A 222154-nucleotide genomic window follows, 5' to 3' on the forward strand; every position below is an offset into this window, starting at 1 on the left:
GGGGGTTGTTGCAGCCATGGGTGTTGGGGTGGGTGGTGAAGATATGTCATGAAATCCAGGAGGGTCAGGGTAGGAGGAGTAGTAGGGAGAGGTCGGCTCAGGTGGCAGGTTGGGTGAGTTTAGGTATAAAGGGAAAATGAAGTTCATTTAAACGAACATGGCGTGCAATGTACACGCGCTCGGTGTTAAGATCCAAACACCGATACCCATGATGAATTGGGCTATAGCCGAGAAAAACACATGAGGTGGATCGAAAATCCATTTTGTGTCAATTGTATGGTCGTAGGTAGGGAAAGCATTGACATCCAAAGACCTTTAGAAAAGAGTAATCAGGTGGTCGTTTGAAAACATGTTCAAAGGGTGATTCGTTGGAGTTAATTCGAGAGGGAAAACGATTTATTAAGAAAACAGTTGTCTCGAAAGCAAAACTCTAAAAACACGGTGGAGTGTTGGAATGAGCCAAAAGGGCAAGACCCGTTTCAACAACGTGGCGGTTTCTACGCTCAACAATGCCATTTTGTTCACTTGTGTGTGGGCACGAGCGTCGATGTATAATGCCAAGTGAAGTGAAAAATGATGTAAGGTTGCGAAATTCTCCCCCCCCCCCCAAATCAGTTTGCACATTTTAAGCTGAGTGTTAAATTGTCTTTCCACCATAAGCACAAATGATTTAAAGGTTAAGTAAACATCGGATTTTTGAGCCAAGGGGTAAAACCACATATATCGTGAGTGATGATCAACGCATAACATAAAAAACATGTGTCCATCAAAAGAACGTGATGGAGCAGGACCCCAAACATCACAATAGACCAAATCCAACATGTTATTACTATGGAAATTTGAAAGGTTCAAAGACAATTTGGAGGACTTCCCCATTTGACAAGAAGAACATAAGTCATGACATAAAAAAGATGAAACAGGTAACGAATTACTAGAAACAATAGAATTAAAAATACGATCATGAGGATGTCCAAGACGATTGTGCCAAATTGTTGATGATGCTTTGGTAGCTGTGAAAGAAACATATCGAAGAGACTTCAACTGAGGTAAGCGAAGAGTGTAAAGACCTTGATCACTTGGACTCATGAGTAGGATGGTACGTGTAGACTCGTCCTTCACAACAAAAAAAGACGAATGAAATTCATAGAAAACATTATTGTCTGAACAAAACTGTTGTACATATAGCAAGTTCTTTTTAAGTGCGGGTACATGAAGAACATTAGAGAGTTTAAACGTTTTGTTTGAGGAACAGATTTTTGATGAACCAATATGAAAGATGGGAAGAGGATTACCGTCGCCAACATGAAGTGAGTGGTTACCATTATATGCTTCTGAGTGATCCAAGTTTGTTAAATCTGGAGTAGCATGGCCATTTGCCCCGATGTCAGGGTTCCATGTTGAACCGGAGGCTGAGCCAAATACTTGAGAGAGCCGCATAATCTGCTGCATAATTTGGCTGTGACAAACCCTGTGTGGAGTTGGAACCGGATCTGTTTGGACACATAGCTGGGATGTGGGCTATACCGCACCTGTTACAATGACCATAGACTGTGTTTTACGTTGATGCCCACGCAAAGGATGGTTGGCGATTTTGGCCACCAGTTCCACGAGAGTCGTCTCGATGATTTCTGTTATTATTTCCGCGGTAGTTACCACGTGAACTGCCACGCCGATTTCCATGATAATTATTTGAGGAACGATTTGCAATAAAGGCATGAGATTGGTTGGTCTGCTGTATTAGAGGGTTGAGTTGATACCCTAATTGGGCTGCCATCTGTTGGACAACAGCGAATTGTGAGTTTTGTGGAGTACCTGCTGGAGTAGGTGCAGGACCAGCGAGGGCAGCCATGAACGTTTGAGGAGCAGTAGCTGTGTGACTAGTGACCATGTAGTCATAGTCACTTAGCAAACCATATAATTCATTGAACGTCATAGGTGGGAGGGGAGCTATAAAAGTTTGTTTTAAACCTGTGTACTCTTGACGTAGACCTGCAACTACAAGCATGACTAAATCTTTGTCTTTGAATGGTTCTCCAATGTTGGCTAGAGCGGTGGCGTACTCTTGTGCACGAGTAAGGTAAGCAGAGGGACTTTCATCACCTTTCATCTCAAGCTTCAACAGTTGGGTTTTTAGTGTGTATTCTTTGGAGGAGTTATGTGGTGCTTATGCTCGTTCAAGAGAGAGCTAGAGATCCCGAGAGGTACGGCCTTGAACATGTTGGAAGGATGCTTCAGAAATAGTAGAGATGAGAAGCATTCTCACATGAGCATCATTGGCAACCCAATTGGGGTAACTAGGGTTGTCCATAGATGCGGGTGTCAGTGGTGGCAGCAGTACGTGATGGCAGACAGGGAATTGTTCCATCTATATAACCAAATAGATGGTTGGTGACTATGTCACACCCTCAAAATCCACTAACGGAGTTTTACCGTCAGAGGGTGTGAACTAACAGGATCGAAATCATTAGTTATAATCAAACCATAAAAACGTTTAAATAAAAATAAGTGCGGAAACGTAAAAACCAAAAGATAAAAGTTGCGTCACGCAGGACGACTCAAAACCCCATAATAACAGTTTAAATCAGGTTGCATAAACAAAAGCGTTTCAAACAATGCATGATCCTATACGCCTCGGCTACTTGAGAATAACATACTAAAAGTGTCAACACGAGGTTGGTGAGTTCACAAGTTTATATCAGGTTGCATAAACAAAAGCGTTTCAAACAATGCATGATCCTATACCGCGCGCCCGCCTCGGCTACCTGAGAATAACATACTAAAAGTGTCAACACGAGGTTGGTGAGTTCACAAGTTTATATATAATAAATCGTTTAGCGTTTGCGTTCAGCGTTTTGCGTTTATCGTTTTGCGTTCAGCGTTTTGCGTTACCAGATAGTGTTATGTCAATTATATATCTATAGGTAGCTAGCCTATAAAACAAGTATTACTAAGTGTGCGACACCGAAGCTGACTGTTTATCATTTGCCTTGCCACCAGGTTTATCCCGACCATGGTATGTGTTTAGCCAAGATTACACCCACTCGACCTCCAGTCGAGTTTAGCGTTGGGTAGGGTTTGTCAAACCCAGTAGTACTACTCAACAATGACTCGCTATTATCCAATACTAAACGGTTCGATGTGAATGAAGGACTTTAGTTATTGCGTTTGCCACTTAGTCTTTACAAGTGATATATAATTTATATTAACAAAATCTTAAATGCGTTTTCGGAGTATGTTATCTCCCCAAGTGAAAAGCGTTTGAAAATAGTTTAGAGGGGTAAGTGAACTCACTGTTCGCGAAGATTTCCCAAAAATAAATCACCAAGTGATGCGCGTCACAGAAAACTCTCTCTAGCGTTCTAAAACAACAAAGAGATTTTCTAAGTGTCGGAACTATTATCGAGTTTCTAGACTCGGCACATAACACCTATGCACAAATTACGTTTCGTGTTTCGTTTGTGAATCGTGTGTGACTTTAACAAGTACATTTGTGATACATTACATGTGTGAGCAATTATTTACGTGTCATGTATTACTAATGTACATCACCAGAAATTACTCCCCGTGAGGGCAATTTGGTCAACACATAACAATTAACTAGCAATTATTCCCCGCAAGGGCAATTTGGTCAAAACACGACAACTGTTTAGCAAGTATTCCCCACAGGGGCAATTTGGTCAAAACATAACAATTAACTAGCAATTATCATGTTTCATGCATTTTCACAAAATTCAGCAGCTAGTTTCACCGAGACAGAAATTCTACTTGAAAGATTGTACTATTCCACCGATCATAGCATTTCAATTAATTTACCAAAAATTATCACAAAAGCATACATGTATTAGGTTTCCAGAACATATTTTATTTTATTTTTATTCCACATAGGTTTCTCACAATGATCAAAACATTACAGCAAACTCACAACAGTCAAATTCATGCGCAACAGAATGTTATTTGAAATTCCCGTTAAATGAAAAATCCAACAAATGCAAGACCACTTGGGTTAGGTTCCTAACTCAACAAGTCAACATCCAGAAGTGTAACCAAACCAATTGGTCTCGTGGTTCATGAGATATAACATTTACAAAACAACCTAACAGCAGGTCTAACAACTCAGCTTTGCACAACGTTTTTGTAAAATCATAAAGGTTAACTTTTACATGTCCAAAAATTGCAAATTTATATTCTTTAGAAACTAGACTCAACTTAGTTTACTGTAGTATCAATAATCTCAACCAATTCTCACATTTACACCCAGATACAGTCAATTGAACATCAACAACACAATCTGTCCAGAAACTGTTTGCAACAAAACTCAACATATTAACTATCTATGGACCATAATCCGTTCATATAACACTCTAGACACCATAACCACTATCCATGCAATCAATTACACCATACATACGTGGTTAGGGTTTTATTTGATCTCAAAATCAAAGACACAACAATTAACATGCAATAATATCCATTCTAGATATCAAATCATCATCAATACATCATCAAATCAAACAAGACATATGAACACAACTTATATACAAAAATCGGCCCTAGGGTTTTTAATTAATCCATTAAAAATCGAAATCAAGTATAAAGGATGCAAGGGATAGTCGTTTATACCTTCCTAGCACCTTAATCTTCAATCAAAAGCTTGAAAAATTGCTTGTATGTGTGTGTGTGTGTGATGGCCGACGGCTGCCAAGGGGGTGAGAGGGAGGGCCGATCGGTGTGGGAGGAGAGGAAGAGTGTTAGGGTTTTAGGTTTATGTTATTATTTATAATAACATGTTACACTTTAGTCCCTCAACTTCCAAATGTTACTTTTCTAGCTTAAATAACTAGTTCTAGCACATTGAGTTAACGTTTATACAATGTTATCACATAACACATAAGTCTAACACATAATTATCACATAATTATTGTTTTGACGTTTTTCGTTTATTCACCAAATGTTTGCGTCAACTCGTTTGCGTTTCGGTGTAAATTCCCGAAAGACTACACATGTAGTAATTGTCAAGCGTCAAATGTAATGAGGTGTGCGTTATAGATTCAATGATCTTTAAGTTTGAATTGACGGAGTTGAGTTAACGGAGTTAACCTGAAATTGACGAATGTCACATCATTCCCATGTTAAAGAATTTTCGTCCCGAAAATTTGAGTCAAGTCGTGATGAGTGTCTGAAAAGTAAGAAAAATTTTCAGTTTGTCATATCATCCCCTAGTAGAAAGAAATTTCGTCCCGAAATTTAATTCATACCTCCGGTGATTTCTGACGGTTTGTCGAGTTTCGCGGTTTTTTGTGTTTGGTCAGCCCTTCAAAAAGGTGAGGATACTTTTTCATCATTTGATCCTCGCGTTCCCACGTGAACTCCGGTCCACATCTCGAGTTCCAACGAACCTTAACGATTGGAATTTTGCTGTGCTTGAGCGTTTTGGTTTCCCAATCCAAAACTTCGACTGGTTCTTCAATGAAGCGTAATTGTTCATCAACTTGCAGTTCATCCAAAGGGACTACTTGGGTTTCATCAGATAGGCATTTCTTCAAATTGGATACGTGGAATACATTGTGTACGCCGCTGAGTTCCGTTGGTAGGTCCAGTCGGTACGCCACCGGACCAATGCGCTCAGTTATTCGATAAGGGCCAACGTATCGTGGGTTGAGTTTGTTTCGCTTCCCAAAGCGAACCACACCTTTCCAAGGTGAGACTTTGAGTAACACTTGGTCATTCACTTGAAATTCGAGAGGTTTTCGGCGCTTGTCGGCGTAACTCTTTTGACGATCTCGTGCTGCTGCCATGCGGTTTCGGATTTGAACATTCTTTTCCGAGGTTTCGAGTACCAGTTCTGGACCAGTGATTTGGCTGTCACCCACCTCTGCCCAGCAGAGAGGTGATCGACACTTTCGTCCGTACAGTGCTTCAAACGGCGCTGCTTTAATACTTGCGTGGTAGCTGTTATTATACAAAAACTCTACCAAAGGTAAGTGAGGTTCCCAACTTTTTCCGAAATCCAACACACATGCACGCAACATGTCCTCTAAGGTCTGAATAGTTCGTTCACTTTGCCCATCCGTCTGAGGATGGTATGCTGTGCTCATATCAAGACGGTTGTCTAGTGCGCTTTGCAGTGACTTCCAAAAGTGCGAAGTGAAACGGGAATCTCAAGCAGAAATGATTGAGACAGGCACTCCGTGTCTAGACACCACTTCTTTCATGTAGACGCGAGTCAGTCTTTCCATTTTGTCCGATTCCTTAATCGCTAAGAAGTGTGCCGACTTAGTCAACCGGTCAACGATCACCCAGATGGTATCGCATCCCGTCGGTGTTTTAGGTAATCCCGTGATAAAATCCATTGAAATGTGTTCCCATTTCCACATTGGAAGTTCCGGTTGTTGTAGTAGGCCAGATGGTTTCTGGTATTCTATTTTGACTCTGGCACAAGTCAAGCATTTGCTCACGTAGGTGGCAATGTCGGCTTTCTTGTTCGGCCACCAGTAAAGTGCCTTTAAATCATGATACATTTTATCTGAGCCAGGGTGGATAGAATATCGGGACTTGTGTGCTTCATCCATCACCAGAGTTCTCAACTCTCCGTACCGTGGAACCCAAATCCGGTTCTCAAAATATCGGACCCCGTCCGATTTGGTTTCAAGTTGCTTGTTCATGCCCCGCATGAGTTCTGATGGAAGATTATCATCTTTCAAAGCTTCGAGTTGCGCCTCGCGAATATGATCGGGTAAGTTGGCATGAATCGTGAGTTGCAATGCTCGCACTCGCCTGGGTTTATCTGTTTCTTTTCTGCTGAGAGCGTCGGCCACTACATTGGCCTTGCCAGGGTGGTACTTGATGGCACAATCATAATCCTTAAGCAGCTCGACCCAACGACGCTGTCGCATGTTCAGCTCCTTCTGATCGTAGATATGCTGGAGACTCTTGTGGTCGGTATAAATGGTAAACTTGGTACCGTACAAGTAATGCCTCCATATCTTAAGGGCAAACACCACAGCTCCGAGTTCCAAATCATGGGTCGTGTAGTTCTTCTCGTGAACCCGTAGTTGTCGAGAGGCATAGGCTATAACCTTCTCGAGTTGCATCAGCACACAACCGAGACCTTGTATCGATGCGTCACAATGTACCTCAAAATTCTCTGTTCCCTCGGGGAGGGCTAAAATAGGGGCGCTACAGAGTTTGGTTTTCAACAGTTGGAAAGCGGATTCTTGCGCGTCTCCCCAATTGTACTTAGTACCCTTGTGAGTCAAAGCGGTGAGGGGTTGAGCAATCTTTGAAAATCCTTCGATGAAATGCCGGTAGTAGCCGGCCAGTCCTAGGAATTGCCGCACCTCAGTCGGAGTCTTAGGTGCTTCCCAGTTTTTGATGGCCTCTACCTTACCGGGATCGACATGGATACCGTTCTCGTTGATCACATGTCCTAAAAAGTGAACCTCGCGAAGCCAAAATTCGCATTTCGAGAGTTTAGCGTACAGTTGTTCCTTCTTCAATAATTCCAGAATTATCCTCAAGTGTTCTTCATGGTCAGCTTCGTCCTTGGAATAGACGAGAATATCATCAATGAAAACAATCACTAACTTGTCGAGGTACGCCTTGCATACTCGATTCATGAGATCCATAAATACGGCTGGTGCGTTGGTTAGGCCAAAAGGCAAAACCGAAAACTCGTAGTGACCATACCGTGTTCTGAAAGCCGTATTTGGAATATCTTCCTCGCGCACTCTTAATTGATGGTAACCAGACCGCAGATCGATCTTCGAGTAAAAACTCGATCCTTGAAGCTGGTCAAACAGATCATCAATTCGGGGTAAAGGATAACGGTTCTTGACCGTCACCTTGTTCAACTCCCGGTAGTCGATGCACATGCGGAAAGTCCCGTCCTTCTTTCTGACAAATAAGACAGGGGCTCCCCATGGCGATGAGCTAGGTCGGATAAAACCCTTATCCAACAAATCTTGCAACTGAGTGGACAGTTCCTGAAGCTCCGCCGGTGCGAGCCGATACGGGGCTCGTGCTATGGGTGCTGCACCGGGTGTCAACTCGATTTGGAATTCGGCTTGACGAATAGGAGGGAGTCCAGGCAAATCCTCCGGGAAAACTTCCGGAAAATCTCGCACAATCGGTATATCTTCAATTTGCTTCTCCTCTGCGGGTTTCTCAACAATATGCGCCAAAATTTCCGGATGACCCTTTCGTAGATACTTCTGCGCCTTCATGAGGGTAATGACGCTGGTGGTCATGCCGCTTCTCTCACCTCGGATCGAAATGATCTCGCCGGAAGGGGTAGTAATGTGGACTATCTTGTCGTGACATATAATCTTTGCTCGGTTCTCGGATACCAGTCCATGCCGACCACGACATCGAAACTACCAAGCGTAAAAGGTATGAGGTCGATATCAAAAATATGACCTGACAGTTTTAACTTACATCCCGCAAGTACATGAGTCGTTACTATAGTCTTACCGTCAGCTAATTCAACAGGAAACTTAGCATCTAACGGGGTTGGAGTTAGGTCTAAGAGTTGACTAAAGGCTTTCGACACAAAACTCCTATCAGCTCCAGTGTCAAACAATACAGAAGCAAAACAATCGTTCACAGGGAACTTACCAGTCACCACGTACGGATCATTGCGGGCTTGACCCGACCCAATAACAAAAGCTCTTCCTTTACCATTGTTTCCACCACCACTGCCACTTCCATTACCTCCATTGTTGTCGTTCTGTCTCAGCTTAGGGCAGTCTTTCTTAAAATGGCCCTCTTAACCACACTCAAAACATCCCTTAGTCGTCATAGGTGGTTTAGGAGCACCCTTTGCCGCAAGGTCTCCTCTACATTCCTTTGCCTGGTGACCCATCTTTCCGCATCTCTGACACTTGACACGGTCACACGGCCCAGCATGATGATAGTTGCACCTGTTGAACTTCGGATATTTCCCAGCATAGCCGCTCGAACCCTGCCCGCTACCGTTGTTATTGTTGTTGTGACCCTGATTGTTAAAGCCCCGAGTGAGTTCGGGCTTACGGTAGTGTTGTTGCTGTGGAGGGTTCGAGGATGAGGATCTGGTGTTGTCAAACTTTCTCTTTCCATTGCTCGGGTTGTTGTTGCTGTTGTCAGTAATCGGGTTGTCACGGGCTTTAGTGGTTGAACCCCTAGGTGGTAGCGCACCTTGGGTCACTGTTTGATCCGTCAGTTTGTGAGCTAACCGGATCGCTTGTTGAATCGTGGCTGGTCTGGAGGACGTCACCATGCCCTGAATTTGTGGTGCTAACCCATCAATATACATTTCAATCCTCTTACTCGGTGGGTCTACCATCCGTGGACACATCACGGCCAACTCGTGAGAACGGGTAGTGTAGGCCTCGATTTCTGAACCCACCATCTTGAATGACCAAAACTCTGACTCCAACTTTGCAATCTCCTCTCTCGGACAGTACTCTTCTCGCATCATGTTCTTGAACTCCTCCCAGTTCATCGCGTTAGCCAGTTCCAATCCAAGAATCTGTATGTTCGAATTCCACCAAGTGAGAGCAGAATCTTCAAGTGTTCCAGCAGCAAATTTGACCCTACTGGCAGGGGGACAATTACACATTTCAAACGCCGATTCGGCCTTCTCAGCCTAACGCAGGAAGCCTATAGCTCCCTCAGTGCCCTTAAATGAACTGGGCTTGCAGTCAAGGTAATTCTTGAAGGTACACGTTCCTATTGGACCTCCAGCTTGGTTCTGGACATGTGCGGCTAGAGCGGCCACCGCATGGTCGTTCAGCAGAGTTTGGAGTTCTGCTGCAGTCAAGTTGATGTTACCACGTCCGTGTCCAGCGTTTCTTCCTGCCATTTCCTAGAATCACAGCATAAGATGTTGAACATGAGTTTTTCTTTCATATGCAACACGCCATACATGTAATAAAAAGATAGGTAAGAAAGAATTAAGAAACAAACATCACATCACAAACATATATTAATCCAAATAATAATTCATGATTAAAACCATTGTATTCGCTACAAAGTATTTAAAACCAATCCTTAAAATCATAGAAAGTAATAGTTTGGATGGAGACAACCCCTCCATCTAGGTGTTATCATCCTTAGATGTCATCGTTTGAGGACACCTCTGAGTGTGCCTCCTCCTCAGCCGGTTCTTCTTCGGGTTCCTCCTCGGGATCTTCCTCAGGATCCTCCTCAGGTTTCTCTTCGGGATCTTCTTCGGGTTCCTCTTCAGGCTCTGCCTCAGGTTCGGCTGCGTTCTGAGCAATTTGCATTTGTAGAACATCGCAACGCTCTAAAGCTATCTCGGTTTGAGTCCTTGCTACTTGGAGTTGCTCTTGCAAGTCTATCATCTCGGCTTGCATCTTTCTCATAATCTTCATCTGTTGATCACTAGCCTCTTGCATTTCCTTCATTGCCGCTGTCATGCGGGAAATTTCCTCTTTAGTTTCTGTTCCATCTTTTAACAGTCCGGATACGTTCGCTCTCGTATAGCGCATGTAACCAACATCACGCTCCAAACAAGAAACAACAGCTGCGAGCACACGCTCTACAGGTTCGGTTATAGGTGGTAGGGTGTTGGGGTAAGCAGGATGGTTCGGGTGAGCTAATAGGGGAACTTGTTCGCGAAAGACCATACGTCTGATCATATTAGTGTACCAATCCCAGCTAACTTCGTTTTCGTACATGCCTCCGGATAAGCGGTACCTCTTCGGTGCGGGAGCTTCGAGTTCCGGGACTACACGGGGTGGCGATGAGGTAGGTAGCTGCGGCTCCTTCCCATGAGCATGAGTCATCTGATCGGATGATGATGATGGTAGCGTCGACATCTCTACAGGTAAGCCGTGTATGCACGCGTATGAGTGAATGAGGTAAGGAGATAAGAAAAACAAAGACTACACAAACATATGCAGTGCGTATCATTATAACTAATGGGTCGTCGCGGTTATAGTCTAGTATGCATACAGCTTCTAGTTCGCTATAACCAATGGCTCTGATACCAATCTGTCACACCCTCAAAATCCACTAACGGAGTTTTATAGTCAGAGGGTGTGTACTAACAGGATTGGAATCATTAGTTATAATCAAACCATAAAAACGTTTAAATGAAAATAAGTGCGGAAGCGTAAAAACCAAAAGATAAAAGTTGCGTCACGCAGGACGACTCAAAACCCCATAATAACAGTTTAAATCAGGTTGCATAAACAAAAGCGTTTAAAACAATGCATGATCCTATACCGCGGCCCGCCTCGGCTACCTGAGAATAACATACTAAAAGTGTCAACACGAGGTTGGAGAGTTCACAAGTTTATATAAAATAAAGCGTTTAGCGTTTGCGTTCAGCGTTTTGCGTTTAGCGTTTTGCGTTCAGCGTTTTGTGTTACCAGATAGTGTTATGTCAATTATATATCTATAGGTAGCTAGCCTATAAAACAAGTATTACTAAGTGTGCGACACCGAAGCTGACTGTTTATCATTTGCCTTGCCACCAGGTCTATCCCGACCATGGTATGTGTTTAGCCAAGATTACACCCACTCGACCTCCGGTCGAGTTTAGCGTTGGGTGGGGTTTGTCAAACCCAGTAGTACTACTCAACAATGACTCGCTATTATCCAATACTAAACGGTTCGATGTGAATGAAGGACTTTAGTTATTGCGTTTGCCACTTAGTCTTTACAAGTGATATATAATTTATATTAACAAAATCTTAAATGCGTTTTCGGAGTATGTTATCTCCCCAAGTGAAAAGCGTTTGAAAATAGTTTAGAAGGGTAAGTGAACTCACTGTTTGCGAAGATTTCCCAAAAATAAATCACCAAGTGATGCGCGTCACAGAAAACTCTCTCTAGCGTTCTAAAACAACAAAGAGATTTTCTAAGTGTCGGAACTATTATCGAGTCTCTAGACTCAGCACATAACACCTATGCACAAATTACGTTTCGTGTTTCGTTTGTGAATCGTGTGTGACTTTAACAAGTACATTTGTGATACATTACATGTGTGAGCAATTATTTACGTGTCATGTATTACTAATGTACATCACCAGAAATTACTCCCCGTGAGGGCAATTTGGTCAACACATAACAATTAACTAGCAATTATTCCCCGCAAGGGCAATTTGGTCAAAACACGACAACTATTTAGCAAGTATTCCCCACAGGGGCAATTTGGTCAAAACATAACAATTAACTAGCAATTATCATGTTTCATGCATTTTCACAAAATTCAGCAGCTAGTTTCACCGAGACATAAATTCTACTTGAAATATTGTACTATTCCACCGATCATAGCATCTCAATTAATTTACCAAAAATCATCACAAAAGCATACATGTATTAGGTTTCCAGAACATATTTTATTTTATTTTTATTCCACATAGGTTTCTCACAATGATCAAAACATTACAGCAAACTCACAACAGTCAAATTCATGCGCACCAGAATGTTATTTGAAATTCCCGTTAAATGAAAAATCCAACAAATGCAAGACCACTTGGGTTAGGTTCCTAACTCAACAAGTCAACATCCAGAAGTGTAACCAACCCAATTGGTCTCGTGGTTCATGAGATATAACATTTACAAAACAACCTAACAGCAGGTCTAACAACTCAGCTTTGCACAACGTTTTTGTAAAATCATAAAGGTTAACTTTTACACGTCCAAAAATTGCAAATTTATATTCTTTAGAAACTAGACTCAACCTAGTTTACTGTAGTATCAATAATCTCAACCAATTCTCACATTTACACCCAGATACAGTCAATTGAACATCAACAACACAATCTGTCCAGAAACTGTTTGCAACAAAACTCAACATATTAACTATCTATGGACCATAATCCGTTCATATAACACTCTAGACACCATAACCACTATCCATGCATATCAATTACACCATACATACATGGTTAGGGTTTTATTTGATCTCAAAATCAAAGACACAACAATTAACATGCAATAATATCCATTCTAGTTATCAAATCATCATCAATACATCATCAAATCAAACAAGACATATGAACACAACTTATATACAAAAATCGGCCCTAGGGTTTTTAATTAATCCATTAAAAATCGAAATTAAGTATAAAGGATGCAAGGGATAGTCGTTTATACCTTCCTAGCACCTTAATCTTCAATCAAAAGCTTGAAAAATTGCTTGTATGTGTGTGTGTGATGGCCGACGGCTGCCAAGGGGGTGAGAGGGAGGGCCGATCGGTGTGGGAGGAGAGGAAGAGTGTTAGGGTTTTAGGTTTATGTTATTTTTTATAATAACATGTTACACTTTAGTCCCTCAACTTCCAAATGTTACTTTTCTAGCTTAAATAACTAGTTCTAGCACATTGAGTTAACGTTTATACAATGTTATCACATAACACATAAGTCTAACACATAATTATCACATAATTATTGTTTTGACGTTTTTCGTTTATTCACCAATTGTTTGCGTCAACTCGTTTGCGTTTTGGTGTAAATTCCCGAAAGACTACACATGTAGTAATTGTCAAGCGTCAAATGTAATGAGGTGTGCGTTATAGATTCAATGATCTTTAAGTTTGAATTGACGGAGTTGAGTTAACGGAGTTAACCTGAAATTGACGAATGTCACAGACTAAGAATGGATGAATCATATTTTTCCAGAATCCATAATTAGTGTGTGAGAGTTTGAAAGCAAACTTATGGGAATTATGGGTCGTCTTCTCAGTGGTTGTGAAAGCAGGGATCATAGCCATGATTTATTGCAAATAGGTTGTGAAGAATAACAACTGTAGGTTTTTGTTGGTGATGGAGATTAGATGTTGCAGGTTGGAGACTGCATGTATTGTTTGGAAAAGAAGAGAGAAAAAAATGCCCTGACGGCTGGTAGGGTTTAAGAATAGGTAGATTAACCTAGCTCTGATACCATATTAACACAGAATAATAATTTGATATTATCAAATAAACCAATTACAAGAAGACCTATATATAGGAATAGATATTACACTTAGATACCATTAGGAATTGAGAATATATAATTACTAGCTAAAATATACTGTCTAACACACCTTATAATTGGTACACGGTTCGTAATAAACGTGACGAAAATCGACTGAATTCGGGTAGACTCGTGACGTTTTATTTTAATTCATGTATCCTAACGAACTTAACAAACACTGACTGAATCCACAATTTTGTTTTTGTTTTCTAGTTCTGGTACCGTAACAAACATGATGAAAACCGACCGAATTCGTGTCGACTTACCGCCTCAACGCTCGAGACCAACAATGGTTGTGTTTTATCACCACATAGGTTTTACCAACCAGTCTGGCGGGTAAAACACTAGTTATATATTATATAAATATAATCTACCTATTCTAATAAAGTAAAATAACTAGGACACGTGTCACTTGGAGATTCATTCCTAGCCACAATTTCCCGCTCAAATTAATTTCTATTTTTTATAAAACCATATTTATGTCAGTGTAATCAAAACATATCAGTTTAATCTTTTAATTAAATAACTAATTACCTAAATTATAGAAATTACAAATATGCAGGTATTTATGTAAATATAATTAAATTATTTATATCTTTAATGAAATCAAATATAGGTCTAAAATGATAGGAAATAAATTTTGAATGAATAAAAAATTTATTCTTACATATTTATTCAACCTAGGGGTGCTACGAGTTTGCCTTTTGGGTTTATGGTTTCTCAGGTCGGGTTCTTCGGGTTTCAAACTTGTAAATTTAGAACCGAAACCCAATCCAAATCTGTCACAGTTTTTCTGGTTAGGGTTGTTTGAGTTTGTGTTTTTCAAGTTGGGTTACTTGAGTTTCGGGTGTCTAACAAAACGAAATGTAAATAAGAAAGTAAATAAAAGCTACAACGTGAAAACTTAAGTAACGAACACTCTTTTATTCCTTATGTAAATAACCAACTAATGAATAAACATAACTCGGTAAAATAAACATTATGTTTTTAAACAATAAATAGTCGACCAACTATAATACATGGAATAAGAACAAGTGGAATGCGTAGAGTGTTCCCTGTACGTGTACATACCTAATAACAATATTATGTTTTAAACAAATAGTTTATTCGGGTTTTTCATGTTGACCCAAAACCTAGACATTAAACCCAAGAACCAACCCGGATTACTTAGGTTCCGGTTTGGTTGGCCTTTTCTCTGGTTCAGGTTTTTCGGGTCAGGTTAGTTTTGGTTTGGGCTCGGGTTTTCTCGGGTCTGGTTTCAAGTAAAAGTGACAACTCTATTTCAACCTCCATAAATCCATGGAGTTTTCATCTTTCTCTTTCGAAACTATAGTACAAGCATGTTTTATTCATACTAATTTTATATATGATGTTTTTTATGTCATTATTAATGAAACATTTTATCATCTTTTGTTAGAATTTGTTATTTCATTAAAAAAATATAATTAAAACTTATAAAATCACTAGTTGCGTGTTTTTTGTGATTACGAAGGAGCTGTGTAACAATCCACCACGTATTCGTATGAATATTCGATTAGAAAATATAATTTGTACTTATAAAACCATTTAACTTGATAAAATATAGTTTTATTAGTTCAAACTTAATCATTTAATTTTATAGCTTAATTGTATTTCTGTTAAGCGTCACGTGTGTTACACGGGCTCTAAAGCTAGTACCTAATAAAAAAATTAACTAGTGTTTAGTGAAAGGAATAAAATCTCCTACATAATAGTAGGTAATCTTTATTAGGAAAAGAAAACAATAAACTTTTTTCATATTTGAAATAAATACACAAACCATATTATTTTAAGTTTACGTGATATATAATATAACTAGTTTTAAAGCCCGAGTAACACACGAGATAATCTAAATAATTAAGTTACAAATAAAACAATACATAATCTATATAGAAAAATGTATTACATTTATGTTTGTATTAGTATACATAAATTAATTTTATTTATATCACAAAATGATTTTTTCAAAAGAAAAATGAACTTAATAAAAAAAATAAGGCACATACAAAAACATACCAAAAAACACCCTATCTATTGAAAAATTATTCTCAGTATCATATATTTATAATTAAAAGAAATTTGGTTATGACCCAATTTCGGATAATACTTCTCATATAATAATAGTTATGAGCTACACCATAAAAAAAATTTTGAAAAGTTTAAGGAGCTTGTCGACTTTGCCAATTGAAAAAAAAATAGCAGGTTAACCCGTTAAATTTTGTGAGTATTTTGATTCACTTAAGCATAATTTGTACGACATGCTTCACATACAACATTCTTATTACTATTCAAGGAAAAATCAATACTGACACAAATGTTTCTAATTTGATAAAAGTTATAAGGATTGATAGCCCTGAAACTTTGGAAGTGGCATGTCGAAAGTGTTTATCATTTTGTTTTAAATTTTAATAGTCATGGAAAAACTAATCAATGTGCAAAATCCCAAATCTTTTTACTATTTCCAAAAATGTCCTTGAAAATAAATTCGAAACTCAACCACATTTGAAATTCCAACTTTCATTTTTTTTTACATTTTCAACTCAAAACTTTGAACCCGTAACAGGTTTGAGGATAAATCTATTTGCATTCTCAATTTTTTTAAAATATTCAGATTACCCTTTTTTTACCCGTAACAAATTTGAGCCAAATGTATTTAATTTGTACCAAACGATCTATTTACCAACATTTAACCCGCCACAATCAAATTTAAGTTTACAGTATTCAACAATATACATAGTATAATATGTTAATGATAACATTTAAAGTTATAGTACTTTCAATATTTAACTAACACGGTTTATTATTGATTTTTGGATTTCACCAAGTGTGTTGTGAAATATATTTTAACAATGTATAGTAGTACAATATGTAAATATTTATATTTATAAAAGTGTATAGATATATAATATAAACAGAGTTTAAAGAAAAGTGAATAATTTAATTTTGTTATAGATATAATATAAATAGAGTGTAAAAGGAAAATGAATATTTATTGATCTATGAAATATATTAGTTTTGGAGGGAAAAAATGGTGAGGCTTAACCACAAACTGATACGTGTCTACAGTTATTTTACTTTATTAGAATAGGTAGATATTAATGTGCGAAACACGATGTTTAATAGTGCAACTAACAATTAACCGACATTGTCGCCTATCATCGCCCGTGAAACACGATGTTTAGTGATGTAATCCAACTATTAACACACAGTATATATATATCAACTTTACCAAATTATAAAAGTGTTTTGTTTATAAGCTTTTGATCGTTCTCGTTTATACAAAGGTTTCTAGTTTTAATTATGGCGTCTGCTACACTTGCCAGATCCTTTATCATCTTCACTTTGCTCCCCATAATCACACATTCCATCCCCTTTGTGGTCTTTCATGGTAAGCCTTTAATGCCAATCCCACAAGTTGTTCTATATATTTTAGCTGATTTGTGGTATAAAAGTTGTGGCACAAGGTTAGAAACACTTAGAATCAGTGTATTGTTGTTGTGTAAGACATGGTTCGAATAGATGTAATGTTATATAATACGTACATGTTATTATATAATCAGAATACAGTTTATATTAGACTGGTTGAATAAATTCGTGTATTACACATATTGAATAAAATATAATATTAGGTAGCCAATATATCTCTTTAAAATTAACTGGATATGGCATTTATAAATTCTGTTAAGGTAATTTTTATTTTTTTTTTCCTTTCAACTGGCCGGGTATTAACTATCTTTTATGTAATTGATTAATGTTAATTCAATTAAAGTGTATTTAGTCCTTTAATAAAACACTTTATTTTGAATAAATACTCCGATTTTACAACTACATTTTTCAATAAAACTTATATTGCAATGTTGAAAACAAAACTAACACGGTTTGTGTATTTAGAATTTTTAAACAAATACTAACAAACAAAAAGTTATTAGAAGAAAATAAAATTAAATAATAAATAAAATATTATTTAAAAACTAAGTGAGTTAGTTAATAAAAAGAAGTTGGTAGATTGTGATTTTCGAGTTACCATTCAAGGTTTGAAGTTGCTATAACTTATATAACTAGTTTTATACCCGTCCAGTAGACGGGTAGTTTAATGTTATAATGACATATAAGATACAAAACAATATAACACAAAGCATAAACTGAAGTCTTATATATTATTTCTGCATTGCAAATGGGAAACAATAACTCTTAAGATTCTTCAAATTCTTAACACTTGTATTTACAAAGATAAATTAAAGCCTTAATAGATGTTTTACTAGTCTGCTTTGCAAACGGGACCGGTTCTTCATCGACAACCATTTTCTGATTCCCCGACATGAAAACCGTGGCTACAAACTCTTAGCACCTCCACATCATCCATGTTTGTATACTCTTCCTGCAAGGCTACAAATAAACTATAAGACTTATAAATTAGTCAAAATATGCAAATAATATCAGCATGTAATGCAATCTCACCATGCAATGAAACAATTTCCTTCCTCTTGTATTTTGTCTGAAGAATCATAATTGGATACTTGTATTCATTTTGAGAAAAGTTGATCTTATAGGCTAGTGCCAACACTTTCAATCATTTCACCAAATGTAAGTAGCTCCTATCAATTTCATTAATTAAACGATAAAAAATAACAATAATAATGAGCATTAGTTTTTATTATTATTATTATTATTATTATTATTATAAAATGATGTAAACATCTCGCCAACCTCTTAGCTCAGGTCATCTATGTCAAGTCTCATGTCTCGATGTTGATCGAACAGATTTCTAGATCCGTATCAATCCACAATCATGTTAACTTTACAGAGTTTGTTTCCTAGTCAAACATCTACTAACTTCTCATGATCCTTTCTCCATTGACGATCTACATGTAAATTAAACCATCATGGGAATTTTAAAACACATGCAATTACAGTGAGATTATGGGTAAAATCAACATTTAAGTAATGTTCTACAAAATGACCAAGATGACCCTATGCCCACTTCTTTCTCAGATAAAGATTTAACATTAATGTTCATGAAGAAAATAAAATAAATTATAATTTTCTTACTGTTAGGTATTACGTGTACGCGGCTGACCCGAAAGGAGTCGGATAGGGTGACAGAAATCAACACAATACAACGGTATTTCTAATTGATTTCTAAAACGAATAATAAAACGAGACGAATAAGCGCAGCAGCTAAACGAGAAGTAAAACAAAACTTAAATTAATAAAAACAAGTAACCAAACGAACAGAACCTGAAAGCGAATGAACATGCACGGCTTGCTTCCTTCTGATCGAGTTTCACAATATGATTGTAGGCTATATAAATTAATTAATAATGGTAGTGAGAAAAATGCTTGGACGATGGCAATAGGTATCCACAAACAAATTGCAGAATTCAATGTAATATATTAAGTCAATGACGGCGAAAGTGGGTTTCACGAACACACACAATTGCTAATAATAATAATTGTATAGGAGTAAAGCAATACATACGAACACGGGATTTACGTGGTTCGGTCACGGTGTGTAACCTACGTCCACGGGCAACGAACAGGGTCTCTTCTTTTATTGAGGTGCTCAAGAAATTACAAGATACAACATTGTTTATATAGGGAGGCTAACTAGGGTTTTATTTCTTCCTCCATAAGTTACAAGAAATAATATAAAACGGGCCACTAAAGTTGAGTGGGTGGCCAGCCCATTCAACCCTTCTAGTCTTCAACTGTCCAACCCAAGACGGGCCGGGGCTACACCCGTATAGAACCCAACAATCTCCCACTTGGAGCCTTGGAACGTCTTCACTTGCTCCACCTGTAAACACACCAGTACCTGTAATCTTTTGTCTTCAATATAAACCATGTCTTCTACCTGTTCGTCGCCACCTCCTCAACACTATTCCTGGAGACCAACTGAAGCTACACATAGCTTCAGTTTGTCCAAGGTCACAACCTTGGTAAACATATCCGCCGGATTCCTGTCTCCCCTAATGTTGTCCAACCGAATAGTCCCATCACTGACTAAACCCCGAATGTAATGATAACGCATATGAATGTGCTTTGTTTTACCATGATACACAGGATTCTTGGCTAATTTCACAGCACTTTCATTATCGCAGTACAATGGATAATCTGTTTGTTCCCTGCCTAACTCCTCTAAGAAAGTCCTCAACCAAACAAGCTCTTTACTCGCTTCAGCAGCTGCCATATACTCAGCTTCTGTGGTTGAGAGTGCCACACTCTTTTGCAGTCTAGACTTCCAACAGATTGCAGTATCCCCCATAGTGAACACATATCCCGTAGTACTCTTATAAGTCTCCTTACATCCGCCCAAGTCAGCATCTGAAAACCCTTTAAGAATTGCATTCTTGCCTTTAAAGCATAACGCCATCTTTGAAGTTCCCTTTAGGTACCTAAGCAGCCACTTCACTGCTTCCCAATGTGCTTTCCCTGGATTTGACATGAATCTGCTAATAACTCCCACTGCGTGAGCGATGTCAGGTCTCGTGCATACCATTGCATACATAAGACTACCCACTGCAGATGCATAAGGAATCTTTGCCATATCTGCCTTTTCTCCATCAGTACTAGGAGACTGATCCTTAGAAAGTTTAATATGACTACCCATAGGTGCACTTCGAGTAGCGGTTTTCTCATCGCTTATGTTAAACTTCTCTAAAATCTTCCATATGTATTTCTCCTGAGATAAAGTTAGAGAACTGTCCTTCTTGTTTCTGGTGATGCTCATGCCAAGAATTTGCTTGGCTGGACCTAAATCTTTCATTTCAAATTCTTCAGACATCTGTCGCTTCAACTTATTAATCTCTGACATGTCTGAACCGGCAATCAACATATCATCTACATACAACAGTAGAATGATATAAGAACTGGTGAATTTCTTGAGATAACAACAGTGGTCCATCTCACATCTTTTATATCCATTCCTGCCCATAAAATCATCAAACTTGATATACCACTGCCTGGGCGCCTGCTTCAACCCATAAAGACTCTTCTTTAACTTGCACACCATGCTTTCTTTACCAACTGTTTGAAACCCCTCTGGCTGTGCCATGTAGATATCCTCCTCAAGGTCACCATGCAGAAAAGCTGTCTTCACATCCAACTGCTCCAGATGTAAGTTTTCTGCAGCCACAATACTAAGCACCAGTCTGATTGTAGTCATTTTTACCACAGGGGAAAATATCTCATTATAATCAACCCCATGCTTTTGTTGGAACCCTTTCACTACCAATCGTGCTTTGTATCTCTTTGTATCATCACTTTCATCCTTGATCCTGAATACCCATCGGTTCTGAAGAGCTTTCTTCCCGGGCGGAAGCTTTGTAAGAACCCAAGTCTCGTTCTTGTTAAGTGAATCCATCTCTTCTCTCATTGCTTTCTCCCACTGAGACGAGTCTTTCAAGCTCATTACTTCAGAGTAACACTGTGGTTCACCATTCTCTGTCAGTAGAAGGTAATTAACAGAAGGAGAATATCTCTTAGGAGGTCTAATGGTTCTGGAAGACCTCCTAACCTCTAGCTGAGGTGTAATCATTTCTTGTTCTAGTGGAGACTGTTCAGTATTAGGCTCTGAACTCCCACTGTCAGAGAAATCCTCAAATTCATCTGCATTTTCTTCCAAAACCTCTTCTGATGTTTCTGAGCTCTGACTATCAACCTTCTCACTTGAATCTTCAAACTCTACATGTTCTTTATCAACTTCTTGTGTGAATGACTTTCTATCTTTGTAAAGTCTTGCTTCATTAAAAACCGGATCACGAGCCCGACATACCTTTCTGGCCTCTGGATCCCAAAGCCTATAGCCCATCTTTGTGTCTCCATAGCCTATAAAAGTACACTTCTTCGCCTTAGGGTCAAGCTTGTCCCTCTCAGTATCTTTTATCCCAATGTAAGCATCACAACCGAACACTTTAAGATGTTTGAATTTAACCTCTTTTCCACTCCATACTTCCTCTGGAAGTCTGAATCCAAGAGGAACTGACGGTCCTCTATTTATAAGATATGCAGCAGTGTTGACTGCATCTGCCCAGAAGGTCTTTGGAAGCCCTGCATTTAACCTCATTGCCCTAGCTCTTTCATTCAGTGTCCTATTAATTCTTTCGGCTACTCCATTCTGCTGTGGCGTACCGGGAACGGTATTAATCATCTTTATACCCCTCTCAGCACAGTAATTAACGAATTCCTTGCTGATGTACTCCCCACCATTGTCAGACTTTAAACACTTCACTTTCAGATTCGTTTCCATCTCCACGGCTGCCCTCCATTTCTTAAAAATCTCAAATACCTCGAACTTGTTTTTGAGAAAATAGACCCATAGCTTCCGTGTAGCGTCATCAATGAAAGTAGCGTAGTAGTTGGAGCCACCTAATGATGATACTGGTGTTGGTCCATACACATCAGTATGAACGAGCTCAAGTTTCTTTGCTTTAAGTGTTTTTCCTGATTTTATGAAGGTGACCCGTTTCTTCTTGCCAAGCACACAAGGTTCACAGAACCCTGTATCAAGTTCCACCTTTTTCAAATCAGGGAATTTTCCTTTCTCTGCCAGTATCTTCAAACCTTTCTCACTCATGTGGCCGAGTCGTTGATGCCACAAACATGATGGACTCGGTCCACTAGCCACTGAATTCACCTCTCCCGCTGAGATTTCTGCCATGTACAACGTACCCTTTTTCTTCCCGCGAGCAATTACCAAGTTACCTTTAATGACCTTCCATTGCCCTCCTCTGAAAGTAACACTATAACCTTCAACATCAAGCTGCCCAATAGAAATCAGCATCTTCCTTAACCCAGGAATTATTCTGACATCTTTCAGAGTCCATGTAGTTCCCGAAGAAGTCTTCAAGTCGATATCCCCCATCCCGGTAATATCTAGAGCCTCATTATTCGCCAAACGGACTTTACCAAAGTTTCCTGTTCTAACATTCATTAGGCTCTTTGTGCTAAACGTGGCATGGAAAGACGCACCAGAGTCCATGATCCAAGACTCAACTGTGTTCTCAACACAACAGACTAGGGCTTCATCATCTGAAACTTCATTAGTAGCAGCATTTACTTCCGAAGTAGATTTTACTTCCTTTTTCTGTTGAGGTGCTGGAGGGTTGGTACATTGACTTCTGAAATGCCCATTCTCCTGGCAATTCCGGCAGGTAATATCTTTTCTTGGTCTAGATTTGCTTCTTTTCTTAGATTTTGATCTACCCCTGTTGCCTCCTTTGTTCTTGCTTCTCCCTCTACCTTCAGCACTTAGCAAAGTGCTTGATGATTCTCCATTATTCCTCCTTCTAGAATCTTCATTCAAAATCAGGTCACGAACTTTGTTGAAAGTCAAGGCATCCGAACCTACTGAACTGGTGACTGCAGTGATTGTTCCTGACCAGCTGTCAGGTAATGAAGACAAAAGTAGGCAAGCTTGCAATTCATCATCAATCTTGAACTTCACCAATGATAAACGTCTCAGGTGAGAATTGAAGGTGTATATGTGTTCGGTAACAGAACCTCCCTCTTTCATGCGTGTGTTTACCAACTCCCGGATTAGGAACACCTTATTTGCAGATGATGGCTTCTCATACATGTTTGACAACGCCTCCATGATTCCACGCGCTGTGGTTTCGTCTAAGATGTTGTACGCCACGTTCATAGACAAGGCAAGCCTAATTGTTGACTTCGCCTTCTTGTCAATAGCTTTCCACTCATCTGTAATCTTTTCTGGCGGTTCCTCCAAAGCCACATCTAGATCTTTCTGTATTAGCAAATCCGTGATTTGCATCTTCCACCATCCAAAGTTTTGTCCATCGAACTTCTCGATTTTCGTTTTACCCTCATCAGCCATAATACCGGAGATCAAAGAGTGAGAGCCAACACTGGCTCTGATACCACTTGTTAGGTATTACGTGTACGCGGCTGACCCGAAAGGAGTCGGATAGGGTGACAGAAATCAACACAATACAACGGTATTTCTAATTGATTTCTAAAACGAATAATAATACGAGACGAATAAGCGCAGCAGCTAAACGAGAAGTAAAACAAAACTTAAATTAATAAAAACAAGTAACCAAACGAACAGAACCTGAAAGCGAATGAACATGCACGGCTTGCTTCCTTCTGATCGAGTTTCACAATATGATTGTAGGCTATATAAATTAATTAATAATGGTAGTGAGAAAAATGCTTGGACGATGGCAATAGGTATCCACAAACAAATTGCAGAATTCAATGTAATATATTAAGTCAATGACGGCGAAAGTGGGTTTCACGAACACACACAATTGCTAATAATAATAATTGTATAGGAGTAAAGCAATACATACGAACACGGGATTTACGTGGTTCGGTCACGGTGTGTAACCTACGTCCACGGGCAACGAACAGGGTCTCTTCTTTTATTGAGGTGCTCAAGAAATTACAAGATACAACATTGTTTATATAGGGAGGCTAACTAGGGTTTTATTTCTTCCTCCATAAGTTACAAGAAATAATATAAAACGGGCCACTAAAGTTGAGTGGGTGGCCAGCCCATTCAACCCTTCTAGTCTTCAACTGTCCAACCCAAGACGGGCCGGGGCTACACCCGTATAGAACCCAACACTTACCTTATTGACCAGGGACTTAGATGCTATGTCTTTCTTCAGTTGTATTTTCCACTTTGCTCGAAGATCTTCTGCAAATGAGTCAAGCATATTTGTTAGTATCATGCCAAATGAACAAATACAATAATTTAGAAAAATCATAAAGTACTAATGTCTGTATAGCACACAAAGCTACCATCACATTCTAAGTTTCTAATATTTTCCAAATCCAAACACCGATCATGATGCTAAAAGCTGATTTGACTTGTTTGGACCAATTAGGGCTGGAATTGCTTACCTGCAACATCTATGGATGGCACTTGCCCAACATGATGTGTTGAAATGATCTTGTTAATCTCCTTTGTGATTCCATTATGCAACAAAATACAATCTAATCAACAAAAAGATGTTAAGTAATCACTAAACCCCAGATAATCAGCATCTAATTGATGAACAATCAAAGCAAACAAAAATCTCTAATTTGAAAGCAGAGAACATACCTTGACAGTTCTAGAACATGAAGACACTGCTGGAAATTAGGGATTTATACCTATTTCCAGAGGTAAATAGGAACAGGGAGGTTATCCTACAAATTAAGAGCCAAATTGGGAAGAAGAAAAAGAGAAAATAAAATGCGAGTGATAATATCTGGAATCCCAAATTCGTATTAATAATTGGCATTACCTGTTAGATTGAACATCTTAGCCCATGAGAGAAAAGGGTTGAGGTAGAGAGAAGGAAGATGAGATTCAACTTCAAGCGCCGATCTTGGGTGAAATAGGGTGGGTTTAACTGGGACGACATGGGGAGAAATCCAAGGAAACAAAAAACCGTCTTCAACTAGAAGGTTTTCAAGGACTTGTTACGCTCCAGATTTCTCCTCATAGTGATCCAATGGTGGATATTGAACCAAAAAACTGTTTTGTGCATGGGAAACAATATATTATATAATATCATACAACATTAAATATGTTTGTTTAAACAAAATGAATCTTGTTAGGAAAATCTTCCTAATGGTATTATAAATTTTTTGTAACTAATAAAATTGCTACTAAGTGTCTAATTTGTTTATGTTAGTGTCTTACAGGTATTGCAGATAGCTGCACCAAGAAAACAACTGCACGTTACACAAATCTTTTAAGCGAGTGGTCTAATACTCAAGGATATTGCATGTATGCTCTTTTTTAGCGTGTAATGTTAAAAATCGGTTCGAATTTTGATAGCAAAAAAGGATGGATTAATAAGTACATGCTTTTTGCCATATTATACATAGAGAAATCGGAGATGGAGAGTGGGATTCCTGGTTTATGCCCCTTGAGGAGCAGGTGATTTACGTTTATCCATATTTTGTTTAGACAATATTTCATGTGATCAATAGTTCTTAACATGGGGTTTTCGTGTTTAGGTTGAGATTGCTTGTGAGAAGGTAATGAAACCGATCGACACCAAATATGCTTTTTAATCGTTTCTAAACGTACACATATACCTTCTGTGATTAACAGGTGAAGAACATGAGTGAACTCAGTCAAGGTTATAACATAGTTGGACTTTCACAGGTCAGAATGATCAAATTTTGCATAAGATGATAAGAATGACATTTATATAGAAAAAAAACGACTTTCCAAGAAACGTGTTATTGATTTTCCAACAAAGTTAAAACTTAATGTAAGAAAATCAAAATCTGTGAATGGTGTGAAATTTAAGAAAATTAAACCCATTTTTTTGGGAGCTAGACATATAAAATGAAAATGTCAAAGAGACAAGGTTGAACAACGATACCGGCTTTCAAAAAGACCTCCAGCTTCAAAAACTTATATGACATCGACAATGTAAAAGAAACATTGATCGAGTTCAATATAAGAACTCTAAAATAATATAGAAAAAAAGAATAATAAAAAAATAGCAAGTAGCTAGTAAACACAATATACTAAAATACTATAATATTAGTAATCTTCAAATAACAGAAAATGATGGAAAAAATGTGATTGTACGTCTAGATATAACATCATAGAGACATGAAAACAAAATTAAGTTACTTAAAGTGTTGATTTTTTGCAGGGTAACATGGTTGGCAGAGGAGTTCTTGAGTTTTGTGATGGAGCACCTCCGGTACGATTTTTTTCCCTCCTCTCCCTCTCTCTCTCTCTCTCTCTCTCGCTTCTTTTTTGAACTGCAAATGCATTCATTCATCTAATCCTAGTCCTAAAGCATATATCATTGTACATCTATCATGAGACATGAACCTTCAATTTTATGAAAAATGAAACCACTATGCGAACAACTATTTAGATAAAAACACTTATATATGTGGGAAAAGGGGGGGGGGGGGGGGTCTATGTATGTGGAGGCCGCCTAAGAAAAACAATATCTCTGGGTGAGCAATAGCAATAGCTGAACCGAACCAAAATTAACCGAAAATTGGTTGTCGGTTATTTTTCGTACCTCGATCTGTTAATTGAAATTAACTGAACCGAACCACTTTGATGGATATCAAGAATCAAATTTGCAACACAGTCATGAAGAACATCTACAGACTTTTATGAACTTGGGTCTGTATTAATTCAAAATCACAACCACAACTAGGAAATTGTTTACATATGCATGTGTGTATAGACTAATTCTGAACCGTCACAACCTTTGGGATATGACTGTTAAGATGGAAATCTCAAATTTTAGAACATGATCACGAGCACTTAATCGGAAAAATATTTGTGTTTGTGTTTATGTTCGATCATTTAAAAATTGAACATGTTTGTATTCATTTATTAAAATTCTAAATGAACAGATCATGAATATAAACGAACATAATTGAACAACTATATATGAACAAATGTAAACAAAAAAAGCATAAATGAGCACACATAAATTAACACTATTTAGTTATTTTGTATTAATATGTAACATATAATTTGTAAAATATAAATATTGTTTAATTATTTTTCTATTAATATGTAAACGAATGTTCATGAACGTAAGAGAACGATCGAAACATGGTGTTCATGTTTGTTCGTTTAACTAAATAAACAAAAAAATTTGTTCATGTTTGTTCATTTGATTAAATAATCAAACTTCCGGCCGAACGGTTCACAAACAGTTCATTAAACGTTTGGTTCATTTATAGGCCTAATGACCAAAGTCTTGTTATCAAGTTAGTTACCACTAGAAAAGGTGTGACTGATGGTGTCTTTAGTTTAGTACAAGTAAGAATGTTTTGTAATCAAACATTGGATGGTGATCTTTTATCTATTGTGCTTATATATTGTATCCGATTCATTGATTCTATTATTATTGTCTTCCTGTAACAGGTGAAGAACTTCATATCAGTAGCAGGTTCCCATGGTGGATTAGCATCAATTCCACTCAGTAGCAGGTTCCCATGGTGGATTAGCATCAATTCCACTTTGTGACGTAAGTTTCAATATTATTTATTACGGTTTATTTATGAATTATGATCAACCTATGAACTTGTTATAGGTTTGTGTAAGGTTTATGGTTTCTAGTATATTGAGCCGTCGTAATTACAACATTAAGAAATATTAATTCCATTCTCTTTTACAATATATATCTCGTTTTTGGATTTGCAGACTGGTTTAATGTGTTATTGGCTGGAGAGTGTGATTTACAGCAAGGCTGTCCAAGTTAGATTTCACATCACAATGTGTACAACACATATAAATATTCATTCAAAGATTAGGAATTTGATCACTAATGCAACATTTATACTAAATTGTGTTCAGTTAAATTCAAAATCAGTTCAAAGATTAGCTATATATAATTCTTCAAAAATACGGGTCGTGTTTGGGGTTTTAGCCCATCAATCCAACACGGTTGACACCCAAACATGATGCTGCTTGTACAGGAACGCTTGGCTCCAGCAGGTTGCACCAAGATTCCAACTGTGAGTAAAAATCTATTTATACATTAATCACCAACTATAGGAACTTGTTTTGGATAATCAGAAATCACACACCATTTTCCCCCCTTTTTTTGGGGGTTTTACAGGATCTTGATGCGTATCGCGAAGGGTGTAAATTCCTCCCAAAGCTAAACAATGAGTTTGAAAAAAATGCTACGTATAAAGAAAGATTCTCTAGTTTGCAAAACTTAGTGCTTATAATGGTAAGATTCAAGTCCTGATGTACAACTTTAATTTCATTTCAATAATAACTAATTACAAGTGACGTTCTTTTTATGCTTTTTTGTGTCTGAAATATGAATGTTAGTTTGATAAAGAATCCGTTTTGGTACCCAAAGAAACCTCTTGGTTTGGATACTTTTCTGACGGGGCCTCGGAATCAATACTTCCACCACAAGAGGTACATGATCGTGCATTCATGTATTGTAAGATACTCATACAACTCGTCAATAAGTTCCTAGAATCTTGATTTTATTTATGCATGCACATTGTACAGACAAAACTATATGTTGAAGATTGGATCGGTTTGAGAACGTTGGTTGAAGCAGGGAGGGTCAAGTTTGTAAATGTGACTGGAGGGCATCTTGAGATTACTGATGACGATGTGAGAAAGTACATCGTGCCATATTTAAGTGACCAATATACCCTTGAAAATCCGGTTCTAACAAAATCAATTCGTCATCAACCTTCATTGTCCACATTGGATGCCTCCAGTTTCATGAGAAAGCTAGGTGGACAACAAGATCTTTAAGAAAATGCTATTAATCACCCATAACACAATATTTTGTTTTTTCTATTCATGAATGCTTGCTCTTTATGAAAAGCTTGTGTAATTCTACAAGATTCGTAGGTTTCTCATTTCAATAAGACACATATAGTTTCTAGTTCACATTCAAGTTAAAGCATTTAATATTTATGTGAAATCAATAATTAGATAAGACAAAAAGGTTCGACAAAGAACACGAATGTTCTTTTCTACGAAAAAGGAGTTGCAATTCATACATTAAACAGACCAAACAGGTTCCTTTATATAAGGCTTGAACCCTCAAAATGATAGAAATGAAACATAACAATTCTTGGTGAAAATGTGAACTAGAAGGACTAGTAACAAGAGCTAAAAGCCTAAACTAGAGATTTTAGCTTGACTTTCGTTGAAAAGGTTTGATATCATTAGACTAAGACTTAGGACAGACATCGTTAGTTAACAGGATTTGATTTGTATGCTTCTACGCATCATTAAATTTGTCGTGTGTTATTTATACATCGTGTTTTTTTTCGTTGTGAATTTTAGGTGTACAAATCATCAAAACTAGTGGCGGGAACAACAAAAGAATAAACATGCATAGAATTCTCTCAAGGGAACACGAGTGAAAGATAATATTAAGAAATTTCGATTAATCAAGGAAAGGAAAAACAGTATGAAAATGAAAATGCAAAATTAGGAATCCAATCAAAGTGTGTAAAAATTTGGGCCTCTTGGTAAAAGGCCAGCCCCGATATCAAGTAACGAAGGTCAACGCCTGGTTGATGGTGCTGACTTGAAGATAAACAGCTGACGGCATCACAGTTAGCTCTTTTGCCCGGCTATGACCGACATGTTACGGTGATGTGTGTTGAAATCCTTGACTCCAAATAAGTTCCGCATAAGAAACAAGAAAGGGGTCAGAAATCAAGTCAATTGTAGAGATGCCATTCTAACTGGGCCAAAGCCCAATGTATTAGGACCAATCACATGAGCCCACTCTTGGGCCTTGGCATACCCAAGTTAAAGGCGGCCCATTACGTGTTTGTGACTAACCTAACGGGCCACCTTCAACTTGGGCCTATGGGCTCACGTGGAGGGCCTAACACATTGGGTTATGGTCCAATCGATCTGGAGGAAATCTCTACAGCAATGTTTTGCAAACCTGCGGTTCACTAATCGGGCTGAAAACACCGAGAGTTTGAAAAGGTTATATTCCGGAAAGAAATTAGTTTCATATGCCAAATTGCCAACCAGAAAAAATAACTGTCATTAGGGCTAAGTAAGCACTGAGAACCTCCGCTTCGAAGATTTCCCTGAGCTTCCAACTGTCGGGAATTGGAGACGGCTTTACTCTATCTTTTGATATCGTCATTATAGTATTCTACTAAACAAATTGTCCACAAACGCTTCGAATTATCATCGTTTAGGATGGCTATCACGAGAACCGTCAACGAAGGGAAATCGAACTTCCAGAAAACACACAACAACATAAAACCTAGCTGTACACGAGTAAAGTCAACCCTTAGATGTCAAGGTACACTCACCACAATACGAATAGTGATGTAAAAACCGTGTATATTCACAAATGGAAATAAGAAACTGAAAGACAAACAGTACACGACAGAAGGGTTTCAGCAACAGACAAACAGTTACTATGTAATTCTTCATTCTTTAAAAAATATATCTGCTAGTTAAGACCGTGCTAATAATAACACTTATTCCAGGTTCAGTTAAAAGAGTGTCCAAGGAGCTACGTGCAGCATCGGTGGAATCTGCCACCACAATCCCAATAATATGGGCGTGCAACGACTAAACTCGAAGCCAAAAAGGTACTCCTTCGATCTTCCGGCCTCTATCGATCAACATGTTTAATGGATGGATCTCTGTTAGCATATTTTTGACTCACCAGTTCGTTCTCTTAATATGTCTTATATAATTAATTTACTAATACAAAATATTAAAGTGTTAGTTTATGTAAAACACGACAACACTATACAATATAAGATATCCGCTATAAATATCTTTAGTATCAAATGTCTTAATGTCTATCGTAGAGTGGTAGCACACTAAAGAATGAGTTATCGTGACACATGCAATATCATATGTTAAAATTTACCAAAGAAAAACACCAATGCTTGTTCTGCCCTCATATTAGGGAAATCGACTCAACTTATAAGGCAAGGCCTACGCACACGCCTTTTGTGTGCATCCTCACAAAAAGCTCAATCAATGTAGGTTCACATCCCGTCTCCTTAATTGATTGATCGGTCTATTTTAGGTACTAGTATTGTTGTAAAATCAAATTGAATCAGTGAATCAAATGTCAAATATTGCTTGAATTATACTAAGAGCCGTGTACCAAAACAAACTATTTGATCAGTACAGTCAAATGTTTGAACGGATACAACTTAGTATTTTTCAATAATCAGATTTTGTTTCTAAGATAAATGTGTACTATATATAGAGTTCGATTGATTCTCGTTCATATTATCTTCTCAATAATAACCTCCACAAAATTCGCAAACGCTTATTTAGTAGTTATCTTATAAAACTGACTTTTAATATAAACTTAAAAATCAATAAACATTGCAAATTTGCCTCTGGTCATAAAAGATGACCTACCTGGCCCATAGTGGTAATTAGACATGCACAAATCGGGTATTTGAAAACCCGGAACCTGATAGGAACCGGGTATTTTGATCGGGTAGAAACCAGACACGACCTGACGGGAGAATATGAGAACCCAGCGGAACCGGTAGGGTATATACCCGAAAACTGGGTACAACGGGTTTTCTATTTTTAAAACAAATATGACCGTTGGGAATATTCCAACGGCTATATAGCAGTTTTTAGACCGTTGGAACCAATTTTTAACTATACAACACAAACACACATACTATAAATAGCTAGGTTGGATATAGAACTTGTTAAACCACTTTTAAAACTCTAAAACACACTTTAAATCTCAATTACTCTTAAGCCGGCAATCAATGGCAACCAACGAGAATGTTGTTATGGTCATTGACACACCAAGATGCCCCGAGGTTTGGGTTCATTATGATTTGTGTGTTATGACAGACTCACAGGAGATGGCGCGATTCAAGTATTGTGCCAAGTTTCTGAAAGCAGGGTCGAAATCCACTCTCCGGAAGCATGCCAATAAGTATTGTCGTGAAAAAAAGTTTGGACGCCAAGAAAGCAAAAGTGGGAGAGTCGCCCGGCTCTGCAACTCCAGCATCTACCGTCGGTAATAGAGCTTAGTCAGCGTAGTGAGGGGGATTAAAACAACGAACCGTTTTTGTTATTTTAAGTTTTTATGTTTAATAATGTTTGTACCATGTTGTTTTTTTTATAATAAAATGTATGTTTTTAAATGTAATGAAGTGGTTTTTTTGTTAGTTTTAAAAAGTTTAATAACAACAAAAGACTAATAAATAATAAAGCAAGACTAATAAAAAATAAACTTCTTCGATTGGTTCGTGTTACATATTACATGACTAAAACAAATAGAATTTAGAACAAATTAAAATTAAACTTCTTCAAATGTCTTCAAACTCTTCTTCTTAGTCTTTGCCTTCGTCTCTTCACTACCCGATAGCTCGGAAGAAAGCCCTTCTTCCACCTCGTCATCATGAATTGGACGTTCTAGTGGTATTTCATCTTCAAAGTTTACCTTGTGTTGTATACTATTCACCCCGTCCAAATGATCCTTTAGGCAAATGCACATTTCTAGAGAGTCCAGAGTGAGTTTTGTTCTTCGCATCGATAATATCCTTCCACCAAGAGAAAAAACCGATTCCGAAACTATCGTTGAAGCTTGGATGCTAAGCAAGTCACGAGCCATGGTGGAAAGAATAGGAAATTTGATTTGCTATCCTTTCCACCAAGCCAAAATATCAAGGTTGTGAATTTCATTGACCGATGCACCTTCAACATAGTTTGCTCCACCATATTGACCAAGTTCACTTGTTAGTGTGTTTCCCCTTTGCCGCCGATTCACGAACAGCATTCATCATATTTATAAGCTTGTCCTTACACGACCTACTTTCGGGTTTCTTGGGTCGGGTTCCTCGGGTTCGAAATATTTTTTCGAGTATACCTGACCCTAATCTCCATGGGTTATTCGAGTTTGGGTTATTTGGGTTCGGGTTTTATGAGTACGGGTTAATCGGGTTTCGAGTATTTGACCTAACAAACTAAAAAAACTATATACATGCTTAAATTCAAGCAAATATATCATCTTCAAGTTTTAACTTACATAAGCAAATAACAAACCCTATAATCCATCGAAACAATCTAAAGAACGCTTCGATTGATGAAATGAATAACCAGTCAACTGAAGAACTGAGCCTAAAAAACCGATCGATTGAGTGAATACATTTTCATATCTATTCTCTAGATTAATGAATGTTGGAATAGTAATCGATAGGTGGTGTTGGAATCGGAATGAAATAGGCGACTTAAAAAAAGAATTGGGTAGACATCGATATTTATTTAATAGTATAAGGCAGATGATATAATAATTAAATAGAATACTTAGTCAAACCGGTTATTCTGGTTTGTCTGAAGCCTAGTAAAAAGTAACAAGTATTCAACTCGTATTAGTTCGGGTTGTACTCAGGTTCGTTAGATTCGGGTTCCATAAGTACTGGTACTTTTGAGTTTGGGCTAAAAGTTATTCGGGTCGGGTTTTGGGTTACGGTTAAAAATAACAGCCCTAGTTCCAGTGCAAGAGAACATCATCATCATCATCATCGTACTCAGTATATCTCAATAGCAAAGCTATGGTAGGGTCTGAGGAGGGTAAGATGTAGACAGCCTTACCTCTACCCCATAGGAATAGAGAAGCTGCTTCCCGTGAGACCCTCGGCTCGACAGTGCAAGAGAACATATGTCTAAGAATTTGGATAAACCCATGTGCAACAACAATGTGGGTACATTAGGCTATGTGTGGTGAAGGGGCTACAAAATGGGCAATATGTAGCCCTGCGACGGTGTTGTAGCCCACAAATCGCCCCACCCTCCAATACCCGATTACCATTTCATCAAGTCCATCACACAACCTGGCGACAAACATATGTCGCACACCCCCCCCCCCCCATTTTTCTCCTAGGGGGCGGTGTTCTCGCCTTTGCCGCCCACTACACATAGCCTTAGCCATTTAGAAAATGATGGGTAGTTCATCTATCTCGCGTTGGAAATTTTTTAAATGGGTCCTAAGCGGTGAACGCGGAGGTTAATCCTCGAAAGAGGTTGATCATATGGGTAGTTGAGTATATTTTGTGTTGTAAGAGTTGATGGGTAAACGATACAATACAAGAATTAAAAATAGAATATTTTGGGAAAAAAAATGCAACCACCACCGCCTGGGCCGTTGATATGGGTGCCCAGGGCTGAAAAATTCTGTGGGCGGCATTAAGATGGTGACTAGAGTTGGCGCCCGGGTGGCGCAAACCATGTTTTTGCAAATTTTACTTTATTTATAGTCTATTATGTAATCGACTAATTACCCAACATACGTAGTTGTTTTGCTAATATATTTGGATGTTTTTTACACCAGGTAAAGCTCAACAATGGCGCATCATGAAGTTGGGGTCTCGGAAGTATCAAGTGCCGTTTTGGAAGAAGAAAACGTTTATCAAAGGGATGTTTTCGAAAACTATTGCTTTATGTTACAAACTTGTATTCACCTAATTTAATATGGATAACCATTATACTTTGTTGAATTTGGTTATCCTTGAAAAACCTTGTATTGGTTATAAGCCTAAATGTTTAAGTCTTATATTATTTATGATTTACTTTAAATGAAAAGTTTTAACTGGGACCGATTTCCACTGTGAACATATATTTTTTAGTAATTGGTATGTGGGTGTTACAACTTTTTAGCGATTCTTGAAGACAGTCACGCTTTGAGTTATTTTTTTATTTTGTAATTTATAGAGAAAACTAACTTAAGTGATCAAATTAAACTAATCGAACTAAAGTGATCAAATTAAACTAATCATCGGATAAATATAAATGCTAATGATCGATCATGGTTAATATGTCAATGATAATATTAATACCGAAAAATAATATGACATCTAGTGATGATAATTAAATTATATCCTGGAAATCAAAATGAAACTAAAAATGAGGGTGTTTAAAATATGCAGGCCACTCATTGGACTTTTAACGTTATTGGAGATTGGACCATCAACAGTTAATTAGATAGGCAAGTATGTGGACCAAGCCATCAACAATATTTATTATAATAGATAAGATGTATGTGCACCAATTACTGCCATGAAATAAGTGAGGGCACAAGCAGCGGACGGGGTTATAGAGTTTGGGACCGCAGTGTGGCAAGGCTATAGCATTCGCCATTTGGTGATCGGAAAGTGAAAGGTTCTTGTAGTATGAACAATTAAATTCTGTTTTTCATTAGATTATGAAAATGAAATTGTTAACCCATTAAGTTATTTGAATTCAAATTGTGTTTTTTCGTGTAAAGGATTCGGTTTTGTTGCTTGTTCATAAAATCGTATTTTTGCTTGAATGAAGCCCGTTTAGTTTTAATTACCAGTTGATTAATCATACACATAGACATCGTTAATGGCTTCCCACTAGTAATAGAATTATTTTTTTTTAAGAAACTCAAAACCTGGTGAGGATTACGTTTTGTCATAATTGTGTGTACAACTAAATCTTGATTAGTTTTGCAATTTGCTTTTCTAAATCAATTCTTACTTAATACTTAAATTTAATTACAAATAGCATATTAGAATAAAATAATCAAGAAAAACATGTAATATTGAGTATATGCTCATCATGGATACGATACCATACTTACTCTAAGTAAGTAGTTTAACTGGGTTGTTGAATGACTTAAACGACATCATTAATCTAGAGCAAAAGGTTAAATTTTGTTAGCGAGAAAAGAAGAATAAATGTCAAAGAAACTTATCAATTACTATGATTTTCCTGTGCGTTGAGACGAGGCTAGGCCATACCCTTCGTTTTGGTTTACTTTTGCAACCTTTGAATTTTTCTTTCAGTTGTTGGTGTTCCATGTCTTTCATTAAAAAAAAGGTTATTTTTACTTATGTATTAAACTAAAATTATTAAATACAAGTACCAACATATCGTGCCAAAACTCCTCTAGTAAATAAAGAGGAGGGTATGTAATGGTCTTGCTGAAGTCGTCACACTGAACATTGTGTCGATCCTTTTGCTCTACCACTTTCTAGACTGTTTCACAAGGATCCCTCAGTCATGTTATCGGTGCCCCAATGTCCCGCCCACTTTTTATAAAAAGACTGCTCTAGGCTACATGGGCGAAGCTTTATAGGAAACCGAGTCCCCCCACCATATGTGTTTTCGTGTAAACTGGTACACAAGACCATCGTTAATAATTTTGCAAAAGTAATACAAAGTTGTAACGCAAGTTAGATTAAATATATGAATAACAAAAAATAAACATGTCGTAAAAAGTATCATATCTTACCGTCATAAAAAAATCAATAACTTAAATATATGAATAACAAAAATCTATATGGGAAGAAAAAAAATGTTAAACTTTGAAAATAAATGGTAAAGTAAACATAGTTTAACAAAATAATTTAACTCATTAATATTCACAAAGTTTTAAAAAAGTACATATGCATTTATACGATTACTGCTTGGTATCAAAATTCTATTTAATCTATAATATATATATATATATATATATAAACGAAAACATAAAAATCTTATGTGTTGCGATGTGGTCGCTCCCTCCTTTTTTGGAGTCACCAGATTTGCTTGATTTTTAAATGGAGGCTTCTCATGCATTTGACCCGAATTCATGGGTATGGGTCTTACCAAACCCAGATATTCCTTCAACGGGTTATAATATCTCATTAAATTAAAAATTATTTTCACCAAATTATTGATGTAAAAATCCTATAAATTAGGATATACTAAAAATTAATATCTTATTTATTTTAAAAAAGTTATATGTATTATTTAAATTATAAAACCAATTTTTGTAGTAAAAAAAATAAACGGGTCTTGAGTCTCATCAAACCATAAGTATATTATTAACTTTCATAAATGTTATTTATAATTAAAAAACCAATTTTATAGCAAAAGAAATAAATGGGTATTGGGTCTCATCAAAACCATATAACTTTTAAACCGGGTTATAACATTTCATTTATTTGTGAAACAATTTATCATCAAACCATAAGTATATTATAAACTTTCATACAATAAAAAAATATAAATTTAAAAAATAAATAAATATTAGAACAAATAATATAAAACAACCCTCGTAATACAGGGGATAAAAACTAGTATTTTATTGTAACATCAAGTAATTTTCGGGCTAAAAATGTCAAGTTTTCAAAGTCGAGGGACCAATTCTGTCAATTTCCAAACTTCATGGGTATAAATGAAAAATCTGTCTTCTTGACCCATCGCGCTACGCGACAGGTCAAGAGAGACACCCATCGCGTACCGCGATGGGGTGTCTGACAGATAATGACACGTGTGCCACGTGGCACACGGTGGCAGCGTCACGTGTCGCCACGTGTCAACACGTGGCACAACGCCTGCCACGTGGCGACACGTGGCAGGTCTAGCGGTGACTGGCTAGACCTATATTGCGGTACGCGATGGGCCAGCCAGGGAACCCATCGTGTACCGCGATGGGATCCGATTTTGGCTATAAATAGGGCAGCTACGGGATTCATTCCTCACATCTCAAAACTCACACATTCACTCTCTCACTACTCTCTCTCCAGACCTCATAAAGCATGCCCTCGATCCGTCACGATAAACGTACCCCGAAACCTCGATAAACATGCCCGTTACCTCGATCTCTGTGCCACTCCCCGACATCCCGAACAAGAAGGAAGTACTGTCCTGACGAACTGGTTATTTCCTCGAAGTACGTGACATAAGTGTTGGTGTCTCGAAAAGCGTGCCAAGTGAGGAGAAGGAGTTGAAAAGAAAAGAATATCGATTGAACGGCGTCGAAGTGCTGCCCAAGTAACTAGGGTGTTGCCAAGCCAAGTATGGTAGGCATAATGCCCGACCAAAATAATATTAAAATTTTATAAAGGCTTAATGCCTAAGTCGGAATTATACTCGATGAATATAAAAAGAGAAAATAAATAACAAAGAAAAGAAAGAAAAGAAAATAAATATATATATAAGTATATATTGTTATGAATTACCGACACTATTATTTGTATGACACCATGACTTCACCAACTATATTTTTATATGCACCAATTATATTTCGTTTGTCTCCTTATATAGTACTTTTGCACAATAGTTTTTGCTTTATAAATAGAATGTATTTGTACGAAAGTTGATATCCAGAAGTAACAAATCTCATATTTCTTAGTTATATTCAAGTTCAATTATTACTTCGGAAATATTGTTACAATTAGGGCTAATTTTATAACACGTTATCAGCACGAGCCGCTTATATTCTAATCAAGAAAGGTAATAGACATAAAGGTATCCACATAAGCATCATAAACACTTCTTTAATTATGTTTATTGGAAATATATATATGCATATACATATACTAAGTAATAGCAATAATGTGTATAAACATTGTTATTAAAATTTACTAACCATTCTAATTTTTATTTATATATGCACACTAATATCTCATTTAGAAGTTAGATTTATTTACACTAACAATTCTATTCTTATTATTACGCATACTAATTATATATTTTATAAAATAAACTTTATTTAATATCTTATTTATTATCTTACTTAAAAAATAATTAATATTATATATATACACACACACATACAAACGGTAATGTTGCCGTAATAAAACGGTAATATAACCGTTGTAAAACGGTTATAAATTTTCACTATAAATAACCAATTGTCAACTCCATTTCATTTACAACAAACATTCTTCTTCTTAAGATTATCCAAGATAAAGCTTCCAAGATGATTCATCCAGTTTTAATGTTAACTACCATAATGCTGATAATCTTATTGTTCTTAATTTGTAATCTCCCACCTAGAGAGTTTAATCTTTTCTTTTTCCTTTATCTATTTATAGCTCTACCTTTGTATTTTCTTTCAATTTTAATAAGTACGTAATCCTAATATTTATCTTATTTGTGTTTAGTAACAAAATGTCAAATATCTCAAAACTCGAATTCCCTGCACTTAACATTTCTGGAGAAAACTATATGTCTTGGACAGCAAATGTCAAAAGACATTTGAAATCAATGGATGTGTTAGATACAATCCAAGAAGACAATGAGTGCTCTGACCAGGATAAAGCAAGAGCTGATGTTTTCATCCATAAACATATTGATGAATTACTACAGCATGAGTATTTTAATTGTGATAACCCATATATGATATGGGAAGATTTGAAAAGCATATTCGGTCATCTAAGGGAAGTTTTACTTCCTACTTCTAGAGATGAATGGAACAGTCTTAGGTTCCAAGATTTTAAGAGGGTAAATGATTACACCTCTGCTTTATACCGAATTTGCTCAAAGCTAGAATTTTGTGGGTATCCTATAACAGAGGAAGAAAAGTTAGAGAAAACTTTTTCCACGTTTCATGCATCAAATATAAACTTGCAAACACATTATCGTTTGCAGAATTTTAGGAGATACTCTGATCTAAATGCATTACTCCTTGTAGCAGAAAAAAATAATGAATTATTGATGAAAAATCATCAATCTCGTCCCACGGGTTCATTAGCAATACCAGAAGCACATGTTGCTCACAAAAATTCTCATAAAGATTCTGGTCTTAAATGGGAACAAAGTCATGGACGAGGCCGTGGACGTGGTCGTGGTCATTTTGGCAAAAGGCATTTTAATGATCGTAAGCATTCATTCAAATGGAACACTAATTCTTACGGTCGTGGTCGTGGCCATGGTCGTAACCAGAGAGCCAATAATTATCATGTCCCACACAATACCAATTCCAACCACCAAAATAAATGGAATGAAGCTGGTAGGTCCGAAAACAATGGCACTTCATGTTTTAGATGTGGAAGTACAAACCACTGGGCAAAGGCTTGTCGCACAACTCCACATCTGTGTGAACTGTACCAAGCCTCCCTAAAAGGAAAGGAGAAAGAAGTGAACCATGTTGATAACTTTAATAATATCAATGCTGAGCTGAGCGTTGAAGACTTTGAGGTGGAACTTTGAAACAAAGTTGTTTGAAGACTATAATTAGATGAAATTATTAAGTGTGTTCTCATTATCTTTAATTATGTAGTTCCCCTTTCATGTACTGTTTGTTTTCAATTAAATAAAGATTAAAATATCATAATGTCTTTGTTATACACTTATTATTTTTCTTAATACTTTCAAGATTCAAAATGAAAATCATTGGAGCACAAGATCAAACAAATGAAGAAGATATATGTATAGCGGATAGTGGAGCCACGCATACTATACTTAGATCTAAAAAATATTTTTATAAACTGAAACCAACAAAAGGGATCATCAATACAATATCAGGTCCTACAAACTTGATAGAAGGAGTGGGAAAAGCTAATTTAGCAGTACCAAATGGTACAAAGCTCAAAATAGAAAATGATTTATTTTCCCCAAAATCAACAAGAAATTTGTTGAGTTTCAAAAACATATATCATAATGGATATGATACTCAGTCAAGGACTGTTAGTAATGAAAAATATTTGCATATCATAAGCAAAGATAAGATATTGGAAAACTGCCAATGCTCCATTCTGGTTTGCATTATACATATATAAATGTGCCTCAAGCGCATATGGCAGTCAGAAAATTGTTGCGACTCTGGTATCATAAACTTATGGCATGACAGATTAGGCCATCCAGGATCCACAATGATGAAAAGGATCATTGAAAATACACATGGGCATCCACTAAAAGGTCAAAAGATCCACAAAATAGATAAAATGTCTCAATGTACATCTTGTTCTCTTGGAAAATTAGTTACAAGGCCTTCGCCATTAAAAGTCGATAAAGAAACACCAATGTTTCTTGAAAGAATTCAAGGTGACATATGTGGACCAATTCATCCACCATGTGGACCATTTAGATACTTCATGGTCTTAATAGACACATCCAGCAGGTAGTCTAATATCTCTTTATTATCGACTCGTAATGTTGCTTTTGCAAAATTTCTTGCTCAAATTATCAAATTACGTGCACATTTTCCGGATTATACCATTAAAAGAGTAAGGCTTGATAATGCGGGAGAATTTACATCACATGCTTTTGATGATTATTGCATGTCTGTGGGGATTGTTGTAGAACACCCAGTTGCTCATGTACACACATAAAATGGCTTAGCAGAGTCGTTGATCAAATACCTACAACTAATAGCTAGACCATTAATAATGAGGACAAAACTCCCTGTTTTGACTTGGGGTCATGCAATTATGCATGCTGGGTCATTAATTCGTGTGAGACCAAGTGCAAATCATAAATACTCTCCTACACAACTTGTTTCCGGGAATGAGCCAAATATCTCTCACCTTAGAATTTTTGGTTGTGCTGTGTATGTTCCTATTGCACCACCACAACGCACAAAAATGGGTCCCCAAAGAAGGTTGGGAATATATGTTGGATATGAAACGTCTTCCATCATAAGATACCTTGAACCTTTAACAGGTGATGTATTTACAGCACGTTTTGCTGATTGCCATTTTAACGAGACAATATTCCCGGCATTAGGGGGAGAAATGAAAAAGCAAGAAAGAGATATATCATGGTGTGTGCCATCATTGTTACACCTAGACCCAAGATCAAAACAAAGTGAGACAGAGGTTCAAAAAATAATACATCTACAAGAAATTGCAAATCAGTTACCTGATGCATTTACTGATATAAACAGGGTCACTAAATCTCATATACCAGCTGCTAATGCTCCAGCTCGAGTTGAGATTCCAAATAAGCAAAATCATAATAATGCACTTCATGAATCCCAAAAATGTTTAAAACGTGGAAGGCCAATCGATTCAAAGGATAAAAATCCTCGAAAAAGAAAGGGCTCTGAAAAGGATACTGACCCTAAGGATGGAATGATTGACAGAACCTTCCACCAGGAAAGAATAAATAATATAACATTCCCTCAGGAAGAAATAAATGATTCCAATAAGGAATTGTCAATCAACTATGGTCAATCACATATAATGTGGGATCGAGATGAAATGAAAAATATTGATGATATATTTTCTTATTCTGTGGCAAGTGATATCATGGAAGAACATGATGACCCTGAACCAAAATCTGTAGATGATTGTAAAAATCGACAAGATTGGAACAAATGGAAAGATGCTATGCAAGCTGAATTAAACTCACTAAACAATCGAAAGGTTTTTGGACCTATTGTCATTGCACCAAAGTCAATGAAACTTGTAGGATATAAATGGGTTTTTGTGAGAAAACGAAATGAGAAAAATGAAGTTACAAGATATAAAGCAAGACTTGTAGCTCAAGGTTTTTCTCAGAGGCCGGGAATTGACTATGAAAAAACGTATTCTCCTGTTATGGATGCTATTACGTTTAGATATTTAATCAGCTTAGCAGTCTCTAAAAATTTAGAGATGCGTCTTATGGATGTTGTCACGGCTTACTTGTATGGATCACTAGATAGTGACATCTATATGAAAATTCCCGAAGGATTTAAACTCCTCGAAGCAATAAGCTCAAAGCCTAAGGAAATGTATTCCATAAAGTTACAAAGATCCTTGTATGGAGTGAAACAATCTGGAAGGATGTGGTACAATCGTTTGAGTGATTATTTGATAAGCAAAGGATACACAAATAATCTTATTTGTCCACGCGTCTTTATCAAGAAGACAACATCAGGATATGTGATCATAGCTGTGTATGTTGATGACCTCAATTTAATTGGGACACAAAAAGAAATTAATGAGGCGATTGCTCTTTTAAAGAAAGAATTTGAAATGAAAGACCTTGGAAAAACCAAATATTGTCTTGGTTTACAAATTGAGCATATGCATAATGGGATACTTGTGCATCAGTCAACTTATACTGAGAAACTCTTAAAACGTTTCAATATGGACAAAGCAAACCCTTTAAGCACACCGATGGTTGTTAGATCACTCAATGTTGACAATGATCCATTTCGTCCTTGCGAAGATAATGAAGAGATTCTTGGTCCCGAAGTACCATACCTCAGTGCAATTGGAGCACTTATGTATCTTACTAACTGTACAAGACCTGACATTTCTTTTGCAGTTAATTTATTGGCAAGATTCAGTTCATCCCCTACTAAAAGACATTAGAATGGCATTAAACATATTTTTCGGTATTTAAAAGGAACTACTGATTTAGGTTTATTTTATCCTAACGATTCAAAAGAAGGGTTAGTTGGTTATGCAGATGCAGGTTATTTATCTGATCCCCATAAAGCAAAATCTCAAACTGGATACGTATTTAAGAATGGAGGAACTGCGATTTCATGGCGTTCTCAGAAACAAACACTCATTGCAACATCTTCAAATCATGCTGAAGTCATTGCATTGCATGAAGATTCAAGAGAATGTGTATGGCTAAGATCTATGTCACGACACATATTGATTTCTTGTGGACTAGAGAAAGATCGAATTCCAACTCCTATCTATGAAGATAATGCAGCTTGTGTCTAGCAAATGAAGGAAGGGTATATCAAAAGTGACAGAACAAAGCATATACCACCAAGATACTTTGAGTATACTCGAGACCTTATTAAAGACAATCAGGTTGAGATGAGATATGTCCAGTCCAGCAACAACTCAGCTGATCTTTTCACAAAAGCACTTCCCACAGCAACATTCAGGAAACATGTTCATGATATTGGCATGCGCCATGTACGGACAATGTAACGACCTGCAATATGAGGGGGAGCTATATACTGCACTTTTTTTCCCTTAGCTAAGGTTTTTTCCCATTGGGTTTTTCTTTAGCAAGGTTTTTAATGAGGCAGTACTTCAAGACCCCGAAGTTTGAAAATGTGTCATCCAAGGGGGAGTGTTATAAAAATGTCGGTAAGACACTTGCAAATAATGGATGAAATTTTCAAACCAATTATATACACTTGTCTCCCTAAATAGTGTTCCTAAATAGTATTCTAACATTATAAATAGAGTGTATGTATAACGAGTACTGGCATCCCAAAAAATATATTACATTCTCTCTTTTCCTATCCTTTTGTCTCTTTATCACTTCAATAATCTTGTTGTAATTAAGGCTAATATTATAACAGTTATATGATATTTTGTGATATTCAATTGTGTTAGAGTATTTTTTTAATTAGTTTTTCACTTTTTCACATTTTCTAACTATAAATACTTGGAAATTTATTTAACATTAAATGGACAATTAAACTTTTGCCTTTATTAACATAAATGGAGTATTCTTTTTTAAAGGTATGGGTTTTCGCAACCTAAAGTTCATGAGAAAATACATGGTTCATTTTCATACTACTATACTAGTTAAATAAATTTGGTATTAAGGTATAAGAGTTGGAACGTCAATGATAAGGTTAAAATGCGTCTAAATGAGTATAGCTCTTCTAACTCTATTATGGCTCTTATTAGTCATTTAGTAACTTTGTTAAAGAGTTAACATGTTGAGATGAAGCACTTAAGAATCGTTTATCAAAATGACGTAGGTTTATACCTCCGTCAAAAATTAAATATGATACTCCAAATTTTTAACGCTAACCGCATCTACTTACTACTTTTAGCTTTTAAAGGATTTTGAAGTCCTTTGCTTAATTTCGTGTTGGTGATCATATATTCTTGTTTTTAGCTGTGTTAGGTGGTCGTATCAAAATCTTTTTTTGTTATTGAATTTGTTAAATTAAAATGTGTTAAAAGTTAAATGTCTCGTGCCATGAAACTCGCTTATTAAACATGTTTATGTCAATGTTTAAGTAAATGACGTTTTTGGTTAGATGGTGCTCATGTTTTATTTTTAGAATGACAACTATATTATACAAGAAAAATTATCTAGAAAGCAACTAGATATGACGATACATAAATACAAATTGATGCATAACAAAAACATAAAAGACACATCAAAGAGAGAACAACACAAAAACAGACCAAACAAACCATATAAAGAGACCTAACTCACCTCCTGCTTGATTTGTGAGAATATGAACCTAATACCATCATTTTCATTTTTCGTATATTGCCATATCCTCAAGTCAACGAGGAAAAATTCAGTTTACTTGCATAATTGAGTAAAACATAATGAATCATAATTATTCACATGCGGATCTTTGTAAAGCAGGTGCCACCAAACATGCATAACTGAGCCAAATGAGCTAGACTTAGAAACTGTGTTAGGCGAACAAGTCTTTCACAACTCCACTTTCGAAGGTGTAGTAGAAGAAACATCAACTTTTGTCTCCACCTCGCCATTTCTCTCATTCCTTTCAAAACCAGTTACTACATTTTTAATTATAACTTCATCTTTCGTTACATGAGAAAGTGAGTTGACCTTATATATTCCTTTTCCAATTCACCGACATCATAACTAGAGAACGCCTCCCCTCAATCTGTATTTTCTTCATCTACATGATCTTACTACAGAAGAATTCAATTCACCTATTTTCGACCCAAAAATATACCCACTATCATTAGCTGATAGTGACTCCCCCTCCCTGCTAATAGCCCATTGGGTTTTCTTTTTGCAAGGTTTTTAATGAGGCAGTACTTCAAGACCCCTAAGTTTTGAAAAGGTGTCATCCAAGGGGGAGTGTTATGAATTACCGACACTATTATTTGTATGACACCATGACTTCACCAACTATATTTTTATATGCACCAATTATATTTCGTTTGTCTCCTTAAATAGTACTTTTGCACAGTAGTTTTTGCTTTATAAATAGAATGTATTTGTACGAAGGTTGATATCCAGAAGTAACAAATCTCATATTTCTTTACTCGCATATTTCTTAGTTATATTCAAGTTCAATTATTACTTCGGAAATATTGTTATAATTAGGGCTAATTTTATAACATATATATACATATAAGTAAATAATTATTCTTTGTTATAGAATATATTATTTAAGTATTATGAATATGCTTAAATAATAAAAGAAATACGTTTCTTGAAGAAGAAGAAGCGTCGGGTTTTTAAATATAAACTAAAGGTTTATAAAGAATACTTTCTAACTAAAGGTTTTAAAGTAAAAGAAATAATGAACTAAAGGTCTTAAGCCGGATCGTGTATCCGACTAATGAATGTTATACTCGTACAATAGGTGCGAGATAACAAAGGAAAGACATACGGACGGTGTTGGAAGCCGATCCCATTGAAAGGTGAATACGGCCCACTTTTACAAACTTGTTTTCAACCAAACAAACGTGTTATGTGTAAAACATTAGATGAGGCTACGTGTCTCTAAAAACATTATAAATAAGAGTATAAGCCAGCCCTCAGGCTATGGTATACGTTTGTCTGGATCCTTACATATGTGGAATGAGGTAGGCACATCGCACCACGCTTGGTCACGACCTCCAGCCACGATGGGCCGGACCTAAGTTACATCCGAGTGGGGAATGGCCATGTGTATATTTATGGTACCTAAGTTATGTCATAAACGCTGCAGTGTTTCGCTGAGGTGACTTAGTGCAGAGACTCGAGTTTATGATGATTGTTTTAACTTGATTATTCCTAAGCCAAGATGGGCCGAGACTTACGTGGTCTCGAGGGGTAATTAAGTAAAGAAAATATTTTAGCGTCAGCATATTCACCAGCATTCGTTGCTGATGTATTTTAAAAACATTTTTGCAGGTAATCAATATTAGAGCTTGAAGGACGAAGAAGCTCTAGAATCCGATGGCTCGGATAATTTTGTGTAAATATTAAAACATGGTGGTTTTGTAAACTATAAACAAGTAAATACTAAACGAGACTTTTGTCTGGTCTTTTGTAATGTAAATATTTATAATATCGATCCTTATGTTTTTATAAAGACTTCCGCTATAACCCGATACTCTGATTTATTTACAAACATGGTACCAACTATGGATCATACCCCTAGGCCTAGAATGGGGGTGTGATAGGTTGGTATCATAGCCATCGATCTTAGCGAATTGGGTATCATAAAACATTACCCAAGCTTCGATTCAAGCATAGGAAATATTTACTTGTTTATTTGAATAGGGATAAGATTGGTTGGTAACCTTTTCTTTCCTTCTCCACAATCTAAACTACCCAAAAGATGTCTTATGAAGAATTAATGGAATATTATGACAAGGAAGTAAGAAGAGCAAAGAAATACTACAAATTTCCTCAAGGAATCATGAGCAAGGACTACTTTGAATCATTCTTCAACGAAGAACATAAAACAAAACCCCAACCCAAGTCCAATCTATCACCTAGACAACACTCCACATGAAGTATACCAACCCCCAAGGCATTCAAGCTATCATCCAACAAGCCTTCCAATGTACCAACCATCCTTCATACGCTTTCCTCTCTAACTTACCAATCAAGGAGGAACCGAAATCTTCTTCATCCGATCGGATGCAATGCCACTCCGATCAACGAAGGTGGCATACCGGCACTTCAACTATGGATACTGCTAATTCCCCTGTCAATAAGGAAGGACCCTCACAAACCCAAGATGAGAGTGACGATGCCATATGAGAAGATACCTATGCCGGCAATGACCGAGGAGGAACCAGAAGAGGAACCAGAAGAAGAATCGGAAGAGGAACCGGAAGAGAAAACCGACCCCAAGGAAGAATATCCGGACAATCCAAATGAAGTAGCCACACTGGAAGAAGAGCAACACTCCACCCCAAGCTATGGTTATGTGGATCCATACATGAAATTTCTCCAGGAACTCAAGGGTAAGGCGTCATCAAACTTTCCACCATACCAAGGTGAGATTCCATCCCTTGAAGAGCAAGCAAAAGAAATACAAGAACAAAATGAGGCTGCCAATGCTTTCTTCAATTACCAATCTGATGAGACTGCAACTCCATACCCTGATCCCAAGAACCACTATGATGTTGTGATGATGGGTTACCGCGACCCACCTCCAAGATATGGGTATCCGACTGACATGCCTCAGTCCCAGGAAGAGCATTTGGACCGAGCCTTGCACGAAACTGACGACCTTAGAAAAAAAATTGTTGTGGAGGAGAAGAAAAAGAAGAAGATAGGAGACAAGCTTCTTCGCAAGTGCAACAAACTGACGAAAGTGGTGAAGAAATTTATGAAAGACTAATGAAGATGGTGTGTTCAAGAAAATGAAGTTTATATGTGTAAAATAGTTGTATGTTATGTGTAATATACGATGTAATAAGGATAGGATTTTGTTGTAAACTAATATACATATCGTTTATGATATGTATATAAATGTGAAATAAATAAATTTGTATATTAAGAAAAGAAATGTGTTAAAATTTCAGATAAAAAGAATAAAAGATAAAATATGTCTCGACAAAGTGAAAATTGAGAGGTTTCCTGAAAGGAAGCCGAGAGACGCGAAGTGAAAGGAAAAGGTCCCGAGAAAGAGGAACCAATTCCCGACAAATATTTGAAACAAATCCAACAAATGGTTAAAAATGCGGTTAGAGAAGAATCAATGTCTAGATCTCAAACAAGACATTCTCAAACAAAACACTCACAATCTGAAAATCCTTCCCGTAAATTTGTTTCTAAACCCCGAACTCGACCTTCACGTGAGGAAGAGAGTGTGCATGAATCAAACGCTGATGTAGGGGTTCGTAAAGAATTTAAGAAACTCAAGATAGGAGGATGTTCATTTAAAGACTTTAAGTATTACAGACCGAAAGAATTTCACGGTGACAAGGGAACCATCAATACCGTAAGGTGGCTTGAAGAGATGGAGACGATTGTTACCACCAGCAAGTGTATGGAGGAGGAGAAGATTCAATACTCCGCCTTAATGTTCAAAGGCGAAGCACTAGAATGGTGGAACACGCTGATGATGAGTAGAGGAAGGGAAGTTATGTATAGTTAAACTTGGAACGAGTTTAAAGAGTTGTTATTGTCAAAGTTCTGTCCGATGCACGAGACGGACTAGATCCAAACCAAGTTCTTGGCTCATAAGGTTGTTGGAACAAACCTTCATGAGTACAATACGAAATTTCACGAATACTGTCAATTGGTTCCCCGGCTGGTTATCCCTGAGTCCAGCAAAGTGACACGTTACATTTGGGGATTGCCACGAGAGATTCGTGACATGGTGAGATCGCACTTGCCACAAATCGCCGACTCTACGATGGAGTTGGCTGGGTACTTGATGGGCGGAATGATCCGCAACAAAGAGGAAGACAAAAAGGTGGTAACGACACATGACGCAAGGAAAGGTGGAGATACCCATTTCAAGGGTAAAGATCAACGAAGGTCTAATTCCAATGTTGGCGTCCCTCAATGCAAAATTTGTAAGAAATATCATAGAGGTAGATGCAACTTTGCTTCTCGAGTCTGTGAATCATGTAACCGAACCAGCCATGCCACGGCTAATTGTTGGAAGAAGAAGATGACCTGCTATAATTGTAAGGAGATGGGACTCTTAGCTTTGAGTGCCCCAAGAATAAGCCCGCGACTGGTGGTGCGGGTGGTAGCAGTCAGAAAATTGAGCCCAAGAAGGGCAATGCAAGGGTCTTTGTTTTTGACACAAAGAAAGCGGCCGACATGTCGGAAACAATTACCGGTACGTTTCTTGTTAACAACGTTTATGCTAGAGTCTTGTTTGATTCAGGTGCCAACTTAAATTTTATAGATTATAAGTTTTGTAGTATATTAAACGAACCTTTAATCAAACTCAATAAAACTCTAAGCATCAAGACCGCTAATGGCGAAACTGTTAAAATTACCGAAGCTTTAGAAAACGGAAAAATCTTATTAGCCAGTTATGTTTTGCCTATTTTATTGTTACCTATGACTCTTGCTGGTTTTGATGTTGTATTGGGTATGGATTGGTTATCCGACAACCATGCTCGTATCCTTTGCAATAGCAAGACCGTTGAGATTCGAGCCCCGTATAAACGAACTATTCGAATTGAAGGGGATAAAGACGCTGGCCAAGTTACCCTAATCTCTATGATAAGGGCTAACAAATGTTTAAATCAAGGATGCTTAGCATTCATGGCCTACGTCACCGAAAAGTCTAAACCCAAAGAACTCAAAGACGTTCCTGTTGTTTCCGATTATGCCGACGTATTTCCTGACGAACTCCCCGGCATTCCTCCTGATCGTGAAGTAGAGTTTAGGATCGATCTTATTCCTGGTACTGCTCCGATCGCCAAAGCTCCGTATCGCCTTGCGCCAACCGAGATGAAGGAACTAAAGAAAAAATTGAACGAGCTTCTCGAGAAAGGTTTTATAAGACCTAGTTCATCACCATGGGGAGCGCCGATACTATTCGTCAAGAAGAAATATGGATCCATGCGGATGTGCATCGATTACCGAGTTCTCAACAAAGTTACAATCAAAAATCGATATCCACTCTCTCGAATCGACGACCTTTTCGATCAACTTCAAGGTGCTAGCTACTTTCAAAAATCGATCTTCGTTCCGGCTATCACCAACTTAAAGATCAATCCGAAGACATTCCGATAACCGCTTTTCGAACAAGGTATTGCTATTATGATTTCACTGTTATGCCATTCGGACTTACTAATGCGCCAGCCGCGTTCATGGACATGATGAACCGAATTTGTAAGCCTTACTTGGATAAATTTTTTATCGTTTTCATCGACGACATACTCATTTATTCTAAATCTAAGGACGATCATGAAAACCACCTTCGAACCCTACTTGAAATCCTTAGGACCGAGAAGTTGTACGCCAAGTTTTTGAAATGCGAATTCTGGTTACAAGAGCTGCAATTTCTTGGTCACATCATTAATGTCAACGGTATATAGGTAGACCCTGCTAAGATTGAAGCTATCTCTAAGTGGGAGATCCCAAAGTCTCCAACCGAGATTCGAAGTTTCTTAGGATTGGCCGGCTATTACCGTAGATTCATCGATAACTTTTCCCGAATCGCTGTTCCCTTAACTTCTTTGACTCGTAAGAATATCATGTACGAATGGGGAACAAAGCAACAAGAGGCATTCGATATACTTAAACAAAAGCTTACCCAAGCTCCTATACTGGCTTTTCCAGAAGGTACCGAAGACTTCGTTGTCTTTAGTGACGCGTCCCATTCCAGATTGGGATGTGTATTAATGCAACGAAAGAAAGTAATCGCCTACGCCTCTCGTCAACTCAAGGTGCACGAAAAGAACTACACGACTCACGATCTAGAGTTAGGCGCTATAATATTTGCACTTAAGATATGGAGGCACTATCTTTATGGAGTTAGATTTATAGTGTACACCGATCATAAAAGCTTGAAATACATCTTTGAGAAAAAAGAGCTTAACATGCGCCAACGACGCTAGATGGAAACTCTTAACGACTACGACTGTGAAATCATTTATCACGAAGGTAATGCCAACGTTGTGGCTGATGCCTTAAGTCGTAAAGAGCACGAAAAGCCAAAAAGAGTTCGAGCGTTAAGGCTAGAACTTCAAATTGATCTTATCGACCAAATTAAATCTGCTCAAGCTCAAGCTATTCACGAAAACAAGATCTCCGATTAAAAGCGTAACGACACCATTGACTCATTAGTCAAAAGTGACGATGGTATCCTTAGAATGGGAAACCGGATATGGGTACCAATCATTGGGGACTTACATGAGAAGATTCTGAACGAAGCCCATAAATCTAAGTACATGATGCACCCCGGTAGTGACAAAATGTATCAAAATCTTAAATCAAACTACTGGTGGAATGGGATGAAAAAGGACATCGCTTCGCATGTTGCGAAATGTCTAACTTGTTTAAAAGTCAAGGCTGAACACCAAAAGCCTTCGGGATTACTTCAGCAACCCGAACTTCCCGTATGGAAGTGGGAGTTAATCACTATGGATTTCATTACTAAACTCCCAAAGACGACTCGACATCATAATGCTATATGGGTGATTGTGGATCGTTTAACAAAATCCGCGCACTTCATTCCTATCAATGAGTCGTACTCAATGGATAGATTAGCACGTATCTATGTGAACAACATCGTTGCTTTGCATGGAGTACTGCTATCTATAATCTCCGATCGAGACAGTCGTTCCACGTCTCATTTTTGGAAAAGCTTCCAACAAGCACTCGGTACAAAGTTAAACCTTAGCACTGCCTATCATACGCAAACCGATAGGAAAAGCGAAAGGACAATTCAAACGTTGGAAGATATGCTGCGCGCTTGTGTGATAGACTTAGGTGGAAGTTGGGATGACCACTTACCCCTAATGGAATTTTCATATAATAATAGTTATCACCCGAGCATTCCAGCCGCACTATTCGAGGCGTTATATGGTCGAAAATGTAGAACGCCCGTGTGTTGGTCTGAAACTGGAGATAATCAATTATCTGGACCTGAAATAGTCCAAGAAACCACCGAAAAAGTTCTTCAAATCCACGAACGACTTAAGACGGCACGTGATCTCCAAAAGAGTTACGCCGATGTCCTTCGTAAGCCGTTAGAGTTTAATGTTGGTGACAAAGTTCTTTTGAAAGTCTTGCCATGGAAAGGCGTAGTCCGCTTCGGCAAGAAAGGCAAGTTAAGTCCTCGATTCGTTGGACCTTTCGATGTAATCGAACGAATTGGTACAGTCGCATACCGTTTGCGACTACCCGAGGAAATGCAAGGGATACACGACGTATTCCATATTTCAAACCTACGAAAATGTCTAGCCGATTAATCTCTTTTAATGCCCTTAAAAGACGTAGAAATCAATGAGAATTTAAAATTTGTAGAACGTCCCATCCAAATCGAAGATTCAAAATTAAATAAACTTAAAAAACGAACGTTGAAAATCGTGAAAGTAAGATGGGATTCCCGAACAGGACCCGAGTACACATGGGAACTCGAGTCCGAGATGAAAAAGAAATACCCCCACTTGTTCTCGTAAGCAATCTCGAGGACGAGACTTATTTCAAGGTGGAGAGGATGTAGCATCACGTAATTTTCAAGCCAAAAATGTCAAGTTTCAAAGTCGAGGGACCAATTCTGCCAACTTCCAAACTCCAGGGGTATAAATGAAAAATCTATCTTCTTGACCCATCGCGCTACGCGACAGGTCAAGAGAGACACCCATCGCGTACTGCGATGGGGTGTTTGACAGATAATGACACGTGTGCCACGTGGCACACGGTGGCAGCGTCTGCCGCCACGTGTCACCACGTGGCAACGCGTACGACACGTGGCACAACGCCTGCCACGTGGCGAAACGTGGCAGGTCTAGTGCTGACTGGCCAGGCCTATATCGCGGTACGCGATGGGCCAGCCAGGGAACCCATCGCGTACCGCGACGGGATCCGATTTTGGCTATAAATAGGGCAGCTACGGGATTCATTCATCACATCTCAAAACTCACACATTCACTCTCTCACTACTCTCTCTCTAGACCTCGTAAAGCGTGCCCTTGATCCGTCACGATAAACCTACCCCGAAACCTCGATAAACGAGCGCGTTACCTCGATATCTGTGCCACTCCCCGATATCCCGAACAAGAAGGAAGTACTGCCCCGACGAACCGGTTATTTCCTCGAAGTACGTGCCAAAAGTGTTTGTGTCTCGAAAAGCGTGCCAAGTGAGGAGAAGGAGTTGAAAAGAAAAGAATATCGATTGAACTGCGTCGAAGTGCTGCCCAAGTAACTAGGATGTTGCCAAGCCAAGTAAGGTAGGTATAATGCCCGACCAAAATAATATTAAAATATTATAAAGGCTTAATGTCTAAGTCGGAATTATACTCGATGAATATAAAAAGAGAAAATAAATAACAAAGAAAAGAAAGAAAAGAAAATAAATAAATATATATATATATATATATACATAAGTATATATATATATATATAAGTAAATAATTATTCTTTGTTATAGAATATATTATTTAAGTATTATGAATATGTTTAAATAATAAAAGAAATACGTTTCTTATAGAAGAAGAAGCGTCGTGTTTTTAAATATAAACTAAAGGTTTATAAAGAATACTTTCTAACTAAAGGTTTTAAAGTAAAAGAAATAATGAACTAAAGGTTCATCGAGATGATAAGACTAAAGATCTTAAGCCGGATCGTGTATCCGACTAATGAATGTTATACTCGTACAATAGGTGCGAGATAGCAAAGGAAAGACATACGGACGGCGTTGGAAGCTAATCCCATTGAAAGGTGAATACGCGCTACTTTTACAAACTTGTTTTCAAACAAACAAACGTGTTATGTGTAAAACTTTACATGAGGCTACATGTCTCTATGAAAACATTATAAATAAGAGTATAAGCCAGCCCTCAGGCTATGGTATACGTTTGTCTAGATCCTTACATATGTGGAATGCGGTGGGCACATCGCACCACGCTTGGTCACGACCTACAGCCACGATGGGCCGGACCTAAGTTACGTCCGAGTGGGGAATGGCCATGTGTATATTTATGGTACCTAAGTTATGTCATAAACGCTGCGGTGTTTCGCTGAGGTGACCTAGTGCAGAGACTCGAGTTTATGATGATTGTTTTAACTTGATTATTCCTAAGCCAAGATGGGCCGAGACTTACGTGGTCTCGAGGGGTAATTAAGTAAAGAAAATATTCTAGCGTCAGCATATTCACCAGCATTTGTTGCTGACGTATTTTAATAACATTTTGCAGGTAATCAAGATTAGAGCTTGAAGGACGAAGAAGCTCTAGAATCCGATGGCTCGGATAATTTTGTGTAAATATTAAAACATGGTGGTTTTGTAAACTATAAATAAGTAAATACTAAACGAGACTTTTGTCTCGTCTTTTGTAATGTAAATATTTATAATATCGATCCTTATGTTTTTATAATGACTTCCGCTATAACCCGCTACTCTGATTTATTTACAAACATGGTACCAATTATGGATCATACCCCTAGGCCTAGAATGGGGGTGTGACATTTATAAACACAGTGACATGATACATGGCGGAAAGCCAAATAAAGTTATCTTACTATAACACATACAAAACACTTAGCATATAACTAATGAAAAGCAAACAATAGAGACTAAAAATGTCAACATAATATTCACATGGGCTAGAAACCTATATAGGATGTTTGCTTTTATATATAGGTTAATTATTTATTTTTTGTTTATTTCGGCCGTTTTGTTAGTCGACCAAACCGTCACACTAAACTGGATCATAATAATAGGATAGATCTTTATCTTTATTTTATCAATATGATGATTTATGTATCGTAGAAAAAGATCAAATAAGAAGTTTGATTTTCTTAATAAGGTTAGGAAGGAGAATATTTTTGTCTAATACCTTAATATTGAAAACCCGGTTAATTTAATTTCAAAAATCCACTTAATTAAAACTCACTTAAATTTTCACTTATCTCCTACAACCAACACCGCCCACCGCCATCACCTTGCCGGAAAAATGAAAAAGATAAGTGTATATATATAATACACATATAATATATAGTACAGACATGTCATTTGAGTGCTTTCACTGATGTTCATGGATTACGGTATCGTAGTTGGCAAAATGCAAAAGTGATAGAGGCAACTAGGTTAAGCCTCGTCTGGATGAGCGTGAGTGTGGGTACTGGGGGGTTGAGGCCTCATACATTATACATATGAGGATGGTTTATGTGAGGGGTTGGGGGGTTTGGTCCCTTAGAAAACCTTTCTTGGACTTATTTTTCAATTATTTAACCCCCGACATTATGTTACGAGACGATCCGACTTACTAGGTTTATTTGTAATTGTATTTGTTTTTGTTTTTGTATTTGTATTTGTTCAATTATTAAGCATCACGTTATTATGCTTTAAAAAAAACTTGAGGGAAATGCCAAAAAGATGTCTGTTTTTATTCAGTTATGCATTCAGTAGTTCGTTTATGTAAAAAAAAGAGATAAAAAAATTAAAAAAACTGAAATCATTATGTATGTTAGTTTGCTTATTTAGAGGTTTTATAATAAGTCAGCCAGTTTGTATAGAAGTTTCGTTTATTTAGATGTTTTGTAATAAGCCGGGTCGGATCGTTTGAGCTACTTAAATATTTCCCTTCCACACCCTTACACTTGGCCCCGTTACAATCCTTTTAAGACCTCTTGATTTGCATTTGTGTCAAAGCAGTTTTATGGATGGATACCTGTTTATGAGTGATACTGAGAGCAGAGTGATACTAGCACATCTTTTGCTAGTACAGATATTAAACCGAGAGGAGAGTTATTATATTATGAGGGGTATGAGCATGTGTCCTTAACCGGAAACAAAGTACACTTGTCTGGGCAGCACTATTGCTTTTATTATAGCACTTAACCGTATTTGTAGGATATCAATCTAGAAAGTGTCAGTCTGGTAAACTGGTATGACCTTAAACCTTACTAGTATTAATGATGATAATTCAAATACCTATGATGGAGGTTAATGTTTACTTTAGAGTTTTGCTTGAGGGCAAGCAAAAGATAAGTGTGGAGATGTGATGGTCGGGTATTTTGTATATATATTAGTGTATTAATTATGTAGTTTTGTTGAATATATTGTTAGAACTTTGGTACTTCATACGTGCTTTTGTATTTCAGGTAATTGATCGTTAAAGATGCTAAATAGGAGACCTGTACGAGCATGGAATGATATCTCAGGAAGACCGAAGCATGAATTGATGTCTTGGGAAGTGTTACAAGGATTCGAGAAGAGCATGGATGAGAAATCATAAGCCGATGCTAAAACTAAACAAGACTGGTTGACAAAATGAGACCATGAAGTAAAACGAGCATATCCTGAGCTAGAAAATGAGTTACGGGACCCATAATATATGAATTTTGGGTTTCTCGATGAGAGGAATCCAAATATGAGGTTTTCTTAGGTCGCGGTACGCGACGGGTAGGGTCTATCGCGATGGTCTTAAAAACGTGAAAAAACGGATTTTGACCTATATCTTCTATTTGACGAACCCTAGTAAGTTTGGACGACCAACAGCAGCTATTAGGCGATTTTGGGTGAATTCCAGGGCTATTAATCATCTCTTGATCAATCCTAATGGCCTCCCTCATCATAATTGAAGATCTTGTTGGAAGTTTTAAGTGTGAATGAAGGAAGTGGTAAAGGTTTGTCCCACATCGGTTTGGGAATAAAATGATGAATGGTTTATAAGGTGGAATCCTTACACCCATTTGAATTCTTTGTGACATGTTTTACCACAAGTTCTACGCGCGCGCAGGGGGGGTGAAAATTTGGGTTTCTGGACTAGAAATTCATCGAACTCGTGCGTGCCCGCACGTCCCTCGGACACGAATGCAACTCCGAAAACCCGAGCCCGCGTGAGACAGTTTTTTTGAATTTGAAATTCAAAAGTTGAAACTGAATTGGTCAATATTATTGATAATCATTATGATAATGATTAATATTTTTCTGTTTTTATAATCTACACTGATGATCATTAAAGTGATATTATTTCAATTTAATAGTCATTAACAGGTGTGATTATGATTCTTGTGTATAAATAACAAGACCAACCATTCAGTTTAGACACACCAAAAATCACAACAAACTTCATCCTCTTCCTATTCCAGCAACAGTATTATTTCCGACTTCGTTTCAGGCAAATGTCCGAGTCCGGCAGAGCACCGATTCTGTTTCGAACCAGAGTACCCTGGGAACAGACCGAGAATTTGTTTAAGGAATTGTGTTAAACACAAGCCCGGTTACTATGTTGATTGTTTGTTTATTTTCGTTTATTTCTGTTGATTATTAATACAAGATTTCCAACAAACATAAACAGATTACTTATTATTATTCTTGTATTTTTCGTTTCAGAATGGAATCGCAACCCATGAGCGTTGCTGTTTCTGCCATCGTGACTACCGTTGTTGCTGTCACAACCGGTTTGGTTGCTCCGCTGCCGAGTGCAGTCACCTCTCATGCTGAGAAACCGGAGAAGTTCACCGATGTGAATTTCAAACAGTAGCAACAAAAGATGTTCTTTTATTTGACCACTTTGAACCTCGCGAGGTTCTTGACTGGAACCGTTCCTCATGTTGATGAATGGGCAACGGATGCTCTGTCGGTGAGCGCGGTTCACGCTTGGAATCATTCAGATTTCTTGTGCCGGAACTATGTCTTGAATGGCATGGTTGATGCACTTTATAACGTGTATTGTAAGGCCAAGACTGCCAAAGAATTATGGGAGTCGTTGGACCGCAAATACAAAACCGAAGATGCCGGTACTAAGAAATTCGTGGTGGCTAAATTCTTGGACTTTAAAATGATAGACTCAAAACTGTTATGAGTCAAGTCCAAGATTTGCAAGTTATTCTTCATGATATTCATGCGGAAGGGATGTCACTTAGTGAGACATTCCAAGTTGATTGTATCATCGAAAAGCTACCACCAAGTTCGGTCGATTTCAAGAACTATCTCAAGCATAAGCGAAAGGAGATGACCATTGAAGATCTTGTTGTTCGTCTTCGTATTGAAGAAGACAATAAAATTGCTCTTAAAAGAATTGACGGTCCCGGCAAAACAAAGGACAATGTTGTTAAACATGGCCAATCTTCAAAGGGTAAAAATGGTGGAAAAAAAATCATGGGAAAGGCTTCAACCTTGGTCCGAAGGGGGGAGTTGGGAAGAAAAATAAGTTCCAAGGAACTTGTTACAATTGTGGAAAGCAAGGCCATAGGGCCAATGAATGCAAGCTTCCAAAGAAAGAAAATGCTTGACAAGTTAACATGGTTCGTGAGGTTGAGAACCATGTTGCGGTGGTCACGGACCTTTCGATTATGGTCACCAAAGTTAACTTGGTTGGACAAAATAACAAAGATGGGTGGGTCGATACGGGGGCTACCCGTCATGTGTGTTTTGACAAAAGTCTCTTTAGCACTTTCAAAGAGGTGACTAATGGTGAAAAGGTGTTTATGGGAAACTCCGCTACGGCCGAAGTAAAAGTTGAGGGGAATGTGGTTATGAAGATGACTTCGGGAAAGGAACTTACTTTGTCAAATGTGTTGTATATTCCCGAAATTCGTAAGAATCTTGTGTCGGGGTGGCAGTTGAACAAGTTTGGGTTCAAAATGGTGATTGAGTGTGATAAGATCGTGTTGACCAAAAATGGTGTGTATGTTGGTAAGGGTTATGCCCTTAATGGTATGTTCAAGTTGAATGTAACCGTGTTTAACAATATGAATGAGAATGCTACTAGTTCTGCTTATATGCTTGAGTCTTCTAATGTTTGGCATGGTAGACTAGGTCATGTTAATTTTAATTCCATTCGACGTTTGATTAAACTTAAATGCATACCAACGTTCGATATCGACTCAAATAATAAATGTGAAACTTGTGTCGAAGCAAAACAAACGAGATCGTCTTTCAAAAAGATTGAACGATTTACCGAACCCCTCGAGATGATTCACACCGATGTGTGTAATCTAAAAGCAATTCCTACTCGTGGTGGGAACAAGTACTTCATAATGTTCATTGATGATAGTACAAAATATTGATATTTTTACTTACTTAAGATTAAGGACGAGGCTATTGATAAGTTTATCTTATTTAAAGCCGAAGTTGAGAATCAACTAAATCGAAAAATTAAAAGAGTAAGGAGTGACCGAGGAGGTGAATATGTTTCACCTTTTATTGACTTGTGTGAAAAGGAAGGAATCATACATGAAGTCACGCCTCTTTACTCCCCTCAATCAAATGGCATAGCGGAACGTAAGAACCGAACCTTGAAAGAAATGATGAATGCCATGATGATAAGTTCTGGGGTAAGCCCGTACATGTGGGGGGGAAGAAATCTTATCGGCTAATTATGTCTTAAACATGATACCGAATAAGAAGAAAGATTTAACTCCATATGAGTTATGGACGAGAATTAAACCACCATATAAATACTTGCGAGTGTGGGGGTGCCTAGCCAAGGTAGTGGTGACTCCACCAAAATGCCTACTAATAGGACCAAAAACCGTGGATTGTGTATTTATAGGATATACCCTTCCCGGTGGTGCATATCAATTTCTTGTGCATGATTCCAAGAATCCCGGGATAAACAATGGCACTATAATAGAATCAATGGATGCATCATGGTTTGAATATAAGTTCCCATATTTGGATAAAGGAAAACCGAGCTATTCTAGACCGGTTGAGGAAAGTATTCAAAACGAAAGTACTGGAGATGAACCTCGGGAACAATCTGAGATAGAGGAGGTAGAAATCAGGAAAAGTAAATGGAAGGACTGAAAAATCCTTTGGCCCTGATTTCCTTACCTACATGGTAGAAGAGGAACCTCAAACATATCAACAAGCGGTGAATTCCGCTGAAGGACCTTAGTGGAGGGAGGCCATCAAATGTGAGATAGATTCTATCTTACAAAATCATACTTGGGAACTAGTGGATCTTCCTCAAGGGTGTAAACCACTAGGATATCGATGGATCTTCAAGAAGAAGATGAAACCTGATTGGACCATCGATAAGTATAAGGCAAGGTTGGTGACCAAAGGATATAAACAACGAAAAGGTTTGGATTAATTTGATACATATTCCCCGGTTACGGGAATAACATCTATAAGGTTGGTGCTTGCCATTGCCTCCATTAGAAACTTGGAAGTTCACCAAATAGATGTAAAAACAGCTTTCTTGAATGGAAATCTAGAGGAAGAGATTTACATGGAACAACCCAAAGGCTTCATAGCCGTTGGGAAAGAAAAGAAAGTATGTAAACTTGTGAAATCCTTGTATGGATTGAAACAAGCTCCTAAACAATGGCACCAAAAGTTTGATCATGTCATGCTTGATGCTGGGTTTAAATCAATGAATGTGACAAATGTGTATACGTGAAAGACACATCCGATGGATATGTCATTTTGTGTTTATACGTAGATGATATGCTCATTGCTGGAAGTGATGAAAAAATCATAACGTCCACAAAGAACATGCTAAAAGCAAGATTTGACATGAAGGACATGGGTTTTGCGATGTGATTTTGGGAGTTAAAATCACACGAACCCAAGATGGACTTGTTTTAAGTCAATCCCATTACGTGAGCAAAATTCTTGAGAAGTTTAATGCAAATGACTCTAATGTAGCTAGAACTCCCATTGAAACAAGTCAACATCTAGCTAAGAATAGAGGTGAACCCGTTAACCAGTTGGAATACTCAAGAATTATTGGCAGTTTGATGTATCTTATGAGTTCAAGTCATTGGAACTGTGTGATTCAGTTGCTTCAGTACCTAAGATACACTAGAGAATACGGGTTACATTATAACAGATATCCTGCAGTTGTCGAAGGACATTGTGATGCAAATTGGATATCTGACACGAATGATTCCAGAGCAACAAGTGGGTATGTATTCAAACTTGGAGGTGTTGCTATATCGTGGAAATCGTCTAAACAAACGGTTATAACTAGATCCACGATGGAATCAGAATTCATCGCCCTAGATAAAGCGGACGAAGAGGCAAAATGGTTACGTCAATTTGTTGAGGATATACCAAGATGGCCTAAGCCGGCATCGGCCATCTTTATACATTGTGATAGCCAATCGGCAATTGGCAGAGCTCATAGCACAATGTATAATGGTAAGAATAGACATATTAGACGTAGACATAATACGGTACGACAACTAATATCTACTGGAATTATCACTGTTGACTACGTGAAGTCAAAGGATAATATTGCGGATCCACTAACAAAAGGCCTAAGTAGAGAGTTAGCTCAAAATTCGTCCATGGGAATGGGACTGAAGCCCTTGAAAAATTAAAGTTCATGCGAAGGAAACCTAACTCAATAGACTGGAGATCCCAAGAGTTGAGTTCAATAGGAAAACCTACATATTTGAATTAGTGCGGTCACTGTGGGGGGGGGGGGGATAACCCTACAATTTTAAGAGGGAGATTACCACGTGGCAAGGTAACCTTCCTAGTCCATTCCTAAAAGTGACAAGTGTGAGGCTAAGCATATGGCTTTTAATGATTCGACCAAGGTAGTCATACTTGGTGAATCACCTATGTGAGAGAGAAGTGGGGTCGCTTCGAAGGGTGTTGTTGGGCACAATACTTAATAGCTCTTGCAGAACTAGGCGCATGTTCATGACCATAACGAACATAACTATGAGGACTTGACTTTGTCAGGGAGAGTCTTGTGTGAAGAATATTGTCGTCTACCCAAACGGCAGACGAGTTCAAATACATCACTGTCTACTCAGAGCCAGTGGGCTAAGTATGCTTCATAAGCAAAGGTTCAAAGGATAACACCTACCTATTGTATGCAAGATTCAACTGTTGAAATCTAATCGGAATAATGTTGTTATTTCGACCTCCATTCATGTGGGGGATTGTTGGAAGTTTTAAGTGTGAACGAAGGAAGTGGTAAAGGTTTGTCCCACATCGGTTTGGGAATAAAATGATGAATGGTTTATAAGGTGGAATCCTTACACCCATTTGAATTCTTTGTGACATGTTTTACCACAAGTTCTACGCGCACGCAGGGGTGGTGAAAATTTGGGTTTCTGGACTAGAAATTCATCGAACTCGTGCGTGCCCGCACGTCCCGCGGACACGAATGCAACTCCGAAAACCCGAGCCCACGTGAGACAGTTTTTTTGAATTTGAAATTCAAAAGTTGAAACTGAATTGGTCAATATTATTAATAATCATTATGATAATGATTATTATTTTTCTGTTTTATAATCTATACTAATGATCATTAAAGTGATATTATTTCAATTTAATAGTCATTAACAGGTGTGATTATGATTCTTGTGTATAAATAACAAGACCAACCATTCAGTTCAGACACACCAAAAATCATAACACACTTCATCTTCTTCCTATTGCAATAACAGTATTATTTTCGACTTCGTTTCAGACAAGTGTTCGAGTCCGGCAGAGCACCGATTCTGTTTCGAACCGGAGTACCCTGGGAACAGACCGAGAATCTGTTTAAGGAATTATGTTAAACACAAACCCGATTACTGTGTTGATTGTTTTGTTTATTTTCGTTTATTTCTGTTGATTATTAATACAAGATTTCCAACAGACCTATCGATGACGATGCTCGGCTAGTCTTCTCCGAATCATACCTGGGATGTAAAGTTTGTAACAATTTCAGTTTCCTCATGTGACTAGGAACATTTATGTATAATTGTTTATGGTTAATCTATGATTATTGATGTTTAGTATTTCTGTGTGTTCAATCGGTTTAGGTTTACGTTGATCTGAACGATTAGTTACCAGTTGCTATAATAACTGATCATAGGGTTGTTTGATTAGGTTGATGTAACACCGTGAAAATTTCGAGTTCAAAGTATCAACTTTCCAAAGTCTAGGAACTAAAATTGCCAAATTCCAAAGTTGAGGGTCTAAATTGTAAAATCTAATTTTCCTGACCCATCGCGGTACGCGACAGGTCAGAAGAGACTCCCATTGCGGTACGCGATGGGGAGTCTGACACAGTGTGACACGTGTGCCACGTGGCACACGGTGGCACTATGTGCTGCCACGTGTCACCACGTGGCAACACTGTCGCCACGTGTTGCCACGTGGAGCGGTGACTGCCACGTGTTGACACGTGGCAGACCTACACCTCTGCGTCATCAACCCTACGTCGCGGTACGCGACGGGGTGCTATCCGGGCGCGGTACGCGATGGGACCCAAGATTTGGTCTATAAATAGCGGCCAAGGGCAGCTCAATTCTGCACACCAACATTGCTCTCACATCTCACTACTCTCTCTCTAGCTTTACCTCTATAAACGTGCCTTAATACCTCGTTAAGCGTGTCCTGATCCCTCAATTGTGTAACAACGTTTCCTCGAAGTTGTGCCACCCTCCACCCACATACCAAAGAGGTGTTTGTAGTAATGGCAATGAGTCTTGAAGTTCGTGCCAACGGGTGTTGAAGTTTGGTGTTCCTCGATTTATGTGTCGAGAAAAGAGAAGCGGCTTCGGAGTGCTGCTCAAGTCCCTAGAGTTTCCATACGCCGTTAAGGTTAGGCGTAATAATGAATTCAATATAACTCAATATTGTATTCAAGGCTTAAGCCTTAAGTCGAGGTTATACTCGATGCCTCGATAAAAGAAAAGAAAACATAACAAAGAAATGAATGAAAATATGATTGATGAATATAGTGATAACATATATATGTGTGTAAGTATATATGATTATATTCTTTGTTATGAAAATATTATTTAAAGAATAAAGAGTATTCTTAAATAATAAAAGAAAATGATTACGTTTCTTGGAGAAGAAGAAACGTCGGGTTTTGAATATAAACTAAAGGTTTATAAATTTACTTTTAAACAAGAGGTTTTCAAGTAAATAAGAATTGAACTAGAGGTTCAATCGAGGATTGAGATATAAGACTAAAGGTCTTAAGCCGGATCGTGTATCCGACTAACAAATATTTATACTCGTAACTATAGGTTCGAGATAAAAGAAAGGGAAAGACCCTTGGACGGTGAGTGAAGCCGATCCTAAAGAGACAAGGTGAATACGCCCCCAAACTTTTAAACTTGTTTTCAAAAGAGTCAACTTGTTATATGAAATTGTTTACAAGGAACTATGTGTTCCTAAAACCGTTATAACTATGGGTATAAACCTAGCCCTCAGGCTGTGGTATACATATGTCTGGATCCTTACATAGGTGGTACTATGCGATGTATGGGCATGATTGCACCACCCTTGGTCGTAGGACGCTCTCCTGCAGGGAGTACGACCGTATGTGTATATTTACGGGTACTTAATGAAGTCGAACGCTAACGGTGTTTGTGAGGTGACCTAGTGTAGAGGCTCTAGTTTATAATGTGTTATTTGACTTTGTTATTCCTAAGCCACGTTGGGCCGAGGCAGGCGTATTCTCGAGGGGTAATAAAGTAAAAGAGTTATTTTTGCGTCAGCGTGTTCACCAGCATTCGTTGCTGGCGTATTTTCTTACATTTTGCAGGTGAACAAGTTTAGCACTTGGAGTGTCGAAGTGCTACTAATATCCGATGGCTCGGATTATTTTGTAATAACTTAATATGGTGGTTTGTAATCATAAACACATAAATATTTTGTAATAACTTAAACGGGTATTTTATAATCCCGTCTTTTGATTATATATAAAGTTACACTTTCGATCCTTAAAGTTTATAAGTCTTCCGCAACTAAATGCAACTCTGATTTATTTACAACTATGATACCAACTGTTGGGTCACGCTCTTAGGCCCTAGACGGGGGTGTGACAGTTGAATACGACAAAGCATATAATTGCCCTTAACTGAGTCACACTGGCTGGGACCGTTTGATAACCAGTGCCGTGTGTAAAGCAATTGTTGCCTAAGGTTTTGTCTAGTTGATCAGTCTGTAGTTAACCGTTAATGATTAATCTGTTAGGTTGCATGAGATTACTGTAAGTTACCTACTTGAAGTCCCGGGTGTGATTTGCTTTGTTAATTGATTGAAACTCGTTTACTTGTTTATTTGCTTAATTCTCTAAATTCAACTTAATTGCTTGTGTGATCAGCACTAAAAACCAGTCACTTCATAATATTAAATCTATACACGAATTACATTGACCACATACTTCTGGTGGATACGATACGTTACTTATCCTATCTATATTGTTTAACTAGGTTTTTTATTGACTCAAACGACAGTCAACAAGCAAATTCCCGTAAGTGTTCCAGGTAAATGGTATACGTGTTTGTTTCTCTCATAGTCATCCCGACTAGACTTGAATATCTGAGCGTCCAAGAGCTTCAATTCCGTAGAATTTTGAGTGTTGTTTATACTTGAATTATTAATTTACTAGGTTAGTTACCTGTGTAGCACACGGGTTGGAATAAATAAATTTATTTAGAAAACTAACACAATGTCAAATACAAAAAATTATGTTCAACATATATAAATGTCACACCCCAACTTAAGGCCTAAAAGTGTGACCAAAAGTTGGTACATGTTTTGTAAATATATCAGAGTTTATGGTTTAATTTTAGCAAAAGACTTTTAGGTTGAATATAATATTATTTTACATTGAAAATTTACTTGGAAATTAAATACCCAAGTATTCATTTTACAAAATACATGTTCATATTACAAGGATTTAATATCAAAAAGATGAGCCATCACGTAATGCGCTTCTAACTCCACGATGACTCCAATCCTTGCTACTTCTTATAAGAACTTAATTACCTGCAATAGGTTGGAAAAATACGTCAGCTATGTGCTGGTGAACACGTATGACTCCAAAAATAATTTAAACAACAGTTACAAACTTACAATACAAATGTAGTTTTCTGTACACTCAACAAGAAGTATTTCATTCTTGGGATTTGTACCACTACCCTACACACACAAAAGTGTTCCCTGAGCCACGTAGCCCCTAATGGAGAACTAGTTATGACTGTTAGCCCGCGGCCACGTAGCCTTTGACTGTTTAGGCTGAACAATTATGTTTGGATCCATACACATGTGTAATCGGTCTGAGTTTCTTTTATTTTCTACTTTGTATTATAACATTTTAGATATCACGTAATCTCATGTAAAAGTTTGACTGACTCTTTAAGATAAACACCCGTTCATCTTATCGAGTATAAACATGTTTTGACTGATTGTAAAGGTTAACGTATTCACTTGTACCGTCGGTGCGTTTGAAACCTTCTTGAATGTAAATGTGAATGATATTTAACCTATACATAAATAGATTCGTATAAATACTGGATTGTGTTTCTTGATTATGCTATTATCTTTAAGCTTAACCTTGAAATCGTTTATATTTGTGAATGATAACACTTTGTTTTATGTGACGTTTGATATAGCATGCTTTGGCTTAATAGGATCTAACACGTTGGTGAGTTTCTCCAGGTAAGTAAACGGGTCCCGCGGTTGATTGGGATTTGTACGAATTACTTTTCCTTAGGCAAGAAACTCACTATTAGTGATATCCCCCTTACAGTTACTACATGTCCGTCAAAATATATCTTTTGTTAACATTGCTTCATTAAGAAGTAACGTTTATGAAAACTCATTGTGGATGTTTATGAAATACTTTCAAGGTTAAAGGCCATAGCCTCGATTGATGTTTAAGCAATAACTTAAATAACTTACACGTAACTCCTACCTTAGCACAAATATTCGAAATGATAATACTAAGAAAAGATGATGACTTGTCGTAGGATCTTGATCTAACTTGCTTGTGTGATTGCTACTCGATTATAACTTCGTTACTGGCATAAACTACGCAAAAACGGAACGTCGGTTTGTCAAGGCAATCGGGCACGCCTTCCTAAGTTAACTATGAGAAAGTAGAGGTGAAATTGGGATGAGATGGCTCAATACCTGTTAACCCCCCCCCCCCCCTTTTATAGGCATATCCCGCATCACATCGCGATACGCGATGGGTTTCTCTTTACCCCGTCGCGTTTCGCGACGCCGCAATATTACGTCGCCTTATCGGATAATGACACGTGGCCTTTCATATCGTGCCACGTGTTGACACGTGGTTGGACACGTTTCCACGGTTACTTAACGTGGTCATCGCGTACGCGATGGTCCTATGGGTTTGAGCCATCGTGTATCGCTACGCCGCCCAGATGTTGATTTATGTGGCAGGCCATCGCGCTACACGATGGGCTTATGCTTATCCTGTCGCGTATCGTGATGGATGAAGTTTTCAAAATTTTCAGTTTTTGTCCCTAGACTTTAAGGAGTTGACATTTTTGACTTAATTTCTAATAGGGTAAATTACGCGGTGTTACAATAAAGATATATTATACGATATAATAAATTACACATTACACAATAGAATATAAAAAGTCGTTAGAAAATTCACAAATCTCTAAATATTTCTTTGTACACAATATTTGTAGTTTTATTTGTAACTTTACTTTTTATATCAAAATTTAGTAGTCTCTCATTGTTTGTGCTTTTAAATATAGATAATGTAACGCATAACTAACCACGAGTTAAAATAAATTGTCCCAAAACAAACCAACAATATATAGTGTCTGACCTCAGTTTATATTAATTATTGCAAAACAAAAATAAAGTGAAATTTTCATTCTTTAAAATTAGTCATTTTATCTAAAGATGTAGGATTTTTTTTAAGAATAAAAGTGTGAGTTCCAATACTACTTCCGGATACGATTTCCACTTCTATAACACGATTATCATATTGTATTTTCACATGTATTTTAGTTTCATTGCATAGACCATTTAAGCTACATCACTTCAACACCGTCTTTCAGGACTAACCTATGACTTGACAACCTTAGATTTTGAAGCGATTTAAAACGTCAGGAAACTAATTATATTTTTTGTAACATATCATTTTATGTCTGATAGATACTATATGAATAATGATAAAATTTTAATCTTCCGGAAAAATAGATAGAAAACGTTTGCTAAATTCTTGAACGACCTTATTTTTTTTGGTGCATGTATAACTCGTTCACTAAATAAATCTATATTTTTGAAACCTTAAATAATGGAAGGATATAAAAAGTCAATTTATCATCTTATTAACAGTGTGTTAATGTCTAACATTTGTATTCCTATGGTTAGAAGTTGTCTTATGCACCTGAAAAAACAAAACATGTAGTGTGGTGTTTATATTTTTGTGGATTTTTAAGATGATGAACTTAACATAAATGACAGGTATAATCAATTAAAAAAAAGTTGTAAATGTTTATTTTTTTTTAAACCAACCCGTGGGCCGGAACTCATTCTAATCATAAACTGTTTTGACCTAAATCATGTTTGATACTTTAACCGGTTAAAGAAACCCGCTCGTTTAAGTTAACATAAACACTAAGAATACATCAATAGTGAATTCGTATTTTAAGGGTTAGAAAAAAAAAACTTGTAATGTAGTAAGTATCATATATATATTTAATAAGCTAAAGTTTATTGAAATTTTAATTTTAAATTAATCTTGCCTCCTCATCCAATAATATCATTTCATATAAAACCTCAATAGTAATTAACTAATATAAAATATATATATATATATATATATATATATATATAGGGGAGGGTTAACCTAAAAACAAGTAGTTTTCTAGGAAGACTAAGAATAAATCATAACCATTGGATCACATCAATTAATGGTTGAGATTTAAAATTACCAAAAACCGTCAGAGTTTCCTAGAATTACTCTTTCATCATTATAACCGACATAGTTTCCTAGAATTATTCTTTTACCATAGATTTTTAATGCCAAATGTCAAAATTCTATTGGTTCTTACCATTTCTAGGAAACTACTTCTTATTTGAACCCTTTTCTATATATATATATATATATATATATATATATATATATATATATATATATATATATCATCGTACTCAGTATATCCCACCAATAGCAAAGCTATGGTAGGGTCTGAGGAGGGTAAGATGTAGACAGCCTTACCTCTACCCCATGGGGATAGAGAGGCTGCTTCCGGTGAGACCCCCGGCTCGATAGTAGTTTTGCATCAAGCCTTGGACATAAGGCACATAGCACTCAATCATCGGGATGCTGGCTGATTGGTGCATGTACCCTTGTCTTTCGGCTATCAACGCCACTACATGATGCCTGATTAACCTTCTGTCACTTTTAACGTTATTTTCACGAGATTAGTAAAATAACGTCAAAATTAGTGCAATTTTACTTTTGCCCACCCGAGGGTTAACACATATATACATTATATATATATATATATATATATATATATAACCTTCATTTCTGAAATCATTATTCAAAATGAACGTGAAAATTGGTTACTCATAAAAACCTAATATTAATATTCAATAAAATATATTTATATACAATAAAATAATATATTTATGTTGTTATTAAAAAATTTAAATCATGAAAGAATATTAAAAAGAGAATGAAAGATTAAAAAGAAAAAAATATGAAATACATAATTAATAATAAGAAAGAGAAATTTATTTAATGTGAGAGAGAGGAGGAAAAATTTGGTAAAAATCGCAATGGTGATGATATGTAACACTTAGGTGCTGTTTGTTTTTTTAAAATAAAAACTGTCTGTAATCTGATTTCATGTCTGCAACTGAAGATGTGATTTGAAGGTCTGGAATATGAAAATATATATTGTTTGTTTTATAAATTGCATATCGTCTGCATAAGCTGGAAATTAGTTACATGTTATATATATCACAGTATATAGAAGTCATTTAGCGTCTGTAGACTGCTAAAATAATTGGTGGTGGTGTACAAACTATGGAAGTGGGTGGTGGTAGACGATTCTTGTAGGCGGTGAACGGTGATGTATGAGCTATGGAAGTGGGTGGTAGTGTACGAACTAAAGAAGTGGGTGGTGATAGATAATTGTGGTAGGCGGTGAACGGTGGGTGATGGTGATGGACGGTTGTGGTAGGTGGTGGACGGTGGTAGTGAACGGTGCTGGTGGCTGACAGTGTGTGGTGGTGGTGATGAAAGTTGGTGGTGGGTGGCGGACAGTGGATGGTGGTGGTGATGGACGGTGGTGTTGGGTGGTGGTGGTGGTGATGGACGTTGGTGTTGGGTGGTGGTGGTGGCGGACGGTGGTGGTGGCAGCAGACGGTGGTGGTGGTGGTGGGTGGTGGTAGTGGACAATGGTTGTGGCCAGCGAGGGTGGTGGTGGTGATGGACGGTGGTAGTGGTGGGTGGCGGCGGCGGACGGTGGGTGGTGGCGACGCATGATGGGTGGTGGTGGTCGTGTTAGACATTGGGTGTTGCTAGGTTGTGAAGAAGTGTGCAGATGATGGATATTAGCTTATTTTTTAAGACTATAAAAGATCTTTTTCTTTTTTAAAAACAAACTGTCTTCAGGGACTTATGTCTGCGCGCCCGCAGACATATACCTCTTGCAGATGTTTGAAGCAAAAACAAACACAACCTTAAAAAGCTTTGTTTATTACTCTATATAAATTTTTGTCTTTCTAAATACAATATATTATTTTATATTTGAAATATACACCATATTATTTTGATTTTACGTAATGTATATATATTTTACTAGACGGGTATCCGTGCGATGTGGCGGGGAACACAAAACTTGATCATCACGTAAATCCGCCCTATTAACTAATACAATATACCAACCTTGTAAAACCTACACTAATAAAATATTATATTTCTCTGGTAAGATGCTAATAATTGGATTCCTATCTATAAAAAGGCATCATTGATAAGGGGGGAGGGGTGGTGGATGTGATGAAATTTCTCATCACACACCCCACCCAATCAAATGGTGTCACATCACCAACCCCAAATCCATCACATGTGATGGATTTTTACTAGGGGTGGTGGTGTGGTGTGGTGTGATGGTGTGTGATGGAATTGATTTTCACCCAATCAAATGGTCCTCCTCATCCCCAACGGCTCTCTTCATTGATTTTCACCTCATCACTTGCGTGATGGCCATCACTCAACCACCCATCACTTGCGTGATAGACCACCGGCGACGGTGTGGGGTGAAGCCATCACGCGTGATAGGCCTTCCTCACGCGGTGCCCCGGGTGGCCTAAGGCTTTAATCGTTCTCGTTTGTATATCTTTGGTTCTATGGCTTCGGCAGGATTCTTTATCATCTTCACTTTGCTTCCCTTAATCACACATTGCATCCCCTTTGTGGTCTTTCATGGTAAGTCTTTCTCTTTTTGATTATCTCGATGGTGGGCACAAATGCAAAGCACACAAGTTGTTCTAATGTTTGTATGTGATATATGATATAGCTGATTTGAGGAATTAAATTTGTGGATTTTCTTATATGCACATGCTATGTTAGCTAGAATCATGTGTGTTGCACGAGTTGAATAGATATAATAACCTCACCCATATTGTATAATCTATACCGTATATGGGGAGGGTTCAAATAAAAGTCATCCCTCTTAAGTTAAAAACTATCAAAACCATTATTGATCAATCATAGAATTTTGTTTTTTTATCTTATTTTATTTTCATGGTTTATTTTCGTAAACTGCACTCCACTATTTTAGGTAGATATTCCTTAATTTCCCCACTCCTCTCTCCATCTCTATGTTCAATCTGACAAAAAATCTTGGACGAACACATTTTTTACCAATTGAGTTCAATAACAGAGCACATACGCATGAAGCATGAGAATCAATTGCAAGAAGGGAGATTTCATATAATGTCCTACTAATAGAGAAAAATTCCATTTTTGTCCCTATAGTTTCTAAAAATGTCCCATATAAACACATCTTTGACTACATGTTAGGTCTCAACGCTTCTTTTACGACCCGATTAGTCTCCAATGCACGTCTTTCACGACATGTTAGCCTTATTAATTGTTTTCTTTAATATTACATTATTATAATTAATCTGTACTCATATTTGGTTCTTTAATAACTTGTATGCATAAAGTTCTATAAAGTTCCAAAATATACCGTTGAGACATACTTATTTTATCTACGTGTTGGCGTAAACTTTACTTAAAACGAGTTTGGTCAAATTTTATTAAAAGTTAAAACTTTATTTAACATTTCGATATTAATATGACACTTGTTTTTGAGCAAAATTTATGACAGCATGTAGAAAAAATTAACACGTCTCAACGACATATTTGAAATTATATATAAATTTATATATTACAAGTTATAAAAGAAAAACCAAATATGGATAAATTAGTTATAATAACGTTATATTAAAAAACAATTAATAGACCAAACATGCGTGAAAGACGCGTTAGAGGCTAGCTAACATGTCGTGAAAGACGCGTTTGGTGGTCAAACAAGTCGTGGAAGACTCGTTAAGGCGTAACATGTCGTCAAAGACTTGCTTGTAGAGGACATTTCTGAGAAATTTTATTTATGAGGAAAAAAATAGAATCTCTCCATTAACGGAACATTTTGGGAATTTTCCCAATGGTTGGGAGTTTCATATCACATCATATAAATTATATACGCACAGATCTGTATTCTGGAACATGGACGATGACGATGATTATAAGGAAGAAAATATGCTATAATTTTGGGTAATCGTGTTGTGCAAATTAGATCAATTTCCTTACTTTCTTGGAATTAAATATTCGTTTCTTGAATTTGTTCATCATGTTAAGCATAAAAGCATAGGATATTTGGATCTATTTACTACTCTGAGTTTTTTGTTTTTGTGGAAAAATCATTCAGATACCCTTTTACGTATTTATTAACCAAAAGTTGTAAAGTAAATACAGACTCGTGCATAAATGTTAACAGTAAAATTCAACCAACATTTTTTGAACTTTGGATATGGTGATTGCAACATTATTCTATAACATATACGTACGTACTGTAACAGAATTTGATTCTTTAAATAGTTTTTGCTTGGGATTCATATAGATAGCTTTTTTGATTTTGCACTTCTTTTCTCTTGGTTTATTATGTACATATGTGTAACCTGATACATATATGTAATATCTAACAGATACATATGTGTAGTATGTCGGATACATATAAGTAACTAATATATGGATACATTTCCACAAGTTACATATTATGTTGGTATAATGTTTTTTTTGTGTGTGGATAAAACTGTTTTTTTTTTTTTTTTGCTGCTACGTATATTGTAGCTTGTTAGATTTTTTCTTATAATAAACTAGGAGAGAGGAAAGGGTGACACAAATTTAGGAATTGTTGATTTTTAAAATTAAATATTTTTTTTTACCGATTTGCCCTTACCCTACTACACTAATCACCAATAATTTAAATTTATTTACTCAAATGCCATTGCATATTAACCGTTGATCTAATAATCATGGTTCTCATTTGAAGCATCCAGTTAACAAATTATTTTAAAAATATTTTTTAAAAAAATGATCCTTCAACTACACTATATTTTTTGTTCAATTATAGTATAATTACACTATATTTTTTGTTCTATTATACTATAATTACACATTTAGTCGTTATTCTAAACAACTATGTCATTACTTTTTAACAGACATAACTCTTTCACATGTTAATATTCTTTAAAAAAATGCACCATAAAAATAAACATTTTATTCTCTTTAATTTGAGTATGATATTACTATATTTTTTAATTTAAAAAATTAACATGTTACGTGATTACGATTTAGTACTGGCAACATGCCGGATCGGGCAGGATCAGGTCATGTTTAAGACCAGATTAGGGTCGAAACAGGTTGATACAAAAATAGTTAATTTGGTTAATGTCTGGTTTATACGTGTTCGGGGCAAAAGGGATCAGGTAAGCACATGCTTTGAGTTAGAATGGGGTCTGGTCGGAATAGGATTCGAGTTAAAACGAGTTGGTTAAAACAAATGATTTATTTAAAATTACTGCATACGTTAGCTTTGTTACTTGATTTACACCACCGGTTACATGATTTTAGGCATCAGTTAGGTGGATAACATTGTGTCGCGTTGCGTGCATACCATCATTGCTTTGCACGTGTTGACAACAGTTACACGTTATATGTTGCGTTTGCACACGCAACCCGCCGCATCACGCGGACACCTACCTAGTTTGTAATAATAACGTTATGTCATTAAAAAAATCCTTGTATTGCACAGGTTGAATAAACTTTGATGTGACATTTATAAATTTTGTTTAGTTAATTCTTAACATATTTTTTAATATGAGTATTAACTAGTTTTTATGTAATTGAGAAATGTTAATTCAATCCACGTGTATTTAGTCCTTTAAATAAAATACATCTAAATTTTTTTCTAAGGAAGATAATCTTTCTTTTCATATACTGAAACAAAATTCTTCAATAAAAATAAAAATTACTTTATTTTAAAATAAAAACTCTGTTTTTTTCCAACTCAAAGCTTATACTACAGTGTAAAAAACTAAACATAGGTTTGTAATTAGATTTTTAAAAAAATATTAGCGAAGGCAAGTTACTAAAGAAAATTAACATTAAATGATAAATAAAATATTATAAAAAATTTTAAATGGTTAAAGGTGTTTATTATTTATACTAGTTTGAGCCCCGTGTATTACACGGGGAATTGATGAAAATTTTAAAATTTGAACATTAATTAAAATACAATCGACAACACAATTATCATATATTGTTAATAACATTACGATTTATATTAAAATTATAGGAAATACTAAAGAAACATTACGCAAATATCTACTAACAAACAAAATTTCCTTGTACACTACGTTTGCGGTTGTGCTGATCGATATACCTAGTTTATCAATAATCAAAAGTTCTAGTCAATGTCTGCCTGTAATCTTGACAAAGCGACGTATATATGTCCGTTTAAAAACACGGGTTCTTTCAAGTACAAGCCAACCATAAATAATAAAACAAAATTATGTATTGAATCTTAATCTTAAATCTATAATATATATAAACGGAACCTCCTTAAAGTCTCTCAAATCATCAAGATTGCTTTATTTGTAAATGAAAGTTTCTCATTTAAACCAAATTCACAGGTATGAGTCTTATCAAACCCAAATAGCCTTTCAAATGGGTTATACATCTCATTATACTAAAAATTATAATCTCATCATATATTTGATATGAAAATCCTATAAAATATGGATATACTAAAAATTAGTATTCGGTTTTTTTAAAGATGTTATTTATAATTAATAAAAAATTTTATATTAAAAAAAAAGCGGGTCATGGGTTTCACCAAACCCATATAGATTTTAAACCGGGTTATAACATCTCATTTATTTGTGAAACCTTTTCATCATAAAATTCTAAGTATATTAATAACTTTCTTACAATAAATAAAATTAAAATCCAAAAAATATATTAATATCATAAACGAATAATATAAAACAACCTGGTATTAAGGGAATAAAAGCTTAGCTAAGAAAAGAACTTCACGATTCTAGCATTTCAAAATAAACCAAAAAAAATAAATTTAAATGGTTAGTATATCGATACACAAATTTATGAGAATGTATTCAATGTATATAATGAAAATTTTTAAGGAAGAAAGTATTTAATTGACTTTTATTTATATACCTAAAAATACTAAAAAAATATATAATAAAGCAATGTTCCGACCACTTCAATCTCATTTGGCATGTTGTTTTTCTATAACTAAATTGTTTATTTTATTACTTAAGGATAAACATGACATTAAAATATAAAAGAAAAAAGAAGAAATAAATAAACATTAACACACTATATATACATAAGAATAAGGCTATTTTGGGTTAGGTAATAACCCACATAGGATCCAAATAACAAAATGAGTTTAAAAAATATATAGATGACTAAGAGAGTGACAAGTGACACAAAATAGTATTCTTTTATTAGAGTAGTAGATTATAATTGATGAAATAAAAGTTAAAAAAGGTAACAGATACTGGTTTTTAAGTTACTATTCATTATTTGAAAAGATATTATATAAGGAGCTTGTGTTTCATCACGGGGGTAAAATATAAGCCAAAAACACTAAAAAATTTACAGTCAACTATCTTGCGGATTATGGTCAACGCAGTTGTATCACTGTGAAAAATCAATAACTGGATGAAACTGAATATCACAATTAAAAACAGATCGAACAAGCCTTTAAGAAAGATTTGTCTACATGCCAAATTGGTCAAAGTTTGCATTTTTAAAATTCTCATCATTTAACAAGATAGAACATTGAGCTACTGCTTCTTGCCATAATGAAGCAAATAAGTCCACATGACTTTCTTCCCTCGTTTTCCCACAAGTGGCCCACGTCCCGTGCCCGTGAAATACTCCACAAAGCATCACATCTTCATTCTCACCAAATTTCTACAAATTCGAGCATTCACAATCCATTCTCCTTATTAAGTGAGTGTCTTCTCTATTTTTTAGAGTGTGGTTGTGAGCGGAGGAAAAAAAAAATATGTTACTATTCATGAGTAAATTTGGAAAAACATTGTTCACCCTTCATAATTTTTTATTTTTTGAAAGTGGTTAAGAGTGTCTAAGCAGATCAGAGAAAAAAAATGTATAAAAAGTAATATTTAATTGAAAATGAAAGAGAAAATATAGTAATTTTTAGTGTAATTTTAGATTTAAAGATGAAAAATAGATTAGGAATGCTCTTAATCAACATTCAAATTAATAAAAATTGTGAGGCTACTATAATAATAATAATTAAAAAGAGTAGGGGACATGTGAAATTTTTAGTTTTATACAAAAAAATGCGTATTCATAAGAGACTTGTACATTCATGCATGAATGACTTGTACATTATAGTTCGCACATTGAACTTGAATAAAAGTTACATCGAATCGTCGACAAAAATAAGTACGCCGTAATGGTGTGTTGAGAATTTGATAAAGCATAGTATGTTAAAAGATATAACAATAAAACAAAAGAAAATTAAAGTTTTAATTATGGGTGTGGGTTAAGATGAAGGGTTAAATTATAATATACCACTAAACTGTTAAATGTAAAAAAGACAATTTTACCCTTTAAGAAGATTTTTAATTTGTTATTACTTAAAGTGAATGCATCATGTGCTATACCAACAATACTTGTATTTCTATAGAACTTTTAAAATCAAAAGGTTTTTAAATTAACCTTCACAAATACTTTATAATATAGTATACTATATAGAGTAAACATTTCTGTTTAAACAAAATGAATCTTGTTGGCGAAACTCCTAATTGTATTATAGAATTTTTGTAATTAATACAATTGCTTCAAGTTTCTAATTTGTTTATGTTACTGTTTGTTATAGGCATTGGAGCTAGCTGCAACAAGAAAGACGTCACGCATTACACTGATCTTTTAAGCAAGTGGTCTAATACTCAAGGATATATGCTTGCTCTTTTTTAACGCGTACAGTTTCGATTCGATTCTTGGTAGCAACTAGCAAGAAAAGGATGGATTAATTATTAAGTACATTCTTTTAATTTGCCTCATTTTGTGTAGAGAAATTGGAGATGGAGAGTGGGATTCCTGGTTTACGCCCCTTGAGGACCAGGTGGTTTATGTTTATATCTATATTTGTTATGATAATATTTCATGTAATTAGTCGTTTTTGACCTGGGATTTTTTGTTAGGTTGAGATTGCTTGTGAGAAGGTAATGAAACCGATCGATGCCTAATATGCTTTTTAATTGTTTCTAAACGTACACATAAACTTTCTGCGATTAACAGGTGAAGAACATGAGTGAACTCAGTCAAGGTTATAACATAGTTGGACCTTCCCAGGTCAGAATGATAAGGATTCTGCATAATAATCGCATTTTTATAGAAAAACCGACTTCCCCAAGTGCGAAAATGTGATCTCATTACTAGTTTCTGTCAAAAACAGAGATTTATACAAGAACACAAAAATAACGATAAAAAGGTGATGAAAATCTTTATTAAAATACTAGCAAAAGTGCCCGCGCGTTGCTGCGGGTTCACACAGATTATCCACTTGTATTGGTTTGTAGTGTTTGATGTGATGTGATGTGATGTGTAATGGGTTACCAGTGTGAGTAGCATATGGTTTGTTGATGTTTTTTGTGCGAGGGTGCTTACTAAACTATTGACATATTGAATGTGTGTTTGAGAAGATTCAACAGGATTTCGGCCGATAGTGGTTGCTACAACAAATATTATTCTGGGTATAGTTTTAAGACACAAAAAAAGGTGTACATTATTTGGTTTACCAAATGGTGTACATTTGGAATGTAAGTTTGAAACTAATTATTAGTATTACACTTTACATAAAAAATACAGCGAAAGAGTAATTGGTTTTATACCTATTTGCCAAACTTTACCGATTGTCGAAAAAAGTTACGGCGGGTGTCCAACTTTGGAACGAGGAGTAATATGAGCAAAACCTAATAGGGTGAGCAGAAAATCGAATTAACCGAATCGAAACTGAATAATCGAAAAAACCGAACAGAAAAAAACCGAACCGAAGCATTAACCGACAGTTAATTTTTAAGTTTTTGAAAAACCGATTGTTGGGTTTAGGTTTGGTTATCAATTTTAAAAAAACCGAAAAAGAATCTACCATTGTCAGTGATGAAGATAATGGAGATTGAGTCTAAACTTTACAGATGAATAAGATAATGAATGAAGATTCGTGCCAAACTTTTAATGTTTTTTTATTAAAAACTTTGTTAAAATTTAAACTCTACTACTCAAACAAGTTTGTATTTGTTTGGTTCCACGTAACACGTACTTATTTTTTGTATCTCGAATTCAATATATATAAGGTACTCTATTTTTTTAAAAAAAAATTTTGTAATGGCCACGCACAATAAAAAACCAAAAATAACCGAAAACCGATCGGCTGGTATTCTAAAATAACCAATAGCTTCGGTTCGGTTTGGGTTTCACCCAATAACCGAACCGAACTGTGCTTACCCCTAATTAACCTATGATTGTTTGACCAACCTAAATTGTTGCAATCTTTTTTCGAATTGACAAACATGTTTTAGCATAATAATCTCATCAAAACCAAATTGTACTTTGATACAAGGCCAGTGAGTGAGCATACAATGGTGATTTACGCACACAGGTACCAGTTATGCTTGCCTCTTTGTATCAATTTTTGGATTGAAGGTAATAAGGATGCAAAACCTGATCCACTATTCTTTGTTCTCCTAATGCAAAACATATGTTTTAGAGCAGTAACAAATGAAGGAAAATATGGAGATGTTGCATCTCCTAAATCATAATGAAAATGTGACATTAGCGGTGCATATCATAACAAATGATTGACACGAATAATTAAAAGAACATATTTTTTTAGCTCGTGTTCGTTTATGTTCACTTGGTAGTAGTATACAAACGAACGCTTAATGGACGTGAACAAACATGAACAATGTGTGTAATTAAAAGAAAATAATAGTTTTTTATGAAAGTAAATTTATCACACAAGCCACATGCAATGTTTTACTACTAAGAAAGAGAAAAAACAAAGTGTGTAAGCGTGGTAAACGAGCATAATCAAGTTTAAGCATTTAGAAATTTATTAGAGTTACGTTAATTTTAATTATATTATTAGAAAAAACAATTTTATTTAATCTAACTTGTCCGTGTTCGTTTATATACGTTGGTTGATAGTATAAACAGACAATCCATAAACCTAAATGTACATTAACGAGCGAACATGAATTAAAAGTAAATGTAATATATATTAGGCTTATAAACTAAACAAATAATACTAACCTTTGTGATACTTTATTTCATAGAATTAGTGTAAAGTGTAATGGGCATAAATATTTTAAATGAATATATAAACGAACATAAATGGATGAACTATGACAAATAAAAATGGACGTAAACAAGACAAAAAAAATGTTTATTGAATTATATGGTGGTAAGTTATGTTCGTTTATTTTCATTCTTAAATCTATGTTTTAAATATACAAATATACCTTTTTTCCTTCAAATATATATATATCTTACATCTTACAATACTAATAAACAAAAATAATGATGTCTAGGTGTCATAACCACATTCATTCCTAGATTAAAATTCCATACTAATCTTTTAATCTCTCTTCTCCTTAATCCATGCTATCCATGGGCCATTGATGAAAATGGTTCGACCCATGAGTTACATCTTAAGATATAATGCATACATTAATGACTATTTATATTAATATAAAACCTAAAACATAACTTTGCTCAATGTATACATTACTTTTTATTAAAGATGTCAACACATGTTTTAACAATAAAGACTCATGAATTCAGTTTGAAATTTGAATTATGCGAGACTTCTCACTTCATATATATAAATTTTTAATTATGCTATTTAATTTAAATTTTCAATTAATGTGATTATTAATTTTGCATCTTTAATTTAAAATTATAAACGTAATCATTCTAAAAAAAACTTTTTAACCATTGAAACAATGATTAGTTATACCTAAAGAAATTTGGAGCCATGTAATTTAAATTTTTTCTAAAAAGTTATAAAACCGAATTCTTTGTTTTTTGGAAACTGTAAAATTTGTTTTTTTTATTTCATAAACATTTATTACATAATCAATTTCAACAAAACAAACCCTATGTTACTCTACTAATAAAACAAAGTGTTGATGCTTAGGTGTCAAGCCTACATTAACTCATAGCCTAAATTTTCATTATAATTCCTAATATCTCATCTCATTCATCCTAACTATCCATTAGTCAAAACCATTTTATCAATTGGGTTATAGCATCGTTAGATGGATTTTATTAACTATTTAAAGGTGTATAAATGCAACGTTTATGATCACCATTCAAGAAAAATTTATGCTAAATACAATCAATTATTGGGTTGGTTGTGGTTTTTCAACATTTCATAAAGTATATATTTAGGTGTGCATATATGTAATCTGATGACACTATACTATATATTATTGTCTATATGCACATTGATCATCATCTTTTAAATATTGTTACACGAAAAATTAGACTAAGTTCATATTATCCACCATGTGTAGTACACATAGTGAAACATGAAGAAGATACATTTTATAAGTCGTGAAACGTGAAAAATTTATAATTCATAAACCATTTACTTTGTCTAATACATTAATTTACAAGGTAAATGAGACCTTAAAATGTGTTTACAAAATTGAAAATACTTCTTTGTATACAAAATTTGTATCGCATGTTGCGCTTAATGTGAAGACACCTTTTGGACATGCAATCTTATTACCAAATTGTGTTTGTCTCATTTCGGACTACAATTATATCACATGTTTCACTCTGTTTTGACATGAGGCAATCATCGAATACATATGGATCATTTTAAAAAATGGTGACTTTGGTTCATTTCAAAACAACTTCAATAAAAACTAATATAGCCTCAAAGGCTTGTGTAGGCACTTGCATTTATAGCAACTCGGTTTATCATCATCAATGAATCTTTAAGATTTATTATATGGTATGTTAAGCTACACGCAATTTCAATCATGAAAAGTATTTTAAGAATCACAATTAAAATATCATACCTAATTTTTTTAATTTATATTTACCTTTCATTTTGTTTATTTTTTTTAAAATAACAGAACTTATTTATTTTTATCATTTGACAAATCCCGTGTAATACACGGGTTCAAAAGCTAGTATATATATATATATATATATATATATATATATGCAATGTTACAAAACATGGAATCAAAAATAACCGGTTTATAGAGTTCATAGTAAATGAGTTAGTAAAACTAGACCAATAATGGTTTCCGGACCAACTTAATCTATCCTACATTATAATAGAGAAAACCAACCTTTCATTTTCCACACTCTCTCTCATGAGACGCCTGCAATATTAATAAATGCTTATTACTGGCTCCGGCAACTTCTGGGCAACTATTCCGGCAAAGAATCATGATTCGGCGCATTCAACACAATATTTAAGTCATCTGATCCCTCTCATCTCTCCTTCAAGTGGTGTCCGTTATGCACTCTCGCATTAACAGTCGACTTAAAATCCTTTAAATACTATGTTCCATCTTCTCCTTATTCATCAGTATAGAGCAACGAGCATTACAAACGGAAGCCAAAACCCTAATTGGAGGAGGAAATATGACTGGCTCTAAACCAAGCGAAACAAGCTCCTCTACATCACCGTCGACCTCATTATGGAGTTAAGTTTCAATTCTTTAGTTTTATATTTGTTGATCAATTCCTCATGGTGATAATGGAAAACATGAATAATATGATAAACTATAATTATATGTGTACCTGTTACAGCATGAAGAGTTGTAACCGTAGTAGGGTATGATGTAGTCGACATGCTTGTCATCTTGATCGAGTTCCCCTTTAGGATGTATAGTTAAGGATGGTTAGGGTTCTTGAGAGGAACCCGGTTTTAGGAGAGAGGAGGCACACAAAATTGTTATGTGTGTGTGATTAGGTTATGATGTTAATTTATTCTCTCTATATATGTACACCCAAGGGGAAACCCTTTATTAGTTAATCATAGGTAATATGGCCCATCAACAATTACCAAACTAATATATAATAAGGTATAGTTAATATTTTGATCTATTATAATATAAATGATTATAATGGCCACATATAAATATATATTATTATTATATATATATATTATTCTTACATTCTCCCACTTGGCCGAGTAATCATTTATTATGAGTATTAGATAAGCCTGATCAGGAGTTAACACTCATTTTAGCATTAAACTTAAACTGGAGCAGAGAAATACAGTCATTGAATTGAACATCAGCTCAAGACCCCCATTAATCATACTGCAGTCCTTATTTAAAATCTAAGTAGTTATGATTAAAATTTTCAAGTAAGCCCTTCAAACGTTTGATTTGTATATTAATTCGTCTATATGTCATTATGCATGCAGAACATATTAAGAGACGTAAAAAATCAAAACTAATGAGGAAATTTAATAGTTAATCACTCATAGTACGATATGCAGTTTTACGTGGTCATTAATAAACCCATCATGATTATAAGCGATTTCATAATTCTTATGGGTAATAGACCTTTAGTATAGGATCCTTAAGCATATCATGAATGTATTCTATATGAAAATTTATATTCCTCAATTCGTTCATAAACGAATAATTAATTCATATCAAAGTTTAATGCAGCACCTATCAAACTGTTACTGTTTGAGAAAACATGGTAGCTGACGTTATCACAATTAGTCTTCAATATATAAGTTATTTGGAGTTTAATAAAACTTATGAGTCCACTAATAAATATTCAACAACATTTATTAATCAACATATTATGTCGTTATGACTTAGGTTGTTGTTATCAGTTCATTATGACTCCTCCATGAGATAGATTTGTCTACTGACATAAGAATATATTCCGAAAATTACATTTTATCTTTGAATATAACAAAGTTTAGAGTAATCTACCGGTTTGAATTCTCACTTCTTCTTTTAAATTAAGTTTTTCGTTTCTTTTAAAGATATCTTAGTACTCTTTTAGATGCTTCACATTAATTTAGACATATCTAGTGTGTTGCAATTTTAAGTAATATCCAAACGAGTATAGACTTGAACTTATATAAGGCTTCTACTTAATGAAACATAAGGTAATAATCTCAATGATCCTATTATCCTCTAAATAGAGTAATATTGTTTGTTACATGTGTAAGGACCCATTTAAGATAAAACTTATAGAAAAAAACTAATGTCCCTTTGGATCTATCTCAGAATGTTATGATATCTATTATGTAAGGGATATCTTTGAGATATTTCATATCAAAGTGTGTGAACAATGCTTTGACTTATGTAACATATACTTGTCAGAAGAATGTCATTTATATAAGGACAAGTTTGTTTTTAGTTGCTCCCACTCATCTTGAGATAGACACATTAATCCACTTGGTTTTTGATGAAAATAATTGTATAAATATTTCATCAAATTTTGATGTTTGCATTAACCCATATATGAATTTTATTGACTTATAGACTAAATGTTCATTAACCTTCAGTTTATAACATTTAGGTTGTTTTATGAGCATGTAGATATGTAAGTCAGTTATTAGGGAAAGTTGTTTTAATGTTCTTCTAACGTAGCTCTTTAACTATTATAAGCTACTTGAACAGTGATGATCCTCAAAAAAATGTTTTATAATATAGGTTATAAGATTCTTTGATGATTTATTCCCTTTTGAATCTAACCTTTAATAATCAATTATGCTTCTTAGTGTCTTAACGTTTGTGTTAGGATTTAGTTTAGTTATGAACACCTTTAGGTGATTCAACCAAATCTCAAAACGTTAGTGACTTATGGAGTCAATTATGATTGATGATAATGGTTTAATTAGAAGGAGTATGATCATTAAACTTTCCAACATCCATTTCAACTTTAGTTAGGGAACTTACCTAATCATCAAAGTTAGTAGGTTTTAAAACCTAGATGACCTCCTAAGTTGATTATTGGGTTTATTTGAAGTTTCAGTTTTATGAATTAGCTCTTAGTTAGGTTGCTATCATTTTCAGGATTCTAAATGTGTAAGAGTGGATACAATATGGTGTACAAGAGATGTAATTGGAGTTAAATTTGGAGTAAAATTTAATGACTCTCTTCCCCTGCCTCTTGTACTTTTGCCAAGTCATTATAAGGACTTTTACTGTTCCCACTGACCTTAGAAACCTTTAAGAAATTAGCATGCTTAGGGTCAATATTTATAGACCAATAGACTCTAACAGAGAAACAAGTTAATAATATAAGTTATTGGAGTTTCTCTTGTTGAGGATTAGTTTAGTAAGAAATCCAAATTTGCCTACTTTAAGCAACAACGAAACTTTTGTAAAAGATTGTAAATTCTAAAGAGATAAGTTTTGTTAGAATAGTGTTGTGATGGAGCAGTGTCTTGTACAAGAGGTGTAATTTAGATATAAAGTTTTCACTCCCTCACCTCTTGCAAATCTTGTAAGTTATGATTGAGACACTTAAGGCTCCCACTGATCTTTAATATCTCTACAAAAAATACAATAGAAGTTTCAATGATGTACGTGACGTGGGAATCTGTTATATATATGTTAGACTTGATTTGATTTCATTAACGTCCAGATGTCATAGTAAACTTAGGGACATATTTAGAAGAAATCGTATTAAGTATATAAGAATGGATCTCTTTAAGACCGTGGATCATAGACGACAGATTGGATACAAGTAAATAGCCTTCTAAATGATAAAGAATTATGTTTGAATATTTCATTTGAATAAGTTCCACGAATGTAAGTGAAATATAACTTCTGGTGGACCCATACTTATTTCTTAAGCCAAATAATGTTTAGGGCATCTAACATGTTATTTAAATCACTAAGAATGAGATTATGAAAAATCACCCTCGTCAACAGTGTCATGATTTCTCATGAAATTTGGTTTTAATGGATGGATTTTATAGGTCTCATTTGTCTTTTGTTAAATTTTTATTTGCATGATAACAAAAGTTGTGAAATATATAATATCATCTAGTTCTATTTTACAAATGTTTCAATCTAGATATTGATAACACATAATATGAGAGGTTAAGGTAAGAGTGACTTTATGTTGGCTATGCAAACCTCATAACTGTCATATTGTAGCTTAAGTATGATACTAAATTCTGACTAATCTCCAGAATATTTAAGGTATCATAAAGCGTAATTAGAAGACAGTTTATCATGGTTCTAATAACCTTAACATTTAAATTTTGTCACCAACACTCATGTTAGTTATTTGTTGATATCAGTAAAGAAACTCATAGAACTAGACTCAACCTATCACGTGTTAATTGGAATATTAAGATTAGCAGACTTAAATATCATTAATATACGACTATTTTTTTAGCTAGATGTTCTTTGGATTATGGATAGTCTTGTTGCTTATGCCTAATCTAATGACATATTTTTGCAATGAGACTTATCTTTAGAGAACTTAAAGCTGGAAGTAATACTTGTATTTTGTCTATGAACCTTAGAATTATCCTCTTTTAGGTTTTAGTGGTAGTGAGTTGAATAACATCTTATTTATAGTACCATGCATTTATTTTCGTGTACATATGTTGCTGATCAACACACTCATTTTCCTTTGGTACTTCTGAGTGTTATAGTTGATTCGTAATGCACCAAATTGTACTATTGAAAATTTTGGTATGTAATGTACTATAAAATTGTACTTATTTTCATGTGCAAACCCTTAATTTTATAGGTCATGGAATTGTACATTATGATTTATTTAGGAATACCATTTAACCTTATAGTTAGAATTTAGAAGGAATGCATGCATCTTATGAGTTATTTTGATTAGTCTTAGGAAAAACTAAATCAAGAATAACTCTAGTGATAACATATATTTAAATAAGTTCTTGATTATCATTATCATAAGAGACATTATGATTGACTCATCCCATTTGTTATGCTCTAGTTTTCAATAGAATGATTGTTATTAGAAAGAGCAGTAGGATAGTCATATAATGTCTTAATGGATAATTAAAATTGAGAAGAGATAAATATTATTGAAACTCTTTGTGATGTAAAACTTATATTATGCTTTAATATTAGAGTGGATGATTTAAATGAGATAGTTATTTATAGAAGAAAATTATAGTGAGTAATGTCATGGAATATTAAAATAATACAGATTAATATTTATGATCATTAGATTAATGAAGGATCATTAATGTGAGGATAATTATGTTTTATTGAAGATGTGATATGTCTATTATTAACATCAAACTAATAGACTATAGTTAAAAGTTCTACTTAAACAAATAAATAAATCACCTTTGGGCATAATTAAAATTTATTTAAGTATGTGTGCAAAACAATTGTATCACATCACCTTTGGGCAGAAGTGAGACAACTATTTTAATTATGCACGGGCTAGTTTTGCAAGATAAAAATGTAATACATCACCTTTGGGCAGAAGTGAGACATTTGTATCATCTTAGGCAAAAACTAACAAAAGCTTTAGTTAGACTTGAATGATAGGGTAGATGTAACACATCATCTTTGGGCAGAAGTGATACATCAAAATTCACTCAAGTTAAGCTTTTTATGTTCTGTAAAAGGTTTTTAAGTTATAAGTATTTACAAAACATTTAATTAGTTAATAATAACCTGTTTAGATTAGAAAACTTTTGGTTTTCGGTTTTGTAATGAGTTCTCGATTCTAGTAATGAGTTATCGGTCAAATTATGAGTTCTCGGTTTTTATCATGTTTTCGATTTTTAATAAGTTTTTGGTTTTTTTAATGGGATCTCGGTTTTAATGAGATTTCGGTTTTGATGAAATCTCAGTTTCACGAGAATTTCGGTAAGTATTAAAATCCAAAAATTATTTAAGGTAATAATATTTTGGTTCAAATTGTTAGAGATTAATTTTATCTCCAATATTTGCTTAATTTTGAAATTTATATTCTTAATAATTATTCAGATTTCAAAAAATCTTTGGAGATGTGTTTTTCAACTATTTTAGGAAAAACACAATCATAATCTAAACTGTAACCAAAATATGTATTATTTTCAAAAAACCCATGATGAACACGAAGAACATCATCGAAAAATCATAAATTTTTAACAGGTTTTTAATGTGAAATCGGGTTCTAAAAGTTTGAAACAATTTATTTATAAACCGATTTCAATGAGTACAAACATAAAAAAAAAATTCAAAATTAGGTTTTATCAAGACTTTAGATTCAAGTTTTCCGGTTAAAATCCAGATTTAATGGAAAACCATGAAGAATTGATTAAACAACATCGCTCTGATACCACGTGTTGATCAATTCCTCATGGTGATAATGGAAAACATGAATAATATGATAAACTATAATTATATGTGTACATGTTACAACATGAAGAGTTGTAACCTCAGCAGAGTATGATGTAGTCGACATGCTTGTCATCTTGATCGAGTTCCCCTTTAGGATGTATAGTTAAGGATGGTTAGGGTTCTTGAGAGGAACCCGGTTTTAGGAGAGAGGAGGCACACAAAATTGTTATGTGTGTGTGATTAGGTTATGATGTTAATTTATTCTCTCTATATATATACACCCAAGGGGAAACCCTTTATTAGTTAATTATAGGTAATATGGCCCATCAACAATTACCAAACTAATATATAATAAGGTATAGTTAATATTTTGATCTATTATAATATAAATGATTATAATGGCCATATATAAATATATATTATTATATATATTATTCTTACAATATTTTGTTAATTGTAACTCTAATACAATTACCTCATATCTATTAAGAAGATTTAGTGATTAATTGATGTTTGGTCAAACATTCAAGTGTCACCACATGTGGATCTAGATTAACAGAATCATGTGTTTAATAGAATTAGAGGGTCAGTTTAACAAAATCATGGATCGAGATTAAAAGCATATCAATCTGTACTTGTACCTTTTAACACTTGCTTGGAATATGTTGTTTTAGGCCTTAGAATTTGGGTTGGTTTACAACTGTCAACGTGGTTATGAAAGAAGGCAATTTAGATAGGGAATTATTAGGAATTAATGAATAGCTTTACATAATGAATTGTGCAAGTTTGCATGGTGAGCCTCCTTTTCTCCTTCGTCGTTATTCCAGTTCATAATTATTAATGTTTATATTAACATAATCTGTTTCATGCAGAAGAAGAGAAGAAACAAGAAATACAGATTGGCGGTCCAACAGACCTCAAACATGTCGCACATTTCAGATGTGATGCACACACTCAAGAAACTCTCGACTGGTAACTTTTAAAATCAAAAGTTTTAATATGTCTATGAATGCCACTTTGAAGAAAAATATGGTTTCATTACAGTTGGTTATTATAGTAGCGTTTGTGGCAACGATGCCAATGTTCTTTTCATCACAAAATTTGTTGATGGTGTCTCAACTATTCAGAGAACATTTGCTTTAAGGCATATAAATGATAATGTATTTTAATTGGTAACTATATTGTAGAAGTAAAATTCATTTTCTCCACATCTTATATCACTTTATGTATATATGCGCTATTATTAAGGAATTAAAGTTGTTATTACACAATACATCTGCTTGAAAATGCATCTGTTATTGTTCAATTTAGCGTTTTCTCGATATACTGAAACTAAAGTATGATAAAAAAAAAATAAGTAAATGAGAAAAATGTTTCAAAATTTAACCGATATCAGGCCCAACTTTGATATGATGATTTAAAAATTTAAATTTTCAGTCTAACATGTGATTGAGGGACATGAAGTAGGTTTTGAATAAAGTAAATTTAAAATAAGTAACCAGATAGTTAATAAGATAAATGTTTCAAAAGTGAATCTTAAACGTTATCGGTCCCAAATACCTGTTACTCTCTAAAAGTTAAGATTTTTCATGTTTTTCTTATTGGATTTTTTTATATAATATTGCAATAGGATCTTTGTAGCTACATGGAATGTGGCTGAAAAATCATCAACAGGTTCTTTAAATCTTGAAGATTGGTTGCATACTTCACCTCCAGCCGACATTTATGTTCTTGGGTGAGTTTATTTTGTATGCATATTGAATCTTGATCTTATTAAACATATTAAAGTTGACACCTTTATTAAAAATCAGGCTTCAAGAAATTGTCCCACTAAATGCTGGTAATGTGTTGGGCACAGAAGACAATGGAGCGCTAAAAAGTGGGTAGCACTCATTAGAAGAACACTAAACAGTCTTCCAGGCACAAGTTATGATCCGAATTTAGATTTTGAAGAATCTAATACCCGTCTTTTTCAAACCCTGGCCCGTTTCAGTCATTGAGCCGTAGCATGAGGATAACAATGCGTGATGTGGGTATGTCACGACCGAGACTTGAGTGTGGATACAGTGGCTCGGACCGAACTGTGTATAGAAACCTGGTCAATGGTTACGACCCGAATCTTGGGTCTTCAGGTTAAGACAATGGGCCAGATGATGATTCACCCGGCGACATACATGACCAAGAAACAGAGTATTGTGAATCTTTTAGTGGTCAAAGGCCCAAGAACTCTAGGTCCTGTTTGGTTGCAAGTAAGAAAATGGTCGGTATTTATGTCACAATATGGGTAAAGAGTGATCTTAGAGACAATGTTCGATACATGAAAGAGTCGTGTGGGTAGAGGATTAATGGGCTATCTTGGAAACAAGGTAAAATCTCTACTGCCAGCGGGTTAATGGGTCAAATCTAATTCATGAATTTAATAGAGGTTGCAGCTTTAAACTGTTTAATTACATATGGGTTGTTTAGTATTTCGAGTGGGTCAACGGGTCAAGTTAACAAATTTAGCTAAGAGGGAAATGGGTCAAACGGGTTGAAAGCTGTCTATAAGTCAACCTTCCAAACTGTTTTACCTAATTTTTTTGATTATTAGTGTATTAATGTTTTCTCTATAATCATAACCAACAGATTAGTTATTTCTAATTAAGTTTTTAGATGAACAAAAAAAGTGTTTTGACTCGTTACCCAACCAGCCATCTTGCCAACTCTAGAATACTTTTTTATGTAGAATGATTTTTTAATAATTTGGAGAAATTTTAACTGATATTATGACATAATTGTAGGGTTCAATCTCAATTAGTATGCCATTGCACCAAACAAGCTTTTGCTCATATGTAGTCACTTAACATCGGGTCAAAAGGAAGGTGATGAGATCAGAAGAAACGCTGATCTCATGGAAATCTTGAGACAAACTTGGTTTCCTAGAGTTCAAGGAAGCAAAAACGATAAATCTCCTCAAACTATCCTCGATCACGAGTAAGGCCAAGTTCTTACCATTTCTAATTATAACATTTTCAACATTATGATGCTTAAATTCGTGTTTTCTTGAATGAAGTCGGATAATATGGCTTGGTGACCTGAACTACCGGATTGCCCTCTATTACCGGTCTGCAAAAGCTCTTGTTGAGGCACACAACTGGAGGGCTTTATTGGAAAATGACCAAGTAAGCCGTCTTTACACTAAACTTTGTGTTTTATGTATGCATATGTATATAATGAATGTTATGTTTTGAACCCTTAATAAAATTTTCTTGAAACTTTATGTTTATAGCTTCGAATTGATTACTTTGGTTACTTAACAAGTCATTTGGGTCTCGTGTTTCTCAAATGGGCGAACGAGAAAAATTTAATACATTTTGACACACTTGCTCGAACTTAACAAAGGATATCGTGTTTTGCTTATTAATAAGAATCAACGAGGATGAGAAGATATTTGATATTTTATTGGATAATTTTGTTACTGTTGAATCTTTAAATCTTTTCTAACTTTTAATGATATGCATTTCAGTTTAGTTTGTTGGTTTGTACTTTTTTATGTCGTTTGCAATTTTCTCAATTGACTTGACTTTGAAATTCAGACAAGATTTTGTAATGTAGTTTACTATAAACGACTTTAAATGACTTCCACAATGTAATTTGAAATTTTCTTTTATTTCAGTTTGCAATATAGATTGCACTTACCTGTTACTGAATTTGAATACTATTATTTAGTTTTGTGCATTCAGACTTGTGAAGGATTCCCCTACTATAAAATTTTATTTCCCAGTCATTTTACAATTTGCTACACTATAAAAGATTGTATTTATATATTTTTTTATTTTTTATTATTGACTTCATTTGAGACTAACAACATGCTTTGAATTTTTCAACATGAAACTGCATGTTTGCTGTTAATTTTTGAAGTCAGCATGAAAGTGCAGAAACAAAATTTTTCGACTAGCCCAGGATTGCCAAAAAAAGAATACAACAATGAGAACATTACATGGACGGTCGTTATGGTTTGTCATGAGCTAAATATGTAAGTTAAATCTAATTCGCGTTATTTAGCTTTGTGTGCCAAACGTAAAGAATGTTTCTGTAATTTTGTTAAATAAAATTAGTCCAAGTTAAACCTAATCCTCATTCATTAGTTTTGATATTTGTTGATGTGAATTTGCCGTGTTATTTAGTTATTAAAGGGAAAAGATTGGTATTGTTGTTTATTGTTTGTCTTTGTATAGGTGAAAAAATGAGCATGTCGATGATACATTATTCTTTTCAACGGTTTGAATCGGGTCAGCCTGGTTTGACTCGATACGCATCTCGTGTGTGTTTGTTTTTTTAATCTTTAAATTATTAATTTTTTTTATCTTAAACTAAACCAAATATAAATTTGGCTATAACATCGGTACAATAACGACATGTGAAGAAGAGTTATTAGGGTTTTTATGTTATCGCGAAAGTGCGGTTGAAATAACGAATGAGGGTTGCGTAACGACAAAGGAATCTAACAAAAATTAATTGCCACACCCGCCGCAACGCGCGGGCACTGCTACTAGTTTAAATCACAATATAAGTTCAACTATCATTACATTACAAACTAAAGTAACTAACACTATGAGATCGTATAACATTCCAAAGACATAATTTTATAGAGTATCATTCTAAAAGTATCAAAACCAAGAAATATTCGGACAAGGACTCTTTGAAACTAAAACCAAACCGAAACTCTACCAAGCATTTTTAAAAGTTTTTCCAGGTTTGGTCCATTTTGTTGGATCCTTCATTGACTTAACGTCGATCTTGATGGTAACGGTTGAACCCTTGGTTGTAATCTCCTCCAAGACCTTTGACTCGGTCAACGAAATGGTTGGATCAAAAACTTCAATTTCTCCAACAGTCAAATTTTCTTTTCATGAGACGGACTGAACACAAAAACGTCACGAAAAAACAGCTGGTTGATGAGATTAACCATAAGAAACCATCCAACTTTGACCCGCCATGCATAAGTGTGTTGGCCATTGAGAAAAAAAAACAGTTGCAAAATCATATGATATAGCCTAAAGTTTATAAGCATATAAAGTGATGATATCTACTATTTACCTTGTTCATTAGAATGCGTTTTATGAACTTCAATTAAATTATCAGGTGTGGACTCCACAAGAATTCTTTCCCAATTTATCAATTCTTAAAGCAATTAAATTACATTTTTACATTGTTTAATTATGATTAAAAAGATTAAAACAGTAATTAATTTCTATTATTTAAGCTTTCTATTAAACCTATTTGCAAACAAATTACTTAGCCATCTCCAAGGGACAAACATGCCATGTCAGCTTGCGCTCTCTAACATGTCCAAAACCGACGGCTCCCCCATCTCCCCTTCCCCTCTCAAAATCTTTAAAAATATAATGATTATAATCTAAAAATAAATTCTAATGTCTCTCCCTACCACTTAGTATTTGTGATATAAAGATTACTTGTATGCACTGCAATGTGGTTGTCTTAATTAATTTATTTGTTGAATTCTTAGGAAATCAATATATTGAACTTGATTACATAAACTATGTTACTCTACTAATCTGAGAATTACTAATCTCATTTCTCATATACGTTTCATCATGCACAGGCCTTATTAAAATCAGAGAGACAACGAAGTAATCAAGTCGAAGAGATAAAAGCCGGAAATTTAAAAGAGCACATTATATAAAACAAGGTGATAAAACATAAATGTGTAAGTTGTTCAGATGTACCTCCGAGGGAGCCTCATTTTTTACCAGCTTACGCTGATGCGTAGCAGGGAGTCGGCCATCATGATAGTCACACTTGATATCCTACAATTGTGAAGTACTTCCCATTGTTATGATGTGGTTGTTGCGTTTAAAATATATTTGTTTTGTTATATATTTAAACATAACTATGTGGAGATGTACATGACAGATGACCTCTTTTTTAACCAACTTATGGATCCATAACAACAGTAAGTCGTGAAATCTGCGAGGATTTCAGGGGTGAATTAATCGGTCTAGATAAGACTATAAGTACAAAACCACTAACAAAACAAAGGATTATCCATATCCTTTGCAGTATATGCCTAGAATCACAGAATCGAGACCAATCTGAGCCAACAAGATACGAAGCAGTTTAATTAATACAAACAAAACAGATGAATGCAACGAATATACGGTCAGAAAAAAAATTCCAAATTCCTAAATCTCATCAAACCTACATATGAGATCAAACACCTAATGATAAACTAATAACTACTGAATTATAGTACATTCAAGCAAACTAAAAATTACAATACCTGCTTTCGTGATGTTACGGTTGGAGGGATGGAATGTATCACTGCAAACATCGGTCATACTTATAGTAGATGGCTCCTCATGTCCATTGATTAACTTTGGGCATTGAATTAAGATGACCAGTTGAAATGATGATGGGTTAGGAAAAGGAGGAGACATGATTATAATAAACCCTAATAAATATAATAATACAAACGGCCTCTAAATCTATACTATATATAATGAGGGAAAGATGGGCAAATTAAGACGGTGGATTTTAAGGGATTTACAAACTTTTAAGCACATGGTACAACCTAAAATAAGGGCACATTGGTCATTCTAACATTAAATCTTTCATTATTCTCCAAAATAGTTACAAGAATGCCCTTCAACTTTAATCATATTTTGCAAATTTAAGAAATAGTTATAACTTTGTTCATTTATCTTTTAACTATTTAATCTTCATAATTTCATTTTTAACCCAAATACCCTAACGATTTTTAAACGGTTATAACTTTTCCATACGTTAATATCATTTTTAAAAATTGCACCATAAAAACGAGCATTTAATTCTCTTTAATTTGAGTATGATATTGTTATAGTTTCTTTTCAGTTATTTTTTTTACATATAACCGTTTTCGTCCGGTTTTAATGGTCTTAAATTAAATCATGAGCCAAACCATTATTAACGGCTTTTGGTCGCCAAAAACTGAAAATAAACCGTTGAAAATTACCCAACAAAATCCATTAACAATGGTTAGGTTCCGTTTCATTTGTACTTCTGTTAGTGCACGGTTTTGCGTCTCGAGTCTTTGTAATTATCGTTAAATGTTTATTTGATTATTTTAATGTAATATTTAATGTTTGTTTATCTAATTCGTTATGTCATGTCTAGTTCGCTAGGAATGTTAGCGAACTAAGACTAGTTCGTTAAGGTTAGGTCTAGTTCGCTAGGAATGTTAGCGAACTAGGACTTTATGATGTATTCCCTCCTGATTCGTTAGGGGATGTTAACGAATCAGGGGGTGGTTCGTTAAGTTAATTTAAGTTAACGAAGGGGATTCTGGTTCGCTAGGGGATGTTAGCGAACCAGATCGTCTTCTATATATAGAGAACCACTGTTCACTTGTAACAAGGAGAAGTTTTGAGAGAATTAACATTATTCAGAAATATTTAAAGTATTCTCTCTCTCAAGCTTCACATTAATCTTATATTGATAATATATATTACATAACAATCAAACTGAGGTATAAAAGAGTTAGATCCGTATAATCAATATTAACATATAGATCTGAATCAGATCTGAGTTATTGATTAGAACGAGTGTAAGTCAGGGGATCAAACAAGTGGTATCAGAGCTTTCGGGGCTCAATTCACTTGGTTTTGATTGTTATTATTATAATTTTTGATTTATTTTCTGTTTAGTTTGAGTTTGAATCAATTTGGGTTGTTTTGGATTGATTATGGATGGATTAGAGTGAAACTGGTTTAGTTAATGTATAATTGAGGTTCAATTGTGTGGAATTGAATTGTGAATTGGATTTGTGATGTGTATTGGGTTTTCGGTTTGAGTCCGTGAACAGGGGAGTGGTTTTGGTTAAAATTGATTCGTGTATGGTGTTAATCGGTTACGAGTTGTGCTGGATTGAATTCGTTTTGCGATTACGAGCATTTTGGTATATTATTTGTTAGTTTTGGTTGACAACTGAGTGTGTAATACAGATCTGGAATTGATGTATTTCTGGGTTTGTACTTCATATTTCTGGAAATTTGTTCTTGAATATTTGAAGATTTGAAGATGATGGCAATTCGCTATAAAGTTTCAAGCGATTCGCTAAGTCTTTAACTTGATTCGCTATCAACTCGTGCCATTCGCTAATCAGTTCGCTAACTGATTCGTGTGAGTTAATTAATTCGTGTTATCTAGTTCGTTAACTAGATAACTGATTCGTTTGACACGTGTTTGTCTTGGAATTTGTGTCATAACAACTTTTTTCCACGTGGCAAAAAGGAATCAAGTTTGTTACAAACGGTTGTAACAACCTGATTCGTTATATTATAATTCGCTATAGTGTTGATTCGTTATCAACTGTAGCTGATTCGTTATCTCAATTCGCTTGATCAATTCGTTAAGTTGACTTGGTCAATTCGCTTGATCAGTTCGTTAAGTTGACTTGGTCAATTCGTTTAGTCAATTCGTTAAGTTGACTTGTGATTCGTTAAGCCTTTATCACATTCGTTATCTGTTTCGCCAGTTGGGTGATTCGTGAAACTTAGTTGTGATTCGTTAAGGTTGACTCGCTTAGTTGACTTTTGATTCGTTAACCTATTCTCCTCATTCGTTAAGATTTGATTCGTTAAGACTTGATTCGTTAAGACTTGATTCGTTAAGACTTGATTCGTTAAGTCTTGATTCGCCACAACTGTTCACAGTTCGTTACAACTAATCACCGTTCGTTACAACTATTCACAGTTCGCTATTACTGTTCTTTGATTCGTTAAGATATTTTATTTTTGAAGATGGCTGGTATGTACGCATTGGCGTCTCAAAATATGTTGATGCAACAGATGTTGCAACTTGATACCGAGATTGGTTCACATTCTAAATGTCCAAGATTGATGAAATTCAGTGACTTCGCCAAATGGGAACCTCGGTTTCGTGCACATTTAGGATCGGTTCATCCTGACTGTTCATATTGTCTGGATGAGGTTTATGTTGCACCAATGATTAGTGATGATACTGTTGGGTATACTCCTAAAGCTGTCTCTCAATACTCACAAGAAGAGAAGAAAGCTTTAGAAATTGAGATAAAAGCATATTCTACATTGACTATGGCTTTACCAGAGAATATTTTTCATCAAGTTGGAAGTATCAAGAGATGTGCATCTTTGTTTCAACATTTGCGTATGAGAAGCATGGGAAACACAGCTGAGAGTAAGAAAGTGATGCTCAAGTTTCAATTTCGAAACTTTAATTTATTAAAAGGAGAAACAGTTGAAGAAATGACTACCAGATTTAGCCATTTAATTGCTGAAATGGATAAAATGAGAATGGAAATTTCTGAAAGAGATAAAATTGACACTATCAAGAGTGTGCTTCCTAGTTCCTATTCAACATTTCTCATGGTTTTGAAAGAGAATGATTATTTTCTGAATGAAGATTTGACAGCACTTGAATTCCTACAAAAGATCGAAGCAAGAGAATATGATCTTAAGTGTCAAAAGTCTTCAAAAGAAAATCAAGATCCGGCTTTCTATGGTGGAAGTATGCCTCTGAGTTCAACAATCTCACCATCACTGCTTTTCTTACTCATGCCGCAAGTGAAAAAGAATCTGCTTTATTTAATGATCCAAAAGTTTGTTTCTACTCTGCTGGTAATTCAGATAGTTCTGGAAGTTCTACTAGTACTAATCCATTTGCTACACCTCCTAGTGTGAATATGAAGGAAGCTGAGCAAAACTTTGCTTTTCTGACGGCATTTATGTCTTCATATGAAAACCTGGTGAGTAGTAAAATTGCCACGAGTGAGTTAACAGATGAGGATTATGATCAAATTGATCCGGATGATTTAGAGATCATGGATTTAAAATGGAATATGGCCATGATCGTTCGTAAAGTTAAAAGATTTATGCAGAGAACTGGAAAAGATCTTCCAGCGTTAAACAAGAAGTTGGGTTTTGACAAATTGAAGGTGAAATGTTATAATTGTCAAGAATTCGGTCATTTCGCGAAGGAATGCGATAAACCAAGAAAAGAATACACTGGACCTCGTGGTCAAAGTCAAAACGCTTCTTCACCACGAGGAAGTGATGCTGAAAAGAAACCGTCTACTTCTACAACACAAGCGATATTAGCAGATGGAACTGATTGGTCTCAAAGGCTATTGTGCAATGATGTTCAAGCAAATTTAGCTATGTTTGGGTTACATGAAGATTGTCAAGATGCTATTGCTAGTGTGATGTCTTCAGATAATGATTCTGGATCTGATTCTGATGATTCTTGCGACAAGTCTTCTGAATCAATGTTTGCTTGCATGGCTAAGATCAATGAGGTTAGTAATTCTATCTCTTCTAATTCATTTGTTAAAGCATCATGTGTTGACTGTGAATCTAATAACTCTAAGTTAGAAGCTTTGAAAAATCAAAATGATAATCTTATAAGAGAAATTGCTTCTCTTAAGGACACTTATCGACAATCTCTTGAGTCTCAAATGAAATCTCGAGAAAAGATTGAAGCGTTTTCGACAAGTAATCATGATCTCAAAGCCGAGTTATCTGTGAAGATGACCATTAATGACCAAACGTTTCAGGAAATCTTGAAACATTGTTCTAAAATAACTGAGCTTGAGAATGAGGTTCTTGAGTTGAAGAACAAGTTGGGTAAAATTCGAAATTCTTCGTTTTTATTGAATGAAATTATTGAAGTTTCTGGAAAACAAAAAGATTCTAAGAAAGGTATTGGTTTTGTTGAAATTCCACCACCTTTTCATAATGATTATAAAATTAATCTTTTTGCAAGAAAAGAAGAGGATTTGATTCAAAAGGAATCTGTAATTTCTGGAAAACCAAAAATGGTTAAACCTGAAATTGTCAAACCCCAAGTTGCTCCTCAAAAATCTCATGTCCAAAGCAAAAAGGTGTTTGTTGAACACAATGACGAGGTCATTATTGAGGATGTGTTTGAACCAGAGATTATACACAAAAATAAGAACATTCCCAGTTCTAATCATATTCTGTGCAAACCTCACGAATTTGAGGAAGCAGTGTATGGTTCACACAAACCTCAAGAGAAAAAGAAAAATTTAAAGAAAGTGAACTCTATGAAGGCAAAGAAGTCAGTTAAACCGAAAATTTCTGATGAGGATTTAATGCGTTTCATTAATCCTTCTAGTTCTAAGCCATCTGCTGCTAGAGTTTTTAAGTTAAAAGGAATGGACACAATGTTCACTGAAAAAGATATTCCAATTAGTATCATTAAGCCTGAGCTAATTGAGAGTGTGTTTTACAATGAAACTTCCAAGGTTCGTGAACTTGAACGTGTGTATGCTCAAGCGAAAGCATCAGTCTCATCTGATCCATTGACTAAGGCAAAACAATTTTTAAAACAATCTAAGAAGATTAACTTTGTTAAGTCAACAGGAACAGATACACTAAAAAGTTTTTCAAACAGTTCTAATTTAGATTTTTATTTAAAGAAGAAATTTGAATTATCTGATGAGTTTGCTAAAAGCATGACTAAGAATGTGAGTCATCATCAATAATCTATTCCAATTTCTTCTAAACATCACCATGTGGACATGCGAACGTGTTTTTTATGCGGTCAACAAGGTCATGTTGTGAGAAATTGTAATCAACAGAACTTTCAGAATCTTCATCCTTTTATCAAGGACAAATCTAAACCAATTCCAGTGGTTAAGGAGATTCTGAAACGACCAATGTCGTATGCTGATGATACTCATATCTTGTTCTCTGATGTGAATCCTCGGAAGGTGTTTCAGATCAATGAGACACACGGTCAAGTGAAACCAAAATTCATTCCAACTGAACCTTTATGTCAAAACAGGAATTCAAACATTGTTCAGGCAGCTTATTTAAGACGAAAGTCTAAGGAGCTAGTAACTTATTCACAAGTGGCTGAACAACAATTGAAATCTGCTAATGTTAATGATCAAAGAGAAAACCAAAAGGTGCCCAAGACTGAGGCCTGGGCTGCCTTTTTGAACTAATCACTTTTGTTTATGTGTAGGGTTCATCCAAGGCCATTTCTGGTGAAAACTGGATCATGGATAGCGGGTGTTCTCGTCATATCACCGGAAATCTCGACCTATTAACCAACTTAAGAAATATTCAAGGTGGTTATGTAGCGTTTGCTGGGAACTCTGGGGGTATGATCACACAAGAGGGTGATGTTTCAAATGGTCATATTACATTTGAAAAAGTAAATTATTGTGACAAAGTTGATCATAACTTATTGAGTGTATCGCAGATTTGTGATAAAAGTACACTGCAATATTTACTGACAAAGAGTGTCTTATCTTGAAACCGGGTTACGTGATTCCCGAGGACATGGTTGTCATGCGATCACCACGATCAAATGATATTTATGTCTTAAACATGAGTTCTAAGATATCAACATCAATCGAAACATGTTTTGTCTCGAAAGCAACCGAGAAAGACTCGATTCTGTGGCATCGACGAATGGGTCACATTCATGTTAGAAAGATGAATTATTTAATGGCAAATAATTTAGTTGAGGGTGTCTCGTTAAAGAACTTTAAGTTATCTGATCACTGTGTTGCATGCAAAAAGGGCAAGCAGAAGAAGAAGACACATCCATCTAAGTTATTGAATTCCATTAATACTCCTCTTGAAAGACTTCATATGGATTTGTTTGGTCCAGTGAATCGTACGAGTATTTCTGGAGACTGGTATTGTCTTGTCGTGACAGATGATTATTCAAGATATTCATGGGTGTTATTTATGAGTTCAAAAGATCAAACACCTGTTTTGGTACAAAACCTTATTACCAAGATCGAATCACTGTACAAACAAAAGGTGAGGAGAACCCGGTGTGATAATGGTACTGAATTCAAAAATCACTATTTTGGATTTCTTTTGTATTCAAAAGGGAATTCATCGAGAATATAGTGCACCTTATATACCACAACAAAACGGTGTTGCTGAAAGGAAAAATAGAACTCTGATTGAAGCTGCACGTACAATGCTTGCTGATTCAAAGCTTCCTATTCAATTTTGGAATGAAGCAGTGAACACAGCTTGTTATACACTTAATCGGGTTCTAACAGTTAAACGACTCAAGAAGACAAGCTATGAAATTTTAAATAACAGAAAACCTAATTTAAAGTACCTGGAACCATTTGGGTGTCCGTGTACAATGTTGAAGAAGGATTTGGGTAAATTTGATGAAAAGGCTATCGAAGGATATTTCTTGGGATATGCGTCTCCAAAGAAAAGAGTATTTAATTTTACATCTGGCTGTGTTGAAGAATGGTACCATGTGGACTGTCAAAAGTACACAACTCCTCCACAAGGGAAAGGTCCAGACTGGATGTTTGACTACGATAGTTTATTTAATTCGTTTACTCCTTCGACTGATCACATCGATGAAGATCTGGTTAGAGCATACTTTGAAGAACAATTGAACATCCCATGCTCTTCAAATACTAATGCAGATGAAGTTAACCCGATGCTACAACTGAAGAATCTCAAGTTGTTCCTCCAGTTGTTATTGATAGTGACTCTACCTCTTCCGATGATGATCAAGCTGAGATTCAAGTTATTGATCTTGATTGCGATAATGTCTCATCTCCCGAGTTGGGTGAACATTACACTAATTTATTTGACAATGTTGTTGTTCCTGAAAATCCTACTCTTCGGATTCTTGGATATCATCCACAGGACAATATCATTGGAGAACTTGATGTGGGCGTTCGTACACGTCATCAAGTTGCTTCGTCAAGCGACAATAACGTATTGTGTGCTTACACTAATTTACACTCTTTGGGAATTGTGAATATTGCTAAATTCAATTGCTTTCTATCTCAAGTTGAGCCAACGACAGCTCGTAAGGCACTTGAAGATCCTTCTTGGGTAGAAGCTATGCAAGAGGAATTACAGCAGTTTGCACGATTGGGTGTTTGGGATTTAATAGACAAACCTGCTAGAGTCAAGAAAGCTATTCCGACTAAGTGGGTATTTAAATGTAAAAAGGACGATCGAGGGGTGATTGTCAGAAACAAAGCACGTCTAGTGGTGCAAGGCTTTCATCAGCAAGAGGGTATTGATTATACCGAGGTATATGCTCCAGTTGCAAGATTAGAGTCGATTCGAATCTTTCTGGCTTATGCTGCTTACAAGAATATCAAGGTTTATCAAATGGATGTCAAAAGTGTTTTTCTCAATGAGAACTACATGAGGAAGTGTTTGTTCAACAACCACCTGGTTTTGAAGATCCTGATTATCCAGACCGTGTTTACCGTTTAAACAAGGCCCTGTATGGTTTACATCAAGCCCCGAGAGCTTGGTATGGCACACTCGCCGACCATCTGACGGATAATGACTTCAAACGAGGAACTGTTGACTGCACTTTATTTCATAAAACTGTTGGTGATGATCTTCTTCTAGTCCAGATTTATGTTGATGATATTATATTTGGGTCTACAAACGACACTTTATGTAAGGAGTTCGAGAAGTCCATGCAAACAAAGTTCGAAATGAGCTCGATGGGAGAGATGAATTTCTTTTTAGGGCTGCAGGTTCATCAATCTGATAAGGGAATCTTCATTCATCAGACTAAGTATGTGAACGACGTATTGAGCCGATTCAAGATAACTGCCGGAAAAATCCCTTCAACTCCTCTTCCAGTGGGTCACAATTTATCACCGGATGAATTGGAGGATACCGTTGATCCGACCCTTTATCGTGCTATGATTGGTTCTCTAATGTATTTAACTGCTTCTCGACCCGACATAATGTTTGCTGTTTGTGTGTGTGCTAGGTACCAAGCTAGTCCCCGAGTGACTAACGTGGCAGCGGTCAAGCGTATTTTGCAATATCTACGGGGAAATCCTGACATCGGGTTATGGTACCCCAAAGATAATTCTTTCGATTTTACCGCCTACTCAGACTCAGATTATGGAGGATGCAAGATCAACTTCAAATCAACGACTGCAGGATGTCATTTTTTAGGAAACCGGCTTGTTTCCTGGCAGTGTAAGAAGCAGACAACGGTCTCTACTTCAATCGCCGAAGCTGAATATGTTGCAGCCTCGAGTTGCTATTCCCAGGTTCTGTGGATACAACAACATCTTCGCGACTACGGTTTGAAGTTTCTTACTACTCCCATCTTGATTGATAATTCTGCTGCTATAAGTATCACCAAGAATCCTGTACAACATTCTAAAACGAAACATATCGAGATTCGATATCATTTTATACGGGATTGCTATGAAAAGAAATTAATTGATCTTGAGAAAGTACACACAGATTTTCAAAAAGCCGATCTATTTACCAAAGTGTTTGATAAAACACGTTTTACTTTTTTGCTTGGTTTAAATGGATTGAAGACCCTTACTGAGATCCTAAAATTAGGGTAATTATCTTTTAATTGCTTTATAGATTTAGTCTTATTTTTTTATGTTTTAAAAAAATTTAAAAAAATATATATATATTGTGATTTCTGTTCTGTAATGCTTTCCTTTTAAATATCTAGAAAAACCAAAAACATTTTAAAATTTTGAAAAACCAAATAGAATGTGTTTTATGTTTTGTACTGAAAAATCTGAAAAACCAAAAATATTGTGTTTTAAAGTTTGTACAGAGAAAATCCAAAAAAAAAAATTTAGATTATTTTCTCGCTGAAAATTATGTCAGTTATTTAAGTTTGTGAAGCATGCTTGCATGTCTTGGTCCTATGATTCACTTGTGAATTGATGGTTAGCCATTTATTTATTAACTTAAGTTAACTGGGGCGATTAAATTTATCTTTACTTTGTTTTTATGCTCCTCAAAATATTGAGTTTTTGAAGCAAAAAGAGAAAATGATAGTACATTGATTATTTTGACCCCAAGTTCAGCAAAAAGTAAGCTTAAAAAACTGTGTGCTTAATTGCATTGGTGCATTGGTAGGTCTTAAAACAACCCAGTAGAGTAAAGTATGTGATATAAACATAAAGAAACGCCAAATTGAAAGGGGTGTTAGTCTCTAGCAAACGTCTTGGTGAGGATGGCAGAAATGTAATAACCAGTCATACTCAAGCCTTATATTTGTTGATCACCCAAAAATCAAATAAAGCAAATAACAAGCGTTAAGTTTCTGGATATTGTGAGTCTTTATGCGGTTTAACCATCTGGGTATTCATATGCATGAATATTTCACTCGCTTTCTAGAGCAAACCCAAAGTCATTAAACTTGATCACTGCTGTACCTTGTATAATTTACATTACTGACTTGATCAAAATCCGCTGTTAGTCATACAAATTGTTCCTCCCTTGCGTGCGTCTTAATACCATTAAGAAACGGACCCCAGGGGATACAATGTATGTAAGCCGACAGATGGACTCGTGCATACTCACTCACAGTTAAGGAAACTTGATGCATTGCTCAAAATTTCTACAATTGGTATTAAAATTTTGATCAACAATATAATGGTTTAAGTCAAGTTGGAGTGATTTGGCAAAAATCAAATTACGCTTGAACCGAGATTAGAGGCTGATAATTTCTGATATTCTGTGCTCTAATTGAACTATTTAATCATATCACAAAAATACTTGAATGTGTGTTATTAGATTTATGTGGACAACAATACCAATGACCGACTTATCGCCAGTCATAATATCGCTGAAATATAAATCTGTGATGGAAGGGCAATTTAGTCAATATGATTTTCTGCTCAAACTCGACAAAATTACAAAAACATGTACTGCTTTTGGTAAAATCGTTGAAAAATGCAAAAAGATTGTCTATTTTTAATTGTTCGGATTTTTTTTCTGTAAATACATCCTTTAATTCTTAAATTTTTACAAAATACCAAAAATAGTTTTGTTCTCTTTATACAAAATATTTAAATAAAATTTAAGTTATGTTTCAGAAATCTGAAACAATTTTAACGTATTAGGTTGTCGGGATATAAGGATTTCTCGATAATTTAACTTATTGATTTACTTCATTAATTTATTCATTTATTTATTTAATTTAAAATTAAATAAAAAGGGTTTAATTCGCTAAAATCCATTCGTTATTTATGGATAACGAACTAGGTGATTCCTTAGCGAACTAGCATCTGGTTCGCTAACCTAATTCGCTTCCGCACTCTGTAACGAATCATCCCTTCGTTATACATATTTAACGAATCATGACACGAATCGTGTCTTGATTCGCTATCTTTAATTTAACGAATCACATTGTGATTCGCTAACATAAGGTAACGAATTGAGTTAGCGAATGGGCTAATTCGCTAACTTTAAAGTTAAACGAATCGTCTGATTCGTGCAAGCTGTACCTAGGGTTTCGTGTTTCGCTATATAAGACAAGATAACGAATAAGCATTTCACTGTTCGTCTTCTTTCTTCATTTTTAAGTAACTGTTCAAATTCTCTGATATTTTCGATTTTTAAAGTTGAACATTTCAAAGATCAATTTGAGTGACTAAGGTATACATGTGTTTGGCGATAGCATTTTCGTCAAAAACGACATTGATTTAACTGTTAAATTATGATATTTCAGGGGTTTAAGGGTTTTGAACTTTTGAAATTCATTTGTGTATAATTTATGTTATTAATTGTCTGATTTTGATATTATTTTGATTGGAATCACTTTCCGATACCCTTGGTGAACTCTAATCATCTTTTGATTATTGTTTTCTGGGTTAATTATGATTATGTGTTCTTGATGGTTACTGTTGGTTCGTTGATCCTTAGGACACTTAGGTAATGAGTCTCAATCTCATTCACCTACATTAACGAAGGTGTTTCCGAGCTCAACGAGCTGATTATCGTGATAGTTCAACGATTATTATGGCCAAATTGAATCTGGGTTACTATGTTGACTATTATTGTTCTTGATAATTTTGACTTTGACTTAGTGGAGTCAAAGAAAAAGTCATAATTTTGACCATTCGTTAGTCTTAGCGAATTGGAACTGTTTCGTGTCCAATTCGTTAAGATTTCATACGAATTAACTTAGCGAATAAGATGTCACACGAATCAGAATTTGATTCGCTTAAAATATAACGAACTAGAGTTTAGTTCGTTAACTTAATTAGTGATTCGCTAGGTCTAGTTCGTTAAGTAATTTACTTGATAGCGAATCGCCTAATTCGTTATCTTTGTATAACGAATCAGGGTGATTATTAACGAATGACAATATATAAAAAAAATTAAAATATATATATATATATATATATATATATATTATTAATTTTATAAATTAATTAAATTGAATATTCAATTAATTTAATTAAAGGTTTTAAATCGTCAAATATGCGTAACTAGAGTAAATACATTTATCTTTTGAATATATACGGTGATCTCTATTCTCATATACGTGTTATTTATACAGTAAATCATGGCTGAACAAGAACAACCACAGGAACAACCACAAGTACAACCACCACAACAAGCTGAAATGGTCTTATTACCGTTCGATAAGAAGCACAACATCTGTGCTTATGTCGATCATGATGTGGCTGATTTAAGGACGTTCGGAGCAATGTTGAATTTCTTACGCCGTTCAAAGATACATTATGCAATCACTGCTAAACCTAAGGTGTATCTTAGTTTAATCAGGCAGTTCTGGAACACGGCGATATATGTTGAGGAAAGTAATTGGGTTAAAGCTACAATTAATCAACTTCCGATCACGATTGATGTAGAGGTCATTTGTCGGGTACTTCAGTTTGACGACAGTGACGATTACCCGAGTGAGTTTGACAGAACGCTGGTCAGGGGTTTATTTACAAGATTAAATTATGGGGGTGATATTCTTCGGTCCGTGTTGAACAAGAATGGGTTGTGTCCACCTTACAAGTACTTGTTGCATGTCTTGCTTCATTGCTTGAGTGGACGTCGCGGTGGTTTCGATGAATGTAGACTGAGCCTACAATCGGCGTTTGTTGCTTTAATTCTGAACAAGCCATTCAACTATTCAGAACTCATCTTTGATCATTTGAAAAAGCAAGTTCATCAAACTCAACCGACAAAGAAGTTCTTGATGTATCCACGATTTCTACAATTGATTATTCACGATCTGATACCGGATTTGGTGATTGATCGATCGTTGGTGAATGATGTTCTTGATATGGAACATATGAAAGCCGAAACGGTGCATCGGATGTTAATTTATCGGAAGGATAAGCCGCAGGACAAAAGGATGATTGGTCATATAATCAACCCTGATTATGTATGTCCTCCTAATGAGCGCTGGATCCATGATGATTCGGATTCTGAGCGTGAAGGGGGAGAAGTTGGGAACAATGATGGAGGTGATGATGATGATAACAATGGTGATGGTGATGCTGGAGCTGGTGAGCGAGCTCTGAAAGAACAACAAGATGCAGTTGATGCTGCTCTAGCTGCCACCATGAAAGCTCAGCAAGAATGAAAACGAAAAGGCAAGGCTGTAGCTACTGATGAGCCACCTAAGAAGCCCCGTGTGTCCTCTGGGGCTGGTGTAATTATTGGTGCACCACCACCTCGTCAATCAACTACTCAAAGCTCGGCGGTGCCGCTAACTACTAGCACCCCGATGCTCACATTAACAACGACGATGGTGTCACATGAGAGGCTCGGCTTAATTCCTCAAACGGCGTTGACCGAGATGCCGAGGCCTCCTGCTGTGCTGTCAACCGTTTCTTCCACAACTACAATGGGACCTCCTCCTCTGCCAACAACTACGTTTCCTCCGTCTCTGCCTAGTGATGTCTCTTTCATGAGAATCACTTGGCCTCAGGGTCCTATTCAACCAGTTCATCCATCTGTATACAATTTGTCACCTGGACGTCAAACAGAAATGCTGCTTAATCTGTTACACTTATATGAAAACCAAATGGCAGCTGAACGACTCAATCAAGAACGACTCATGGAGAATCAAAGAAAAATGATGAGTTAAATTTCGTTCTGTCAGAAGGAGACCAAGTCGTTGCGTGCGATTGTTGAGTCTCAGGGGGTGAAATTGAAAGAACAAGATGAGTTAATTTTACAATTAACTTGTAAAGATGATGCCCTCAAGAAACTCAAAAATGACGATGATGATCCTGACGAGTCTGATGCAGGAGGTGAGCCTAAACAATCACATGGTTCATCCTCTGGTGCTGGTGTGAGTGGCGCTGATGATTCAAACAAACAGATAATTCATTTCAAGATCCAACAGCGGCCAAGCCGATAGAGATGATTGAGGCTAACACGGTAATATTTATTGATGAATTGGGGATAGTTAGAAGTATGGTGAACAGAGATGAGATACAGATTGGTGAGTTTGTGGTTAGATCTTTGACAAGGGAGCAGATCTCGATTCTACTTGGGCTGAATGACGATCAGCTGACTACATTAGAGACTGAGCCCGATGTCGAAGTGATCAATGAGGAAGAAATGGAAGATGATCCAGTATTTATGAATACAGACTTTATTTATGAGAACGAGGAGATTGAAATGGAGGATGTTATTGCTGAAGAGTACCCGGACTTGTATCAACACGCAAATGTTGATCAAGGTGCTCCGGTATTTCATGAAGACGTAATTAAAGAAACTGAGGACGATTTGGAGAAGATTGTGCAGCGAACGGTTCCTTCACTCAAAGAAGTGACTGATGATGATATTGAAAGATGGTTCAAACGCCAGAAAGTGGGTAAGATCATCAGTGCTTTTCGGTATGTAGATAAAGAAAGAAAGGATACTGCTGCTGCTTGGATTGAGGCAAATCAAATGACTACCTTCAAGACAGTTTCTAAGGTAGATGGTGACATTGTCTCCTGGTTCTATGATTCAGACCTGAAAGTATGTATTGTGAAATAGGAAAAAGGTGTGCAATATTACGAAAGGATAATGGATGTGTTAACATTACCGCGTTGGGATGTACACACCCTCGCGAGACGTCCATTTATCAATCGTGGGGGCAACCGAACTGCTGAGTGGTTTCATCAACACTTACTGTTCGAGGTCAATCATGGCTTCAAGTTCTTCAAGCCCCAGGTCCCAAGACGTAAACGTACTGATGAGATTGATCCGAGGACTGGCTGGAAGAAACTTGTGTTGAAAGTGAAGCCACCAAAGACAATGAAAAGAGTTCATGTGAAGACAATGCCGCAAGATATTTATCTGTCTTTCAACCGTTGGTACTACGACAATCGTACTGGCGAGGCCGTTATTGTTCGTGGTCGAGGACTACAAACTGAGCTCATCAAGATAATCGACCCGATGTGGTTGGTTAATTTATCAGAGACAGACAATGACGTGCTACACAGGAAGCAAATTTTGTTTGAACGCCAAGAAGATTACGACCTGGCAATGCAATTCCAACGTGTTGTTCGTGTATGCCATGAGCACAGGATTCATAGTTGCAGAGATTGGCAGACAAAGCGTTTCAAATAAATTAAAGACAAAGAGCTCAAGACGAGGGGGTGTCTGTTAGTGCACGGTTTTGCGTCTCGAGTCTTTGTAATTATCGTTAAATGTTTATTTGATTATTTTAATGTAATATTTAATGTTTGTTTATCTAATTCGTTATGTCATGTCTAGTTCGCTAGGAATGTTAGCGAACTAAGACTAGTTCGTTAAGGTTAGGTCTAGTTCGCTAGGAATGTTAGCGAACTAGGACTTTATGATGTATTCCCTCCTGATTCGTTAGGGGATGTTAACGAATCAGGGGGTGGTTCGTTAAGTTAATTTAAGTTAACGAAGGGGATTCTGGTTCGCTAGGGGATGTTAGCGAACCAGATCGTCTTCTATATATAGTGAACCACTGTTCACTTGTAACAAGGAGAAGTTTTGAGAGAATTAACATTATTCAGAAATATTTAAAGTATTCTCTCTCTCTCAAGCTTCACATTAATCTTATATTGATAATATATATATTACATAACAATCAAACTGAGGTATAAAAGAGTTAGATCCGTATAATCAATATCAACATATAGATCTGAATCAGATCTGAGTTATTGATTAGAACGAGTGTAAGTCAGGGGATCAAACAACTTCGATATTAAAATAAGTTTAAAATAAAAACTATGAATCTACATATACCAATAAATGGTTTCACACAAACGAAACGATAAACACCTATAAATCTATAATGTAATTACCAATGTCCGTATTTCCCGCTACATCGCGCGGGCACTCGTTTAGTAATAATACTAATGGTTGCCCGTCTAATAATATTACTAATAATAATAATTATTATTATTATTATTGAATTGATGGCATCATAAATATATAACCACAAAGGATACTAATGGCTGCCCGTATAATAATAATAATAATAATAATAATAATAATAATAATAATAATAATAATATTATTATTATTATTATTATTATTGAATTGATGGCATCATAAATATATAACCACAAAGAATACAAGAGTAAATACACAAAACATGGTGCTTCGTAAACTTGTACGAGACGCTTGAAGGACGAAACGATGTAATGGCAAATTACTTTTCCTGCCATATTATGAATTGTCTCTTTGTCCTTGGCCTTTAATTGTGAAATGACTCTTTTGCCCATCACTTATGCTTAATAATATCTTTACTATATATAATACACCATTGATGGGCAAATTAAGACGCTATCTTTAAGTAATTTACAGCATTTTATGCATGATGTACAACATTAACTAGGGACAAAAGTGTCATTATAACATTAAATCTAACGTGCATTTGCAATTCTCTCAAAATAATTACAAGTTTCATCCCTTCAAATTACAACTTTGGTCCTTTATCTTTTACTTATTTATTATTTTATTTTCACTTTTAACCCAACTACCCCCACGATTTTTAAACGATCATAACTTTTTCGTACGTTAATATTTTTTAAAATAAATGGCATCATAAAAACGAACATTTTATTATCTTTAATTTAAGTATGATATTGCTATAGTTTTTGAAGTAAAAAAAAATGCAAAATTGTTTGCGGTTTGCTTTTGATGGCTTTAAATTAAATCATGAGCCAACTTTACCCATTTTTTGTTGTCGTCGAAAACCGAAAGTAAACTATTTCTAATTAAAACCCAACTAAACCGAACCATTACCAACGATTAGGTTCCGATATAGTTTATACTTCGATAAAAAAAACTTAGAGTTTAAAATTTAAAATAAGAATTATAAATCTGCATATACCTTCACTTCAAATTAAGCATCAACTAATACATTATTAAGAGAATCATACTATGAACAAATATAACTTTGGTCACATAAATAATAAACCTTATTAGAATAAATAGAAGGCGAAATCAAAATAGGAACAAAGACTATAAAAAACCATACTGGAAATTTGGCTAAATTAAAGTTGTAATACACGAGTTTGCTCGTATTTAAATAAAACTTTGGTTAACTATATTTTAACTATGTCTAATATATATTATATCTAATACTAAATAAGTAAAGAATTAGCATTTCAATATGTATGGCCAGCTCCGGTTTCAACCATGAAACCAAACTGCTGAACAGTCTTACAATTTCAAACAAAATAATAAACACCCAAAAATTTGTTACATGATTATCAAAGTATGCGTTTCCAGTTTCCCGCTGCATCGCGCGGGCACTCTTCTAGTAATATAGATATAGATTGAACGGTGCCCAAACCAAAAGTACCACCAGCCCTAGAAGAACTCTCACAAATGATGAGTTCTTCACTAACAAATAATGAACCGATCTTTATAATCAGAAGATTTTATCAAACAAATAATGAATCCAGATAAAAATATATCAAAAAAGATAATACCGATCGAAGACGATGAGCACCAAATAATGACAATACACATCGCACCAAGATGAAGGCTGATCAGGTATGCTACTGAGAGATTAAACCCTTGATACATTGAAGAAGACCGATCATAGGAGAAGCTATCGTGTACGTGACAACGAACAGATCTTGAGTGAATAAATTATCGGGTTAAGAAGGGAAGGGGCACTAGTGTGGATAAGGTTTATGGGTTGTTTACCATATGGCAAACTCACCCCTAACTATGTGGGTAGTTTGCCAAATTGCAATTTGTGTCAAAGGTTTACCACATGGCAAACCCATTGGTTTTTGAAAAATTAAACACCCATTAATATTTCAATGAAATTTTAATTTTAATTACATTTAATTGTTTTTTTATTTTTAAATTTAAACAAAAAAGGCTTTAGGGTACTTGTGGGTATGTGTTTTCAGTTATTTTCTGGTTTGTGGGTACTTAAGGGTATAAATAAAATAACTGTGTATGATTGGTCGGTGCATGAATATTACCTGTCCCCTCCTCTCTAACAAAAAACATCTTCTAATTCTTCTATGCAATGATATAAGCACAGATGAAACTTCAGCAGCCCATAAACATTGCTACATGCCAATATCCTCTATCTTGCATCCGAGCAAAATTGCTCCCATTCATCACCAAACAAGCCCAAATGCAAAAAAAAAAGAAAAAACTTTAAAAGGCATAAGTATATTCTTGGATACAAATTGAATGAATATTAAGACTACTTCACATTTTTAGCAGTTTCCCAGTAATAATAAAACTTTGTGTAACAAAATCAAAATCTATGAAGTACCCTGGTCACTTTGCAGGGTAACATGATCGGCAGAGGAGTTGTTGAGTTTTGTGATGGAGCACCTCTTGTAAGTCTATTTATTTTACTGAACCGCCCTTATTCAAATATCGCTTCGTTTAATAAGAACATCGACATACTTTTATGAACATGGATCTGTATTTATGCAAAATCACAACCACAAGCGAAATCGCTACATATATGTGTTTTCAGTTATTTTCTGGTTTGTGGGTACTTAAGGGTATAAATAAAATAACTGTGTATGATTGGTCGGTGCATGAATATTACCTGTCCCCTCCTCTCTAACAAAAAACATCTTCTAATTCTTCTATGCAATGATATAAGCACAGATGAAACTTCAGCAGCCCATAAACATTGCTACATGCCAATATCCTCTATCTTGCATCCGAGCAAAATTGCTCCCATTCATCACCAAACAAGCCCAAATGCAAAAAAAAAAAAAAAAAAAAAAAAAAAAAAAAAAAAAATTAAAAAGGCATAAGTATATTCTTGGATACAAATTGAATGAATATTAAGACTACTTCACATTTTTAGCAGTTTCCCAGTAATAATAAAACTTTGTGTAACAAAATCAAAATCTATGAAGTGCCCTGGTCACTTTGCAGGGTAACATGATCAACAGAGGAGTTGTTGAGTTTTGTGATGGAGCACCTCCTGTAAGTTTCTTTATTTATTTTACTGAACCGTCCTTATTCAAATATCGCTTCGTTTAATAAGAACATCGACATACTTTTATGAACATGGATCTGTATTTATGCAAAATCACAACCACAAGCGAAATCACTACATATACGTGTGTATTGGCTAATTCTAAGCCGACACGATCTTTGGGGCATGACTGTTAAAATGAAAGTCTCGATTTTTAAGCGAACACGGACATGAACACTTAGTTAGACGATAACTTATGTTCATGTTCGTTCGTTTAAAAAAGGAATATGCTTGTGTTCGTTCATTAAAAATCTAAACGAACAGTCATGAATATAAACAAACATAAATGAATAAATGTAAACGAATCCAAATAAACATAAATGAACACCATTTTAATTATTTTCTATTAATATGTAACATAGAGTTTGTAAAATACATATACTGTTAACTTTTTTTTTATTAATATGTAAACAAACATATATGAAAGAACATAAATGAACGTTCATGATCGTAAACGAACGAATGAAACGCGATGTTCATGTTCGTTCGTTTAGTTAAACGAACAAAAGTTTTGTTTGTGTTTGTTCGTTTATTAAATAAACAAATTTCTCGTCAAACAGTCCACAAACAGTTCACTGATGTTCGGTTCATTATAGGCCTATAACCTAAGTCCTATTGTCAACTTAGTTACAAGGTAGTTATATATTCACCACTAGAAAAGGTGTGATGTATAGTGGTGTCTTTAGTTTAGTATAAGTATGAATGTTTTGCTAATCAAAAATTGGATGGTAACTGATTCATTGATTCTGTTATTATTATTATCTTCTTATAACAGGTGAAAAACTTCATATCAGTAGCAGGTTTTTGTTTTGGACAAAAATCACTAAAGGATAATGTATCCAAATTCGTAATTGTTAGGTCTAGTGCTATGATGATAAGAGCGAATATATAATCGAAATTTTGATGAACACAACGATTTGATCACGAGGGAAAAAACCCTTGATTATGATAATCTTACTTCGTCAAAAACTAGCAAGGTAATCTTTGGTCGAATTACTTCGGTCAAATATTAACAGTGTAATCTTTGGTCGGATGGTACGTGATTATAGTAATCTCCGGCACAAAAACCCTCGGACGGTGAAAACTATCACCGTCAAGTTTATTAATATGAAAAATGAGGATACAAGGTTGGAGATTATGATCAGTGTTTACAGTAATTCTAAGTGTGTGGTGTATTGCTGTGTTCGTAGAGAGCAGAGTGTATTGGGTGTATTGGGGTGTGTTTCCTAGCTGATCATAACCTCTATTTATACATAAAAGATAATAACTCTATGGAGTTATGAATAATAAAGACTATTAACTAATAATCCCTAAAAATCCACCATTGCCTTCAATATAATCGCAACTGCCATTTTGACCACGTTCTCCATCACTCATGCTGCGAAATAAGGGGTAGACCAGGTCTTGGAGCCGTTACACTTGATAAATATCAGCTTTCATATAAGAAACAGCCGTTAATAGCACCAAATACCGAGGATCCATGATCCTGACATAGCTCTGGAACTCTTCAGAAGGATAATTGATCCAGAAACGTCAATATCTTCTTGATTGCAAGTTAGTGGATAGACTGAGTCTTCTAACCGTTATACCTGCTAAATATAAAACTACACATGAGAACAACCGTTAATAAATAATAAGTACTGTGGATCCTTGATCCTGACGGGATCTGGAACACACGCTAAAGATAACTGACCCAAAATATATGCCAGGATAACATATCCACAATGTCAAATTTCTGTGCACTAACAATTGCCCCCAAAATGGCGGGTTTGATAAGATCACAGCTATCATTTTTCCTTTAAATTCAAACTTCCTGCAAAAACATATGAGATTTGACAAGCCGGTTATAATTGTCACATATCAATGGAGTTTCCTTGGGAACTTCCCTTCCGATTGTATATCCTTCTCCCTGCAAATCATGAACATCTAGTAACACCTGTTTAACCCGGATGGATGGTCCATTTTTATGAATGATGAAATCTGGGTTAAGATTTTTGGTAATTGCAAGTAAGTTTAATAAATAGTATCTTTTAACTATCTGTTGATTGTCTGTTATTTTGAAAGTTTGTCTGATATGGCTTTAGACTTGTTGAAAGTTTTGAGAAATATTCTTTAGTAAAAAGTTTTTAGTATAAAATATCCTTGCAAAAATAAACAAGGATCTTAAATCCTTATAAAAATAGATTGAGAATAATGAATCCTTATATCTATAAAGATATAAACTGAAATCAAATAAGTGTAAATCGATAAACAGAAATCATACCGTAAGGTCTGGTTAGACCTAAGTTACCATAAGTATTGATCCTTTTGCAATCCTTATAAAACTGAATTTAAGGATTTTGAATCCACAAGTATTGATCCTTCGGTGATCCTCAGAATCTAATTTATGATACCTGATGCAAATAACTTATGATATTATTTGGGATTAAACCCAATAAACTGGGGACAAGCCCGTGTAATCTGGGGACAAGCCCGTGAACTGGGGACAAGCCCAAACTGGTGTTAAACTGGGGACAAGCCCAAAAACTGGGGACAAGCCCAAACTGGGAACTGGCCCAAGGATACGAATGTTAACTGGGGACTCGCCCAAACCGGGATTTAGCCCAAACGTGAGTGACGTGAAAACGCCAAAACCTTAGATAACATGAAAATGTTATGTAACACCCCGTAACCGCAGCGGAAACGTACACGGGATGCAACAGACACATCTGATATCAACCGCATTGCTTATAAAGAAAACACCACTACAATAATTTAAACGTATTACATTGTTCCGAGTTTCGTTACTGACTAGGCGTTATCACATAAGTTTTACCAATAGTACGTTAACATGTTTAAAACAAAATATAGACCCTTAAGCTTCCACAAAATAGCACACATCATCAAGCACGTATCACTCATTCCAATTTGGGTGTACCTAGAAAGCATGTAAAGAAAACGGGTCAACTACGAATAGTTGGTGAGTTTCACTAATTTAAATAAACCATGACAAATCATTTTAATAATCATAAATTAATGATGTAATTATGCTGAGCCTACAAGTGAAAACTCTGTTAACCCAGAAACACATTTAATAACCTCTGGGGACACTGTTAACCCAGAAACACATTTAATAACCTCTAGGGACACTGTTAACCCAGAAATACATTTAATAACCTCTGGGGACACTGTTAACCCAGAAATACATTTAACAACCTCTGGGGACACTGTTAACCCAGAAATACATTTAACAACCTCTGGGGACACTGTTAACCCAGAAATACATTTAACAATCTCTAGGGACACTGTTAACCCAGTACACTGTTTCGGGCCTTACAATATTAGCAACTCAGACAATTGCCATCTTAATACATTACCGTACGATCCCCGTACAATAAACATTATATAAATACATTCATTTCCATGCGATCGGCATGTACTTAAACACTTTGATAAAAACATGCTTTCCGCCCCGGGAAAATATTTAAAACAGTTCAATAAAAGGGGCTCGTGAAACTCACCTTTTTGGTAAGCAGAGATGTAATACTGGCACGGCTACCTGTCCGGATCTGTAATACGATCCCTAAGTCGTTACTACACAATTTCTATTAATATAACTTAAATTCGTGTTAACTGGTACGTCTGGGGACACTGTTAACCCAGTACCGTACACGATCCGGGGACAATGTTAACCCCGATACACTTCTCAGGACTTAGATTGTGATATCACTTAGAGTTCTTTAGTCAAAACTACCATTAATTTGTTTTCTCGTTTTGCGTGCCTAGCACGGTTATTCGTCTTTATGTTTTCAAAAATGAGTTTGGCCACATACGACCCGAAAATAGTTGTTAATGATATTTTAATTAAAGTGGTGAAATTAGAGCTCGGTTTAGACACCCCGTTTGGCCGCGGGGCCCGTTTCCGTTTTTAATATACCGGAAACGACTAAATCGGGTAAAATTACCCAAATCATCCGAACTATTTTCGGATGATTTATTTTTACTTGATTAACTTAGTTTCATGAAAATAGTCCATTTTTATGGTTTTTATACACCAGTCAGCTCGCTTAGGCGAACTTTGCCGGTTTACGCGTTTTAAGCTTTAAAAGTTTGTTTTTATGTTCTGTTTAGCACAAATAATTATCCGTTTATTCTAGGATCTTGAAATTTTGCACAAATCAGTTTTTGACAGTAAGGAATTTTATAAAAATATTTCCAGAATTAATTTTTATATTTAACATTTATTTATCTATTTTTAAACGTCATTTAAACACCAAATATGTCGAAAATACCAAACGACCTTAGAAAAATCCCAAACATTTCTGGGATGACTCCTGCCATCCATATAGTTCCCAGTAATTTTTACAGAACCAAAAACTCATTTTTCATGCCATTTTCACCAAAACCGAGCTAGAACACCCTAGAACTCGTTTTACCGAAAAGCCTACTTAGACTTCTCCAATGGACCTGAAATTTTGTGTGTGACTTTTATATGTTATAAAAAGCTTATCTAAATTTTTCCAGAATTTTTCATGATGTTTAGCTATTTTTCACCATTTTTAGCCAAAACCGAGCATTAAATTCACCAAATATTCATCCTTTACCTAAAAATTACCAAAATTTCACAGATCTCATATTTTCATGTGTAGATCATCTCTGTGAAATTTCATGACTCAACTCTAAGTCTACCACAATCTGTCCAAATCTTACAACTCATACGAAAAACCGAACTACCTTGTGTTTCTAGCTTTAGATCGCAAAGATCTTGCTTTCTAGCCTTTGCTAGCAACTAGCTACAACACCTACAAGCACAATAACACCACACCAAGCAAGTTATACCCACAATCAAGCCATTTCTTTCATGGTTTCGGTTAAGACATCAAAACAAAGATTTTAACCGTAAAAATTCGTTTTTGACTCTTTTAACTCCTTTCTTGGACCAAGATCCCTTGTATAACTTGTATACATCACTTGATCATGCAAGAATCGGTTTCGTCTCGGGTTTTCACCCATTTTTCACTTGAAACCTCATTTTCTTGTAAATGACTCGAGAAAAAGACGATGAACACGACTATAATCCGATCTTTACCTCGGTTTCTTGGTATAAATCAAAGGAGGTTGGATGAATGTGTAAAGGGTTGAGAGGATTTGGAGAGTTGGATGTTAGAAAAAAGAAAATGAAGTGTGTGTGTGTGAGACTATGGACCGATCGGTCCATTGTAAGGTGGGGGGGGCCCACATCTCAAACCATGGCCACACATTTGGATTGTGTAATCCGGATAATGTTGTGGATAATCTGGTTCAGTTCGTTTTTCGGTTAAACACTTAATTCGGCTTAAAACGAGGCTAAAACGGTCGTTTTTCGGCTTAAAAATAAAATTTATATAAAACCGATTTAAAATCTTTAAAAACTTAAACCATGACATTTATTGACTCAACACATCATATTGTCGGTCATTGTGCATCTTTTTCGGCTTGATCGATCGTCTCTTGCTTGGTTTGATGTTAAAGGTTTCGTTTAACGTACCGACGTACTAATAAATCGAAATCCTTTTGCTGTGCTATAATTCACTTATCCCGAAGCTTTAATACTTCGTACACATCACTAAACATTATATATTTCGTCTATAATGTAATCCCCGATTCGTTCGGGTTTCAATAATCGTTCATCGATTAATCGTAATTTCAATACGACTAGCTGTATATTCGAGTATAATTCGTACTGTGAATCTTATATACTCGTATAAACACATTATAATTCATATATTCAGTATTAAATAACACATAAATGGTATATTCCGGCTAGGGTATACCTGAATTTGCCGGAATCGTTACATTCTCCCCCCGTTATAAAAATTCCGTCCTCGAAATTTTACGCATCAACTAATTCCTTTTGCGGAAATAGGTGGGGGTATTTCTTCCGAAATTCGTCCTTTAGTTCCCAAGTATATTCTAGGCCTCGTTGCGAGTTCCATCTAACTTTGACCAACGAGATCTTATTGTGTCTAAGCTGCTTGATTTTCCCGTCCACTATTTCTATGGGTTCTTCTACGAAATTAAGCTGATCACTTATTTGTACACCCTCTAAGGGTAACACCGATGTCTCATCCGACAGACACCTTTTCAAGTTCGACACGTGAAACACGTTGTGAACTGCACTTAATTCATCAGGCAGTTCTAATCGGTATGCTACAGGACCGATTTTTGCAGTAATGTCGAATGGTCCAATGTATCTAGGGGCCAACCTCCCCGCCTTTCCAAATCTGACTACTCCTTTCCAAGGTGATACTTTCAAATACACTTTATCACCTTTCTCAAATGATAACGGTTTTCTACGGGTATCGGCATAACTCTTCTGCCGATCCCGTGCGGCCTTCAGATTGTTCTTAATTTCAAGGATTTTGCTGGTCGTTTCCTGGACCAGATCTGATCTAATAACCTGTGTGTCGCCCACTTCGGTCCAGCAGAGTGGTGATCGACACTTCCGTCCATACAATGCTTCATAAGGTGCTGCTTTTATACTGCTATGGTAACTGTTATTATAGGAAAATTCAACGAGTGGGAGATGTTGATCCCAATTTCCCTTAAAATCCAGTACGCATGCACGAAGCAAATCCTCCAAGGTTTGGATGGTCCTCTCAGACTGACCATCGGTCTGAGGGTGGTAAGCTGTGCTTAGATTAATACGCGTTCCCAGCGCTTCTTGCACAGCTTGCCAAAGCTTAGAGGTGAAATGGCTATCCCGATCGGAGATGATTGAGATGGGTATCCCATGACGAGACACAATTTCATTTATATAAATCTGCGCAAATCTCTCTGTGCTATAGTTATTTCTAATCGGAATAAAATGTGCCGATTTGGTTAATCGATCAACGACTACCCAAATTGCATCATGTCCTCGGGACGTCTTGGGGAGATGTGTCACAAAATCCATCGTGATCTGCTCCCACTTCCATTCAGGAATTTCCGGTTGTTGTAACATTCCCGAGGGTTTCTGGTGCTCCGCCTTAACCCTCGCACACGTCGTACACTTGCCGACGTATGTGGCTATATCCTTTTTCATACCCGGCCACCAGTAGAACTCCTTCACATCCTTGTACATCTTATCCGATCCCGGATGTATGGAATATTTTGATTTATGTGCTTCGTCCATGATTAATTCACGAAGGTCATGGAGGGTCGGGATCCAAATCCGATTTTTGAAATAAAGAATTTCGTCCACGCGCTGTTCGAAATTCTTCTCGTTACCGTAAAGTCCTTCTTTTTCCAATATGTCCTCTTTCAACGCCTCGCGTTGAGCGACTCGAATCAAATCCGAAAGGTTCGACTGGACTATCATCCCCAACGCTCGCACTGGCAATGGTTTAACCCGATCCTTCCTACTCAAGGCATCGGCTACGACGTTAGCTTTGCCGGGGTGATAACGGATGTCACAGTCATAGTCGCTTAATAACTCGACCCATCTTCGTTGCCTCATATTCAGTTCTTTCTGATCGAATATGTGTTGCAAACTTTTATGATCGGTGAAGATGGTGCACTTTGTACCGTAGAGATAATGTCTCCAGATTTTAAGTGCGAAGATAACTGCTCCCAGTTCTAAGTCATGAGTAGTGTAATTTTTCTCGTGGATTTTTAAATGTCGAGAAGCATAGGCTATAACCTTATTATTTTGCATCAACACGCATCCTAACCCTCTCCGGGATGCGTCACAATACACGACAAAACCATCGTCTCCGTCAGGGAGACTTAAGATTGGCGCTTGGCACAATCTTTGTTTTAGCGCTTGAAACGCCGTTTCCTGCTCTTCACCCCATTCATACTTTCGATCCTTTTGGGTCAGAAGGGTTAAAGGTTGGGCAATGCTGGAAAAGTTTTCTATAAATCGACGATAATATCCAGCTAAGCCTAAGAATTGGCGGATTTCCTTTGGCGATTTAGGCGCTTGCCAATTCTTAACTGCTTCAACCTTACTTGGATCGACGTGTATTCCTTGATGGTTTATAACGTGACCGAGGAATTGCACTTCTTGTAACCAGAAGTTACACTTGGAGAATTTTGCATACAACTTCTCCTGATTTAGAAGCTTTAAAATTAATCTCAAGTGTTGCTCGTGCTCTTCTTTACTCTTCGAGTATATCAAAATATCGTCAATAAACACGATGACGAATTTATCGAGGTAGGGTTTACAGACTCGATTCATGAGATCCATGAACACTGCTGGCGCATTTGTTAGCCCGAAAGGCATAACTAAGAACTCGTAATGGCCGTAGCGAGTCCGGAATGCGGTTTTTGGGATATCCTCCTCCTGAATTCTAACCTGATGGTACCCCGATCTAAGATCAATTTTTGAGAAATAGCTCGCACCTTGCAGTTGGTCGAACAGGTCATCAATTCGGGGGAGAGGATACCTATTTTTGATTGTCAACTTGTTCAGCTCCCTGTAATCAATGCACATTCAAAGGCTTCCGTCCTTCTTTTTCACGAATAGTACCGGTGCACCCCACGAGGAATAACTAGGACGTATAAATCCTTTATCCAACAATTCTTGCAATTGGTTGGATAATTCTTGCATCTCTGATGGTGCAAGTCGGTAGGGTGCCTTAGCAACAGGGCCAGCTTGAGGTAACAGATCGATTCTGAATTCGACCTATCGGGTTGGCGGTAATCCAGGAAGTTCTTCTGGGAAGACTTGTGGAAATTCGCGTACCACTGGAATATCATCCACCCGTTCCTCCTCAGAATCAGTGGCTGTCAAGCTTGCTAGATACGCCACGCATCCTTGGCGTATGTATTTTAGCACCTTGAGGTGGGATATAAATGGTATCATGGTGCCTGACTTTTCTCCTTGCACTAATATCTCTTCGTCATCCGACACCCGGATCTTGACGATTTTCTTTTCACAGTTTATCTCTACTTTGTTACGTGCTAACCAATCCATTCCCACTATCACGTCAAAACTACCCAATTCTACCGGTAACAAGTCAATCGGAAGGGATTGATCGTTCAGAATAAAAGGGCAATTCCGAACTATTCGATTAACTATCATGGTTTTACCGTTAGCGACTTCTACGGTATAAGGTTCTATGGTCTCACCAATTGGAAGGTTTGCTATCAACAGGAATTTAACGAAAACAAAACTCCTATCGACGCCTGTATCAAATAATACAGAAGCGTAATGATCAGAGACGAGGAATGTACCTGTCACTACACTGGGGTCCTGACGTGCTTCGTTCGCCCCCATCACAAAAGCTCGGCCTCGCGCCGGATTGGACGACGATGCCTGACCCGTGGGTTGCCGCCCATTTCCTCCCTGGTTCAGCTTCGGACAGTTTCTCTTGAAGTGATCTGTGCTGCCGCATTCATAGCAAGCACGGCTGGTGGTCACCATTTGGTTTCCTTGTGGGTTTTGTTGTCGGGCTGATTGGGTCCTAAATGGCTGCACACGGATAGGTTGCGGTTGTCGGTTCAAGTTGTTCAGGTTTGTCCTACAACTCGGTGCGTAGTGCCCAATCCTGCCGCACCGGTGGCACACCACTTCTTTGCACATGCCACCATGGTGGTAACCGCATTTCCCACACTTAGGAAACGTTCCCTTCTGCGGTTCTTGCCTTCCGCCTGAACTAGTCATGGCGTAGTTCTGGGCAGTGGGCCTAGCACGTTTACCTTGCTGCTTTTCCTGGATCCTATGGTCATGTGTACCCCGCTTTCCCCCAGTGGACTCTCCCGCCACCTTCAGTGACCCGCCCCTTACGAAATCATACGTGACGATACCAGCTTGCGTCACCGCACCCTCATACGTCTGGTGTCCCCCAGAATTGACTATACTCCTTACAACTGGAGTTATCCCCCAAATATAACGCTCAACCCTCTTCGACTCTGGGGTGACCAACCATGGTACCAAACGCGACAACTCATTAAACCGGTTCGTATAACCCAAATGGTCTGCCCCCTGCATTTCCAGGTTCCACAATTCATTTTCTAATTTTTGCAATTCGTTTTTCGGGCAGAAGTGTTCCAGTACAAGAGCCTTGAGCTCTGTCCAGGTCATGCGGTTTGTCGCCGCCTGACCCCGGGTCTGCACTATCGTGTTCCACCATGTCAAGGCATGGTCCGTGAATGTGCAGGTAGCATACTTAACAACACAATCCTCGGGGCAGTTGCTGATATTCACAACGGATTCTATTTTCTCCATCCACTTAACTAACCCATTTGGTCCTTCAGACCCGCTAAACTCTAGAGGTTTGCACAACATAAAGTCTTTGATCGAACATCCCCTGGATGCACGAATCGGTTCAGTACGGTTCGTCTCTACCGTAGGTATAGGGCCATTACTGTCTGTAACGACCACCCTAGGCGGTGCGTCATTACTCGGAATCGTGTTATCATTCTGTGGAGGAATAACATTTTGTTCCCTGTCATTATTGGTGGTCGTTTGATTGCTCGAAGGGGCTGGATTGGTCGAATTGTTAATACTGGCGGCGATGCGCGATACTATATCCGGTATCGCCGCCTCTAACTGTTGAGCAATCAAACGGCTCACGTCCACTTCCGACAATTGGGCTGAACGTTTTGGTGCCATTCTACACAACATCAAGAAAATATATATAATTAATACAAGTTCCAATCATAAAACACAACAAACATTCCATTCATTAATAAGCATTAGTACATTTTACATCCATATCAGTTCACATACGTTTCCTGTCATCATTACATAAGTTAAGTTTTCCTACATAGGGCCTATGTCGGCATCATCTCGACATAACCCACAATGGGTCAGTGCTTGAATGATACCCAAAAGTATCTATAACGATATGCCCCAAAAGAGACCCCCCTAAGGGCCAGTGGTTGTATTATAACTACCCAAGATTCACTCTATGTTAGCATCACCACTAACTGCTTACATAGAGTATCAAAAAGCGGCCCCTGTCTACTCCCGTCCTAACACAACTAAACACGGTGGTATACCAAACCCACCAACACCGCCACCAACACCACCATCACAGCCAGCATAACCCGGATCCGCGTCTCCATCCGGCCGATCATCCACTGGGAGTATGAGCACTCCCTCTTCAGCTGCGAAATCGCATACTGGTGGTCCAGTATGCAGTCCCCTAGGTACATCCGCCTCTGTACCCCCACCGTCAAGGCGGCGGAGTGCTCATTCACCTGTTCGGTGAGCACTCGTAGCCACGCCGCCGCGTCCCTCTCCTGCCTAGGGAGACCCCACACAGGTGGAGTCACAGGCTCGGGCTGGGAGCGGGAGGACTCGCCCCTGCGGGTAGCAGGTCTGGGTGGGGGCGAGGTAGGTGGGACCCGCGGAACACTGATCCGCGCCGTGAGGCGGGGTCCGAATCCGGGAGGGATAGGGACGGCCTGTGGTGCGGGTGGGGTAGGAGATCTAGCAATCCTGGCAGGGGAGGACTGGCTAGAGCTCCTAACACTAGCCTCGCTAGGCTCAGAGCTGGATGATACGGGGAGGCTCCCAGAGTTCCCGGAGCTGACTTCCTCCGGGTCCTCCTCCATCGATACACTAGATGTTCTTGACATTCTAACCTGCACACAAGTTAACAAACATAGAGTTCTTTCCATAGTGTAAATCGTAATCAAATTAATATACACTTACTTATACAACTTGACCACACACAATATTATCATATATTTGCACATATGTTGCCAATTTTACATATTAAAGTCCCCCGTGACTTCCCCTGAATTCCCTCGTGCGGACAAGTCTGTTATTATGTTCCGGACCATAATAACTCACTTGTCCATCCAAGTTCATCCCGACCTCGTCACAATAAATTATTAGTTGATATTCAGATCCTATAACACTTGAGCTACTGGTTATATTTTAGGTATCTTTTAAAGACATCCTAATTCTTTATAACCAATGGCTCTGATACCAAGTTCTGTAACACCCCGTAACCGCAGCGGAAACGTACACGGGATGCAACAGACACATCTGATATCAACCGCATTGCTTATAAAGAAAACACCACTACAATAATTTAAACGTATTACATTGTTCCGAGTTTCGTTACTGACTAGGCGTTATCACATAAGTTTTACCAATAGTACGTTAACATGTTTAAAACAAAATATAGACCCTTAAGCTTCCACAAAATAGCACACATCATCAAGCACGTATCACTCATTCCAATTTGGGTGTACCTAGAAAGCATGTAAAGAAAACGGGTCAACTACGAATAGTTGGTGAGTTTCACTAATTTAAATAAACAATGACAAATCATTCTAATAATCATAAATTAATGATGTAATTATGCTGAGCCTACAAGTGAAAACTCTGTTAACCCAGAAACACATTTAATAACCTCTGGGGACACTGTTAACCCAGAAACACATTTAATAACCTCTAGGGACACTGTTAACCCAGAAATACATTTAATAACCTCTGGGGACACTGTTAACCCAGAAATACATTTAAAAACCTCTGGGGACACTGTTAACCCAGAAATACATTTAACAACCTCTGGGGACACTGTTAACCCAGAACACTGTTTCGGGCCTTACAATATTAGCAACTCAGACAATTACCATCTTAATACATTACCGTACGATCCCCGTACAATAAACATTATATAAATACATTCATTTCCATGCGATCGGCATGTACTTAAACACTTTGATAAAAACATGCTTTCCGCCCCGGGAAAATATTTAAAACAGTTCAATAAAAGGGGCTCGTGAAACTCACCTTTTTGGTGAGCAGAGATGTAATACTGGCACGGCTACCTGTCCGGATCTGTAATACGATCCCTAAGTCGTTACTACACAATTTCTATTAATATAACTTAAATTCGTGTTAACCGGTACGTCTGGGGACACTGTTAACCCAGTACCGTACACGATCCGGGGACAATGTTAACCCCGATACACTTCTCAGGACTTAGATTGTGATATCACTTAGAGTTCTTTAGTCAAAACTACCATTAATTTGTTTTCTCGTTTTGCGTGCCTAGCACGGTTATTCGTCTTTATGTTTTCAAAAATGAGTTTGGCCACATACGACCCGAAAATAGTTGTTAATGATATTTTAATTAAAGTGGTGAAATTAGAGCTCGATTTAGACACCCCGTTTGGCCGCGGGGCCCGTTTCCGTTTTTAATATACCGGAAACGACTAAATCGGGTAAAATTACCCAAATCATCCGAATTATTTTCGGATGATTTATTTTTACTTGATTAACTTAGTTTCATGAAAATAGTCCATTTTTATGGTTTTTATACACCAGTCAGCTCGCTTAGGCGAACTTTGCCGGTTTACGCGTTTTAAGCTTTAAAAGTTTGTTTTTATGTTCTGTTTAGCACAAATAATTATCCGTTTAGTCTCGGATCTTGAAATTTTGCAAAAATCAGTTTTTGACAGTAAGGAATTTTATAAAAATATTTCCAGAATTAATTTTTATATTTAACATTTATTTATCTATTTTTAAACGTCATTTAAACACCAAATATGTCGAAAATACCAAACGACCTTAGAAAAATCCCAAACTTTTCTGGGATGACTCCTGCCATCCATATAGTTCCCAGTAATTTTTACAGAATCAAAAACTCATTTTTCATGCCATTTTCACCAAAACCGAGCTAGAACACCCTAGAACTCGTTTTACCGAAAAGCCTACTTAGACTTCTCCAATGGACCTGAAATTTTGTGTGTGACTTTTATATGTTATAAAAAGCTTATCTAAATCTTTCCAGAATTTTTCATGATGTTTAGCTATTTTTCACCATTTTTAGCCAAAACCGAGCATTAAATTCACCAAATATTCATCCTTTACCCAAAAATTACCAAAATTTCACAGATCTCATATTTTCATGTGTAGATCATCTCTGTGAAATTTCATGACTCAACTCTAAGTCTACCACAATCTGTCCAAATCTTACAAGTCATACGAAAAACCGAACTACCTTGTGTTTCTAGCTTTAGATCGCAAAGATCTTGCTTTCTAGCCTTTGCTAGCAACTAGCTACAACACCTACAAGCACAATAACACCACACCAAGCAAGTTATACCAAAAATCAAGCCATTTCTTTCATGGTTTCGGTTAAGACATCAAAACAAAGATTTTAACCGTAAAAATTCGTTTTTGACTCTTTTAACTCCTTTCTTGGACCAAGATCCCTTGTATAACTTGTATACATCACTTGATCATGCAAGAATCGGTTTCATCTCGGGTTTTCACCCATTTTTCACTTGAAACCTCATTTTCTTGTAAATGACTCGAGAAAAAGACGATGAACACGACTATAATCCGATCTTTACCTCGGTTTCTTGGTATAAATCAAAGGAGGTTGGATGAATGTGTAAAGGGTTGAGAGGATTTGGAGAGTTGGATGTTAGAAAAAAGAAAATGAAGTGTGTGTGTGTGTGAGACTATGGACCGATCGGTCCATTGTAAGGTGGGGGGGGCCCACATCTCAAACCATGGCCACACATTTGGATTGTGTAATCCGGATAATGTTGTGGATAATCTGGTTCAGTTCGTTTTTCGGTTAAACACTTAATTCGGCTTAAAACGAGGCTAAAACGGTCGTTTTTCGGCTTAAAAATAAAATTTATATAAAACCGATTTAAAATCTTTAAAAACTTAAACCATGACATTTATTGACTCAACACATCATATTGTCGGTCATTGTGCATCTTTTTCGGCTTGATCGATCGTCTCTTGCTTGGTTTGATGTTAAAGGTTTCGTTTAACGTACCGACGTACTAATAAATCGAAATCCTTTTTCTGTGCTATAATTCACTTATCCCGAAGCTTTAATACTTCGTACACATCACTAAACATTATATATTTCGTCTATAATGTAATCCCCGATTCGTTCGGGTTTCAATAATCGTTCATCGATTAATCGTAATTTCAATACGACTAGCTGTATATTCGAGTATAATTCGTACTGTGAATCTTATATACTCGTATAAACACATTATAATTCATATATTCAGTATTAAATAACACATAAATGGTATATTCCGGCTAGGGTATACCTGAATTTGCCGGAATCGTTACATGTTAGAAACCTTTGTCTTGAGATAACGTGAAAACGTTATAAACCGGTGGTATGGAACGTCTACCAAAAATCGTAGGATCCTCCATATAGCCGAAGACAACGAAATTGTTAGCCACTAAGCGTGTACTGGTCCCGCTGCCCCGGACTATACGTTGGATAGTGTGCGCTCCACGCGAGAGTGTAAAAACTCTAATTTATAAGAAAGGTGAAAACCTTTAAACCTTGGAGAATATGACCATCGGGGGTCATATCCAATCGTGGGCTAGGCCAAGGAAAATAGCAATGTACCTTAAGCGTAAGGGAGAGGTGGCCAACCTCTTAGACATTGAACCTCTTATTGAAACCTGCATTGTTACTTAAAATCTTGGAAAAGACAAACGTTAAAATTATATTATCCTTAAATTAATAAAAATCTGAAAAGGATAAGTGATCAGATAGATGTTACCGATTTTATGATCCTAGATCATTTAAGGATACTCAATCCTCTTAGGATATTTGATCCTGATCAGAAAAAGTGCTTCTTGAGGTGGATATCATTCCATGCTCTTGGTAACCTGTTGCCTTCCATAGTGAGCAAATGATATGCCCCATTTCCTGCCTCCGACTCGATCTGATAAGGACCTTCCCATTTGGGTGCTAACTTCCCATCAGCCGGATTGGTTGTGTTTTGGAAGGCTTTCCTCAAGACTAGATCTCCTTCTTGAAATCTTCTGAGCCTTATATTTTGTTGTATGCCCCAGCTACCCTTTGTTGATATGCTGTCATTCTGATCTTGGCTAGGTCTCTAAGTTTTTCAACGGTATCCAAGTCTACAAGAAGGATTTCTTCATTGGCCTCAGGATCACGGATGCTTGTTCTGGCTGTAGGGATCAACATTTATGTAGGGACTACTGCTTCTGATCCAAACACCAATGAGAAGGGTGTCTGGCCTGTTGCATTCTTGGGTGTTGTCCTGTCAGCCCAAAGGACATAAGGTATCTCTTCAGCCCACTTTCCTTTCTTGGATCCTAGCTTCTTCTTTAAGTTGTTGATGATTATCTTGTTGCTAGACTCCGCTTGACCATTAGCTTGAGGATGTACCGGTGTGGAATTAATCATCTTGATGCCCCAACTGTCACAAAAGTTAGTGGTTCTTTTCCCGATAAACTGGGAACCATTGTCACAAATAATTTCTGAAGGGATACCAAATCTAGTAATAGTATTTCTTTTAATAAAAGATATCACCTCTTTTTCGCGTACTTGAACAAAAGCTTCTGCTTCTATCCATTTTGAAAAGTAATCAGTCATTGCAAGCATGAATACTTTTCCTCCTGGTGCCTTAGGTAGTTTACCAACAATATCCATGCCCCACTTCATGAAAGGCCATGATGAGGATATAGGATACATAGGTTCTGCTGGTTGATGTAGTATGTTTCCATGCCTTTGGCAAGCATCACATTTCTTTGAGTATTCCATGGCATCTCTCTTCATTGTTGGCCAGAATTATCCTGCTCTTAGAATCCTAGAAAACAGAGCTCTACCTCCAGTGTGATTACCACAATCACCTTCGTAAAAATCTTTGAGCACCTCTTGAATTTCAGGATCCTCGATGCACCTCAAGTATGGACCTGCAAGAGATTTCCTATACAACACATCATGTAATAAAATGTATTGTGATACCTTGAGTTTGAAAGACTTCGGATTCTCTGTGGCTGGAATTTCTCCATCTTGAATGTATTTTTTGATTGGGAGGATCCAGGATCCTTGGTTGTTTGAGGATGATGGATCCCAAAGTACGATGTCAGTTGTTATCTCCCCAACTTCTTGTTCTTCTATTGCTGGTGAGAGAATATGAATGATTGGAATCTTCGTGTCTTTTGGAATTTTCAGAGATGAGGCTAAATTTGTCAAAGCATCTGCCCCGGCATTTTCTTCCCTTAGTACCTGTATAATACTAAACAATTCGAAGGATTTTGCTAATTCCTTCACAACATCTAAATATTTGATTAGTTTTTCACCTTTAACAGCATATGAGCCATTAAAGTGGTTAGCAATCAATAATTAATCTATATATACTTGAAGATACCTGATCCTCATGCATTTAGCTAATTACAAACCTGCGATCAAAGCTTCATACTTTGCCTCGTTGTTCGTTGCTTGGAACTCACAGGCTATAGACTGGCGTAATATGTCCCCCCTGTGGCGATTTCAGTAGGATCCCTAATCATGTTCCTCTTACGTTGGAAGCACCATCTGTGAAGAGTATCCAAGGATCCTTAGTCTCTTCTAGTTGTTGGACTCCAAGTCAGCTTCTTTCTGCATGTCGCTACTGAAATCAGCCACAAAGTCTGCGAGTGCTTGTGACTTGATGGTTGTTCTTGGCTCGTACTGAATATCATATGCACTCAGTTTCACAGCCCACTTGGCCATTCTACCTGACAACTCTGGCTTTCTAAGGACATTCTTAACAGGATAATTAGTTCTTAAAATAATAGTATGAGTCTCAAAGTAATGTCTCAATTTAGTAGAAGCCATAATAAGAGCAAGAATTAACTTTTCTAAATGAGAATACCTGGCTTCTGCATCTAGAAGACTTTTACTTAGATAATAAACGGGATGTTGTTCACCTTCATGATCCTTCACAAGGACGGCACTTACAGCATTTCCTGGCACAGCTAGGTACAGATATAAGGATTCTCCATCCACAGGCTTCATTAGAGCTGGAGTTGAGGATAAGTAATCCTTCAAGGCTTTGAACGCAGCCTCATGGTTTTCCGTCCACTCAAACTTCTTATTCTTTCTAAGAATGTCATAGAAGTCTTTGCACTTCTCGGAGGATCTTGAGATGGACCTGTTGAGAGCGGCTATTCTTCCGGTGAGCCTTTGGAGATTCTTGGTGTTTGCAGGAGATTTCAAATTAAGGATGGCTTCAATCTGCTCGGGGCTTGCTTCAATTCCTCTTTTAGTCACCATATATCCCAGAAATTTTCCGGCCTTAACACCAAAGTGGCATTTTGATGGATTCAATTTCATGTTATATTGGTCGAGGATATTGAATGCTTCTTCAAGATCTCTGAGGTGATCCTCAGCTCTCTTTGACTTCACCACCATATCATCTATGTAGACCTCCATAGTCTTGCCTAACTGATCCTTAAACATCATGTTGACTAATCTTTGATATGTTGCCCCTGCATTTCTTAGTCCGAACGGCATAGCAGTATAACAGTATATACAGGTAGGAGTCATGAATGTTGTATCCTCTTGATCAGATGGTTCCATTTGAATTTGTTGAAATCCAGAGGAAGCATCCATAAAGGTAAGCATTTCATGTCCTGCCGTTGCATCCACCATGGAATCTATATGTGTGCCTTGTTTAAATCGGTGAAATCGACACACACCCTCCACTTTCCATTCTTTTTTGAAACAAAGACCACATTAGCTAGCCATCGAGGATATTGAACCTCTCTGATCATACCGGCCTTAAGAAGTTTTTCAACTTCTTCTTGTATGATCTTGTTCCTTTCAGGAGCGAATTTTCTTCGCTTCTGATGGACGGGTTTAACAGATAAATCAAGGCCGAGTTTATAAGTGATTACCTCTTTTGAAATAAATGTCATGTCTGAGTGCTTGAAGGCAATGGTAGATCTTCTTCGCCCTAAGAAGGATACTAAATCCTCCTCAATCTCAATGGGGATACTGGATCCTAGGAACACCTTTATCTCTGGATCCTCGGGGTCCAATGATACTTCTTTAAGGTCTTTCTCCCGATCTTCCAGCACGTCCCTAGGATGTTGCTGTAGTTGCTATGCTATAGTTTGTTTGGCTGTTGGCTTCATCGATGAAGAATAATAATTCTTGGCCTCCGTTTGGTCACCAACTATCTTTACAACTCCCCAAGGAGTGGTAGCTTGATGCATTGGTGATAAGTTGAAGCTACTGCCTTCATCCAATGGAGCCAGGGCCTACCTAAAATAACATTGCAACAGGAAAGGTTATCTATAACACAAAATTTTTTGTATGAATTTAACCCTTCGATATAATTTGGGAGGTTGATGTCCCCCAATGTCTTCTTGGTTTCACCACTGAAGCCGACTAGACTGATGTTCTAGGAATGATCTCTGAATCCGGAATGTTCATCTTCTTGAGGACATCATGTTGGATAATGTTGACCGAGCTCCCACCGTCAACTAGGATCCTGTGTACATAATGGTTAGAGATAAATAAAGTAATAATCAAACCGTCGTGATGAGGATCCTGGATGTTTAACTTGTCTTCCTCATCGAAGAAGATTCTTTTGTCTGTTGTTAAGGTGGTCGATACTATTGGCCGTTCACCGTTCTCCATCTTGGTTTCTTTGGCCAGTCTCTTAGCTGTGGAGAAGGAAGTACCACATATATCCGAGCCACCGGAGATGAAGTTGATTACTTGTGCATCTGGTGAGGGCGGAGTTGCTTTTTGCGGGATATCTTCTGGATCCTGGATCCTCGACTTTTTTCTTCCCAATAGTTCTTTGAAATGGCCTTTGCTTAGGAGGTATCCAATTTCCCTCCTTAAACCAATACAATCATCGGTCTGATGGCCAAAGTCTTCATGGAATGCACACCACTTGGACTTGTCTTTGAAGGATGTTGTTTTCTCAATTTTCCGATGCCACCTTGCTTTCTCTCCAAGATCCTTCATGGCACAAATCAAACCATGAGTATCAACAGAGAAGCAATATTTAGAAATACTTGGGTAGTCCTCATCATCATCTCCTTCTTCAACTGCCCGGACGTTTTGGTTGTTGAACTTGGAGTAAGGCTTCGAGTTATTGTTCCTGAATGAGGATCCTTGTTTCTGGTTAGGAGATTCTTGCTTCGTTTGGGCCCCTAATCGTTCTTGGATCCTCTTGTCATCCTCCAGCCGTATAAATCTTAGTGCCATGTTCCTTACTTCATCTAAAGTCCTGCAAGGAGTCATCACAAGATCGTCATAAAACGGGGAGCCCCTTTGAAGTCCTATATTGAATGCTTCAACAGCCGTAGCCATATCAAGATTAGGTATTTCTAGGGCTTCCCTGCCAAAGCTTGTAACAAAATCCCTTAAGGATTCATTATAAGGTTGGACAACTCTATATAAATCACTAGTTAACTTCTCAAATTTCCTACTACAAGAAAACTGGATGTTGAACAAGTTAACTAAATGTGAAAAAGATGTAACAGAATAAGGAGGAAGACTTAGCAGCCATTTAAGTGCAGATCCTGTTAGTGTGAATCCGAAACCCTTGCATAGACAATCTTCCTTGAGTCTTTCAGGAATTGGATTGATCTCCATCCTTTCCCTATACTGAGCCACGTGTTCTTCCGGATCAGTGGTCCCATCATACACCTTCATGTTGGGGGTTTGAAAGCGTTTCGGGATCTCCGCATTGCATATCGGTGGAGAAAATCTAGACAACTTGTGGCTCCCTTCTGGTATTTCAGGAATTGGACGGACCACTCCTGGCATGCTGGATATCATATCCTTAAGCTTCTGAAGTTCCCTAGCCATAGCCTGATTGATACCTGTATCCTGCATAGAGCCAAGGTTAGCGTCTAAGGATAAAGGATCATACAAATTACCTCTTTGCTGGGCGAAAGTTGGCATCTCGGATGAGTATCTGGGATAAGAAGAGTCGGCAATAGGAGTAGGACCACCCGATGCGATAGTCTGCATGGGGATGAAATCTCCGTCATGGACTTCAGAGGATCTTTGATGTTGGATTCTTGAGGATCCTTGATTCTGAAAGAAGGATCTTTGTGGTTGGGAATTGTAGGATCCTTGGTAATATGACCCGGAGGATCCTGGTTGAATGACGGATGATCCCTGCTGGAACAATGAGGATCCTTGAGCCTGTTGACCCATGGACCCCTGTTGGAGGATTGATGATCCTGACTGAAACAGTGAGGATCCTTGAGCCTGTTGACCCATGGACCCTTGTTGAAGGATAGATGATCCTGAGTGAAACAGTGAGGATCCTTGAGCCTGTTGACCCATGGACCCTTGTTGAAGGATAGGTGATCCTCTCGAGAATTGAGCCATGGGTCCTGGACTGGTGAAATCCAGCACCCTGGGCATAAGAGGAGTGTGATCCTCCGCTGGCCTCTTAGTCTTCTTGAGATCTTCTATCTCACGAAGGATCCTCTGGTTGGTCTTGTTCTGCTGCTCCATATATGCTTTAACCTGTGAAAACATAGATGAAACATCATTATTAGTATTGACCACCGGCGCAGCAGCAACGGTCTTTGAGCTCTGAAAGACTGGTAGTTGTGTCTTGCTTCCAGCAGCATTAGTCCGTTGTGCCCCCGTGATTGGCGGAGGCATTAGTGGCAAAGTCCTTGATGAGATAGGAACCGAGGATGGCATAGTTGATGAAGCAGAGGTTGATTGAGAGGCCATTGATAGTGATATGGGTATAAAAAAACCAAAAATTGATAGGAGTAGAATGGATTATAGCACCAATTGCCCCACGGTGGGCGCCAAATTGTTTTGGACAAAAATCACTAAAGGATAATGTATCCAAATTCGTAATTGTGAGGTCTAGTGCTATGATGATAAGAGCGAATGTATAATCGAAATATTGATGAACACAACGATTTGATCACGAGGGAAAAAACCCTTGATTATGATAATCTTACTTCGGTCAAAAACTAGCAAGGTAATCTTTAGTCGAATTACTTCGGTCAAAGATTAACAATGTAATCTTTGGTCGGATGGTACGTGATTATAATAATCTCCGGCACAAAAAACCCTCGGACGGTGAAAACTATCACCGTCAAGTTTATTAATATGAAAAATGAGGATACAAGGTTGGAGATTATGATCAGCGTTTACAATAATTCTAAGTGTGTGGTGTATTGTTGTGTTCGTAGAGAGCAGAGTGTATTGGGTGTATTGGGGTGTGTTTCCTAGCTGATCATAACCTCTATTTATACATAAAAGATAATATCTCTATAGAGTTATGAATAATAAAGACTATTAACTAATAATCCCTAAAAATCCGCCATTGCCTTCAATATAATCGTAACTGCCATTTTGACCACGTTCTCCATCACTCAGGCTGCGAAATAGGGGGTAAACCAGGTCTTGGAGCCGTTACACTTGATAAATATCAGCTTTCATATAAGAAACAACTGTTAATAGCACCAAATACCGAGGATCCATGATCTTGACATAGCTCTGGAACTCTTCAGAAGGATAATTGATCCAGACATGTCAATATCTTCTTGATTGCAAGTTAGTGAATAGACTGAGTCTTCTAACCGTTATACCTGCTAAATATAAGACTACACATGACAACAACCGTTAATAAATAATAAGTACTGTGGATCCTTGATCCTGACGGGATCTGGAACACATGCTAAGGTTAACTGATCCAAAACATATGCCAGGATAACATATCCACAATATCAAATTTCTGTACATTAACAGTTCTCATGCTGGATTAACATCAATTCCATTTTGTAATGTAAGTTTCAAATGTTCAAAGAATGCACCCGTATGCATACTTATTAATTTTCCATGTTTTTCTCTTTATAACCAAAGATGTTTTACAACCTTTAGTTCGTATATATATTAAACTCCAGGTCAATATTAATAGTTAGGGCTTAGTTATGTTCAACATATGGTATATGGACTTGTTATAGGTTTGTCTAGCGTACGTTTATGGTTTCCTATATATTGAGAGTTCTCCTCCATTGTAATTAGAACATCAAGAAATTATAATTCCGTTGCTGTTTACAATTTATATCTTGTTTTAGGATTCGCCGCCTGCTTTAGTGTGTTTTTGGCTGGAGAGTATGGTTTACAACAAGGCTGTCCAGGTTAGATTTCACATCATGATGCATCATAATTTGTACGACAAATATTCTTTAACCATAGTCATTCAAGGGTAAATTAGAAATTTGATCACTAACGCATCATTTATACTAATATGTGTTCAAGTATATTCAATATAATTTCAAATCTTTATTAAATCTCTTGTTAATAATGTTGGCATTTCCCTGAAACATACGGGTGTAATTATCGACACTAACACTACACAACACTAAAATTATCAAGTTTTGGGTTGACATATCTTATAAAATATAAATATTTGGATATTTAGAATGAGTAGTGGAGGTGTGGAGGGCTTTACATAGCCGATTACAACAAAGTTGTCACGAAACACAAATGAACATTTATTGTTCTTCAAATAATAAATGGTTTCAAGAATTCTTGATTAAATCTGAAATCAAGATGAAACATTACCGATCACTCTCAAAATACAGAAACCAACACAAATCATTAACAAGATGATCTGCTAACTAAGAACACAACAAAAAGCAATACTAATCGAATATAATTCAGTGTAACTGATATTAAACCCTAATTTGAGAGAGACAATATTTTGGAGGGTGAAAGATCATGAAACAACCCGTAAAGATGATATAAGCTCTCGCACACTAACACCGTCTCTCAATTCCTTTTATATGCTCCACGTCTCCATCCATGTGAATATAGAAGTAACACAAACGTTCAAGCCCAACTTCAAGACTCCAAGCCCATTAGTTGTCCAAGCCCATATATATAATTCGGGCCCAGTAACAGCATGCAAAATATAAAAATAACGATTATTAGAAAAGAAACATAAAACAAATATATGTGTTTGATATTGAATTGACATTATAGATTTTAACAAAAGTCTTGGATCAAAGTTAGTGGAATGGACCCCAGGCGAGAGGTTTAGTGAGCACATCAGCAAGTTGATCAGCGGGATGAATATATAGATCCTATAATGAACCATTAGCTATTTTTCCCTGAACAAAGTGATAATCTAGCAGGACGTGCTTCATGCGTGAATGATAAACCAGGTTGGCACACAAATTAGCAGCGCTTATTATCACAAAATCTTGTAGGCTTTTTAGTCAATGACAAACCAAGTTCTAGCAGTAGGTTCTGGACCCTAGAAAGTTCAGCTGCACATTGGCTAACGCCTTATACTCAGCCTCAGCTGAGGATCAAGAGATGATGCGATTGAAACATATATATAGTAATAAATATAAATCACAAACTACGTTTTAAAAAGGTGGAAATACCAAACTATGCTTCACACAACGGCAAGTGTACTGATCGGGTGGTAGCAAAGTATATTAAGTTTGGATATCCAACTCAAGGACATGTTGTGATGGCTCATGATATTAAACCTTCGCTAAGTCCGGCCAACAATTGATTTTTATTTTGAAAACTACTTAATTAACTAAATAAACTAAACAACTAGCAAACAAAAATTATAAAACTAGATGGGCAACGGAAATGCACTCACGAACTACCAAATAGGATGGATATTTGAGTGCATTGACGATAGTAGGTGGTTCAGTAATGGGAGATGAAGAGGACGTGTATAGCAAAGATATAGAGTTATGATAACGAGGGTTAGGATGTGGGTTGGTGATTGGAGGGGTGTTATTATTTGGAGGTGTGGTGTTAGAGGGGATAATTGGTTACATTGATTTGTTAGTTTGGGAGTTTGATTAATGAGATAATTGATTTGATGAGGAAGAAGGTGGTGTGGGGGAGTTGGTGGCAGAAGCATGTGATAATATAGTGGTTGGTCAATAGAATGCGTGGAATATTAGGAATTGGAGTTTGTGGATGTTACAATGTTGGATGGAGGTGGAGTTGATACGGGGATATGGGGAGCCAAGCATCATGATCAATGGGCGGGGATGGGTCAGAAGCAGTGAGTTTCTCGTATGGAAACTCATGTTCTACAAAAACCACATGACGTGAAACGTATGCTTTGTGATTGATCGGATTAAAAGTATAGCAAGCACTTTGAGTAGGGGAGTAGCCAACAAAAATACACGGAGTGGAACCAGGATGTAATGTGTATGGCAAGCAGGGTCGAAACCAAGGGTAACATAGACACCTAAAATTGCTTAGTTTAGTGTAGTTGGGGTGTTTGTTAAAAAAGTTTATGTAATGGAGATGTATTAATAAGATAGGCTGCAGTTGTGAAAGAAAATGGCCATAGGTTCATCGGGAGCTTTGCATGGGTAAGAAGTGATAAACCGGTCTCCATGACGTGCCTATGTCTTTTTTGGTATACCCGTTGTGTTCCGGTGTATGAGGTGATGAAATGAGATGGGTAATACCACACGATGATAGATGGGGAGGAAGTTTTATGTATTCACCATTGTCAGCTAATAATTGCTTTATTTTTCGTTGAAAATATTTTTTGACTAAATTTGAAATCGAATAAAGGTGGAAACGAGTCGGACTTTCGTTTTAGGGGGTATAGCCATATATATTGTGTGTAGTGATTAAAAAAAATAACGTACTATTTGTAGTCGTCAATAGATTCAATAAGAGAACACCACACATCAGAAAATATAAAATCAAGAGGTGCATTTGATGTAAGTGAAGAATTAGAAAAAGGTAAACGATGGCTTTTATTAACATGCAATAATAACAATTATCATGATAACTAGAATTGAAAGAAATTAAGGATGACAGAATCTTGAATGTTTTATTGTTGGGATGGCCAAGACGATGGTGCCAAGTGAAGGAGTCTGTCTTTTGTAGTGCAAAAACCAAAGGCTTGAAAGATGAGCGAAGCTCATACATTCCTCGAGTGGTCGTGTAGGTCCCTTGACCGGATCTAATAACAAACTAACTATTACTAGCTATCTTCGATCAACCTCTACACTAGTTGGCGGAAACAACTAGCTAGGACGGAGATCTCGGATCTTGTTTGTTGGTTGCCGAGAACAAAGAAAGAAGAAGTGAGTTTGTAGGTGTTAAGATAAGATATTTGCAAAAGTGTGTTTGTGTATGAGACACACACACAATATATAGTCTGTGTGATATCATGCACACTATTCATTAATAATCGGCCCAATGGGCTCTAAGTACATAGGCCTAAGGCCCAATGTTTAACAAACATACAAACATAAACGAAACACGTCGCAAATACAAAAGACTTAAACAAAAAAGGGCCCAACAATATCCCTCTAGTATTTGATATTTGCTTTATTGACTTCCATCACCACTCGCACTCAGACTCGTACTCGAAGATGTCGCCTGGATCTTGAAATGGTTGTTTTTCAACAAGAAGTTTGACGAACTTGTTGATTTTTCCGACGACGGCGTCCGTGTTGTCACGACGGACATCTTCTACCGTACATAAGGGCGACTTTGCAAGCTTATTGAGGTCGCTTAGTCCAAAACCTGCGAGTTCATTTTCGTCAAAGAACCGTAGGTCGTGAGTGCGCTTACAGTGGATGATGACTTTACCGTGCTTGTTGTCGAACTCCCATGCGATGGAGTCAAAGAGAAAGCCGTCTTCAAATGGCATGCCATGAAAGATCGGCTCACAATGATCTTTCGGCATCTTGCATCTTCGACTCTTGGACGGCTTGTTGGTGAAGAGATTCACCTCCTTTGACTTGTAGGACCTACCCGGATTGACTGTGAACGTCGGGTAGTCCTTCTTCCACTCCCGCTCTAGAAACCATGACTGCACCGATTCTTTGTCATCTTCTCGAGCTATGGTCTTTCCAAAGTAGTTCATGTCGAGAACTAACAAAGTGTGCATATCCCCATATGTGAGATATGTCAGATCACCATTGGTGCGAAGAATAGCCCAGCTTTTGCTGTCTGGGTGCTATCTAGCAAATAGAATTGGATCTAAGTCATGGTATGGCTCGATCTCCACCGCATGCTCATCATCAGCAACCTTAGCACAAGATCCTCCTTCACAACCATCCTTTCTTGGTTCTCCTGTGTAGAGGAATCCATGAATGTTCCTAAAGCTCTGACCCTTTTAGCACCAGTGGCCAATCAAGCAAGAATAGTTTGTCATTGATTGGTTTGCTCGGCCCTTGGCTCATCTATACGAAGAAACCTTCGAAAGGTTTCCATAAGATGCATCCTCAGATTCTCAACATATTCATCAGTCAACCGCATCACCTCCATAAAAGCAAGGTATCGGTTAACCAATGACTCGTTCACACGTCCTTGCCTATCGCATTCCTCTTCCATCTGTCCTCTGAGCTGCTCAATCAAATCACGCAGCCTTACACTCTCACCCATCAACCGGTCAACATCTCTATTCATCCCGCCTTCCAACCCACTGACTCTTGAGCCCAAATGCTCAAAGTCAATCCACACTTCATCAAGACTGGAATCAAGTTCCCTCTTGAAATCACTTGCAAATGTGGAAGAGGAAGGGAGATCAGTCTCCAGCTTTTTAACCCTTGACTTAAGCTTTTTCAACCATTTGTGTTGATCAGCATTTTGCAAAGAATTTTTGTTGATTAACTCTTGTTGATTGTTGATACGTTGCTACAAGAGATCAATTCATTCCTTTTGGCTTATAAGTTTGGCTTGATCCATGTCACGTTATTCTTGTAAGATAGCCAACTGATCGCGCAGAGCGTCACGTTGTCCGGTGACTTCTTGATTTACAGCTTGTTGATCTTTGAGGAACTTGATCAACATAAGCTCACGCTTGGCCCTATTCTCATTGGCTTCCTCCAGTGCCAGAATCCTATCGAGGATAGGATCTCGGAAGACTAGTGACTTCTTCTATTTTCCACTCGAGATTGAAGTGGAAGCTATGACTGGGCTTCTAAGGGTTGAGGGAGGTATGGTTAATATGGTTGAGTGTGGTGTGGTTGGTATGGGTAAGGTTAGGTTTAAGGTCGGGAACGATGTGGTTATGGCTAAGGGTAGGTGTGGTTGTGGATTCTATGGTGGATGTGGTGGTTTGGGTTTGGATTGAAGATGTGAAAGTAGTGGACCAGAACGTAGTACCTCTAATCGGTGAGGTGAATTGGTATGTTGGTGAGGTAACAGGTGCGGTGGTCCTAGGGGATGTGAAGGTTTCGGCTTGGGTGGTTGTGGGAATATCCCCAAAAATGGACGGTATAGGTTTATCTAAGTGGGTTGGGGAGGTTTCGGGTGAGGTGATGGGTTCATCTACAAGATATGGATTCTTGGGTCTGGGTTTGGTTTTAAAGATAATTTTAGGCTTGGTTTTGGTTGGGGCTTTGGGTGGTGAAGTGAGTTTGGTTTTGGATTTGGTTTTAGGGGAGATTGGGGTTTTGGTTTTGGTAACTTTGATTTGTTTGGCTTTAAGGGCTTCTAAGGTTTTGGCTAGGGAGGTGGGGGATCCTATGTGTGGGTCGGGAATGGTGGTGGTCTGTAGTGTGGTGGTTTGTGTGGGTGCTAGAGATTCGGTAATCATAGCAGAAACCTAAGGAAAACGTATCTTTATGCGAGGTACCTTTGAAGGTGAAGACTTCTTGGAGTCCTTGACCTTCGTCAAGCGTTTATGCGGACGCTCTGGCTCTTCCTTTTCCTCCTCTTCAGCTGAAGCACCGGATCTCTTTAGGATTCACCAGCTTTCCTCTTCTTCTTGTCATGCTTTCCCTTGGATCTGTGCTCACCCTCCACATCAGTCTGTGGATCAAACTCTTGCTCATGAGCCTTAGGTTCATCAATTGGCTCATCTTGCTCTTCCTCTTCATCATCACCTTCATCCTGACCATTGTCAGGATCATCATCATCACCTTCCTCTTCTTCAACCTCAGCCTCCTCAATGTCAGTTTCAGTCTCTTCAAACTGACCAAACTTCTCACCAGACTCTTCACCCTTGTATTTGTGATAACTCCTCCCGAAAGGCTTAAGGATAGCATTCATAATAGATTGTTTGATTTCTTTTACGTGAAATGGCTCAACGAATTTAATTGCATTCCCTTCTTCATCAACTTCATCCGTATGCATAGGCTTGGGTGTGTCAGGAAGCAGGTAGTCCAATATCAACTGGATAAACCTAGGATACATCATTCTTCGATTCTTGGCAAGTACATTTTGTTGGATGTACTTGAAGAACAACTGAGAGTAGTTGTACTTCCTCTTCCTTGTCAGACTCAACATCACCCCAACCCAATCGAATTAAGCTTGTCAAATCCGCCTTTCTGAGAAGACAATCAGTTTGCTACTATGTGAAACAGAAGCTTCCAATAAATGGGCAGATGCTTCTTTTCACAAGTTGACCACTCAACGTCGTAACCAATTTCATCCAAGTAGTCAGCAATTTGTTCGATTGTAAAGGTGGTGCATGGGTCGTTTGCATTGTCTTTAATTTGCAACGCTTGTCGAATCACCTCCTCATTAACTGTCACTTTCAGCCCATCAATCTCTAAAGTGATTCTAGAACCGCCCTTCTTAGATTTTGCTTTGGTCCAGAACTGCTCTATCCAAGAATAATGAACTTCGGGATCAACAGAGACAGTAGCATAGGATAGAGGGCATTTTTGTAATCCCTTGATCATAGAAATGAACAATTTAATTTTTCTCTTTTTCAAGATTTTCAAGGAACAAAAGCTATTATGACCCTATAAGACATAAAAGGAAACATTAGTGTTGATAATTGAGTGTAAAGAAAACAAATATGTACATAGATAAAATAAAATAAAACTTTACAAAAATGACTCAAAAACAAAAAAAAATGTATAAGTCCAAAGTATTCGAATGAGTTATAAGGGTACAACAGAAAATACTAAGGCATGAGTATTCTAATCGTATCAGTATATGAAAGCCTTTTAAAGATTAAGTGTAAACAAGTCAGAATAGTTAAAAAAATCTAAGTGTAGATCATTCGAATCGAATGATAATTCTATTCGAATCGAGTGAGCATTCGATTCAGATACAATTATCATTTGATTCGAATAGTATCCTTTTCTGATTAGAACACTCAAGACTTGGCCTTTTAGACCCTACATGCTCTAATACCACTTGTAGGTCCTCGAATCAATCCGTGTTGTTAGCTAATGAAAATCACTAACAACACTCGGATCTCGGATCTTAGTTTGTAAGAAAAAGAAAGAAAGATGAAGTTGGAGGTGTTTGGTAGAGAGAAAATTCTCTTTATTTTCTTGAAAGTAGATTTTGAATATGAAGTGTTGTGAAGAAATGGATTAATTGACCCTTTATATAGGGTCCCATTTCTCCAACTTTTACATTTTTCCATACAAAATAAACGTATTGAGGTACGTAATACGACTCTAAGCAATATAAAGACATACACAATCCTAAAACTAATATATACTATTGGCCCTACAATCTCCCTCTAGGATTGAGTATGTCAAGGAACTTTCATCAAGTTCCTTTTTTCGTCTTTATTTCTTGACATCTAGTACTTGTCTTGATCCAAGAGCTTGAACGAGATTGGATCTTGGACAAATCTTTATTTTCCAATCTTTAAGGCTTGAATATTTTCAATCTTATTTTCTTGGAAGAATTGGCAGCAACAAATATTAGAAACATCAGATGCGGGAGGCTCGACATCTAATTTTCCTTTGTTGACTTTCTTGTGCCGACTTGTTTCTTTGCTTTGTCCTTCGACTGATCTTAAGACACGATCAGTACATTTTTGAGTTCAACTGCCAACTGTCACGTTCTCGTTTTCTTTTAAGCGCTTCAGCATCGGCAACTTCAGTCTCTGCAGCCCAAGACACTTGATCTTGATCTACTTGTCCATGTACAACTGCATAAAACTTAGAGCGAATAAGATTCGTTCACAGACCCTATCGAGGGTCAGAGAAGAATTTTATTTTTCAAAAACATGCTCTTGGTTTGAAGTGTTTGCAAGGTAACTCTGAAATTCTAATTTTATATAGACTTCTCATAAAATACCAATTTCAGTCTCTCAACTTGTAAATGATTGGTTTAAGTCCCAGGTTTTCAACGAACTTTGTATGAACGACCTTGACAACAAAACACATGATTTTGAATAAAACAAAGGTTTAATAAAATATGTATAAACACATAAAAACTTAAAATATTTTTGGTATTTTCATATGCTTTAAGATTACTAAAATATATACAATAATATTTTGAAGTTGAAACATAAAAGAAAACAAAGAAAAATGAAAAATATGGGAGTAAAGATGAAATTAATATTATATAACAATAATATTTACAGAATTTTCTAATGACTTTAATATTTTTGCGAGAAATATCTCGACATGGAATCACATTATCTATAACGTCTTAGATTACACTTTTATTTGGATTTCATTATGCCAAGAATCCAAATTCGATTGTAGATATATTTTGTCCACTTTAAACTTAACAAGAATTTTGATGTCAATGTGATACGTTAAGGTATTAATTAGGCACTGTACTTATATGGTCCCCTGTTAATCCATCATGTTACAAACTCCATCATACCTCGGGCATAGTTTGTGTTCATCGGTATCACCCCGAATTGACTCCGACCCCCTAATATGATCAAAACATTTTGAACTTATATGAAACTTTTTGCAAATTTTCTTTTCAAACAATATTAAAGGTTGAACCATGGACTTACATGCCTTACGGAGTTACATGCCTTCATATAAAGTGTTCAGGACTTACTTGTTTGCCCCACGTTACGTGGTTCTAATATACCCCTTTTTGTTTGATAAATTATCAACATTTTTGTTGTTGATTTTTTAATACTTTTTGAGCATTTTGCAATTTTTCTGCTTTAATAATTTTTTATTTTCAATATTTGAATTTAAAGTGAAAAATATTTTTTATGATGATCAATCACTGACGGGTATGACTGACTATTAACATTTTTGCCTTCATCGATATAACTTATATTGGAGTCAGCAACCGCTTTATAAGAGTGAAACCACTAGCATAGGCGAGTATTTAGGTTTATATCACTATGACACTTACTCATTTGTCAAACCTATCTACACATCAAGCAATGATCATGTTGGCTTTTTATCTACTCTTTTCATGTGCTAGGATCATTATAGATAATTTCTTAACATTTCCCAAAGGTCGGATCAAGTTCTCAGACTTTTTATAATTTTATGTTATCCGACTCGCTCTAAGCAAGAGCTCCCTCTAAGCGAGAGAATATCTTTTTGAAACTTTTTCTGGTTTTCTTTTCTTTATTTAATAATAATGTGACAACAAAATATATAATATTGTTGGTAAGTCAAGTGACTTGAATTTGTATTTCTTAAATAAAATGAAAATATTTTTGTTGAGTTAATTTTAACTCATTTTCTCCCTCTAAAATTGTGACATATTCGAAAAATATTTACAATTTTTATATACAAAAAGATAGATAGGTTGTTTTAATCAAAATTGATCGATGGCTTTAGTGAAAAGGTCAACAAAGCTGTTGTCATATGGACTATCTTAAGCATGCATTATCACATCATATAACAAAGTTGAAGAGATTCAAACCAAAGCTCTAACAACTGATGTTGGATCCATCACTTGAGAGTAGTGGTTGGATGAGGTGAATTTGAGAAACGCTCGAAAAGTTGTGGTTGATCCATTTGAACAAGTTTAGTGTAACTGAAGCACAAAGAACCATATGAAACATTTCCCATTTTATGAAGTTTGTCCTCCCATGACTCTTACGAAAGACTCGAATCCGCCATCGAATGGTTTAGCATCAAATAGCAAGGATTCGTCTCCCATCATATGTCGGGTGCAACCACTATCTAAGTACCGAATACCCTTGATAGTCCTCCTTGATTGACCCTACATGCACTAAGCTTTTAAATGGACATGGGTTCCCGAGACTTAGTTGTCTTGGGAAAGTCGACTTGTAGGTCCTCATTCGAATCAATCATTATGGGCTCCAAACAACCAATTGTAGGGCTCTGATACCAATTGTAGGTCCCAAACGACCATACGAACGGTTTTGCTCTCCCAAACGACCACACGAACGGTTAAGCTAGGGCTTGAGGCCTCAGAAAAATTAAGGCATCCGTTTAAAACGTTTAACTATTTATGTATATACAAAACAAAGCATATTAAAAACATTTAATTGACATTGAAAGCATAGCTTAACATGGCCTGGTGGTAAAGACACATGTATTCTGTTTCCTTTTTCACTTAGTTGTTCACTCAGGTTCGATACCTCTAAGTTGCTTTTGGCTCTTTTTTTGTTTCTTCCTGTTTTAGTTGTTTTTTATATTCTATTCAATTTGTCTCACGGTTGTCCTTTAGTTCTCAACAAAGTTGGAAGCTTTTAAATTTTCATCTTACATTCAATTATATCATTCATAAATCAAATTCAAATCTTAAAACAAAAAAAGAAGTGTAATTTTATATATGAAACACATATTGTAAATTCGTTTCTCTAACTCTCGGTAAGAGCCTCGAACTTTTTTTTCGCTTTAGGCCTCCAAAATGGTTGGGTCGCCTCTGGTTGCCGGGGTATGTTTGAAAATAATAATATTTTATTATTTGAGGCGATTTTGGGCTACAAACTATTAAACCCTAAAATGAAAATCGTTCATCTGCTGATGTGGCGCCACGTGTCAAAAATCGCTCGCAATCTAGCCCTCCAGACCTAACAAACCACAAACAAAATAAAATAAGCATGCAAAATCAAACCCCTGCCGCTACAAGTTTGGAACTAATGCTGGCCCGGCTAACCCGACCAATCAAGTTTAACCCAACATATTTAATATTATATAACTAGTAATAAAAAGTTATGTCTTTAAAAAATCTGTGTATTGCACAAGTGAATAAAACCATATACAGGGATGAATTTAGGTCTGGCTAGAGTGGGTTGGCGCCCACCATGTGCCTGCCGAAATGTCGTGGTTGAAGGTATGTGTTAATTAGTATATGATGAGTCAACAATCAGTCAGTGGGCACTCTAGCTAGCCAAATGTCATATCGAACCAAGATCTAACGATGGCATGATGATGCAGCGTGACGATAAATTTGGAAGTCAAACACGTTGATTCTTCAAATACTCGTGTGATTCTTCCCCGAACTTCCAGAAAAGACGTAGATCGTAAATAAGATAAATAATTGAACATGTTGATTCACACGAATACCAGGATCAATTCTTCCAACTATCGTTGATTCACTAAGAATACCGATAATTAGGTCCTTCAAACATTAACACACACTGTGATAGAGAGGAAATGATTTTTTTTATATATTCCAAACCTTATTTTTTTACATTACAAAATCTCAAGTATTTAAAAGAAATAGAAAACCATTGGGCTTCCAATGATTAAAGCCAAAAGACATAAAATATTAATTTTAAACTCTTGTAATTCCATAACTCATGTTGTCATTATTTGGTAAACGTTTGATCTCCCCACATCATTCTCTCCACCTTTGAAAAAACTCGCCCTCGAGTTTTTGTCTTTGAACCGTAGCCACCTAGGTCAAAGGGACCATCCATCTGATTCCAATTTATAGATATGATGACCTGCTCAAATAGTTCAACTTTACTAATCATCTTGTCCGACTCTAGGCCTGTACCACATGGGTAGACGAGAGCATCGATACGCTTTCTTTTTTCTACAAATTCATGTGATCTTAATAATATTTCTTTGCTTGCATATTTAATAATTGACCTCATTATATCTTGTGCATTTTTAAGATATAATTGATTGACTTCTAACCTTAGAGGGTTGTCTATGAAACTTGCATACAAATCTTCATAAATGACATTGCTAATCATATTAATATTATCATTTGGCAAAAATCTCTTCCAGTAGTTTTTTTTCTTCTTGAGTAATATTCACGCCACCTGAATAAATTGTAGACTACTCATGTTTTCTTTTTAAACTTTCAAGAACATCACCGGTTGCCCAAACATACCATTCCTCGTCCTCGTATTCATCAAACACGGGCCAGGAATCATAGATATTGTCCCCCTCACAAGCCATATTGAGCCAGGAATTCGGCTCTGATACCAACTGATGCAGCGTGACGATACATTTGGAAGTCAAACACGTTGATTCTTCAAATACCCGTGTGATTCTTCCCCTAACTTCCAGAAAAGACATAGATCGTAAATAAGAGAAATAATTGAACCTGTTGATTCACACGAATACCAGGATCAATTCTTCCAAATATCGTTGATTCACTAAGAATACCGATAATTAGGTCCTTCAAACACTAACACACACTGTTATAGAGAGGAAATGATTTTTTTTATATATTCCAAACCTTATTTTTTTACATTACAAAATCTCAAGTATTTAAAAGAAATAGAAAACCATTGGGCTTCCAATGTTTAAAGTCAAAAGACATAAAATATTAATTTTAAACTCTTGAAATTCCATAACTCATGTTGTCATTATTTGGTAAACGTTTAATCTCTCCACATCACATGACCAGAAGCTTTTTCTCTGGCTGTTGCGGCGGTGGTTGCAACATTCTCCAACGGCTGTTGTTTGGAGTTTGGACGATGGAGATGAAAGTAAAAAATACACGCGTGCCCTATTTTTTTTTATTATTGTACATGCTTTTAAAACTTTATTTTCGTGGCCCATCTAAATCTAAAAAAGTAATAAAAAATGCTTCTTTTTTTAACATGTTTGACTTTAAAGTTTAAACACTTCTCGTCAACGGATATCTCTTTGTGCAAACTAATCTATCTATACTATCTAATAAACAAATCTTTCTAAATGTCACGTTACCAAGGTGACCCTTACAAAATTTTTCCTCCTCTCACTCATATTAAATACACTAGTTTTAGAGCCTGTGTAAAACACATGATGATTTAAATAATTAAGTTGCAAATAAAACAATACATAATGTATAAAGAAAAATGTATTACATATATGCTTGTATCATTATACATAAATTGATTTTATTTATATCACAAAATGATTTTTTCTAAAAAAAATGAACTTAATAAAAAAACTAATACACGTGCAAAAACATACCCAAGACCACTCCATCTGTTGAAAATTTATTCTCATTATCATATATTTATAATTAAAATAAATTTGTTTATGAATCAATTTCGAAGAATACTTCTCATATAATAATAGTTTTAACCTACACCATGAAAAAGATTTTGATAAGTTTGAGGGGCTTCCCGACTTTGCCAATTGAAAAAAAATAGCAGGTCAACCCGTTCAATTTTGTGAATGTTTTGATTCACTTAAGCTTAATTTTGTACGACATGTTTCACATACAATATTTTGATCACTATTAAAGGAAAAGTCAATAATGACAAATTTTTTTCTAATTAGATAAAAGTTAGAACCATTGATAGGCCTGGAACTGGAATGTCGAAAGTGTTTATCGTTTTCTCTTAAATTTTAATAGTTATGGAAAAAATACTCAATGTGCAAAATATCGAATCTTTTGACTATTTCCAAAAATGTCCCTAAAAATAAATTCGAAACCCAATCATATCTAATATTCTAACTTTCATTTGTTTATATTTTCAAGTCAAAACTTTGAACCCGTAACACGTTTGACGATAAATCTATTTGCATTCTCAAATTTTTTTAAATATTCAGATTACCCATTTTTTACCCGTAACAAATTTGAGCCAAATGTAGTTAATTTGTACCAAACGATCTATATACCAACTTTTAACCCGTAACAATCAAATTTAAGTTCCATAAAAAACCCGAAGCAATCATTGATATAAAGAAAAACCCAAGAAACTAAATATGATAAACTTTATTATATTTGAAAGTGATTATTGTCCTTATATTTAACACATATATGTATAGTTTACCTAATTAACCAAAAAAATAAATAGCTAGATTTAAATTATATAAATTTATATGACAATGTACAAAAAAACCAATAGATAAATGGATTTATTTTTATAAAATGGATCAACTTTTAAACATATATTTATAATTTAATTATTAAAAAAATTACTTCGTAAATTGAAAACATATTAGATTTTTTTATTTGTTTACAATCTTTAACAATATACATAGTATAATATGTTAATGATAAAATTTAAAATTATATTCTTTTCAATATTTAAAAAACACAGTTTGTTGTTGATTTTTGAATTTCATCAAGTATGTTGTGAAATATATTCTAACGATGTATAGTAGTATTATATGTAATATTTATTTTTATAAGTGTATAGATATAATATAAATAGGGTTTAAAGAAAAGTGAATAATTTAATCATATTATATATATAATATAAATGGAGTTTAAAAGGAAAGTGAATAATTATTGATCTATGCCATATATCAGTATTGGAGGGAAAAAAATTGTGAGGAATAACCACAAACCGACACGTGTGTACAATTGTTTTACTTTATTAGAATAGTTAGATTAGATTATATTAGATTAAATTAGATTAGATTAGATTTATCTTTTTATTAACAATTTTTTAATTCAAGTTTTTTTTTTAATCTTTCATTTTTCTCTTTTTCATAATTCTTTTTTGATTTAAAAATTTAATACTGACATAAATATATTATTTTGTTTTATATAAATATATTGTATTAGTTATTAATATTAGGTTTTTATAAGTAACTAGTTTTCACGTTAATTTTGAATAATTATTTCAAAAATTAAGGTTTTAAATATATTATATTATATTAGTTAATTAATATTGAGGTTTTATAAGAAATGATATTATTGAACAAAGAGAAAAGATTAATTTAAATTTTAAATTTCAATAAACTTTAACTTATTAAATATATATGATATTTACTAAATTACAATTTTTTTTTCAAACCCTTAAAAGACAAATTCACTATTGATGTATTCTTAGTTTGTGTTAATATAAACGAGCGGGTTTTCTTAACCAGATAAAGTATCAAGCATGGTTCGGGTTTAAACAGTTTATGATTAGAAAGAGTTTCGGTCCATGAGTTGATTTAAAAAAAGAGACATTTTCAACTTCCTTTTTAATTGACTATTTAATCAAACCTATCATTTATGTTAAGTTCATTATCTTAAAATCCACAAAAATATATAAACACTAGATTACATGTTTTGTTTTTTAGAAGGATAAAACAACTTCTTACCTTAGGAATACAAATGTTAAACATTAACATAATGTTAATCAGATGATAAATTGACTTTGTATATCCTTCTATTTTTAAAGATTTCAAAAATATAGATTTCTTTAGTGAACGAGTTATACTTGCACCAAAAAATGAGGTCGTTCAATAAATTAGCAAATGTTTGTTATCCATGTTTTCGGGAGATGAAAAATATTACCATTACTCAGATGATATCTATCAGACATAAAATGATACATTACAATAAAGTAATAGTTTCTTAATATTTTAAATGGCTTCAAAATCTAAGGTTGTCAAATCATAGTTTAATCCTAAAAGACGATGTTGAAGTGATGATGCTTAAATGGTCTATCAATGAAACTAAAATATACGTGAAAACACAATATGACAACCGTGTTATAGAAGCGGAAATCATATTCGGAAGTAATACCGGAACTCACACTTTTATTGTTAAAAATAAAAATCTAAAACCTCTAGACAAAATGATTAATTTCAAAGAACGAAATTCTCACTTTATTTTTGTTTTGCAATAAAGACTAATAAAAGCTAAGGTCAGTTACTTAAATGGTTGGTTTGTTTTTAAGACAATTTATTTTAACTCGTGGCCAGTTATGCGTTGCATTATCTAGAATTAAAAGCCCGAACAATGTGAAACTACTAAGTTTTGATATAGAAAGCAAAGTTACAAATAAAACTACAAATATTTAACAATGTGTACAAAGAAATATTTAGATATTTATGAATTTTCTAACTTTTTATTTTCGCAATGTGTAATGTATAATTTATTTTACCGTATAATATCTCCTTATATCTGTTGAACATATTTTTTGTATTTGACATTATGTTATTATTTAAATAATTTTTTATTATTTTAACCCATGTGTTACACGGGTAACAAACCTCCCCCCTCCCCTTTCTTCTCTTCCCGTTGCTGCACCGACACCCTACCCCCCCCCCCCCCCCCATCACGCTTGATATGCTAAAATAGCCTTAATCCATGGAATTTGACGTACTTAGTTGTCTCTTGTGCAATGCGAAATAAACATATATAGAATGTTCAATTGAAAGCTAACTTAATCGAATCGAATCAATTTTCATTAACTCGTATACCGCAGACAAATCGGACATTTCTCCTAGTAATATGTGTGTGTGTGTAAGAAATCTTTAACTATAACTTATTTTTTTTTTTTCGCTTTAGTATTAAAAATTAAAAAATCTTTTATTTATTTTTTGTTTATATTTAAATTTGTACGAGCAACAAAACTATTAGGAAACAACCGACCCAACACATATGACACCTCCAATAGTTTCGACAAAACTAAAAACCGATTAAAAAAATATTATAGGTAACACAATAAAATTAAAAGAACTCCATATCTCTCAAAAAAATTAAAGCAAAAAAGGACGGGACCTTAAACCATTGGGAGATTGCTTGCTACGTTGCTTATGAAAAAGAACACGACATAAGGATATGCTATGTCGAGTCCTTTATTACCCCACAAATCGGAGAAACAATCGAAGGTGTCTCCACATTATGTTTCACTACAGACTTGAGGGTCGGTAATCTCTTCATTTCAGCCCTCCATACAAGGATACCAACTTTTATAGGAACCAATTTTTACACCCGACCACATATTCCCGAACAGCCCTATCTCATTAGTCATGACCCTCTTTAAGCTCGTAATCGAGAATTCATTTGAAACATCCAATAGCCATACCTATTGATCCTCCCCCACCCCAAGCTTAACATGCTGGAAAATTAACAAAGGCTTCTCAATTCCATAATTTCCATGCTTGAAGCAAGAGCTCTAGACCACTCCCGGGTTCCACGGATCTCAATGTCACACCTCGACCAAGACGACAGAACATGTCGGGACGCAGCGTTGATTGCTCATGAACACATGTCACTATTATGTGACAACAATTAAATAATTCATTTCATTCAAACTCAAGTACAATAATTTAAACTTCAAATACAATATCCAAAACAAAGACAACAAAAGTTATTCATAAAGACACTAAGTTCGTGCCTTCAAACTTGATAAGTCAACCTATAATCAAACCTATAGGCTGTAGCAAGCATAAAAATAACTTCGATCAACAATATGTGGGTGAGGAATACACTTGATATTTAAAATTACAACTCACACGTGTAAATAGACAATTACAACAATTATTAAAAATATAATATAAATACTTGAGGATCCGTTTTATTTGGTAATAACCAATATACTAGGATGGGAGAGGATGAAGATGATGCCATACCATAACATCACATAAACATATAGTTATAAAGAGGCATAAACAATAATCGAACAATTAGTCATATAAACACATGATTATAGAATCGTGGGTTGAGGATTGAGGTATTAAAACAGATCTGTTGAATGTGACATAAGAAGGAGAGTGTAAGTACTCACTTGGAAATGTGACGCAACAACGTAAAAGGGGGAGTGTAAATACTCACTTGGAAATGTGATGGAGAGAATGTGAAAGCAGTCTTTAACAAATTGGTAGGAAAATCTAATTCTAACCAACGACCTATCGCTTTTCTTAACCTGGGCGCAATAAGACACTCACCAAATACATGATCCAAAGCTTCCACCAAGTTGAACAAACAGGACAAAGAATGGAAGGAATATCCACACCTTTGACCGAAAGGGTATATCTAGTTGATAATCTATCCATTAACAACCGCCAACTTAAAACATTAACCTTTTTGGGAACAAATTTATTCCATCTAGTATGACATAACGCATCTGGTAACTATCCCCGATCAAGAAACATTCTAACACTTTTAACAAAAAAAATTTATCAATATGGTCTAATTCCCACACCTAATCATCATTTAAGTTTGATAAAGTAACTTCATACGAAACCCTGACCAAATCATTTAGTTATTTTGATTGCACCCCACCTACGACAAGGTTGCAAAAGTCGTTAGGCGGACCCTACGCGGCCAACTGGGAAGTTGGGTGTACTCGGAGTACTTGGGGAGTACTCAAAGAGTACTCGGAAATGGTAAATATAAAGAAAATTAATTTTTGGATATTATATATGTGTCAAATATCATAAATTTACTATTATTCATAACAAAATATATGAATATCAATATAAATAAGTTAAATACATTTTTAATACTAATTTATTCTAAAATTTGCTAATTAATAGTTAAAAAAGTGATTCATTTTTTAATATTATAAAAATATGAATTGTGTTTTATTTTTTAAGTCAAAATCGGTCCTAGTTGACCGACTAGATGTGATTTTGGTTAAGGTTGACCACCTTTGATTGATTTTTATTAACTAAGCGGAGTTAAATAAACTCCCCTCGGCAATACCTTTTAGCGAGTACTCGGGGAGTACTCGGCCTTGTAGACCTACTTTTACAACATTCCCCTACGGATTAAAGATTAGCCTTCCATTTCGACAAGTTAGATTTAAATTTCTCCACAAGAAAATCCGAACTCCAAATACTTCCCATCCCCCCCCCCCCCCCCCCAAAAAAAAAAAAAAACATACACCCCTCTTCTCGAGAAGACCCAAACACAAAAAGGTAAATTATTTTGTTTACAACCTATAATATTTGCAAAGGACACCACCTCCCTTTGCTCCAACCCCACCCCCATAAAGCTTTGGTTTATGAATATTTAGCTTTAAATCAAAAGCAAAATAAAAGCATTTTAAGTCATAACCATATTCTTGATATTTCTTAGAGACTACTCTCCAAGAATAATAATATCATCGGCATAAAAAAGATGAGAAATTTCAAACTTACTACACCTATCCGAGTCTCCCTAATAGAGACCTTTCAGGTGAAAATTTTTCAGTAGGACTCTCAAAACGGAAGCTCTTGCAGAGAGCAAGCAAGTCCGAACCCACTTCAACCATTTTCTCCCAAAACCGAGGAAATGCATAATAGAAAAAAGATGATCCCAATTGAGAGAGTCGTAAGCCTTTGCAAATTCAAGTTTCAATAAAAGAAGATCCTGATTTCTACGTTTATAATCCTCCACAATCTCATTTAATATAAGAGGCACATCAAGAATCTGTCTCCCCTTAATATTCAAGTCCCGGATCGATAATCAAACACCAAATAACTCTCGTTTCTTATTAATCAGAAAATATAACTCTAAAAACTGATTACAAACCTCAAACCCTAACTCGGTTTGACTCTTGATGAACCCTAACTCGGTTACACCAACCTCACCCTAGATGAACCCTAACTCGGTTGCATCTCGTGTGTGCCTCTTGGATGAACCCTAACTCGGTTGCATCTCACACCACACCCTCTAATGTCTAACCATGACATGTTTATATAGACTAACCTAACTTGCTAGCCAAGACGTTACCTATTATAATTACAATACAATTAGAAAACATAACGTAATTAGGAAACATAACCAACTATGACCGACTTGTCATCCTTGGTCCCTAAAGTTCACCGACTTGTGACTTGGAATCCGAAATTACTTCCAACAAATATATAAGCAGATTTATTAACTTATATATAATATTATAGATGTCTGTTTAGACAAAATGAATCTTGCTAGGCAAATCTTCCTAATTGTATTAAACATTTTGTATAACTAATGCAAGTGCTTCAAGTTTCTAACTTGTCATGTTACTATATGTTATATATAGGCATTGGAGATAGCTGCACCGGAGAATCAGCCACACATTACACTGATCTTTTAACTGAGTGGTCTAATGCTCAAGGATATTGCATGTATGCTTGTTTTTAACGTGTGATCCCAAAAATCTATTCGAAAAAAGGATGGATTAATAAGTACATGTTTTTTGCCTTATAATGTGTAGAGAAATTGGAAATGGAGAGTGGGATTCTTGGTTTATGCCCCTTGAGGACCAGGTACAGGTTTATGCTTATCTATATTTGTTTTGATAATATTTCATGTAATCAATCGCTTTTGACCTGGGATTTTTTTGTTTAGGTTAATATAGCTTGTGAGAAGGTAATGAAACCGATTGAAGCCTAATACTTTTTAATCGTTGATTCATTTCTAAATGTACACATATACTTTCTGTGGTTATCAGGTGAAGAAAATGAGTGAGCTCAGTCAAGGTTATAACATAGTTGGACTTTCCCAGGTCAGAATGATCAATTTCTGCATTATAATCGCATTTTTATAGAAAAACCGACTTCCCCAAGTGCAAAAACGTATGATATCATTATAGGTTTCCAACAAATTAAAACTTTGTCACAAAATCAAAATCAAACCGGTGAATTAATGGAGTGAAATTTAAAAATATTTACCTTTTTTCTAGAACTAGACATATAAGAAGAAAATGTGAAAGAGACAAGGTTGATTGAAAAGTTAATTAAGTGTTTGTGGTTTTTTTGCAGGGTAACATATTCGGCAGAGGAGTTATTGAGTTTTGTGAGAGCGCCCCTCCGGTAAGTTTGTTTTTTGTTTTTCTTTTTTGGTAAGGAGCCGATGTGCTTGTGCTTCATGCACTGAATCATTTCTTGCACACAAGCAAAGGCGGAATCATACCATGTCATCAACTACACAATTTGATCATGATTGTCAAGCACTTATAATTATCCCACTCTATTAAAAAGTTTTGATTCTATTATTATTGTCTTTCTGTAACAGGTGAAGAACTACATATCAGTAGCGGGTCCTCAAGCCGGGTTAGCAGCATTCCCACTTTGTGGTGATGTAAGTTTCAAAGTTTTATACAAATACACTCGTATAATATACTTATTAATTTCCCATGGGTTTTTCTCTTTATAACCAAAATTTTTTTCCAGCTTTTTGTTCGTATATACTTTAATGTAGATTTAGATTATAATTGCTTAATACTATTTATGAGGGTTTCGTTGTCTTTAATCCATGGACCAGTTATAGGGCTTGTCTTTGGTTTTCGGTTTTCTATATACTGAGGCTTATACTCCATTGTAATTTCAACATTAAGATATATTAATTCCAGTCTCTTTTACAAAATATATTTGTTTTTTTTTTATTTGGATTTGCAGACTACAAGTTTACTGTGTCTTTGGCTGAAGAGTGTGGCTTATAGCAAGGAAATCCAGGTTAGATTTCACTTCATGATGCATCATAATTTGTACTGCAGATGCTCTTTTACCATAATAATTGAAGGGTAGATTAGGAATTTCATCAATAATGTAACATTTATACTAAATAGTGCTTAGTTAAATTCAAAAGAAGTTCAAATTGTAATCAGATTTCTTGTTAATCATGTTGGCATTTGCCTGAAACATATGTGTGGCAATTTTCGACATGAACACAACACAACATGAAAATAAAAAAGCAGCTTGTGTTCCAGTTGACCAATTTAACTTGTTTAGTTAAACCAGAAACGGCCCGCTAACCCATTTTCCATAGCTTATCAACTTGATTAACACATTTATAACTTGATTATTGCCCACCAACCCATTTGACACACTTTAAACGGATCGTGTTTTGGTTACACAATTTTAAGTGTGTGCTGGTTGGTATTAATGTTTATATACAAATAAAATATGGTTCGTATTCGGGTTTAACATTTCAATCCATCAACCCAACTCAATTGAGCCCCTAAACATGATGTTGCTTGTACAGGAAAGCTTCGCTCCAGCAAGTTACACCAAGGTCCTAACTGTGAGTAAAATTTGTTTTTGCATTCATCACAAGTACATGGATATGTGACAGATATTAGAAATCACTTGTCATTCTTTTTGTTCTTTTTTTTGTGTGGTTATATAGGATCTTGCTGCGTATCGCAAAGGGTGTAAATTCCTCCCAAAGCTAAACAATGAGTTTGAAAAAAATGTTACTTATAAAGAAAGATTCTCTAGTTTGCAAAACTTGGTGCTTATAATGGTAAGATTCCAAGTCGTTACGTATAAATTTTATTGCACGAAGTACAAATGCTAAAGAAAGATCTTGATGCTTTTGCGTGTCTTGAAATGTCTACAGTTTGATGAAGAAGCAGCTTTGGTACCCAAAGAAACTTCTTGGTTTGGATACTTTCGTGATGCGGCCTCGGATGCAATACTTCCACCACAAGAGGTACATCATGCATATATGCATGAACTGTATAGTATAATTCATCAGTGCATTCTCAAAATCTTTATTTATTTAATCATGTACCTTGCACAGACAAAACTTTACATCGAAGACTGGATCGGTTTGAGGACGTTGGATGAAGCAGGGAAGGTCAAATTTGTAAATGTGTCTGGAGGGCATCTTGAGATTACTGATGACGATATGAGGAAGTACATCGTGCCATATTTAAGTGACCAATATACCCTTCCGGTTCTAACAAAATCAACTCGTCATCAACCTTCATTGTCCACTTTGGATGCCTCCAGTTTCATGAGAAAGCTAGGTGGAAAACAAGATCTTTAAGTAAATGCTATTAGTCACCCATAACACGATATTACGGTTTATCTTTTCATGAATGTTCGCTCTTTATGAAAAGCTTGTGTAATTCTATAAGATTCGTAGGTTTCGCATATCAGTAAGACACATATAGTTTCTATAAAGTATTTAATATATATTTATGTGAGATCAATATTTAGATAAGACACAAAGGTTCGGCAAAGAACGCGAATGCTCTTTTTCTACGCAAAAGGAGTTGCAATTCGCACATTAAACAAACCAAACGAGTTCCTTAATATAAGGGTTAAATCCTCACAATGATTGAAATGAAACATATATAACAATTCTTGATGAAAAAGTGAACTAGAAGGAGTAACAACTAACAAGAGCCAAAAGCCTAAACTAGAGATTTTACGTACCTTGACTTTCGTTGAAAAGGTTTGATATCATTAGACGTAAGACTTAGGATAGATATTGTTAGTTAACAGGATTTGATTCGTATGCTTCTACGCATCATTAAATTTGTCGTGTGTTATTTATACATCATGTTTTTTCGATGTGAATTTAATGGCGACGGGAATAACAAAAGAATAAACATCCATAGAATTCTCTCAAGGGAACACAAGCGAAATATAATATTAAGAAATTTCGATTAATCAAGGAAAGGAAAAACAAAATGAAAATGCAAAATTAGGAATCCAGTCAAACTGTGTAGTGTTGGTTGGCTGCATCAATGTCCAATCCTCTTAGCTTAGCAAAAGACTCCACTTTCCCCTTAAGTGTATGAAGCTCTCTGAGCCGTGCGATCTCAGCTCTTCGTCTAGCTTCATCAGCCATCACACTAAACTCCCTGAATGTCCCTTGCTCTCCAAACATTCTTGGCTCAGCCGATGACTGGAGCCCGTGCAACGTGCGTTGCTCTGTTGCCCATGCTGCCTCTCGAGCTTCCCTCCCAAAGTCTTTCTTTGTTGTAAATGCGGTCTACAAAATCCACAACGGTTAATCAGTATATGGATGATAAACGGGTCGTGCGCGTGGGTTGGCGTGTCAAACTTGTGAACTTGAATAAGAAACTAATATATTTAGGTTGACACAAACACGACCTGTTTATCCCAAATTTTGATGAAATTAACTAAAAACTTACTCGTTTCTCCACAACTAGACCCCAAGCTCTTCCACTTAGTGCATATTGAACAACAAACTTGAGAGGATCAAGTAACATGTAAGTCAAGATGTTATACAACCAGATTGCCCCGGTCCACCCCCACCCGATCTTCCGGATTCCGGCCAGTTCCCACGTCACATGAGCAGATATAATCGACGCCACCTGGAAACATATAAAGATATTAAAAGGAAACAAATGAGGCTTAAAAGTTGAAAGTTATAATATTCAAAGTAAGTTTTTAGTGTTTTACCAGTTGAGCAATAAAAAATGCAGTTACAAGCAAAAACCCGGGCCTCTCGGTAAAAGACCAGCCCCGAGATCTGGTCACGAAGATCAACGCCTGGCTGATGGTGCTGACTTGTAGATAAACAGCCGACGCCATCATCTCGTTTAGCTCCTTTGACTCGGCTTTGACCGACATGTTACGATGATGTGAGTTGAAATCCTTGACACTAAACATGTTCTGCATAAGAAGTTGGTAAAGTCATACAAATGTTTGAAAACTTGCCTCACTGGTCAGACCGGTTTTAACAAAAAAAAACATTTAGTCAAAGAGCATACCGGGAAGAAGTTCGTTTCATATGCTAACCAGAAGAAAATAACTGTCATTAGTGCCAAGTAAGCACCAAGAACCACCCCGGTCGCAAAGATTTCCGTGAGCTTCCAGCTGTCAGGAATTGGAGACGGCTTTACTCGATCTTTTGATATGGTCATGATCGTACCTGGACGATAAAAAAGTCAACGTATGTTTGACTAGACAAAGTGATCACGATTAACGAATAAGCGCTTATTCGACATACCATCGTTTAGGACGGCTATCACGAGAACCATGAACGGAGGGAAATCGAACTTCCAGAAAACACACAGCAACATAAAACCTAACTGCACGCGAAAAAAGTCAACCCTCGGACGCCAAGGTCAAACATACAACATTCTAAAGTAAAACCCGAGACACTCACCACAATACGAATAGTGATAGAAACCGCATATATCTACAAAAGTAAATAAGAAACATTATTAGTTTAAAAGACTAACACTACAAAACACAAGGCTTTCATTGACTGAAAGACTGTTACCGTGTAATTCTTCATTCTTTGAAAAATCGACCGGCTAGTTAAGACCGCGCTAATAATGACACTTAACCCAGGTTCAGTTAGAACAATATCCGAAGCACTACGAGCTGCATCAGTGGAATCTGCCACTGCAATCCCGATATCGGCTTTCTTTAGAGCGGGTGCATCATTTACACCATCACCCGTCATTCCACAAATGTGGTTTCGGGCTTGTAATCTTCGAACTATCTCGTATTTATGTTCTGCATGTAAAAAACATGGTAAGTTTTATAATCATGTTATGTTTTAGTAAGTTATGAATTCATACCAGGAAAGACACCCGCAAAACCGTCAGCTTTCTCGATGAGTTCATCGACCGGCAAAGCTCCAAACCCGTCTTTACTGTCACCGAGCAGTGCTGAAGACGGGTACATGTTGGTCCCCATTCCGAGTCGTCTTCCGGTTTCCTTGCCAATTGCCAGTTGGTCACCTGGAATCATAGTTTAGATAGGGGTGTCAATCGAGTCAGGTTGGACGGCTTTAACATAAATATTGACATTTTTTTATCTTCAAAATCTAAATATTAACTTTTAAAAGGTTAACAGGTCAACCCAATCATTAAACGGTTCGTGTTTGAGTGGACACATTCTGTAAACGGGTTGTGTTCAGGTTGACTTGCTCAATAAATGGGTCGTGTCAGCTGATCCAAATCCTGTTCTTTTTCATGTCATGTTCCTTAACGTGTCATTAATTGTCACTAGTATGTGACATATTTTAGAAGTACCTGTTATCATTTTAACGCTGACGCCAAGATCTAAAGCTCTCCGGATGGTTTCAGCGCTGTCATGGCGTGGAGGGTCGAATAGCGGAAGAAGGCCCACAAACTCCCACGGGCCACCAGGGCTCTCTTTGGTTCCGGCTGGCACTTCCTGAAACAAAAACCAAGCAATATTAACAAAAGAGATGGATTTTAATAAAGGAAGTTAAGTTAACAATCGAGTCGTGATGAAACAACTGATTCACCTGGCGAGCAACTCCAAGGGACCGAAGCCCACGCTCTGCAAACTTGTCGATTATCGAATGTACCCTGTTGGCAATCTCTGATTTGTTGTGTGCAAGATTGAGTATCTGCACAATGTTATCAAATGATTTAGTGGCATGAAGTTGTTATGCGTTACATCTTAGTAGGGGTGTGCATGCATCAGTTCTGGATTCACAGCCTCACAAGTCACACCGAACAAAGAACCGAAAATTTATTTATTGGGCTTTTTTCAACAACGTTCAGTTTTGGGCTTTTCAGTTTTCGTTTTTCACAATGGATTCGGTTGTATTCATAACCGGAAGCAGCCTCTCTATTCCTAAGGGTAAAGGTAAGGCTGTCTACAGCTTACCCTTCTCAAACCCTACCATAGCTTTGCTATTGGTGGGATATACTTAGTACGATGATGATATTCGGTTGTATTCATAACTTTGGGCTTAGCAGTATTTCATAATTAATACTTGGGTTTAAAATATTTAGGCTATACCATTTATTAATTCCTGGTTACATGTTTGGAGTTAATGTGCGTTTTCGGGCTACTTATTAATTTGCTGTAAATTACTTAACATTCAAAAATAATGTAATAGATAAATTCAATAATTTTTTACTTTAACGGGTTGGGTCCGGTTAGCTTGTAAAAGTCGGTTTGGTTTTTGGTTTTCGGTACAATGTTTTCTCGCTACTTTTAGAACAATGTTTGTACCTGCTCAGGTGCGCCTTTGCTAACTCTATGCATTTTACCGGCTTTATCTGTATATGTAAGTGCGGTCCTTTTGTCGGTTGGATTAAACGGTAGAAAATGAACCTCTTTAATCCCAGCTCGGGCCTAAAATTATAAAAAAAAAGAAAATCAAAACCAATGACCAAATTAAGTACTTTTCTTGTTTACAAAAACACTTAAACAATAGTACCTCCTTCGGGTCACCAAGCATAGCAACGATAGCTCCATCAATCGCATCCTGGTTCTCAAGCCGTGAAGCCCGTGCAGCCATTAACACGACCATATCCTTGTCAACGTCTTTCGCAAAGACCTCGATCATGTTTTTGTCAACTGTAAGCTTGTTGAGTGTTAGTGTACCGGTCTTGTCACTGCATAGCACATCCATCCCAGCCATTTCTTCAATCGCAGTCATTCTTTTCGTGATAGCTCCCTGTTCAAATCATGTCCGAGTAAATGATTAGATCATGAACTTTAAACAATACCACTTTGTCATTTTCTTTCAAAATGTACATCCAAATAGCGGTGTGATCAAGGTAAGCCGCTTATGAGTTGCTCGAGATTGGGTCACTAAAAGCTTGATCGATCCGTGCTTAAAAGAGCTTGAGCTTTTGTCTAGATATAAGCATGTTTAGTAACCGAGCACAAACTGGCTCGCGAGCTTAAATGAGCCTATTATTTATATAACTTTTATTTATAGTGTATTGTATTATATTCATTATTATTTATAAAATTATGAGAAAAGTAACTAAATGATGTGTATTGTGGTATATGTAGATTTTTAACTACTAAATATTTTTATAATTAATAAAAATGCATATAAACTAATTAACAAATAATAAACGAGCTTATGCTGAGCTTTAGATTGAGGAGTAAAACTTGAAACGAGCCAGACTCGAGCTCTTATAATTAAAACTAGATGAGTTTAACTCGGCTCGTTTACACCCTACATCCAAACACCCGCAGTTTTGACTTCACTCGTTTTACCTGTTGAGACAAACGATGTGAACCGATAGCCATGGTGACCGAAAGAACAGTTGGCATGGCAATGGGTATCCCGCCAATCAGCAGAACAAGAAGGTTATCAATTCCTACACGGTATTCCCTCTGGTGAATACCGTAGACAACAATAACCTCGATTATCATACCGACAGCTATCGAACAAATGCAAAAGTTTCCAATCGACGTTAGAACCTGGTACAAGCAAAAACAAAAACATAAAGATGATGTGCTATGTTGTAACCACTTAAGAAGTGAACTGTGTTCATGACAAACCTTCTGAAAGTGTCCAACATGAGTGGTGTTTTCGACAAGATGAGCCGCTTTCCCAAAGAAAGTATGGACCCCGGTTGCAATAACAATGGCTTCAATCTCTCCTTGCTTACAAGTGGAACCGGAGTAAACACCGTCTCCTGGATTCTTTGTCACTGGTAGTGATTCTCCGGTGAGTGCAGACTATGCATATTCAATATACATGCATGGTTAGAAAAATAAATTTTTACTTTTAAAAATAGTGGTGGTGTTTTCCTTCTGTTTTATTTATTTACTGTTATTTTACATTTTTCGTTTCTAATATTCATATCTATTTTAGATTTTAACTTTATTTATTGTAAGGAAGTTTGCTAGAGCAATAAGTTATAAGTTAGAAGTTTGCTATAAGTCATAAGGAGGTAAAAATAAGGAATCCCAAACAACAACCTAATGTTTATTTTTCGTTTTATATTTCGGCATACAGTTTTCAGTTTCAAAAAATTTTCAAATATGTCAAATATAGATTCCCCTTTTGAAAGTGTCCTATCTTTGTGTATTTTAATATTCAATCCGGCACGTTTTGATCGGTTTCATGACAGAAGGTTATTGAAAGTTAATTTTGAAACGAGTTATATGAACGTTGAAGGGATTAAAGTAGCAAATTAGTTTAATTAGTATTTTGAATGTGTAGTCGATCTAGTTTGTTTTCAAAGAGTAGATAGATAAGTTTTAGTTTATTTGAGTCATAGTATTCGTTAAGTTTTTATAGTCTATATAGAGAGTCTGGGGTAATTGTAATGTATGGTTTTTCGTATTCATAAAAGTGTCGACGTTTGTCAGTAATTTTCTTTTCGTTGATAAAGTTTTCATTGCGTTTTCTGATCCAATTTCCAACAAAGATTACCTGATCAATCTTCAAAGGATCGCCTTCTAGAAGACGAGCATCAGCAGGAATAATATCTCCTAATTTGATACTGACAGTATCGCCTGGAACCAGCAACGAAGCATCTTCTTCGCTCCATTTTCCATCACGAAGAACCTAAATTACCACAAGAGTTCAAAACTCGGATCAAGATTCATACTTTAGAAAAAACACAATTAAACGAGTTGATGAAACAAGAAACCTTTGCTTTTGGAGCTAAACGGGCCATCAATGCAGCAGCTGCATTTCCTGCATTGTTTTCCTCGATGAAACTTATCGTTGAGTTTATAACGAGTAAGACGATGATCCCCACAAAGTCATGATAATCAGCAGCCTTGCCCTGGGTTGAATCAAGAAACATATGCATATGAACATGAAAACCAAGTGAAGAACAAGAAAACGAAAGTAAAATGAGAAGTTACCCCTCCACGTGCAAGCGCGATAGACATGATAGCTGCAGCTTCCATCACCCATGACAGTGGATTCCACATGAATCCCAAAAATTTCAAAATTTTACTTTCCTGTATTAAAAAAAAAACAGAATTTGAACTTTGAAGCTTAAAATAGTAGTACCAACAGAGACCTGTTGGCACGGCATGACTCTAAACAAAGTTAAACATTCTATACATAAACAGGTTCAAGTTGCTTAACCTTGGCATGCATTGCTCGCTTAACATATTGTGTTAAAGACGTCGGCACGAAAAGTATATGATCAGATTATTAAAACAGCATAGTTTTACAAATATTTAAATATAAAATAATTTAATATGGATCATAATATTCAGTAAACTTTTATTTTATCATGTTAATTGTGTCTTATCATTCCTTAACCATGTTTAAAGAATCTTGTTAAACGTGGCATGTAATTCGTGTTATTGAACAACTTATAATTACTTGTGTTAAACATGGTGCGACGTGTCATGTCATTCAGGTTTATGGGCTAGTTACATTTAATCATGTTAAAGTGTATAAACATGTCAGTGTTATTGTTTAACTATATGACACATTTATTTAAACGTGTCGTGTTCAGGTTCAATTATTATACCTAACATGGTTTGTTTAGCACAACACGACATGTTTTGTCAGCTCTAATATATATTATATTAATAAAAGTACCTTCTTTTCTTCAAGTTTATTGTATCCAAACAAATCCAAACGCTCTTGAACTTCACTAAAGTTCAAACCTTCTCTTGTACATTTAAGGTGTTGAAACACTTCTTCTATTGGTGCATTCTCCTGCAATAAATAAACATTGAGAGTTTGCATCAATGACGTTATCAAAGCATTGAAGATGGTAGTTTTAATATGATAAATCTTAGCTATACCAAATCAATGGCTTCTCGGATGACTGCACTTAGCGCGATTGACATGTCATCCATTTTTTCGACTTCGTTTTGCTCTACTATCTGCATTGTGCAAATTACTAGCTTAGATCATGAGCATAATTTGAATCTGAATCTTTGCTGTTTTTTAACCGAATTTTTGTATTTTACACTATAAATTCTTCGAAATGAATCAAATAATGTAATTGATACCTTAGAACTTAGAAGCTTCAAAAGATGAAGGTGTAGAAGACAAGACACAAATTTGTTAACATGAAAAGTTGAATGTATAGATGTACGTGTTTTTGTGTTTGTGTTTGTTTTGAAGCAGGCCAACTATATATACACACATATCATTCTTGCTTTCATCCCATTTCTTAACAATTAACTTTTTAAAAAAAATACATATTTCTTGATTCTGTATTTTTTTAATCTTCAAAAATGAGTTTTTTAAACAAGGACAAGAAAAGGGACCAAGACCCGTATTTTCTAATGGTTATTAAAATATTTTTTCTAAATATATATTAACAATAAAAGAGTATTAAATTACTTTAATTGATTTTTAACTTAGGCTGAGGGGTGTGGGGGGCTTTAATGGGGGCTTCAACCAATAATATTATGACGTGTGGCAGAGAGAGAAACTGGATAAGGGGGTTGTTGGAGCCCCCGTTGGAGCCCTGGCCCCTGGTGTGGAGGGGCTCCAGCAGGGGCTCCAGCGAAAATTTTTTTTTTTATTTTTTTATAAATATATTCAAACAACGTATTATTAAAAAAACTCATAAATTATTAAAAAAACACACATTAATAAAAAAAACACATTAATATCTAAAATTCAAATTACAAAAAAAAACATACTAAAAATTAAACAAACAATAATACTTAATAATAACACTAATCTAATACAAGATCATCGGGTCGCCTCGCCCACAAATGTTCAACCAACTCATGTCGAAGATTCCCGTGTATCTCACGGCTCTTGATATTTGCTATGTTATGAAATCTTTGTTGATCACTGATTGTGGACGGTTGTGGCGGAATGTCACCTTGGTAGTTTTGGCAGATAGCTTTGCCCTCGTCTTCTAACGTCATGTTGTGTAGGATCAGACACATGTAGACAACGTCCATTATCCTCTCCCGAGTCCAATAACGTATCGGGTTCGCCAGCACATAATATTGTTTTTTCAGAACTCCAAAAGCTCTTTCAATATCTTTTCTAGCAGACTCTTGCTTATTCGTAAAATACTTCCGTTTATCGGCGATTGGATCTGTAAAAGCTTGAACTAACAAAGCCCATTCGTTGTAAATACCATCGACCAGATAGTACCCGTACTTGAAGAGTTCTCCATTTGCAACAAAAGATTGAGGTGGTTCAACCCCGTCGATTAGGTCGTTGATCAAATGTGACTGATCGATAACATTAAGGTCGTTATTTGACTCAGCAACACCAAAAAAATCATGCCAAAACCAAAGATCCTGTGACACCGCCGCCTCAAGTATAAGGGTCGGCCCTTCATGATCACCACGGTGGAACTGACCTCGCCAGGCCGTTGGACACATAGCCCATCCAACATGCGTACAATCGATGCTACCTAGCATCCCAGGAAAACCATGTTTTTCTGCGTGCACCTCATATATGCATTGGATGTCATACATTGTAGGTTTACGCAGATATCTCCGAGAGTAAATCGATATGACTCATACGTATATAAAATAATCTATAAACATATAATATATATTAAAAGATGTAATAAATATTTAATAAAAACTAAAATTAATGTTTTTTACCTTGGCAGAAAAAATGAAGGGATTCACGTGCAACCCTTTTCGACATCTGTAAATACTCATCCAAAGCGTCCGACGAGATGCCGTACGCTAATTGACGGATAGCAGCCATGCATTTTTGAAGAGAGGTAAAACCGGGGAGACCCCTAACATCCTCCCTTTGTTGAAAAAAGGGATACCGTGCCTCTAAATCACTTGCTATACGCATGAACAATTGTCTGCTCATTCGGAAACGAGTTCGAAAATCCGACTCCTCGTATACCGGTTGAGGGCTAAAATAATGCCTAATCAAAGTATCGTTAGCACCTGATCGATCACGATCACGAGGTGGTGCTCTAACTCTCGGGACTCGAGGTTGATGGGCTTGATTTTGCAAGAGATCCACCACGGTTGCGGTCAAAACTCCCCCTACATGAAGAAGCAAATCATCCTCTTCGGAGGAGTTGGAATCAGACGAGTACCACGACATTTTTTTTGTGTTAGTTTTGAGAGGATTTTAGGAGCAAAGGTGTATAATTGTGAAATGAAGTATATTTTATAAAGGTATATATTTATAGTTTAAGAAAATATTTTTTTTTTAATATTTAAGAGCCTAACGGCTCTTTTTCTAAACCCAATGCAAGTTTCTCTCTCTCTCTTCAGCCGCTAACCGGCTCACGCCTGCATTGTTTTTCATGCTAGCGCCCCGTTAGCGCCCCCGCTAGCGCCCCGGTGGTGTAGTGTTAGCGCCTGGGGGCGCGAGCGGAGGGGCTCTAGCGCCCCCGTTGAAGCCCCACACCCCTCAGCCTTATGCAGTGTAATGTGACAAGTGGCCGTACATGTACTTGTTTATTCTAAAAAGCCGGCAAAGTGAACATAACACCGGAAAACAAACCGGTTCAAATGAAGCCGGTTTTGAAGGTTAGTGAACTTGGCGCCATTTGACAACCTTAGAATACAACGATATTTTTCGGTTATTACTATACTTCTGTTGTTTGATTATTCTATGTTTGACATATGACATTTTTTAATATTTTTGTTATCTTTTTTCTCTTTTCTAATGACTAAGTAAAATGGGTTTGTTTGTTAAAATGAACTGTAAAAATAATGTGATAACGTATTAATATGTTACGTAAGCAATAAAAATGTTCCACTAAAGTTACAAAAACAACGTAAATAAAAGTGATGGTATGATTTCGCTTTGGTCACATTTAAAGTTTTATAGGATAGGTGCTCAAGCGATCCGTAGTTTTTCCAATGTTATATATATAACATATATCTAGTTTTTCAAATGGCCGTTCGGGTAATGAAAACAACGTCATCCTCTTTTTTAACTTACTTAAAAAAGATCAATCTATACATTTGCATATGGAAAACAAAATGAAAACAAAAAATAAAAGTTGAATTTGATTATATTGCCGTTGGGGCCATTTGGAGGCGGTTGGTCTCTAAGGTGGCTATGAGGGGTGTCGGGAAGGAGATGGTTAAATACCTCGGTGACTTTCAATTTGGGGTGGGAGTCCCCAGTGGGGCAGAGGCCGTGCTTCATAGCGCGAACAGGTTTCTAAATCAGTTTCATTCGGATGGGTCATTGGCTATGCTTACTGTTGATTTCTCCAATGCCTTCAACTTAGTAGATAGGACGACCCTTCTACATGAGGTTCGGAGTCGATGTCCTTCCATTTCTCTTTGGGTGGATTTTTTATATGGGCAGTCGGCTAGGTTATATGTGGGTGATACTTTCATTAAATCCACCACTGGGGTTCAACAGGGGGACCCTCTTGGGCCTCTCCTTTTTGCCTTAGCTTTGCACCCACTTGTTCACCAAATCAGAGATCGGTGCAAGCTTCTCTTTCATGCTTGGTACTTGGATGATGGCACGATTATCGGGGATACTAGAGAGGTAGCCAAAGCATTAGATATTATCAGGTCTGAGGGGCCTCGTTTGGGTCTTGAATAAAACGTTAAGAAAACAGAGTTATTTTGGCCAACATGCAATGGGGTGAAGGCACAGGAGGGGTTGTTCCCTTGCGGGATTGGAAGGCCGGTGCTTGGCGTGAAACTCCTTGGTGGTGCTGTAAGCCAGGATGCGGGGTTTATCAGCAGTTTGGCTATGAAAATGGCATCTAGTGCTGTGGAACTGATGAGCTGTCTCCCAAGACTTCGGGATCCTCAATGCGAGCTTCTTTTGCTTCGCTCGTGTATGGGAGTCGCCAAGATTTTGTTCGGTTTGAGAACATGCCAACCTATGTATGTGGGGGAAGCTGTTTCTATATTTGACAATGGTCTTCGAAGGGCGATTGAGGACATCGTGGTTTGTGGAGGTCCGTTCTTTGGGGATCTCCAATGGAGGTTGGAGTCACTTCCGATCCGTTATGGGGGGTTGGGTCTCTGTTCAGCCGAGGATGTATCTACATATGCTTTTGTGGCTTCGAGAGCACAGTCGTGGTGTTTGCAAGACCATATTCTTCGGGGTTGTGATATTTATGGGTTGGACTCTGATTATGGGTGTGCGATGGATCGTTTACGTACTTCACTTCCAGATTTTGATCTTAGCGGGTTCTCTAATAAGGACACCGCCCCCCCCCTAAAGCCCAACATGTTGTGGCGAGTGCCTTATTTAGTGGAATCGTCAAGAGTTTAGAAGTGAAATTTGATATATCCCCTCGCCAAAAGGCTGTGTTTGAATGCCTTCGGGCTCCTCGGGCTCAGGATTTTCTAACGGCTATCCCCATTGAAGGATTAGGCCAACATATGTAGGGTTTGGAGTATCGGGCTATCCTTAAGTACCGGTTAATGATCCCTATGTTCCCGACGGATGAACCTTGCCCAATTTGTCGCAAGGTCTGTTTGGATTCTTTTGGTGACCATGCGGTGCATTGCAAAGAATTGCCTGGCTTTAAATACAGACATGATCTGGTTAGGGATGTTCTGTGTGATGTTCTTAAACGGGCAGGGATTTCTGCTAAAAAGGAGGCCCCTGTTAACTTTCTCACGGATCCTATTGAAGGGAGGTCTACTTTACGACCAGCTGATATCCTTGTGTTCGGGTGGGCAGGGGGGAAACACGCCTGTGTGGATCTTACAGGAGTGTCTCCTCTTGTTGGGCTCAGGGACCGTGGGTTTGTTGTGGGTCAGGCTGCGTTGAAGGCTGAATCGGGCAAAGTTGTTAAACACGAGAAAGCTTGTTTAGATAATCAACATGTCTTTCTACCATTTGCCTTTGATACATTTGGTTTTCTGGCTCCAGAGGCTGTGAAATTTTTGAGTAGGGTTCAGCGCGTCGTACACGGAACATCTTCAGCTTCTAGGTCCCAAAGCTTCGTTTTTAGCAGGATTGGCTTTGCTGTTCAAAAGGGGGTTGCGGCGCAGCTTGTTGCCCGTTTGCCTGCCACTTTATTGTAATCGTTTTATAGTAAATTATATAAAACTTCGATTGTGAAATAAAAACAATAATAATCTATAAAAAAAAAAAAAAAAAAAAACTTCCATTATTCTTTCTAAATGATTGCTGACCGGGGCATTACCTTTACGATGTTGTGATTACCTGAACACCGCATTGTATCTCTTAGTTTTACGATTGTAATGCCAAGTTATCACCATTAATGTGGCTCTATCCGATCCGAAAATTCTAAGATCGACTTAAGAAAATCCAGGCATAAAAAAATAAGCAACCGAACAAAAAACTTTGGATCTGCCTATATAACTATAAAAAAGTCATCAAACAAAATAGAAAGTTCAACTACAAAAACAAAAATCATTAAATAAATATAAACAAAATGATGGATTTGGGCTCTTTTAAATTATAATAAACTAGTGATAAATTTGGCCCTTATCGCGATCTTTTGGAAAAAGAAATCATATAATGCCCATTTTTAATACTCGTTTTGAACCCTCGAAATCTTGAAGACAGGCATGTTCGTTGCTTCGAATTTTGGGTCCCTCGGTGCATTTCCTTGGTGCAATGATCCATAGCTCAATATATGTAAATTGGGTCTCTCAATTTAAACCAAGTTGGGTTATCTAAAACCGAAAGCCAATTAATTCGGTCTCGATTTAAAGCCAAACCGAAATTATAATGTGTGAATCGATTTCGTTTTAAGTAGTTTTATTCGGTCCAATTTTTGCTTCAGCCGGTTTGAAACCGAATATTGAACACCCCTAGCAAACTCATTTGCAAAGGTTACACGCTAAATATTGCAAGATCACATATATTCAATTATGTCACTATGTCAGAGCCGGCCATGAGGGGAGGCAGGGTAATCGACGGCCATAGGCCCGAAATTTTTTTTTCTTTTTTAAATTATATATGTTTTTATAAAAAAAAATTATGTATAATCAATGTTTCAACACAATTATATAACCATTAGCTTGGTCTAGTGGCAAAGAGGTATGACATCTAACCAAGAGGTTGTGGGTTCTAGTCTCATTTGAGACATTTTTAAGTTTATTTTTATACAAAAGATTTCTAAACAACTCAAATCATAACCATGTAAGCCCATTTAAAATTAAATTGTTTAAACTTTAAACTCAATAAAATGTTCCTTTCACTTCTATGTGCTTACTCTTGTGGGTTTATGGATACTCTTACATATCTTTATGTAGAGCCTCAATGATAACTAAGAGTGTACCCCAAAAGTGCTTACACTTCTCGGGTCCTACTAGTCGAGAGTTTTGGCCACTCTCCTAATAAATCCATGACAGTACCCATGATCATAAGTGGGATTGGCGAGCTCATCCTCGGGTTCCCAAGGATAATAAGTGGAGCCTTGTAGCGCTCTGTGACAAGTCAAAGCCATTATCAAAAGTTTCCTAAGCAATGGTGGCGGGAGAAAATCCAATAGCTGTGCTCATGGCTATTAGCCAAGGTGCCGACGACTAGTAGTAGCTTAAGTAAAATGTACGGTGAAATTTCTCAAGACAGCAAGTTAAGCTAATGGTATCCAATTATTTATATTCAGCGTCCAAGATATTTAACGCTTCATAAAATTTCTTTTTTTAATGTATATTTCTTTGTTTGATCTTATTTATAAATAGTTACTCAATTTCCAATTCCCACCATACACTCTAGAAGTCTAGAATGAAAAGAAAAGGCAAGCCCATATAATATTAGTTTTATTGGTCTTCTCTATTTAAACACTCATTTTACTGTTTGGACACCTAGTCCACCTTTACGAGTCGTATAGCTCATACTACTCGTATAGGTGTTAGCTTTTTGTCAGTATCCGTTGACCAGTTAATACGAGAAGGCCTATACGAGTGGAGGCGTATACGAATTGTATGAGCTATACGAGACAAATTGAAAAGGTAAAAAAATCAATAATTTATATTTTTCATCACAGTTTAATAAAAAAACAAAAACAACAACTTAATTATACACATATGTATATTTTATTAATCTCGATATACGTAGTGTACACGTATGCACATTATCATTTATCTTAATTGTATATATTGTTTTGGACAAAAATCACTCAAGGATAATGTATCCAAATTCGTAATGTGAGGTAAGGTGCTAACTCGATAATGGAAAATGTATAAGCGTAGTATTGGTGAACACAAAGGTTTGATCACGAGGGAAAAAGCCCTTAACCAAGATAGTCTTACTTCGGTCAAAACTTATCAAGGTAATCTTTGGTAAAATAACTTCGGTCAAGGATTAATAAGATAATCTTTGGTCGAATTACTTTAGTCAATGATCAACAAGGTAACCTTTGGTTGATGAGTATATGATTATCGTGGTCTCCGGCACAAAAAACCCCCGGACGGTGAAAACTATCACCGTCAATTATATTGATAAATAAAAGATGGTTACAAGTGCGGTGGAGTATATGATCGAGATTACAAAGTAAGCTAGAGTGTAGAGAGAATGCTAGTTTCTGCTCTAGTGTGTGTGTTATTACATGTGTTTCCTAACTGATCATCATCTCAATATAAATCAAAGATAATAACTCAATGGAGTTATTAGTAATAAATACAATTGACTATGTTTCCTAAAAATCCGCATTTATCTTGAATATACTTGTAACAGCCACTTTGACCACGTGCTCCATCACTCAGGCTGCGAAATAGGTGGTAGACCAGGTCTTCTAGCCGTTACATCTGTTATATATAATGTTATACACGGGAAACAATCGTTAGTAAATAATAAGTACTTAGGATCCTTAATCCTGACGGGATCTAACTAAGGATCACTGATCCAGAAACTTATGCTAGGATAACGTATCCACAGTGTCAAATTTCTGTGCACTAACAATTGCCCCCAAAATGGCGGTTGTGATAAGATCGCAGCTGTCACTTTGCCTTTGAATTCAAAGCTTCCTGCAAAAACATATGAGATTTGACAAGTTGGATATAATTGTCATATTTCAATCGAGTTTCCTTGGGAACTTCACTTCCGGCTGTATATCCTTCTCCCTGCAAATCATGAACAATTAGTAACACCTGATTAACCCGGGTGGATGGTCCATTTTTTGAATGGTAAAATCCGGGTTAAGATTTTTGGATAAGTCCAGGTGACTTATGTTTAATAATAATCTAAAACTTTTGACTATTCGCTTGTTACTTGTTTATTTTGAAAGTTTGTTTGATATAGCTTAAGTCTCATCGAAAATTTTAAGAAATAATATTCTTTAGTAAAAAGTTTTTAGGATAAAATATCCTTGCAAAAATAAACCAGGATCTTAAATCCTTATAAAAATAGATTGAGAATAATGAATCCTTATATCTATGAAGATATAAACTGAAATTAAATAAGTGTAAATCGATAAACAGAAAATCATACCGTAAGTTCTGGTTAGACCTAAGTTACCATAAGTATTGATCCTTTTACAATCCTTATAAAACTGAATTTAAGGATTTTGAATCCATAAGTATTGATCCTCCGGTGATCCACAGCATCTAATTTATGATACCTGATGCAAATAGCTTATGATACTATCTGGGATTAGACCCAATAAACTGGGGACAAGCCCGTGCAACTGGGGACAAGCCCGTGTAATCTGGGGACAAGCCCGTGAACTGGGGACAAGCCCAAAAACTGGAACAAGCCCAAATCTGGGGACAAGCCCAAATACGGATGTTAACTGGGGACTCGGCCAAACCGGGATTTAGCCCAAACGTGAGATAACGTGAAAACGTTATAAACCTTAACTAACATGAAAATGTTAGAAACCTTTGTCTTGAGATAACGTGAAAACGTTATAAACCGGTGGTATGGTACGTCTAACATAAATCATAGGATCCTCCATATAAACCGGTGGATGCTCCATCTGTGAAGAGGATCCAAGGATCCTTGGTTTCTTCAAGTTGTTGGACTTCCAGATCAGCTTCATTTTGCATGTCACTACCGAAATCAGCCACAAAGTCTGCAAGCGCTTGTGATTTAATGGCTGTTCTAGGCTCATACTGAATATCATATGCACCCAGCTTCACAGCCTACTTGGCCATTCTACCTGACATTTCTGGTTTTCTAAGCACATTCTTAACAGGATAGTTAGTTCTCAAAATAATAGTATGTGTTTCAAAATATTGTCTCAACTTGGTTGAGGCCATAATCAAAGCAAGAATTAATTTTTCAAGGTGAGAATACCTGACCTCTGCGTCTACGAGGCTTTTACTTACATAATAAACGGAATGTTGTTCACCATCGTGATCCTTTACAATGACGGCACTTACAGCATTACCTGACACAGCTAGGTAGAGGTATAAGGATTCTCCATCCACATGCTTCATCAGAGCCGGTGCTGAGGATAAGTAATCCTTCAAGGCTGTAAGCGCAGCCTCATGCTTTTCCGTCCACTCAAACTTCTTATTCTTCCTAAGGATGTCATAGAAGTCCTTGCACTTCTCGGAGGATCTTGAGATAAACCTATTGAGAGCGGCTATTCTTCCTGTGAGCCTTTGGACATCCTTTGCGTTTGCAGGAGATTTCAAATTGAGGATGGCTTCAATCTGTTCGGGGCTTGCTTCAATTCCTCTTTTAGTCACCATATATCTCAGAAACTTTCCAGCCTTAACACCAAAGTGGCATTTTGACTGATTCAATTTCATGTTATATCGGTCAAGGATAATGAATGCTTCTTCAAGGTCTCTAAGGTGATCCTCAACTTTCTTAGACTTTACCACCATATCGACTATGTATACTTCCATAGTTCTTGCCCAACTGATCCTTGAACATCATGTTGACTAGTCTTTGGTATGTTGCCCCTGCATTTCTTAGTCCAAACGGCATAGCAGTATAACAGTATATCCCGGTAGGAGTCATGAATGTTGTATCCTCTTGATCAGATAGTTCCATCTGAATTTGTTGAAATCCAGAGGAAGCATCCATAAAGGTAAGCATTTCATGTCCTGCCGTTGCATCCACCATGGAATCTATATGTGGTAATGGGAAAGGATCCTTGGGGCATGCCTTGTTTAAATCAGTAAAATCGACACACACCCTCCACTTTCCATTGTTTTTAGAAACAACAACCACATTAGCTAACCATCGAGGATACTTAATCTCTCTGATCATACCGGCCTTAAGAAGTTTTTCAACTTCTTCTTGTATGATCTTGTTCCTTTCAGGAGCGAATTTTCTTCGCTTCTTGTTGGTACATGATGTCAGTAGTTCAGTATATAGTGTCTGTAATCGAGTTAGTATGTTTTGTATTTGGATTTAAGCGAAGTTGTCTCACAAGTTCGCTTGATATGGGCGAACTTGTGGAACAAGCGAAGTTAGTGACAACTTCGCCTAAACATGTTAGGCGAAGTTGTCGTAAGTTATATATGTTTGGTTACGGCTAGGTTTTGTACGAGAGTTGTTCATTACGTAATCAGTGATCGGTGAATCACGTGTTACTAGTTGCAATACAACGTGTCTTTTGAGTATTGCAACGTGTGTTTGCTTGTGTTTAACGTGTATCGTCTTCTACGCTCGTATCGTCTTACGTAGGGATTCCGCACCTACGTAGAACGAGATATTCCGTGTAGATCCGGCTGGGAACCTACAATTGGTATCAGAGCATTTGCTCATGATTGTGTGGTTCGGGATTATCACACGGGTGTAGAAATCGTTCCGTTCGACTATTCGCGGGACGAGTTTACGTTAATATACCGAGTTTTTGTGTTCTACTCACCTCCCACCATCAAATACAACCCATTACACCTTCGTTTACCTCGCAAAACGTCAAAATCAAACCTGCAAAAACAATTGTTCATCAGGCGAAATTGTCGTCACTGTTTGTAGGGTTTAGGTGAAGATATAAGGTTAAGCGAAGTTATTAACAACTTCGCCTACCTCACAAGTTCGCTTAACTTAAGCGAATTTATCTACAACTTCGCCTAATCAGGCGAATTTAAAAAGGAACGAAGTTAAGAATTCAAGCGAAGTTAAGACTCAAGCGAAGTTAAGTTTAACTTCGCCTACAGTACTGTTCAGAATAAAATTTTTATTTTTGGTTTCTTTGAGTGCTCGTTTGTATTTCTTCCAAAGATGACTTCTATAAATATTACGGAACTGGTGAAAATGGAAGTGGAAGAAGGTTCAGCTACTAAGGCACCGAAAATGCTTAAGGGTACCGATTTCGTGGCTTGGAAAGATCGGTTTGAGCAGTATGTTAAATATCAAGATGCTAAGATGTGGGTGTGCATTCAAGATGGATACATTCCACCAACGGCTTTGTATGAGGGTCGTGAACAAATTAAGAAATACAATAAGATAGAAGAGGAAGAAAAGAAGATGTATGAGGCTGAAAGCAAAGCTCATGCTGCGATAACAATGGCTCTTCCACAAGAGATTCTTCACACCTTCAGGAAATATAAAACCGCTAGAGAGCTATGGGAAGCGCTTGAAAACCGATTTGAAGGTAATGTGGGGATACGTGCATCCAAGATTAAGCTACTCAAAACCCAATTCTTGGTGTTCAAGTATTTGAAGAATGAATCACTTGATGATATCATCACGAGATATTATCACCTGATGACCGAACTCAGCAATTATTCCATTGTTTACAAAGAAGAGGAGATCGTAGAAAAACTCATTGATGCTCTCCCACCGAAATGGGAGATGTACACTGTCTTGATGAGAGAAGATAAAGAGTTTGCCAACATTGACTTGGAAACAGCAGTCAACAAACTACGAACTTTTGAACTTAACATGGTTCGAAAAGAGACACCAACTGATCAGGTTCAGGATCCGGGAATGCATGGTGCAAAAGTTAATTCAAGTTCAAGTTCGAAGTCAGAATCATCTGCTTACTACTCAAAGGGAGACTCGAGCTCTAACTCAACTCATGATGGTCATGTAACTCTCAACATGGACGGTGATGTGTGTTTCGTAGCTGGTGGAACAAACACTTCTAAACCTCAAACAACAAAGGGTAGTTTTTCTTCAAGTGTTCCGAACAACAACTATTCTCAGATGCCCATGAGTGTTAAATCTGCTAACAGCAGTTTGCTCTCTATGCATCTTTCATTGCTTCGTACGAAAATTACATTAAAGGTAAAATTGTTGACCCTGCAACTTTAGACGAAGACTATGATCAGATCGATGCTGATGATCTGGAGGAAATGGATCTGCAGTGGCAGATGGCGATGATAGTAAGAAGAGTTAAAAGGTTTATGAAGAAGACTGGTAGAAAATTCGTTGGTGAAAGACCAGGGTTTGATAAGTCAAAGGTTCGGTGTTATAACTGTCAACAGAATGGACACTTTGCTAAAGAATGCACAAATGAACGAGTGGAACGTAGTCAGAACAGGCCAACACAACCGAATGGGGGAAGTAACGAGTATAGGGCGATGATATCCAGACAGAACGGGGAATACAATTGGAATCTGCAAGTTGAGGAAGTGTTCGAACAGGCCAATTTGGTGAACATCGAAACTGCAGGAAGTGAGAAAGTAACTGGAGAAAATCAAGCTTACATGGCAGAAGTGAACGATCACCTTTCTGAGGTAAGTCCTAAACTCCCTTGTACGAAATGTGAAAATCTGTCTGAACAATTGAAAACAATAACTGATCAGTTTGTTAGTTTGGATGCTCAATTTAAAACAATAAAAGAAGATCATCATTACACTAAAACTAGAGAAAACAGTTACAAGGTAAAAATAAAAGCTAGTGAGAAAGATATCAGAAGTCTTAAAGCCAGTCTAGCTGAAAAAATACAAGTAATTGGTCTTAGCTATGAAGTGTTAGAAGAGAAAACCAAACTAATTGCTGAAAGGGATAAACAGATAGCTGATTACCAGGTGAAAGTGGTGGAACTAAATAGAAAGCTTGAGCAATTTAGAAATTCCTCCGTAATACTTGATCACCTCGTAAGTGATCAACGTTCCCCAGTTAAAAGGGGAGGAATTGGATATTCTGAAGTTCCACCACCTTATAATCATAACTATACTTATGATCCTAGTAATCAGAAATCTGTTGATGTTGAAATTGGTCAGACAGTTCATGTTAAAGTTACGATTAAAGATCCAGAAGTTAGTAAAAGCGAAACGAGTAAGCCTGTTTCGAATGTTAAGATTTCTGTTCCTAGTTCTATCTCACCAAATTCGGACAAGGCATCCAAGTCTAGTGAGACAAAAGAAGAGGCAGTGTTACTAAAAAGTGGAGAGGAACATAAACCAACTGAAAAGAATTCTCCACTAAACCCGTATGTCCCACCATATGTTAGATAAACGGGTAGTAATGCAACCTCAACATCTAAAACAACTGTTGAGACGAAAGTTGAACACGGGAGCTGTTTCAGATGCAATCAAACAGGACACCTGATTGCTGATTGCCCTCTGAATCAGAGATTCAGAGGTATGAGGCCTTCGAAAACTGAGAATAGAACTAACAGTAATTACTATAATGGTAAAAATGAAAACTCATCAAAGTTCAGATATTGGACTAATCCAGGTTTTCAAAGAAGTCGATCTCAGTTTTTCCCTGTTAACAACCAAATCATTAGTAATAATTCATTTAATTCACGAAGGTTTGGATGGCTTCATAGTCAATCTACTAGAAGGTATCCTTTTAGGACTTACAGAAATCATTCTAATACTAACATTGGACAGCCAAAGTACAGGATGCCTTTTAACAGATTTAATCGACCCAAGACCAATAGGTCTTGGGTCCCCAGATTTTAATCATTTACTTTAATCGTGCAGGAACAGTTGAACAGAGCTGCAAACAATCTATGGGTTGTGGATAGCGGCTGTTCCCGGCACATGACGGGTAACAAGAATTTGTTACACGAATGGAAACCTGTTCAGGAAGGTAGAGTAAGTTTTGCTGGAGAGAGTGGTGGTAAAATTACTGGAATTGGAACGGTGACTAATGGTAAAATGAAGTTAGAAAAGGTGAATTTCGTTGAAGAGCTGAAGCATAATCTGCTGAGTGTATCTCAGATCTGTGACAAAGATTACACTGTGCACTTTACCAAAAATGAAGCAATCGTGCTGTATCCTGGTTTCAAGATACCAGAGGAATGGATAGTAATGAAGGCTCCAAGGGAAAAGAATACATATGTTATGTACATGAGGTCGACTGAGATGGCAACAGAAGAATCATGTCTTCTGTCAAAAGCAAGGGAAAAGAATAATTTCGCTGATTTATTTACTAAAGAGTTTGACAAAACTCGTTTTCAAAACCTTGTTGAGCTAAATGGGATGATCAATCCCGAGTAACCATATTTTTCGATTTTACTTTCAAAAAAAAAACGTCACTATCGCTTAGAATTATGTCGGTTGCTTCAGTTTGAAGGACATATCTTCGGATATGTTTGGTCCTTATTTCTACCTGTAGAGTATGAGGATAGCCATTAACCAGATGACTGAAAGTGACGGGGCGGTTTATGATGTGTTTTTATTCTTTCGCTGAAAATTAGTCGTTCATAAGTAGTTAGAAGGACACATACTCGTATGTGGTCGGTCCAGCTGATCCATTGGATCTTCAGGATAGCCGTTTACCTGAAGACTTCGACTTGATCGGGGCGATAGAAGTTAAAAATATTTTCTTTAATTGGGAGATGAAATAATTTTTCAAGTCTACTACTTCGTAAGAAGTTTCTTTACTATGTTTAAAAGAAAATTGATCCAACCTTGGAAAGTGATAGACAAACTGATTCTGTGCGCTTAACTAGTGAAGTTATTAGGCCTAAAAGACTTTAGAACAGTCATTGTATGTCATGGTAGCTTTTTATGGTGCGTAAAAGTATAAGTGATACTAACTAAATCTCCTCGATTTTACGTGGAAACTCCTTAAGAGTTGTGCATGTCTCCATATATATATTTCCGAATGATAGGCAGAAAAGCGATTACCCAGTCATACACGAGCCCGTGAGTGTTCTGTTCCCGAGAAGATGGTGTGTCAAGAAACTGCAGTGATCCAGATTCGAGACTTGCAGTAGTTTACTTGAAGCTGTGTAAATCGTATTTAAAAAATAAAATTATTATGTGTTACTAAGACATTCTAGAGCTTATAATGTTAATACTTCTCAATCAAGATGCAAGAAAGAGAACGGGAAGAAGACTCTACAGATCGATGTGTACTTACAATTTAATCAGACATTACGAGTCGAGGTCAACTCGGGGTGACTTGGGGAAAGCCAAATACGCTTTGAGAATAGATAGGAGACATCATAATCTCTGATGTGTTGCCCATTTATATTTTGAGCTAAATTGAACCTAACCCGTATCACAGAAGCGATGAAAACCATTTTAAGTTATTTACCTGCTTACAACCTGTTTCTTTATGTCATAATACAGCTGAACATGGATCTGTGTGACAGTCACTTAATTAGTATGATTCCTGTTCGGATCTTTTCTAAAACGTGGTAGTCCCTGTCGAGACTGAAATTTGATCCCGTGTACTTTATTTTTAAAATTTATTCTACTTATGTAGTTGTATGATTTTATACCTGGTTACTTGGTTCTTGATCGGATCAGTTAACTCATTGGGAAGATAGTCTGGAAGGAAAGCATAAAGGAGAAAAAGTTCGAGCTGTTGAAACCACAGAAAGGAAAGCTCGTTGAAGACAAAGATAGAGGAATGAGAGCAGATGGCAAGCCTTGGATGATAATGAAGTATAAGCCGATCCGTTGTATAAAAGAAGTGCCGATGAAACAAATGCCCAAGGATGTGCTCAAAGATCTGAAATGATGGTATGTTGATTGTGAAACAGCTGAAGCAGTAATGGAAGATGAAGATGAACAAGAGCTGATGAGGGTATATGATCCTATGCATTTAGTGAATTTGTCTCAAGCTGATCTGCAGGTGCTGAACGAGAAAAAGATATTTTACATTCCTGCTTGGAAAGAAGAAGCAAAGAAATATCAAAGAGTAGTTTCATTTTGTGTACGAGAAGGTGTTCATGCTTGAAGATGGAAGATACAAGAGTTTTGGGATTACGAGACACATGTTTGAAGATAGAGATATGAAGCTACTGCCAAGGGGGAGTCTGTTGGTACATGATGTCAGTAGTTCAGTATATAGTGTCTGTAATCGAGTTAGTATGTTTTGTATTTGGATTTAAGCGAAGTTGTCTCACAAGTTCGCTTGATATGGGCGAACTTGTGGAACAAGCGAAGTTAGTGACAACTTCGCCTAAACATGTTAGGTGAAGTTGTCGTAAGTTATATATGTTTGGTTACGGCTAGGTTTTGTACGAGAGTTGTTCATTACGTAATCAGTGATCGGTGAATCACGTGTTACTAGTTGCAATACAACGTGTCTTTTGAGTATTGTAACGTGTGTTTGCTTGTGTTTAACGTGTATCGTCTTCTACGCTCGTATCGTCTTACGTAGGGATTCCGCACCTACGTAGAACGAGATATTCCGTGTAGATCCGGCTGGGAACCTACATTTCTGATGGACGGGTTTAATAGATAAATCAAGGCCGAGTTTATGAGTAATTATCTCTTTTGAAATACTTGTCATGTCTGAGTGTTTGAAGGCAAAGGTAGATTTTCTTCTCCCTAAGAAGGATATGAGATCCTCCTCGATCTTGCTAGGGATACTGGATCCTAGGAACACCTTTATCTCTGGATCCTCGGGGTCCAAAGATACTTCTTTAAGGTCTTTCTCCCGAGCTTCCAGCACGTCCCTAGGATATTGCTGTAATTGCTATGCTATAGTTTGCTTGGTCGTTGGCTTCATTGATGAAGAATAATAGTTCTTGGCCTCTGCCAGATCACCAACTATCTTCACAACTCCCCATGGAGTAGGTAATTTGATACATTGGTGGTAAGTTGAGGCCACCGCCTTCATTCCATGCAGCCAGGGCCTGCCTAAAATAACATTGCAACAAGAAAGGTTATCAATAACACAAAATTTTTGATATGAATAACCCTTCAATATAGATTGGGAGGTTGATGTCCCCCAATGTCTTCTTGGTTTCTCCACTGAAACCGACTAGCACTGATGTTCTAGGAATGATCTCCAAATCTGGAATATTCATCTTCTTGAGGACATCATGCTGGATAATGTTGACCGAGCTCCCTCCGTCAACTAGGATCCTGCGTACATAATGGTTACCGATAAATAAAGTAATAATCAAACCGTCATAGTGAGGATCCTGGATGTTTAGTTTATCTTCCTCATCGAAGAAGATCCTTTTATCTGTTGTCAAAGTGGTAGATACTATCGGTCGATCTCCGCTATCAATCTTGATTTCTTTGGCAAGTCTTTTTGCTGCAGAGAAAGAAGTTCCACATATATCCGATCCTCCGGAGATGAAATTGACCGTTTGCATATCCAACTTATCCTGATGAGGATCCTGGATCCTTGAATTGAAAAAGATTCTCTGATCAGTCACTCGAGTAGTGGGGATTAGCGGTCTTCTTTCATCGTCCAACTTAAATTCTTCTTCAAGCTCTACTTTTGCAGGACAAGAGGTTCGAAACATGTCATAATCTCTGGCGACGAAGTTGATTACATGAGCATCTGGTGGTGGTGGCGTTGCTTTTTGTGGAAGGTTTTCAGGATCCTGGATCTTGGATTTCTTCCTTCCCAATAGTTCTTTGAAATGGCCTTTGCTTAGGAGGTATCCAATTTCCCTCCTTAAACCAATACAATTGTTTTGGACAAAAATCACTCAAGGATAATGTATCCAAATCTATTATGTGACGATTAGTGCTATGATGATAATAACGGATATGTAAGCGAAATAATAATGAACACAAGGATTTGTTACGAGGAAAAGCCCTTGATTATGATAATCTTATTTCAGTCAAAGACTAGCAAGGTAATCTTTGGTCGAATTGCTTTGGTCAAGGATTAACAAAGTAATCTTTGGTCGGATGGTACGTGATTATAATAATCTCCGTCACAAAAACCCCGGGTGATGACAAATCGTCTATCACCACTTTATTACTCAAAAATCGGGTTACAATGGTGGAGATTATGATCAGTAATACAACGATTTCTAAGTGTGTGTGTGTATTACTGTTGTATTCGCAGTGGATTGTGTGTGTTTTTCCTAGCTGATTATAGCCTCTATATATACATGAAATACAATAAGTAAACTCCTATTTTTTAGCTACTAATCAAGCCATTCCTTCGATTTCTTCATTGTAATTGTTTCCTTAATTATCCACGCGGTTTGTTGACTTGATTGCGAGATTATAGGTTGGAATTGGTAACTAGCCGTTATACCTGCCCAAAATATCAAGATAACAAAGGAAAATCGTTAATAAATAATAAGTACCGAGGATCATTGATCCTGACAGGATCTGCAACATATTCTAAGGATAATTGATCCATATTATATACCAGGATAACATATCCACAGTGTCAAATTTCCGTGCACTAACAATTGCCCCCAAAATGGCGGTTGTGATAAGATCATAGCTGTCATTTTGCCTATGAAATCAAACTTCCTGCAAAACAGATGAGATTTGACAAGCTGGATATAATTGTCATCATGGAGTTTCCTTGGGAACTTCCCTTCCGGCTGTATATCCTTTTACCATAGGTATTGATCCTTTTGTGATCCTCGTAATTGAATTTAGGATACCTGATGCAAATAACTTATGATATTAACTGGATTAAACCCAACAAACTGGGGACAAGCCCGTGCAACTAGGGACAAGCCCGTGTAACTGGGGACAAGCCCGTGAACTGGGGACAAGCCCAAAAAACTAGGGACAAGCCCAAACTGGGGACTGGCCCAAAGATACGGATGTTAACTGGGGACTTGCCCAAACCAGGATTTAGCCCAAACGTGAGATAACGTGATAACGTTATAAACCGGTGGTATGGTACTTCTACCATAAATCGTAGGATCCTCCATGTAGCCTAAGACAACGAAATTGTCGGCCACTAAACGTGTACTGGTCCTGCTGCCCCGGACTATACGTTGGATAGCGTGCGCTCCAGGCGAGAGTATAGAAACTCTAATTTATAAGAAAGGTTAAAATCTTTAAACCTTGGGGATATGACCATCGAGGGTCATATCCAATCGTGGGCTAGGCCAAGGAAATAGTAAAGTACCTTAAGTGTGAGGGAAAGGTGGCCAACCTCTTAGACATTGAACCTCTTATTGAAATCTACATTGTTATTTAAAACTTGGAAAAAGACAAACGTTAAAAATATATTATCCTTAAATTAATAAGAATCTGAAATGAATAACTGATCGGATAGATATTACCAATTTCAGGATCCTTGATCCTTCTGAGGATACTTGATCCTGATTAGAAAAAGTATTTCTTAAGATGAATAGCATTCCATGCTCTAGGTAACCTATTGCCTTCCATAGTCAGCAGGTAATATGCCCCCTTTCCGGCTTCTGACTCGATCCAGTAGGGGTCTTCCCACTTGGGTGCTAGCTTTCCATCTGCTGGATTAGTTGTGTTTTGGAAAACTTTCCTCAAAACTAGATCTCCTTCTTGAAATCTTCGAATCCTGATATTCTTGTTGTATGCCCCAGCTACCCTTTGTTGATATGCTGCCATTCTGATTTTAGCTAGGTCTCTGAGCTCATTAACAGTATCCAGATCTTGGAGAAGGATTTCGTTGTTGGCTTGAGGATCACGGATGCTTGTTCTGGCAGTAGGAACCACCATCTCCGTAGGGATTACAGCTTCTGAGCCAAACACCAATGAGAAGGGTGTTTGACCTGTTGCATTCTTTGGTGTTGTTCTATCAGCCCAAAGAACATATGGTAGCTCTTCGGCCCACTTGCCTTTCTTGGATCCTAGTTTCTTCTTCAAGTTGTTAATAATAATCTTGTTACTTGATTCTGCTTGACCATTAGCTTGAGGATGAATTGGTGTGGAGGTAATCATCTTAATGCCCCAACTGTCACAAAAGTTAGTGGTTCTTTTCCCGATAAACTGAGAACCATTGTCACAAATAATTTCTGAAGGGATACCAAATCTAGTAATAATATTTCTTTTAATGAAGGATATCACCTCTTTTTCACGGACTTGAACAAAAGCTTCTACTTCTATCCACTTTGAAAAGTAATCAGTCATTGCAAGCATGAATACTTTACCTCCTGGCGCTTTAGGTAGCTTACCCACGATATCCATGCCCCACTTCATGAAATGCCATGATGAGGATATAGGATACATAGGCTCTGCTGGCTGATGCAGAATATTGCCATGTCTTTGACATAAATCACACTTCTTTGAGTACTCCATGGCGTCTCTCTTCATGGTAGGCCAGAAGTATCCTGTTCTCAGAATCCTAGAAAATAGGGCTCTACCTCCGGTATGATTACCGCAATCTCCTTCGTGAAAGTCTTTGAGCACCTCTTGAATTTCAGGATCTTCGATACATCTTAAGTATGGACCTGCAAGAGATTTCCTATACAGAATATTATTTAATAAAATGTATTGTGATACCTTAAGTTTGAAGGACTTAGGTTTCTCTTTGGCTGGAATCTCTCCATTTTGAATGAACTTCTTGATCGGGAGGATCCAAGATCCTTGATTACTTGAGGATAATACATCCAAAGACACAATATCTTTGTCAGTTGTTATCTCCCCAACTTCTTGTTCTCCTATTGCTGGTGAGAGTACATGGATAATTGGGATCTTTATATCTTCTGGAATCTTCAAGGATGAAGCTAAATTTGCTAAGGCATCTGCCCCAGCATTCTCTTCTCTTGGTACCTGTATAATACTAAAAGAATCGAAGAACTTTGATAGTTCCTTCACAACATCTAGATATTTGATTAGTTTTTCACCTTTAACAGCATATGAGCCATTAAAGTGGTTAGCCATCAATAAAGAATCTACATATACTTGAAGATACCTGATCCTCATGTGTTTAGCTAATTGCAAACCTGCGATCAGAGTTTCGTATTCCGCTTCATTATTGGTGGCTTGGAATGCACATGCAATGGACTGGGGTATTATGTCCCCCTGTGGCGATTTCAGTAGGATACCCAATCCTGTTCCTTTTACGTTGGATGCTCCATCAGTAAAGAGGATCCAAGGATCCTTGGTTTCTTCCAGTTGTTGAACCTCCAAATCAGCTTCCTCTTGCATGTCACTACTGAAATCAGCCACAAAGTCTGCAAGCGCATGTGAATTAATGGCTGTTCTGGGCTCATACTGAATATCATATGCACTCAATTTCACAGCCCATTTGGCCATCCTTCCTGACAATTCTGGTTTTCTAAACACATTCTTAACAGGATAATTAGTTCTTAAAATAATAGTATGTGTTTCAAATAGTGTCTCAACTTGGTTGAGGCCATAATCAAAGCAAGAATTAATTTTTCAAGGTGAGAATATCTGACCTCTGCATCTAACAGGATTTTACTTACATAATATACCGGGTGCTGTTGTCCTTCATGATCCTTGGCCAGAACAGCACTGATTGCATTACCTGACACAGCTAAGTACAGAGACAGCGGCTCACCATCTATTGGCTTCATCAAAGCAGGCGCCGAGGATAGATAATCCTTAAGAGCCTTTAGTGCATCTTCATGCCTTTGAGTCCATTCAAACTTTTTATTTTTCCTCAAGATATCATAGAAGTCTTTGCACTTCTCTGAGGATCTGGAAATGAATCTGTTGAGAGCAGCTATTCTTCCCGTTAGTCTCTGGACATCTTTAGCATTCACAGGAGACTTTAAATTAATGATGGCTTCTATCTGCTCGGGGCTCGCTTCTATTCCCCTTTTAGTCACCATGTATCCTAGAAACTTTCCAGCCTTAACACCAAATTGGCATTTTGACGGGTTCAGTTTCATATTGTACTGATCAAGGATATTGAATGCTTCTTCAAGATCTCTAAGATGATCCTCAGCCCTCTTTGACTTCACTACCATGTCATCTATGTAGACTTCCATGGTTTTGCCTAACTGATCCTTGAACATCATGTTGACCAATCTTTGATATGTTGCCCCTGCATTTCTTAGTCCGAACGGCATAGCAATATAACAATATATGCCGGTAGGAGTCATGAATGTTGTATCATCTTAATCAGATGGTTCCATCTGAATTTGTTGAAATCCAGAGGAAGCATCCATAAATGTAAGCATCTCATGCCCTACCGTTGCATCCACCATGGAGTCTATATGTGGTAACGGGAAAGGATCCTTGGGGCATGCCTTGTTTAAATCGGTAAAATCGACACACACCCTCCACTTTCCATTCTTTTTAGAAACAACAACCACATTAGCCAACCATCGAGGATACTTAACCTCTCTGATCATACCGGCCTTAAGAAGTTTTTCAACCTCCTCTTGTATGATCGCGTTCCTCTCAGGAGCGAATTTCCTTCGCTTCTGATGGACGGGTTTAATAGAATAATCAAGGCCCAACTTATGAGTAATTACCTCCTTAGAAATACCTGTCATGTCTGAATGTCTGAAGGCAAACATGGATTTTCGTTGCTTTAGGAAGGATACTATATCCTCCTCGATCTCGTCAGGGATACAGGATCCTAGGAACACCTTCATGTCTGGATCTTCAGGATCTAAAGATACTTATTTTACATCTCGCTCCCGAGCTTCCAGCACGTCCCTAGGATGTTGCTGTAATTGCTATGCTATCGTTTGTTTAGTTGTCGGCTTCATTGATGAAGAATAATAATTATTGGCTTCCACTTGGTCACCATCTATCCTTACTACTCCCCAAGGAGTTGGTAGTTTGATGCACTGATGGTAAGTAGAGGCTACAACCTTCACTCCATGTATCCAAGGCCTACCAAGAATAACGTTGCAACAAGAAAGACTGTCAATAACACAAAACTTTTGGTAAGAGTTTAACCCTTCGATGTATATTGGGAGTTTGATGTCCCACAATGTTTTCTTGGTGTCACCACTGAAACCCACTAACATCAACGTTCTTGGGATGATTTATGAGTCCGGGATGTTCATTTTCTGTAGTACGTCATGTTGGATGATGTTGACCGAGCTTCCACCGTCGACTAGGATCCTGCGTACATAATGGTTAGCAATAAATATAGTTATAATCAAACCATCGTGGTGAGGATCCTGGATGCTTGTCTTATCTTCTTCGTCAAAGAAGATTCTTTTGTCAGTCGTCAAAGTAGTGGATATGAATGGTCGGTCTCCGTTCTCCAGCTTTGTTTCTTTGGCGTATCTTTTTGCTGAGGAGAAAGAAGTACAACATATATCTGAGCCACCGGAGATGAAGTTGATTACTTGTGCGTCTAGTGGGGGCGGAGTTGCTTTTTGTGGTACATATTCAGGATCGTGGATCTTAGACTTTTTTCTTCCCAAGAGCTCTTTGAAATGACCCTTGCTTAGGAGGTATCCAAATTCCCTTCTTAAACCAATACAACCTTCTGTCTGATGGCCAAAGTCTTCATGGAATGCACACCACTTGGACTTGTCTTTGAAGGATGTTGTTTTCTCATTTTTTCAAGGCTACCTTGCTTTCTCTCCAAGATCCTTCATGGCACAAATCAAACTATGGGTATCAACAGAGAAGCAATACTCGGAAATACTTGGGTAGTCCTCATCATCTTCTCCTTCTTCAACTGCCCGGACATTTTGATTGTTGGATTTTGAGTACGGCTTTGAGTCGTTGTTCCTGAATGAGGATCCTTGTTTCTGCTTAGGTGACTCTTGTTTCGTTGGAGCTCCTAACCGTTCTTGGATCTTCTTGTCATCTTCTAGTCTTATAAATCTGAGTGCCCTGTTTCTGACTTCATCTAAAGTCCTGCATGGAGTCATCACAAGATCTTCATAAAATGGGGAGCCCCTTTGAAGTCCCATCTTGAATGCTTCAACAGCCGTAGCTATATCAAGACTAGGGATCTCTAAGGCCTCCCTGCCAAACCTTGTAACAAAATCTCTAAGGGGTTCATTATAAGGTTGGACAACTCTATACAAATCACTAGTTAACTTCTCAAATTTCCTACTACAAGAAAATTGGTTGTTGAATAAGTTAACTAAATGCGAAAAAGAAGTAACAGAATAAGAAGGAAGACTTAGCAGCCATTTAAGTGCAGATCCTGTTAGTGTGGATCCGAAACCCTTGCATTGACATGCTTCCTTGAGTCTTTCAGGAATTGGATTGATCTCCATCCTCTCCCTATATTGAGCCACGTGCTCTTCCGGATCAGTGGTCCCATCATACACCTTCATGTTGGGGGTTTGAAAGCGTTTCGGGACTTCAGCATCACAAATAGGTGGAGCAAATCTGGACAACTTATGGCTCCCTTCTGGTATTTCAGAAATTGGACGGACCACTCCTGGCACGCTGGATATCATATCCTTAAGCTTCTGAAGTTCCTTAGCCATAGCCAGGTTGATACATGTATCCTGCATAGAGCCAAGGTTAGTGTCTAAGGATATATGATTATACATGTTACCTCTCGGTTGATTGAACGTTGGTATCCCAGAAGTGTAGCCAAGATAAGAAGCATCTGCTATAGGAGTTGGTCCACCATAGGCAATGGTTTGCATGGGGATTATGTCTCCTTCATGAACCTCTGAGGATCTTTGATGTTGCACCCCTGAGGATCCTTGATTCTGCCATAAGGATCCTTGAGGTTGGGAGCTAAAGAATCCTTGGTGATACATCCCAGAGGACCCTTGTTGAAGGAACGATGATCCTTGAGTTTGCTGACCCATGGGTCCCTGTTGAAGGATAGATGATCCTTGTTGAAGGAACGAGGATCCTTGTGTTTTCTGACCCATAGATCTTGGTTGAAGGATAGATGATCCTTGCTGGAAGATGGAGGATCCTTGAGTCTGTTGAGCCACGGATCCTGGAGTAGTGAAATCCAGAATCCTTGGCATCAAAGGAGTCTCATCCTCCAGTGGTCTCTTTCTTTTCTTGAGATCTTCAATTTCACGAAGGATCTTCTGATTAGTCTTGTTCTGCTGCTCCATATATGCTTTAACCTGTGAAAACATAGCAGAAACATCATTGTTAGAGTTAACCACCGATGTGGCAACAGTGGTCTTTAAGCTCTGGAAGACTGGAATTTGTGTCTTGTTTCCAGCAGTAGCAGCCCGTGATACTCCCGTGATTGGAGGAGGCATCGGCGGCAAAGTCTTTGATGAGAGAGAAACCGAAGATGGCATGGTTGATGAAGTAGAGGTTGATTGAGAGGTCATTGATAGTAATATGGGTAAGAAAGGTTGAATATTGATAAGGTATTTTCTGGATTATAGCACCAATTGCCCCACGGTGAGCGCCAAATTGTTTTGGACAAAAATCACTCAAGGATAATGTATCCAAATCTATTATGTGAGGATTAGTGCTATGATGATAATAACGGATATGTAAGCGAAATAATGATGAACACAAGGATTTGTTATGAGGAAAAGCCCTTGATTATGATAATCTTACTTCGGTCAAATACTAGCAAGGTAATCTTTGGTCGAATTGCTTCGGTCAAGGATTAACAAGGTAATCTTTGGTCGGATGGTACATGACTATAATAATCTCCGGCACAGAAACCCCGGGTGATGACAAGTCGTCTATCACCACTTTATTACTCAAAAATCGGGTTACAATGGTGGAGATTATGATCAGTAATAAAAACGATTTCTAAGTGTGTGTGTGTGTGTGTGTGTGTGTGTGTGTGTGTGTGTGTATTGCTGTTGTATTCGCAGTGGATTGTGTGTGTTTTTCCTAGCTGATCATAGCCTATATATATACATGAAATACAATAAGTAAACTCCTATTTTTTAGCCACTAATCAAGCCATTCCTTCCATTTCTTCATTGTAATTGTTTCCTTAATTATCCACGCGGTTTGTTGACTTGATTGCGAGATTATAGGTTGGAATTGGTAAATAGCCGTTATACCTACCCAAAATATCAAGATAACAAAGGAAAATCGTTAATAAATAATAAGTACCGAGGATCATTGATCCTGACAGGATCTGCAACATATTCTAAGGATAATTGATCCATATTGTATGCCGGAATAACATATCCACAGTATCAAATTTTCGTGCACTAACAACAATCATCGGTCTGATGGCCCCAGTCTTCATGGAATGCACACCACTTGACTTGTCTTTGAAGGTGGTCGTCTTCTCATTCTTTCGGGGCCACATTTCCTTTTCCCCCAGATCCTTCATGGCACAGATTAAGCCATGAGTATCCACAGAGAAACAATAGTCGGAGATGCATGGATAGTCTTCATCATCATCTCCCTCTTCGACTGCCCGTACGTTCTGGTTGTTGAACTTGTTATAAGGCTTGGTGTTGTTGTTCTTGAACGAGAACCCTTGCTTCTTGTCAGAGGATTCTTGTTTTGTTTGATTCCCCAGACGATCCTGGATCCTCTTGTCATCTTCTAGCCATATAAATCTGAGCCCCCTGTTTCTTACTTCATCTAAGGACCTGCAAGGAGTCATCACAAGATCATCTTAAAAGGGGGGGCCCCTCTAAAGTCCCATCTTGGAGGCCTCAACAGCCGTAGCCATATCAAGATTAGGGATTTCCAAGGCTTCCCTTCCAAACCTCGTAACAAAATCCCTAAGGGATTCATCACTTGGTTGGATAACTCGGTATAAGTCACTAGTTAACATTTCAAATTTTCTGCTACAGGAAAATTGGCTGTTGAACAAGTTAACTAAGTGAGAAAAAGAAGTAATTGAAAAGGGGAGGAAGACTTAGCAGCCATTTTAATGTTGATCCTGTCAGTGTGGATCCAAAGCCTTTGCATAAGCAAGCTTCTTTGAGTCTCTCCGGAATAGGATTAATCTCCATCATTTCTCTATATTGTGCCACATGTTCTTCAGGATCAGTGGTCCCGTCGTAAGTCTTCATATTCGGAGTCTGGAACCGCTTCGGGATTTCAGCATCATAGATAGGTGGAGCAAATCTGGATAACTTGTGGCTCCCTTCTGTTATTTCAGGAATTGGACGGACCACTCCTGGCACGCTGGATATCATATCCTTAAGCTTCTAAAGTTCCCTAGCCATAGCCTGATTGATACATGTATCCTGTATAGAGCCAATGTTAGTGTCTGAGGATATGTGATTATAGGCGTTACCTCTTGGTTGGTTGAACGTTGGCATCCCAGAAATGTAGTTAAGATAAGAGGCATCTGCTACAGTAGCAGGTCCACCAGAGGCAATGGTCTGCATGGGGATGATGTTCCCTTCATGGACCTCAGAAGACCTTTGATGGTGAATTCCTGAGGATCCTTGATTCTGCCAGAAGGATCCTTGAGGTTGGGAGCTGAAGGATCCTTGAGGATACAACCAAGAGGGTCCTGGTTGAAGAATGGATGATCCTTGTTGAAGGAACGAGGATCCTTGAGTTTGTTGACCCACGGACCCCTGTTGAAGGATAAATGATCCTGGCTGAAAAACGAGGATCCTTGAGTTTGTTGACCCATGGACCCCTGTTGAAGGATGGATGATCCTTGCTGAAGGATTGAGGATCCTTGAGTATGTTGAGCCATGGATCCTGGAGTAGTGAAATCCAGCACCCTAGGCATCAAGGGAGTCTGATCCTCCGCTGGCCTCTTTCTTTTCTTGAGATCTTCAATTTCATGTAGGATCCTCTGGTTGGTTTTATTCTGCTGCTCCATGTATGCCTTAACCTGTGAAAACATTGCAGAAACATCATTGTTAGATTTAACCACCGAAGTGGCAGCAGTAGTTTTTGAGCTCTGGAAGACTGGAATTTGTGTCTTGTTTCCAGCCGCGGTGGTCCTTGGTGCTCCCATAATTGGAGGAGGCATCTGATGAGAGAGAAACCGAGGATGGCATGGTTGATGAAGCAGAGGTTGATTGAGAGGCCATTGATGGTGATATGGGTATGAAAAGTTGAAAATTGATAGGAAATAATCTGGATTATAGCCCCAATTGCTCCACGGTGGGCGCCAAATTGTTTCGGACAAAAATCACTCAAGGATAATGTATCCAAATTCGTAATGTGAGGTAAGGTGCTAACTCGATAATGGAAAATGTATAAGCGTAGTATTGGTGAACACAAAGATTTGATCATGAGGGAAAAAGCCCTTAACCAAGATAGTCTTACTTCGGTCAAAACTTATCAAGGTAATCTTTGGTAAAATAACTTCGGTCAAGGATTAATAAGATAATCTTTGGTCGAATTACTTTAGTCAATGATCAACAAGATAACCTTTGGTCGATGAGTATATGATTATCGTAATCTCCGGCAAAGAAAACCCCCGGAAGGTGAAAACTATCACCGTCAATTATATTGATAAATAAAAGATGGTTACAAGTGCGGTGGAGTATATGATCGAGATTACAAAGTAAGCTAGAGTGTAGAGAGAATGCTAGTTTCTGCTCTAGTGTGTGTGTTATTACATGTGTTTCCTAACTGATCATCATCTCAAATAAATCAAAGATAATAACTTAATGGAGTTATTAGTAATAAATACAATTAACTATTTTTCCTAAAAATCCGCCTTTATCTTGAATATACTTGTAACAGCCACTTTGACCACTTGCTCCATCACTTAGGCTGCGAAATAGGTGGTAGACCAGGTCTTCTAGCCGTTACATCTGTTATATATAATGTAATACACAGGAAACAATCGTTAGTAAATAATAAGTACTGAGGATCCTTGATCCTGACGGGATCTGACTAAGGATCACTGATCCAGAAACTTATGCCAGGATAACGTATCCACAATGTCAAATTTCTGTGCACTAACCTATATGTGTATAAAGAGTAACTTATATAATATAAAAAAAGTATTATACATATATGTATAATTTTATCAAACCGATATTTTTTTTAATTTTTAATTTTTTTGATGAAACCGTGATGAAAAATATTTTTTTTTTGGTTTTTTAACCTTTTTTTTATTTTTGCGTCTTTGTTTTTATAAATTTTTTATTTTTCTTAAAAAGAGTTTTTTTTTGTTTTTTAAGTTATATATATATATGTGTGTGTGTGTGTGTATGAAAAACACTGTGTATATTTGACGTTTAAACTTAATTACACAACCACTTGTTTGGTTTAGTGGCAAATGAGAATGACTTCTAACTAAAAGGTTGTGGGTTGTAGTCTCACTTGAAACTTTTTAACTTCATTTTTATACAAAAAAAATTCGTCCTTGGCCCAATTTTTTTTTAACAATTCTTGGAGACGGCCCTGGGTGTACAAAGATTTAAAACGACTCGTATAGGTTATACCATTCGTCTAGAGGGTACGTGTATGGGCAATACACGAGTAGTATAGGCTATACTACTCGTATAAATATCAGCATCATCTCGTATAAGTCATACGACTCGTTTAAGAATCTGGTCAAACACCTTTTCCAAAAAGCTGGTGGATGTCAGAGTACGGAAGTCAGTAAGAGTCGTATGAAAGATGTGTGAATTTTGAATGTGGGTGTCTTATTAGCAGGACCCTTTTTATTTCAGTATTCAATTATTTCTTTATCTTGTTGTATGTAACTAAAATAAAGAAATAAGTTATAGAAAATTATTAAACTTGAAACAAATATTTTATTAGTTTAATATATAAAATAATAAAAACTAGAGTATTAATGTTGTTTTAAAATTTCAAATTTTTATTTAGTATTACTAATAAAGTTCAAGCATTATACTATCATAAACTTTTGCTTATTTTACATATAATAGCAGCATGAAATTGACCTTTTGCGGTATAAACTATTTTAAATATATATATATTGTTACTTGATATGTATGTGAAGAAACATGAGTCAAAACCTGAGTTTATACGGATATTTTCACAAGGTACGGTGAATTGAGAATCCTGAATCATGTTGAAGCATATAAGCAAACAGCAAAACTAAACGTCGTTAGTCTTGTTAAAGGAAAGAGGCATCATGTAATCACCATTTGACATGAAAATAAGGATGGTAAGTGATGAATAATAAGAAGAGAGTTGACAGAATGAGGATTGAATCCCTTCATTGTTTGATGAGGTCTCTATTTATAGCCGTATATATGAAATGTTTGTTGGGTCATGTGTCATGAGGAATATCTGGCTTGTCCCTTCTGCAACCGTCATAGTGGAGATTATGGAGACCGTTTTGCACAGGTCCCACTGTACCGTACTATTGTCTCCCTTGTGCATTTGTCGCAGTGGTCTGGCCCCATGCGTACCTTATGTACAGGTGACACCACCCTTTTGGTGCTTATACCTACAAAGTCTGGTACAACCGGTGGTCTCTATGTGTACCTTTATCCAGGTGGCATCTCCAGAATAGCTGCTCCAGGCCTACAAAGTCTGGTACAGCCGGTGGTCTCTATGTGTATCTTTATCCAGGTGGCATCTCCAGACTAGCTGCTCCAGGGCACACCTGTGGGTTTGTTTCTTTTTGATGTTTTCCCTTTTGATGAGTTGGTATTTTAGTTTCGACCCGGATCCTGGATATATATATCTCTTTTGTAGTAAACTTTAAACTATTTTTATTCTATCCATATATATACACAAATAAATAAACAAACTAGTTACGTGATATCGAAAACAAATAAGTATAATAATACGGTAAACTAACAACCGTAGGGTTGTAAAAGAAATTTTTGTTTATATTAGTTTGTTATTAGATGAACGGGTATGTACAATACCTATTACTAGTATACTAGCTACTTATAACATTTTATTACGGAACTAGTTTGAGGCCCGTGTATTACACGAGTAATTGATGAAAAATTTTAACTTTAACTATTAAGTGAAATACATTCAACAAATTGATCATATATTGTTAATACAATTACAATTAACATTAAAATTACAGAAATTAGATAACTAAGATTACACAAATATGTAACAAATAAGTAAAAACTTCATTTTATACTACATTTGTGATTGTATTAGTAACGTATATATTGTTTATCAAAAATCAAAATCTTTAGTCTATTTCTGCTTTTAACTCTTAATAAAGTAACATATTAAGATTACACAAATATGTTACAAATAAGTAAAAATTCTTTCTACACTACATTGTGATTGTATTAGTAGGTATACATTGTTTATCAAAAATCAAAATCTTTAGTCCATACCTGGTTTTAACTCTTAATAAGGTAACATATTGGACTGCCTGTAACTCTTGATATAGCCACGTATAGTTGTTTGTGTGACAAAAAAGGTTCTCCAAATAAATACCAACTCTAGATAAATGATAATATATCCATGAAACCATTAAAAAAATATTCATACAAATAAAATATCATAGCTTTTAATCAATTAATATGATGTCATTTAAGAACATCTGCTCATGTTTATAAAAAAAACATGATTATCCCAAAAATCATATTACATACACTTTGATGTTATAATCATCCTTAGAATATTTAGAATTTGAATATGATTGATCATGATAATTTTATTGTCATTAATATTCTGTGTTTGACAAATTTTTAATTGATTTTATATTTTACAATTAAAAATTGTATAATCAAGCAACATAAAAACCAAAAATTAAACTATAACAAAATGATTTGTTTCATTCCATATGAATGTAATTGTCAGGAAAATGACAAATACATACTAACCTTACAACCATGTTCAAATAATAGTGATTATTCTTTGTTAGAAGAAAGTTAGAAGATTGAAAGTTGCATAAAGTGAAGGTAGTGATTCTTATATATAATAATTGGAAGTAGAACTGTCACTTTTACCTGTAAGCTGAAACCCAACCCAAGAAAACCCGTACCCAAACCCAAACTAACCCGACCCGAGAAACTCGAACCCAAGAAAATACTAATATGAACCTGAACCGAAGTAATTCGGGTTGGTTTTTGGGTCAGAATTCTAGGTTTCAGGTCAACAAAAATAAACTTTTAGTTTTTAAATCATATATACTTTTAGGTACTAAAGGCTAAGCCTTAGTCGTTGGCGTTATCAGGATTTAGTCCAAGTCGATTATTCTCATTCAACATATAATGAATCGATTGTTTATTTTTTATTATTTTAAATATAAACCATAATAAACACTTTGATTATGTATTAATCAACATATAACACTAACATAACCTCAATTCGTTGAATTTGTAAAAAAATAAAATTAATAAGTTAATATATATAGGAATTATGTAAATAACTAATGAAAACGATATTCTAGGTTTCAATATCATAAATGATTTTTGGAAAATGAAAATAATGAAATGGGGTTGAAACAAATTTTTTGGTTTAAAATATCAAATTTATTTTAATTAAGTAATTTATATTATAAGACATATTAAATTAAACATATTTGAATGTATAGAAAAAGTATAAATCAAGTCATAAAACATATGCTTCTGAAGCATTTTGGTCTGAGTTATGAAATAAAATATTTAAAACTTAATATGGATCTTCTTATTTCTAAAACCCTTTATACTACACAAAAAAGTCAGATAAATAGATGACAGAAAAAAGTCATATTTGTTATAGATTAAAATACATAACAAATATGACCTATTTTAATAATTAAACCATACAAATCCAAATTCTTCGACAATAATGCACTTTTTTTTAATTTGCAATTATCTGTGACTTTCAAATTTTATTATAATAGGTCTGCATTTCAATTTTGATATTTTCTTATTTCACCATTAATGTTAGTGAAAGAATCAGTTAATATTTACATTTAATAAACATAAACTTGATTCATATATTGAATTGACTTAAAAATAAGAATCATATATGAAAATTTGTTGAAAAAATATGAGAAAGGCTATGAGCTTGACAAGTGACAAAAGTTGTAGTCTTTTGTTAAAATAGAAATATTAGTATCAGTTAAATCAGAAGTTGGAAAAAGTCAAAGTGAACACCCTATAGCTTCAATCCATCATATATACTAGTGTAGCAAAGACTACGATTAAACGTGTAACCTTAAATGCACACCAACCTTCATCAAGTAAAGTTTAAAACCAGATATAATGAGAATGTGATAGTCTATACTTAATTTGTCAATGAAGCTAGAATATAGTTATGCTTGAAATTTATGAGCATTTAATGATAATTGACTCAAAAGATGGGGAAAAGTATTCATGCTCATTTGAGCGTATATTAGCCTTTCAAAAAAAATAAAATAAATAACAATTCAAATTAAAAAAATGTGATGCTTTTGTAAAAAGAAAATAACAAACAAAAATATCATGATTTGCGGAAATAAAATTTCTTTTGTGGAATATAAGTTCCAATAAATCAAATGGTGGGTATTGAGAGGATTGGTTGTACGTCCTCATTTTGAATTTATGTTGTATTTTGGTGTGTGTAAAGTGTGGTTGTGTGTTCTTATTTTGAATTTATGTTGTATTTTGGTGTGTGTAAGGTGTAGGTGTTCACCTGTTCGTAATTATTTTGGGTTAGCTCTTTGCTAGTCATTTGGGTAAAGGAAGGAAAGGAAATGAAAACTAAGGATAGTTAAAAAATGGGTGTTCTTGAGTTTTTTTATGATAGAAAGGAGTAGGAGGAGTTAGGAATGATTAAATTAATGTATTTTTCTAATAAGTTATCCTCCCAAAAATGGGTTGATTATTAAGGATAACTATTTTTTAACATAGTTTTCCTTTCCGTTCCTCTAATTTCATTCTAACTCAATAACACACCTAATTAAAAAAAATCCTTCCCTTCTCTTCTCTTTCTTATCCTTTCCTTTCATTTCCTTTTCTTTTCTTGGTTAAAAAACTCAAGAACAAGGCTAAGGTTTTCTTTGAAGGTTTTCAAGTTTGAATTCAAGTTATGTGTGCGTTGTGAAATATAGATAGCGCCATTGTAAGGGAGTTCAAACTTGCATAATAAGATATGACAACTGACAAGCATTGTGACTTTTTTAAAATAGACGGGTACCGTTGCCAATACAAGTATACAACAAACGCCTTGAAAAACACCTATTAAATTGTCATCACTTGACAAAGCAAGAAGGGAAAAAAAAGATAAAGACATATGACACCTGGTGATATTTTATGGTGAATCTCCTCTAAAACTTACAAAATATTATGATAAATTAAATAAAAATAAGGGTTAGGCTAAATGTATCATTCCTGGTTGCTTGTCATACCCTCCCCCTTTCCCGGTTGGAAAAACCAACTTTCATATTAACCCTTGAAATCATATAATTACCAAAATAGAACAAAAGTAAGGATTTAATATTATTTTTTTTACAAGTTGCGTTTTCTTTTTATGGTTTCGATTTTAGGGTTTTGGGTTTCGGTTTTAGGGTTTAGGGTTCGGGTTTAGGGTTTAGGGTTCGGTTTCGGGTTTCGGTTTTACGGTTTAGGGTTCGGGTTTAGGGTTTCGGTTTTAGGGTTTAGGGTTCGGTTTGGGGTTTAGGGTTTAGAATTCGGTTTCGGGTTTAGGGTTTGGTTTCGGGTTTACGGTTTAGGATTTAGGGTTTCGGGTTTAGGGTTTAGGTTTTAGGGTTTAAGGTTTTGGATTTCGGGTTTAGGGTTTTGGGTTTTTGGTTTATTTTGTAAAAGATAAAGTGGTAAAATAAGGATATTATATATGCTATTAAAAATAAAAAAGATATTATAAATATTTATAATATTAATATTAAAAATATTAATATTAAAAAATAAATTGATAGTTTTTAATTTGATATATGTAGTGGAGGTTATCAAATGAAAGTAATGTTGTAGGGACTGTTATGTAAATTAATAATGTTAAGAGCTAATTGTAATTTATGTAATAAATTAAGAGGAGAAGTATATTTAGTTAAAATGAAGTATGAGGGGTACGTTTAGCGACACCCATTAAATAATAATGAAACTGAACCCTAAAGAATATATAAATTATTATGGTATACTAACTTCACTTCATCCATATATACACACAAAAACATAAAACTTATATCAATCTCTACCTCTTCTTCCCTCCCAAAACCCTAGCCATGTCAAATCCTAATCTCTCTTTCCTTGCTTTACTTCAAAACCAACTACTCCACGACTCTGATACCACCTCGGAGCTTCTCGTAACAACAAGTACTCCACATGTGCCATCAGAGGGCACTTCAGAAACCCTAAAGAACAAAGAACACGTGGCAGACGTGAACCACACGCCTTCAGAGTGGACGAAGTTCCGCGGTGTGAGGCGGCGGCCATGGGGAAAGTTTGCAGCTGAGATAAGAGACCCCGCGAAGCGTGGGGCTCGGATATGGCTTGGGACTTATGATTCGCCTGTGGATGCAGCTTTTGCTTATGATAGAGTGGCTTATAAGATTCGTGGGTCTCGAGCTATGGTTAATTTCCCGCATTTGGTTGGTGCTAACATGGCGGAGCCGGTGAGGGTGACGCCAAGGCGGAGGAGTGCGGAGAATGATGGGTGTTTGAAGCGGTCAAAGACGAGTAGTGGTGAGCCTACCACGGTGGATGGAAGCTCTAATGTAGATGATCAAGTTAAATAATATGTTTTTGAATTTTGAAGAATGTTTGTGTTTTGAGTATTAATTAGTTGTTGATTTTTAGTATTGTTTGAATTTTATTTTGTGGGAAAAAGTGGAACTTTTTTAATTCATCTATATTATATTAAGTTAGTAATTGAAATTTTTGTGCAAATTGGTGCATGTAACAAACCTAAAATTTTGATGACAATATAAAGACGCATAAATATACGCTGCTGAAGATAAAAAAGAGAGTGTGGGGGGGCGGTTTGGGGGGCTAAAGGAAGCCTCACCCCCGGATATAAACTAAAAGCCCTACCGATTCGAGATATTATGTTTGCCTTTAAATCTTTAGGGATATGTACAAGTATAAACTATTTGAGTATTTGATATATTTTCTCAGGTGAATGACAATCCAATAGGACAGACGTACAATTCTAATTAAGAGAATTGAACCTTGGCTAGCAGCATGTTTGTTACATATATAGTTTAACATAACATGTTAGCATAGTATACTTATCACAATCAAAGGGGTGGTCAAGATGACGGGTTTTCAAAAATGATTTGCTAAAGTTTATTTAGGTCAAAATCAAATGATTCACTATAGTACCCTTTTTAGTTGTAAAATGTTTTCATTTTGTTTCTGGAATTTTCATATATAATAAAGTATACCATGTGTATTTATTTATTATTTTGTTAGAATCAAATTTTAAAACCATGTGGATTTATAACTAAACAATAATTTTGTCTAGTTAACCCCACAATCTCGTTATTTTCCCCACATTATTACAATAGTTAGTTTTAAAGTAGCCTGTGTTACCAACTTTTTTAATAAAATGATTTAACACGCCAGATTATGATTTTTTTTTATTTACTTAAAAGCGACACTAACTATATGTATATAGCACATACAATATCATAGTGTTTGATAGAAGATGTTTTGCATTATGTCTTACTTTTTATAAAGGTTTGGATCAAATATAATTTACTTTTATCGTGAGAGTATATAAATAACTAGAGTAGTTATGTTAACATTAGAGTAATTATTATTACACTATATATAACTTTTGAACTATAGTAATTATTACACCGGGTGACTGGGTAGAGACAAATACTATATGGTAGCGGCAAGAAATTCTTTGGCCTTGATCAGGGTATTCAGAGATAACATGTTGTTATAATTACTTAACTCAAAATTATAATTACTCTATTTATTTGTATGTTTAGTAGCTAATTTTATTTGTACCGGATCTAATTCCCACTTTATAATTCCCAACAACTTTCATGTTTTGTGATAGTCAACATTAAACAACTAGTGTTGATACATCTTGGTAAAGCGGTCAGTGGCGAAGGTTCCAAATGGCACGGGGTGGCCCCGACCCCCCCCCTGTTTTTTTACGCAACACTTGTAACTTTACCCGTTTTCGCCCGACAATATTTATACGAATTTTTATATGTAGTGTAAATTTAGTCGTTTCCGGTCGGAATTTTTTATATGTAGTGTAAAATTTAGCCGTTACGGTCGAAAATTTTTATACGTAGTGTAAATTTTAGCTGTTTTCGGGCGAAAATTTTTATACGTAGTGTAAATTTAGTCGTTTCGGTCGAATTTTTTATACGCAGTGTAAATTTTAGCCGTTTTCGGGCGAAATTTTTTATACATAATGTAAATTTAGCCGTTTTTGGCCGAAAATTTGAGCCCGTCCGCTTTCGTTTGTGAAATTTTTTATACATTTTGAGTCCGGCCCCCTCGGTGTCTTAGTCCAAACTTCGCCACTGAAAACGGTGACATGTGACAGTTATAAATAATCGTTGTGACATAAGGACCACGACATTATTGTCTTCGAAATAAAATTTGTTGCAGTAACGAGTATAACATGACAGTATACGATTTAGGATTTTATAGAATTTTTTCCGGTTTTGATAACCTTTTCTTTGCCCTACCATGTTGACTACTCCTGCTTTGATGTTTTTGTTGATTCTAGAACGGAAGCTTCTTTTTAGAAGGGAGTAAGTCTTCAACGTAGAATTAATTCGTTGATAATGCCGTATTATTGCTATTACTTAGACTTGTGAAGTCAAAAAACACTCAAAACCATTAATTATTTTAGCTTCTAATTTGATTTTCTTTTGAATGTTGACAATCTCTACTAACTAGTTTTATGCCCGTCCAGTCATAATATCAAAACCAAAAGTAAATGCACCAAATTTAGGCCCCATAAGAAGCCTGCAACATTGAATTCAAAAGTTTAAATTTGGGTTGATACGAATTCACCTAAAAAGTTATACAAAATACATAAATGAAAATTGTATTTTTTAGAAACTACTATATACTTCAAAATTGAATCTACATTTTTGAAACTGAATTTGAATAGTTCAAAACGGAATGGAGCTCAAAATTTGAATTTTGGTTAATTAGAATTGACCTTAATTATGAAAACAAACAAACATATAAAGAAATATAATTATTTTGAGCTAGTTAACTAATGATAATTTTGACCATGTAGTAAAAACCTGATATTTCCAATCCTCTTACTAAATTTTGCACAGAAGTTACATCACCCAATTTAAAATATGTATATATACATATACAACCTTCAAGAAATAAGCATATATATTGGTAGCAATTGCTCTGGCTATTGTCTTGCTCTAGCTAGTTCCAGGAGCTCCACAAAGAAGAATAACCTAATCACAGAAACAAAATACATATATTTATAGATTAAACAATACATTTGTGTAACTTCTATGTTGCATACCGAACAGTATAAGATGATGATCAACAACACTCTAAACAATACAAAACTGAAAAATTGCACCTTAAACACCACAGTGCAAAACAAACTTAATTGTAATATTTTACCTGTATTTTGTTGCTTCTTATCAAATAAAGACTCGAACAAATATTATGAAACTCTCAGAAAGCTTGTAGTGATTCAAGAACCTACCAATTAACTTGGCCTTAGCACACTTGAACCTATTGATTTCTTTAGCATGTATCAATTAATTGCAGCATGGGTAATAGATTAAGGAGTTATGTTGGAAGTAGTTATGATTGACTTAAACCTGAACCTTTTATTTTTATTTGAGACATAAGATAAACAAAAGGTGGTTTAGAAGTTATGAATGTCAAAATGTAATTAGCCATTGTTTAATATTGTTTTACTCATGAATTACTGATCATACTGAGAAGAGTTTGTGGTGCTTTTTTAGAATGGAAATTTGATAACCTAGCCCATCACTAGCCCTAATCCGCCACCCAAGTATCATTGCCACTAACCACCACTGTCCACTTTCCATTAACGTCTGATTTGGCACCCTCTCCTTTACCATGAACATTTGATATGGCTCTTTAGTAACAGATTTCTGGTGATGACAACTTGCATTATGACCAAAGTCCACAAAGCATGTTGTTTTTCTCTCTTAACGAATTTCAGGTGATGACGACTTGCATTATGATCAAATAAAAAGGAGAAAGCATTTATACACATGCCAAAAGTTGTTAAATAAAACAATCGTCTTAACCAGGGGGGACACTTTCAAATTGGTTTGTTTACTTTCGCTCTAGTCTTACATTGCTTCATCCTCTTTCTTTTGTTTCTTACTAGTTATAGCATATTTACAAGTCTAAGTCGATCAGCGTTAGCGTCACTTCATTAATTGTTTAGTCTCTATCCTTTATTAGAACACATTATAAGGTAGATGTACATGACTTCTTAACATATTGATAAATTTAAAAAATTAGCAAATATTTCTCCCGCGACCTAAATTTTAATGTTCTTAAAGTGTGATGAAATAGTCTAACCTATAGGCTTGTAAGTATGAATATCTGATAAAAGCTTAAGATCGTCACAAAATTTACATATTATTTTTTTTTACATGTTCGAAGGTATATGTCTCCTTTATTTATAAAACTTTGTTGTATGTTTTCCTATTTGATGTAGTGGCCTAGCGGGGCTAGATATAGTGATGTAGTATTATACAATACAACCATTAAGAAAAAGTGACATGTCCTTCCAAATGGCTAAGAAGCACAAAATTCTACTTTATTGTGGGCTACTTTTAAAGCCCATAATAATTGCCTATAAGCTTGTAACCACATTTACAAACCACAGTAATGGTGATTAGTTTGGAGCAATGTTGTAAAAGTAGGATTACAAGGCCGAGTACTCTTTGAATACTCGCTACAAGGTATGTCACCGAGGCGAGTTTCTGTAAATCCGTCTAGTTACTAAGAATCAGTCAAACGTGGTCAACTTCAGCCAAAATCACATCTTATCGGTGAACTTGGACCGATTTTGACTCAAAAAAAATAAAACATAATGGTTATTTCAATAATATTAAAGAACAAATATCATTTTTTAATTAATGATTAGTAATTTTTAGAATATTTTATATTTAAAAATGTATTTCTTTTATTTATATTGATATTTACTTATTTTGTTATAAATATTAGTAAACTTATGATATTTGACATATATATAATAACCAAATATTAATTTTCTTTGTATTTACCATGTCCGAGTACTCTCCGATTACTCCCCGAGTACTCTGAGTACTCCTTTCAAGGGGGTCGGTCGCCTAGAGACCACCTCGCAACTTTTGCAACATTGGTTGGGAGTAACTATCACATGTAAAATAGTTACCTGAAAAGTTAATTTCTCATCGTAATTTTCCTTTCTTTTAATGACCAACCAAACAAAGAAACAACAAAGAAATTTTATTTATCATATGTAAAACAGGTCTGGCAAAAGGCTAGCCACACCACTGACAATGTGATCGTAAAATTAATTTATATTCTAGTGTCGAATGTTTAGTAAATCGTTGTTGAATAAAAATCTTGATTGCTCATTTAATTAAAAAAACACGCGTGTTTTATGTTTGACTAGTTTGATCCTCCCGTGTTACGGGAGTTTATTTAAAGTTTTGTTTTTTATTGTTTTGCTATTTTATAATGATTATTTTATTTTTAACGTAGTTTTGTTTTAATTTAATACATATATATTAGTTTGTTATTATACTTTTAACGTCTGGGTTTTATCAGTTGAGATGTTTAGGTTTTTTAGTTTTTTAACAAACAAAAATAAACGAACACGAGCATGTTGATTTTTTTAAATGTACAAACATGAACACAAATATTTGTCTAATGAAAAAAGAGGCGTTGATGTAGTTGACGATGGTGGGTAGTACTGGAAGATAACTGACGATGGAGATGATAGACCAGCAACGAAGAACATGTAAAGCAGATAAATTAAATTAGGGTTTGATAATGAAAGTGTTTATCAATAAATGAGATCGTATAATCCATTTGAGGGCTATTAGAGTTTGGTAAGACACATAACCCGTGAAAATTATTCTTTGATAATTAAGGGGTTATTTCACAAATAAATAAGATGTTATAACCCGTTTAAGGGTTATCCGGGTTTGGTGAGACCCATAACCCGTGAAAATTATTGTTTGCTTATGAATTAGTGTTACAAATAAATGAGATGTTATAACCCATTTAAAGACTATCCGGGTTTGGTAAGACCCATACCCGCGAATTCGGGTCAAATACATGAGAAGCCTTCATTTATATATCAAGCAATCTGGTGGCTCTAAAGAATGGGGGGAGCAACCTGAGAGCGACACATAGGATTTTATGGTATGCAATTATATAGATAGTTTGATTCATTTATATAGACGTGAACGCGCACGTCGGTGGCAGACTTCGCATGTAACCAGGGGTGGCCTCCGCTACCTCTCAACTTTTCACCAGTAGTGCAGATTTTTCCTTTTGGTTTTCTTATTTCGCTACCCCATGAAAAAAAATAACATTATACATGTTTGTTTAAAGCACAACCAAATTAAAATGTAAAACCAATTAAAGTCAACCCAAATTTTAAAGACCAACCAGATTAAGGTTCAAACCAAATATAATCATAATTCGTTGTTCCCCTTGGACACTTGGTTTAGCCCAGACATTAACATTTAACAAAACAACCTTTCATTCATCCATTGTCCACACCACGCTGCTTCTACCCCACGTTGTCCTGACCCCTGTTGCCCTCCTCCGATCACTAGACCTCCACGTCGCAGCCGAGTGGGCGACAGTCGGGGTTTCCACGGTCTCTCTTTCATGGTTTGACTTCTACTTGTTTAGTTTTGGTATTATTTTACTTGTTATCTAAAATTGTAATTGTTAATTTGTTTATATAAATTGTTAATTTGGATTTCTTTATCGGCAATTGAGTATTTAAATGATTGATTATGGTTTATTGGATATTTTGATAATGCAATTTGGAATTGATTAGAAATTTAGACTCTATATTTTGTATCTTCTAAAATTAGGAACCTGAAAGGTGAAACGACAAAATCTTATTAACAACCTTTTTAAATGAAAATTTCAAAAAAAAATGATAATATTGGTCTAACACCAAGTTAAGAAAAAATATTTTATGAATAAAGTAAAAAAATCGGTTACTATATGAATTACGATAAAAAAATAAATTGTTTACATTGTATGAAATGCGTTAAAGAAAACGTCGAGCGTTACCCTTAAGGTTTCTGCATGAATCCGCCACCGGCACACGTGTACCATTAATGTTTATTTAACGTATTAATAAAATACAGGAAAATGTGTCGGTTATATGTATGCATAAATATAAACAAACAAGGGCTGGTTACTTGGCTTTTATGTTATTGTATGTATGCTCTTCATTTTTATTTATACATTTATCTTAGAAACAAATATGAAAGTGTTCGTGCATTTGTTTTTGTTTGTTAACAAAATTTTATTCTCTGTTAGTTCAAGTTTAATAATTTTAACATTAAATATTATTATGTTCATTTTTAGGGTCACAAAAAAGCTGATCAATATGGGATTGGGATTGGGATTCGGATCGGGCTAACGAGCTATATTGGTTCAACCCGCTTATTTTAAGGAACTTGAATGTTTTGTTCGAGCTCAAATCGTGAAACCTCGAGTCAACTCCTTTATTTAAAAACATATATATAGTTTCTAGATTTTATATTTCTCACTCGTGTTTATCATCAAACAATAAACATAATATCTTTAACGTGCACACAATGCAAAATTAATAAACTATAAATCTTATAACTTATATACATTATGGCTATAACTTAAACGAGTCACACGATTGAGCCAACAAGACAACTAACGAACCCGCTAACCAACTAGATTTTTTTGTGAACGACTAAAGCTCAGTTAACTAGGGTAACTTAATATCAAAAGGCGACCTCAGACACCTGCAATTGCAGACAGTGTTGGGTTGTTCAAATCCACCATCTATTATTTCAAAGAAACCCATCACCTGAAAGCCAACTACAATAACTAAAACCTCATGTTTCAATAAAACAATACAAATCAATAGTTACAAACAATGTGTTAAAAACGGGTATTTTACTCGTACCATATTCAGTTCAAAATGGTACAATCGGTTGAACCGGAACGTATCGGGAGATTCAACCGAATTAAATAATTTACCCTGTAATCTCATATAAATACAATTTCAACTAAAAAATAACCCAAAAGTACATTAATAAACATCACACATGAATAACGATCGAGTTAGATAGAAAGTTTTTACTTTGTAAATGAAATTAGTCAATTACAAAAGACGTTAATAAACCAACATTGGATTTGCATGATACAACATTGGTTGATTAACGAATCGTCGTTTACTGTTTTTACCTGTTTCAATTTTATCAATTATGTTAGTTATTTCTGGAAAATACGGGCTGCAAAAATATCAAAAATCTCTTGGATTTAAAACCGATTTTCCGTTACAAAATAAAAAACGACAGTCTGATCCGATGTTCTAGCAAACCACACGTAAAGTTTTAAGGAAAATTGGATTTTAATAACCCCAACTTAATACAATTGGCCGATAATAATCCCAACTTTGAAAATAGCTGTCACTGATCCCAACTTTCACACTATTTGTTTTCATTGGACCTCCGTTAAAAAAAACTTAACGACGTTAAGTTTTTTCCAAATTTCAAACTGATATTAGGGCTTTTGTTCTGAATGAGGATACGAGTCGATGATGTAAAACTTACCATCAAACGGTGGGTCCAAATGACTAAATGATGCTTCAATTCCGATGTTTAAACTTTTAATTAACAAAAATTAAACTGTTTAAAGCGTCATTTCGAGTTAAGTTTTACATAAGTCGATTCATATTCTCATTCTGATCAAAAGCCCTAAAATATCAATCTAAAATTTGAAAAAAACTTAACGTCGTTAAATTTTTTAACGGAGGTCCAATGAAAACAAATAGTGTGAAAGTTGGGACCAGTGACAGCTATTTTTAAAGTTGGGATTATTATCGGCCAACTGCACTAAGTTGGGATTATTAAAATCCAATTTTCCAAGTTTTAAAAACATTTAATATTCACAAATAACATTTTCCCGTTTTTTTAGGAGAAAGTTTGAAGGCATCAGTGACGCAGGTGGATTCAATTCAAAGCATCTTCTTCTTCTTCTTCCTGCCTGCAATTGAAATTGATGGATAAATCAATAATAGGAGGAGGAGGAGACTGACGCAGTAACAAAGCAGCTGTTCAAGCGACTAACGACGATGCTTCCGCCAGCAAATTGTACTTACCCTAACCCTAATTTCCATCACTTATGCATTCTTACGTTTTACATTTCTGATCTAAACACTATACGTAATTGTCACATTGAGTTTGATTAATCAATTAGGTTTTGTTGCATACTATTGCTACTGATTGAAATTCAAATCACGGATGCAGTTAATTGCCTTAAACTCAACCCTAAATGAGAATGTTATTGCAAACCCTAGATTTTCAATTTATGTAAAATGTGATTAATTACCTTTTCTAATACATATGTATGTTGCAAGCAAACATTTTTATTGTAGAACAGGTGCAGACGGGCCGAACTGCTCGCGAGCTACTTGAGCTAGGATTGATAAACAAAAAAGCTCGAAACGAGCCGAGCTTTGTATGGGAAGCTCGTTTAGGCTTGTCGATCCTTAACGAGCCTTGTGTGTATTTTCTAAGTTTTAAATCTTTTGGATTTCTTTGCATTAGTTTCACACTGCGCAGCTGAGCTTCGGCTTGTTAAGGTTTTTCGCAAAAGTCAAAATGTATAAAAAAAAATTTAAAAATGTATATAAATTAATTACTAAATTATAAATGGGCCGAGCTTGAAAAACCAACGCATGAGATGATCTCAAGCTTTAGAAAAAGATCTTGAAATGAGCCAAGGTTAAGCTTTAGAAAAAAATCTCGTAACAAGCCAATCTCGAGCTTTAGCATAACATCTCGAAACAAGCTGAGCTCGATCTCTTGTAAGTCAAAACAAGTCGAGCTCAGTTTGGCTTGTTCACACCCTACACGCACTTCATAAGAACTAGGGTTTTTGTCAAGTTATAGAAATGTAATGCATAAACTTGGTAACTTTGTGTCACAAATCTTTTGTTCTTCTTCCTATGATTGGTCGTTTGCATCATATGACTCAATTCCTTTTAAAAATAATATTCATTTATGAGTAACATTTGATATGGCATCCATATAATATAAAGATTCATTTTTTATATAATTTTTGGACGGTGATAGTTATTGTTTTCTATGTATGGTTGAAAGGTCTTGTGTCAAGAAAGGATATATCAAAGATGATTATGTGCATTTGTTTGTAAGGAGGCCCGTTAGGAGATCTCCGATAATAAACCGTGGTATGTTAATGTTTCCTTTGCTACCAAAAATTATATGTTATATGTCTTTTTGATGACTTTGTTATTGTTTCGCATATTGATGTTCGTCTTCTGAAGGTTATTTTGCACGTTGGGCTACATTCCGGAAGTTTCTCCATCAGTTTCTGAATAGTGAATCGAAATCGAATGAAGGTCACATTAAAAAGCAGATATTATCACTAGGAGCCGGTTTTGATACAACATATTTTCAGTTGAAGGTTTGTCATTTGACTCATTTTCTGTTAAACAAGTAGTACTACTGTTAATATTATTACTATTTTTGTTGTTGCTGTTGTTATTATTTTTGTTAATCTTTATCATTGGCAGGATGAAGGGCGGGCCCCACATTTGTATGTTGAACTTGATTTCAAGGAGGTGACTTGTAAAAAGTCAACCATTATTGAAAATTCTCCACAGTTAAGGGGAAAGATCAGTGAGACAGCGTCAATATCTCAAGGTAATCGGTGTGTAAAATATCTTTAACAAGAATTCAAGAAACACTTCTTCATATCGGACACTTTGATAATTAATTTCATTATTTTTTTATCTGCAATTTTGCAGAGAAAGGAGAAGTAATAAGTGATAATTACAAACTTCTACCAGTTGATTTGAGGGATATACAATGTTTAAATGACCTGATTTTAGCTCATATGGATCCAAGGTATGTGCATCAGTTAGTTTCTCATGTTAATATCTTAATTTAGTGAAATGGTGTTACCGTTTTCAAGATATTATGTGGTCTATGTTTCCTTCTAAAGCTTATTCAATTTTTTATTGACAACCTAGATAGAACAATCATTTTTGTGTAAGCCTGTAAAAGAATAGATGGTTCAGTGAATCGTTTGGCGAGAAGTTAGTTCATTTAATAAACGAACAAACATTAGCAAAACTTTTTGCTCATATAGTTAAATGAACGAACATGAACACATGTCTCGTTTGTTCATTTATCTCCGTAAACATTCTATCACATTCGCTCATTTAAGTAAACTTATGTTTGTTTGTTGACATTCATTTTTGTTAATTCGTTAATATATTAATTTAAATTTTTTAGGCCTGTTATAGTTTAGTCTAGTTTAATCTACGTTTGCTCATTTTAATTTGTTTATCATAAGTTAGTCTACTTGTTTATGTCATAAATATATTAATTTAAATTTGTTAGGCTAATTATAATTAGTCTAGTTTTAATAACTTTTTAGGCACAACTCAATGTTGCTCACCTTTACTTTTTAATTGGTTTTAGTCAGTTATGCTTGTTTGTTTACTTTCGTGAAGTGTCCGTTTATACTATTAACAAACAAACATAAACGAGCACGAGAACATTCATTTTCTTAACGAACGAACACACAAGGAACCCTCGTTCTTTTGATTGTTTGTGTACGATAGTTTGTTCGGTTAAAGAACGAACGAACACGAACATGCTCTGTTTGCGTTTGTTCGGTTCATTTACAGGCCTACTTGTGTGTCTACATTTCACAGTAATAACATGAAAAATAATATCTTTGTTGATTACCTTTATTAAATAGATTTTGTTATCATCAGCTTGCCAGCATTTATAATCGCGGAATGTGTGCTAATATACTTGGATCCTGAGTCAAGCAATGCCATTGTTGAATGGGCTTCTAGAACATTCTCCACATCAGTATTCTTTCTATACGAGCAGGTACTTAATTTTTAATCATATGAATACGAACATATAGATTAATCCTTATATCTTTTATATCCTTTCAATATGTCGTCATAATATATTTTCCTGCAATAATAGATTAATCCACATGATGCGTTTGGGCAACAAATGATCAGAAATTTGGAGGTAATATATTATGGATTCTATTTTTTTCTCTCTTAAATGATCATTAAAAAAGCTCAACATTGATCATATGCAACATTGATGTGAGTTTATGTTTTTTTTTCAGAGTCGGGGGTGCGGGTTATTAGGCATCTATGCTACACCGACATTGGATGCAAAGGAAAAACTTTTTCTTGACCGAGGCTGGCAGGTATGTTTTAGATGTGAAATCTCAGAGATAATAATAATTAATTAATACAAAGTTCATGTGTATTAACGGATATTTATGATGAGTTATAGAGAGCCATTGCGTGGGATATGCTGAAGATATATACTAGCTTCATTGAACCTCAAGAACGACAAAGGTATTTGTTTTTTTGAATAAACACCGTACGGTAGGTAGTTTGTTTATGTTAGTTTATTTAATAAACGACCGAAGACTAACTAAAGTTTTTGTTCACTTAGTTAAACGAACGAACATGAACACATGTCTCGCCATTCATTTATGTTCGTTAGTTTGCTTTCTATGTTTGTTACTTAACTATTGTTTAAGTTTGTTAATATATTCATTTAAGTTTTTCAGGCCCATTGCAATTTAGTCTAGTTTTAAACTTTTAATAGCTTTTTAGGAGGCCCAGTATATTTTTGTAGACGCTTATTTTTAATTAATTTTAGCTCAGTTATGTTGTAAGCTTTTCTTTTATACTGTTGACAAACATAGACAAACACATTCATTTTCTTAACGAATGAACATGAACAAGAAAACCCTGTTCCTTTAGTTGTTCGTGTTTAGTTATTTGTCCTGTTCATTTACATGACTAGGTATAGTAAAAGTGATGAACAATTGAACATCTTTCAAAAGCTTTTGTAATCTGTTTAACAAGTTTCCTTATTTACTCTCGTTAATTTGCTCATTAAATATATTTTATAAGATTTTTATCCATGTTTGGTTGATTAGGATCGAACGGTTGGAATTGTTTGATGAGTTTGAAGAATGGTATATGATGCAGGCAAGTTTCTATCCTAATATCTCATAGCGAAAAGAAATTTGTTTTACCCTGAAAGTCAAAACAAATAGTTCTGAAACTAAATTTTGAATTTTGTTCAACTTCAAGTAGAAATCAAAGTTAACTTTCTAAAAAGAATTAAAAATGCTCAAAAAGGCAACCTTAATACTAATTGTTATTCCTCCAATGTTTATTTCCAGGAGCACTATTGTGTCACTTGTGCAATCAACGATGCCATGGTACGTTCTGCGTACAATTTGTTATAAAACATGGAATTACCAAACCACAACATAGCAACCCATTGTTAACAAGCCATCTAATGCATTTTGTTTCAGGGCATGTTTGAGGATTATGGTTTTCCTAAAGACCAGCATGTAACCGGTGCGTCTGCAACATCATCCCCATGAAAAAGCCATAAGTTATAATGTTATATGATATAATCACTTACATCACATGTGTCATGTGACTAGCACATGGTACCCAAAATGGGGAAAGCTTTATTAGTTTGTTTTTATGTGGTTGATTGAATCTTGTGGATAGTGGTGGTGGTGGTTTTGATTGAATCTAAAGAAATGATTGTTTTGCTTTTTCTTTAGGTTTCACCAAATGAACCACTATGTGTGGGTCCCTTTTGTTTTGTGTTTTATATTATGTTATAATGTTATTTTCTAATATAAAGAGAGGTATCATGACAACATAGTGATTGATGGCCAATTATGCAAATAGAAAACTTGAAGTAGAAACAAAAAGATTCAATCCTCAAAATCTCAACAACAATCTTGGTGGTCACCTCCCCATCAAAACAAAATGATTTGAGTGCAAAATACTAAAATATGACCATTTTTCATTAGTTGCTATCATGAATGAGGGCCCAAAACTCAGCATTATCTTGGACGACCCTACTCGTTGACTAGTCAAATAAAGTGTCGTATGCCCACTTACCACTCAAAAGATCAGAGATGTCTCAATAATTTATCTTCATCATCCACCATGTGGTAAAGGTGACAATTCTTGAAATTTACATCCAAAAGGATAGTGGTCTAAACTCCAAACCAACTAGTTTGACCTTCTTAAACAATGGGTGCAAATAGGCTAAGCCACGCTTAACAAACTTAAGATTGTTGATAAAAAGTTAAGCAAGCCAAACCCAAGCCTAAACAAAGCTCGTTTAGTTTATGAAACCGGGCCCAAGCTTTGAATGGCAAGATTGTTTAGGCTCGTCAAAACTTATGTAGTTTTATGCTTAGACTCCTTTAAGGTTTTTCTCAAATTAACTCGAGCTGAGCTAAGCCAATCTAGAGCTCAAGCTTCAAAATAGTCTTAACAAGCCAAGCTCGAGTAGTATAAGGTTCGGGCTCGGCTCATTTGCACTATTATTTTGTCTAGAGGCATCAATCATGGCAGGTTGACATGAATACCCATACACGTTTAAAATCGTGTAACACAAACATGAGCCATTAAACCCATTTGTTTAAACGTGTCATACAAATAGCGAGTCATAATAAAGTTAAAAACGTGTTAGGTTGGTGCATTGTAAAAAAAAAGGGTAGGGTTAATCATAACTATTATGTTAACTTGTTTATTTAAAAAAAGCTTAAATATGTCAACACGAACACTACCCGTTTATTAAACAAATTAGATATGACAGCCCAAAACCAGATTATTTTCGTGTCATGCTTCGGATAATATCATAAATAACACTAGTTTAAACCATAAAATATGAGTCAAACCAGTATGATTCATTTTGACAAATCTCCAAGCTAAACCAGTGACAAAAGACGAATCCTGTTAGATTCATAGAAAACATTACTATAGAGGGGAGAAGGGGTAGAGGCCGACCTAAATTGACTTGGGATGAGAGGATTAAGCATGATTTGATAGATCTAAACCTCTCCGATGACATGGTTGAGGATAGAAATTCTTGGAGGAGTAGAATTAAAGTTAAGGATTTTTAGGGAGAAAAGAATACCTTAGGGCTTCTATTTACCTTATTTTAGTCACACACCATAATAATATTCTCTACATAAATAGTATTAATATCATTATTATTGTTATTATTATTATTATTATTATTATTATTATTACTTTTAAACTCTAATTTCCTTTGTATTGTTTCATACATATGTACGTTAGAGCCGAGCGTCTCTCTGAAAGCCACCTCTTTATCCATGTGGATAGAGGTACGGTGTGCCTACATCTCACCCTTCCCAGACCCTACTTATAGCTATGCTATTGGTGGGACCTTACTGGGTATGACTGATTGATTGATCCAAGCTAAACCAGTAAAATTTGGCAGTTGGTCGGTAAATAACTAACAACTTCTAGGGTGATAACACAATATATAGATTGAGTACAGTCAACGCTTACAACTCAACAACAAGAAGCAATAACAATTCTAAACATTACATGATGAATTACACCTAAAAGAACTCGAAATCAAGATATTTACCTCCCGGTTTAACCCCCGCTCCCGGTCCTGGTCCTGGTCCCGCCATTCGTTTACTATTACTACCCGCCCCAACCGGGTCAACCGCTCCAAACTTCACAGGCAGCTCGGGGTCCACAGGCCTGGGCACTTCTGGAGGCGTACTGCACCGAATCAACGCCCAATTCACACCTTCAAAAAATGGGTGTTGTTTAATCTCGGTAGCCCCACGTTTAACACCGAGCCGATGTTGCGGTTCCTTCACAAGCAAACCCCTGATCAGGTCCCGGCTTGCGTAGCTAGTAGCCGGTGACTCAGGAAACCGTAGCTGCTGACCAACCACGTTAAACAAAGTGGCTCGGTTTCCCGCACCCTTAAATGGGGTCCGACCGTATAGCAACTCGTGCAAGAAAACCCCAAACGTCCACCAATCAACCGCGCTTCCGTGTCCCTCGCCTTTAATAATTTCAGGGGCTAGGTATTCATGGGTCCCAACAAATGACATTGACCGGGCCGTGGTTGGTTCCGCTACAAGTTCAGGGAGTTGACCAAAAAGAGGAGTCGGGTCGGTTCGCGGTTTGGGGCTTCGTTTTTTCTTGCTTCTTTGAGGGAAAAAGCGCGGGAGGAAACACGCGGGTTGAATGCAGACGGACGTGGGCTCGATACATGCGGGCTGCACGCAAAATGCACTATTCGGGCCTCGTTTAGTAGGATCGGCATCTAACGAGGATGATTTAACGAGGGTGGGTGATACTGCGCATCTCAATGAGAGGTCAAAGTCGGACAACATTATGTGACCATCATCGCGTACCAACACGTTTTCGGGTTTCAGGTCTCGGTATACGACTCCAAGCATATGAAGATACTCGAGAGCTAACAGAACCTCAGCAGCATAAAACCTGAAACAGGCAAAGAGTTTAAACGGATCATTTGTAGTGCAATCTAAAACAGGCCAGGTTTAAAACAGGTCATTTTAGTACTCTCTGAAACAGGCCAGGTTTAAACCGGGTCACTTTTAGTATCATCTGAAATGGGTCAAGTTTAAAACGGGTCATTGTTAGTACTATATGAAACCAGAGAGGTTTAAAACGGATCAGTTTTTGTACTATCTAAAACGAGTCGGTTGACCCACAAATACTTCCTGTTTTTTCAAAGAGATAAGATTATTACAACAATGATAATAATAATAATAATAATAATAATAATAATAATGATAATAATAATAATAATAATAATAATAATTCAAATCTCTAAACGAATTTAGGACTTTGGGCAACTTTTAGCCCGTTTGACCCTTCCTCTATTAGCTAAATTTACGCCCACCGAACATTCAGCGAACAGTTTGTGAACCATTCATTGGGAGGTTTGTTTATGTTCGTTTATTTAATAAACGGACGATCATGAACAAAAAGAGTTGTTCATTTAACTAAATGAGCGAACATTAACTCGTCTCACTCATTCATCAGTGTTCGTGAATGTTACTCCTGTTTATGTTCATATATGTTTGTTTGCTTATGTTCATTAACATATTCATTTGATTTTTTTTGGCCCATTACAATTTAGTCTAGTATTATAACCTTTTAGGCCCAACACGTTGTTTTTCACATTACTTAACTAGTTTTAGCTCAGTTACATTCGTCATCTATGTTCAGTTATCTTTGTTCGTGTATGTTCATGACGATTCGTTTATCACGAACATGCTTTACTTTCTGAACAAACGAACATGAATAAGATAATGATCCGTTCGTTGCAAGCCTATTTCTGTATTTAGTACAGTTATTTCATGTGAAATTTGACAAACAAGTATATTGAATGCATACCTTGCTGCATATTCGGAAAAATGTTTGCCAGGCTGGCGTTGTCTCAATGTATGCAAATCGCCACCTGGACAATACTCCATAACCAAACACGAGAACCTGTCGGTTTCAAAATGAGTGTATAAAGTAGGCAAAAACGGGTGATCAAGCAGTTGTAATATATCTCTTTCAGTTTGAGCCCTAGACAACTTCTTTCTACTAGCAAGTGAAGCCTTGTCCATCACCTTCATTGCAAAATAACAACGGGTCCCACTCAACTCGGACTGATAAACACTGCCAATGTCACCACACCCGAGTAACCTAAGCAGCCTAAAATGACTCATACCCAAAAGCCCGTCTCGTGACCTTATTGCAAGAATCGCCTTCCACCTAGGATCATTACCTTTATGAGGCTTGTTGGTTCCATTGGTAAAGTTACTCCAGTTACTTTCGTCACTTAGACCACTACTATCACTCGCTCGACTTATACTCGTTTTCCCACTCTCAAAACATTCCCCTCGAAAGGGCATTTTGGTAATTCCACCACGGTCAACACTTAGCATACCGTCACTCATACGATACGTGCTTGTGCTCATTGATGTAACGACACCTGTACTGTCGATGCTACTATGCGGGCTTACATTACCACTTGGAGGTAAAGAAACATCCCAAACGCACTCTTTAAAATCAGAATCTCGACATACGGGCGAGTTTGTTGTATTTCGTGAGGGGTTTTCTTCAACTCCTGAAACGCGAATAGAAAGATCTTCAAGAAACAGACCTTTTGTGGAAGTTTTTTGACCGATCGGGACACAAACAGGCCTCATTAAATCCATGTCAACAGGCTCCGGAGGGTGACTAGCTCCCGAGAACGAGGTGGAACCGATATCATAACATTCATCGTTTCCTTTCAAAACATCATCCTGTAAAGAGTTTTTCCCTTTATATTTGCTCGCAGACACCGGTAAACCAGAATGTTGAAAACCTTGTGTTTGTGTATTTAAATGATTCATATCTTCTTGAATGATATCAAAAATCTCCCTTGAAAGCGGAAGCTTCTGCGAATCATGAACTCTTCTCATTTCTGCTTATAGTATAACATTAATCAGCATTCTCTTTATCACTATTCTGCAAAAGATTAAGCAAACGTTAGTGAATACGATGCATAATTCAGTGTAAATAAACAAGGTTTACCAAAATATGAATCTAACATAAAATGGTTGTGGACCATATATAAGATATTAAAGGAAACTGCATCATTTAGGCATTTTAGGGTTTAGTTTAATAAAACAAACTGATTATAATAACAAAGTGACATACAATAAGCTGCACCGCGACCCCCTTTTGGATAGGGGATCCGATTCCACTAAAAACAATGTTTTGGGTCTAATGGACCGAAGAAAACACGACTCGCTGAACCCTGGTTAAAATTGAATTTCACAAGCATGAGGTAATAATATGAATCGAAAAGTAACAATAACAATAATAATGATAATAATAATAATAATAATAATAATAATAATAATAATAATAATAATAAAATGGCAGGTAAACGGGCAACCAAAACCCATTTTTTTAATAGCAAATCCGATTCTTCTAAAAACAAAGTTTTGGGTGTTATGGAGGGAAGAAAACACGAGCTGGTGAACCCTGGTTAAAATTGAATTCCACAAGCATGAGCTAACAATAACAAATTTCAAGATAATAAAAAAAGAAAAGAAAAGGGTTTTGACGGATGGATCGGATTTTGACCTAATCGAAGCAACAAAAACATCACATCACCGGGTATTAAAATATGAAATAATAAGATCAGAAACAAAGAGATAAAGCAAATCAAACCCAAGTAAACAAAAGTGTGAGTTGAAGATAGAAAGAGTTAACTGAAGTGACTTACCAGCAGCAGATCTGAGTATGAAGAAAGAGGTGTATGTAATTAGAGAGAGGTTGGTTGGTGTATCTATTGGTTATCTGAATGTTGAAGGAGGTGTAAATGAGAGAAGAGAGTGAGATTGCTTACTGGTCTGGTCTCGTCTCGTCTGCATAAAAATAAAAGTGATCTGAGAATGCAGAGAGAGAGACAAGTGATGACGACGACAGGAGATGACTCTATTTCCTTTATTATTATTATTATTATTATTATTATTATTATTTGCTTTTTCTTTCCTTTTCCATTGGAGATGGAGCACTTTACTCTCTGGGAATACATATATAGACACACATACAGTGTTTGGTTGTGTGTACAAATATTACAAAGTTAATGTTTTTACTTTTTTTATTTTATTAAAGATTTTTATAATGTGAAATTTTTTTAAAAACATTTTAGAATTTATAAATTTTATTTGGGTCTATGATACTTCTAAAACATGATTTTTTTAGATAAAGTTCAAAATTTTGATCATTCAATATTATTCGATGTCTCTATATCAGAAAGGGAGTATAGAAATCTAACAAGTAATGAGTAATTGGGTAGTGTAAGATAGGGTTTTAGAGTCGGGTTTGAGACTCTTAAGTCATAAGACCGGCCTTGTTTCAAACGTCCTCATCATCATTTCTAATCAATCATCTGTTGAAGTCGAATCTTTTCTTTATATGTGAAGATGCCAAACGATGTACGATGAGTAGGGATACGGGTTAAAAACTAAGTAATTTGTAATCTGACAAGGCTTATAGATGTGTGTTAAAGTTATTTTTGGAAATGATTTTGTTTCTGATTTTTTATATGATAATAGTTTGCAAAGTAATATTTAGGTTTTTGGTTCTGTTAAACAGAAGCATATTTGGAAGATTAAATAGTGAAAAGTAGATTTGTTAATTGTATAATGAGTTTTGAAAGTAAATAAGAATTTATTGTTTTAAGAAACTCAATAATAAGGCTACCTGTAATGGGGCAACAATAGGGGCGAAGTGGAGCGATTTTTTTGGTGAACACCGTCTCCTCAAGCGATAATAGAGTGATAAGGAGGGGGGGGGGGGGCAAGGGATGACTACTTGTCGCATGGTTTGAGTTTTAATTATTATTATATTATATGTGTGTGTATAGGGCTACAACACCATTACACCCCTAAAACAAAAACCCATCATTTACTGACTGAGCCTCACATAGCGTGAGTCGCCCCCATTTTGTAGCATCTCTCCACTACACATAGCCTAACGACTAAGGATTATATGGCTAGACTCCAGTTCTTCATTGTATAGCTTTTTTAAAGATAAAATGTGATGTTATCTATAACTCTTAAGTAGTTTTACCTCATCGCATAAATCGTCAACACATAGTTTAAAATAAAATGGTGCATATTGTGTGCTCTACTTACCATGAATGGTTTCGTGTAATCTTGTAATTTAACACTTGATCGGCAATCACTCCAGCCTCTGACTATTTAAAATCGATTGATAGTCACTCTAACCCACCTTCTTAACAGGTGGCATAGAATTCATGTCGAAAAGCTTACCATGATAAATATCTTAAATATCACTTATCGGGGAAGTATATTTTGCAACTGCGCAATGCTATTTAAAAACCCATATTGAAGAATGCATATTCGTGAGTACATATTCACATTTTAAGAAATTTATAGGTCAATCAAGAATACATATCCGACATTTCAAGAAATTTACTAATAGCAAACAAAGATCATATTACCATACTCTATTTCTTCAATGTATAGCTCCTTAGTAGAGATATAATGTAATGTTTTCAAGAGCTCTATAGTAGCTTTCGATATTGGGACTTACGTGGTAAGTTTTATTTCATCGCATAAACCTTAACACGCAGGTTAAAACGACGCATTTCGTGAATTTACT

The 222154-nt window shown here is 36.2% G+C and overlaps 7 protein-coding genes, 1 long non-coding RNA gene and 1 pseudogene across 13 annotated transcripts; 6 read left to right on the forward strand and 3 right to left on the reverse strand.

The window, feature by feature from the left end:
• Window positions 1–17268: 17268 nt before the first annotated feature.
• Window positions 17269–158918, forward strand: LOC143585469 (uncharacterized). Its single transcript, XM_077067251.1, has 12 exons — window positions 17269–17369; window positions 156010–156094; window positions 156184–156235; window positions 156318–156338; window positions 156421–156474; window positions 156731–156781; window positions 156984–157049; window positions 157367–157423; window positions 157953–157991; window positions 158097–158213; window positions 158310–158402; window positions 158493–158918. The coding sequence occupies exons 1-12, from the start codon at window positions 17282–17284 to the stop codon at window positions 158739–158741; spliced, it is 972 nt and encodes a 323-aa protein (XP_076923366.1). The 5' UTR covers window positions 17269–17281; the 3' UTR covers window positions 158742–158918.
• On the reverse strand, window positions 18122–25354 carry LOC143585470 (uncharacterized). Of its 3 annotated transcripts, none has more exons than XR_013144548.1 (4): window positions 25237–25354; window positions 25053–25138; window positions 24577–24943; window positions 18122–18843 (listed from the first exon to the last, which is right to left on the reverse strand). It is a non-coding gene; the product is annotated as an uncharacterized LOC143585470 (long non-coding RNA). The 3 variants fall into 3 exon arrangements; XR_013144549.1 differs by having other exon boundaries at window positions 18122–18576; window positions 18689–18843; window positions 24577–25138; XR_013144547.1 differs by having other exon boundaries at window positions 24577–25138.
• LOC143585472 (uncharacterized) lies at window positions 25539–29332 on the forward strand. The gene is made up of 12 exons (XM_077067255.1): window positions 25539–25568; window positions 25630–25724; window positions 25826–25877; window positions 25958–25978; window positions 26055–26108; window positions 26611–26661; window positions 27858–27915; window positions 28027–28037; window positions 28137–28190; window positions 28483–28671; window positions 28776–28868; window positions 28965–29332. The coding sequence occupies exons 1-12, from the start codon at window positions 25539–25541 to the stop codon at window positions 29217–29219; spliced, it is 963 nt and encodes a 320-aa protein (XP_076923370.1). The 3' UTR covers window positions 29220–29332.
• On the forward strand, window positions 89104–92429 carry LOC143585465 (type I inositol polyphosphate 5-phosphatase 4-like; annotated as a pseudogene). Its single transcript, XR_013144546.1, has 7 exons — window positions 89104–89125; window positions 89205–89304; window positions 89954–90067; window positions 90144–90698; window positions 91113–91305; window positions 91385–91493; window positions 92233–92429. The product of XR_013144546.1 is annotated as a type I inositol polyphosphate 5-phosphatase 4-like (transcript).
• Window positions 158919–159314: 396 nt separating the features above from the next.
• Window positions 159315–166471, reverse strand: LOC143585473 (plasma membrane ATPase 1-like). The gene is made up of 20 exons (XM_077067256.1): window positions 166397–166471; window positions 166187–166260; window positions 165978–166097; window positions 165284–165382; window positions 165064–165201; window positions 164844–164978; window positions 163964–164143; window positions 163676–163882; window positions 162882–163121; window positions 162674–162796; window positions 161955–162059; window positions 161716–161860; window positions 161260–161421; window positions 160956–161194; window positions 160839–160871; window positions 160680–160761; window positions 160441–160601; window positions 160130–160342; window positions 159859–160041; window positions 159315–159695 (listed from the first exon to the last, which is right to left on the reverse strand). Exons 2-20 carry the CDS (start codon window positions 166238–166240, stop codon window positions 159417–159419), a joined length of 2898 nt encoding a protein of 965 aa, XP_076923371.1. The 5' UTR covers window positions 166241–166260; window positions 166397–166471; the 3' UTR covers window positions 159315–159416.
• Window positions 166472–201134: 34663 nt separating this feature from the next.
• LOC143585466 (ethylene-responsive transcription factor 13-like) lies at window positions 201135–201647 on the forward strand. Its single transcript, XM_077067249.1, has one exon. It carries the CDS (start codon window positions 201135–201137, stop codon window positions 201645–201647), a length of 513 nt encoding a protein of 170 aa, XP_076923364.1.
• Window positions 201648–210047: 8400 nt separating this feature from the next.
• On the forward strand, window positions 210048–214721 carry LOC143585474 (leucine carboxyl methyltransferase 1 homolog). The gene is made up of 12 exons (XM_077067257.1): window positions 210048–210221; window positions 211233–211321; window positions 211418–211557; window positions 211667–211796; window positions 211901–212000; window positions 212879–212999; window positions 213102–213149; window positions 213253–213336; window positions 213426–213490; window positions 214084–214135; window positions 214333–214371; window positions 214468–214721. The coding sequence occupies exons 5-12, from the start codon at window positions 211990–211992 to the stop codon at window positions 214537–214539; spliced, it is 492 nt and encodes a 163-aa protein (XP_076923372.1). The 5' UTR covers window positions 210048–210221; window positions 211233–211321; window positions 211418–211557; window positions 211667–211796; window positions 211901–211989; the 3' UTR covers window positions 214540–214721.
• On the forward strand, window positions 211222–211922 carry LOC143585467 (leucine carboxyl methyltransferase 1 homolog). The gene is made up of 4 exons (XM_077067250.1): window positions 211222–211321; window positions 211418–211557; window positions 211667–211803; window positions 211901–211922. Exons 1-4 carry the CDS (start codon window positions 211222–211224, stop codon window positions 211920–211922), a joined length of 399 nt encoding a protein of 132 aa, XP_076923365.1.
• Window positions 214722–216405: 1684 nt separating the features above from the next.
• LOC143585471 (serine/threonine-protein kinase D6PKL1-like) lies at window positions 216406–220365 on the reverse strand. 3 transcript variants are annotated; one of them, XM_077067252.1, is made up of 3 exons: window positions 220248–220365; window positions 218378–219481; window positions 216406–217456 (listed from the first exon to the last, which is right to left on the reverse strand). In XM_077067252.1, exons 2-3 carry the CDS (start codon window positions 219433–219435, stop codon window positions 216553–216555), a joined length of 1962 nt encoding a protein of 653 aa, XP_076923367.1. In that variant the 5' UTR covers window positions 219436–219481; window positions 220248–220365; the 3' UTR covers window positions 216406–216552. The 3 variants fall into 3 exon arrangements, with proteins under 3 accessions (XP_076923367.1, XP_076923369.1, XP_076923368.1); XM_077067254.1 differs by having other exon boundaries at window positions 218378–219476; window positions 220248–220356; XM_077067253.1 differs by lacking the exon at window positions 220248–220365 and having other exon boundaries at window positions 218378–219562.
• Between the last annotated feature and the right edge of the window lie 1789 nt (window positions 220366–222154).

The sequence above is a fragment of the Bidens hawaiensis genome, unplaced genomic scaffold (genome assembly GCF_021521415.1).
Source record: "Bidens hawaiensis isolate Kalapana, Puna unplaced genomic scaffold, B.hawaiensis_p1.1 tig00033857_1, whole genome shotgun sequence".
Classification (NCBI taxonomy): Eukaryota; Viridiplantae; Streptophyta; class Magnoliopsida; order Asterales; family Asteraceae; genus Bidens; species Bidens hawaiensis.

Bases quoted from the DNA above. Each gene is read 5' to 3' on its own strand.
- LOC143585469 (XM_077067251.1), top strand. From the start codon at position 17,282: ATGGCGTCTGCTACACTTGCCAGATCCTTTATCATCTTCACTTTGCTC. The intron at 156,095-156,183 runs GTATGCTTGTTT...TATAATGTGTAG, and splicing joins AATGCTCAAGGATATTGCAT to AGAAATTGGAAATGGAGAGT. The intron at 156,782-156,983 runs GTAAGTTTGTTT...TTTCTGTAACAG, and splicing joins TTTGTGAGAGCGCCCCTCCG to GTGAAGAACTACATATCAGT.
- LOC143585472 (XM_077067255.1), top strand. From the start codon at position 25,539: ATGAATCTTGTTAGGAAAATCTTCCTAATG. The intron at 25,878-25,957 runs GTGATTTACGTT...TTTCGTGTTTAG, and splicing joins TTATGCCCCTTGAGGAGCAG to GTTGAGATTGCTTGTGAGAA. The intron at 26,662-27,857 runs GTACGATTTTTT...TTCCTGTAACAG, and splicing joins TTTGTGATGGAGCACCTCCG to GTGAAGAACTTCATATCAGT.
- LOC143585473 (XM_077067256.1), bottom strand. From the start codon at position 166,240: ATGGATGACATGTCAATCGCGCTAAGTGCAGTCATCCGAGAAGCCATT. The intron at 165,383-165,977 runs GTACTTTTATTA...TTTTTAATACAG, and splicing joins ATAAACTTGAAGAAAAGAAG to GAAAGTAAAATTTTGAAATT. The intron at 161,195-161,259 runs GTATGAATTCAT...TTTTACATGCAG, and splicing joins TTTTGCGGGTGTCTTTCCTG to AACATAAATACGAGATAGTT.
- LOC143585466 (XM_077067249.1), top strand. From the start codon at position 201,135: ATGTCAAATCCTAATCTCTCTTTCCTTGCTTTACTTCAAAACCAACTA.
- LOC143585467 (XM_077067250.1), top strand. From the start codon at position 211,222: ATGGTTGAAAGGTCTTGTGTCAAGAAAGGATATATCAAAGATGATTAT. The intron at 211,322-211,417 runs GTATGTTAATGT...CGTCTTCTGAAG, and splicing joins ATCTCCGATAATAAACCGTG to GTTATTTTGCACGTTGGGCT. The intron at 211,804-211,900 runs GTGTGTAAAATA...GCAATTTTGCAG, and splicing joins TCAATATCTCAAGGTAATCG to AGAAAGGAGAAGTAATAAGT.
- LOC143585474 (XM_077067257.1), top strand. The intron at 213,150-213,252 runs GTAATATATTAT...TTTTTTTTTCAG, and splicing joins AAATGATCAGAAATTTGGAG to AGTCGGGGGTGCGGGTTATT. The intron at 214,136-214,332 runs GCAAGTTTCTAT...GTTTATTTCCAG, and splicing joins AAGAATGGTATATGATGCAG to GAGCACTATTGTGTCACTTG.
- LOC143585471 (XM_077067252.1), bottom strand. From the start codon at position 219,435: ATGAGAAGAGTTCATGATTCGCAGAAGCTTCCGCTTTCAAGGGAGATT. The intron at 217,457-218,377 runs GTATGCATTCAA...TGCCTGTTTCAG, and splicing joins TTTTCCGAATATGCAGCAAG to GTTTTATGCTGCTGAGGTTC.